General features: G+C 39.9%; 2 protein-coding genes and 1 long non-coding RNA gene across 4 annotated transcripts; 1 reads left to right on the forward strand and 2 right to left on the reverse strand.

Annotated features, from left to right (window-relative positions):
• Window positions 1-35,489: 35,489 nt before the first annotated feature.
• Window positions 35,490-38,241, reverse strand: MSC (musculin). The gene is made up of 2 exons (XM_046641694.1): window positions 37,430-38,241; window positions 35,490-36,547 (listed from the first exon to the last, which is right to left on the reverse strand). The coding sequence occupies exons 1-2, from the start codon at window positions 37,937-37,939 to the stop codon at window positions 36,461-36,463; spliced, it is 597 nt and encodes a 198-aa protein (XP_046497650.1). The 5' UTR covers window positions 37,940-38,241; the 3' UTR covers window positions 35,490-36,460.
• On the forward strand, window positions 38,120-149,774 carry LOC124227782 (uncharacterized). Of its 2 annotated transcripts, none has more exons than XR_006885552.1 (4): window positions 38,120-38,254; window positions 38,794-38,852; window positions 111,966-112,090; window positions 149,706-149,774. It is a non-coding gene; the product is annotated as an uncharacterized LOC124227782 (long non-coding RNA). The 2 variants fall into 2 exon arrangements; XR_006885554.1 differs by lacking the exon at window positions 149,706-149,774 and adding an exon at window positions 112,546-112,646.
• Window positions 149,775-185,493: 35,719 nt separating this feature from the next.
• Window positions 185,494-236,405, reverse strand: TRPA1 (transient receptor potential cation channel subfamily A member 1). Its single transcript, XM_046641851.1, has 27 exons — window positions 236,295-236,405; window positions 229,820-229,979; window positions 227,944-228,119; window positions 223,170-223,277; window positions 219,955-220,063; window positions 219,628-219,773; window positions 219,036-219,172; window positions 216,698-216,746; window positions 215,031-215,130; window positions 214,265-214,365; window positions 213,110-213,279; window positions 212,860-213,024; window positions 211,179-211,293; window positions 210,091-210,257; window positions 208,342-208,435; window positions 205,303-205,362; window positions 204,663-204,761; window positions 202,018-202,088; window positions 201,016-201,178; window positions 200,013-200,102; window positions 198,002-198,171; window positions 196,253-196,382; window positions 195,668-195,850; window positions 192,261-192,329; window positions 188,168-188,281; window positions 186,350-186,447; window positions 185,494-185,698 (listed from the first exon to the last, which is right to left on the reverse strand). The coding sequence occupies exons 1-27, from the start codon at window positions 236,403-236,405 to the stop codon at window positions 185,494-185,496; spliced, it is 3,360 nt and encodes a 1,119-aa protein (XP_046497807.1).
• Between the last annotated feature and the right edge of the window lie 51,953 nt (window positions 236,406-288,358).

Raw genomic sequence — 288,358 nt, forward strand, 5'->3', positions numbered from 1 at the left:
GTATAATTAACACGTGGCAAGAATATCCATGCTCCATTAAACTATTTAACTCAAGATTTTAAAACTTACTTTTCATTAAAAAAAGAACCTATAAGTACTCTGATACATCCATGAAGGTTTATTTTGATTAGGAGGTATATCAGGGTTTATTAGAGGATGAAATAAAATAGTTTAGACTATGTTTACATGATAAACTCATTGTAGTTTTACAATATGTCAGTCAGTAGCAATTCAAAGTAGATGCAAAATGAATGGCATCATCAAAGGAATGGTTGGTGTGAGTGGCCTTGTCTTTGCAGCCAAATGATTTGTTGGTCCCACCCCAGGAGCTGTTTCACCGGCCCAGGCACTTGACTGACAGCACCTCAGACTTTCTTTTCTACCCTCCCACTTCCTTGCCACTTGCTCCAGGGTCATCTCTTACCCTCTCCATCACAGTTAAGACATTCTACTCCCTCCCACAGCTCCCACCAACAAATACAGAGACGAGAGCTTGGGAAATGTCCCTGCACTCACATAGAGGAAAGGGAGATAATACTTTGTAAGAACTCACCGCAATTGAGAATGCTTTTGTTATCATTTTCCAGGATCGATCCAAGTTGCAGAACATAGGAAAATTTCAGCGATCCCAAGATCATAATGCCTTGCACACCTAAGTATGGTTTGGCGAATCAACTGTTCAGTGCTAACCTGCATGGGGTAATTCGCCTCTATGGAATGGGTGTTTCAAAGAGACAAACACAAAGGTTTTCCCAACTCCTTTCAGTGGCCACAGTTCTTAAATGTGAATGGCACGTATCAAAGAAATGAACACTAATATGATTAGTGCCAGTAATTGCCAATTCTATAACTAAATCCATGTTCTAGACCCCTGCTCTCATCTTAGAAATAAAAATTGCCACTTTGGTTCCTACTTCATGCCAGGGAAACAGAACACACATTTTGGCAGTACTGGACAGCGTGGAGAAAATCTCCAAGTAGAAGCCAGTTCCCTCAGAGATGACATCCCAAAGGCTTGTTTCTTAAAGACCTGTAGCCCAATGTTCAGAGGATTTATGTTCTGGAATCCTGACTCTGCCATTGGCTTGCTATATAGCCTACGGTGGGTCACCTGGACACCAAAATATCGTGAAAAAGTAGTATGTTGATCTGCACAGTGTAAATAAATGAGAAAATATGAGTGAAATTTCCTTTAACATGTATCTGTGGGAAAATGAAAGCAAACAGAATATTAAAATGAAATGGATGTGTTTACTGAAAGACGCATTCACAGAATTAGATGATATGGTTTAAAAGCAGAAAAAATCTTAGAAATGACACTCCACCCAAAAAAAAGATAAGACAAGCTGACTTTCAGTTAGATGACAAAATTAATTTTTACTAATGCGAAAGTTCCTGCGGATGTACGCCCGCATACAGTGAATTTTTGATGAGAATTGCTGGTTACTGGCCAGGAGTCAAAGCTCATGAGACAGGAAGTTCAGGGACCACAACCTTAGCCTTGGAGATGTGAGTGCTCTGGGATAACTCATATCACCCCACGTGAGGGACTGCCTCGTGCACATCTGCCGTAGGAGACAAGGTTACAGTGTCCATGATCTGTGTGATATGTCCACTTATGGTTCCTGGGGGAAAGAAGAGTTTCTGATGTTGACACTAAGTGACCCGACAAAGCACTTCTCCTGGCGTTGTTTGAATATAGCAACAAATAGCGTTAGAGTCCCAGAAACAGAATGGATCTGAGAATGGGGAGGCAGAGTGATGTAATGGAAAAAACTCAGGATTTAGAGGTGAAAAGCTCGACTTCAGTTTGCTCCTTACTGCATGACCTTGGACTTGGAATTCATTAAGCTTTGAATTCCTTAGTTTTAAAATGGGAATGATACTATTACCCTGAGGGAGGATTAAAGTACTCTGTATATAAATAAAGCAGTGTACAATTGCCAGACATTATTCTTATTTAATTATTCAACAAATATTTAGTGAGAATCTGTTATGAACCAACCCAGCATTATTAAGATGCTCTCCACAATAATAAGATGTGGAGGTCCCCACCTCCAAAGAACTTAAAAGCAGTCTAGTGAGGATCGTAAGTGAGAAAGTGGGCAATTTTAATAGAATAGAATATAAAAGATACAAAAATTTTTAACCTAAATCACTGAGGGTGGGAACTGTCTTTGTGTAGAAAAAATACCTTATAGGTGGGAAGAGGATATGAGTTAGCAGGGGCCTATTCATTTCACATGTATTTATTGAGAGCCTACTGTGTGCTAGACTCTCTTGGCTCTTGGGATCCATCAGTAAACCAAATCCAAGACCCTGTCTCCTATGGAGCTGACAGTCTAGTGAGGGGAGACAAACAACCCTAGCCAACAATTTAGAGGGCGAAAGTGCTGGGAGTTTGTTCATTCAGGGTGGACAGAGTAGGACTTGTTGAGAAGGAGACAGTTCAGAAATGACCTCTTAGGGGGATGAGGAAATTAGCTATGTGGCCATTTGGGAAACAGCGTTCCAAGTAGAGGCACCAGGCACCACAAAGACCTAAGATGGGAGTGTGCCTCCAGCTCCTAAGAGCAGCAAGAAGGCCCCGACCAGTGGAGCGGAGGGAATGCCTCAGAGACCAGTGGAAGATGAGGTCTGAGAGGTAATGGCGACCTTATAGGTCCTTACACGCCCATCAGAGGCCTATAAGGATTTGACTTTTATGCTGAGTGAGATGCCGAGTTTTGAGTCAATGGAACCATGATTTGTATCTGAAAAGGATCATCCTGGCTAGCAAGTCATCCTTGTAAAATAAAAGAAAGAAAGGAACTGTAATTTCAGAAGGGAAAGGAGGGCAGAGTATAGAGGGCAGGGTGAGAGAAAGCACACAGCCTGCAGGGAAGGAGGGCTGGAACTGCAGAGAAAAGTGAGAAATTGTCAGGAGGGGATGGGCACCAAAGGACGTTTAGTCCAGAGCTATTTAATATTTGGTTCTACAGGTCCTTTCTGTTGCTGTGACGTCAATTTCTAATAGCTCTGCAAATCCTCAGTAAATTCAGATACTCTCCTACACCCATAGATGGTCATTTAGTGGGAATAAAGAATTACACCTTGACCTATGTTCCTTCCCTCCTCTAGTGCCAATGCAAGGGAGAGGCATCATGTCTCAGGAAAGAGTGGTCCAGGGTTGCAGGAGATGAATAGGATTGGAGCTAAGAGTGGAACAGAGAAATAGCTATGGAGGGAGGTAGCCTGAGAAGCAGGGGAGGTGGCCCTTTGGCAGGTACTGTAATAACTACAAATGACAGTCTCAAGATGTCAAGGGAGCTTCACACGAGGGTTACTTACCATGGTGAGGAAAGGCATCTGCTAAGAAGTGACTTCCAAGTGAAGACCTAAGAAAATGTAGACTGGGGCTTGAGGTATGGAACCGTAGGGTCCAGGTAGAAGGGCGAGCCTGCACTCAGGCCTACTTATTATTACAAACATGGAAATATGGGAACCCGTGGTGCTTCACAGTATGGCTGGGGAGTTGATAGTGAGGAGAAGTAGCAGGAGAGATGACCGGGGGCCAGACTGAGATGAATTCTTTAAGACAAGCTCTTGAGTTTATACTTTATCCTTATTGCCAAAGGGAGCCATTGATATGATTAAGAGGGGTGTTGACAATCATTTAGAAAGCTCACTCTAGCGAAAAACAGTGTATAATTGAAGTTTGAGGTCAATAGAAGCACTATGGACCTTAGAAAGCAACTCAGCATTATTCTACCAGGCTAGGGGGAAGGCCACCAGCATCTACATTGTTAAGGTACTCTTAATTCTGACAATGAAAAAATAGAACAAGGCAGGTGGTATTGCAGGAGTTATTTTAATGGCAGAAAAGCTAGGAAAACTAATAGGTCCTTCCTCAGTGCACTGTCTCCTTTGGCTAAAAGAATAATCTAGTAACAGTGTTCCATTTGATTAATCTTTAATACTGCTATTTATATCTACCAAATTATCAAGTATATGCTAGATGATTATAAATGTTAATCACTCCATCTTCTTTTAAGTCATCTTTGGGAGTGAGACGAATCAATCAAATTCTCCATATGATCTTCAGACATCCTAACGTGACAGTGACTCTGAATAAGTTGATAATGTCGCTGTGTCATATTTCCTCCAGTTCCAAATCAAATATTGTATCAAAACAGTCACTCTTTTGAATCAGTTCGAAACCCATTCCTGGACCACTCGGCTCCTTTAAAACCTATCAACCTCACTCATATTTCTTTAACTGTGGCACCTGGAAGGGACTATTGGAGAACTTGTTACGATGGCTAGAAAAGGAAGGAACAGGATGGAGAGACAAGATGAGGTATGGACTGAGAAAAGATCAAGTGACAAAGAGATACATTAATCCTCAAAGGGAATTTTGCTCAGGGTAGAGAGAATTAAATTTAGCCCAAGCTGGGGAGAATGGTTGTTCTGTGATCTTTATTACGTCTGATTGTGGAGTTATTCTCTAGAGGTCATACATTCATTTTCCACTGGAAAAAATATTTATTCTACTAGCCACTCCATGGGACATGACTAATAAATAATAAATGGAAACAATAACTCCATTTGGTACAACTTATTTCAGTGGGTCAAGGCGCATTTTTATTGCTTGCTGTCGAGGACCTTGCGTTTGGAGCATGTTCACGTGTCTATTTATCAAGAGACAGGTACTGATATTGGCGGAAGAAAGGGACCAACAGGAACTAATCAATTCCAACCTCGTGGTTTCTCTCGAGTTCTTCAGCTGCCAATGCACAGGCTGTGTTCAACATTCTAAGAGCCTAGGAAACCACAAGCCAGTAAAACCTGCTTTCCTCTTGCAGTTATACATCCTGTAGAAGAACAACTTTCCCTGGTTTGGGGTGCACCATGACATTCGGTGGTGAGAAGGAAGTGGGGGCCGATGCTGGCCTTCAGAGAAGGCCTGGCACTGTTGACTGTTGAGCCAGATGTCTGGCGTCACATTTCTTGGAAAACAACCCTTCATTTTTCACTCCCCTGAAGCTGGAGGGCGGTAATTCTTGGGCTCATTACCCTTGTCTGTAAAATATAGGCATGTGAGAATGTGCTGGAGTAGGTTTCAAAGCTGTCGGATTTTGTGGTCTTGATATCTACTTGGGTGCCCAGCTTTGTGTTTTATAAAACCACCGCCTTGCACGCTTTGTGGGCATCATGCTGGATAAGCACTTTTGTGCTGCCAAAACTTGGGGGACCTGGAATGACCAGACTATTTCCAGGCTATATATTTTTAGGTGAAATGAAAAAAACAGGTTACAAAAGATGGATATATATCTATATATATGTATAAAAATAAATTTTATATGTAATATTCATAGTGGAAAATCTGGAAAGCATTGCAACAGTGATGTTACAAATGGTTACTTCTGAGTAATGGGATTTGGGTTAGTTTTTCACGTGTTCATTGCCTATTTTAAGAGAACAGACCCTGGGTTTGAGTTCTGAGTCCACCACTCAATAGCTGGGTGATTTGCGATGTCATTCAACTTCTCTAAATTCTAGCTTTTCCATTTGTATAAATAGAAATAAAAATAATATCCACTATTCAATGAAATTAAATGAGGTTAGATATGCAAAAATCTTAGTTCAGGTCCCAGTTCACAGTAAGGACTCAATAAATGTTAGTTATTGCTCATATAGTACTGTGTTAGCGCTGTTGTGGTTGACGATGCAATATATATATTGGGTGAAACCAACAGAGGCATTTCCTCAGACTTGTGATTACCTGCTCACGTGTGTGTGTTGCTCAGAGACCCTACAGGCTCAAGTTGTCCGTGTAGCTCTTGTAGCACTTCCCAAGAAAGATGGGATTGGTGGGTTCCAAGCCCACCCACACCACTCCCCTAACTGGCTTAGTCCACACGATCTGAGAAAATCGTATCTTCCTGTTTTCGCCTTCACTAAAAAGAAAATAATCTTCAGACCATGGCTGCTTATCAGGATCCTTTGAGTTCTCTTAAATCACTAGGATTGTGTTAAACGTCATGGGTAACTTAACAGAGAGTCCCGTGAGAAAATTCCAGTGGGAACATCTCACTCTTATGGCTGAGTCTTTCATCTTTATGAAACAAGTAGAAATAACCCCTAATGCATGATTCTTGCAATCTCAAAAGCCCTGGAAAACCAAGGCAGCAGGTGAGAATTGCACCCTTGGAAACCATGTTTAGTTAGGGTGCTGGAAGTCCCTACATGCTCACATTCATCAAGGCTGAGACTTTTGGGAAGGGCTGGTGAACATTTGGATTGGCCCCTAGGTATTTTGAGTTTCTCCACAAGGTTCAAGATATTTTACCTGAATCTCCTCTCCATGGCCATGCAGATGAAGCTTTGTGCACTTTTATAAGGAGAATTGATCTTCTGTGGGAGCATCTGCCTACTGATGAGATTCCAAAAACCTCGAAAAGTCATGTCTTCTAAAAAGTAGTTACCCACCCATCTGCCAGGATTTTGCCGTCCCCACCGCTAACTGGGTCTGAAACTCCCCTAGAGGAATCATTTTCCTGGATGAGTCGTTGTCTCTAGGAGACTGACGTTTTGATGGGAGTGGTTTGAATTCTAGCTTGAGGAGCGCTCTCACTTGTCCCCTCTCCCCTGGCGTTCTGGCCTGGGTAAGCTTACCAGAGGAGCACCTCCTCTCAGCACGACACTCAGTGGTTCCCAAAACGCTCTTAGCAAGTGGACCCCTGCACATTTTGGCAGATGCAGAGGGGGTGAGGAAATAATTGCAGCCGAGGCTGACTTGGCTTAGTGAGGGCAGGAAAAGAGGAGAACAAGCTCCGACAGGCCTGGACCTTACACCCCAGGAGTGTGAGGGTGGGGAGTGGGAGTGGATTAGGTAGACAGACAAGTAAGCCAGGGATCCCGTGGGAGTAGTGCCTCCAAGGGAGTGGGAAGAACGGAAGCTCATCCAAGATTACTGTCCTACTTTTCTCAGGTCAAATCTGCCCTATTACAGGTCAGCACAGGGAACCTTAGGGATCATCCTGTCTGATGGTCCTGGATGTATTGTGTGTATCAAGAGAGGCCTGGGGAGCTAGTAAAAATGCAGCTTTCCAGCCCACTTGTAGCTATTCCCACAGACCTGCCAGAGCGAGGGCCAGAAATCTGTATTACAACAAGCACTACAGGCCTTCTGATACGGGTTGTCTGTGAAGCGCACTTTGAAAACCTTCTAATCTAATCATCTCATTTTCTGAATGAAGAGACGGAAGCCCAGAGAAGTCACCTAACTTACTGGGTACTACACTGATAATTTGGTAGCAGACTGGGCTGGAACCCAGGTATTTCTTACTCAATAACCTACCACGTGCCGGAGATTTTCTAATCTCATGCCAGGCTGCCCCTCTATAAAAGTATGGTCTCCGTTTCCCAGAATGTGCAGCCTCTTTCTGCCACCTGGAGAGTCCTGGGAATCCCTTGTATGTTGAATGACAGGTCAGAAATTTGTGTCCAACAAAATACGTCAGAACTGAGATTCAGGGGACATCAGTTGGCCACATGGCTTCAAACTGTGTAGCTATAGATTCTGCAGCTTCCACCCTGCGCACTCAATGCCACATAAACAGAGGGCCCGGATCCTAATGCTCTGGAACTCAGTCTCACAGACCCAATCCAGAGCCACGTAAGGGCAGAGTAACAACACTCCAACCTCCCAACCGTGAGAACAAGGGTCCACAGAGGCCTCTTGCCCTGTGTCCTTCTCTCCTGGGACAAGCACCTCTACCTTGGAGGTGGCCAGAGAACCCTGTTCCCAGCGGAACAAGCCATGACAGGATCCCTCCTCATAGACACATGTCATCCGGTGCAGAAACCTCATCTTTAGCTCCTGTCTGGGATAGATGTTTAGGTGAGATAACTCTACAAATCTTCTATTTGGAACCAAATTATGGTGGAAAACACCATATACTTTAGACAAGGCTATCTAGACATGACTTAGATGATCTCAAATATTTTGCCACTCTCTGAAGCTTCCCAGTCAGAAGTGACTTCCCATCAGGTTGGTTAATGCCTTGACCCTAACTAGCTCCAGCAATGCCACACAGTAATGGCACGACCTGAGCTGTTCTGTGGGGAAGGGTCTGGAAATCCACAGTGAGGGCAGAACGTGATGCTCAAAGACCTCAGGCTTGTTCTTCCACCGAGGGGTCTTCCGAGGGTACAGTTGGGCAACCTGTAGAGTCCTGGGATCTTGAGCTCCCAAGAGTGAATGACACCATGTGCCTGTGGACATCACTCAGCTCAATGCTTTTAATCCTCAAATCCTTAGATTTAACTCAGATGAGGTCAGGGTGGCAAGACACAGTTGGAAGCTTCATTCTTCACCTCTAGAGCTCTTTTGAGAAAAAAACCACATCGATGATTATAAAAATTAGTGGCATAATAAAACGGAATTTAAAAAATATTTTACAGCGAGAAATTTGCTGTAATAATAAATCAAGCAGTTAAATAAAGTACTTGAAGTAGTAGACAGAGATTGAAAATCTCTCTCTCATGCACACATACACACACACACACAAATGTACAGAAAATTGTCATAACATCAGAAGTAAAAAAAGTCAAAACACTGAAAAAAGAACAAGTCCAGAGTAAGTGAATTTTGATTTAAAAGTTGGAAAAATACTAAAAGATCTCATAAAAACACAGAATCAATGTTTCTGTTTTCAAATTTTGACATTTTGGCTGCCAATCCTACCATTCTGGACTTTGCCCTGTGGATCTACAGAATTAACAAGTAAGCTCCCAATCTTGCTTTTCTTCCTTATTTGCTCTTCATCATAAAAGGGTTTTGGAATATTGAGAGACTTCTCTGCTCAGAGAGATTTAATCATAGAGCAAGACTGATGATAGGTGCCCAATTCATGGAGGATGGCAAAGCTCCCATTCCTCCATCCGTTCCTTTATACCTTAATGCATTCCTTCATTCTTATGTGTGTGTTCATTCACCCACTAACTGAGATTTAGATGCTGTATTCCAAAATGATCTCATCCTCCTCCCTTACATCATCCTCTTCTCCAACGTTGACTATCTCTGTTAATGGAATTGTTGTCTTTCACTTCTCTCGTTTCTTCACCAGCCACTACTTTCCCACCACCATGACAAGCGTCCTTGAAAATCTAAGTATTGACTAAATTATCTCCCTGCCCCTCGCTCAAGGATCCTCTGATTTCTCTTTGAATCCCCAATTTGAGCCAAGTATCCCGTCAGAGTCAGTGTTTAACACAAATGGAACGAAGAAATGAATGGATGATTCATACTCTAATTCTCTCACCTCCCTATCCTCTTTCTACCACTGGGGTTATAATTCAGGGCTGTAACCCCTCTTGAATAGACCACTGAAGTCACTTGCTGATACAGTCTCCATTCTTATTTTCTCTCCACCACCACCCATTCCCTGCACACCCCACCCCAACAAAACTCTGTTCTGATCTGGTGACTCCTCATGAAGTCTAAAGTCTTTAAGGTGGCATTCTAAGCCCTCCACAGTTTGTCTCCAATTTATCTTTCCAGTCCCATCTCCTGCTGGACCCCATCCTGAAATCCCTGAGCTAACCAGACAACTACAATATGGCTTTGCCAATTTCTGAGCCCTTCTCTCTTTCTAGAATATTCCTGCCTGTGCACCCATGCCCACTCTATCTCATTCTATCCAACTTCTACCCACTCTGAAGGCTCATTTGTATAGTCTTAATTAATATTTTCCTCTGTCCTCTCAGGATAAATTTTACTTATAACATTCATTGCATTCTTTCTTACCTTTTAGATATTTGTAACTATATCTTATCCTCTACTAGGTTATGGTCTCATGATGCGGGGAAGTTATGTCTATTTATCTTTCCCCCACAGAGTCTCGAAAGTGCCTTATATATTTTAGGCACCCAATAAATGATGCTAATTGAATTGAATTGAACACAGAAATACATTATAGTTCTTACTCTTAAAGGAATCAGAAGAAAAATATGGGAAAGAACATGATAGAGTGAAGGCTATCAGCTTTTGGCCCTGGAGATATTTGACTACCAACTAGGAAATGCAGATTTATACCATGGACTATCGATGTCTTTTATGTGCCTGACACTGAGAGTATAGGATTCTCTGTGCTCCAATACCTCCAGCCCAATCAGGGCACTAGCAACAAAAAGCTAAAAACACATACAATTTAGCATTTTCAATTGATGGTGGACTTAGAGACCTCTTCTAAATCCATCATTTCGAACATGAAGATGAGGAATGAAGCCCAAGGAGGTCAATAATATCCTTGTACAGTTATCATGTGCCAGATGCTGTGCTAAACGCTTTATATGCAATTCACCTTGAATTCCTACACCCTATGAAGTGGGCACAGTTATCAGCCCACATTTCATAGGTGGGGAAGCTGAGGCTTGAAGAGGTTGAATAACTTGCCCAAGTTCCATAAAGCAAAAATGCATAATGCAGAATCACCATTAAAATCCATATTGTTTGACTCAAAGATATTCTTTATCATGTCAGTAAAGCAACGTTTTCAAGATCTTTCAATGAGTTAGCGATAGGTAGAGATGACAATTCCAAACTTCTGACATGTGCTCCACATCTCCTTTACTCACCACTTTCATTCAGATTTTGCTGGCAAATAGGACAAGTTTGCAAGTGCTTAGAAAAAGCAAATTAAAATCTAGTACAATTTGCTTCATATCTCCAAATGGTGGATAGTCTTCTTTATCTGTTCTAATGTCTTCTGTGCTTTTCTATATGTTTGAAATTTTCTGTAATTTAAAAAAGTCTACGGTAAAAAAATGAAACAAAATAAAATAGAATTTATTCTTTGACACTACAGAATTATTCTCCAGGGAAGAGCCACATCAAAATCTCCTTAGCAGGCTTTATTTTACCAAAAATAATCTTTTTCAAGGTGATTTTCTACTGAGACTCATCTAGGAACACAATTTTAAATTTAGGCAAATTTTCAGAAAAACGTATCAGGAAAAAAGAGGGAGAAAAGATCAGTGTAGTTTTGAGATGGCAGGGGCGGGGGGCGCATTCTTGTTTCTTTCACAGGCGTAGGCCGCCCTCTGCTGTAAAAAATAGGCTTTTACAGTCCCTTGTCTGATTCCACAACAGAACTCTTGTAGCAGATGTGCCACATAAAACCAGATTGTAAGGTTTTAAGTGCAACTTTGATATTCATTATGTGATAAACGTATTGCCTTGGATCTGAAAGGCAGAATCTGGAGATTCAGATTGGCAGATTAAGTTAATGAGATGACTTTCATGTGTGCCTTGAAAACAACTCTCTTCATTTTATAACGATTCCTTGAATGACCAAATCTTAGTTAATGGGAGGTCAGAACCACTCGCCAGAGCATTTCTTTCACTCTCCTGTTGGAAGAAAGTGCCAACTGATGAGACAAGTTCCCATCGCAGGACTGTGGTCCAGATTAAACAATATATGCAAAGCACCCAAGCACAAAGCTGGGCACATCATGACTGCTCAGCAAATAGACGTTGTCCTTGTTATCTTTATCCTCATTGTAATCGTATCCAGAGGAGTGTACTAGTCTGCTACGGCCCCCATAACTAAATACCATAGACCGGGTGGCTCAAACAAAGGAAATTTATTTTCTCACAATTCTGGAGGCTACAAGTCCAAGATCAAGGTGCCATCAGGGTTTATTTCTGAAGATAACTTTCTTCCTGGCTTATAGAGAGCCACCTTCTCAGTGTGTCTCCACAGGGCTTCTCCTCTACGCCCACATAGGGAGAGAGAGAGAGCTCCGGTATCTCTTCCTCTTATTATAAGGATATTGGTCCTCTTGGATTAGGGCCCACATTTATGACCTCATTTAACCTTAATTTCCTCTGTAAAGTCTCTATCTCCAAATAGAGCCACATTGCAGGTTAGAGCTTCAACATATGAACTTTGGGGGGACAGGATTCAGTCCATAACAAGTAGCATAATAAAAACAAGTCTTGGGCACATCTGGGAATGCACAGACAGGCTGCTTGCCTGGGCTTCCACCATTTAGGTCTGCAACTGGGTAAAACGAGCATTCAAGTGTGATAACACGACCCTGAGGCATTGCATAATTCACTTGTGCCTTCTAGCGTGGAATTCACAAGGCTGGCCTCCCATATTTCAGGAAGATTTTCAAAAGGGTTAAAACAATTTATATTTAATGCAAAAAGGAGTTGGAGAAACCTTAATTTAAGCTGAAAATTCAAGAAGAAAAACCAAGTCCTCAAAGCCATCTGATTAATAGAAAGTTCACTCTTACTTTTTGGTGATTTCATCTCAAAGCCATAATTCCAGTTCTGATAAACAACAGAAGCAATCAGCCTGTCCTTGTTGACGCCAACACTCCAAGAGAATCAAAGCAACTCTTGGTCCTTAGAGGCAGTCATTCTGTACTGGGAATAAATGTTATGTTATACTCACAGGACTATTTTTTGGCCTCCCAAATTGCTGTTTCATTTGCAAGACATTTGCAAAGATTCCAGGCACTATTTGGCATAAGGTAGTAACTACAGTAGAAACACGGCAAGTGCTAAGATCTTTGTGGATTTTGTAAAAAAAAAAAAAAAAAATTATGAGTGCTTTGGCCCGAACATCAACTTTCACCGGGCCCACTGCCACATCTCTGTTCAAAGAACAACTCAGGGAAACTAGACAATGCAGCAACAGCCCTGCTATTTCGCTTGCTGAGGTTTAAATTTTTCCTGTGTTTCGAGGGTAAGACAGCAAATAGAGAAAGAGAACGAATTAATTCAGAGAAGAATAGAATGAATCTATCCATTTAGAACAATGAGTGTCTGGCCTTCTATCGCCCCCTTCCCTTACTATGGAAAATATTTCATCTTTTGACACATAGTCAAGTCTTGTTGCCATAGAGTGTTTTCTTTTTGGAAAGTTACAATCTCTGTGGTTTTAAAAATATTCTTTGTCAAGGCAAAATTATTTCCATCAGTTTTTTGAGGTGTAGCTGATACTTTTGTAACTTCGTTTATTCAATGATCTCAAGAGACTTGCTAGGAAGGAGTCTTTTTAATAAAGTCCATAAGACTCCTAAGGATCCAGCTTCGGGCTCCCTCTCCAAATTCACCTTTTCTTCACCTTCTCTTGCTTCTTCCAACCAACCAACTTACTGATCCCTAAACACACTGATGGCTGTCTTCAATCTCCATGCATTTGCATAGGCCGTTGTTTCTGTCTAGAAGGCCCCTCCAACCCCACCTTGTTTGCCTGTCAAACTTGTAATCATTTACGTTTTAGATCAAATCTCTTGACCCTTTGGAATGTCTTCATGATCACTACAGGATTCATTTTCATAGTACATACATCTATTATATCACTTCTTGTAATGAAAGGCAACTGTTTCTTTACACAATAACAATAGCTAACATTTTCTGAGTACATATAACACGGTAGGAACCCTGTTGTACATTTCACATGCATTATTTCTACTCCTCCTATTAAACATGAAATTCTATAGATGTGGAGACTGAGGCTTCAAGGAAATTAAGTGGTTTGCCTGTGATTACACAGCTTGTGTGTGTGGAGCTCAGATGTAAACCCATTTCCTTTAGGTCCACAAGCCATGCTATTTGTCACCACCTTACATTGCCATTCCATTCACCATCCCCAGTTGATGATGAGCTCCTTTATGTCAGGGACACGTTCGATTCTGTTTGGTACTCCTTATGTCAAGCATAGTACCCTACATCTACCTGTTGTGTCCAAATGCATGTTGAATGGATAAATGAAATTCATGAATCATTGTAAAAATTGTTTGAAACAAAGATCAAATAGCAAGGACTCTACTTTCAAAGGCTGAGAAAGGAGGTCCTCAGAAGGAGTCAACATGAACTACTCTTGGTCCAGCTCTATATCCTCGCCTCCCATCCACTTCCCGTCCCTCCCATCTAGCAAAGCTGCTTAACATTCACTTGCTCAGAATCGCCAGGACAGCTGCCCAAGTTGCACAGGATGTTCTCAGTCCTCTCTCACCTTCCTCACCAGGCCATTTCTCTTTTTCATCCATGCAGCTTTTTCATCCATGCACCTTGGATGGATCCATCCATCCAGACTCCCTGCCAACAGTACTTCCTTGGACTAACCAGACAAGGGGAAAACCACAAATACTAAAAGCTGTAAGGTGCAAACCCATGCGGGGCAGCAGTGTGCAGTGGTCAGAGGCGAGGGCTCCAGAGTCAGACGCTTTTGAGTTCATTTGACTTACTTGCTGCATCATTTTGGGAAAGTAGCTAAAGTTCTCTACACGGAATCTTTTCAAGTGTTCCCATCTTCTAGGGTGGTTCTGAGAACCCACGCTTCTAAGGCTTAGGACTTGGTCCAATATAAACACTCAAGGAATATTAGCTTACATTATTAATAAAACAGAATTTAATAGACACACGGTCAAGCAGAATGGGAAGGGAGGAGTAAGTGTTAACTTCTCCCCAGATATCAAGGCCCAACTTTCAGTGATCTTATGAAAAGACAAAATTGCCAGGTTACATCCATGGATGCAGCCATTGTCTATGAGTCTGTCTTTGGAAGCACACTGAAATTTGGGACCAGGAAGCAAAAACTATAGTCCTCTATCTATTAAAACAGGTAACAGCTACACACGGTGTGATTTTTGGCAAGGAGATTGATTCAAGGGCAACTGTTCAGGAAAAACAAGCCATTTCCTGTTTTATGGAATGGCTCATAAACACTTGGGCTGTGGTCTTTGAACTGAAGCATGTCAGGTCTCCAGCGACTAGTGTTCATCGGAATTATTAATTGCAAGGCAGGGACACTTAACAAGTGTTGAGTCTCACAGAAAATTAATGATGATTCCTTCAGAGGTGCAAAGAATGAACAAGGGGGAGGAGGAGAGGAAACAGACTCCAACAAGGAGCAGGGACCCATGGAGAGACAAGTGGGAAGACAATATTGCCCGACTGACTTCATTTCTAATCCTTCTTTCCCTGATGAGAGGGATTTCCCTTTACCCCTTTGGCTGTAGATTTCCCAACAACTTCTTTGACAAGTAAATGTAACATTTTCTTTTCCTCAGTGTCCCCCTGCACTAAAGGCTATGCACAAAACCAAAGCTTCCTCGGCTTTGGAAGAAGCAGTAGCGTGTGGTCGTCAAGGCATGAGCTTGAGGTAAGGTAGCCCTGGGTTCAAATCCCAACCGTGTCACTCAATAGTTACGCGACTTTGGGCACTTCATTTAACCTTGCTGAATCTTGGGTTGTTCGTTGTAATAAAGAAAAATAATAAATAAGTAAAATAAATAATAAATAAATTTCCACTTCAGAAAGTTATTGATGGGATTCAATGAAAATACCAATGAAACATACTTAGTACGGGGCTAGCACTCAATAATTGTTAACTATCGTTATTTTAATCATTATATACATGTATGCGTACGTGTAACAAAATATTTGTAGTTAACCAAAATGATACTTGTGGTAAATTCTCAGTGCCCTATGATAATACATCTTTTTTATACGCTCAATAGAATGAGAAAGTCTATCCATGGTCCATCCATTTCCAAACTCATTTTGCCACCCTAGGGATCACCAGAGCTGCACTGAGGTGTCAGGTCATGGCGTAGCTTTCGTCTTAGGGTATCTTCCAGTTTGGTTATAAGCAATGGGAAAATCCACCTCATTATTCCCAGAGAGCAAACCGCTTGACCAAGTTAAAGCTGAGCGTGATTTGCCCCATGAGCAACTTAACCCACATCTGAAGAGAGAATACTATTACGTAGAATTGCTAGCAACAATGTCATATTTTGGATCCCCGCCTTCTTAGAAGTCAAAGCGTTACAGGTCACTCACTAGCCACTGGGCAAGCACGTGACTGCACTTGAGAATTATCCAACCACCCTACTAGAAGAATTGGCTTTGGCTTCTCAGCAATAGTTTTAGGTAAAGAGGGAAGGTATTGAGGAAAAACAAGAATAAATGGAATAAGCTCAAATTCAACGTATCTGCCTTATGGGTATTGCTATACGTATTACACTTCCCTCTTCATTCTTCCTCAACTAGAGTGAAAGCTCCTGAGGACAGGGAGCAGATCTGTGCTAAGCACCCAGGCAGCGGGTGCTCCGCAAATTTCTATGTAATTGTTGAGTTGAATTTACTATGACGTTGAAACACAACCTTTAGAGAGCATAGAGGCGCCTGTTCCTGCTCAGTCTTCAGAGGGGGCTGCATGTGTCCAGCTCTACTTCCCCCAGTTATAGTCAGGAAAAAAGGCATGTGAGCATTGCGTGGAATAGAGCCCATCCTAATGAGAATGTCTCAACCATAAATAGCGTGCTTGCTGGGAATGAATGAAAACAAGTCCAGCAAAAAGAAAGAGAAATTATTGGTATAAATCTATAAAATTCACTAGCAACTGATCACTTTAACATATCTTCTAGAAATATAGTATGTGACATTTGCAAATGGAAAATTCCTAGAAAACATATATCAGAAGAGCAAAGCTTTCTTTTCCTTTCCTGTGTACCCCGCAATCTTCCCAAGGAACACAGGAGAGGTAAAGAATGATTAAGTCAGTGCAGTTCTCATCCCAATCAGAATGCACAGAGAGCTCATGCTGAGTGTTTAAGGGTGAAGCTGATGTCAAGCTTGAAAGTGACTTTAAAGATTCTGTATGTTAAGGCATTCTCCCCAAGTAGAAAAAGTCTGGCAGGAGGAGAAGAAGTGGATTCTAGACTACTTTGGCTTTGTGCCTGCCACTCAGCTTAAAAAAGTAATAATAATATTACTAACAAAATTGGCGCCCTTTGTTTCTCTCTGAATCACACCCTATTCTTTCTCTCAAGGAATAACCACCACCCTGAACTTGGTGTTTATTATTTCCATGCATTTCTTTATACTTTTGCCACATAGCTGTGTCTCTCCAAGCAACGTATAGCATTACTTTGCCTGTGTTTAAATTTTATATATATACAGAATTCTGCCATGTGTTTCTGCAACTTTTTTGCTGCATATCAAGAAAAAGATTTGTAAGTTTGCTTATATTAAAATTGAAAACTTTTGAACATCAAAAGACATCAATCCCAAAGGCAGAGGGAACAATCTTCAGATGGGGAGAAGATATTTGTAAAATTCATGTCTAATAAAGGATCATCAGGCAGAAACTAAGCTCAGAATTTAGATCAGGTTAAAACTGGAATCTGTACACTCACTTTTCAGGCCTCTGTACAAAGGCAGCCTTCGACGCTCGAAATAATAGTGCCAGCACTGGACCCTCACAGCCATCCTGTCACAATACAGTTGCTCAGGAATGAGAACAGATCAGAAATCGAGATCAAGTTCAGATAGCTTGTTTGGAGACCACCCAGAAAATGTATTGTCTCTGCCAAGAAATCCAATTTATCCAACCCCAGCTAGATTAGACAAGTTGGATGATACAAAAGAAAAGAAAAAAGAAACTGTGGGGGCGGGGTGAGTAATTGTGGTGACTGATGAGCTTATAAAGTAAGCTTGAAAAGTAAAACTACAAAGTCATCTGAAGTAGCAACCAGAGTCCGTGGTATCAGGGACCTTGAGGCCATACGATGGCCTCATTGTAATAGGTCGAATGATGTCCCCCAAAAAGATATGTTCCGTTCTACTCCCTGGAACCTGTAAATGTGACTTTGTTTGGGAGAAGGGTCCTTGCAGATGTAATTAAATTAAAGATGTCACAATGAGATCATCCTGGATTACCCACCCGGGCTCTGAATCTAATGACAAGTATCTTATAAGAGACAAAGAGGAGAAGACACGGGGGGAAAAGACATGTGAAAATGGAGGCAGAGATTGGAATGATACAGCCACTAACCAAGGAACGCCTGGAGCCACCAGAAACTGGAAGAGTCACAGAAGAATTCTCCCATGGAGCCTTTGGAGGAAGCGCTGCCATGTTGACACTCTGACTTCAGATTCTAGCCCGCAGAACTGTGAGAAAGAAAGAAATTTCTGTTCTTTCAAGCTGCTAGGTTTGTAATAATCTGCAACAGTCCTAAGAAACTAATACACCTGGATTCCATCAGAAAACCGACTGTATTCTCATTGTCTAGGGTTTGGTTTGGTTTTGTTTTTTTTGATTCGGCCATTTCCAATATTTAAAGAGAGCTGGCCTCCTCTGCTCTCTGTTAACTTCTGGACCTGCGGAGCTATCTGAGTCTTCCGTGGGCACATGCTCTTTCAGTCTCCCAAACAGAGAAACAAATTTGAGAAATTAATAAGACCTCGCATCCGATGGCCGGATACTCCAACATTTATCTAGTTGGGGCCCATCATTAAAAAATTTACAAGGTCATTTAACTTTGCTAGTGCAATGTTAAATGGACACACATCCAGAGTTATGAGTTGGGCATAAGAAGATACAACTGTATAAGTAGAGATTAAATAAAATTAATTAAATAGAATTAAGCTAAATCACTAAGGATGGAAAGCGGTGTGCTCGTCAATAGGAACAGTCCTGACATTAATAAGAACGTAATGAATGGAGGGGACAAGGCTGCAGCCTAGGCCTGCACTGCCTGTTGCCATTCCTGGGACCCCCGTGCGCCGTGAGCCACATCTGCAAACTTGAACTCATCCAAGGGAGGGCAACGAGGACTCTGCAGTGTGGGTGTCATGACAAATGAAGAGAAGATGAAAGACTTCGTGATTCTCAGCTTGGAGAAAATCTTTAGAATAAATGTGATGAAGTCTCCATGCCTTCAAATGACCGTCATAGGAATTAGATTGGGCTCTGGGACCAGTGGGCAGAAACTGGTAGAGGGGGTGAGCCTGCAAGAGACGAACAAGAAGTGGCCAGGGAGGAGGGAGAAAGACCAAGAGCGTGCTGTTTCAGGGAAGCCCACGGACAGCTGTGGCCCGGTGATGTCAGTGTAGAAAGACGCCCATTGTACCATGTGGACTGCCGGTCACCTTGACGGTGCAAACTGAGGTACCAGGAGGGAGAAATCTCGGAATATTTCCAAATTTACATTCTGTGTCTTGTCACATATCCACGTGGGCTTAATTTTCCTGAATCTGGAAAATTACCCAATTCACCTGGCCTCTACCTTCACTCGTTGGTTTCTAAATGGTGGTCCATTGCTGCCGACAACCTGCGAGGAAAGTTCCTAATGGCCATCAGAGCGAGGAAAAGTAAAGACAAGGCAGTAGGCTTCCACTTGAAAGGGCTACTCTCTGTTTTGAAATAACATCCTTCCTACTTTTTTTCTGAGTGTTAAAATACTCATCCTTATTTGAAATCATGATGACAGTTGGAAACTGACTTTCTAAAATGTCTTCTTTGGTGAAATAAACAATCGACAATCCCAGTTGTGATTTTTAAAAAATTTCTACGTCTGAGAAACCCCTCCAAAATTAGCTTTTTTAATTCAAAGACAGAAACCTCAAAATTATTGAAGAGCTTTTCCTCCTAAGAAATTAGCAATGAAGGAAATAACATTTAGATGTTAACATAATTTGGAAAGGTTTTAAAGTCCATAGGATGTGGGATTTTTAATGTAGAATCAAATTAGAGTAAGATTTGGACTGACTCCGTTAGAAGCCTCTCTGGTTAGTGTTTGAGTTGAGTTGCTCTGGTTTAACAAACGGGGGGCGTCAACTCCTGTGTGCTGGCCTGGCGCCAGCACAGAGCTGTCGTCTCCCGCTTCATCTGCTCCCAGTAACTCCCACATTCACTGCATTTTACAGAAGAGGAATCTGAGAGTTTGGAGAAGTTAAGGAACAACGAAAGAATTAAATTCCGTGCCACACTAATAACCACAGCACAAGCAGTTTCCAGAAATAATTTTGCATTTCTTTCTCATCAGCACCCCCGCATTCCTGCGATACTACTATTGACCACAAGGGGGCGGTATAGACTCAGACTTTAGTACGCGTTCATTTTCAGTCATCGCGGTTTGACCTATTCTCAGATTAATTAAAACAACTCAAAGTGCAAAAGCATATGTTAACAATTTTTTCTGTGTCTCTGTTTTCATCCATAATATTTATGATTTGGCTAGAGAGAGGAGCCAAGATGGAAAAGTGAACAGAAGACTGTACCACACTAGAATGTGTGTTATCTTAAAACGCAGACGTGGAATAATATACATGTGGGGATGCAGGCTTTCCACGAGAACAAGCAGAAGGAGTCTGGTATTTCCAGAAAGACGCAGCAAGTAAATCTACCGCTTCATATTTATTCTGAAAGGCTGAGGCCTGGCTTTAATGCGTGTAAAATGGAGATAATTATAATAATCTTCCCCACTTACCTCACGCAGACAGTTGGAGGTTCAAATGAAATGGTCATCTTTGGCCTTCCCTTGAACTAACCACTTCTCCAGAAACAATCCTCTAAGAACTGTAAGACTGCTTGCAAATATGACCCAAGGACAAGGCTATGGAGCTAGCTGTACATCTGTGCCTCATTAATAATAAAGTAGTCGTGGGTAGCTTCCCAAAGCTCCTTTCTAGAAGAGCTGTGATGGCCATGGTGTTGTTGCAGAACTGCTACAAGGGATGTGGACATCCATGGATGCCCACAGACAGAAGAAATGATGGCCATGTGTGGGGATGCCCTTGACGTTGACATGGTGCAGAACCCCGTTTACAGAGGACTCCCTCCAGCAGAGTTATGTCTCTGGAAAGACCACCAGCTGCTTTCTGGAAGCTGCAGAGGGACAGGTTACGTCTCCAGGGAAGTAAATCGTATTGAGTTCCATGGCTGCCTTTATGAATGGGACCATGTCACCAAGAGGGAAACATGAAGTTTTGGTGGGGCCATGTCATCGCGGTGGGGCTTTGTCATTGCAGGAGGAGGGGGTCAGCCCCACGTGGTGCCAGGGTGGGTGTAGAGGAAGAGACTCCAGGTGGGGCCGACTTCGAGGGAAGGAAGATGGAGCAGGCAGAGAATCCCCCCATCCCTCCCACAGGACCCCCACCAGCAACACCTCCATTTGGGGTCCCGGGAGATTCTTGTGGCCTCTCTGAGGACGTCTGTCCTGGTCCTAAAACTGTGGCCGGCTTAGCTGGGCACCACCTGACGTTTGCTCTCCCTTCCTCCCTGCCTTGCTCCCCATTTCCCCCCACTTTCGCTTTCCTGCAGACTGCAGTTCCCAATAAGGCATAGCACCCACGCTTTGGCTTCAGGCTCTATCTCCTAGGGAATTCAGGGTAAGACAGAGTGTTTTGTTATTTTAAAATTTGAAATCTTCGAGAAGGCGTATAACCCTGATGCTTGTATTCGTGACCAACGACCTAAACCGTTTCAGTTTGAAGAAAAGGCGGAAAGTAACCTCGGGCCTTAGTTAAGAGTGAGCTAAGGGTTCTCTGCAACCTACAAATTGACCACTAGGTGGCGCGATAACCACATCCTACAGTGACTGGACAGGTTGTGCGGAGCCAAGAACCGGGCCTCCTTCAATTCAAGTATTTTTCTGATTGAATCCTGTGCTAAGTGCTGGAGCTGCAGAGAGTTCCTAGAATAAAGGAAGCAGTGCTTATGTAAGCAGATAATATAGTGTGGAAACATCTATTGACAGATGTATTTACTGCCCTTGAAACTGGGTTTCACATGACTCATTTTATCTTGATAACATATATTACTTTTTTTTTTACAAAATCACTTTCTAGGTGAAATTCACATGATGTAAAATGAACTATTTTAGAGTGAATAATTTAGTGGCATTTAGTACATTGACAGTGTTGTGCAACCACCATCTCTATCTAGTTCCAAAACATGTCCATCATTGCAAACTAAAACCCTTTTTAGAAGTTCCCCCGTTCCTGTCATCGCAGCGCCTGGCAACCAGCCAATCTGCATTTTGTCCTGATGGATTGATTTATCTGTTCTGGATATTTCCTATAAATTGAATCATACGATATGTGATCTTTTGTGCTTGGTTTCTTTCACTTAACATAATGTTTTCAAGGTTCACCCATGTTGTGGCATTCATTCATTTTTCACCCATGTTGTGGCATTCATTCATTTTTATGGCTGAGTAATATTCTATTGTATGAATAAACCACAGTTTGCTTATTCATTTGGGACATTTGGGCTGTTTCCACCCAGAGGCTGCTGTGAATTGTGCGGCCATAAGCATTCACGTGCATGTACTTATTTGAGTACCTGTTTTCAGTCCCAGGAGTGGAATCGGTGTGTCATATGATAATTCCACGTTTAACTTTTTGAGGAACGGCCAAACAGTTTTCTACAGCAGCTGGACCACTTTACAGTTCCACCAGCAATGTAGGAGGGTTGCAATTTCTCCACATCCTCACCAACACTTGTTATTATCCTTTTTAAATGATTATTATGAAGCTATCCTAGTGGGTGTGAAGTTATACCTCATTGTGGTTTTGATTTAAATTTCCCTAATGACTAATGATGTTAAGCATCTTTTCATGTGCTTGTTGGCCACTTGTATATCTTCTTTGGATAAATATTTATTCGAGTCCTCTGCCCATTTTTAAAAATTGGATTTTTGCCCTTTTGTTGTTGAGTTGTAAGAAGTCTTTACATACTCTGGTTACTAGACCCTTATCAGATATATAATTTGCCTATATTTTCTTCTATTTTATAGGTTATCTTTTCACTTTCTTGATAATATCCTTTGATGCACAAAAGTTTTCATTTTTGATGAAGTCAAGTATATCATTTTTTCTTTTGTTACTCATGCCTTTGGTGTTATATCCACTGCCAAATCCAACATCAGGAAGGTTCACCCCTATGTTTTCTTCTAAGAGTTTAATGATTTTAGCTCTTATATTTCAGTCATTCATACATTTTGAGTTAACTTTTGAATATGGTGTGAGGTAGGGGTCCAACTTCATTCTTTTGCGTGTGGATATCCAGTTGTCCCAATACCATTTGTGGAAAAGACCATTCTTCCCCATTGAACGGACTTGACAGTCTTTTTGAAAATCAGTTGGCCATAGATGTGTGGGTTTATTTGTGGATTTTCAGTTCTGGCCCATTGGTCTATATGTCCATCCTTATACTGTTACCACATTGTTTTGATTGCTGTAGCTTTGTAGTCAGTTTTGAAATTGGGAAATGTAAGTCCTCCCACTTTGTTCTTCTTTCTCAAGATTGTTTTGGCTGCTTGGAGTCCCTTGCCATTCCATACGAATTTGAGGATCGGTTTTCCCATTTCTGCACAAAAGGCCGCTGGAATTTTTATAGAGAGCGCATTGAATTTGTAGGTTGCTTTGTGTAGTACTGATGTCTTAACAATGCTAAGTCTTCCAATCCAAGAACACAGGATGTCTTTCCATTTATTTTGTTGTTCTTTAATTTCTTTAAGCAATATTTTATAGTTTTCAGTCTTTCCCTTTCTTGGTTGAATTTCTTCCTAGGTGTTTCATACTTTTGGATGCTGTTGCCAGTGGAACTTTTCTTTTCAGATTCTTTATTGCTAGTGTATAGAAACACAGCTGAGTTTTGCTGAGGAAGATTTGCCCTGTGCTGACATCTGTGCCAGTCCTCCTCTATTTTGTACGTGGGTTGCTGCCACCGCACAGCTGATGAGCAGTGCAGGTCCACACTTGGGATCTGAACCTGAGAACTCAGGCCACCAAAGTGGTGCACACTGAATTTAACCACTATGCCATGGGGCTGGCCCCAAAACACAGCTGATTTTTGTGTCCTGATCTTGTACCTTGCAACTTTGCTGAATTTGTTTATTAGCTCTTGTAGCTCTTTGTGGATCCTTGTGGATTCTTTTGTAGATATATAGGGTCATGTCATCTACAAATGGAGATAGTTTTAATTCTTCCTTTTTAATTTGGATACCTTTTATTTATTTTCTTGTCTAATTGCCCTGGCTAGAACTTCCAACACAATGATGAATAGCAGAGGTTAAAGCAGACATCTTTGTCTGGTTCCTGGTCTTAGGAGGAAAGCCTTCAGTCTTTTACCGTTATTTTTGATGTTAGCTGTGGGTTCTTCATAAACACTTATGATCTTGTGGAAGTTCCTTTCTTTTTCTAGTTTTCTGAATGTTTTTATCGTGAAAGGATATCAGATTTTGTCAATGACTTTTTCTGTGTCAATTGAGATGATCATGTGGGTTTTTTCCTTCATTCTATAATGCGGTGTATTACATTGATCGATTTGCTTCTGTTAAAATCATCCTTGCATTTCTGAGCATATATTTTTAATAGGCTTTTTTTTTTTTAATGAAGACATGAAGTGATAATGAAGACATACATAAGGTGTGGCAGGATTACAGATGAGGTAGAATTAATTCTGCAGGTCAGGGAAGAAAGCATGGGAGGGGGAAAAGGGAGGAAGAGGAAGACAACACAGCCAGTAAAAGCAGGTAGGAATGACCTTGAACGATAGGGGTTAAAGCCAAACCTTCAAGCTGAGTCTTTCTCTAATCCCAGATGTGTAGTTGAGAAGCCATATCCAATTCCCAAAGATCCGGCTTCACTTTCTTCATCTGTAAAATAAATAGATTATTTTGGCTTTGATTATCATTTTATACTTATAATTTCTTATCATGCTCACATTATAAACCTTTCCTATGTAGTTATGCAGTTCAGGGACCACAATTTTTAATTGTTGCATAACAGCTCATAGTTAGGTAGTCACAGGAGACATCTAGATTAGTCTTTATTTTTCATTATTTTTAGCATAGAGTGATGAATACAAAGCAGATTATTTACGAGACACCTTCTAGCTCTAAAATGTTATGCTTTATGATTCTATGAAATCTATACCACAGGTTTCTACCTAATTCTATGAATCCCTAATCCCAGATGGTTAGAAAATCTCTCTGTTAGACAACTTCACTGTCTGCCTTAATTCTCGTATGCTTCAAGTCAGACATACCGTCTCCTGTCCTGTGTTGGTGAAGATGGAAAGCAGTGGATGACCCATTGCCAGTGGAAAGTTGTCTCTTCCTCAACTCACGTGCACAAGTATCTATGAGGCACGTCTACACTCACGGGCTATTCTAGGCACAGTGGGGAGACAAGCAGCAAGCACTGTGGTGAGCAGAGCCCTCAGTCACAGCTTTTCCTGGCTTTACCCACCTCATTTTTCCCTCCAACTGCTCTTCTCTGATCTTCAGATGGGCCACCTCCTGACTCCACTTCTGGGCTCCCCAGAAGTGCATAATTCTGTGAGCCAACAATCCCAGCTGACGCTAGATCTATTCTCTTTTTAGCTCAGCACATATACATTAGGCGTTTTTCAAATCATCTTCATTAGGAGATTAAGAGAAAAACAAAACCAAAAAGAAACAGATCTGTTTATAGATGACAAGTGCCTTTCCACGGGTTTCTTTGGCTGGCTGCCAGCTAAGCAGACAGATCCTGGCTCCTTTCTTCACTTCCACACCAGTTTAAGCACTCAGACCCAGGTATAACTCTGTGGGTCATCTCTTGTCCCAAGTTAACACCCAGGGCTAAAGTGACCTTGTTGGTGGGCACCATGTTCCCACCAGTTTCCTTTCACACCTGGGAGATGTCCTTGGGGAGGCAATGCGATGGAGCAGGTTAAGGGTTCAAATTCTGAGCTAGAGAGAACCACGTTTACACTCTGACTCTACCACTATCCTCGTATGGCAACTTACTGAAGCTTTGTGAGCCTCGGTTTTCCTATTGGTAAATCAATAAAATCACAGACCTACTAACGGTCTAATGAGAGACGTAAGAGGATAGTATCTATAAAGTATACAGCGTGAGGCTTAGCATGTTTACAATATTAATTTGTCTCTTCCACTTTTAAAGCTTTTGTCCCTTAGGAAACTCACTCACTAAGTGTCTTTTCCCAAGAACCATCAGATTATGTGCAGAGCTGACATGTTGCATGTGTCAGGCAGTGGTGACTAATTAAACCAGCGTCCCGCTTGTCTGTGATGACTATATATCTCAGGGAGTTCTAGAGAATGGACTTTCCCAAGTCACCATCGTTTCACAACAGAAAGATAATTGAAACCAAAGAGTAGCAACAACTATTTCCTATCAGAGCAATTTATTAAATATTTATTGAGCACTTTGTACTAGACAGATGGGGGTTATAATTTCATAAAGATCCAAAATGAAAAGCCACGACCCCTACTATGAAGACATTTACAATCCAGAGACAGAAAAAAAGGCATGCTCGTGCAGAACCAAGGCAGAGGCATCGTTTCCAACCTTTGTGTCTTTGAACCGAGGAGTCCTTGTCTCTCTTTAAGCTTTTGGTTGTTAGTTTAGTTGAAAGCTGAAACCCTAGAGCAAGACCAACTTTGAAAAGAATCTTGTTAGGCCATTGGATGGTAGAGTTCCTAAATGAATGGTACAGTTTCTAAATCCTGTACTCTTTTAAATTTGCCCTTTTAAAGTTTAGTGATAAATGATGAATCATGATGACTTTACCGTTCACTGTCTGGCCCAAGTCAGAAGCCTCGTAGTCATCATTAATTTCTTCCTGTCTTTCATCACCGGCATCCAGCCTCAAACTCAGTCAAGCTGATTCTAACAGTAAAATGTCTTTGGAATCCATTGCTTGTATCCCACCACGACTCTCAGCCTGGGCCTTCAGTCTGTCCTACCTCGATTGTCCAGTTCATGCCTCCTTCAACCCATCCTGCATGCCCCAAGCCAGTGACCGCTCTCAGAGTCCATGCTCAGGGGACTCACATCTCGAGACAGGAAACCAGCTGAAAAGCGTGGTTCTAAAGCACCAACAGCACATTTTGAGAAATCCCTGAGAAAGGTGAAAAGAGCTACAGGAAAGCAATGGGAAAATATTCTACCTAAAGGGGGAAAAATCTCACTAGATTCTCAAAATGCTAGACCAAACTTCGACATTTCCTAGGCTTCCAGGAGTTTAAAGAAAGCCATCATATTTTTTTGCTGCAGATTCTTTTATTTGGATCTGCTGTTTTTTCCGCTATAATTTTTACTCTGGGGCAATTCAAATACAATCATACAATGCTTGTTAAAAGGTCTGGCAAATCTCCTTGTCTTATCATTTTTTAACAATAATGAAAATTTGCCTTTCAAAAGAAATAACTTTAAATACCATAGTCGCTGTGCTTACTTGATTTCTGCAGCATGCAGAAGAAGCTTTTTTGTACCTTGGTAAGACTGAGTACTTATCATAGAAACGAAGTCGGTAGTGAAGTTTATAATCGACAGTGAAACCACATAGGAACAGCTCAGTTCTTCTGTGCAGTGAGTCAAAGGACACCAGAGGAGACTGAGCCTAACTAAAAGATTTAAATGTAGGTTAATTCTGTCCTGTTCAGGCTCCCAGCCTCCCTGTTTGTATGTGCAACAAACCACAGGAGGCGTCATCGATGCTGTTCAGAAGACCCATAAAAGGGAGCATTTTAGAAATGTAAGGGACTCCAGGCTTCATCCAGCCCAGACCCCTCATTTTAAGCGAGAAACCAAAGTTGGAAAAGCGAGTGATTGCCCAAGGCCACCCAACAAGTCAGGTTCCCAGAACACCCCGACATCACCCCGGGCAGACTCCCGCGTGCTTGGCCGGTGCGCATCGAAAGCAGCTGCGGAAAATAGCTGTCCTAGTGCCAAATGCTTATCTGCCGGTTTCCTTCAGATTGGGTGGGCTGGGTGCCAAGGGGACACTCAGAGTCTATGAATTCTAATCCTGGACAGCTCTGGTCATAGGGTCTTAAATTTCCCTCCAGAGCCAAGGTTCTGGGAGAGATCACAGGGGAGTTGAAAGCGAGAGTGCATCCTGTGGGTGCATCTGCATCAGTGCGTCTTGTCGGTGCTGTTTTTAACCCTGACATGTGAGTGTGGCCAAATAACCAGTCCCTGCATTTTTCTCTCCGGCTGTCCTGACCATACAAATCTATCATAACCACCTATTCTCACACCCCAATAGGAGCTAGCTGTGCGGCTTGTCCTGAAAACCAATACCTTGAAGATTTCAAAATTCTGAACACGCCAACCCCTTTAGAGGACAGCTGAAACAAAATCACTGTTAAAGGCTCAGAGTTTTCAGATTCCAGGAAAGATGAAGGACTCTGAATTGTCAGGGATGTATGTGGTCCTTAGCACTTTCGGAAAGCAGGCCAAGGGACCACGCAGGTCAGCTCAGCGTGGTGCTGCTGCTCATAGTGATGGACTCACATTTGTTGATGACTTATTGTACCAGGCAGTGTGCTGAGGGTCTGACATTTGCTATTGCCTTTAATTGTCACCACAACCCCATCACCTAGATTCTATTATATCTTCATTTTACAAATGAGGAGACTGAGGCTCCATGGTTTTAATTTACTTGTAAGAGTCCATGCTTTTAACCACCACACTCGACATTGACCCCAGTCACTCTGCTAATATTGGAAGCCCTCCATTACTGACAGGTCTTTCTGGTCTCCTTCTCCCGCCCTGTCCAACCCTCCTCCAACATGACTTGCCTCTCCGGTTGGCTCCTTGGGAAGCCCTCCATGACTACCCAAGTTTCGTGGGTTTTGTGCCCTTCCTTGGAGAGCACCACTTTCTCTCATGGTGCCTGGCCCACCAGACTTCAATCATCAGTCCGTTTGTCCATTTCCTCCTTCCCAGCTCCTTGAGGTGAGGCTAACGTTTCCTTCAGTTTGTTCTATCCAGCACTGTCCTGGCTCAGCAGATGATCAAAAAGTGTTTCTTCAATCAATGGCTGATGTGGAAATTTACTCAACAACATGTTTTGGTTATCAACTGCTGCATGACAACTACCCCAAATTTAGTTGCTTAAAACAATAACTACGTTACCATCTCTCACGATTCTGTGGGTCAGGAATTAGGATGGGGCCCAGCGGGGTGACTCACCTCTGCGATCTGTCCTTGATACTTCTTCGTGCTTGGCTAAGACACCTCCACAGCTGGCTCTAACAGCTCCACTGGGATCCTACGTGTGGGGCCTCTGTCCTCACTGTCAGTTGGGCTCCTCACTTCTCTTGTGTGTAGTTTGAGAGCTTCTCTCTCACACGGCATCTCCATGTGGTCTCTTCAGGAACATGGTTGGACTTCTTACATGTCCGCTCAGGGGTCCTAAATAAGTAATAGCATAAGCTTCTAGTCCTTAAGGCTTAGACCCGGATCCGTCAGTCACTTCTGCCACCTTCCATTAGTTACAGCAAGTGGCTGGGCCAGCCCTACACAAGGGCGTGGTCATGGGAGGCCTGGCTCATGAGGGAACGTCTTTGGTGACCCCATACTCAGCTGGAGCCAACTCCATCCCACCCAAGTCTCTAAAGAGATGGTGTTAGTCAGAGAGGACTGGGCCAGAGAAGGAGGACAGCTCAGCCTATTTCATTATCACAATTTCAGGGAAAACTTGTCACTAAAGCATAGAAAGTTAGAGATTCCCAGAGAGTTTTGTGCATGTAAACAGGTGGTGATAGAGTCCCTGGTCAGAAGTGCCTAGAATGTTCCGTTTAGAACATAAGGTATAGCCTGTGCCTAGCAATGCAAAGGTTTGAGATCTGTGTTATAACTTCAGCCTTTCCTCCCCTTACAGCTCCTCCTGTCTCTGTGTATCAGGTTTAGCCACCTTGTACCCTGGGTCCCTGAGCCCTTGGGTTCCCCCTCTTAGAGCACTGCCCTTTGAGATTTAAATGCTCCTTAATTAGAGTTAGCCTGAGGCTTCTCTGTTGCTACATTTTTTTTTTAAAGAAGATCTTATTCTTTCTTTTTTTTTTTGAGGAAGATTGGCCCTGAGCTAACATCTGTTGCCAATCTTTTTCTTTTTTTTTCTCCCCAAAGCCCCCCAGTACATAGTTGTATATTCTAGTTGTAGGTCCTTCTGGCTCTGCTATGTGGGACGCTGCCTCAGAATGGCCTGATGAGTGGTGCTAGGTCCACACCCAGGATCCAAACAGGTGAAACCGTGGGCCACCAAAACAGAGTGTGAACTTAAACCACTTGGCCACAGGGCAGGCCCCTCTGTTGTTACTTTTGCACAGGATACTCTCTCCCCACTCCCTAGCTCTTGGAACAGTTTCCTTAAGGATCGCCCAAACCCCTTGGACCTCATGTCCATGAGCTTTTTATTTTATGGGATCCTTTTCTTTGTATTTGAAGATGTTTGCTTCCAAGACATTTGAGGATTTCCTGGGTTTTGTTGTTGTTTGTGTTTGTTTCTTTTGTCCTCAAATTTTGCATTTCAGGGAATTTAGTTGTTTCTGTCATGTGCCCTATATGAGTTAATAAATGTTATCATGAATAAATAATTTGTCTGCCACTTGGCAAACCTATGGATAAAAGACTCTTTGTGGAGAATCAGCAAAATGATTCCCTTGTTTTGTTCAATAAATTTCTTCAGTAGGATGATAGAATGCTGTGACTCTAACATGGCCCTCAGAGGAGATTAAGATATTGTCAAAATAAATGGGGTTTTACACTCCCGAGTTTGGGGCATCACTCTCCCTTTCATCTGAAAGCCAAGTCCAGCTCTGAGGCTACAAAGGCTCAAAACGTAAGGGCCTTTGGGCGACAGGCAAGATGGATATGGGGCAGAAAGAGCAGGAAATGGTACAGAAATCCTCCTGAGAGCAGCCTGTGTGAGACCCACTCAGGCACTGGGCCTGCTGATTTGCTTGGCCAGACTACAGTGTGATGCATGGCGAAAGCCGGCCCCACCTAAGTCCTCATCTTAAGCTCTCGGACGAATCTTTCCCATGAGATGTCATCTCCTATCTCCAACCTAGGCACCATCTACAGAGTCCTGTCCTGCTGAGATTGCCACAAAATCAAGAAACCATGGAATCTTATCAATGAAAAGGGCCTTGGGAATTATCTAGGCTAGTAATGCTCCAACTTTTTTTTTTTTTTTTGGTGAGGAAGATTCACCCTGAGCTAACGTCTGTGCCGAATGTCCTCTATTTTTTGTATGTGGGATGCCACCACAGCATGGCTGATGAATGGAGCACGTCCAAGCCTGGGATCTGAACCTGTGAACCTAGGCTACTGAAGCAGAGTGCGTGGAACTTTAACCACTTGGCCACGGGGCCGGCCCCTCTCCAACTCTTTTTGTCTCTAGGCTCTTTACACCTTTAAAAATCATTAAAGACCCTGAAAAGCTTTTGTTTATGTGGCTTATATCTGTTGATATTTATGGGTTAGAAATCAAAACAGAGAAAGTGTTTGTTAATTCATTTAAAAATAATAACAAACTAATTACATGTGAATGTAAATAACATATCTTTAATGAAAAATAGCTATGTTTTCCATAACATTTTAATGGGAAGAGTGGCATTGTTTTATAGTTATGCAAATCTCTTTAACATCTGACTTCATAGAAGATCTGACTTAACAGAAGTGAATTGGATTCCAAAATCTCAATGGGTTGTGAGATATTATTTTGGTTGAAGTGTATAAAGAAAATCCAGCCTCCTACAGCTATGTAGTTGTAAAGGGAAAAAGTATTTTAATAGTCATATCAGGCAATTGTGTATATTCTTTGATACTACTCTAAGACACCACAGGATAATTTCTGAAAGGTTGGCTGCATTATGAAATCCACAATCGCATCAGTGACATGTTTGTACTGTGTCACATCAAAACCCATTGGTCTACCCGTCATTCCAGAATGAGTTGTTTTTTATCCCATTGACAATTTTTGAGGTTGAGTGTTACGATCTTTATTTTTCAAGAGAAAATCAAACGAAAACTTCTCCATAATGGCAAAAAAAAAAAAAAAAGATCAATTAACTTAGGAAAATTAGATGTCGCATAAAAGAGCAAGGTGATAAACTGGCAAAGGGGAAGGGTGGGACAAATTTGCAGATGAGGAGCGAAGTCACCTGAACTACTGTTACAGGAAAGGAAAAAAACTAAGACTACAATTTTTAAAAATAAGCATTTATGGAGCATTTCCCAATTGCCTAATAGAATTATCTCATTTAATCCATTTTCAAAATGGTCTGTGAGGTAAGATGTGTTATTCTTTTCTCGCAGAGGAGACAAAGTGCCTGAGGATGCAGAGCTATAAAATGGTGCGACCACACAGGAATCAGCTACATCTGATGCAGCAACTTGCAATCTTTTAAAAATATATGAGTTTTTAAAAATTCCAAAAATAGTATACAAACTCTTTCAACAAACAAAGAAAAGTAAAAGATAAAAACCTCTTGAGACTTGCTCCCCATTCCTTGCCTTTCCACTGCTGGGAGTAATAGTCATTACAGACACCGTAGTTTTACCAAAACGAAAGCCCTTGCTCTTAATCATCCCACAATCCTCTTTATCCAATGAAGGGTCCCAAAGTTGATACAGAACCCATCGTGGTGAGAGCAGAACCAAAAAGGGAAAAGGTTGAGATAATTCAAGATAACTCATACCTTAGTGCTAATTGTGTTTTCACAATTACATGTGGATTTCTGACTCTGGCTAATTTCTAGACCTTCTTAGAGTTAGGAATTGAAGGACTTCTCTGAACCAATTTTCACTGTTGTGGGAGAGAGTAGAAAAATAATCCAAAGGTCAGAACAGAATAGAAAAGGAGATGAATGGTGAGTGGTGAGTGTGAAAATGCAAGCACGCTGGCCGACTCAGGTGGGTAAGTGGGAGGGCCCGGGCAAAGGACAGCAGCCAGGTGCTCAGTCACAAAGGGCAGCATCCGGACTTTCTCAAGAATTTTTTGCTCCATGGTTTCTGGACTTTTGCAGAAGTGAGATGCTTGGCACTGAGAAGTCAATTACCAATTATGAATTCACTTATTTCTGCCCTTCCCAACATTACTTAAAATGACTTTCTCAGTTATTGCTTAAATTTTGGAAAAGTATTAACTGAATTACTATCTACCTATTATCTATTGAAATGGAATGTTTTCCAGTTAGTTCTTTATTATGGGGGGCGGGTGGTGGATGTCTTTCTATTTTTTTTTAACTTACAAAGTATTTATTACCAGGACGGAAAAATTGTGCCTGTAAAAGATCTCCTTTGCAAATTGTGATGGTCATTGTCACTTTCTGTTGAAGGAGGAAAGTGAACTTGTCACTTGAAGGCCAGTGCAAAAGAATAGGCACCATATCGATTCAACATCCACAACCAAGAGAAACACCTAAATGTTTCAAAATTACCGTGCCGAGAGCATTTCTTTTAAAATATTCATCTTAGGAAGAGTCTGTGAAAGGGGATTTTTGCTCTCTTTGATTGAGTCAGTATCACTAATAATAATGTCTTGGTCCCTCAAAAAGCCCCCTGAAGAGTATTTTTCAATTTACTCATTTTATTTGTTATTCAGTACTTTCTACATTCTATTTCTTAGACTTTTGTCCCTCAACTTTTCTCTCACAGCAGTCTAATCAAATTGAAATAACCCTAAGGACAGACTTACTTCTCTTTTCTCTTAACCCCCTCCTTCCGTCAGCCCTACCCCACCTCCTATTGCTCCAACCCACATCCCTAAAGGAAAATGATGAAGAAAAAAATATGGAAGCTCTGGAACGCCTTTCTACCCCTTAGAGCACAGAACAGTCCTGACAGATCAAGAGAAGAACGGTTCAAGGTGCTTAACGGCCCCCCCACCCCCAATAGCAACTTTTGCCCAGAAGCTTGAGCAATTCACCCTGATTCATTGGGACTTACTAGAAATTGGCCTCTTTCTTTCTTTCTTCTTTTTTTTATAACACAATTCTTGGCATCGAACTTTTTACAGAAACCATGGAGCAAAAAATTCTTGAGAAAGTTTCTTTTTTCTTCTCTATAAATTATAGGATTATAAAATGGCAATAAAAAATGAGTTTGCTGGGCCCAACACTGCACAAGTGAGTTGGTGAATAGCACTACCTTCATCGGGGGTGCAGTAGGGGCAGAAAATCTGTGAGTTCACCCCTGGGAAGTGCCTGAGAGAACACAATTATAGAAGAAAACAATTTAAATATTTTTCTTTTGTTTATGAAAATGTAGCCCAATTCTTCCTTCTTTATTCAAATGCTTGTCTTATCTGTATTCACTACAATTACTGCATAGTCTTTCTTTACTTCTTGTGTCTTACTGCCCTTGAGAGACAATTCTCTTTTACGGTTGTAAACCAGGCATCTCAAAATTGGATCCAAACCTAAAGAGTGAATTCCAGAAATGTCTGTTTAAAGTGTCCCCTTTTGCCAAAGCACGCCCCCCTTTTCCTTTAGCAGTCAGCACTAGGGTGCTGCTCACCACCAGCTAGAAAGCTTGCTTAGATATTATCACGTTCATTCCTGACAACAACAGGTAGGCACTGTTATCACTCCCATTTTGTAGATGAGGAAACTGAGGCTTCCAGGGGTTGCATATGCACTAGTCTGTGGGGCGGCACAGCCTGGATTTCAAGCTGGGTTCTGTAGACATTTAGGTTCATCTTAACAAGGTACTGTGTGCTGCCTCGTTTCTGTGAAAAGGACCTCATTTGCTGGAAGCTTTGGAAAAGACCTCGACTAAGAGCTGGCCTCCTACAGACACCCCAACCCCCAAGAAGGTGCCACCCAGAACTTACAGGGCCTAAGTGTCTTTAACCATCAGGGAGGGTTTCCTGTCACTAGTTACTCCCCAGTTCTCCTTGACCAGAGAGCCCCTGGTGCCACAGAAACCGACTAATATAAACCTCAGCCCTGGCTGCAGCCACTGAGCACTGGACCCGGAGGGCTGAATCCCCCTAGAGATGAAGAAAATGGGGTCAGAAAGCAGTTCTCCGGAGTTTGGGTTTGGTTTAGTTCAAACAAGCAGCCATGCTCCCTCACCGCCCCCCACCTCCTAAACTCCAGCTGTATTTTCTCTCTCTGGTCAAGAAAACTGCCTTTCAATTTTACAAAACAATGGACACGCCCCAAAGTGGGCAACCGTTTAGGTAGTTTCAGCCTTCACACTTTTCTAAATATTTTACAAACAGGATGCTGCTGTAAAAAAGACTGGTGCTTAAAAACCATATGATGGGTTTCCCAAGTTGTTATTTGCTGTGAACATTGCAGTGAACATGGAAGAAAATGACAAGGAAAATGGGGTGGTGTATGTTAAAAACACTATATAAACACTATTTGGGAAAAAACAAAGAAACTCTACTGAAATACAAATTGGCACCTTGTGTTATGATTTTATTCCGTAGTTAGACCTGAGACTCACCTCTCACTCCTGTTTGTGGGTTCTTGAACTACTTGCAGTTGTAAGCATTGGAGGGTGCTTTAGGCTGGAGAAAGTGTCCTGTGGGTGTGTGGTGTGCGTGGGCACAAGAAAGATGTGCACCTAATTTACCTGGAAGAGTTTATGCCTTTCAACGTGGCCCTGCCCCCAAAAGACTCTTAGGGCCTAATAAGCATCCAGTTCTTGCCTTCCAGGAACCCTTGTCTCCAGAAGAATCAGAATCATAGAAAGTAACGAGTTCCATTCAGAAATGCAGTGATGCAAACGTGATCACTACCGTTCCGCCCCAAATGACCCAAAACCCCTGTCCAGAACCACGAGGGCTCCTTTAACTTCCAGACCAAACTTCTTTAGAAGGCAACAAAGACTACATTCGGACGCACCCAGGGGCACTCGGTTTTCACAATGCGTTTTATTATTCATAAAAAAATAAATTTATTTACATTTGCTAATTACCGTGGTAGTGCAGCCGGGCGGCAGCCTTCCCCTGGGCTAGGTCGTTAGGTACCGAGCAGCCCCAGGCGCCCACCGCGCGCTCCTCCCCGAGCGACTAAGAAACTGCGCGCCGGGAGGCGGTGTTGGAGGAGGGAGCGACCCGAGCTTGGAGGGGGCGGCCAGGTGGGGACAGTCAGGAGTCGGGGAGGGGACGCTGCAAGGAGGTGGGAGGAAGGAGTCGAGGGAGGCCCGAGGAAGACCAGAGCCTGGTGGAGGTGGGCGCAGGGGACCCGGAGCGCGCCGGGCCAAACCCGGCTCAGGTAAAGCGTGCCTCCTTCTCTCCTGGCGCCGAGAGGTCCTCGTCCCGCCTCGCTGCCCTGTGGGATACAAACCTGGCCCAAATATGCCACTCTCCTCTCTTTGCAACTTAAAAACATCCCCCTATGTGGGTCTCACGTGAGGACTTCAGTCTTTAAGGCCGATCACCAAGAGCGCCTTCTAACCATTGCCTAACCTTAAAAGGCCTGGGCTCTGCAGAGTCGGGCCATCACCTCTGGCTCAGCTTGGAAACGAACCCCCAGGCAGTTTGGCGCTGGGCTCAGACCGCAGCGCGGGGGTTAGTCTACACTGCTAGAGCCCGAGGTCGGATCTGGGTCCGCGCTCTCGACTGAAGGAGGCTCCTTCTGGAGAGGTAAAGTGTCATCGCCCAGATCCCAGGCAGCCGGAGCCGTGGGCGCCCTGCGATGACAGCCACGCCGCTGAGCCTCCGGCTCTGCCCCCCAGGCCCGCCAGCTGTGCTGTTCACAGTTCGCGCGGGGGTGGGGGTGGGGTCTAGAAGACTCCAATGGAACTTTCTTCCCATTCTCTGGGGGTTCTCACGCTGTCTCCTTTCTCTCCGTGGCCCCCAAAACACGCGCTTAATCAATAACCTCATCGAATGGGTTCGATCTAAGCGGTGGTCCCACATAATCTGTTGGCTGCGGAAACTTCTTTGGTGTCAGAGTCGGGTCGTCCCGAGACCACAAATGGCCACGTCTGTAAAATCAAAAAAGAGCGTCAGATACTGGAGGAGCCCAGATAAAGAGTCCTGTCTCAAACCGAAACCGCTCTCCCTGAGCGAACCCTGGAATATCCCTGGCCTTGAGTAGTTCAGATTTTATCAGTGTTCTGAGAATTGGCGTGTCTTCTCTCTAAACTAGGATTTTAATTTTACTGGAGTTTGATTACGTGAGCCCCGAGACGTCGGTCTGTGCTTCCTCCCGGACTTGCCCTCGGGATGATTCGGTGAGACTTGCAAAAGTTTGGGATTTTGTGGTTTAATTCCCTTCCCCCAACACACACACACACACACACTCAGTCCTCCGCTCCAAGTAGGAACTGGGATATGATCTTTCTCAAGCCAGGAGAGTTGGCAGGTTGGAGAGGGGCTTTCCAGACAAATCCCATTTGGGGAAACCTCTGCTTTTCTGCGCGAATTAAAAAAATCCAAAGGCTCTTTAATAGAGTTTGGTCGTCCCTCCTCCTTTCGGAAAGTAGGGCTTGTTGAACCAAACCTGTCAGACTCTTAGCTGGAAAAAGCTGGGCGAGGGAGATCTGCCATTCAATCTGCAACCGGGCAGTAGACCCAGCTGGAACCCAGATTCACCCCGGAAGTAGGATATTAACCAATAGCTGTCACTGGGCAAAGCACCAAGTACAATGATGAGAATGATGCAAACCCAGAAGGGTGGATGGCTCTTCTCCAGGAAAATGGCTGGCCCCTCTCGTGATTTGGGAGAAACTAAACTGGCCTCCTCACCACCCATACCAGAACCCCCATTTCGGCGGTTCTTCCCAGCGGCCTGATTCTGCCCGGCGCCCAGGAGCGCGCTGGGCGTCTCCTGGCCGCTCGCCCCCGGCCTCGCACAGCGCCCCTACCAGGTTCACCGGGTGCACGTAGCCGTTCTCGTAGCGGTCCTCCTGCAGCAGCTGCCGCAGGTGCGCGATGTAACTGGAAGCCAGCCGGAGCGTGTCCAGCTTGGAGAGCTTGGTGTCGGGGGGCACCCAGGGCAGGCTGGTCTTGAGCCTGGAGAAGGCTTTGCTCAGCACGCGCATCCGGGCGCGCTCGCGGGCGTTGGCCGCGTTCCGCTGCGACTGCTTGCACTCGGCGGCCGAGCCCTTGGGCGGGAGGGGCTTTTTGCCGCCGCCGCTCCCAGCCACCCCGGGCCGCTTCCTCTTGCAGCCTCCAGCGCCGCCGGCCGCGCCCAGCGCACACTGCTCCTCCTCGCCGTCGAGGTCTTCCTCCTCGGCCGACGAGTTGTCACTGGGCGAGATGTAGCTGCGCTGGGCGCCGCGGAGGGGCGGCCTCTTAGAGGCGGGGACCGGGTACCCCCGCTGCAGCCCCCGCGGCTCCATCTCCTCGGGGTCGCTCACCGAGCCGGTGGACATCGCTGCGTCCCCCAGGCCCCAAGCGCGCCCGCCTTCCTCCCCCAGGCCAGTCTCGCGGTCTCCGCCTTCCGCTCCCTCCCGGAGGCGGGGGCCAGGCCGGACTCGGAGAAGGACTAGAGACCCGAGTCGGGAAGCGCGGAGCGTGAGAGCGAGCCCTGCCGCGGACCCCGGAGAGCGCGGCCGAGACGTCGGCGGCCCGGCCCAGGCTCGGCGTGCACACCCGCGAGCTGCGCCTTTCGAGAGGACTATTTATCTGTACTCCTCGGAACAAACCACCCCAGGCCAAGAAGAAGGGGTTGGAAAGGGGGGCAAGAGGTGGGGCAGGGGCGTGGAAGGGGTGGGGACCGCTCTTCTGAGCTCAGAGGATCTGCTGGTGGGGGCGGGGGAAGGGGAAGTCTCTGCTGAGCCGAGATCTGGACCCTGGGGTGGGGGCGGGGGGTGGCGATGGCCCCTCAGACTGTCAGCGCGAGCTAAGTGTGCGCTGGGCTAGTGATGGAGGGGACCTTGTTCGTACCTACCCCACTTCCACTCCCAACTAATCTTAGCGATGGTGAAGATTGCCAGACCCTTAGAACCCCAGGATGGCTACCTCTGCTTCTCTACCAGTTTTCAGGAGAACTCTGTTTTCCAAGTTCATCGCTCATAGGGTATGACTGAGTATCCAAGGCTGGCCCCACACAGGAGTAAAAGCAAAACAAGCAAACGACACTGAACAGCCCACAAGTTACCTCGCGTTTTCTTCCTCCTCCTTTTCTTTTAGCATCACTTTATGATTTACAAAGCACTTTACTCTACATCCGTTCGTTTCATTTTCAAACAACGTCTGTGACTCAAATATTATCTCCCCTTTGCAGAACTTGAAGCTAAGCCGCAGAGATAGATGCTGAGTAAAGGACCCCAAATCTCCAGGCTGGTGAGTAGAGTATGGACCCAACATCCGTGTTTAGATCTCCGGACCCTCGATATTCCTATCCTACCCGCCTCCCCACCACACACCACAGGATGTTGTATCTATTTTCTACTGTCTTGAAAGTTCCATGTGTGATTTTGATTTTACACCATAATAAGACAGAGGATCCTGCCCCCACCCTTTGAGTGAGTTAAAGTCTAGGGAATCGATTACTCTTTTGGCTTGTGTCTTAAAGAGCATGCCCCTGGAAGCAGAATGCTAAGTCAGCACAATCGTCCAACTTCAAAAACGACAAAATAGCACCCAGAATTATCGTGACCCACGTCAACCAAAAATAAAACATCCTACCCCCAGCCCCCGAAGGAAATAAAACAAAACTGTGATCTCATCACTTTCTAACTCCAAGGGCCTTTGCAATACGTAGTCCGGGGATGTGTACTTATTTTGGAAGGAACACCAATGGGCAGCTACTGAGTGCCTGCTGTGTGCCGGTCACTGAGCAGGCGCCACGTGACAGCCCACTGAGTAATGAAAACAAACCAAAAAAACCCCCTAAAACAACAACTAAAGAATTAAAACTTTCTGAGGTTGGAATATGGTTACTCCGTTTTCCAACGAGGAAAGTGAGTCTTCACACCCAATTTAGGTTTTCTTGTGCTTCCCGTCAAAGCCCACAGGCTCCCAGGCTGAGCGAAGCGCAAGGAGATGGACGTGCCGGCAGCGCGGGGCAGGGCAGGCAGAAGCCACAGGGCCAGCCTCGCTCCGCGACTCCTCGAGCAGAACAAATGCGCCAGGCTCCGTGCCTGAAGCGCCGCAACAGGTGGCTGGCCCGGGCTGACTTCATCACTCAGGCATCGTTCCACCTTCGTCTGTCTCCCAGGCCATGCTTCCCTCGTGAGGGATGTTTCACACAACCCCTCCCGCTCGCGCCCATTTGCAGAGATTTTCTCTCGGTAAATTTTGTCATTTTGTTGGGGGCGGGGGAAGGGCTCCTTCTAAGATCAGTGGAATAAAAAGATCACTCGCTCTCAGTTCTCTCTGGGCTAGGAAAAGGAAAGCACAGGGAGTATTCCACAGAGCGAAGGAATCTGTCCTGGAGCACTTGAACTTGAACTTGACTCTAGGTGCGCCACGCGAAGGAGGGAAGCAGAAAAAGAGAAGGGAGAGCAAAAAGATGTCAAGGGGGAGATCCCAGGCTAGCTTTTTGCTGGCCTATTGATTACTTGAAGCTATCAGTATAAATACAGCCTCACACATTAGAGGCAGGCATATAGGTTTTAAAAATCTGGATTGTTTATACAGGTGCAGAACAAAGTCTTTCTTTAGAAAAGATTAATGGCGGGGTGAGCGCTAGATTTTCTCTAAACAGTCGCAAAAACTGTACCCAGCCTCAGCACTAAGCGGGTCACGGCCAGTTTCTTTTTCTTGAAGGAACTGCCTGGCTCCAACAATTTTTGCTTATTGTTTTCGTAGCCTTTTCCTTTCCTTGTTCCTTCTTTCTTTTCCTTCCTCTTTCCGTGTTTCTTTCCTTCCTTCCTTTCTTTTTCCTTCTCTCTCTTCCTCTTCTTCTCTCCCTCTGTGCTCTTTCAAAAAAGACAGCTATCTTCTCAATTTTTCTTTTGTCTTTCTATCATTTTCCCTTTCCTGTCATCTCTTTCTAGATGTATTTTCATTCTCTCACTCTTTTTTTCGAGGTTGCAGACTCCTAATAAAGATCAGGAGATGTATCCTCATGTACATTTCATATTAGTATAGAACCGCAGTTTGTTGTAACATGTTTCTAATGCTATCTGATGTTTGTCACCGCTTTACACTTTCAAAACGCTTTTATTTTTCCTTCTCTCTCAATGATTACAACAGCCCCATGAATTGAACAGTTCAAGTACAGCTTTCTCTTTTGAAAACCCAGTTGTTTTAATTGTTTTGGCAAGTTACCCCTTGCAAATGAATAATAAAGCCTTTATTTTTGTATTTTAAAAAAGCACATTTGCTGCTGCTTTACATCCTTTTAGATCTATAACATGGACATACAGTTGTTTATGGTGTGCATTGATGGTCTTCAAATTCTCTAAGATGTTCTTTTTAAGTATGCAATAGGGAGGGAGGTTAAAATTACATTATAAAACAAACGTTAATATATTTGATAATGTTTTCTAATCCTGACCCTCCTACTCATTGGCTGTATGACCTTTGGCAATTTACTTTTCCTGAGGCCCAGATTCCTAATCTATATAATGTACTATCTATCTTGTTGTGAGAAAGAGAAAGTAGAAGAGCAATTGCCTGGGCCGGAGCCTGAAACAAGGGAAAGATGGATAAATGCTAGTTCTTTTTATTACTGTGAATTGCCTTGCCCACACCGCACAGCTAGTAAGTGACGCGGCCTGGAGCTGACCCAGGTTTTGTGCTCCAGGCCTTGTTCTGGGTTAAAATGGCGCCAGGCCATGTTCTTTCTCTACCCGCTGGCTTGTAGGGTCTGAAGGGCCCGGTGCCATCGCTTCACATTTTCTGCAGATCTCCTCAGGGACCTCACTGAGGGAAAATAGATGGGACTGCATTAGAAACTTCTTCCTTCTCCACGTTCTCTCCTCCTAAAGTCACAGCACTTCTCCAAGCCGCACTCTTCCCTATTTGAAAACTGGGATAAAACTCCTAAATCAGAGTTACCAAAAGGGCTAAATGAGGTTGGAGGGTATGTAAAAGCAGCATGCTTGGATGTAACACAGAAAGGTGCTTAATAGGTTAAAATATTCAAAAATGCAGACTTTGGTTTTCTAAAAAAGGAGAATGAGGTGGGATGGTAATTACAGGCCATAGAAAAGATGGCCTTTCAGTGCCGCCCCCTCCCCCCCAGCTCTGTAGTGGGACTGGCTGAGGACGTCTGAAGCTGGGCAGGGCAGGTGTGGGAGAGCAGAGGCTGCATCTATCTTCTGTGAACACCAAGTCAAAACACATAGTAAGTAGGTGCTTAAGAAATGGTTGATGTGGGAATGCATTTGAATGGGTAAAGCTCTCCCCACAGAACTTCCCTGGTGGTGTGTCCCCACAGCCTCGTGAGGTTCTGACCTGTCAGGTTGGCTGAAGAAATTGCCCATACCTTTGGGATCACTCCTACTTTTGATCTAGGAAAACAAAGAGTCTAGGTCAACACTGGCCAATATGGAAGCCACTTGCCACGTGAGGCTGTTGAGCCCTTGAAATGTGACTAGTCAAGTACACTACTGTTAATTATACCCCAGATATTGAAAACAATATGAATAAAAGAATGCCAAATATCTCATTAATACTTAAAAAAATTATGTCAAACAATAATAATATTTTGCATATATTGGGTTAAAGGAAACATTATTAAAATTAATTTCACTTGTTTCTTATTTTTATAATATGGCTACGAAAAGTTGAAAATTACATCTGTGGCTCGCATTGCGTTTCTATTGGATAATTCAGGGATTAACTGTGTAGCCATGCATTGAGTGGCTACTTTTTGCTGTGGCAGGTGTTGGTGAGACGGACTCCTGCCCCCTCGGAAGGCATAGTCTCGTGGGAAAAAGCGCGATAATGTGGGGCGCGCACATTACGTCACATCCTTTCTCGCCTATCCCAGTCATCTCGCCTGCGCCTCACCACGTGCACCTGGTCTGGTCTAATCCGCCCAAACCCAGGAGGCCGGGAGAAACGCTTCCGGTTTGGATCTCCGCAGCTCCTGGTAATGGAAACCTCAGCCCCGGAGAGGCCTTGGCTCGCTTTTCCAGGCAGGACAGGCCAGCCTGCGGACGACGGCCTGGGCTCGGTGCCCAGTACCTGGGCCTCTTCAGAGCAGCCCTTGGTACAGAGTAGACGCACAGGCCAGGGAGATGAAGGCTCAAGGTCATGGGATGTTCGAGTCACGTACTGTGCAGGTCACGTGGGATGCCAGTCACGTGAGGGGCAGGTCACTTGGAGGCAAGTCGCTTGGGGGCACAGAGTGTGACCAGCCTTTCCCTAGGCCCAGACTCTTCTTCCTTCATCCACACGAAGCCCTGAGCCCAGCTCCAGGTCCGGGCAGTTTGTGTCTCGGGCGCATCCTGAATGTCCCCACGGCCCCTGCCTGGGAAGGAAAGGAGCTCCTGGCATTTGATGCCCACCAGCCACATGGTCGGGCACCTGTGGGAACAGTGGAATCGACCAGATGAGTCCTCTGTCATCCAGACACAACCATCCCCTGCTGCTGGTTTATTCATCCAAGAAGTGTGGCAAGATTTTTGCCTCCTCAGAGCCCGGTAAGGCCTGAGCATGGAGAGAGGCCAGTGCCAGGATGCATCAGGCTTGGGGAGGCTGAAGGCAGAAAAGCCAGGGTTAGGAGTGAAAAGGGAGACGGAAAGTGAGAAGACGCAGAGACCTGATTTCCTCTGCCATTCAGGAGAGGAAATAAAAATCCTCGTTGATATCTTGACAACTACAGATGCACGTGGCTTTGGGAAAAGATTTTCTTTTAAAGCTGTATTTGTGGATTCTAGGGAGCCTGCGCCAGTGTGTAACTGTTCTGCAAACCCCGGATTCCACCTGGAATGTCGTGTGTCTGCTGCAAATCACTTTGACCACTCAACCAGTGGAGTACAGCAGCCCAGCTCTCGCGGAAAAAGCCCTGCGGTGAAGGTCTCCCTTGGAGGCCTGTTTGCAGAATCCCTGGACCTCATTGATTTGGAGAATCCTGAAGGGCAAACAAGTCTGGCCTGTGGCTTGTGGGTCTGCGAGCAGTCTTATTTTAAGAAATCCCTTGAGACAGCTTTTCACTCTTAGGCAGAAGCCAAGAAACTTGTGTCTCGGGAGATTTTTCTTTGACTGTTGATTTTTATTGGCAGTACTTCGGGAATGTGAAAATACTCCATTATGGAAACATCCCTTGAAATGCAGCACACGGCTGTGGTCTCCAGTATGTGGTCCTGGCCCTGTTTGATTTAGTTGTGGAGTTAACCTAGGAGAGAATGACCTCCTGCCCTGTGGCACGTACTGGTGCTCTGCTGCAGACATCAGGAGATCTCTGTATCTACCGGCTGAGTGACCTTGGGCCACTTGGAGCTGTTTCTCTGTGTAGAGCCCGCCTCCCAGGTGGTGGTGAGGCTCAACACGACTGCCAGTGTGCAGGCTCCCCTGGAGGCCATAGAGCATTGTACAAGGTCAGTTATTACGTTATCGTCCCCATTCTCTCTCCTACGGGCTCATTCTTTCTCTACTTCCTCTCCCAATAGTAGTGGGCGCTGCTGCTCATTTAGCAGCCCTCCGCCCCGCACCCCCATCCCTTATAGGACATCAAGTGAAAAGTAAATGCCTCCTGGCGCCAGAAGGAAGTTCTCATGTAATAGATACTTTGTGGTGTCAGAGAGCAAGGATTCTGTACACTTTGTCAACCAGTCCCTTCATCAGCTCTTCTGTAAAAGATGGGGCCTGGCTTATTTACGTACAAACTTTGTTTCTCCAGCTCTAAGCTCTCTGACCTGCAGTTCTGAAGTGAGCTCTCATAGATGATCAGACAGCAGGGGGGTGTTTTGGGAAAAATGCCCACTTTTTCTGGATGTGTTTTTTCCTTGGTTTATTTGTGCTGCTCTGCCCAATTAGCAAGGATAACGAGCCAGTTAGCTTGCAGGGAGGGGGGAGCCACAGATACATTCCTCTTTAGGTTTCAGTCTCAAAGGAGACCTCCTGGAGGATGTTGGAAAGAGAACTAGGTAAAATATCTTCCTGTCTTGTTCCATCGCCCTGCTCCTGTTCTTTCTTAGATGGCCACGTTCAAGCAACTTCCTTTAGGGAAGAGAGGAGCAGAATTAAAATAAATAAGAAGAAAATGAAAAGACCAAACTAAGCTCAAGGAAGGCAGAGATTGTGTCTTGTCCTTCTGGATATCCCCAGTGTCCAGCAGCTTATGAAAGGCACCACCTAAATATTTGATGATTGAAAACATTCACAAACACATGAGCCAAATCCAGTCTTCACCCATGGTTAATGGAGACGCACACTCATTTAACCAACTCAGTTTATTCCTATGTGCTCTACCCTACAATCAACGCTTACTGGAACCCAATTACATTTCTCATTCACTGAATGGATGCTAAAGAATATTTCCTGTTTGCAAATGTAGCTTATATATCTTATCTACTTATCATATACTCCACTTGCCACAACCCCAGAGTTAATTCTAAATAACCGAAGAATTACATTTATAAACATCACAACAAGGTTTCTTCTTATAAAAATGAAATCTAGTCTTAAATACCATTTGTAACACTTTTTTCCTAATGGAAAAAATTCAGAATTTTCATAAAATTTTAGAGGATCACAGACCCAAAAAGCCTCAGATTAGATCTTTGACATAGAGTAAGGAGAGAACGGAGCCTTTAACCGTCCACAGTTTTAATGGGTGAGCAGAGAAGGAGGATTCGGAGAAATCAAGGCAGTAATCAGAGAGATGAGAGGAAAGCCAAGAGAGAGGAGTGTTATTGAAAGCAAGGGAGCAGTTTCAGGAAATAGTGGATGGGGACTTCCAGTTGAGATGGTTTGGTTAGGTCACATTTTGAAGCTTCCGCTGAGCTCCAAACGCATAGCAATAAGAGTTAAGGTATAAAAATAGGCAGCTGAAATGACATAGCCGTGTTCAAAAACAAGAAAAATCCCTCTGTGGACCAGGAGTGGAACCGAAAGCGAACACTGAGTGGGGTTGAAGCTTCTGGCTCGTCCTCGGCGTCGGCTCCAGGCAGGAGTATGCAGGAGTCAAGTTCCTTTGCAGACAAGGGGAACGTGACTGGCCCATGTGAGGAGCGAGGCTGACCTGGATCAGTGCTGCCATTAGGATGCTGGAGCAGGGCTTCACCTTTGTGAATGCAACCACTACGGAAGCAGAGGGAAGCAGGCCCAGCCAGCGGAGTGGCTCTGTGACTGTCATTTTCAGTTGTCTTTTTCTCTTAATTGTGGGTCACGTTTTCCTGCTTCTTTGCATGCCTGGTAGCTTTTGTTTGGATGCCAGACATTATGAATTTTACCTTTTGGATGTTGGGGATCTTTGTGTTCCCTGAAATGTTATTGATCTTTTGCTCTGGGAGGCAGTAAAGTTAGTGCAATAGTTGGAAATAGTGTAATCCTTTTCAGTCCTGCTTTTCAGATTGGTATAAGGAATCAGGACATTGCTCATTCTAGAGCTAATTCTTCCCCCTACTGAGGCAAGACTCTTCTCAGCACTCAGCCCAGTGCCTCGTGAATCATGAGATTTCGCAGTCGGGCTGAAGCAGGTGTTATTCCTGGCCCTGTGTGAGTACCTGGCACTGTCCCCTTTAATCTTTTTTGCTGGATCTTCCTTCAGCCTCTGGGTGTTTCCTCACCCTCTGCAGATCTCCAGAGTTCTCTCTCTGTGCATCTTCTTGCTCTCTGGTGCTCTGTTCTGGGAATTCTAGCTGCATTGTTCTCTCCAGTCTCCCAGCTCTGTCTTCTCAACTCAGGGAGTCTGCTTGGGTTCTCCCTTCTTGCTCCTCAGCCTGGAAACCTCTGTCACAGCAATATCTGGGGCAATTATAGCCTTTCCTTGTTTGTTTCCCATCTCTCAGGGTCCACTGTCCTTCATGGCCTTGTGCCCAGTGTTTGGAGAACCATCATTTCATATATTTTGCTTGTTTTGTGGTTGGTGGTCGAAGACTGAGTCTTACCTCTGGTCCTTAATCCTGGCCACAGGTGGAAGTGTTTGGAATCACACCTTAGTAGGAAACTATTTTCTTTCCTTTTGTTTTTAAGGGTGAGAGTTGCTTAAGCATGCTTGTATCTTGGGCAAGAGATTACAGATATTAAAAATATGAGAAACAGAAGGAAATAATGATGGGCCAAGAGGGGGTAGAAGGAGATGGGAAGTTAGCTTTGAGGAAGAGAAGGTAGACCTCTTTGCCTGAAGTGAGATGAAAGTAAATAATGTAGGATGCCACTGTAGATCAGTAGAGGTGTGTAACGAGAAGCTAAGAGATTAGCCCCTGATGGTCTCTGTTTTCTCGGTGGAATATAAATTCAGTTTATTGACTTAGAATAGGCAAGTAGGCATGAGATGTCGGATTACCAGAAGTGGGAAATGTGGGGAGTAACCGTGTTGGAGAATATAAGAAGGGTTTGATTAGGTGTAAGGAAAAGTATTTCAAAGCAGGTTTAATGCCCCGGTGAGGTTGACTGATTGATACTTATACCCATTAACAAGTGTGAAGTTAGCTAGCGCAATGATTGATACATAGTGGTTTTCAGTTAGAAATAGTCGAATCTTGATAGTAAGATTGCCTGTTTCCATCTTTGGTAGGAAGAACTTGCAGGAGTGAGCCATTAGTGGGTTCCTTAGGTTTCACTGGGGCGGAGAGGTGACTGAGGAGCACGGAGATTAGGGAGACACTTGGAGAGACTTACATGGAGCTTCTACAGTCGGGGACCCGTGGTATGCAGGAAGGAGGCAAATGAAGGCATACGTTTTTTTTCCTTTTTCGGGTAAGTGGAAAGGGAAGGCTTTGCGAAGACACAGAACCGCTGTGTTGTAGAAGTCGCGAGGGTGCCATTAACGTAGAATGCCATGTGGAAATTCTATTTACTTCTTGTATTTTTCACCTGTGCCTTGTCTATGTAAAATGGCCTTAAGACCAAAAGTATATAAATGCGTGCAAGTATATATGCATAAACATAAACTGTGAAAATTTAGGCCACCTGGAGGTATTAGTGGATTTCTTTCCATATATCCTTTAGCCATTTAGAACATAGCAAATACTGGGTATTTAAAATCATGATAACCCTCTGACTTTTCAGTATTAGCCATAGGGCACCCACTGGTACGTGAAGCATAGTTGAACGGGGGAAAAAAGTAGAGTAGGTTAGACTGGCCCCCCACCACTGCCCTTATTTTCTTATTCTGCTCACTAAATGTCAGTATCCCCCCACATTTTGTGATGGAGCTATTGAAGTTAAGAGAGGCGAAGTCCATTGCTGAGAGTCACAGAGATACTTAGCTGAAGGGGAACCCAGATGTCGAGAAATAACAGTCTAGCCTTATTGTTACTATATCATGACCATGATGGTTGATTTTATGTGTCAAGTTGGCGAGGCCACAGTACCCAGACATTTGGCCACACATTATTCTAGATGTTTTTGTAAAGGTATTTTTTTTTTAGGTGAGCTCAACATTTAAATCAGTAGACTTTGAACAAAACAGATTATCCTTTGTAATGTGGGTGGGCCTTATCCAATCAGCTGATGGTCTTAATAGAGAAAGATTGACTTCCCCAGAAGAAAAGGAAGTTCTGTCAGGAAACTTCCTTCAGACTTGAACTCTAACTCTTCTCTTCAACCCACTGGCCTACCCTGCAGATAATGCTCTTGGACAAAGAATGTTAAATCCTGGAGAATTTAGTAAGCAGGATAATGTGAAATGCTAGGCACTCTGTGCTTAAATTGGGAGTTTTTAAGTAATAAAGGGATAGCTAATCTCATAGTTCTTGAAATTTAATCCTCATTTTAGAAATTGTGGAAAAATTAGTCTAGCTAGGGAGGAAAATGCCAAGTAACTATAAAATATCAACACATGACTTTTCATTTATTTTTTATATTATTATACTACTTGGTTGAAAAATATTGTTTTTATTACAGTCTTTTCTTCGCATTGCTTGGATGGATATAACCACTGACTCTTTTTTTTTAATAGAAATACAATTCTTATATCATAAAATGTTCAGTGGTTTTTAGTATGCTCACAAGATTGTGCAACCATTACCACTAGGTTTTTCCCAAACATTTTTATCATGCTAAAATGAAACCTGACAGTGATTAGCAGTCACTCCCCACCTCCTGAAAGCCACTCCTCCTTATCTCCTGGAAACCAGCAATCTTTCTGTCTCTGTGTATTTGTCTATTCTGGACATTATTACATAAATGAAATCAAATAATTCCATTTATAATCCATCTATATTATAAGCCACAGACCTTTGTGCCTGGTTTATTTCACTAAGTATAATCTTCTTCAAGGTTTACCCATGTTTTAGCATATATTGGTACTTCATTTTTATATGGCTAGATAATATTCCGTTGTATGTATTTCCCAAACTTTGTTTATCCTTTCATCAAATGATGGTCATTTAGGTTGTTTCCACCTTTTGGATATTATGAATAATGATGCTATGAATATTCGTGCACAAGGTTTTGTGTGAACGTATGTTCTCAAGCCTCTTGGGTATATATCTAAGATATAAATACTGAGTCATGTGGTAACTCTATATTTAACTTTTTGAGAATCTATCAGGTTTTTTTCAAAAGAGCAGTACCATTTTATATTTTCTGGAACAAAGTAGAAAGGTTCCAATTTCTCTACATCCTCACCAACACTTTTGATTGTCCTTTGTCTTGATTTTAGTCATCCTAGTGGGTATGAAGTGATGTCTCATTGTAGTTTTGATTTGCATTTCCCTAATGACTAGTGATGTTCAGTGTCTTTTTATGTGCTTGTTGGCCATCGCTTTGAAGAAATGTCTTTTCAAGTCCCTTGTCCATTTTTTAATTGGATTGTCTTTTTGTTGTTGAATTGTTATTTATTTATTCTTGATACTACACCCTAATCAAATATATGATTTACAGATATTTTCTCCCACTCTGTGGGTTGTCTTTTCACTTGATAATGTCCTGTAAAGCTCAAAAGTTTTAAATTTTAACCAAATATAGTTATCTATTTTTTTCTTTGTTTGCTTAGACTTTTGGTGTCATGTCCAGCAAACCATTGTCTGATCCATGATCACAAAGATTTACCCCTATTTTTCTTCTAAGAGTTTTATGTTTTATGTCTAGCTCTATGGTTGATTTTCAGTTAATTTTTGTGTATGGTGTGAGGTAGGGATCCGACTTAGGTTTTTTTTGCATGTGGATATCCATTGTCCCAGCACTATTTGTTGAAAAGACTCTTCTTTCCCCCATTGACTTCTCTTTGTACCCTTGTCAAAATCAAATTGACCATATATATTGTGGTAAACTTATGGACTCTCAGTTCTATTCCACTGATCTATATATCTGTTCTTATACCAATACTGTAAATTCTTAATTACTTTAGCTTTCTGGTAAGATTTGAAATTGAAAATCTTTTTCAAGATTGCTTTGACTATTCTGTGTCCCCTGAATTTCCATATGAGTTTTATGATCAATTTGTCAACTTCAAAGCCAGCTGGAGTTTTGATACGAATTGCAGTGAATCTGTAGATTAATTTAGGAGAGGATTGCCATCTTAACAATGTTAAATCTTCTGATCCATTAACATGGGATGTCCATTAATTTAGTTATTTTTTACTTTCTTTCAATAATGGTTTGCAATTTTTAGGGTATAACTTTTACTCTTCACATGTTAAGTTTATTCCTAAATGTTTTATTTTTTGGATGCTGTAGTAAATGGAATTGTTTCCTTAATTTCCTTTTGGGATTGTTTGTTGCTAGTATATAGAAATACAATTTATTTAATCTTGTAACCTTCAGCCATTCTGAACTCCTTTATTCCAACTGTTTTTTGGTAGATTCCTTAGGATTTTCTATATATAAGATTATATTATGTTCAAATAGAGATAGATTTATTTCTTGCTTTCTGATTTGGATGCTTTTTATTTCTTTTTCTTGTCTAATTGCCCTAGCTAATACTTCAGTACAGTGTTGAATAGAAGGAGTGAGAGTGTAAATCCTTCTCTTAATCTGCTGTTAGGGGAAAAGCATTCATTTTTTCACCAATAAGTATGATGTTAGTTTTGGGGTATCCATAGATGCCCTTTATCAGGTTGAGAAAGTATCATTCTACTCCTAGTTTTTTTAATGTTTTTATCATGAAGGGGTGTTGGATTTTGCAACATGCTTTTTCTGCATCTATTGAGATGACCATGGTCTTCACCCTTTATTCTATTTGTATAGTGTGTCACATTAATTGGCTTTGGGATATTAAACCAATCTTGCATTCCTAGAGTAAATTCCAATTGGTCAAGTTGCATAATCCTTTTAACATATCACTGGATTTGGTTTGCTGGTATTTTATTGAGGATATTCGTGTCTGTATTCATAAGAGGTAATAGTTTTCTTTTCTTAGGTCTTTCTCGGTTAATGATATCAGGGTAATACTGGTGTCATAGAATGAGTTAGGAGGTGTTCCCTTTCCTTTTGTTTTTTGAAAGAGTTTGTGAAGCATTGGTGTAATTTATTATTCAAATGTTTAGTAGAATGCACCAATGCATTCATGGACTTTGTGGGAAATTTTTTGATTACTAATTCAATCTCTTATTACAGGTCTATTCAGAAATTTTATTTCTTCTTGAGTCAGTTTTGGTAGTTTGTGTCTTTATCTGAATTTGTCCATTTTATGTAGATTATCTAATTTGTTAGCATACAATTGTTTATAGTATCCCTTTGATCCTTTTTATTTTTGTAAAGTCACTAGTAATGTCCCCTCTTTAATTCCTGATTTTAGTAATTTGAGTCATCTCCTCTTTTTGGTCAGTTCGGCTAAAAGTTTGTTAATTTCATTGATCTTTTCGAAGAGCCAGGTTTTGATTTTGTTGATTATTCTTTAATTTTGTATTCTCTATTTTATTTAGTTCCACTGTAATCGTTGTTTTCTTCCTTCTGCTTTCATTTGGTTTAGTTTTCTCTTCTTTTTCTAGTTTCCTAAGGTGGAAGGTTATTGAGTTGAAATATTTTTTCTTTTTTAATATAGGCATTTACAGGTGTTATGGATGATTTTATGTGTCAGTGTGGGCTAAGAAATGCTAAGATAGCTGTGAAAACATGGTTTCTGGATGTGTCTGTGAGGGTGTCTCCAGAAGAGATTAATATTTGAATCAGTAGCCTATATAAAAAGAACATCTTCACCAATGTGGATGGGCGTCATCCAGTTCCTGAGGGTCTGAATAAAACAAAAAGATGGAGGAAGAACAAATTCATTGTCTCTGCTTGAGTTGAGATATCTATCTTCTCCTGTCTAGAAACATCAGCTGTCCTTGTTCTTGCGCCTTCAGACTTGGACTAAATTACACCACTGGCTTTCCTGGTTCTCTGGATTACAGATGGCAGATTGTGGGACTTCTAAGCTTTCATTGTCCTGTGAGCTAATTCCTATAATAAATTTCCTCTTATATATATCTTTATATATCCTATTGGTCTTATTTCTCTGGAGAACCCTGACTAATACAACAAATATAAATTTCCCTCAAGGATTGCTTTAGTTGTATTCCTTAAGTTTTGGTTTGTTGTGTCTTCATTTTCTTTCATCAAAGTATTTTCTAATTTCCTTGGTGATTTCTTCTTGGACTCATTGTTTTTCCTTTTTAGGAGTGTGTTGTTTAATTCCCACATATTCGTGAATTCCAAATATCCTTCTAGTATTGGAAAAATATTTTGTATTATTTCAATCCTTTTAGGTTTATTGAGACTTGTTTTGTGACCTAGCACATGTTCTATCCTGGAGAATGTTCCATGTGCACTTGAGAATAGTTTATATTCTACTGTTGTGTGGAGAGTTCTGCAGATGCCTGTGTGGTCTGCATGGTTTACACTACAGTCATGCACCACATAAGGATGTTTCAGTTAATGAGGGACTGCAGATAGAATGGTGGTCTCATACTATTAGTACCATATAGCTTAGATGTGTAGTAGACTATACCATCTAGGTGTGTGAAGCACACTCTGTGATGTTCACACAATGGCAAAATCGCCTGACAATACATTTCTCAGAATGTATCGCTATCATTAAGTAAGACATGATGGTTTTGTTCAAGTGTTCTGTTTCTCTGTGGATCTTCTTTCTAGTTGTATCTATTATTGAAAATGGGATATTGAAGTTCCATATATTATGATTGAATTTTTCTAATTATTCCGTTACTTCTGACAGTTTTTGCTTCATGTATTTTGGGCCTCTGTTGTTAGGTTCATATAAGTTTATAATTGTTATATTTTCTTGATGGATTGATCATTTTATTATAATTATGAAATTTCATTTTTTTGAAATTTCATATTTTATGAAATTACTTCATAATTTATTATAATTATGAAATGTTTTTCTTTAGTCTGGTGAAAATGTTGTTTTGAAGTATATTTTTGTCTGATATTAATTTGGCCACTCTAGCTCTTTTAGTGACTATTTGCAAGGCATATCTTTTTCCATTCTTTTACCTTCAACCTATTTGTGTCTTAGAATCTAGAGCAGACCTTTTGTAAACAGCATATAGTTGGATCCTGTTTTTCATCCATTTTGCCTATATCTGCCTTTTAATTGGAAAGTGTAACCCATTTACATATAATGCAATTATCAGTGAGGTAGGATTTATGCCTGCCGTTTGACTATTTGTTTTTTACATATCTTAAGTCTTTTTTATTCCTCTATTCTTCCATTATTGCCTTCTTTTGTGTTAAATAGATATTTTATAGTGGACCATCTTAACTTTCTTGTCATTTCTTTTACTGTATATTTTTTGGAATTATTTTCTTTTTGGTTGCCCTGAGGATTACAGTTAACATCTTATTTTATAAGTCTATTTCAGATTAATATCAACAACATTCAAAAACTTCACTCCTATAGAGCTCTGCTGTCTTTGCTTTCTTTTTCTGTTATTGTCATACAAATTGAATCTTTATACGTTGAAAACCCATCAATACAGATTTATAATTGTTGCTATATCCAGCTCTCTTTTAAATCAAATAGGAGAGTTACCAACAACAAAATGTTGATACTCTTTTGTATTTACCTATATAGTTACCTTTACCAGGGCTTTGTTTTCCTCATCTGGATTCAAAGACTTGAGTTGTCTTTAATATATCTTGTAGGGAAAATTAGCTCATGACAAATTTTCTCAGTTTTTAAAAAAATCTGAGAATGTTTTAATTTGGTGTCCGTTTCTGAAAAATTTAGCTTTGTTGGATATTGGGTATTTTCTTGTAGCAATTTGAATAGGTCCTGTTACTGCCTTGTGGTCTCCACGGTTTCTGATAAGAAATCAGCTATTAATCTTATGGGGAATCCCTTTTGTGCGATCGGCCACTTCTCTCTTGCTGTTTCTAAGACTCCTTCTTTATCTTTTGGCAATTTTATTTTTGTGTGTCTCAGTGTGGCTATCTGAATTTATCCTACCATACTCTGTTGAGTTTCTTGGATGTTTAGATTCATGCCTCTCATCAAACATGTGAAGGTTTCAGCCATTATTTCTTCAAATAATTTTTCTGCCTCTTTCTCTCTCTTGTCTCCTTTTGGGATTCTCATAGTGGGTATAGTATGTTTTATTGTGTCCTTCAGGTCTCTGAATCTCTTTTATATTTTTAATTCATTTTTATTTTTCTCTTCCTCAGATTGGATATTCTCAATTCAGCTGTCTTCTGGATCACTGCTTCTTTCTTCTGGCTGCTCAAATCTCTTGTTGAAACCCCTCCAGTGAATTTTTCATTTAAATTTATATGTTTTTCAATTCCAAGATTTCTATTTGGTTTCTTTTTGTGATTTCTGGTGAGAAATTCTTTATTTGGTGACACATCATTCTCATACTTTCCTTTAGTTCTTAGACATGGTTTTCTTTTAAAAGTTCTTTGAAAATATTTAAAGTAGCTAATTTAAAGTATTTGTGTAGTAAGTCCAATGTCTGGGCTTCGTTAGGGATAGTTTCCTATTGGTTGTTTTTTTCCCCCCTGTGTAAGGGCCCTGTTTTATTGTTTTTCTTATGCCTCATAATTTTTTGTAGAAAACTGGACATTTGAGATAATATAGTGTGGCAACTCTAGAAATCACATTCTTCCTTCTCCCCAGGTTTGCTATTTTAGTTTGTTGTTGTTTCTGTTTGTTTACTAACTTTTCTGCATTAATTCTGTGAGGTCTGTATTCTTTGCCATGTGTGGCCACCTAAATTTCTACTTGGTTAGCTTAGTGGTCTGCTAATGATTGGGCAGAGATTTCCTTACATGCCTGGAATCAATAAATCTCCCAGTCTTTGCTGAGGGGCTCTCCACATGTGTTGGGGGGCACAGCTTCAACACTTAGCTAGATAGTTTATAATTCTGCCATAGCCTTCACTTCCTACTTGCACAGACCTTCATGGTCAGCCAGAGGTGAGAGTGTAGGGCTTTTCAGGTCTTTCCTAAGCATGTGCACAGTTCTGGGAGTGTGCACAGACCTATATGTGTTACGGCTTTCTCAATTCCCAGGAGCATATCAGAGCTTTTCAAAGCCCCTAAGGAATTCTCATTCTCCAGATTCTCCTTTTAAAATTTTTGGTTAGCTTATTGTTTACTCCAACTGTTATTTACCACCTTAGGCAGTTTGAAAGTTAAACAATTGTCTATAACTGTTTTTGGCAAATGTGCCTAGGGAAAAAACTTTTTGCATTGAGTGAGCTCTGAGTCAAGTTAAAGACATTTTTACAAGTGGAGTCTTCCAGAGAATTAATAGACAGGTCAAATAATGACAGTTCTCTTGGAATGAAACTTTGAAGGCACTCTACCTCATTCTGCTCCCTCCAGTGGCTGCCAGGCTGCTGGTTTTCACTGTGATTGTGAGCTGTCAGTTTTCAAGGCTACAGTGGAGATGGAGAAGCGGAATGGGAATGAGGCAAGTTAAAATGCTACAAAGCACACTGTTCTTACCAAGATTCAGCTGTTTTTCTTGGAAAACCACTACCCAGATTGTTGGGAGCCTTTGGTCAATTTCTAGTATTCTGAAAATATTGATTCTGACAATTTTTATGAGTTTTCTCATTGATTTTATGGAGGAGAGAATTTTTGGAGGTCCTTAATCTGCCATTTTACTGACATCATCGCCTTTCCCACCAAATTTTAATGTATATTATATATATCATGAGATTCAATTATAAGGCTAATAAATTAAGTGCCAATTCTCCTGTTCACATGTAGGAAGGAGAATGTTATGAGGTCCCACATGTGTTGAGGAATTTGCGTTCAATCTTTTCTGAAGTTTCCAGCTTCCTTTGATTAAAGAATCAGAGCAGAGAACAGGAATCAAGGAGAAGTTAGCTACTGGGATTCAGCAAAATTGTCTTCACTTTGCTTGTCTACCATATCCTCCTATGTAAACCACACTCCTGTGCATTTACTTTTTTGCCTCTCCATCTTCCTCAGAATCTTCTCTGTGGTTAGACTTTCCATGGCAGCGGCTGAATCATTCCCTTGAGAGAGTCTGATGTGGGAACAGCTGTGTCTGAAAGGCTTTCCCTCCACATCCAAGAGGGAAAGCTAGTTAGAGGAAGGGAGGGGGCCTTAGCTATTTCTGTCTATGATGATAACAAGTTGATATTCTCTAAGACTTTTGTAAAACAGTTCCTAGGTGAATAAAAATACACAGAACTTATTTAGTTTCTTTCTTTTATTCTTGTCTCCCTAATACCTTCACATATAAGCAGAAGTCTCCCACTGCTGCCAAGTACAATAGTCATTTTAGCATATATTAAATCAATAAATTCTGTGATGAACCCAGTTAATTTAGGTTCATTCTTTCAGGAAGGACATGGTGTGTACCTACTATGGACGAGGCATGTGATTAAACTTTTTGACATCATTCTCCCAGAATTCCAGAATTCTCCTATTCCTTCCATATCCTGGTTGTGAACCACAGAGTATGGAATTGACTTTATTTTTACTCCCTTGTTTTATCGATAAACACAGAACAAAGTGATCCAGATGTCACATAAAATATTCAGTAGTTTCTCTTTCTCTCTCTCTGTCTCTTTCTTTTTTTCCTCTCTCTCTCTCTCTCACACACACACATGTAAAGTAAAGTAGAAAAACTATGAAACCTAGAAATGTTAAGTGAAAATAATTTTTTTTAAGTTCATACCACTTTCTAGTATGAGACAAGACATAGTAGAGAATGGTCATCAATTAGTTCTTTCTCCACTGGCTTTGCTCAACACCCGGAGACATGTTCAGATACTAATTTGACATATTGAGATTGTGGGGAAATTCTTCTATTAAAAGATTCCAACTCTAGATCAAATATGTGTAGGGTACATTTTCATACATATTTCATCAATTTACTCTGTACACTTCAGAATTTCCTGGTTTAACTTTAGAGGTAGTGGGATTGCCAAGGTTTTCCTATTTACTGTCACCTTGTTTCCTCTTTGTACATAAGCAGACATAGTCTGCATGTGGCTTGATACTCCCAGTTATGTAGGGGAGGGGAGGGTGGGAACACTGACAGCTGCCAGAACGGCTGTGGTCGTGGACGGCTGGATGCAGGTGCATAGACTGCCTCAATTTGACAGGCATTAAGGCTTGCATTATCTCTAGTGATATCCAATATCCTATTCAGTAAAGTCCTTAAAAGCAACAGAAGTAACCCAGTTACACATTCACCAGGCATATACTTCCATGACGTTCACTCATATCTACGTGGATAAAACATCTGTAATGGGTCATTTTTGTGATCTGCATGGCCACAGTGTCACAGCAGCTTAGAAATTAAGTCTTGCACCTGACGTTATGATATTTCATTATCTGCATGATTTTCTTCTTGCCCTGTATACTACATAAAGATTGGAACTCTTAGTTTACATAACAGTTTCTTGCCAGAGCAGTGCAAGGGGTAGACAGTAACTGCTGGAGGAGTTGTTCTTCTGGTAGAATGTTAGTGTAGAATTTTGAAGCTGCAGAGGGTTAGTGTACCTCTGATTTTGAGATTCTTTCCTCAGTGTCTGATGGCTTGGGCTTAGTCCTACTCCACCACTAACTAACTAGACCATGGATGAGTCATTAACTTTTCGAAGTCTCCATTTTTTTTTTGGCTGTAAATTGAAATTAATAATCCTTGCCTGGCAGTATCGCAAGGTGGTTTTGAGAATGAAATGACAAGAATGCATGTGAAAGTAATTTGGAAATGACTGTTCGAGGCAGACGAGAGCTAAAAATTACCTCCCCTCCTTGCCAGCTTCTCACCTGCAGGGAGAAGAATCACTAATTAGATGGGGGTTGAAAGTATCATCTTTTTAGGCAGAGAAGTAGCAAATAAAATTCAGGGCTCTGGGAAAACCGCATTGGAGAATGTGGCTTAGACCTGAGGCCAAAATTGGGTGCCCTCCCTCCCAGCCCAAATAAAAACCTCTATATTTGCCAATAGAGCCCAATCTGCTCTGCAGCCTTCCAGTCCACTTACTGCAAGTTCAAGGACCACTTCGGGAGGCCAGGAGGAACCGGAACACAGAGAGAATGGCAAGCATCTTCACTGAGTGGAGCAGGTCCTCCCAAAGTGGGTTAGTTCTCAGAGATAAGAAGTGCCGTGGCTTGCACCAGAGGAGGAGCGGGATCTCAGAGCAGGAGCACAGGACAGGCAGAGAGAACGTGGCGTCATGCCACAGGTGAGCAGTGACTGAGTGGAAGTCAGCCTCCCACGAACAGATTAGCACCTCTCCTTCCTGAGGGGAGGACCAAGTAAAGGGAGAAAGAGACTGGGCCTGTTGACTTCATCACTCTCCAGAGGAAGGAAGAGATTGGAAATTTGCCCGTAGGTGGGTTTAGGAGAAGAGTGCCCTATTCTCACCCAGCCATGGCAATGGGGTAGGTCTACAAATGGATTAGGGTTTGCCTTTATAGGGTTTGCTTCAGTGAAAAGTCTGCAGAAATTGTTTATATAAGGTACATTAGAGGTTACGTAAACAGTGCACTCAGTTTACAGGAAGAAGGGTCCAACGGCAGGTTGGTGACTGGCTCAACTAGTTAATGTCAGTTGTCTGGTTCTGAGAAGGTTAGGTCAGAAAACAGAACACTCAGTAGGAAGGACAGGACTCTGGTGGGGGTCCCTGGGCTGCCAGAGAGCTGCATAAGACCACCAGGTGCTCTGGGGAGCAGGGGAATGTGTTCTCAAATGGGAGAGGGGAGAGCAGAATGGATATGGAGGAGATGAAGATCATAATTTTGTTTAAAGCAGTTTTCTTCAAATATTGAATTATAGCTACGATTTAGACAATCAAGGTAAAATCAAGTCATTAGCATGATTTTAATTATGTAAAGCAGGACTAGGTATTTCCTTCTCACTGCCCTTTGAAGGTGTATTTTCTTCTCTATAGTATTTCCCTTTCAGTTCTTATGATGGAAAAAATATTTAGGGTCCCTTTGGGAACCACCACTCTCAGTCCACATAAAAATGGGGCTGACCTACTCCCGAGGCTAAGGGGTGGTCTGCTGACTCAGATCTGGCCAGTCAGAACATTTCATTTCCCTGACCACAGGAACTGGTTCAGGGAAGGGCATGTGTCCCAGTCCAGGAAAATGACACCCCTTCTTGGACCTCTTGGGAGTGAAAATTCCCTTTGCTGGAAAGTTTGCAGCTGAGATGGTATGATATAAACCTAGAGTTACTGTTAACCATCTTGTCACCACAAAGAGGGAGTTGGCTTGAGAATCAAGCCAGCTCAGAGGAAAAGGAAGCTGAAAGATGGAGAGAAACATGTTTTTTTAATGTAATTTTTGAGCATCTTAATCAGGCATGTCCAAGGTCAGTATCCCACTACAATTTTCAATGACATGGGCCAATACATTCCATACTTTCCTTTGTTTTTGTTCAAAGCAGTTGAATTAAGGTTTCATCACTTGAAGTCAAAAGAATCCTGACTAATTTCTTTTCTCTTTTTCTTTGTTACATCTCAATCGTGTTACCTGTGAGTAACATTTTTCTGTTCTGCTCTTCTTCCTTTCTCCTCTTTATTCACCCGAGTGTAGACTAACCTGAATAATAAAATGAAAAAGCATATCTTTTTGGGGTTGGCCTGGTGGTGCAGTGGTTAAGTTTGCACCTTCTGCTTCGGTGGCCCGGGGTTCGCCGGTTCAGATCCCAGTGTGGACCAATGCACTGCTTGTCAACCTGTGCTGTGGCAGGCATCCCACATATAAAGTAGAGGAAGATGGGCATGGATGTTAGCTCAGGATCAGTCTTCCTCAGCGAAAAGGAGGAGGATTGGCAGCAGGTGTTAGCTCAGGGCTAGTCTTCCTCAAAAGAAAAAGAAAGGAAGAAAGGAAAAAAAAAAAATCATATCTTTTTTTATCAAAGGTCAGGAGACTGTTCTATTTTCCAATAATATTAGGCTATGTTTTTTGTTCAAGACTGTCTTTAGGTTCACAATATGGGTACTATCACAGAAAAAAGTTTTTTGCAATTATTTATTGCTGCATAACTAACTACCCCAAAACTTTGTGCTTATAGCAACAACCATTTTATCATATATTATGATGTTGTCTGTCAGGAATTCGTCTAGGGATCAGCTGGATGATTTTTCTTCTCCACATGGCATCAACTGGGGTCATTTGGAGATGTTCAACTGAAGGCTGGCTTAGTCTGGACTGTCCAAGATGGCTTATGCCCGCCATTTTGGTGGGGATGGCTAGAAGACTGGGTTCAACTGGAGCCTCTTCCCATTTAATCTTGGTTTCTTTCCTTGTTCTCTCACAGTGGCTCAGGACTTCATGAGTAATTGTTCCAAGAGGTGTTGTGTGTGAGCTGGAAGACTTCTTACAACTAGACTCAGAGATCCAATGATGTGATTTTCACCTTATTCTGTTGGTCAAGCAAATTACTAGGGCCAACCCAGATTTGAGGAGAAAAGGAATTTGATAAGTAGACTTCATCTTTAAATGAGAAATGTGGCAAGGTATTTTCAGCCATCTTTAATGTACACAGGGTGGGATAGCAGTGGGAAGAGCTTGAGCTTAGGGATTGGACAAACCTGTCTAAGAAGGACGTGCTCACTCCCTAGCTGTGATTATTTGGCTTCAATTGTAAAATAGGGGATAGTAAAACCTCTCATAGACTTTGAGAATCATAGGAAATAATTTGTATGAAGTGCCCTGGGACAATGCCTGGTACACAGTAGTCACTCAGTAAGTTGTAGTTGGATTTCTTTAGGGAGATTTATCTTTTGATTATAGAAGTTCTTTTTCCGCCAAGAGTACAGTCTCTATCGATTGTGACAGATTATTAAGTGTGCTGAGATTTTGTCTTTATCTGTTAACTCTCACTATGTGGAAGCATTTTGGGTGGCCAAAAGCTAATTCATAAACTCTAGCTACCTCTTCTTGGCTCCAGAGCCAGCTTTATTGCATATTGTCACAGATAATATCAGTCTGCCTGGGGCCAGAATCATTTATTTTGTAGAGGAATAGTGTCACCAAAAGGTAATAAATTCAGCATCTTTCTGCAGGCCTGCAGTTCTCTTTCAGCATGAGGTTTCTCAGTTCACCATTGCCCTTGCCACTAACCAGACTCGGATCAGGGCTGAGCACAGTTCAGCAATGGGCTGTCATTGAAGGGCATTAGAAAATCTTCAGTCAAAAGCTCAACAATTCGTTTGTGTGGAAACCTCACCCATGACATCTGCCATCCCCAGTGGGTCTCAGAATTCCCTTGGAGTTGACATTAATGCAAAGAGGTTGTTCTACATTTGTGAAGTCGCTTCCTCTTGAGCCACAACCCCCCTCCCCTTATGTCATTATAATCATAATAAATTGGCTGTACATGCTGGCTGCCTGGGATGGAAATATATTTTATGGTTCTAATATAATGGGAAAAAAGAAGTGACACGCATAATACTCATACTTGGAATTGCTACACTCTGGGAGCCATTATTATTATACCCGTAGCTGAGTCTGTAGTTTGCATTTGGTATATAAATTCCTAAGTTCTGCTGAAAGTTATGTGCAAGGGGTGTTGTTAATGAATTATGAGTCTTCTGTATTATGTTTTAATATTTTGTCCAGTGTTTTGCATAAAATTGCCGAAGTGTCATGAGTAGTATATGGGTCTTGCCATCATTTTTCAGTTGTTTGAGAAAAATAGTGCCTTTTAAAGACTGCCCATTTAAAGTTTTGTAAAATAGTCATCGTTTTATTTCAATTGCTTGTTTCTTAAGATGTTTATATTTTTACTTCTTTGTCATCTCATGTTGCAATATTGAAGCAATCTGGAATGTGGGTTTGCAAATTCTGTTCTGAGCAGCAGGCCAGCTGGGAGCCCTGCACAGATATCATGCTCTACTTCTGTGGGAAAATAGAAACCTCTCTCACCACTAATGACCCCTATAGATTCAATAAACTTAAAATATACATATATATATATATATATTTTAATAGCAGCTATTGAAAATTTCTTTTTTATTTTGGCAATTTTTATACATTTGTCTTTTATTTTTTTTACTTCAATGACTTGTACCTGAAATAAGATGATAGACATAATGGTTCTAATCACATAGAGAAAACTTTTAATCTTTCACCAATAAGTTACTTATTCATTTATTTTAGTTTCTCTATTTATTTTTTTTATTGAGGTAACTTTTTTTACTGAAGATATTTCAACTCAGATATTTGGAAGAAATGAAAGAAAGAAAGATGATAAATTATTATAATTTTTTAAATTGATGGTAATGTCAATCAGGCCAACAACAGATTGTTAAACAAGATATTATATATAGCTCACCTAACTTTAAATTTTAAGATCAATTTAGGTAAGGATATAGCTTTAAGAAGGCATGTATTAGGTTGAATATTACAATCACCCATTGGTATTTTACTACATCATTTTTTCTGATAATTCAGGCGTTAAACTCAATTTCTAGAAGAGAAAGAAAAATCCAGATTTTGTTCCGCCTCATTGTTCAAGTGCTTCGTTGTCACCATCAAGCCATTAAGCCATTTGAACTATGTTCGCTCCAGTAAGCTATGGACACAGTAAGTCCTCTGCTCTCTTACATAGAAATGTTCATTGGATAGTATTTTTACAGTGCTTTGAATGCTTCAAAATATATACAGCGTTCCCCCCATTCGAGTATAGGTGCTAAATAAGTCTCATAAAATTCCTTCACTATTAGTTTAAAGTGACACAATTTTTGAATATGTAACGAGTCCTGTTAACTAAAATATCTACCTCCTTCTACTTTATCAGCATTTCCATTGCCTACCTATTTTCTCTGTTTGGGTACATTTTATCACAAACAAAATAAGTATTTTTACACTAAAGGAAAAACAGTCATACTGAAGCAATTAAAGCAAGCAAAGGAAAGAATTAGCTGAGAAAATCTGTGGTGTTTTATGGATGAGATGGCACATACGATATTGTCCCTCAAATTATCATAACTCACAGACTTCTTACTTTCTTAATGAGTGACAATGGCAAATCTGGAAAACATCTGCCTTGAAAAAGAACCCTAACTGCTCTCTGCTTAAAAAATGCTGCTCGGCAATTACTGTGTGGCAGCCACGCGTATCATATTGTGGTATGAGATGTCTTGGTTGCAAGAAATTAATATTCTCATGTTTGATTTCAAATTGTCTAGAACAGAATCCCAGCATAATTCAAATCGTTGTAAAGCCACAGTCGGAATAAAGGACATGATTTACTATTAGCAAATCTTCAACACTGCTACTCAGTTCTCAGCAATCATTATGCTTCGGGAGAAGGAAATTTAGCAAACCGTTGCGTGATTTTGTGCCATCTGAAGGGAAAATCTGCAATATGGAAAGAAAATCTAAAAATAACCTCTCATTTATATAGCTAACCATCTCAATTGATAAGCATGTGTTGGCTGCACAAGTAAAATATATTCTTTAAATCTCATTACCACCACAAGAGCAAATGGGATCATAATAAGTTTATTAATATTCCCACCTGTGTTTCCCTCGTGGACAGGTGTATTTTTCCTTTCCTCTCATTAGCAATTGATAGGTGTTTGAAAGATGAAAGAATGACACTTTTAGAATAAGAAACAAACAATTCCAGTATCAATTGTGCACTGCACTACCTCCTTAATTTTTCCAAGTTATTGTCAAATAAGTGTGGAAGTTAAAAGTAGCTGTTGACTTGTTTTTGTTTCTCCTTAAAGTGGGAGATAAGATCACTGTAGATAAACTGCTTTCACACTTTGGAGACGTGTTCTCATTCTACTAATACTGTATTGTTAATTTCTAAACTGTTGCAAAAGCATGGACTTTGGCAAAATGCTAATTATTTCTTTCTTGGCTTAGAAAATAAATTTGGTCATGGAAAAGAATTTGTTTCCGGATTATCTCAGATATTTGTCGTCATCTTTTCTTTTTTCATTTCAGTAGTGATGCGTTATTATTACAAAGTGTGAAAATTTTCATTCAAGAGTGACTTTATCCAAGACATTATCTAATAGAACAGCTGGTACCCTTGTTCGGATTGACCCTGAACCATAGAGAGGTTCACAATTCTTGCAGACCACTGACTTGCCTTTGTCATAAACAGGGCAGGGTCTGAATTACTTGTATTCACTGTTTAGCTTGTCGTCTGTTGTTATGTTTGATGAAATAATTCACGTGAACTGAAGATAGAGTTTTTCCGTATACCAACTGTTTTAAATTGCACAGCTGATTTAATCTCAAACATTTTTTAATATCCAAAATGCTCTCAAGTTTTGTAGTTCATAATTTTATATAGATAGATGGATATAGATCTGTTTTTAGATAATTCTGTTTAGCCCAAAGCATAAGCAGATTTGAATTTTTAATCTTGTTAGTTCCAGAAGGCAAACCTAGCAGTGTATAAAGAGGCCTGAGCCAAGTTTGGTGGTAGCTTGTGAATATTTCTGACTCTGAACAGAATCATATACTGTTTATAGTTGTCTTTTGAGTACAGGTGCATTGTGGGAAAGTAACCCCCCACTGAAGTCGCACGAATCCTTTGCTTCAAGTCTTTTGCTGGCAGAGTAAGAAATTAACAATGCTGTATTTGTTTTCTTCTTAATATTTCTCATATTTCTTATTCTCATTCTGTAGGAATGCATTCTAATCCAAGGACACATTCTCATACATTCATTAATCCTTGTGCTCCAAAACGATTCACATGAAAATTTAAAATCAGATGGTTTCATGTGTTCCAACTCAGCTTTTGCTAAAACAGGGTCATCCTTGAACTTGTCATCTGCTGAGGTATTGAGTTCCCTAGTTCACTCAATTGCGTGATCTTAAGAATGTGGCCATTTGCCATTTCTGTCTCAACTTTGAACACATGTTTTTGCATCTAACTCTTCAACTTTAGGATCCCCTCAATTATAAATGACCTACTGGAAAAAAGAGTAAATCGTTTAAGGAGCTACCTAAGTAATACATAAAAATGTTGTTTCTGTTTAAAAAGAAAGTATTATGAATGTCATTTTCCTGGTAATGACAAGTTTTAACTTTTTAAAGCATACTACTGCAATATCCAAGATATAAATTACCTGTTTAAAGAGTAAAGTATTCCTTTAGTTATAAGAAGAGTTTTTATCTATTTAATGAAGTTGTTATCAAGGTGATATTTGGAAAGAAAACCAGTTGTCATTTTTTCTAATTTAAAACAGTATCCTAATGTGGAATCATTTAATTGTAAAAAATTTATTTTCGTATGTGTATATTATGTTACCCAGTTTTCTTCTAAAAACGAATTGGACAGGTATTAGTTTCAGATAATTGTAATTAAATGATTGAGTCAAATTAAACATATTCGTCTTCTCTGCTGGACTGAAAACAGATTGTGTGCTATTCAGTCTTCAGATGGAGATGGAGAAATGACTAGGACAAAGTTTGGCATACAGCAGGTGCTCATTAAATTTTGATGAACTGATCTGAATATGTGGCCAGATGTAAAACACCTATTTTATTTTTAACCATACAACCTTCAACTAAAGCATAAAATAGAAGCTCATACTTTGCATTTATCCTGTATCTTTTTTGTTGTTGTTTTTTACTTTTCAGATCCCTTTCACATAGTTGTATCGTTTGATCGTTTTAGAGGGTGGTTTGAGTAAGTCTTATCAGTCCAGGTTTCTTGTTTGAAGTCACACTCCTGCTTAATTAATTACATGGCAGAAACGGGAAACTATTTTTTTTTCTTTTAAAAATTTGTAGGCCCTTTACCCTATACTTATTCACCGTTTTATGAGAACTATGTGGGATGGGTCAAATTGCCTCTTTGTAGAAAAAGACTTCATATTTCAGCTTGGAGATGAAGGGTGCTGAAAAGACTATCACTCCTGCTCGAACAAAGAGAAAAAAAGCTGACAAACTGGAAATGAATGACTTTCCTTGAACCCTTGAGAGAAATGAGATTGCAGGGCAAAAAGCTACCCTGAAATATGGGGGGAGACAAGTGCTTGCGAAAAAAGATGTTGCCAAACTCCACATAAGTCGAAAAGAAGATTCAGCTAGAAATTTTTAATGAATTGCCAAAGGCTGGGTGGGAGTGAGTAGTCCCTGGGGGCTGCAGACGTGCGTGGAGGGGGTCACACTCTCCTGAAGGGTTTTCCTCTAGGAACTCACAGGGAAGATGGGGGAGATGCCTGGGATACTGGCTCGAGCAGGGGAAGGAACAGAAGCCACTGCCGAAACACTGCCAGGTTCATCTTCTGTATTGTTTCAGAGGAACAGAAGCCTTAATGTGCAGGGACAAGAGAACGAAAGTGTAGACTGAGGTCCCTGGGGGGGCTGGGGCTCTGTAGAGGCTCAGCATTGCCCCTGGGGAAGGAGAGGGAGTACTTGAGCCTGTCAGAGCCCAAGACCCACGTTCACAGAGCCTAAATCTGAGGCTTAATAAGCACATCAGACAACACGCCTTCCCCCACTCCTCTACCTCCCTCACCCTGTGAAGTGTCAGGTGAAACTGAGTGGAATACAGCTGGGAGAGCAGCTAGAGACCGATTTTCTGTTGCACGAAGGAAAAAACCTAAGCCCAGTGGGGAGACCCAAAGCCAAGCTGGAAGCAACCTTCAAACCCAGCCCAACTCCTGACGACATTGACATGGACTCCTCCACTGACAGCCCAGCAGAAGCAAAGGGGTGCTCATCTCCCAGCATAACGATTATCTTAATATCTATTTTCTCCTACAGTATGTCTAACTTTCAGCAAAAAACTTATAAGGGATATGAAGAGGGAAGAAACGATACAGTTTAAAATGACATAGGACTCAACAGAGCCAGGCTCAGGTATGACCGAGATGTCGGAACTGTCAGGTGGGGAATTTGAAATAGCTATGATTAATATGGAAAAGGCTCTACTGGGAAAGGTAGACCACATGCGTGGTGAGGCAGATACTCGGAGCAGAGACGTGGCAACTGTAAAAAAGAAAACCCTAGGAAAGAATAATTCAATAACAGAGATGAAGAATGCCTTCAACAATTTCATCAGTAGATTTGACATAGCTGAAGAAAGAGCCAGTGAGTTTGAAAATGGGGAGAGATCCATGGAAACTACCTGAAGTGAAACACAGAAAAAAAAAAAGAGTAATAAAAACAGAACAGAGCATCCAAGAGCTGGAGGACAATATCAAATGATCTAACACAGGCATAAATGGAATTCCAGGAGAACAAAGAGAAGAAGCAGAAATAATATTTGGAGAAATAATGTGTAAGAATATTCCCCAGACCCAGCACCTATGAATATCATATTCAAATTTCTTAAAACCAAACAGAGAGAAAACCTTGAAGACAGCGAGAGAAAAGTGACGTGTCACAGCAGTGTGAGAAGGGTAAGAATTGCAGCAGGCTGCGCATTAGGAACCGGGTTAAGAAGAAGACAGTAGAGTGATGCCTTTTAAGTGCTGAAAAGGGGAAAACCGACTTACACCCGGTGAAAAGATCTTACAAAAGTGAAGGAGAAGTAAAATCTTTCTCAGACAAACAGAAAAACTGAGGTAACCCATCTTCACAGATCTATTCTACAAGAAATGTTAAAGAAAGCTCTTCAGGGAGAGGAAAGATGATGTGGTCAGAAAGTGGGATTTACACAAAGAAGGAAGAATGAAGGTACAATGGAATATTTTTTCTTATTTTCAAATGCTCTAAAAGCTGGCTGTTTAAAGCAAAAGTTGTAACAGTGTTTTATTCCATCAAAAAATGTGAAATATATGACAACAGTAGCACAAGGAATGGGAGGATTTGAGAATATGCTGTTACATTATATATGAAGTGGTATAATATTTGAAGGTAGACTTATTAACCATTACAAAATTAAATATTAAAAAAGAGGTATCAATTCTCTGTGAGGAAGACACTGTGGCTGCTGCTCCGGACTCACCATTGTTCCTTCTTGCTGAGGAACAAGTTTGTCAGGAAGTTATGCCACAGCTGCGTGGCAGCTATGGCTTTTAAGGATACCGGAAAGACACCAATGGAACCGGAAGTGGTGGTTCACTGAATTAGAATTATCCTAACCAACTGCCAGGTAAAATCCCTAGGGAAGGTGTGTCCTGACTTGATCGGAAGTGCAAAGGGAAAGAAACTCAAAGGGAAAGGACTGCTTTGGAAGCCTACCAAGGCTGAGAATCGCCATGAGAAAAAGTCCTGGTGGTGAAGGTTCTAAGACTTGGCCTCGTTTCCAGATGAAAATCCACAAGTGGCTGATTGACTTGGGTGGTCCTTCCAAGATTGTTGAACAGATTACTTCTATCAGCATTGAGCCAGGAGTAGAGATTGAAGTCACCATTGCAGGTGCTTAAATCAACTATTTTAATAAATTGATTATCAGTTGTTTAAAAAAGAGGTATAAATAATAAGTAATTAGAAGAGATAAAATGGAATCATAAAAATGCTCAATAATTCAGAGAAAACGGAAAGGGAACAAAAAGGCAAGAAAAAACAAATGAAACAAATAGAAAACAGCTAGCAAGACAGTAGCTTTTAATCCAACTGTAATAATAATCACTTTAAATGTCTAAATTAATTAAAAGGCAAAGATTGTTAGATTGGATATAGAAACAAGACTTAGTTATATGTTGTTTATAGGAAACTCAGTTTAAATATAAAGACATACAGTAAGTTAAAAGAGAAAGCATATACCATGCAAACACTGTCACCTCTGTCGCCTACAAAAAACCAAAGCTGGAGTAGGTGCATTACATTCAGTCAAAGTAGACTTCAGAACAAGAAATGTTATCAGAAATAAAGTGTAACATTACAGAATGATAAACGGGTAAGTTCTCCAACTAGGCATAACAGTCCTAAAGGTGTACACCCATAACAACAGGACTTCAAAATACATAAGGCAAAACCTGATGAATCTGAGAGGACAAACAGACAAATCCTCTATTATCGTTGGTGACTCCAACACTCCTTTTAGTTATTAACAGAACATGTAAGCAAAAAAAATTGGTAAGGATATAAATGATACGAACAAGACCATCGACCAACTTGACCTAATTGATCTTTATCACTCCGCTGAAGAACTTTAGAATACACATTCCTCCCAAGTTCACATGGAACGTTCACCAAAATAGACCAAATTTTGGGTCACAAAACAAACTTTAACAAATTTAAAAGAACAGACATGGTACCAAATATGTTCTCAGCTCATTGCAGAATTATATTAGAAATCAATAGAGAAAAGATATCTGGAAGATCTCCAAATATTTGGAAATTAAACAGTACGTTTCTAAATAACCCATGAGTCCAAAAGGAAGTCTCAAGGGAAATTTCAAAATAGTTTGAACTCTCCACAATAGGAAAATAAACAACCCAATTAAAACAGGGCAGATGATCTTAACACAAAATAAATATACTCACTAAAAGGAAATATACAGACGCAAATGAGCATATGAAAAGATGCTCTGCATTATTTGTCATTGTGAATTTCACATTAAAACAACAATGCGATACTACTCCACACCTGTTAGAATGGCTAAAAAAAATCTCTGACTATATAATTGCTGGCAAGGACGTATGACAACAGGAACTCTCATTGCTTGTAGGAATGCAAAAATGGTATAGCTACTTTGGAAGAGAGTTTGGCAAGTTCTTACAAAGTTAAACATAGTCTCATCACACAACCCCCAAATCACACTCTTACATATTTATCCAATTGATTTTAAAACATGTCCACACAAAAGCTTGCACGTGAATGTTTATAGCAGCTTTATTTGTAATTGCCCCAAACGGGAAGCAGCCAGAATGTCCTTCAGTAGGTAAATAGATAAATAATGTTGGCCCATTCATACCATGAAATATTATTCAGCAATAAAAAGAGGTGAACTATCATGTCATGAAAAGACATGGTGGACCCTTAAATGCATATTGGTAAGTGAAAGAAGCCAGTTTGAAAAGGCTGTATATTGTATGATTACAATCATATAACGTTCGGAAAAAGTCAGAACTATAGAAACAATAAAATGATCAGTGTTTGCCAGGAGTTTAGGGGCCGGGGGAGAGGTATGTATAGGTGAACCACGGGGAATTTTTAAGGCAGAAAAATTATTCTACATTCCATTGTAATGGTGGATACAAGACATTATGCATTTCTCAAGTCCGTAGAACTTTACAGCACAAAGAGTGAAGTTTAGTATATGCAAAATTTGAAAAATCTTATAGGAGATTGGGGGAAGCCAGAATGACATGTAGGAGTGACAAAACAATGTAACTATGTTATAAGTGTGTGAAAGGGGTGTGGAGGAAAGGTACTGAACTAAATAATTTTGGAAATGAGTAGAGTCTGTGAGCCTATACTCTAGTTGATAAAGTTGTTTATCATGGGGGTATGGTTTAATAATTCTGATACCGCTATACATGTAGACTGGAGCTGAACAACTAAGAAATGCATAGCAATAGTGGGAGATAGGCTTCTCACTGTTGGAGAGGGAGTTTAGAGATGACCAAGAGGAAGAGGATAGAATGATCCATGTGGTAATATATTAGAGTTGGAGACATCAATATGAACTTATGTTTAGCTTAATATAGATATAGATGGTCAGATATAGAAAAACACACACAGGTTAGTATACACACATATATTTCCTTGCTGTGTTAACTGAGGGCCTGAAGCAATGAAACCCTAGTAGGCACAAGTATACCTACTACCCAGATCTTGGTTTGTAATATCATTCTCCACTAAAGGGAACAGGGCTCCTTAGAGAAATGGCTGATTGTAAGACTGGGGCAGGAAATCTGGATGAGTCTGGAGCATCTTATAGTGGCATAAACTAAAAAATATGAAACCAACAATGGTAAGATGTGTCAGAGAGACACAGGAGCCAACTGAAAGAGCTCCCAATGGCCAAAGCTATAATAATTTGGGCAATAAAATAAATTATATTGGATTATAACCCAAAATAAATAATAAATATTCATGAGTCAACACTGCCATAAATGAATGAATGAATAAATAAATAAATAAATAGGGAAGAATAGACAAATCTCCATGCAGAAAAATTCCAAATAATTTATGTAGATACTCTACCCTCAAGGAGGTGGAGCCTAATTCCTCACTCTTTCAGTGTGGGCTTTACCTAGTATCTTCCTTCCAAAGTGTACAGTGTGGAAAGAGGAGGAAAGAGTAATTTTACTATGGAGACAATATCTCATGAATATCTCATGAGGAATTTTGCCTCAATAAAATATTAGCAAATTGCATCCAGCAGTATATAAAAAGTATGATGTATCATGATCAAGTGAGATTCATCCCAGAAATGCAAGGCTGTTTTAACATTTGATAACCATTAATATAATTTGATGCATTCACAGACTATATAAGAAACACCATATGCATCATCTCAATAGGTACAATAAAAACATTTAATAAATTTCTACATTCTTTCATGATAAAACACTTAGCAAACTAGGAATAGAAAGGAATTTTCTTAACCTAATAGAGGGCATCTACAAAAAAAAAAATAAAATAAAACTTCAAAACCAAAAAACAAAGCTACTGCTTATGTCCTGTTGAATGGTGAGAGATTAAATTTTTCTCCTAAGATCAAGAATAAGGCAAGGATGTTTTCTCTCCTCACTCCTGTTTAACATTGGTTGGAAGTCCTAACCAGTGCAATAAGGCACAAAAAAGAAATGTAGGTGATACAGATTAGAAAAGAAGAAATAAAACTGTCTTATTTCATAGACAATGTGACTTGTCTATATAGAAAACCCAAGAATCTACACAAAAATTCCTGGAACTAGTAACACAAGTTAGCAAGGTTGCAAGATAGAAGCTCAATATAAAACAGTCAACTGTATTTCTGTTTACTAGCAATGAACAATTGGAAAGCCATTTATAACAGCACCACCTTCCCTAAAGGAAGTACTTAAGCATAAATCTAGCAAAATATGTGCAGGATTTGGATGGTGAAAAACTACAAAATAATGATGAAAGAAATCAAAGAAAATCTAAATAAATGGAGACAACTACTAAGTTCATCCTCGGTCTGTAAATTCAGCACGATATCAATAAAAACTCCAGCAGGCTTTTCTTTAGGTATCAACAAACTGCTTCTAAAATGTATGTGAAAAGGCTAAGTAGAATAGCCAAAACAATTGTGAAAAAAATAACAACAGAGTTGGAAGGGTGTACTACCTGGTCTTAAGACTCAATATGAAACTACAAAACTCAGAACAGTGTGGTGTTGGTGAGAGGATACATATATATCAATGAGACAGAATAGAAAATGCAAAATTAGGCCCACATAAATGTAGTCAACTGATTTTTTGAAAAAGATGCATAGGCAATTCATTGGAGAAGGAATAGTTTTTCAACAAATGGTGCTGGAACAACTGGGCATCCATATGCAAACAAAAGGAAACTGGACACGTGAGCCTGACATCTTTACAAAAAATTAACTCAAAATAGACCATACATGTAATTGTAGAATGTAGAAATGTAAAACCTCCAGAAGAAAACACGGAAGAGATTCTGCATCATCTGAGCAAATATTCTCTGAAGATAAATGGATAGTAAAAAAGCTTAACATTGTTATTCACTAGGGAAATTCAAATGACAACCACAATGAAATTCCGTTGCACGCTTGCGCTCTGTTCACTGGGAGGGCCTAGAAGTAGTTACACCCTAGTAGCCATGAGCACACCCAGTGCCCAGATCTTAGTTTCTAAATACCGTTCTGAAAAAAGAAAAGAAAATGGAAAAATGGCTGACTCTAGGCCTGTATCAGGGAAAGTGTGAGAGGAATATGTAGCATCTTGTAGCACCAGAAAGCAGTTAAGTGCTAAAAAAACACAAAACAGATGAGAGCATGTCAAAAAGACACAGAACCTAATCTGTAAGAGCTCCCAATGGCTAAACTTGGAACAATTTGAGCAAGAAAATAAATGATATTGGATTATAACCTAGAAATAAAATCAATAGCCATGAGGTTATACTGATATAAATTATTGAATAAATAAACAAATGGAAGAAAAGAGACTAATCTTTCTTAGAGAATAATTCCAAATAATAAACATAGAAGGGATGAGGGAAATAGAAATGACCATCAGAACACCTCAGTAATGATAGCTACAGGCTGTCCACAGGTGATTTTTAAAAACAGTGGGTAAAACTTTACAGAGAAACAGGCTATTTACATAGCCATGTGATATTTATGAATTGTTGTGGTTTTAACGTGTTTCCACAAATTCCTTCGTACTCACCTTTCCAAGAGATGGAGTTTAATCCCCCTCCTCTTGAGTAAGGCATAGATTTTGTAATTTGCTTCTAATGAACAGAGTATGGAAAGGGGGAAAATGTTAATTTTACAGAAAAGAATCATGCAGTGATCAAAACTCTAAGTGATCAAGTTAGCTGTACTAACTTTATTAAGCTTATTAACCAGTAATAAGTCAGGTTTACATCAGGATATGATGTGATGAGAAGGGTACTTGACTTCTGGGGTTTTCTTCCCCCAAATCCATATTCCCCGTCTAATCATGAGAAAACATCAGACAAACACAGTTTGAGGGTCAGTCTACAAAAATACCCAACCAGTACCCTTCCAAAGTGTCAGGGTGTTGAAAAAAAAAAAAAAAGAGGAAAGACTAAAACAGTCACAGATTGGGAGAGACTAAGGAGAAATGATGAATAAATGCAATGTGGTGTACTGGATTGGATGCTGGAATAGAAAAAAGACTTTAGTGGAAAAACTGGTGGAATGTTTTGATAAATGAGCTACAGATATATAAAATGTTAACCTTAGGGGAAGCTGGGTGAAGAGTGTAATGGAACTTGCTGTACTATTTTTGCAACTCTTCTGCTAATCCAAAACTATTTAAAAATAAAAAGTAAAAAGAAAAGCATGTTGTAAATGATTTTGATATAATAAGTGAGGCTATTTGACACTTCTTTGATCTAGGCAAAGAAACTCATAAATAAGCATAGCCATAGACATTTATATAAAGACAGTAGAATGACAAAATAGTTCTGGTGCAATGTACTGTATGCTATAGGTACAAGTAGCTTTATCCATCCCACAACTGTTTAATTAATATCTTCTTTTCCCCATTCTTTCTAATAATGCAATCTCTAGGGTTGTGCTATCTAATAAAGCTTTCTGCAGTGATGGAAATGTCCCTTATCTGTGCTGTCCAATATGGAGCCACTAGCCAGATGTGGCTATTGAACACTTGAAATGTGGCTGGTCTGACTGAGGAGCTAATATTTTAATGTAATTTAACTTTTTAACTAATTTAAATTTAAGTAGCCACATGTTGCTAGTGACTATCATATTGGACAAAGCAGCTCTAAATAATACATCCCTTGAGAGCAGCAATTTGTTTTACTCGGTTTTTATCTTTTTTGGAGATTCTGGTCTGGTACAATGGTTTTCAACCTGCACGCACATTAGAATCACACAGAGGGGACTTTAAACAGAGTTTCACTTTGTGATCTCCACCCCAGACAGTTAAATCAGAATCACTTGGTGGGGGATCAGGAAGGAGGGAAGAGTTGTCCAGATATAAGTATTTATTTTAAAAGATGCTAGGTGATTCTGATACCACCAGAGTTGAGAAACACTGTTTTCAGTAAAGAAAGGATATATAACACAATGATCAAAAATGGATTTGAATTCCCTACCTTTTTATAATGCCAAAGCTGTCTCACATTATCTAATAGACTGCAAGGTAAATTATGTTTCATGCCTATAATTTTAAATAAGTAAATGCCAAGTAGTACTCTTAGGAAAAAGAGACATTGTATCATCCTTTAGGCTGTTATAATTTGTGAAAAACTTATGGTTTAGACAGTATATACATATATGTATATATGTACATATATAAAATTTATATGTACATATAAAATCATGGAGAATAAGATACCTTGAACATATACCTCTGCAGTTCAGAAAAAGTGAAATAGATAAATTTCACAGATTTTACTGTGTGTTGTAGTAGAAACTGGTTAAAGAGAATTGTTGCTAGAATTGTTTTTCTGGTCTATACAGTGCCTAGAGATTAAGTAGACTTATTACCTGGGCCCTAAATGGTGAATTAGCATATGAAATGAAAGGTTTGAACCCAGCTAGGGTAAAAGCCAGGGAGGTGACCGCCATATTCCTTCACTCACTATGGAGTTCCTCCTTCAAATTCCTGGGTCTTTGTGTTTTAATTTGGTGTGTAGGTTGGGAGATTGTGTTTAAACCATTAGGGGATTTTAACTGGAGAAAGGTGAGAGCTGAGGGGTAATTGTTACTGGATGACAGTATAAGGAGCTATCAAACATTCGGCTTCAACTTGGATAATCATTTATCTTCTCTACATCTGGAATTCCAGCCATAATCATAATCAATTACGTGTTCCTTTCCTGTTGACTTTTTTCCTTTTATTTTTTCTATATAGAGTGGCTGGTTTTTTTTGGCGGGGGGTGCTGAGAGGCATAAAAACCCCATTAGTTACAGGGAATTATTTGTTGTATAGAATTACTTATTACTGATGGTGAGCTGTTTTTACGGGCCATTTACTAAGACTTGGAAATGATTTACCTGGTGTAGTGGGAAGAGCATGCACATTGTGCAGACAGACCTGGTTTTGAATCTCAGTTCCTTCCCTTACTACCTATATAATCTTTGGCAGGTTTACCTCTTTGAGTCTCAGTTTCCTCTTCTATATAATGGTAATAATAATACCTGTGTTAGTGGAGCTGTTGTGAAGATTAAATGAGCCAATATTCTGAAGTGCATAGCAGCCCTTAATCCATTTTAGGTTTTCTTCCTTTATGGCACCTCATGCTTCTCTCAACAAAATCATCCCCCTGGCTCCTTCTGGCTCTCAGGGGTCCCACACTGTGTCCCCACTATGTCTGTTGTGCAACCTTTCTTTCACCCCCTATCATTACCTCGCTGTGCTCCTTCAGCTTCCTTCAGGTCTCAGCATATTGACTACTTTCTCCGCCCCTCCCTTCTCCTGATACTAGAGTTCGTATTTATTGAGTACAGTGTTAAACTCTTTAGATCTATGTCCACTTCATTAATTAACTAGTAGCATTATTAGTTATGTCCATTTAATCGTCACAATTTTTTAGATGAGGCCACTGAGACTTAGGTGAGATTGCCCCAGGTCACATAACTAGCTGACGTGACACAGCCAATTCATCTCTTGGTTGGATTCAGGTGGCCCACAGGACCCGGTAATAAATTCTTAGGACAGAAGACGATACTGTTCACAGCTAGGTCCCAGCCTTATCTCCTGTCATTCTACTCTAAGCTTCAGCCACACTCGAAGACATTCCCTAAACATTCTGTATTCTTCCATGCTTCCTGGCTTTCCACGGGCTATTTCTTCAGCCTGCAATGCCCTTTTCTTCTTTTCCATCCATCTGATAAACTTGAGCTTCTGTTCTGTAGTCTTGGCAAAGATGTCAAGCCCTCTGTGAATCCCCCCCTGCTTGTTGCAGGCCCTCCAGCTTCCACAGACTGTTGCACAAACCTGTGACTGTAGCTCTTTTCACACTCTTTGGGAATTAGTGATTCATCTGTCTCTTTCACTGTACTATTATTGTCCTTGGACTGCTAATGGGAAGAAGAATTTTTGGCACCTGGTTGGTGTTTAATAATGGTGTGTGTGTTTAGCTGAAATTTCTATTAAGATAATTTTAGATTCACATGCGGTTATAAGAAATAATAGAGAAAGATCCCTTGTATACGCTGCCCATTTTCCTCCAATGGTAACATTTTGTAAAAGTATGGTATAATATCAAAACCAGGTGTGTCAATTGACATTGATCCAATCCACCGATTTTGTTCAGGTTTTCTCAGTTTTACTTGGACTCATTTGCGTGTGTGCGTGTGTATTAAGATTACATAAAAATTTTTTGTCTGTTTGGCTTGTGTATCCACCACCACAATCAAAATACCAGACAGTTCCAATACCACAGGGATCCCTCATGTGCCTTTTCATAATCACATCTATGTTCTTCTGCCGCTCCCCCATTTCCCACCACATTGTAACCTCTGGCAACTATTTATGTATCCTCCATTTCTAAAATTTTGTCATTTCAATAATGTTACATAAATAGAATCATACACTATGTAATCTTTTGGGATTGGCTATTCTAACTCAGTGTAACTCCTGAAATATTCATCTAAGTTATTGCGTATGTTAATATTTCATTCCTCTTTGTCGCTCGGAAGTATTCCATGGCGTCTGTATACCACAGTTTATTTAACCATTCACCCGATGAAGGATATCTAGGATGATTCTAGTTTGGGGCTGTTATGAATAAAGCTGCTGTGGACATTCCTGTTCAGACATTTAGGTGACCATAAATTTCAATTTCTCTGGGGTAAATACCCAAGAGTGCACAGGGTGGGTCATATGGTAATTGCATGTTTAGTTCTGTAAGAAACTGCCAAAGTGTTTACCAGAGTGTCTGTACCATCTTACATTCCCACGAGCAATGCATGAGTGGTCCAGTTTCTCCGAATCCCAGTCAGCATTTGGTATTGTCATTAATTTTTATTTTGGCCATTCTGATCTTTCTCTTTCTTCCCTCCTTTTCTCTCTCTTTCCCTCCTTCCCTCCCTCCTTTCTTTGGCTCCTTCATTCTGAGAATTACCGCTCCCTCACTGCACGCAGTCTTCTACTGTGGGTGTTTTCAGGCAGGTGCTCACTTCTCTTCAGGATATTATTTTCCTGCCTCCTGCGCGTAGCCAGGTAGCACGCAGGGAAGGGAAGGCAGACGTCTTTTATTGCTGGTTGGGTGCCGACCACTCTTCCTGCTACGGCTGCTCCTTTTCAGCATCCATGGTTCCTCCCTATTCCCAGGCTTGGTTGTCCCAACATCCTTCTAGGAGACCTTTAATATGTTTTTCATAAATTAACCTTTGCTTCGTTTAGCCCGATATCTGTTGCTTACAACCTAGAATCCTGGCTATTGTTTGCTTTTTAAAATTTAAATGATTTTAATCACTAATTATTCATAGTAGAATATTTAACATATATTTCAATGTCTACTCTTAGTGATACAAACACATATAAGTGTTACAAACATGGATGAGGGCTAAATATAAATGAAAAATGACAAAGGTTCAGAGGGAGAACAATTGTGTTTACGTAGGTGGAGACGGGGAGAGGAAATCAGGAAATCTTTGTGCAGGATGCAGAATTTGAGTTAGGTCTTAAAAAGCAAATAGCATTTGGACAAATTATAATCCAAATTGAACAGCCGTTTGCTGAATTTTGGTTTTATGCTTATCCAAATAGATCACATAATATCCGTTGAATATCTTTTCTGCATTTCACTACCTGTGTATTTACCCATTCTAAATAGATAGATAATAGATCCTGTACTCTAACACAATCTGATTACCTTGGATTGGTGTAAATGTGTCTCTGTCCGCCCTGAAAGAGAGAGATGGCCATTGTGATGGAACTAAATGGTCAGGACCTGGGGAAGAGGATGCCATCCGACATATTGGTGCTGGATTCTTTACACGATGATACTTAGAGTTTTGTTTTGTTTTTTGTTTCTTTTTTTAAGCTTTTCCTAAAAACATACTGAGTTTTACCCAGTTGCAAAACAAGGTGGAGATAGAAATTTTCAAAGTATACATTTGATTATGCTGGCAGGAATTGTATAACTCCCAGGGGACCTACCCACCCGTGCTGTGCTTACAGGTGGTAAGGTGCGATATCAATGAAGGGAGCACAACGTAAACTTGTAAAGTATCATAGACATAGTTTAGTGTGATTATTATACTGAAGCCAGAGAATGGATTCCTACATGGAATGTTATGACCTCACTGAATATTGTATTTCACTTAGCTCCAGAAGCAATGAAATCTGTATCAAGTCATAGATTATACAAGAGAGGTATAAGCAACATCTGAAATATAGTTAATAGATCAAGGAGAACTGTATTTTAACTTATATGAAGGAAGTAATTTGTGGCATTGTTGAGATGAGCAACGTGAATCACAAAACACGATGCATTCTGGAAACATATCACAACTCATATTTTTTATTATGACATCTATCATTCTTATAAAAGTGTATAAATAACATATGTGCACACTTTAGAGAATAATAAAATAAATAGCCATATTCTAGGCACCCTATTTAAGAAATAGATTGTTCCCAATATCTTTATGATTCCCATTTTCCCTCTTGGGTCCCTTCCTTTGCCTCCCTCCTGGAGGTGGTTATGAGCCTGAATTTTGTGTTTATCATTCTCCTTTCTTTCATTATGATTTTATTACGTATGTATGTAACCATACACCATAAATATTTTTTAATTTCACATACTTGCAAAGTATATATAAATGGAATCTACTGTATCTGTTCCTCTGTGATTTGCTTTTTTTCTGTCAATGTTATGTCTAAGATTTAATCATGTAGATGCCTGAGCTCGAGTTACTCATGTTTATTGGTATCTATTGTCTGTTTTGTGACAATGTCCCACAGATATTTTCAGCCATTCTAGTTGTAATGAACATATATTTCAGGGCCTACTCTGAGTGGATGTGAACACACAAAATGTGAAATAATTTAGAAATACTGTTTTTCTATTATAAACGTGAGCTGATATCAAGGTTCCTTTACAATAGTATTTTATACGCTTTTCTGACTATGGCCTCAGTAAAGTATAAATTGATTTTGCGTAGTTTTCACAAAACAGTACTTTGATTACAGGTGCTTTTGATATTTTCCATTTCATTTCATTTTTTAAAATTCTAGTTATGTTCCTCTATATTGATTTCTTGAGCTACTAATGATCAGTCGACCAGCAGTTTTTAAAATATTGCCCTAGGAACAAGAATGGAATTGCTGGGTTGCAGAGCATATATACCCTCAGCTTTATTAGACAGTGCCAAATTGATTTCCAATTGACTAGCAAGTTACTCTCCCAACAGCAGCCCCATATGTGTTCCCTTTGTTCTAAAGCTTTGTTAACATTTGATATTGTCAGATTTTTACATTTTCTGGTTTACTACATTCCATGCTTTTAATAAAGGAAAATTGAACGGGAACCCAACTTTAAAGCTCACCATAGATAATAGAAATTAGAGTGAATCTACTCAGTCTATCAACAAAAATTACACATTCAGAAGAAATCAGAAGTTTCCATTTTGGGGCATTTTAGTATATGAGGTTTTTTTTAGGGAAAAAAATGACGTACGTCTACACTAAGAAGTGAACTGGAATTAGAAGTTCAGATCCCAAATTGACTCTTCTGGGGACTCAAATTTGTCCAGATCGGTAGTCAACTATAAAAAGCATAAACCTAGAGTTGTAAAAAATCCACTCTGGGTTTTAATCTGAGTCAACAAAAATTTTAGCAATACCAGTAAACAGAGGAAATGTGTGGTTTGGGCTTTCGGAGCTCAGGTCTGCAAGGTATTGAAGAAATTTCTGGCGTTGTCTTTCTGCTGTTTCTATTTAAACTTGGACAAAACTGTGACTCCTCGATTTTCCCACTGTCTTCAATGAAGAATGATAGGAAAAGATTAGAATAATCTGCTGCTTTCACTCTTACATCGAAATCCTTGAGATAAATTTCTGGTGAACATGCAACTCTCCAGTGGTGAATTAGGGGCTTGGGAGGCACGGGAACTTGTGCTCTGTGACTTGTGCCTCTAACTGGCATGTGGAAGGTTCAGGCGTGTAGGATTTCCAAATTTCCACGCACGCAATCCTTGGGAGGCTTGCACCATCCCTAAGCCCTCAGCCATTCCCTATGCTGAGGCAAATTAGCAAGACCAAGGAAGTCAGTTAAGTTATCTTCTCGCAGACAGGCAGCAAATTTATTTATGGCGAATTCTTTGGCCACTTGCCAGCAGAAAACATGTTCACACAAAACTGGGGAGGGGAGGCAAAGAAAGACACAAAGCTGAACCTAGGCTGCAGCATCACTAGGGCTTCCGAAGGATACAGCCTCCACGAGAGTTTTGGAGGGGCTGTTTGGGGGAAGGTTTCCTAATCTGACTTCAAAAGAGATGCATTCTATCATTTGGTGGGCCTTTCTGCTGCCTGGAAACTGATATTTTAAAGCATTTCGGCAATAGTATTCCATTTTGCAGAGCAACACATAAGATCGAGGAAAGGAGCAGTAACATTGGTAGGAGTTAGACAATTTTTGGTCCTGGCTCTGTTGGCATTTTGGCAATTAAAAAAGGAAAAGACAGTTTCTATTTAGAACTCGTTACGAGGTTTTTAGATCCATAAATTTCCGTCTGTATTCACAGGTTAAATGCAACGTACAGCACTTTTTGCCATTTTACTCTCAGATCATGCTCCCTTATTTTTTAAAAAATATACTGATCACCAATAGGACTCTCTATGCAGAGCATTTTCTATCAGTTGACTTTGAGTTCTTAAAACTTATGCTCTTAATAAGATTATTTGAGTGCTCACATTTATGATTTAAAGCTATAGCTTTATTTCAATGTGAGTCAAAAGGCTGAAAAAAACCAATAAATTTTAGTTTATAGACATTCTTAAGTCTAATCCAGATTAATATTCGAGTAATAACATTCATCATTCATTCATTAAACACCATGCCAGGCACATACTTGACTTTTACAAAGGGCTTTATCTTTGCACAGTACTGTCATGCATCATTTCACAAAAGTCCAGCAGAACCCTGGGAGTGTCTTAGGGGGTCCACCTGGATCAGAATGGTGATGTTGCTGGGCTGCTGGAGACCTGCTCAACCAGGCTGAAGCCTGAGGGTCTGCTCCAGGCTGCAGCGAGGCAGGCAAAGGGGCTTTCTAAAGCCCATGGGACCTTGGTCGCAATTTCCCCCTTCCTCCCATCATTCTATCCTGAGCCAGTCCCTGTCTTTGGATGACAAGGTTGAGATAAAGACAGCACTGATGTGCTGATGATTTACTACGCCATCCCTCGCAAGACTATCCACCTGAATTCTATGAGTGAGAGGCGAGCTCACAGAAATTTCCCATCCTGGGGCTTCGCAAGTCGTAAAACCCAGGTGGAGGAAATATTTTCGCTCATTACCTACTCCCTAGTCCAGGAAGACCCAGGCGATAATTTTTGTATTGAGCAAACTGCTTCATTACTGTGATTTTTTTTTTCTTTGCAGTAACTGTAAGACTTCTGATATTTTTGTGACTATTTTAGCTGCTACATTAAGTAAAAAATTTCCCAAATGTGTAATAACAAGTTGAAAACATTCCTAAACAATTATGGGAAGGAGTGATTCTTAAATCTATTCAGAAGGCATCCGCAATAGCTGGAGGCTCTGCCTGAGTCTTAAAAAGCTGATGAAATGAACTACAGGCAAACCAATCAGCTAATGACGTGCACTGAGGGCTTCCACTTAATAAACTCCGCAGCCTGTCATGGAGACAAGCTACCTTTCTGCCTTTGCCTGTCTTTCACATGCGTATGTTTGGTAAAATTTTGCATATATTAATAGGCTACATGAAACTGTTGCCGCGTCTACCACCCTGGTGGTACTAAGGGGCACAGATACTCTGGTCAAGCAAGAAGGGAAAAGAGGAAAAAGTGATTAAAACAAGTAGTGGAATTCCTGTCCCTCCGGAGAAGTTTTCATGGCACAAGTGGCTCGGGTTGAGAAAAGACCAGAGAAGTTTCAGCTGCTTAGGGTCTGCATCTGCTAGAAGATGGGAAGTGGTCAACCAAGGACTTGGTGATAGAAACTGAGGAGGCGAGGAGTTACAAGAATTCTTGGTTGCTCTCAAGATTCAGTGCACCAAGTGGGGTCTCAGCAACTGCGAAGCTGAGCACAGGAACCAGTGCCCTCAAGGTTCTGCCTGCCTGTGGGGAAAAGTGAGAAGCCAAGTCTCAAGGAAGACAGCTGAAGTGAAAGGGTAATGAAACTGAGATTGTCTTCTCACTTAGAGTTCATACATGGACACACCACGAGTCGGTTAACCCAACATCCATTCCCAGTCGCCTACTTCTGCTATAGCCGCTGGGAGAGCTAAATGCTTACTTTCACAATCTCCCCTGCAACTTAGGGCAGACATGAGATAGAAACAGAAGGCTGCCATGGAGTAGGGATTGGGGAGGGGTGCGGGCTTTGGGGGGTGATTCTGGGGCTGGGGATTGGGATTCTGGAAAAACTTTTGCTTTCCTAATAAAAGGGACAAAATATGGCTTCTTTGCTCCTTTCCCCTTCTTTTCTTCTTTCTGTCTTAAGTGGGGATGTGTTGTCAGAAGCTGGGGGCAACTGTCTTATAAAGGAGAGAAAGGACTTCAGAGTCGCTGTCGCTGACATTATTGAGCTGCTAGACAGACATGAGCATTTGCCTCCCTGAAGAATTCTTGCTATGTGAGAAAAATAAAGTCCTATTTGTTGAGGCCACAGTAAAACTTTTTTGATGCTTGCTGTTGAAACGTTCCTTACTATACGACATGTACACCATGTGAGTTTTCTCTTGATTCAAACTTCTCGTAACTTTGCTGTAAATGTTGTTGTCCTGTGGTTCAGATATTTCCGAGTAGACCAGGGAAGCCCGCAGAACCTATGCCTCTTGACAATGTTTTTTGTGAAGCCACCTGGAGGAATTAATAAGATATTGTTTGCATGGATGAGCCACAAATGTAATGGCACATTGTTCAAAAATGAACTTACTGTCATTTTTTTCTGAATTATTTTTCCAATAACTTGATAAATTTATGACTAACCCACTATAATGTCATTTCCATTTCTACAGTTTGGGTGTAGTCTGTGACCCTGGTACTGTCAAAACCAGCAGATCCTTTAAGATAAGGGGGGGACATTTGGTATAGAGAGGAAGAGCAAAAAGAACAAAGTCTGTAAGAATGAGAGAGAGTTATGGGAAGGTTGAAACAAGGGTTCAAAGGAAAATTATGTTCTATTTATTGTGTTTCCTCTCAATTAGTATTCCTGGAATGTTTTAAATGAGATCGCATTATTAATTTCAAAACAACAATTGCATCTCTGTTAGTCTTGGTTTATTTTAGGGTCAAAGCCCCAAATTTAATTATCCCGAGGGAAACCTTTCTTCTGCACTTTGTGTCTCCTGTGTCCCCTCCTCCCGTATTCAGAAAGGATGAGAAATGTACTGAAATAGATCTAACCTTATGAGCTTTGTGGTTCTGTTTTCGAGTAGAAGTGTTGGGGATAAAGTTGGATGATCTGAACCTTTAGAAAAGGGATTGTATTCATTGAATTTTACATTTTGCTAAGTGTGATGAAAACAAAATAAAACAGGTGCCCTTCAAATGAAGGTCTGGTCTGGGAAGCTTTTTCCAGTCAGCTTAACTGTAACATTTCTTTCCTGCGTCAAATTTGGCAAGGGCTTAGAAATTGAGTTCTTTTTTTTATGTTGGGTATTGGGAGGGAAAACGATTCCTGCGCTGAATGTGAATAAGATTTGAAGGTTAAAGTCGACTGGAAGTGTCTTCTAAAACTATATTATTTCTGGTCTTTTTCCCTGTAAAGTCAAATAAATCTTCAGAACTCTTCACATTTCAAACACAATATTTTTTCATGTCCATGAAGTGATTTTCTGAAGCTCTCGAATATCCTTGCTGCATGCATGTGGCTTTTATGGTCAGTACAGTGCTTACCAAGAATATTATTAGTTATGCCTCCTGAGAACTCTGAGGGGGAACTCATATTATTACCTGGTTCCATACTTAAAAAGCTGGCAAAGGCTTATCAGAGGCCACCTCTGTGAGCTCTTGGAATGGTGACATGTGGCAAACGGCTGAATCATTCTGTACTTTGTGTATCTTTTTAAGGAGTTCTTAAAACATATTCTAAAATGAAAAAGGAAACGACTTCTTAGCTATATAGCCACTTAAAGATATATCGTCTGGTAATATCTCATATAGGTATTTTAGTTCAGCTATTTCCTAATTTAGAGTTGGTACTGACTTTTATTTTTTGGCTTAGAATTTGGATTAGGCAACTATGCCTGGAAAAAAATGTCTGATATATTCACTTACAATACCCTTCCCAGAAACAATGCTCCAGTTCCAACTAGGTCTGGAAGGGAAGTACCAACACTGATTCCTGATCTAAAAGACTGGACAATATTCTATTACCTTGGGGCTGTGACTTCTCTCAGGGCTGTTCAGCATTTGGCTCAGAGGGGGATGGTTTTAAAATCAGTGGCAGCCAGGAAGAAGGCAAAGAGCTAGATTCTTAGGTGCTCCAGTTAGCTGTTTTTCAGGCTTCTTGACCTGTATATGCCAGGAGTCATGACCATGTTGAAACTGGTTGTGCTGCCACTGGTAGGGCTCAAACTACCCACAGAAAACATCTGTGGACTATACACAGGCCGTGATTTTTGAGAGGAGGAAGATTTGGTAGCTAACTTTAAGGTCCCCGCTCATATTGGTCCTCTATGAGTTAATAAACTATCTACAGTTTGAAGATAGAGTTATTTCTACCTAACAAGTCCCTATCAGCTCATTAGTGTTATACTTGTAAGAAAAATGATGTAAATGTTTTTCTAATTATGTATTCAATCTACAACACATAGAATACTGTAGAAATCAAACTGTTGATGTGATTATGCTGGTATGAAACTGGGGATTTTTGGTATCAGATATTGTTATGATACAAGAACATTTATTAGGGGAATTTGGGGAAGGGGCAGTTTTCCTAGAAAAAATGTGAGAGCACGTGGACTTTCCATGTCTGGATTTCTATTTACACTAGGGTGAGTAGTTCATTTTGAGGAACTGGAATTTAACTCTGTTCTTGTTTTGTTTGCTTTGCTTTTAAAGGCACATGCTCTTTATTTCTGAGCATCAGAATAGACACTTACCTCAATGCAGTGTTTCTTAAATCTTACTTAATCCAAGGCCCAATTGGAAAGGTATGTTTGTATTGTGCGATAACTCTGAAGAATTAGATTTTCCAATGTTTCTTTTGAAGTTGAAATATGTATTGGAACGATGGGAAAAGTGATACAGGGAAGGAAGACAGCCAGTAAAGGGTGAGTTATTAAGGCGGCCACCAGTGTGGACAATTGGAACTTCATTCCACGAGGGAAACTCTGGGAAATGGTACATGCTTCATGGAATAATTCCTCTGAGGAGGCGAGGAAACTTGAATGGTTATAACCAGCTCCCATCATTCTTGGGTGAAGCCTGCTCCCAGAGAGTGTTAATTCTCTGGTGCTTGTATTTCCATGGTTCTGGCAAGAGTCCCCTGCCACTGAGAGGCAGACCCTGGCCATTGGAAGTCATCTGGAGCACCTAAATAGTGGGGTTCAAGGAATATGAGTGGGGCACTGACAGTATCTGGTACAATGGAAGGTGGAGTTACCGTGAGTGGTCCGAGAGTCTGCTGTGAAATGCAGCAGTACTTTTTATGTTACAAAGTCATCCTTATACATGAAAAGTTTGAGAACCATTGGTATAGGCTATTAATCAATAACTCATAGATTGTCGGAGAATTGTCTAATGTGATTTTTTTTTTGTAGATAAGGGAATTGAGGTCCAGACAGTTTTAATGACTGGTCAATATCATGGCACCACTTTCCGCACAAGGGTCTTGTGATTTAATGAATTGTGGTGGACGAATGGTCTGGTTATCATTAATTTCATTATCTAGAGAGTTCACAAAAATTAACATGTAGGCATGTGGGCACAGTGGCTCCACTGCTCTTGGCTTCCACTTTCGGCACCATTTCTCCTCATCCCTACATGCAACCCACCCACCATGTGGGGCATTCCTTTTTGAGTTCCAATACTTGGAAACCATGTTCTTCTAGAGGTTTTACTCCATACCCCTCAAAACTTGCTTTGGAAAAAGTCTTTTAAGTTTATCAATACTAAGCTATAAGTGACTAAAATAATTCTATATTGAACTATTTGTTCAATAATAGAAAGTAAAGTCTTTAGCTTCAGTGATGAAGCTTTGATGTTTTCAGGAGAGGGGATGTTCATTTTGGGTTCTGAGGGCCTGAGACTAACTGTAAGTACTCATACACATGGAATGTTACATACTTTTAGAAAATACTGCTGATCTTTTAACCAATAAATTGAATTATATATGATGAGATTAATCGAGCCTGGGGAACAATGGTGGTCCTTAGAAGAAGGAACTGAGAGTTTAACAGCTATGAACCCAGTTAGTCACTATAATGTAATCATTACTAGACTTTTACAGTTTGGAAATATCTAGTTGCATTTTTCATCATATTGGGTAAAATACAAAGATAAAGTCCATTAGTCCATTTTTAATTACAAACTAATAGAAATAGCAACTGTTCAAAGAGGATCAGAAAATATTCGAATTGCAATAAAAATTCAGGATTTGGCTTTTAACTACTGTAATGTTTCCCAAGTTATGTTTTCTTTTTGACTAGGGTTAAATTACATCCAATTGTATTCAATACGAATAGTTATCATTTTTTGAACTCCTACTGTGCACCAGATAAAATGTTAGGAGATTTACATACTGTAATTCATTTAACTTTATAATGTCCTTGTGTGATAGATATTTTATCCTTATTTTATGGACATAAATGAATTTAAGTAATTAATTTATATAACAAATTCAATGCCTGGCCCATAATATGTATTTAGTAACAGGCATTTCGTAAGTATTTCTGAATTCAGAATGAGCGAAGAAGACTTGCTCAAAGCCATAAGACTTCAGAGTGGCCAGTGGGGCCAACCAGAGGGCTCTGCAACCTGTGGGGCTGGTCCAGCTCTGAGTGCAGAGGAGGTTTTCACTAGAGGTTCTGAAGCCTTGGGAATTGGAGTCAGCTTGGCCTGGAACATGATCTGCACAGTTGAAGCTCTTCAATCCAGTTCACTCCAGTTGGTGCCCTGCAGTAACTCCCTCCTGAGAACTGAGTTTGTCTTCTTCAGGTCCACTCCATTCAATATGATCTGTTGATAACTGTCGAGGACTTTGGCTCCCCTTACTGCTCAGAGTCACATATTATTCATTGTTCGTGTGCTCACTAAACATTTACTAAGAACCTACTATGTGCTGGGAAGTTGGCCGGATTCTAGAGAAACAAAAAAGGAAAACGATTGAGTAAGATCAAGATTGTGTTAGAGATATGCACAAGTAACCTAGAAAATGACTGAACGGATCTCTTGATTCCCTCCCAGGATTCCAAAGAAAGATTCTTGTGCCAAGAACATTTTAGTGGATCAGAGAACTACTGATTAAATGAGAACATACCGTTCAGATATTGGATTTTACGCTTCTATATCATTTAATAAAACACTTGAGGGGTAAGCAAGCAGGGAGAGAGGTATTGCCTTACTCTGGATCCCTTCCACTTTGGTTAGCCCAAGAATTCCCGAGCTATTTCTCATCACTCATAAGAAGGATCCTGGATCAGACATACCCTGACATACCCAGCTCAAGGCTGAAAGGCAGGCAGTTGGATGTGACAGCTTTTTCAGCTGCCGTCCTTCCCAGGGTGTGATTGTGACATGGCTCCGCCATGCAGTCTTGATGGCTTGAAAGGCCCATGCATGCTCTTCAGCATGGTCTCAAAATAAAAATACAGAGTCACAAAACGGGAGTTCTTACAATCTGAATTCTTCCCTAAATCAAAGATCTCTTTTGTCACAAAGGATTTTTTTATGATAGGCAAACATATCCAGGTTTGCTCATAGACTTTTTGGGAAGGCATTTTTCGGGCTAAGTTTTAGTGCTAAAAGCCAATCATGGTGTCACAACATAGTTGAACTATCCTTTAGCATTTTTTTCCGGAATTTCAGATAAAATGTTTTTGCAAGGAACATCGTTTTTTTTCCCTTCAAGGCTCATGTTAAAATAAAGGTCAGGAAATTCAGTCAAGTAAACAAGTTAGCCACAACTTTCATCCAAAGGGCCAGGCATGACAGGTGTCGCGCAGTGCTGCTTGTGTTGGTTTGAACACATTGGTTATGGTTATATATAGCACGGAAAGTCCAAACATGCGCTCCAGCTCCATCATCACTTACTCAGGTTGTCCCAGCAAATTCCTCTTGGACTATTTCTTTGCCAAGTTTAAAAAGCAGTGGATTCTAAAGTATACCAGAGAAAAATCAACGTCTCTATTTTAGAAAAAGGTAAAGAGTTTGCCCTTTTTTCCTTCCCCTGAAAAGGAAGCTTCTCGCATGCAAATAAATTCAAAGAAATACATCTAGTGACTGCAGCATGAAAGCAATAAACTAGTTGATCTCGGTAGATGACATTTTTATAAATTAAAAAAGCTGCAGGAAAATAATGCCATGTTTATGTTATTGTTTTTAAAAACCATGGAAGATAAAAAGATAATAAATGGCAGAACAGTGTACCTAGTATGCTTTCTAAGAAAACCTTTCACTAAAGGGAAATATACTTATAAAAAATACACAGTTCATAAGTGCACAGCTTGAAGATTTTTCGCAAACTGAATACGCCCTTGTAACCAGCACGCGTATCAAGAGCTAGATCATCATCAAAGCATCATCTCAGAAACCCTGGTCTTCCTCCCTGCTACTGAGACCATTTCCTGCCCTGTGGATAGCCACTACCCTAACTTCAGACACCATACGCTTCTTTTGCCTGGTTTTTTTTTGGTAACTTTTACAAATGGAATTATGCATTATGTGCTTTTTTTGTGTCCAGATAATGAATAGTGCTTGTGGGAACGTGGTTGTACACATCTATTGGTGAACACGTGCATACATTTCTTTTGGATATAAACTGAAGACTGGATTTGTGGGTTGCAGGGTATGTATATGTTCAGTGATGGTAGATAATGCTAAACTGTTTGCAGAGTGGTTCTACATGCTTTCCATTTATGCTCGCCTATACCATACTAGAATGATTTTCCCAGTCTCATTTGTCATGAGAGGTTTCCTTAAACTCAAAAGATTATCTGAAAAACACTCTGCTGCATAGATGAAAAGATCAATTTTGCTAATATAGTTATTTTCTGTGAAATTTTTTTGTGATCTAAATCATAACTCGTGAAAACGTGTTCATAATAGTACTAACAACTCCACCTAAAGGGCAAGCTGTAAGTTCTGCAATGAAAGATGAATCACCATGAGACAAGGCCGTAGTCTAGTTTGAAAATAGAGTGTATATTCTAATCTTACATAACTGAAGTTTCCATGTTACAAAATGATACTAGATTGCTTTCCAGGAAAATCAGGTAAAAATGTGTTCCTACGTCTTTTCCACAAAATGTATCAGACAGTTTTTATTTGTGAGCAACTGAAACCAACTCTGGCCAATTTAGCAGAAAGGAAATTTGATAAAAGTATATTTGGTAGCTCACTGAGTCTCTCAGAGGACCAGAGAACCAGGCGTGGAAACATTTCACTTATGTGAGAGGCCTTAAAGCATCTTTTGGAACTGGTCCTCTCTGTAGAGGTACCAGTTGCCACTGCCACAGGGTTACGGATTTCACAGCCTGCCTTGGGTAACCAGGCTCCAAGATGGCCCCAATGAGTCTCATAGCCTGGTTTTCGTGCTCTTGTGTGATCTCCTTCCACACTGAGTTAGGGCTGCTCTGTGTGTGACTCCAGAGGCTAGGTTATAGAGAACATTGAAGCTTCCACTTGGTCTCTGAGGTTGCATACTCTGTGGGAAGCCAGCTGCCATGCTCTGAGGACACACCAGGAGCCCTGTGGAGAGGAACCATGGACTCTTGCTAACAACCAGTACCGACTTACCAGCCATGTCAGTGAGCCACTCCATCTGCACTGGAAGCAGGCCCTCCATCTCGAGTCACACCTTCAGATGATTGCAGCTCCATCTAAGGCCTTGACTGCAAACTCCTGAGGGACTCTGAGCCATGGCCACTCAGCTGCGCTACTCTGAATTCTTGACCCACAGACACTGTGAGAGAAAGGAAGCCATCAAGTTTGGGGTAATGTTGTCACACAGCAATAGAGAGATAATACACTCACCAATCCTAGATATGAAATACAGCTGCTGGAACTGTTGCCACTGCTGCTTTTGGGAATTGGGTGTGTCTGTAGGCAGCCTCACCAAAATGAATTCTGCACAGTCCCCACTTCACTTCATGGCTTCTCTGATTCAAAGTCTGGGCTCTTTGCATTTGGCTGACACTGCATTCACGTACTCATATTTTAGTTGTAAAGAAGGCTTGGAAATGCAGGTAGCTGACCTTTTCAGCTTCTAGAATGGAAGGTGAGCTCTGCTTCATAAGGAAATTCCTCCAAGCTAGGAAGACAGTTTAGAGACTGGGCAGCCAAGAAGAACGCCAAGTGTCCATTATACCAGGGCTCCTCAAAGCACGCTGGGCAGTGAACTTTCTGTTGTTGGTTCATGATGAGAGAAACGTAGAAAGGGAGAATAAGCATTCAGAAACTTTTACAGCCATTTGACATAGCCACAATATTTTTATTTTATTTGACAAAAATACTGATCCACAATAAATTGAAAATAAAACATAAAACCAGTTCTTCACCACAGATACTTTGAGAAGCATGGCACTACTCTGTATCTATAACAACAGGACTTGTTTGAAAATACTCTCTCAACTCTGTCAAAATCTGCAGGAAGAAGTCGCTTTGTCATGTGATTGACATCACTGAGTGATGATTTTCTCTGCATTCTTTTACTCCAAGACCCTGACATCCTTTATGCGTAAACTCATTGCACTAAAAATCAGATTATTTTGGCCAGTGGACATGATAGGAATAGGAGTAATAATCCTGTAATCTTCACAACAAATCTATGGGGTAAATATTATTATGGTGCCCATTTTACCAGTGAGGTAACTGAAGCATGAAGAAGATAAATACCTTGCTCAGTGACACAGTTTTTAAGTGGCAGAACCAGGCTTTGAACTCAGGCAGCCTGGCACTGTCCACAGCTTACACTCTTGGCCACTCTACAACATAGCCTTGCTAAAGTCACAGGAAAAAGATTGATATGGCCCAAAATCTTATGTCAGAGTGTTACCTAGATATGGACTTTGTTTCCTCTTTGCGTGGTGGCCTTTGCAGAGAGCTCTAGGAAAGAACTTTTAGAAAAATGCTGTTTTTCTTGATTGTCAATATACTGTATGTTACAAAAGATCTGGTGCCTGCCTTTGACAACATTATAATGCCCTTGAGACATAAGAAGTAGTTACATTCCAGAATGATGCTTTTAAGACAAATACCTTTGTGGAATTCAAGCCAGGGTCTAAAGTACAAGACAAATACCTTTGTGTTTTTAGATCATTAATGAACATGGCCTTTAAAAAATATCAGCGTATCTCAAGACTAATGTTTACAGATCTTTCAAAATTTTAATTTCTAAAATATTTTTCATGTTGGGTTGATTTCAGCATTACACATCAATCTTATTAAAGATCTGTATCTATAATGGATATATATATGCATTTCCATTTCATTTGATCTCTTAACAACCATGGTTCATTTAGCAGAACATAAAGCTGATCTCCATAGGCCAAAAGATGAACTCACCATCATGAAGCAGCCGGCTGTGACCTCAGAGCAAGTCAGGGCAAGTCTGGACTCCAAGTCGGAGGCCTTTCTACACTCTGTAACAATCCACATCCACCCCTCACTGACACAGCCCTCGCTGCAGATTTCAAGCCCTGTAAATTCCCAGCACACTTCTAAGAAGTTGGGGATGGCTAAAAGTCATTTCACAGTAGGATTGATTTGCTTCCAGAATCAACCAGCCTTTGGCCTCGTTTTTGTGTAGTTTGGATGATTCTATCATCAGATCTGCCTCTCTATATAAAACGTTTCCTGTTTGAGTTTCCTTTTTCAAATGAATGGATTTATTATCCTAGAGGAAGATTTGGCCTGGCTGTTCAGAGAAGGGCAGGATGAATGAGAGGTTATAGATCAAATGCATTTTTGTGGCCCTGTCAGCTGAGAATTGGTTTATGTGTATCATTTTATGGAGAACAGAGGAACAGTGACACATATATTGAATGTATTGAATCAAGTGTAACAGCGCTGGGTAAGTCTAAGAAAACAAATATACACAGAGTCACGCACTGCATAAAAACATTTCAGTCAACTACAGACTGCATATATGACGGTGGTCCCTTAAGATTGGTACCATATAGACTAGGTGTGTAGTAGGCTATGCCATCTGAGTTTGGGTAAGTACAGTCTATGGTGTTCACACGATGACACAATTGCCTAACAACACATTTCTCAGAATGTATCCCTGTGGTTAAGCGACTCATGACTGTATGTGGGGAGAGAGAAGAGAAGAGTTAGTTCACATGGCCACTTCTTATCTCACTTAGGAAGTCAAGGTGTGCGGCCCAAAACCTTCCATGCCAGTAAGTAGAGTAGAAGAGGGAGAGAACAGTGTTGGATGAAGAGGGCAGAGAAGGCTTCATGGAAAATTTGGAATCTTAGGCAGGATTTGAATAACAACATTGCCTAACACTTACTTTATTAAACATGATCTCATATAGTCTTTACAACGGCCATTTGAAGTAGGTACTACTGTACTTTACGTTCTGTTTTACGTTTCTAGAAGATAGATTGCTCTCATCACATAGTTAGTCAGAGCTAACTGGAATTCAAGCCAGAGTCTAAAGCACGTGCTCTGAACACTACCCTTCTCTATGCTACCTCAGGCTGAGCAGGAGAGGTGCTGAGTCCTGAGTGGGGATGGGAGACAGAACAATCTAAACAATGGTCAGGAGGTAGATGAAAGTATGTTCTTGAGTCAGTGCAACTAGCCTACCTAATGTGCATGATTTGGGGGGGAGGTTGTGGTTGATAAGACTGGAGATTTGATAAGGTTGAAAAATGTTATAGACATTAAATTTCCTACATTAATGGATTCTGATCAGGGAAGTAATACTAAGAAAAAACTATTTTCTTAAGCAGGTGAACTCGGCAGTCATCTGTAGAAGGACAGCAGAGGGATGGACAGACAGAGGGCAGGCTAGGAAATCATTGAGATGTTGTACAAGTTGGGAGATGAGTCAATAAAGACATGGACTAGCATAGTAGTTCCTAAATTTTTGCTCTTGGGACCATTGATACGCTTAAAAATGATGGAGGACCCCAAAGTGCTTTTATTTATGTGAGTTTTATCTATCAATGTTTATCATCTTTGAAATTAAAGCTGAGAAATTTAAAAATATTTCATTAAATTATTTAAAAATAAAAATCTTTTATATGTTAACATAAAAGCCCTTTTGTGAAAAAAATTAACTGTTTTTAAAACCAAAGTCAGTGAGAAAAATGACATCGTTTTATACTTCTGCAAATTTCCTTAATGTCTGGTTGGCTTAATAGAATCCAGCTGGATTGTCATACATTCATGCTGTTGTAATGTTGGGTGCCATGTGGACTCTAGAAAACTCCACTGTTCACTTGTGAGAGAAAGTGAAAGAGGCAAATAACACCTTAATATTGTGAAAGTCGTTTTGACCCCACAAAGCCCTGAAAGACTCATGGGGATTCCCACAGGTCCCTGAACCACAGTTTGAGAACCACTGGGCTACAGTGTGGCTGAAGAGATGGAGAAACGCAGAACCAACACAGAGAAATGAAACAGCAGCATCTGGAGACGGATCAGGTTTAGGGGGAGCTGCAAAGGAAGGAATTTTATATGGCCCAGTACAGCAAACCTGAGTAACCTGGGACATTGCGATGCTTCTTGCGAGAATGGGGAAACCCATAGGGGAAGGCAATTTGGTGGGGAAGTTAGTAGTTTCTGGTTTTGGCGACTTGAATGTGAAATGACAGAAAGCTTTCCAAGTACATACGGAATCAGGTCACAGAAGATGATGGAATCTTTTGTTACTAATGAAAGTAAATTTTTCAAAAGTTAATTTAAAAATGCAATAGAGCAGGTACTATAATTTCTCTGATTCATCACAAAGTATTTATTAAAGAGTGGAACATTAGAGGAATTTAACTGTACTTGATTTTATTTCTTAAGATGTGGATATTTCTTGTGTTATTCTTCATACATGTTTATATGCCTGGAATAATTTATAATTAAAATTTTACAGTTCATGCCACATACTAACCTACACATCTCTCTCTCTCTCTCTCTCTCTCCCTCTCCCTCTCCCTCCCTCCCTCCCTCTCCCTCTCTCTCTCTCTCTCTGTTTCTGTTACACACACATACTCAATGTGTATATTCCTTAAATCAGATGCCATTTTATTTCCAGGTGCTAGTGCTAGGGATGGCCCATGTAGAAAAAGAAAGAATAAGAGAGAAAGAAAGAACCTAAACTCAACTCAAAATCTAGTACCTTCCCTTTAGATATACAAATGCAGTCTGTAGGGAAAGGCCTTACCTGCAACATTGGCAAAGAATAGAGAAAGTGTAACCCAAACAGGAAGACACACCAATATTCACAAGCTACCAAAGATCTGTATTTTATTACGTGCATTTAGCAATAATTCAATCAGACCTGAACTTCCTCAAGTTTACAGCACTTAGTGGGGAGAGGTGAATGGGAAACAAAGAATTACTGTTCCTATGATGAGTTTCCAGAAGAATCAGGGGTATCAGAAGAACAAAGTACTTAGCAGGGGCATCAGAGGGGAAGTGACTCCCTGCCCCCGGGAGGCTGTGTAGCTCAGATCCGCTCTGGAATTGCAGGAGATCTGAGTGCGAGCACCGACTCAGGAACAATTAGTGTTGAGACTTTGGGAAAGTTACTTAATTGCATAAGCTTTAGTTTGAAAATATTTTATTGATAAAAGAAATATGGTAATGGTAGCTGCTTCACAGGACCGCAGTGTGGCTAGCGCAGGATCAGCCCCAGTGAATGTCAGCTCCTCTTACTCTAAGCACTGACCGGCCAGCCTCCATCTGCCCTCTGCACTCTCCCTGCCCACCACAATGTCCTCTCCCAGATGGCTTTAAAATGCCGCTGGCTGTCGGCGTGAGCTCTCCAGGTTCCGACTGCTTTGATTACTATCTTGGCCACCCGTGTCCTGTAATTCTCCTCCTCCTTAAGCCTCTGAAAGCCTGAGCTCTAGTTTGCACCAGCATCACTCGTCCTAAAGCATTTCTGGAGCGTACCTTATGCTTCCTTTCTATCCATTTCACAGGCATTTTATTTTCTGATTCTTCCTTAGCTCTACAACTATGACATATCCACCATACTACAGATCTTTCTTTGCCTTAGAATTCATTCCAGAGTGTGTCCTGTAGCCATTTTAACTGACTAATAAATGAAGTGGGAAAGAGTATGGAAGTTGTTTCACCTTTTACACAAGGAAATCATATGATAATAAAAAAAGTCTCCTAAAAGTCTCAAAAAACATGTTTTGTGTGCGTGTTTGTGTGTCTGAGGGGAGGATGACCGTTAGAATATTTTAGATCATTAGCAAGCAGATTCACGGGCAGAAGGATGCTGTCATTTCCCTTCATGTGGTGTCTACCTGGGTGGCTATTGGGTGAAGAGACTCTCACCTGAGGCTCTGAGTGAGAAGTAAGCCAGGTGCTCCTGCAGCCGGGTACCTTCTTTCAATGAATCAATGGGTGAATGAATGCAGTAAGCAATAATATATATGCAAAGACTGCTTAGCCAAAAATAATGTCCATATACTGAAGGGTATGAATTGCACTGTGTAGATAATTTAGCCAAAAATGAAGCTAAAATTTCTTGACAAACAGGAATTTCAATTTTGGTTCCTTTTTTTACCCAGGGATATAATTCATATAAAGTAGGGTTAAAAGTCACCTTAATGCAAGTAGAACTTTCTGCTAATTATTGTTTCACAGATATATGTGTTCTATAAACTATCATAACCGTCATTTTTTTTTTAGTTGTTTCATGACCTTTGCAAACAAATGAAACTCTCACATATGGTAAGTTCCCTTTAGGACTTAATTACCAGAAATTTAAGGACCTTGTAGGGCCTGCAGCTGTTCTGAGTTTCAGTTATTTTTCTGCATATCTTCCAGGCTAATAACTTGGAGCTCTGGGTTGAATGAGTTCCATTTTTAGCAACGAGAAGCATCAAGAGAGTCTTGTTTCCTACAAAACTCAATGCAACAGAACTGGGTCACCTACAAGCTTCAGAGACCCTCCTGGAAGGGCTTAGGAGATAAGCAGGGGCATTTACACTACTGGGGACAATTGGTTTTAATCAGAAGATTCAGCAACAAAAGCAAAAAACTAGGCTGGAACAGAATGGGTGGTAGGTAAGACTTTCTAAATTAGAAAAGGTTCCTGGGTACAATCATGATATATGTTATTTTGGTGAATCTGAGTATTACTGCTGTGGTTTAGCACCAAGACGTTGACTCATGTGTCTGAATCAGGAATCATATGTCTGAGTCATATGTCTGAATCATATGTGTTGAATAAGGAAGCACAAGTTAGGCATATCACAGCACCAAGACGTAGAATCATAGATTTTTGCAGAGCTAAATTGGATGTGAGGCATCTCTTGGATCGGTTTCTTTATAGCCAGGGACACTAGGACCCAGAGAGGTTAAAGGACTTATCCAAAGTCACATGGCCCTTACAGGACATTTGGTCCTGTCCAAAAGGTCCCTAAGACATTTGATCCATAAGACATTTAGTCCACGCGAAAAGGTCCTTGACATCTGGTCATATTTGGTCCTGTCCACAATGTCCGTGGAGACATTGGGTGCACACCAAAAGGTACTTCCTTGATTTTTGCAGGACCATTTGGTCCTGTCCAAAACATTCATAAGACATTGGATCCATGCCAAAAGGTCCTCGATATCGGGTCATATTCAGTCCTGTCCAAAATGTCCATGGAAACATTGGGTCCACACCAAAAGGTCATTGATATTTGGTCCTGTCCAGAACTACTTGGCATAGCCCAAATACACTTATGGACATTTTTGACAGGACAAAATGTCAAGGACCTGTTGGCATGGACCAAATGTCTTATGGACCAAATGTCTTATGGACGTTTTGTACAGGACCCAATGTCCGCTAATCCACACCACTCATCCGTGGCAAAGCTGTGAACAGAACGCATTTCCTATTCCCAGTCAGCGCACTTCCCTCCCCACCACATGTGCTTCCTCTTTCCTCTGCTCCTTTAAGCTTCCTATCCCTTCAGGCCAGAGCTCAAGTGTTCTGGTGGGTGTTCTCAGCACGATCTCCAGATGGCTGTTTTTGACACTTCTGTGTCTGGCGCACCTTCTGGTCTCCTAACTTAAAAAATGACATTTTTGTAAAATTACTAGGTTTTGTGGTAGAGGTAGGCACTAACGTTTGAGAATTTATTGCATTGGGACACTATCTAGATAGCAACTGATAAAGAGCTGTGTGCTACTGAGTTAAGGTGTGTTTAGAGAATCATATAGCTGGAAGGAGTCATTTGGATCAAGCGATCTAAGACCCTGCTTTGCAGATTAGGAAACAAAAGCCTAGAAAATTTGGCGGCCATTAGTTTAAAGTACAGAAATCCTAATGTCATGGAACATTCTATCAAAGCAAAGTTTATGTGTTTGAACTTTGACTCCAGCAAAGATTAAACAAAAATGGTCATGGGTTCTTATTATATTCTAAATAAGATTGTTTGTATTTATTAAATGTCTATGTACATTATTATTCGTTGTTTTTCTCATTTGGAGGAGTTCTAATAGGAATAGCATGAAACCATTAACCATCAAAAATTATTGGATGCTAGGGTCAGTGTGTTATAGGAAACCAAATAGTTTCATGGAATTTGAGCAGCAATAGATTATGTCATTGTCAATATTGCTGTTTTGATTAGATTGACTGTCAGTGTACTTGTCACATGTTTTTGTCTGGACATCACTGCTTATGGTGTTGCCATCTCACTCCCCTACAACTTTGTGGTGAAATCTTCCCCATCCTTCAAAGGTCAGGCAAGTGCCCTCTCCTCCATGGAGCTTTCAGCAGTTCCTTCAAACCCAGCGGATCCCTCCTTCTGCATCCCCAGGGCACTGAGTATTTCTCTTCTGTCGCTTATTACACCAATCTGTGTTTTACAAACAAATTAAATGCTGGTGTTACCCATATTCTGGATTTGAAGCTCCATAAGGAAGAAATCAGGACAACAGTTTTGGTTTCCCCACAGTATCATGTATTTTGGAGATGCACAGTATTTGTTGAGTGAACAAGTGAATAATAAATATCATGAAAGCACTCGGCTGAATACAAAGCATTATACTTCAGAAGACTGATGCTGAACAACACAAATTTGGGAAGCCCTAACTTTTTAAAGTTGAGAGTCAGTTGGGAATCCATTGGGAATCTGCGTGTCCAGAGCAAATATCATAAAGAATGTTTCTAATGCCTCTCTGAGAAGCTTTTATTAAGTGGGAAATAACAGTTTGTGAAATACTAAATGACACTGCAAATTATGAGTGGAATTTTCATAATGTTCAGTTCCCTGCGATTTAAAAACCACATGTTCGCCTTTCAGTAACTGTTTTAGCCGTATCAGGTGCATGAACAGACTCCAGGAACCATCTGCTTGCCGGCTGCCGATTAAGTTTGCTGTGTTCTTCCTGACAGACTGACTATTCCATTAAAACAAGTGGCTTTTCCAGGAAAAAAGATCTTGGGATTTTCTTTGGTCATTAGATAGCTCTACACCAGATAGGAACATAAAAATTTTCTTTGTGTGGGGAAAGAGGAGAGCTTTCCTAAAGTTTGACTCATATTACTAAAATGGGGGGAAATGGATTTAAGTGCTTATTTCAGTTCCTTTTCCAAACATGGAAAGTTAAATAGTAGTTCAGCCTCAATCCTTTCAGAGGAAGATCTCATTGCAAATGTAAACTTCGCCACTCACTCACAGTGTTTCATATATTGCAAGTAAGCCAGACTCAGAATTCAAACTGCCACATGCAAATCCTGATTTAAGGTCTAGAAGTGTTAGCGAGATCAAAAGCAAACGAACTCTCGCCATGCTTTTACATTCTGAGTTAACCTTATTTCTTTTAATTGTCTACATTACGGAGCTCCATGTTTTATCCTTTTCATTGTAAAACAAATGAGAAAACTAGTATCACACTGTTAGTAGTTGACCACAGAGCAAATTAGTGGCAGAAATGGAGCATGGGCTTGGAATTTTAAACTTGCTCAGGTTCATGGAGAAAGACTGCCTCACACTTGGCTTTGTTGCTGCTCTGTGGCGAAGACGGATCAAACACACTTAACTATTTTAAGAGCACCTTCTCTAAGGACAAAAGTTCCATGGAACATGTGTCTTGAAACAACGCACAGAGTCAGAAAACTCCATGTGTAGTTCCATCTTTGCAATTTACTGGACTCTGCGAGCCTCAGTGCTCCCAGTTTGCAAAATGGGAATAATCATCTCTCTTACATCCTGCATATCTCCTAAATTCACTGTGGAAGTCAAGATAGCCTTGAGAATTGTGAAGTCCTGCATAAATGTGAGGTATTATCGTAACTGTAGAGTGCTACATGGACTCACCTTGTGAACCTTTGATTTTCTTTCCCGGAAACACTAAAATATACTGCATATCGGGTACCTCCCCAGAACATGCCCGTTGCTCTATAGTTGCTTACCCAGAAAAGGGAAAAGGTCTGCTCTCCAGAGAGGATCAGAGAGGACAGAAAACCTTGTTAATTAATTGGAAAATAAAACACATATCGAGAGTTTTCTGTCACCTGAGGAGCTGCTTTTCTTCTCTCTTCCTCCCTTAGCCCCAGCCACACACACACACGAGTGCACACACATCAACATAGACTCATTGATTCTTTTTTTTTGTTTGAGTCAGTAATAATCCATTACTTTCATTGTTCATTTTGATGCTCACATGGTCACAGATTTGGCCATGGGGAGCTCCTTTGTCTCTGGGACCCATTGACGTGTCCCATCATTCTTTGAGCACTTCTTTGCTTACTTTTTGCACAAGATGTGCTTGGCTTATGTTGTATTTTCCCTTGCGCAGCCCTAGAATCAACCGTTTTCCCAAGAAGCCCTGATTCCTTTTAGTGGAGAATGGAATTTGAAAACCAGGATCTTCATGCTCGATGTGCTCATTGCTACCAGAGTGTCATTGCTCTTAGGTCCTTTCAGGGATCAGAAGGAAATAAGGAAAAAGCAGTAACAAGTCAGAAGTGTATACTGTTTGTAGGTGACATAATGAGTCTTCCAAGTAGAAAGCACAGCACATGCAGGGGTGTGGGGGGTGTGTGTATGTGTATGCCTTCTTATTTTCTTGTTTTCATTTCTCTAATTATTAATAATGCTAAGCCCTTTGCCATGTTTATTTGCTATTCATTTTTATTCTTCTGTGAAAAGAAGTATGTAATTTTTTCTCTTTTGCCTAGGTCTCTCTTGGTTGTTTGCCACTTTTCTTATGTATTTAATCGTTTTCCTTTTTGAACTTTACATTTTTTTAAAAACTTAAAAAATATGTACACACTTGAAAACAGGGACTGAAATAGATGTGCATATTCAAATATTCATTGCAGCATTATTAATGATAGCCAAAACATGGAAGCAAACCAAGTGTCCATCAATAGATGATAACAAAATGGAATTTATACATACAATGGAATGTTATTCAGCCATAAGAAGGAATGCAATTCTGATACATGCAATATGGATGAACCTTGAAAACATTATGCTAAGTAAAATAAGTCATACACAAAAGGACAAATATTGTATCATTCCACTTATATGAAATATCTAGAATAAGCAAATTCATAGAGACAAAAAGGAGATTAGAGGCTATCAGGGGCTACAGGGAGGGAAAATGGGAGTTTATTGCTTAATAATTACAAAGTTTCTCCTTAGAGTGATGGAGAAGTTCTAGACATAAATAGTGGTAATGGTTGTACCATTATGAATGTCTTTAGTGCCACTGAATTGCCTGCTTAAATATGGTTAAAATAACAAATTTTGTGTTGTATGTATTTTACCACAATAAAGAAATTAAAAAATCCATAAATGGACATATTTGTGTGGGTCTGCTTCTGAGCTGTCTATTCTGTTCCATTCATCTATGTGTCTGTCCTTCCACTGAGACCACACTGTCTTGAATACTGTAGCTATATAATAAGTCTTGAATTTGAGTAGACTGATTCTTCCCACTTAATTTTCTTTTTCAAAATTATTTTAGCTATTCTAGTTCCTTTGTCTTTCCATGTAAATTTTAGAATAATCTTGTCTAGATCCACAATAAAAATTCCTAGGATTTTGATTGGTTAAACCTGTCTTGTTGTATATTTTTGATGATTTGTCCCCGTCACATTGTGATATATTCCTATATCCTTTGTAATATTTTTTTTCACAGTCTAATTTAAAATGGCCGCTCCAACTCGCTTACGGTTAGTGTTTGTGTAGCATATCGGTTTTCATCCTTTTAATTTTAACTTATCTGCATCTTTCTATTTAATGTTTGTTATTAATAGACAACATATAGTTGAAATTTATTAAAAAAATCTAGTTTGATAATCTCTGACTTTTAATTGATATGTTTGCACCATTTACTTTAAAATAATTGTGTGACTGAATTTAAATGTTTTTATTTTTCCCACCTTATTTGTTCACTTGTTTCCTTATTCCTGCCTTCTTTTGCATCAATTAAATAGTTTTTGTACTTCATTTTCCCCACTATTATTGGCTATATCTCTTTTGTTTAATATTTTCAGTTTAATGTTGCTATCTTTCAGTAACATTACGCCACTTCACTTATAATAGGAAAATCTTTATTTTATTTCACCTCTATCCTTTGTGCTATCGTTCTCATACGTGTTACCTCTACATGTGACATAAAACCACAAAACATTGTAATTATTTTTGTTCTAAGCAGTCATTTTCCTGCCTCGGAAGTTTAAAAATGAGAAAAAAAGGCTTTTATGTTTACCCATATATTGACCATTTCTGGTGCTTTTTATTAATTTATAAAGACCTACGTTAAGACTTGATGTCATTTTCCTTCCACCTGAAGAACTCTTGACATTAGTAGTAGTAGTGCTCATGCTTTTGTGAAATGTCCCTCAACTTATTTTTTGTGGTGTTTTTCTCACGAGTAGCTTGAAGTTATTGATTTTAGGGAAGAACACCACAGAGATTGTGGACTTGGCTCAGTACAGACATCAGAGTGTTCATAATAGCAATGTATCTTATTAGTGATGTTAACTTTGGTGACTTGGTTTAGGGGGTATATGTCAGGTTTCTCCACTGTAAAATTACTGTTTCCCTCTTTACAATTAATAAATATTTGGGAGAAGATACCTTGAGGCTATGCAAATATCCTATTTCTTCTTAAACTTTGTCCACTAATTTTAGCATTCATTGATAGCATTTGCCTGTATCAATTGTTACTATAGTGTTCTAATGGCCGTTTTCTGTTTTCTTCATTCTGTCTACATTTACTGATTGGAATTATTCTGTAAGGATGTTTTGGCCCTTCTCCTTCATTTATTTATCTGTTTGTTTGTTTGTATCAAGATAAGCCCCTGATAACCACTAATTTGTTTTCCATACTGATAATTTTCTCTTTTCCTTGTTGCATATAAATGGAATAATGCAAGATATAGCATTTGGGCTCTGGCTTATTTTACTTGGAAAAGTACATTGAAATCTCATCCATGTTGTTATGTGATTCGATAGCTGATCTCTTTGTGTTCTTGGGTCATATTCCACTGTATGATGTACCATATTATGTTTATTCATTCATCATTTGAAGAACATCTAGGCTTTTAGTTTTCAGCAATTATGAAGAAAGCTGCTAAAAACATTTGTGTACAGGCTTTTGTGTGACCATAACTTTTTAATTCATCTGGATAATAAATAGGAGTGGGCTAGCCAGGACATGTGGTAAATATAAGTTTAAATTTGTAAGAGGCTTCCACACTCTTTCCTAAGTGGCTATATCATTTTGCATACCAACCAGCAGTGTGTAAAAGTTTCAGCTGTTATGCATTTTTGCATATAAGTTATGAATATTATTCATTTTCGTTTTTTTAATTTTAGCCATTTTAATAGGTGTGTTCTAGTATCTCATTATGAATCATAGTAATTATTTTTTTAAAGATTGGCACCTGAGCTAACATCTGTTGTCAATCTCCTTTTTTTTTTTCTTCTCCTTCTCCCCAAAGCCCCCCAGTACATAGCTGTATATTCTAGTTGCAAGTGTCTCTGGTTGTGCCATGTGGGATGCCACCTCAGCATGGCTTGATGAGCGGTGCCGTGTCTGCACCCAGGATCCGAACCAGCAAAACCAAGGGCCACCAAAGTGGAGCGTGCGAACTCAGTCCTTTGCCATGAGGCCAGCCCCTGAATCATAGTAGTTTTAACTTTTTTGTTTGATAACTTGAGCATCTGTCACATCTGAGCATGGTTCTCTTGATTGTTTTGTCTCTTGGCAGTCGGGATTTTGTTTTTCTTCCTTTTCTCATAATAATTTATTGAAATCCAGACATCATGTGTAGCATAGTAGAGGCCAAGATAGTTAGTATTTGTGCCTGAAAATGAACACAGCCCTTCTTCTGCTACGTCTATAGTGTGGAAGTTTTAAATTCTTCTAGTTAGGAGCTGAGCTTGATTTGGATGTTACTATAGTTACTCTCAGTGTACTACTGGCTTCAGATATCTCTAGCATTACTTTGTGCTTAGGGTGAGGACTGGGTTGCTGGGTTTTTCTCAATTTTCCTGTTCCACTGAGACTGCAATTCAGAGATCTCTCTCTGTGCTCTTGTCTGTCCCCAAGTGGGAGACTGCTGTCACTTGTTCAAGGCTTGCTGGCTTGGCGGTGGGAGAATAGTAGACAGTATCTGCTGTCCTGGTTCAGCCCCATTCTTAGGCAGGCCATGTGTCTCTGGGTCTCAGGGTTAGGGCTTTCTTAGTGGTCTTGTCCCCTCCCCAGTGCTAGGGGCTCTCTAATGTTCTGGGTCCATGCCAGTTTTCTACTCCTTCAGAGGTAGTAGTTTTTCTTCCATTTCTTTTCCCCAGATGCAGTAGATTTTCACTTGTGCCTGTGAATGGCTGGGACCTGAGTGAAGCAATTGAGGCGTCTAGGGCACAATATTTAAGGAGACACTCACTCTCGGGTTTGTGCAAGTACAAGGTTGGCACTGTGCAAACCTTGGAGTGAAGCCTTTCTTATATTTTTCTCGCTCAGTGCCTCACTTACTTCATCCTACTTCTGGCCTTGGCCCTAGGGATGACAGAGTTTTCTGCTCTTCCACTGATGAGTTAAGGCTTTTTGTCCCACTGGAAGAAGAATCTGGATAGGGCTTCCTGCCTTTGCACATTGGTGGCTGATCCCTTCTCCAGGCCTACCCACAAGGGAGACCTTCTCAGGCCACCTGTCCTGCCTCGGTGTTTCTTGTGAGCACCCAGGCAACCTGTGGACAGGAGTCTGTGAGTGGTGCAAATTCCCATTATATCTGTGATTCTAAGAGGATATAATTTCACTTTACCTCCCACTTGGGTTTTAGTAATATGTCAAAGATTTTAGCTGCAATTTTGCCAGCTTCTATGGTAGCTCTGCTTCTTCCTGTACTCTGCCCTAGTTAAGCCTATTTATGGATGTACTAGCCTTTTCTTTGATGTCAGAGTAATTGGTCTCCCTGTGTCTTCAGTTCTAATGGGCTCAGGAAAAGTTATGATTTTGGAGATTATCCAGATTCTTTTTGTTGTCGGTGTAGGAATGATTCTGTTTCCAGCTTTCTGCATCTAAGGTGGAATTTTTCAATACTGAAAGATGTTATTTTCGTATCTTCTGACTTGCTTTTTTTTTTTGCATGAGGAGTCAGCAATCTTGTTCTTTATTCTTTGCTATGTAGTGTTTCCTTTTTTATATCTGCTTTTATAATTTTCTATAACTCTTCTCTTATAACTTTCACACTAATTTTCAGAAACTTGATTATTACCTGCCTTAGTGTGGTTTTGTTTGGATTTATCTTTCCGTGGATTCTTTGACTTTCTTGAACTTGTACGTTTATATTTTTTATCAAATTTGGAATTTTTTAGTTGTTATTTCTCTGTTATTTTTCTGTACGCTCTTCTCACCTCTTTCCTCTAGAACTCTAATTATAAATATGATAGACCACTTGATATTCTACACACCTCTGAGGTTTTGTTAAACTTTTTAGTCTTTTTTGTTTCTCTTTGCTTACATTTGAAAAATTTCTATTACTTATCTTCAAGCTCACTTATTTTTTCTTCTGTAGAGTCTGATAAGTTCTTCCTCCTGTCCAGTGATTTAGTTTTTTATTTCATATACATTATGTCTAGACATTCCATTTGATTCTTTTTATATATTTAACTTTTATCATTATTATATTCATGTTTTAAGTGCTTGAGTATAGAAGCTATTTTTAAGTCCCTCCTGCAAAATATATCATTTTTTCCGTTTCTGTCTGTTTCTGTTGACTGATTTTAATTTTGGTTATGGGTCACATTTTTCTGCCTCTTTCCATGTCTAGAAATCTTCAAGCAAAATACAGACATTGTAGGTATTACATTGTTGTAAGCTGGATTTTGTTGTCTTTCCTTAAACAATGACAGACTTTCTTTTGGCTTGCAGTTAAGTTACGTGCGGATCCACTTGATTCTTTTGAGGTTTGTTTTTAATCTTTGTTAAAGAGAGTTTAGAGTAGCCTTTATTCTGGGACATGGTCCTTCTGGAGTCTTTATTAAATGTTCTGAGTTTTTAACAAGAATTCTTTGCTCTGACCAGTCAGATTTTCACCTCTCTCAGCCCTACGTGAGCTTTGGGACTTGTTCAGCTTATGGCTTCTTGTTCTTTGTCCAGTTTCGTGGAGTTTCACTCTGCACGTGTACATTGGTATTCAGCCAATGATATAAGATGAGTGATATGGAGAATTCTGGAACTTTTTCTATGGAGCCGTCTTTTCTCTGATACTCTGAAACTCAAATACCAGTTGGTTCAGGCTTGTGAACTCTAAGCTCTGTCTCATAATCTCAGTGAGATCCATCTGTTCTACTTGGGGGTCCCTCGCCCTGCACAGTGGACCAAAAAGTGCCTCAGATGGAAGGTCTGAGTAACCATAGAGCTTGCTTTATCCGCTTTCTTTGAGAAATAACAGTCCTGTGCTATCTGTTATCCATGTTTAAAATCATTTGCTTCAGATATTTTGTGCATTTTTAAAAAGTTGTTGTTTACAGCGGGAGGAGAAGTATGGTCCCAGTTATGCCATCACGGCATCCTCATTTCATTTTCTAACTTGCTTTCATTTTAATCATGCTTTTCATTGTTATGTTCCTGGCTAAAAATTCTCTCTACTGTATTTAATATAATGCTTCTGGCTATCCTTTCAAATTGTTGTGACAGTTTTTAAACAGCAGGGCATGCATTATAGTTTTCTGGAATTATTGTTTAGGGTTTTCTTTTCCCAAAAGAAATACCAAGGCTCAGGTTCATTTAATATCCGCAAAATAAAATGCTTAATTTAAAATCATACATACACTCAATGTTTGTAAGAGAGCTTATGCCTGATTCTAATTCACTAATCGTGTTTGTGATAATGTTATAATTTCCTTTGCTGTCAATATAGTTATTTTGATTCGTAGAAACAAATCATGAAAGTCAGAAAGATGATTTTGTTATTTTAAATTTCACTTAATATCTTGTGCTTTTTCAGTTTTTTGAAGTTAACACTTCATTCTTTCTAAACATCAATCCATGTTAGCAAATGAAAATATAATTTTAAAATTATGTGTCTAAACAGATAATATGATAAGGTAATCCTGAAATCCCAAATCCAGATGCTTATGAATAGTCCATTAAGTGCACTGTAGCAATAAGTTGATTTGATGTGGAAAAAGCCAATTTTTGTGTAAAATCATAAGGAAACAGAACTAAACTACTGATCCATAAAGAGGTAGTTTTATTCTTTAGTAAATCTGCTGAGTGACCCCCCTCAGACTGTGGTATTCACATTCCATCTCATCAACTCAGCAGGTGAGCACTTGTGTCACAGCTACATCACTGACATGGTGGGCTCCTGGGTACCGCTTGTGGACATGTGCAGTGTGCACTGTGACACAGCTACAGCACTGATGCTGTGGGCAGTCTGGTACTGTTTCTAGACGGACTTAGCAGTGACACCAGTCATTTACCATCTGCAACCTAAGGAAGACTGACGGCTTAGTTTCCTTTCCCCTCCTTCCTCCCTTTGCAGCCTTTACCAGGCTGATGGTTTTGGAGGTTGGGGTTTCTTCTGCCAAATTAACAAGGGGGGAAATATGGAAGAGGCGAGGTGTATGGAACTACTAAAGGTAGTAAACGTGCTGAATCTATGCCAGGTACTGTTCTAAGAGCTTTACTAATAGGAACTCATTTAATCTTCACAATATTATAAACTTGGTGTATTATTATCTTCCTATGTTTTTCTGTCTACATCAAAGATCAGATACTGGCTTGGCTTCAGTAGGATTATGTTCAAAATTACCACAGTTTTAAGTCACAAACTTGCAGAGAATTGAAAACTCTGCTGATTTATCTCACCCAATTTCATTCCTCCATCCCTTCCACCCCCAAGTTTAGCAGATGTGAGAAAGTGAGGTTCTAACTTTACTTTCATATATATATGACAAGAACTTTATGATTTTTTTTTAAACTACTAGTAATACCAGCTCTGCAGGAAAATGCGCTCTGGTCAGCCTCTGGTTTTGTGTGTCTTCAGCATGCCACTGTGAAGACCCACCCAAGCATATGCATAAAGATGGTTTGAGGAGCTTGAAATATTACATTTTAACTTTAGTAATGTCTTCTTTTCTAGAAATCAGTCATTTTCACTTTCAATTAAAAGATGCCCAGGTGAGAAACAAGGGCAAGTCAGATAGTGGGCTAAAGGGATGAAGGGACTCCCTACCCATAGTTAACTCATTGGAGGGAGAGGTCTGAGGCCAGAGGTGGTCAGTGAGGGTAAACTCGAGCTTATTTTGGTAGTGCTGGTGTGCGGGAGGTGGCTTGCAGGAGCTCATAAGAGCTGATAGTTTCAGGAGTTTTGCAAATCATTATTAAACATTAAATTATATAAACTTCCATTAAATAAACTATATTAAAAGCAAGTTAACAAACACTCAAGATTCCTCATTTCTCAGTTATTGTACTCTTCTCTGTGCTGTTGAAGTTATTGCCATGTATTGTAGCCCTTTGAGGGGCTATTGCATGTCTCTTCCCCACTCTGGGTTCAGTGATGTCACTTTGATAGCTTGGAATTGTCCAGGGAGTTACATCACGGAGAGCTGATGGTTAAACATTTACCAGCATACCACTGCTTGGAGGGAACCCGGCGTCTGAGGGAAACTCTTTCCTGCTTCCGGCTGGGAAGGGGAGGTGAGGATGGAGAGCAGAGAGTTCTAAGTGAAGGCATTCTAGCTCGCAGATGTGTTTGCCTTCCGCATTTAAAAAAGAGTTTGAATTAATTGGCATCATTTGTAAATGGGAGAACTTCATGTGAAAAATCAGATTTCAGTCTCCTTAGCAAATTAGAACAATATGGTCATACCTTCTCACATGGCAATAATTGGCTAGAGTCATGATTACCCTTTATAAGGGTATCTGTTCTCCAGGATCGTTTTATCTTGCTGGCTCAGGTTGTCATTTAATGTCATTACCCCTGCTGTAAAGGTAAGTGACATTAGGTTTAGTAGCCCAGGAAATAGAATGAATGGGGAAGTATGAGGTGCAGACTAGGTGAGGTTAGATGCTTTTCTGATTCAGTTACAAACATGGGCCTGTCCTCTAGTGTTCCTTTTTATGGGAAGCTTAGACTTGGCAGGACTGGCATGCCTTCTTAAGAACCCACACAGAGCTGGATGTAGAAAGGTCTCCACAACATCAGGACACACGCCATGTAGTTCATGATTTAAGGATTCTATACTTTACATAAGACCCCGTGCTCTTACTCAGAGCCTGATTATTCATTTTAACATTTATTTTTCTTTTAGATATAATCACAAAATTATTTATATTATCTAGATTTCCAGACCGCAGCAGATTTTGAGATAAAAATTGACAATAGGAGCAGTGTTACTAGAAGCAGAAACACTATCAAAAGTCACAAGGGATGGTTGATGGCAAAAAAAGATACAAGAAAACCAGATACATCAAATGTAAGGCCTTAAGACTGATTATATGGGACCATTTATCTCAAGGGTAACAACTTGCCACATCTCTATAACTCCTAGACACCATTTCTCAGCACAGTATAATCACTGATGATTAAAATGATGACTTGAATAAGCCAGAAAAGTTTATACCATTTTTAGCACATTTAGGTTACAAATGTAGAGAAGTGCAGGCCCTTACAGAGATTTCTGTCTTTTCTCTACTGCAGGAGTTTCCTTCCCCTTGGGGCCTTGTCTGCTGTGTATAACAAGGCTCTTCTATTCTTCTTTCTTCCCCTGGCTAATTTCTGTTTGTCCTTCAAGTTTTAAGTTAATGTTACTTCCTCAGTGAGGTCCTCCTTGATTTTCTTGTCAATATTGGATTCCGCTGTTATATACATTCTCATTGTACCCCAGACATTTCCTTTACTGCTTATTCCATCATAATTCTAGTAATTTCTATGTTTCTTTGTTCAGTGTTTATCAGCATCACTGGACTGCGAGCTCCGCTGAAGCGCTAACCATGTTTGTTTTTTCGTAGCTGTGTTGCCCAGTGCACGTGATGGGTATTCAATAAATAAATTCTTTGAATAAATAATGATCAAACTAAAAAAAAAAACCAAATCTCAAAATGTTGCCATAGATCTACAAAGTTGGACCTTAATAAAAATGTGGCATATGACTGAATTCCTTATGTATGCTTTTATTTCTTCTTAGTAGATCATAACACGTGTGTTAAAAATATGATAAATATAGGGGCCGGCCCAGTGGCACAGCAGTTAAGTTCCCATGTTCCATTTCGGCGGCCTGGAGTTCCCCGGTTCGGATCCCGGGTGCCGACATGGCACTGCTTGGCAAGCCATGCTGTGGCAGGCGTCCCACATATAAAGTAGAAGAAGATGGGCACGGATGTTAGCTCAGGGCCAGCCTTCCTCAGCAAAAAGAGGAGGATTGGCAGCAGATGTTAGCTCAGGGCTAATCTTCTTCTTCAAAAAAAATATGATAAATACATGCTGGATGAATGGTGCTGTATAATTAATTAGGCTTTGGTTCTTTTTCCTGAGAGCCAGTGATTCTCACAGCACTTCATATTTGAGAGTAACTGAACATTTTCCAATTTTAATTACAAATTTAAATAGGCAATTTTTTTAAACAGATGGAAAAGTCTAAATCTCATCAAATGTAACACTGTTGCAAATATAAGAAAATGCAACAGTACGTGCTTATTAATTAGCCACTTTAAACCCCAAAGTGTTCCTCATTTTATTTTTTGGATCATAAACACTGTGCGGACTCAAACTACCAAAAATATGTCTGTTTCACCAAGCGATTTCCCAAATGGAAGCTGGCCTTTTCTATAACTAATGATAGGCATTTGTGGTAGCCAGAGACAAAGATGTTTTAGTTGGGAGGAAAAACAAAGGTTATGTTTTAATGTAACAGAAAATTAGGAACCCTAAACAATTTGCTCATCAATCAAAACACTGGAAACTTTGAAAAAAGGAGCCTTCTAGTTAACAGCGTTTTCACCTGGGGCTCATTAGTGGTTCTAAAAGCGGTTCTTTCTCCAGTTTCTAACTAATGCATGGCTGGGAGTCAGGCCAGGTGTTCCTTATACTGATTTCCACTCTGAGCAACTTTATCTGGAAACCCATCCTCGTCACACCACACAAATGCAATCTGTTCGCTGGTTCCATTGAATGAGCTCAGCCCCTACTACTACACACAGACCAAGACGAGCGGCTGGTTTCAAATAATAAAAGCTAAGAACCCTAAATTCTTTTGCCTGTTTATCTTTGGTTAATGGGAATGGAAGCTGTTAAAATTTGGAAAATTCTTTTCTTTGGGTTGCCTTGCCACATTACAAGAATTAAATGAACCAGTTTTCATAGTCACTTTAACAAATTTGTTGAGCAAGTAAAATATCAGGATAATATTTTTAAATGAAAAATTTTAAGTTTTCAAACAATACCCATTCGTCTTCTATTGTTTCAGCGAGAGAACCACAACTGTGCGTGAAGAACTTGCCTCAAATCATTGGGTTTGGCTTCTCCTATCAAACTTTCCCCAAGGTTTTCCAAAGCTGGAGCAGACTTCCATTCTTCCTGAACCACACCTTGGTGAGAAATGCCTTGACATATTCTTTCCTTTAATTTAATGTGAGACATGACCTTGAAATCTTTCTGTGTTATAGACTTCCTTTTCAAATCATGGGCAGTGCTGGCAACTGAGAATGAGAATATAAAACTGCGCCAGACCATACCATAACTTGTTCCAAGGGCGACTCAGTGGGGTGTTATCACACACCAAATGTATGTGGCGACTCCACGCTAAAGAGCTTTACTGAGCCATTAAGAAAATAACACAACTTTAATGGTTTGGGGAAATGGGAAACAAGTAATAAACTATCATAAGGGATAGAGGGAGACAACCTATGATTCCAGTGTAAGGAGGAAGTCAGAGAAAGGGAAATGATAGAGGGTTAAGGCAAGTAATGGCAGAATGAATACAATTCTGAAAGGAACCTGCAGTACGATGAGGGACCAATACATTTCACCTGTGTCTTCTAAATTAGATCAGGAGACTTTGATTAACATGACAGAGAATTGTGTCCTGTGTACTTAGAAGAGGACGTGGGCTCTCATCTTCTCCAAGAAAGTGAAAAGACCGTTTTCAAGATCACTGATGACTCAGCCATAGATGTTAGACTGACCGCATCCTGATGCAGGTAGGAGGAGATGCACTTGGCATGTAGAGTAATCTAGGACCTTCCACATCCTCTAGCTAAGGAGAATTTACATGATTTCTTAAGTCTCTTCTAAAGGGCAATAAAGGTTTTCACTTAGAACTAGCATGCAGCACATTCTGGGAATAGCCCCTTATCAATGAACAGACGGTATCTAATTTAAGGTAGCAAGAAGAACCATCGCCTAAATTTGTCATTTGACTTGCACTAGGTCCAGAGAGGAAAGTGGACAGAGCTTTTTCCCCAGTGTGGCCTTCTCTGGGGTGCTGATTTTTGTGGCTGCCCTGTGGATGAGGCAGAACTGAGAAGGGCTCTCCCTAGCAGGGCTGTGCTCCCTGTTCACCATCAGGACAAGGAACGATTGCACATCCCCGCTCTCCTGTGTTCAGGGTGAATGTGTTCTACAGAAACCCAAGAGGCTAGCTCTTCTGAGACACAACTTGAGGCATACCTCCTGCCTTGCCTTAGGTTACAAAGGCCTAAATACACATGCCAGATCTACCTGCTTCTCTGTCAGCTTTCTTTGAGAAAGGGGGCAGGTGGGGAAAAATCCACCTCAGAGTGGTTGTTTGTATTTGGAATTTTAGGTCACTCTAGGGGCAATGTGAAATTATTTGCTTTCCTTGATCGACTAGAAAGGCCCAGGATGTGGTCTACACGCACAGTCACAAATAACCATCATCAACAGATAATTTTGTTAAGTTGGGAAGGGCTTTTCTCTCACATCGCTTTTAAAGGGTTCAAATAACCCTGAAGAGTGGAGAGCTACTACTCAGGTGCTTTTTTGGATGAGTTGGACAAGGGAGTTAGAAATCGAGTATATATATACACACACACACATATATATGTATATATCTTATACTTATATAAATATTTATAATATATATTTTACGTATATTTAAGTTTAAAATATTAAATCACTTTTTCCCATAGTTCTCTACTGAAATCACTTCCTGGTTGTTAAGCGTTACTAAAACACAACTCTTTCAAGCCACCAGGAAGGTGTCACAGTTATGGTATGGCACCTATAGTTAAAGATGTAGAGGCTTTACAGTTTGGAAATAGAAATGAATCCAATAAAGCTCATAAATTCTGGTGATATTTGGTTCCAATGTACAGTGTACGATACATTAAGAAGGTTAACACTGGGTTTAATTGTTCATTTAAGAAACTAGTTGAGCTGTTTCTGCTAGTCCTATCAGCCTTTGGAAAAAACATACAGACTCAGTCAAACTAAAATATGGGTGATTTATGGTTCTCAGCAGGTATTTATTTGAGAAGGAAATCACAGCAGGTCCTGGTTCATACTTGTATGTGGTCGTCACAAAATTGGCCTACTGACTGCCTTTCAAAAAATTATACATGTGTAACACCAGTCTTTGCTTGGCTTGAAGATACCAATGAAACCAAGACCTACCATTTACCTGGTTGGTAACAGTAAGTTGTGCCATAGGTTCAAGTTCGGGAAGCCAAAATCTCAAATGAACGCTGAGGACACAATGAGGTCCCTGTTATTGGATTTGCAGCAGACAGAGGCAAGTGCACAGTTTTAAATGGTATCTTGCAGCTAAATCTCTCCCTTAGAAAACTAACATGAGTGTAGGAAAAGTGAACTTCGCTCTATAGGAGGCTAAATGTCCCTGATAAACCTACGTCCAAAGAAGAAAAGAGAGAAAGAAAGGAAAGAAGGAAGGAAGGTAAGAAGGACAAATGAATAAACAGGACACAGGTCTCATCAGAGGTTTATGTTGTTCAGGGTTTCTTTTAGCATTTATTTAAAAAATAATATTTAGGAATTATATAATATTCCCTAACTAGCATGCTGTATGTACTATCACTTAGTATGTCAACAATAAAGATTGTAAATCAATATAGTAATATATTACAATGTAGTAAATCAATCAAAATTACAGTATGGTAAATTAGGCAAGCAGACTGATTTCTGCTTTGGTGGCGTATGTTCAGGGTTTTTTGTCTTCTGAATTATTTTGGGCTTGTGATATTCTCTGGAGGTATCAGCTACTCCGTCAGAAAACATGTGGGGAAGGAACTGAAGTCCATGCCCTAAACTGTACCAGTTCTGATGAGTTTAAAGAGAAGGGACAGGATGAGCTTCTAGGAGCAGTGACCCAAATACCCCAAATCCACTATTGACGATTCCTGTTGCTGCCACTGTGCCCTGCAACTGTCTTGGGCAGGATTTCACCTTTCCACACCTAGGAAGATGCAGCACTGAGGACAGGCACTCTCTTGAGATGGTGTCCATCAGCCATTTGGAGAGAAGGGGTCAGAGAAGTGGGTGTCCAAAGGCAGCTCCTAGGTCAGCACGCAGTACCACTTTCATTAATTGTTCACAGGTGCGGGGCTTTTGAACTGCCCTGATCTCAAAGGACACCAGCACCAGTGCTTTGGGCCGTTTTTGCCCTTTTCTAGGGAATAGATGGGCAAGGATTGTACCAAGTCAATATGGGGTGAGGAAAGAGAATCCAGTGGTTCCCTCCAGCTTAGCCATTGCAGCTTCCTGCTCCCACCTGCCCCAGACTGCAGTTGCCCAGCTCCCACCCACATCAGTTTAAGACAACCTGCAGCTCAGCAGGAGGTTACCATGGTCTTGTCCTGTGGTTGTTTCTAGTTCTGGAATCCATGCTTCTCTTTAGCTTCTATAGTTTCTCCAGGTTTGGTTTCTGAGGAGGGAGCCAGCAGTGTATTTACCATTTTGGACAGTAACAGGAAGCTATGAAAGGACTTCTAACTTGTACTTCTGTGGAAGCTCTCTTTCTATATGCTGCCTGATCTCATTTACTCATTGAAAAAGCATCTTTACATTTAGTAGCTAAGGAAAATACTAGAAATGCCCTCAATCTCTTATTGAACCTTGAAGATTTCACTGTAGCCAGATAATGATTGTTGATTTCCTAATATTTAAAAATACTAGGAAACTTTTTGATATGCTTTAATTTGACACTTGGATAGATAGCATGTTATTAGACTGCTGAACATTATAATTTTATTAATTTTCTATATGTAATTGTGATTACATATTTTGTATTGCCTGATTATTCAAATTTCCAGTGACTGTTACTTAAATAGCAAGAAAAAGCAAGCATGGTCAGGTCAATAACATATATAGGCAGTCCTTGCTTTGTACAGGATCATGAAAATGACTTTTAGAGCTGGAATCGTACAAAGCAGTCTTAATAATCAGGGAGTAAAAATTATGATTGTTCTGTGACCTTTAAAACTTTTTGGCAAGCATTAAAAACTCTCTTACTGTTAGTCATAAATATATAGAGAAATGAAAAAATATAGTAAAACTCATGTTTCTTTGATACATTGTAATATAAAGCATTAGAAACAGTGAGAAAGACAAAACCTTATTGCGTGGTGTGAACGATTTTTGCCTTCTCGGCATCTAAGTTAAGATGCTGAGTCAGCGTTTCCCCATTCCTTGGTGAGTCATCACACTCCTTTCTGAGCTTGGTTTACCTTCCAACATTTTATTTTTGCACTTTCAGTGTTGTGAGATCTCTCTGAGAGTCCATTCAATGTGAAGATTTTTAACCCGCATCAGTTCTTCTGGGATATCTTCATCCTTTTCGTCATTAATGTCATTAACTGCATCTTCACTGTGTTCCTCTGTTGTCATATCTAGAGCCTCTCCAACTTCTGCAGTATCAACATTCCTGTGGGCAGCTGTTTCTTCTCTAACTCCATTTGCATTCAGTTCAAATGTCACTTCTAGCATTGTCCCTTTTTGGGTTTTTGTTTTACTTTCATATTTGTTGGCCAGTTCCCTCTTCTGATTATCTATTTATGTAAATATCACATGGGTTTATCACTGAGAGACAAGGAGACAAAACAAATATATGTTTTGTTGTCTGTGCATGAACTTTATAACTTTGGCACAGTGACCAGTCACCAAAAGACTTTGAAAGAAGTGACATGGTTAGCTTTGAGGAGGAAGGTTGTGAGTAACCCTGGGAGAATTTCCACTGGAGGTGAGGGTAAATTATGTGATTGTATTTGTATTTATGAATACTTCGCGGCTGTGTTCGAGATGGACTGGAGAGGTGATAGAGATGGAGGTTAAAGAAGGGGCTGGGAGCGGAAACGTACCTTAGGCCGGGGATCCATGTGAGAAAATAATGGGAGTTTGAAGAAAGAGGGGCAGGGAGCAGGAGATAAGATGCGTTTCAGAAAGACTTACAAGTAGGAGGAGTAGAACTTGGTGCCTGGATCTGATGTGAAGACAGAGGAGTGTAGAACGGTCCTCGGGCTTCCGGCTTGAGTAACTAGACCGAAGGCTGAAGGTGGCGCATTTCTTCGGGTCGGCAAAAAGAGGAGACGCGGGTTTTACGGAAGATGATGAGTTTAGCTTTTGGACTTTTTGAGTTTGAACTGCTAGTGAGATATCTCAGTGGAATTATCTAGGAGACAAATGGATATACATGAATTTGTGTTCAGAATAGAGATATGAGATACATGTACATATATATATTCTCATATATTATACATATACAATATGTATATGTATGTGGCTCATATATTTTATATATTATCTATGTATAATATATATGAACATATATATGTGTGTGTGTAGGTATATATATATATATATATAAACTGTCGTGTGTATAGCATATTTGAAACCACAGCATTGATCAAACAGTCTAGGAGAATGTATAGAAGAGGAAAAGGCGACAACGGGACTTCAATCCTAGAGAAGCCAACATTGAAAGTGTGCGAGAAGAGAATCCTCTAAAAGTGACTGAGGAAACCTGGGCAGGAGGCAGAGACAAAGGAGAGTGGAGGAGGCCAAGGGAAGGAAGGAGAGACCCACTTTTGGGTAATGCTACAGACGTGGTAAGTGAGGTAATAACGACTATTCACTATGTTATTGTTACCGGGGACTGTACTTTGTAAATGCAATGTTCCCTTAATTCTTCCAACCTGAAAAAAATGCACTGAGGAGAAAGCAGATTCCAGGAAGTCAACTGATGTAGCCAGTATCACAAGAGTTAGTAAGTGGTAGGACTTGGGTGTGAACTAAAATCCTGATATGATGTTGTCTCTTGAAAAATACCTATCATGTTGTCCAAGAGAACTCTTTCTGTAGAGTGATGTGGACAGACAGACAGTAGTGCTGGCAGCAGCCTAGAGGTTGGGGAGGGGAGAGTTTGGAGGCAGTGGGTATAGACTGTTCTTTCAAGAAACTTGAGCCCTTACTGTGTGTTTGACAGTTGCCCGACACAGGTAAAGATACTTACCAGTTGAAATAGCACACGAACAGTAGTAATGGGTATGTAGTCACTCAGCAAGGCTGTAATAAGTACTACGATGACAGAGCCTACAATGTAGCTTTAAAGAGCTCTCCACAGACTGAGTTTCCCTCCTGATTATGTGATAATTTACTTGATGTCTGTGTCTCCCACTGGCCTGTAAAGTCCAGTAGGGCAGGGACTATGTCAATTTTCACTCACAATTTTATCCCTGAAGCCTGGCACATAGTTGAGTAAATATTTTTTTTATGAATGACTAAACAGTTGAACCTTTTTTTCCCCGCCATTCTCATTATTGATTTATGGACAACACATTTGTGTAGATTTGGCTGTACAATTAGATGCGGTTATTAGGATAGTCAATTTTTAAAAATCATTTGATCAGTTTCCTGTGGCTGCTGCAGCAAATTACCACAAACCTGGGGACTTAAAACAACACAAATTTATTCTGTCACCTTCTGGAGGCCAGAAGTCCAAAATCAAGAGTCGGGAGAGACAAGTTTCCTCTGAAGACCACAGGGGAGATTCAGTTCCTTGGCTCATCCAGCTCTGGTAGCTCCAAGTATTTCTTGGCTTGTGACCACATCATTCCTGTCTCTGCCTCACTCCCATCACATGGCCTCCTCCTCTGTGTGTCCGGCTTAGGGCTGCATCGCTCCAGTCTCTGCCTCTGTGTTCACACAGCCTCTTCTTTTGTCCATGTGTCTTTTCTGTGTGTCTCTTACAAGGATACGTCTCATGAGATTTGAGGCCCACCCAGATAATCCAGGATGAACTTCCTCTTAACTTCATTACATCTGCAAAGACTCTTTTTACAAATAAGTTAACATTCACAGGTTCCATGGATGTGACATAGATATATCTTTCTGGGGGCCACCATTCAATCCACTACAGTCGTGAAAGGAGAAATATTTCTTATTTCAAGTACTCCAGACCCAGGGACTTATCTCATTGTAACATCATAAAATTATATATGCATCAAGACAGTTGTCCTTGTTTTATTTTAGTTGGCAGCAGAAATGATGTTGTTAATTTTCAATAAAAACACTTACAACATAAACTTTCTTTTTGTGATTAGATGGAATTAGAAATGTAAATAGACTTGTGATTTTTTTTCCCTTAAAATGTTTGTGGAAGTTGTGTAGGTAGTTTAGAAAATTCAGCCAAGTTGAATTCACTGGATTTCCATTCTGAGTCCTTGTCCTTAGGAAGACATTTTTCAGTAGGAAAGCCAACTTTTAGCTTCTGTTTTTAGCAGATCTTTTCCGGTAAATATTTATTCTAATAATCTAATAATCTAATAAAAGAGGATAACTATATGAAGCTTCTGTGGAGATTCAGAAGCCAGAGGGAAATAAAATGTGGCAGAAAAAGATTTGAAAATTGTCATAAAAATTTAAGATTTTGGAGGAAGGGCAATTTTGTTATAAAAGCTTTTTAAAGAGCAACTGACTTGGCTGCCCTTGGGCGTACACAGCTCCTACTGGAAAGTTGACTTTGAGAGAACCAGGACTGACTGAAGATAATGCCCCTGATGTTGCCTCTGGGTGATTTATTTCCTTTTCCCTAGAAATTAGAATCTATACATTTTGAGAGTACTTGTTTTGTTTTATTTTATTTTTCTTAGGGAGATAGCAAAGAGTTAAGTAGCCTCATAAAAGATTGACGTTTATTCTCAATATTGGCACAACCGTCATTTTATGTTTCAAACTTGGAGATCCAAAGAAACACAACAAGAGAAAAACATCTTGTCTGGAAAATATGGATTTTGAGTTATTTAGCACGTAGGAAGATAGATCAAATCCCTTTCTGGAGTTCCTCCTAGGATTCTCTAAGAGTGAAATTAAATTTTATTTTTGTTAGTAGGAAAACAAAAAATGGAATTGGTGAGAACTGAAAATGTCATTTAATGATTGGGCAGGATTTGACTGATCAACGGAAAACAGTTTTGTCATTATTCCAAATGGATTCTCTGCGAATCCCCCTAGTATGCCCAATTCCAGATGCTTCCTAAAAGCCATCAATATAATGAATTAGATGGAAATATGAATCCTTCATCTGCTGTATTTTGACCCCAGCTGGTAATAGGACTGTGACCTGAGGCAAGAATTTCCAGAAGTACTAAATGCAATTGGAATAGCAGCAACAGATATTAGTCTCAGCTATCATGATATCAGATTTTCATTCTCCTCCAGCCTGGTGCTACCATAGCAGTCCCGGGAGATGCTTCTCAAGCCTGGAGCTTTCGTGTTCAGATCCCCAGAATCGAAATCCCTACTTGCATAACAAAAGGAGAACCTGGAAATATGTTGGGAAATGAGAGTTTGGATAACAAACCTACAGATTGTCCGGAATTTGTCCAGTGTGACTCACAATGTGGTGTGCGGACAATAAAGACGGACCAGCCCTGGCTCACAAAGGGAGAGTTAAAAGACGACCAGCAGCTGTTCTCATTTCTCCTGAGGCCAGAAGAGGAAGTGGGTTTACACTGGAGCGGGAGGGATTTAGACTGGTATATGAAAGGATTTCGGACTCAAGGTAATGCTTTCTCACGAACAGCACAATCACATCTCCAACTTCTGTTATTTAAAAGCAGAGAATCTGGTGTCTTCTGATGGCGGGCTGGAGACCATTGGTCCCCAGAGTCCCAGAGGACCACAGGATGGCTCTTTTTAATATTTCAAAAAGCCTAATAATATAGATTCAACATTTAAACACAACGAGTTGAATAGACTCATAAGAATGTCTTTTTGAAAACCCTTTGACTGAAATTATATCAGCTCAGTATTATTTCACGTTGGTCAGATGCTCGTATTTTAATAAATGTTTTCTATGACTACAAATGGGGAATTCTTTGTCATTTAATTGTTATCATTTGTTTGCTGGTCAAAAATATATCAAAACTTGGTCCTGTGGGAGAGAAATGAAGAGTTAAAAAGAGGCCTATGGTGGTGAAAAGGCAGAAATCCGTTTCTTTAGAAAGAGAAAAGAGGATTATTAAGTAACTAGACTTAGGGCTCAGATATCTCTGAGTTAAAAGCCTGGCTCTTAACATACTATACTCAGGGATTTTTCATAGCCTCACTAAGCCTTTTCTTTCTAATTCTAAAATCATGCTAAGACTCAATTTGTAGACTGTTAATGAATATTACATGAGAAAATACATGTGAAACTAGGTTTGAAGACCTCTGGTTCTGAGGAAGATGGAAGCAAAGAAAGAAAATTTCCGGGAAGGAAATCAACAAATACACAGAGCCACACAATTAAAGGAGAAATTTTGTCAGTTGGGCTTAAAAATGACAGAGTCATATCATTGTTACCTCTTAAACATACATGCTTGTCTGTCTGTTTTTCTTTACTGCATAAATGGAAAGGACCCATTTACAAAAACATAAGCAATAAGAATGAAGAACGTTTACAAGTGACGGAGATTTTACTTTTTGCTGTCTCTGTCTTCTCGGTTATTACTCATTTTATTAATGCAATTTTAACAGTTGGTTATACATCCAGCTCATTTATTATTTATAGGATCTATGTGTTGTTATTCCCTCATTAATTTCTCAAGCTTTAAACATTCTTTAACCCAGTGGAAAATAAATGTGATGTGGTTCTCAGGCACTGGTTTCCAGGTTTCCCGTTCGCGATTGGCATTGCACTAACAGCTCGCTCATAGAGGAGAGAGCCAGGAACCCAAGTCAGCGTTAGACCGCAGGCTGCGATGGCTGTCCTGCTTCTCTTATTCAAGTACAGGTGATGCTTTGCTGAAGGTTATCCAGGTGTTTTTCTGGCAAAAATAAAAGAGAGCCGAGGCCTTGGCTCCTACTGGAAGGGGCACATGGGGGCTGCCTGTGTATGGCAGAAATTTTGGAGGCAGAGAACAATCGAGTGCAGACACCTGTGCGGCTCTTCTGTGGGTAGTGTCAGCCCGTTTCTGAGGAGCATCTCATTTGGAACTTCTCTCTTTGTTTTCCTACTGGAAATTTACCACCATGGCCATCAACCATATATTTAACCTCTTTTTGAGGTTTCTGAATATAGATAATTCCAAAGTAGACCTGGATGGTTTAGGTAAGATAGATATATGGCTATGAAGAGTAGCAGTCCATGGCAAGATTGATTTATATACTTTTTTTTTTAAAGGAACAAGAAAACATCTCTAATTTTCTTGAAGTAACAGAGAAAATCTCTAATCTGGAATGTTGAATGCTCTTTTTTTTTTTATTAAAGCAAATAGTGTGGCTGCATATGGTGACTAAGTTTGGATAGGGTCATCTTTGAAGGCAAAATTATCTCAAAAGTTATAACCTTTCTTTTAAAAGAAAGAGTCGTATGGAAATTATGAAATACATCATGCCCCTTATGAGAGGAGAATTCCTGAGAGGTTGAAATGTTCGTCCTCAAAAGTTTATACTTGAAAGATAAACTCAAGCTGTGCGTTTTCCCTGAGGGCCTGGCTTATCCATCAGAAGGCCAACCTTGGACTCAAAGGCCAAGACTGTCAGCCTGTCCAAAGTTCATCTTCCTTTTGGGACTTGCCTCGAAATGCAATTAGTAGGACATCTGTAGACATCTTTTTGGTGTATGGTTACAGAGAGTGTGGGATCGACTCAGCTTGGAGGATGGCAGCAAGAAGACCCTATGCTATTCTTTTCTGAAGAGAGCAAAGATCATTGCCTGGATCACGCCATGTTCAATATTTGAATGCACTTAACCACAGAACTCCTAAATGCCCTTTCCTGGCCACCGTTTATGGAGATGCTTCCCAAGACATTCCACGGCCAGTGGCGCGAACTCCATCCCAGGCTCCTCACTCATGATTTGGAGAGGCTGTGTCATGTTTTTTTGCTCTCTGGTTTTTCTCACTTCTGATGTGGATTAAAGTCTGCTCTCACAGCTCTCTCCAATAGTTTAAGGATATTTGATCCTTCAGTATTTATCCATTATTGGCTCTGTTTACCCAAGGGAAAATTAAGTGCAGGGCCTTAGAACAGTGAGCCCTTTAATACGTGGATGCACATGCTGATCTCTGACAGATGTTGGTCTTCGGAAACAACAGAAGGGCAGCGACGTCATTTGCTTGGGAAGCTGCTTATGCGAACTGACTGATCCTGCAGGTGCCCGGGCAGTGTGGCCTGAGCAGCCCGCAATGCTGAGAAAAATGTCTGGTGCAGGGACAACTCCCGAAATATTTTGGTTTTTCACACACACAGCCCGGCCAGCTGGCAGGGGAATTCAGAGCACTGCCTTGTAGGAAAAATAGTGGTTCTAGGAGGTTTTGATTCTAAGTATATGTCACTAGGCTTTAAAGTTTAACTTTGTGTTTTCCATAAAAGAAAAATCTTATTTGTATTTGTCATTAGGTCCTCTGATGTCTGAACCTACCCAGGTATGGTCCGTTTCTCAGGCTAAAATGGATGTTAGGCAAGATGGCTTTTGTGCATGTAGTTGAGGGGGTGTGAGTGTCAGTGTGTGTGTGTGGTCTTGTATATATTTGGTGTAATAAAAAGCCCTTCGGGCGGATTTAGGTGAAAACTCTTTTGTTTCTGATTTAACACTTTTTTCTATTTTCGCTGCTGCGGGAGCCTCTTAGGAACGGGCTGACATCTTTGGGAACACGCCACTTTTCTGTTGCCTTGAGTCAGCATGTATGAAGTGCAGGACTGCCCCCTGCCCCAGAAGTGCTTGGGGGCTGGACCGTGTTGTTCCCCTGGGGGTCCCCTGTGCTAGAATGGCGCCAGTTATGCCTTGGGGGCTTGTGTGTTCAATGAAGGCATGCTCCTGACCTAAGCAACTGTCCCAATCGTCCTAGGTAACTGCTTCTGTGTATCTTATTCGCAAAAGGGAAGAAACCCTACAAGGGCAGTCATGGCCCTGAGACTTTGTGTGAGAACTTGAGGAAAACCTCATTTTCACTATGTGTGTAAAATCCTTGTTTTTTCAACCACCACCCTTTCCTGAGACAGCATTGGTCTGAATTACCATCAGCATCTTTATCGGATCTGGGCACCCTCCTAGGACTCTATGGACGGCTGCCATCGCCGTCCTGAGACCTCATCATTAAGAGCAGCAGCCCTGGAGCCAGTCGGTCCAGATTCAAATCCAGGCTGTGCCCCTCCTGGGCCGACCTTGGTGACTCACCTCTCTCTAAATCAGTTATTGTGTGAGGATTGAGTCAGTCCGTGTGAAGTGCTTTGAGCAGGGCCTGACAAGTACTGCAGACTCTCTACGTGTTACTCTCATAGTTCATTGCTAAGTTCTGTAGTAACCTCTTTCCTTCTGTTCACACCCAGAGAATGAGGTGAAATCCAGCGGGAATCTGTGAACTTTTCCTTCCCTCCAGGGACTCAGAGTGTGGCACTATCAGGGGTGTCGGGGCTTTCTGTGACCTCAGGTCTCCTCCCAGCCCTGCCTGCCCCTCCTGGCTCTGACTCGCCACCTCAGCTCTGCTCCTCGCTGCTGCTGCCCCACGCCTGCCCCATCTCCTGGTTCTCAGTGTGGACACCAACCCACGTCTCCACTCGGACTCCTGGTGAAGGTGGCCCACTCTGCCCTGGGTGGTATAATTTGAAGTGGCGGAAAGGCTCTCTCTGCAATTTTAACTTGAAGAACTTGAATCAAGTTCCCCTTCCCTCAAGGGAAGCCAAAGTTTCACTCTGAGATTATCGACTGAGTATCTTCTCATTGAAAGGCACTGTTCTCTGTGCCTGGGACACAGCAGTGAACAAAACAAAGCATCTATGTTGATGGGGCTCACATTCTAGTGAGGGAGACCGACAATAAGCAAATAGATATTTAAGTGAATGTTGGATTTCTGTGCACCCACATTTCCTTGGGAGTTGCAATGTAGCCACCACAATAATCTCCATCTGAGGAATGTTTGGCCCTGTGGGGCCTCCTATGTAGGTCAAGCCCAGGATGCCACCATCATTTCAGAGCTCCTTTAAGCAAGCAAGAGTCATCACACTGGTTGATGTTCACCCTTCCAGGAAAATGTCTGCAGCACATGCAGAGTTACGAGGTTGAGGTGGAGCTGGCATGACGTCAATCCCTTACTCCCAGGATGAGAGCAGCTTCTACAGGCAGAGCCTCTCCCAACGTCAGTGGAGATCACAGGGCTGTAGGAAAGGCAGGTAAGTTGATGGGTTCAGGCTTGACGTCAGACTGAACTGCTTCCATGTTTAGTTTCACCATTACTTCCCAGCAGAACCGTCATCAACAAGCTACTTAACCTCTCGTAGACATCCAGCCCAGTACAAGATGAACTGTAGTTAATGTTTAAAATCAGTGAGCTAACTGTTTTGGAGTAGGAAAGAACTACTCCATGACAAAATTATTGGGAAGACGTCCTCTAGAGACCACCAGTGGAATTTGATAGTAAAGAAAGAATATCATCTGATAAAGCTCTTATAGGGATTAGCATGATGAGAATGCCGTGACTCCTTTTTGGCTTTTCTCGCACATGATGGTAGAATTTTCAAATAATAATTTCTCCTAATAATCGATCAGCGGTATCTACTACAGCATCATGGTAATTAAAGCTCTGGAAGTCTGCCTACGTGAAATCCATTTCATAGTAGGTGGGTCTTTGTTATTGCTTCAGTGGCATTCATCAAAGTGTCACAAGCAAGTGGAGGTCTTTTGCCAGCATGTTCCAAACTGTCAGTCCTCGGCGTTTTCCCACAAGCCACTCAAGAGCACTGATTTTACGACCAGCCTGTCTACACCCATGCACAAGTTCTAATGCAAGAGTTATAATTCTTCCCCTTTCTATTCCATCCAAACAAGTATGTCAGAGTACACATGAAAAGGTCTTATTGTCAAAATAAACTTGAAGCTCCTCAAATTACTTACAAAAAGCAATTTCTAAACTCCAGAACCATATTTTTACCAATAAATCGCTTGCAACACAATTCATTAATGATTGTGATTTATGAATGGTTATAAACTGCTATTCTGATCAAGTTCACTAGCCATAGATTTGTGTAAATCAAAATAGTTCTTGAGAGCCAGCCCTGATGGCCAGTCATTAAAGTTCAGCCTGCTCTGCTTTGGTGGCCCAGGCCTGGTTTCTGGGTGCAGAACCACACCACTCAGCTGTAAGTAGCCATGCTATGGTGGCAGCTCACATAGAAGAACTAGAATAGACAACTTTGTACTGGGGCTTTGGGAAGGAAAAAAAAAAGAGAGGAAGATTGGCACAGATGTTAGCTCAGTGTGAATCTTTGCCAGCAAAAAAAAAAAAAGTTCTTGAATAATAAAGCAAATTAACATTTTGGGCTTATAAAGAAATAAATACCCAAATACAATCTAGCACCTTTCCCCTTAAATCTTAATTTATATGATCCTAATTTAATCTAGACTGCGATTAGTATTTGCTTTTCTATCTAGTAGTCATAGCCCCCAGCAGTGGGCCCAGTGGTGCACTCAGCAGGAATAAATTGGGACGAGATGGGTCCATGGCTAATTTGAACTAATATGAAGGTATATTGGCCCGCAGGAAGTCAGTAAGGTAAGTTAGAGCATTCAAGAGGCCACAGTTAATGTTTATCCTGCCTGGGGTGCCACAAGGTGGCGGGGGTTGTCCCGAAAGCAGCAATATTTTGTTAGGTCAAAGACAGCCTCTTTGCTGTCTGGTAAAAGCAGATATCTTAGGCATCATCTGAGAAGATGAGGAGGACGGTCAGTCCTTATGGAGAAGGCACTCTTAGGAAGCAGGCAGGGGGGAAGTCGAGGGGTTCAGAGCAGGTCTTCAGTGCTGGTGAGGAGTGAGCATGAAAGGAAAGCCAGACTGACGCAAAAGCTTGGGAGCAGGAAAGGATGCTGAACCCAAAGTGCAGGAAGATGCCTAGTGTTCCACCCAGGGCAAGCTGGGCCCCAGGTTCAAGTCAGCAGGTGGATCCCAGCGCTGAGGGCCAGGCCTGCTGTGGTGTGACCTGGCTTGGATCTCCTGGGTGCAGGGCCTGTGCTTATAGGTGTAACAGGAGTGCAGACTTCCTCACACACTGTGCTCAGCTGTGCAATGAAATGCTACGTCTTTATTTTTTCTCCACTGATCTAATTTCCATGAGCCCCACCTGTGGGATGATCAGGGCTTTATGATGAAACTTTAAGCTCACTCTCTTCCACTGTCATAGTTTCTTTTGAATGACTCGGTCCCTATCAGATGAATCCAGATAAATCATTCACTAAGGGAACTGTTTTAGTGTATCTTCTGACGTGAGAGAGGGCCTTGAGGAAAAACTCATATTCCTTCTCACAGATGATGTTGAACAAAACACTCAAGTAGAGCGTCTCTATAAATGGAGATTTTCATGACTTCATTGCAGGCTTTCTTTTCCCTTCCGCCTCTCTTTTCCCTCCCCTGGCGCTCAGGGCCTCTTTCCCTCTCCCACCAGGCTCCACAGTTTGCTTTCTCCATCAAGGAGCGTGGGCCTGTGCACGAATCCTCTGAGTGAAGTAGACGCTCCTCCCAGAAGACCACGCAAAAAAGAAAAAAAAACAGTGGATACATGTTTTTTAGGGTATAATTTTTCTCCAAGTTCAAAAATGAGCAAGATTTGTTTTTCTATACACTTATGTCACTATTGACTAGTCTCATGGACATTGACTAGTCTCATGGACATAAACAAGCTTTGGTATCAGCCATGCTTTTTTAAATATGGATAGACCATACTATGTGTCTTAGGAACTGTTATGCTAAGAGAACCAACAAAGAGATTAGACATGGGAAGAAAGCTTGCTTATTTAGGAAAATAATGCCCAAGATTAATGGCAGACATGTATAAAAAGAAGAGATGGGGCCCAGGATTGAAATAATCAAGGAAAATTGATTGATTACTTAGCTGATGAGTCTTCAGAAGTTTTCTTAGTTCGGGCAAGGTGGTCTGACTTCAGTACACTTGGGGTGTTGTTTATGTGTTCCAGAGGGCTAAGGAGGAGAGTTAAGCTTGAGGACTTCTGTTGGAGCGACACATCACCCTGCCTGAACCCCACCAGGGTTTATTTCAGTACCATCAAGGTTCTGTCTGAATATGTTTCCACTCAGCACAGCATTGCCTTTCAAGTAAGGTCAGCTCGACCTAACAGATTCAAAGAATTTACTAGTAAGCCCACGCTCATGCACAAGTCCCAAGGCGATGGTCGTAACTCCTGCCTAGTCTATTCCATCCAAGAAAGCATCTGAGTCTTCCCCTTCTCATTCCACTACTTTGCCTCTACGGCTAATGTAAGCTCATACTGAGGCAGCTGCCTCTCTAGAATCCTCTTCCATTATCAGAATCTTAGAAGTTGAGACTGTCCATTTATGCCAGGGATCTCTCTGTGCCTGATCCAGAAACCTGAACCCTATACTTTTAAGACAATATTGGAACAGAAAATAAGGATATCTAATATTTCAATCTAATTTCAGACTTAATTGCCCCAGGAACAGTTAATTGTAGAAATATATAGAATATACTAGAAATACATAGAACATGCTAGAATACCCATGAGAATTCATATGACCGTTTCCCTTAGACCTACAGATGTGGTCACACACCACTCTACAAAGAGGGGAGTCTTTCCTATTGTGAAATGATTTTATTATTTCCTATTAAGCCCATGCTAATATGTAATAGCCTCACCATCTCTCTTCTTGCCTGGACTATGACAGTAACCTGCTGATTGATCCCCTTGCCTTCAGACAGTGTCACTTCTAGCACCTAACCCCATCAGCATCAAGTTATTCCTTTGAAAACGTAAATATGATCATGCCAAATATTATCTTAGAACCTCTCAATGCAATACCATTGCCTACATGATAAAGTTTAGATTGTTGAACACAGCATGCAAGACCCTTCACTCTCTGGCTTCCACATGCTTCTCCAAAATTATTTCCTGTCACTCTCCCATATCTATTCCCGTCTCTGAGCATTCCTACCCTCCTGTTGTGCGAGAGTCCATGGTTTCCATGCCTCATGCCTATGCTCTGCCTTTGAGTCCTTCCTTCAACTGATGTACATGGAAAGTCCCACTTATCCTCCCTCAGTCTACCTTGGTTTCACCTTCGCCTCTAGGCAGAGCTAAATTTTTCCCTCTCTCCCCATATTACCCTATGTTCTATTGAGAGCATTTATCATTCCTTTGAATCTCTTATTAATGTGCCTGCTTCCTCGTCAACCTTGACAACTTAAAGACAGAGATTTTTTCCTCTGTTATTTTTAATGTTTCCAGGGGTAGGATAAAAGGAGAGTTAAGTATGTGTTGAATTAACATTAATCATTGAAAGTCTCACAGACCCAAATGTCTTTAATCCCTTCTTGATCCAAATCTACTGAAATTATAAAATGCTTTTGAAATATGAATAATCTTGGTGGATAGCTCTGGATATCTGTCATTCAACAAAGATATTCTAAATGTTCAAAGCCACAAGACGTTTTTAGTTGGGGAATGCAAAGATCAGACAGCTATTTGTTGGTCAGTTCAGAAGAACCCCGGCCGAATGTTGGCAACAATGGAAAAAAAGAAAAGTCCTAAATAACTGTCATATTGTATAACCTACATATAATGCTATATATAATTGTAAATACAAATATAAAATATTAATTAGCATGTTTGAAAACTAGTTTGTTCGTTAGGTTGTTTTTTTGGGCCCCTCAGATAGTGAACTTGGCCTATGAACTGACTGGAAGAATGAGTTGGAAACGGCCAGGTGGATAAAGAAGAAGTACCCTTTTGGAAATAACTCACCAGAAAAGGAGACTGAAGAGCTTGCGGCCTGTCTAGGGAAGGCTGGTGGTTCCTCTCGTCTGAACCGCAGAGAAGGCTGAAGAGGAGTTGGGAGCAGATCATGGCGGGTCTTACAAACCCCAGTAAATTCCAAAGACCATGGAAAGTCTCAGAAGCGTTGTTTCCACAGGAGGGATGTTATCAGACTTGCAAAAAAGTCAGACATGAAAGTAATTCTAAAGATAGCGTAGATGCTGGAAGAAACAATAATGCTAATTATTGACACTCAGGGGACCCTTATTCTGTGCCAAGATCTATTCTAGGCACTTTGTGTGTGTTATTCCATTTCATTTTCACAGCAACCTAAGAGGTAAGTACTACTAGCATTTCTTCTTTTGCTGAGCCGCATAAACAATAAATAGCAAAGCTGAGATTTGAACGGAGGTCAGCAGGCAGGAGAGTTTGTTTGCTTAACCGTTTGGCTACAGTGCTTCCCCTGTAGGGCAGGGCGGATTGGAGACCAGAGGTAAATAGGTTTAGTTAAAAAGCAAAAGTAACAGTATAGGAAAGAAATAATTTAGGACAGTGGTGAGGCTAGTACAGAGATAAATTCAAGAGACATTTAGGAGATATAATTAATTAGGTTTGGCAATGTGCTGGAAATCAGGTAGAGGGTAGTGTTTCATATTGTCTTGGGCCAGTAAAGGCGCTATTTGCAAAGACGAGAAATAGGAGAAGATACTGGTTTTGAATGGAGAGGGAACTTTCAGCGTGGGGTGGGATTCAACATGTAAAGCTAGTGGTATTAAACAGTGTTGCAAAGTGATGCATTCAGAGTCATGAATGCCCGGAAGAGGAAATGATCCTTTCTCCCTGAAGACTCAGGGGCCGGCCAGGTGGCTCAGTGGTTAAGTGCGCATGTTCCGCTTGGGCCGCCCGGGGTTCGCCAGTTCGGATCCTGGGTACGGACATGGCACCTCTTGGCAAGCCATGTTGTGGCAGGCGTCCCACATATAAAGAGTAGAGGAAGATGGGCACTGATGTTAGCTCAGGGCCAGTCTTCCTCAGCAAAAAGAGGAGGATTGGTAGCAAATGTTAGCTCAGAGCTAATCTTCCTCAAAAAAAAAAAAGAAGACTCAGATAAATGACCTGGACTTTGGATCACATATGTAGATTTTCTCCAGTGGCAAAAGGGAAAAAAGCCCAGGCATAGGGAACAAAATGTGTAAGTTATGGCGTCAGGAAGGCAGAGTGACTTCCGGGATGTGGTGAGGGTTTGGGCAGGGCGCACTGTGTGTAGTACGGAGTGGGAGGAGATGATGCTGGGAAGGTAAGCAGGAAACGCATTGGGAAGGGCATCTACCTGTTTAGGAGCCTCTCATCTCTGCAGACTAGCAAAATATGTCCTCATAAGTCCCAGGGTTGGTCAGTACCCACATGTGGTTATACCTCTGCATGATTACACCCAAGGTGACACATGAAAGCTCCTGGTGAGCTTTAAGGGGTCACGATCTAAAGCCTGAGCTCATGGGTCAGCCAACCCCAGAGGAACTTCTATTCTCAACTGAAGATTCTGCCTTGAACTCCAGTGCCAGAATGTGCATGCCTGGCAGCTGTCACCAGGACAGCATTTTGCACAGGGTGTTCTCCCTGGCCAAGAAGATATGCCCATTGGGGGACTGGTGGACAGTGGTGGGCATTGTTTCCAAACCCCACTCCAGGTCACAGGGCCGTGCACACACAGGGCTGCTACTGGGGACAAATCTAATTTACTCAGCAGCTTATTGTCCCTTGCAAGCCACCTTGCACATTAAATGGCATGTCCTCCTCCCTTTCCTGCCTTGTGCCTCCGTCCCTCAAGTCTTAGATGGGAACCTTTTCTTTATGCTCTCAAATTCCATAACAAGTGCCCTGTGTGCAGGATCCCAGCAGGTATTACACTTGGTTTAATTATCCATGTGGTTTTTGGTCTCCTCCCCTTGACTGTGGTCCTGTCCCCTTCCCAACCCCTTCGTTCTGTATCGATTGTGCCTAAAACAGTGCCCAGTGCATAGCAGTCACTCAAGTTTCTTATTGAGAGGAGTCATATGTAAGATAAAAGGAATCTTATTTACTTCTTTAACACATAAATTTCTCTCCATGTGATTATTAACCAAACTTTTTTTCCTTTTTCCTCCCGTAGTCAGAACCCCCTCACTGCAGGCTTTGGAAATGCAATCCTTATGGAGCAGTATGCTCCATTACCTTCACAGAGGATCAAGCCCATACTCCAATTCCCATATTTCAAATGATAATTTTTCTTGACTATGTGTGAAATGTGCTTATCTGTGAAGGAATCGATCGGTTCTGACCATCCTTGCAGTTCACAGCTGCAGGAGGAAACACTTTCAGAAATGAGATGCAGTGAGGTCCATAATCTGTGAAATCATTTTAGCCCAAGTGAACTTTTTGTGTCCTTTGTTCATGGAGATTGTGTGAAACAGGGCACACATGTTTCAATCGCAACTGAAGCTTCACTGAGAATAGGAGTTTTTGAGTCGCGTCTTTAAAAATCTTTCTTGCATTTGTGAGAAAAGAGAGAGCAAAGGTAGAACCCAGTGCGGTCATTTGAAAGATAAGAAGGTACAACTCTGTTCTCTTGAAATAGTGGACTGCGTCTCACCCTCTCTAATCTGGCCTCAAAGAGCAGTTGTACGCACTTTGCTCCCAGCCCTAGTGTTCTTGTTGAAAAGGGAATGCTGACTATGGGGTTCATTCCAAGGCATTCGCGCCTGACCTGCTACCTGTTAGGGGCAGAAAACCTTGTAGGTTCTTTACCTTAATGTGTGGACCCAGAGGCAGGTGATGCTGACTAGTAATCTTGCCAGTTAATTATTGGAAGAGGCAAGTTTTGTTTATTTTGAATGTCTAAATCATCTTAGAAACAGTGGGTCTCCCAAAGAGGATGGTATCTGAGCTGAGTTTGTCTTTCTTTTCTCCTTTTTTTTTCCTGCTTTTTCTCCCCAAATCCCCCAAGTACATAGCTGTATATTTTAGCTGTGGGTCCTTCTAGTTGTGGTATATGCGACTCCGCCTCAACACAGCCTAGTGAGCGATGCCATGTCCGAGCCCGGGATCTGAACCAGCGAAACCCTGGGCCGCCAAAGCAGAGCACGCGGACTTAACCACTCAGCCATGGGCCGGGCCCTGCGCTGAGTTTTGAAGCATGAGAAGGAGTTAGCAGGGAAAGATCGTGGGGGGAAGGTATTCTAAAGTTAGGGCACAGCACGTGCGAGTGCAGAGAAATGAGAGACCAAGGTGTCACACTCAGAATAGTAATTCTGAAATGTTGAAATACTGAAAGTAGTTCTGTAGGACTAGAGTATAAGGTAAAGGAGTGGGAAATGAGCCTGGAGAGGTGAGCAGAAGTCAGATAAGGAAGGACCTTATATAAGTCCTCAAGGATGGTGTAGTTTACTTTGAAGTGAAGGAGGAGCCAATTGAAGATTTTAAGCAGGAAACTCATATTATTAGATTCTTTTTCATAGAAAGATAACTTTGGAAGTGGAATGGGGCGTGCATCTAATTGAAGCAAGATTTGAGAAGACCCAGCAATGCCTCTTCAAAATATGTATACCTGAGAAAATTCCTCTCGTGTGTGGAAGAGACACAGGCAAAGAGACTCACTCCAGCCTTTTTTCCAAGAGCAGAGAATTAGAAACAACCTAAATACTCGTTATTAAAGGATTGATCATATCAAATGCTGCAGTCACGTGAATAATGTATTAACAGAATTTAGTGGTTTGAATTTGGTCTTTATATAGCAACATAGACTGACCTTAAAATAATAATGTTGAACCAAAAGAAGTGAAAGTTTTAGTATGGTATCATTCATGTAAATTTATTAAACACACACAGAACCAAATAACGTATGACAACCTATGTGTGTAAGTAAAAATTTAAAAATAAACTGGTTATACACCAATCTCATGATAATGGTTTCATAAGGAGAAGTGCAAGGAAGGAAATAGGGTTGAATAAGGGTAATGAATAAAAGAAGCTTTAGCATTATCTGAAATGCAATATTTCCTTTATATGTTTTAAAAGGAGGATATAGGATTATATTACTCAAATAATTTTCCTAAGGGTGTAATTAAGGAAAAGAGAGACTGATAGTAAATATCACACAATGTTAATAGGTATTGATTCTGGGTTGTGAGTGTTTGTTAAATTATATGTTATATTGTGCTATACTAGGAAAAATAATTCTCTCCTTGTGAGTAAAAAAGTGTGTGGGAGCAGTGGCCAGAGAAGTGTGAGTACCAGCAATCTAATGCATATAAAACCCAGGGATGTGAAAATTCAAGAAGAATTGTCAACAAGATGTCAAGACGAGGACCAAAAAGAGTTGAATCAAGTTGTGATTAGCAGGTCGTTGGTGGCCTTGACACGGATGATTTCCACATGGTGATGTGAGTGGAAGTCATATGGCAGTTGCTTGAGAGAATGAGTGGAAGATGAAGAAGTGACAACAAGTTCCATCTATTTCCAGACGTTTGACTGTAGATGGAAGCAGTAGATGAGCTAGTGCTTAGAGAGGGATATAGGTTTAAGGAAGGTGGTTGTTATTTTTAAGAGTAGGGAAACTTGATATTGCTTATCTGAAGCAGGAAAAATATAGTAAAGAGGAGAGGTTGAAGATACATCAGAGAGAGGAGGTAGCTGGTGGGGCTAGGGTCAGGAGAAAGAAAGAAGGAATGGAACCTCTGGTGGGAAGGTGGGCAACTTCCTGAGGAGTGGAAGTTGACGGGAGTAAGCAGAAACTCAGAGTTGCAGGAGGGGAGGGCTGGAATTTAGGCAAGTTCCGACCAACAGCTACAATTTTTTTTATCAAATTGCAAACTTTAATTCTGCCTTACTGAATATTATCACTTACATAGAAAAAGTATGTAAATATGTGCTTTCTTGTACGTAGATAACTGTGCTACTATTTATCTTCTTGTCATTATAAGAAATATCAAAAGTAGTAAAAATTTTATTATTCTGGCAATGAGATCAACTTTGGTTTCTTCAAGTATAATGAGTATTAGAAAGAAAAACAAATTACCAAGTAATTTAGGTAAGCATATGCTTTTAAATGAAGCATTTTCCCTTAGATCATGGAGCTTAGGTCTGCTCCACACTAATACCTCATGGAGGAAATTCAATCAAACATATTATGTTCTACCACGTCCTAAGCACATGAGATACTTTATAGACGTATGTTGTTGCCAAACTCTTAAACAATCTATTTCCCCTCCTCTCCCATCAGTACTCTACTGAATTAATTTGATATTTCAACCAGTTAACTGGATTCGTAGATATTTCAGCATTTTTAGTGATACCTTCCTCTTATAATGCAAACATACCTGCAACTAATGTCTACTGATTTCATCCATTCAAGAATACTCATGGAGCCCCTAATATCAGAACCTCTTACAATAACTTGATTTTCATAGCATCATAGAATTCCAGGATTGGAAGAAATGTTAGATGGCTTCTGGTCTACTTCAGCTTCCAATCCGTAGGATGAGTCCTCACTGTCCAGGGAAAACCTGGAGGGACATCAGAACCACAGTGAGGGGATGAGGAACCAGCAACATCTTCTTTTTTCTGTAGCTGACGTGCATGACTTACTGCCTGTGATGAATATGCTAAAAGCAGCAGTAAGAATTTATTTCTATTCATTCAGCCAATAGTGGCTGTGCATATGTTTACTAAATAAATGCACATTTATGTGGGCAATGGTCACCTCCTTTGTCCACCGGGAGCTTCCAGTCAAGTAAGAGAGAAAAGCCCCCAGAAATCCAACAAGACACACAAATACTCAATACCCAAGGTAGAACACACCTGGTTTTATAGTCAGCAGCAACTGTTTGTGGACATGTACGTTGCTATAGAGATTTATACTTGAGAGATAATCCCATTGGGGGATCAGGACATCTTTTATGAGGAAGTGGCATTTGAGTTGGACTCTGAAGGATGGGTACGTTTGGACATACAGAGCTGGTGGGAAACGGGCATCCCAGGGAGACTGACGAGAGGAACAAAGGCACACTACCATCCAGGCACGGGGCAGGCCTGGGAGCAGAGAGGGCTTCAGCTACAGATCCGATGCTCCTGAGAACTGTGATTGGAGAAAATGCAGGAGAAGTGAGTTGAAGTCGGACTGGGGAAGGCTCAGGGATCTGGGCTTGATTCAGGAAGCTGAAGCGATACCTATACCCTTTACACTGCAGAACAACGCACAGATACTTTCTATTTCTTATGCTTTACTCTTTTCAAACAAAAGTGAGAGGTAAATTTCCATACTAAAATTTCCTTATCTGTCCCATATTGGGTAGATCACAGACAGAGAAGTGGCCACTGATTTGACCACACTCTTGTAGAAGAAGGAGAGAGTGTAAATCATGGTTGCACAGGGAGCCAGGTGAATGGTAAAGCTTTGCTCATGGTCATCTGATACAGATAAGATGATGTTCATACCTAGCCCACCCTCTCCATACTCTGACCTGTCACCTATACTCACACTTACTAAAACTTTTTGGATAACCAAGAATTCGTTCATCTAGCAGCTTATTTGTGCTAAATCTGAGTAACTATATCGTATTATTGATTATTGCTTTTGATTTTCACTCACCAAACCCTTCCATTCTCAAAGAGAGAATTTCTTCTGATTGGTATTTCATATTTTTACCTGTTTCTTGCATCTCTTGAGTAAAGAACCATCTTGAATTACCAAACGTCATGACAATACTTGATAGGAATCAGATTGAAAAATCTAACAATATGGATAAACTCAACAGAGATACCACAGAGAGTCACATTTTTTTTTTAAGCACAAGGAAAAGGACAGAAGAGAGATTTTTAGGAGACCCACAGAGCTAGCTCTGTTTCTTTGGAGTTCCTGTGGATTTTTGCTAATTTGGGCAACTATTCCAGTTATTTTTCTACGGAAGAGGCGTCTTATTAATTAATTAGCAAATGGTTGAAAACCTTTCAGAACTTCAAGGTGTTTGGAGTATCGTTTTTGTCACTAAGATCACCTGATTTACGTATTCTTGGAAAGCTGTTAAATGAGCTTGCAGGTGAAGAAAGCTACATGAGTGCTGATCATAACGTGTTCTGGTTGAGTATCGGCCCTCCTAGAAACGCTGCGCTTCCATTGTACCTGCTGGCCCAGCAGCAGTTTCAGTTCCAGTGAAAGCCTTGTGTGCTGATGTTCTTGAAAAGGGGAAAAAGGAGGAAGAACGTGTGAAGGCAGCAAAACCCTCACTTAGGGGATGTTTAACCCTAGCCCAAAACTTCTTAAAATAGTTGGACCCAAAAATTTGAGTGCAGAAGGGAGAAGTAAATCAGTTAAATTTTCTGTTAATTTATGTTGTGAGGCTGTAACCCACAGCTCTTTATTTACATATAAAGAACTAAACTTTTGCTACATTGATTAATGTCAGCCAAGACCCTTACGAAGTTGTGCTTTCAGACAAATTGCACTGTTTTTAGCAGATCTATTGGTTTAGAAAAGCAGACGTTGATGGCAAGTTACTTTTTTATTTGGAAAGAGTTTTCATACTGTATAGAGAAGGTTTGAGTAGGTTGCATATTTGAATTGTTTTCTGATTGTTTTGGCATTTAATATAAAACTTTTATCATTTTTTCATAAGAATTGATCAAAGCTATAACTTTTGTTAATGAAAGGCTAATTGGTTAAGAGGGTGGAATGGTATCTTGAATTTCCAATAATCTTTTTGAGGGAGGGAGAGAACACAGGTTGCGAAGCCCAGAGCTGTTGCACGCAGAAGCACCATCTAGTGCCCAGAGTGAGTACCTGCGTGCACGCAATTCGTGAGAATATAAAAGCAGCACCTGCCCAAGCTCCGGATACCGGGACAGGCTCCCATGGGCTCACTTTTCTACCAGCCTCAGTGTTATTATCAAATGCAAATGAAGAATAATTTGTCACTAATTCGTTTCAAGCCTTACCCTCATCTCCTTTCAGTAAATTCTTAGGGTTTTATGTTTTTATGTACTTTTCCCCTTTTTGTTACTGGCTGTTTCAAAATGACCTGACAATCATTTTAAGTTGTAAATAACTGATAATTAACGGAAAGTGTTCTCCTGCTAGGATATATTTGAATTTTGAAAGACAGCAGTCTGCTAATCAATTCAGGGATCTCGTGGGTTAGTGGGTCTGTAGTTATTTTTGATGAAGGAAAACTTCTCAACTATTTAAAATCATTGACCAACTATTAATAGCATAAAATTTTTCCTGGTTGGATGGCATGTTCATTAGAAAACCACTTGGAGACATCACTTAGGCATTAAAATGTGTGGCTAATGATACTTTTCTATTGCTTAGGAGGGCAGTACATATAAAGCAAAACACTACGAAGTTAGGTCCATATATGTTGACGTTGTGTTAGTGTGTGTTATTTCTTATGTAATACCATGATTTTTGTTTGTTGCTTTATATGCAAAATACAGCTTACTAAAATCCAAGGTATGCCTGATGCCTCTTATGAAGAAGAAACAGATTTCCTGAGAATACATCCAGATGAAGGTATTATAATTTCTTTTCAGGCCTGGATTTTCCTTCTCCACCTGCTCTACAACCAGCCCATTCAGCACGTTCCTACTTGCTTCTCCGTCTCAGAGAAGTGTCATTTTTATCATCAAGGACATCCCTACTACTTGTTAAGATAATAGTGCCCACAAACTACATGTCCAACAACAGTGAAATGATTAAATAAAATGTAGCCTATCTCTATCCTGGACCAACATATAGACAGCAAAAACAAATTGTCTAAGAATATTTAATGACAGAAAAATGCTTCTAATATACTTTGATGGGATTTTTTAAACCCTCATATCTATACTTTTAGTCTCATCTCAAGTTTGCAAAAAAGTTTTAAAATTTTTTCTATTCCTGGAAAAAATACTAGAACAATAAACTCATTATTAAGCACAGTTATTTGTGGATGGTGGGATTAGGAGATAAGCTTTGATTTCCTGTTTATCCTCACTTGCCTTTTCCAAAATTTCAGCTACTATTTTTGCCAGATTGTATTAGTGTTCTTAATTATTCTCCTGTCTCTGTATTCTTACACTTCATCACATGATTTGATAGCCCTCCCGATAAAAAGAAGTGTTTCACCACCCCTTCTGTTTGAGTTCACCCTTGTGACTTGCTTTGGTCAATGGAATGTGAGCAAGCATGTCATGAGCAAAGGCCTAAACGGTGCTTTCGTGGTTGGGCTTGCCCTCCTGTGCCTCTGCCGTCTCCATGAGAAGACTGGCCTCGGCTAGCCTGCTGGTTCCAGGAGGAGGATGAAACACACGTGGAGCAGAGCCAAGCAGAGCTGAACCCACTGACCCCTGCCGCCCTGCATGTCTCTGTCTGTGGCTGAGGTTTTTGTGGTTGATTGTTATGCAGCATTATTGTAGCAATACCTATCCAACTCACTATTCATACAAGGAAAAGGCTGTATTTGTGATTCAAAGAAGTCAAGTCCAGTGTAATTGTGGAGTAGAAAAGAGAGACCCAAGGATGGAACACGTCTCCACATTGCAAAACAAGTGCCATGATGCCCATGCTCAGAGCTTCCTCTCACTCTTTTACATTGTCTTCTTAGACAATGAGATCTTAAACACTTCGAAATCTGTAGTCCAGATGTGGAGAGATTGCAAGGACTCTGGGTCAGCTCAACTCATTTACGTGCTTTTCCCAGGATTCTTTCCCTTGCTTTTCCTTTTGGTCATTAGTGAGGAAATTTATCAGTAGCATACTCTTTGTCAAAGAAGTCACTGTATTATTTTTCAATTTTCCATGCTCCAATTTCTCCTCCATCCTTCTTTCTCTCTCTCTGTTCCTCCCTTCTTCCCTCCCTCTATGGTTTTCTTTATGACAATAGCGAAACAATAGAAAGGGGCAGCAATTCTAGAGGACCACTCCTCTTTTCAAGGACCGCTCCTTGGAACAACCCAATTTAGTACAGGACTATTTCATTACTTTTTTCCCCCAAAGGTGTTACTCTTATATGCCATCCATCCTCTGCTTTATGGAGACTCAGGTGTATTTACAAACCATGTTTGACTACACTGACCAGCCAGCTGAGTGCAATAAGTCCAGTCACTATTCCACTTGTCTCGGGCCAAAGTGAGTGGAGCTTCAGTGGAGGTGGAGAACTCAGAACTAAGCCAGTCTATCCAGAGGGGGTTTTCTCTCAGAGACACGGGGAGTTAGGACTGGTCCTGGATTATCAGCAAGGCCGAGGAAAGAGCAGTGTTCCCCTATGCTCTCGGCTAGTCAATATTGGGATACTTAATGCCCAGAGGGAAATATGAGCCACTCAGGGCTACACAGAGAAGTCGTGACAAAGGACAGAAAAAGATGGCCACCTCATCTTGGGTCTTTGAGCAGGCTGACACTAGCTGGTCTCCTTTTTCCTTCTCCCCACTCAACCTTCCTAGATGTGGGGAAGAAGGAATCCCATCCCACCTCCACTTCAGGCGCCTCCAGCCTGTGCTGGTTTGGGGATGAGAAAAGCTTGGAATGAATATGAGGTTCAAGCTTAAAAAAAAAACAAACAACTGGAGTACATTTTAAGAACTGAAATAAAACTTTTAATAAATTGAAGTCACTTAAAAAGAGGGACTCAGACTAGTATCACTAAGGAAAACTGAAAGCCAGATCGAATGGAGAGTTTGACAGAGTACAGTTAAGAGCAGGTATTGAAAAGCTTAAGCCATTTGATGTTTAAACTCCCAGCCAGCTGAGACCGCTTACTAAACCAGCTTCCTCAACTTACCAAACAAGAGATTTGGGTTGGGGAGGAAGAAGAGAAAAACACATGACTCTTTCTTTAACTGCTCACGGTAGGATCACTGTCCCCTGCCATTCCCTGCCACACCATCTCTTTCCTGCCCCTTTCTGCACACCCCAGAAAGGACTTGGCTGGCTTTGTGGACCAGTTGCTTTCAGACAAGAGGCAATCTCCAGTCAAGCATCCTTCAATCTGGCAGGAAGAGGGGCCAGGTGGTTGCGTCAAGTTAGGAAGAGATAGTTGATGCTCCACGTACTCTGTGCTCCTCATGTGGCCTCCTTCTCTATTCTGAGTCCTCCTCTTGTATTAATGTGTTGGGGGAGGGAGGACGAAGGGGGTGCTTGCCCCAATTCTCCTAAAATGATACCTTGGAAATCTTGAAACCTGGAATGGGAGGGACTAAATCTCTTGGGTCCTCATCAGTGGGCTGTGGTAGTTAATTCCAGGAAACTAAGAAGCACTTCCTCCTCACCTCACACTGGCCCCTTTGAAATATGTAACTCATGTGCGTGCAGCTCCCCCGCACCACCTCTCCTTTGCCCAACCAGCCACTTGACTTGACCCGCTGGTTTGGACGTAACTTTTACTCTTACTGCCGCAGCCACTAATGATAATGGTAGTTTATGAACTACGACTGGCGTGTACTCTGCACCAGGGGCTTGACCTGCTTTGTGTCGTCTGTCTCACTACAACACACAACTTTATTAGTCCATTTGACAGACGAGGAATCTCTGGCTGTGACCGCCTCTCTCCCACCCAAGGTCAGAATTCTAATATTTCCTTTCTGACCTTGTGCCCCTCTGAGGTAAGCTAGGCACCCTCATAACCGCACCCCACCCAGGAGCCCAGAGCCACCCCTGTCTTTAGAGTACCTGCCACCCTTGCCAGAGAAGGCCAAACAGAATGTGATTCCAGGACCAGGTACAAAGATTCTCCTATTTTAGTGGGTTTTTGCTCCCTGCCTCTATTAACCTAGGACCCCTGTGATAGGGCCTCTCCTTTGCAGCTTTCACTATGCACTGCCTCCCTTCTCCCCAGTGGCCCACCTTCCAGGTTGGTCCCCACTTCAGGTGACACTCACAGACGCCTTGGAACTGCTGGTTTGGACCACATGAACTAGCCATGCCTGCAAGTCAAAAAGTCAAATATTGGCACATTTGCATGCACGTAGCACTTCACGCCTACCAAACCCAAGGAGAGTGTATGGGGATTGTGTGAAGTCAACCACCATACATTTTATCCCAACTGTGTTAGAAGATTTAAAAGATAATACACCTAACAAAAATCTTTTTATCACTTCAAGTTTCCTTTTATAAGACAAGTAAGTACCTGTGGTCCATCCTTGTTTGGCACAACTGGGGCTTTTTGCTAACATCAAGCACAGCACTGTCTGTTTAGCAGAGTTAACTATAAATTGTCGTATTTCGTATTGAATTTGATTGCCTGTCCAGTGTAAATGTCGATTATAGAAATAACATTAAACTTTCTTAGTAAATGCTAAGCCTGGAGAAACTAAGTCAGGAAAATATTCATGGACTTGTTCATTTGAAAAAACTTAATAACCATTGTTCAAAAACAGCTACTTTTAGTTACTTCAGGTGTTCTCAATTCTGAGAAATTAATGTTCTAAGTGAAAGAGAATAGAGTCTGGCCTTTCAGGGAAAAAGGTTCTCCGGAGGAGGGTAGTTCTCTTTAAATGCTACTTAGCTTCAGGTTCAAGTGAGCTCCTAGGCTGCTTGCTCCTCTCTGGTTCTGACTTGAAGCCTTGAGCAAGGCCCCTTTCCTAGTTGTTCAAGTCACACATCCTAAAATCCTGCAGCTGTTCCCCCAAGATTGCCAGCAAGATAACAGCTATAAAACTTAAACTGTAAGATGCAAAGCTTTGCACATTTTCTCAGTTCCAACCCAGCAAAAATCTTTGCGTCCTTCCCCGCTTCCTAAGACCTGCTGCTCTGTTGGATTTTATGACTGTTCACAGGGAAAGGAGAAGATTCTGCAGACCAGTTGGGCTTACCACGTGTCTCAGTTTCTTTGGGACCCACGACTTGCCCAGGACGGACTTGATTGAGAAATGCTGTGTTGGTTTCAAAGGACAGCAAAGGCAGGAAGGGCCGTCTTTGAAGTGAGTGGGCACAGACCACCCTTTTGCTTTCGCCAGTGAACAAAAGCACAGCCTTTCTAGTTCTAACGGTTTGGACTAATATGGTGTGAAAAACTAAATATAGAATACTTTTGTTAAAATCAGATTAGACTAATTCTATATGAAGAGCTTTAATGAAAAATGTTTAATGGTTGAAATACTATAACGCTGGAGTTAAAATGCAGGTGCAAGAATGAAATTCTACCCTCCCCAGAGGGCAAACTAGTACATACTGTGAAATATCAATTAAAGTTTATAGTTGCCTGCGTTGGCTAAATGTCTTTTTCATGGGAAATTTTCATTCTCTTATGAAATAATCATTTTGGGTTAAAATATGTGCTGAATTATGGGGGCATTCCAAGTTATTAAGAAATGGATTTATTTTACAAGCAAGCTGTAAGCATTCTTTGCTGTTTTTATGAGGTCATCGACATGACTTTTAAATGGGGCTCTAGGCCAACTCTGATTCTCACGTCAGTTCATTAATTCACACAGCTGTCTCTGAACACTACAAGAATAATATATACTGCAGACAGAGGGCCAGAGAGCGGGTGGGGTGAGATTTCAAGGCTGTATATCAGTCGGGGGATCCTGCTGACATCATAAACTATGAGAAGACAGCTTAAGCTGTTTGGGGAACAGCAGTAGCCCCCTGATGGAAATATGGCTGGTTTAATTGATTCTTTTTAGTTTCAGAATATACAGAGTGGGGACACCCAGTTGTTTTGATTCCGAGCAAAGTCCGAACATGAAAGGCAGACCCTGCAGGAATGCATTAGCAGGGAAACCCCAGCAGAGACCTAAGGTGTGGGGAGGGGTTTGATCGTGTTAACGATATATGAGCAGCCGCGCTGACATATGAAGGGCAGCGGCCCGGTTGACTGCACAATGATTTTGTTTTATAGGTGATTGTGAACTCATCTTCTCTATGAACAGTTTCTCCAAACAAGATGTGACAAGGGTGCTATGACTGTAGCGTGAGGGAGGGGTTGGGAGAAGCAAATCTTCTGAAGAAGCTTCCTCACCCTCTCTCAGCTCCCTGATTTGTAGCCAACACTGAATGAGGAGAAGTGAACTGTCCTGTGGTGGGACTTCTGGCAGCCTTTCTCACTTGGTCAGAAAGAGGCATTGCTAATATCTGCATTAAAAACTCACCCTGGTAGGTGCCTACATTTGCAAGGGTTTTATACCAAGCTGAATTTGGAGATCACTTATGCAAAACTCATGTTTATGAGAATGTCCTGGTTTCCAGTGCCTCCTTCGGCATTAATATGATATTTTTTAAAAGCATATCTGCAGCTTTATATCCTTTAAATTCCAAATTTGTTTTGGTTGCCATGGGAAGGTGAGCTAAGCCTCTCTGAGGGTAATTTCAGTTTTACGAATGAATCCAGCCAAGTTTTTATGTCTTTGGACGCGGGAACATTTTAGGAAATGTGACATTTTAAGTGGGCTCTTCAGTGACTCTCCGTTAAAACGCTGACACCTGTGTGCATGTGGATATTGGCGATTTAGTTGCCCTCGTCTCATCTGTGTGCACAAATGTCTTTTTGTACATGTGAATTGAACCTTTGCATGAGAAAAAGATGTGTCCTTAAGAGTAGAAGACCGCTAATGCGCACGAAAGAGTGAAAAAAATCAAATTTACTGAAGAGATCAGGGTTGAAGCTCCTCTAGGTTTCCCCTATGTGCTTTTCATGCCCTTTCTATACTTAATTATGCTGTGGACAAATGCTGTGGATTTTTCTCTTAGAGTCTCGAAAATATGTAAAAGCCCAGCATGTTGAGCAGGGTTGTCTCAATCCATTCAGGCTGCTATAACAATATACTATAGATTGGCTGATTTATAAACAGCAGACATTTATTTCTCACAGTTCTGGAAGCTGGGAAGTCCAAGATCATGAGCCCTGTGGATTCCCCATCTGGTGACAGCCTACTTCCCTATACAAGGCCTTCTTGCTGTAACCTCACAGGGTGGAAGGCGCCAGAGGTAGCTCTCTGGGGTCTCTTTTACAAAGGCACTAATCCTACTCAGGAGGGCTCCACACTCATGACCTAATCACCTCCCAAAGGCCCCACCTCCTAATACCATGGGGGTTAGAATTTCAACATATGAATTTGGGGGAAGCACATTCAATCTATAGCATTTCACCCCTGGCTCCCCAAAATTCATGTCCTCTTCACATCAACAACTCCAAAGTCTAAGTCCAAAGTCTCATCTAAATATTGTCTAAGTCAGATCTGCCTGAGACTCAGGTACAATCCATGCTGAGGCAGTTTCTTCTCTAACTGTGAACCTGTAAAATCAAACAAGCTGTGTGCTTCCAAAATGCAATGGTGGGACAGGCATAACGCAGATATTCCCATCTCAAGGGAGAGGAACAGGAAAGAAGAAAGGAGTGGCAGGTCCCAAGCAAGTCAGAAACTTAAGGCTCGAGAATAATCTTCTTTGACTCAAGGCTCTGCCCTCCATGCCCACCAGAGTTTCCACCATCCAGACACTCTGGGGCAGGAGTTGAACCCCCTTGAATTTGCTGGTTGCTGGGCACAGCCCACATTGCAGCTCTCCTGGACTAGAATTGCAAGCTGGTGGCTCTGCCAGTCTGGAGTTGTGGGGGCAGCCACACTCCCATGGGTCTGCTAGACTCTGCCTCAGTGGGGCCTCTCTGTGATGGCCCCACTCCTGAGATGACCCTCTGCGTGAACAGAGGAGTTCAAGGCAGCTCCATCCTTGGAAATCTAGGTGGAGGCAGCCACAGCCTCACAGCTTTGCAGGGCATACTACACAGTACGCTGGGTCCTGCCACAGCCATATCTAGGACAACCAAAGAGCACAGGGACGGAGCGTGGGAGCAGAGTCCATGGTGTGGGGCTGCAAGGCACACTGGGCAGCAGTGGCCCCTTCCTTGAAATTGTTCTGCCTCACAGGCCCTTGCACTGTGGGCCTGTGATGGGAGGAGCAGCCCTGATGCTCTCTGAAATGGCTACGAGATCATTCTTCCAGTTATCTTGAATAATAGGTCCTGCCTTTTGTTTAGATGGCTGACTAATCCCCCCACTGCCTTGGTAAACAGCACCAGAGTTCTGTTTACAATGCCAGCCCAGACTTACCTCCTTAGCAAATTTGACCACATCTTTCTTATTGTCTCCTGAACAGGCTTTCTCATTTTTTACAAAATGGACAGGCTGAGAATTTTCCAAATTTTTAAGTTCTGCTTCCCTTTCTATTACTGGACCAGGTTCATTTTGCCCATCACACAAAAAGCCAATCACTGAGATGATGAGTTTGCAGCAGAGAAAAGATTTATTCACAAGGCAGCCAACTGAGGAGATGAGAGAACAAATCTCAAATCTGCCTCCCCGAAAATGGGGACTAGGGATATTTATGAGGTAGAGAGGCTGAGTGGTCTGAGATGTGGGGATAGATGATTGGAAACAAGGAAGAGTGAGGTCATTGATGGTCTGCATGAGCATGGTCAAGCCTCGTGGCTCTTCATAGGACACTTGTTCACCAAATGATGGTGTCAGCATGATCTGAGAGTGGAGTTTTTAGTTCCTTGATGTCAAGAGTTCATCTCTCAGACACCTGCTCAGACCCAGTTGGTGGGTTGGTGGTCTTGACCAGCCTAACCAGATAGGAGTCAACTCTTAGTTCTTGAAAAACAACTCAAGCATCCATTACCGTAGTGACCCGAGAGTCAGGGATGTTATCTGTGAGGAACCTAGTGGGAATTGGGTAGTATACTTCCTAAGCAGCACAGCTAACAATGGGCAGGCAAACAACTAAAAGCTACAATTAATAACTGCCTTAAAAATTGTAGTTACTAGATACCTAATGGTATCTTTCCACTGGTTTCATTTTGATTAAAAATTCTATCTTTAGGTCATTTCTCTCTTCTCACATTTTACTGTAAGCAGTCAAGGGAAGCCAAGTTGCGCCTTCAAGACTTTGCTTAGCAATTGAGGAGTCAAATATCCAATTTTATCATTCGTAAGTTCTACCTGCCACAAAACAATAGGATGCAAACATAATCTAGCTAAATTCTTTGCCACTTTCTAGCAAAAGCGCCCTTTCCTCCATCGTCCAATAAACGTGTGCCTCATTTCCACCTGAGACTTCAGAACGGCCTTCACCATCCTTCTGCCTACCAAACTACTGTTTAGGATTACGTAGGTTTTCTCTAAGGAAATTGAGGCTTTCTCTGTATCTTTCCTTTTTTCTTCCTGAGCTCTCACTAGAATTGCCCTTAATGGTCCATTCATGGCAATGTAGGCTTTTTCTAGCAGGCACCTCAAAACTCTCACAGCCTTTACCCATTGCCCAGGTCCAAAGCTGCTTCCACATTTTTAGGTATTTGTTACAGCAGCACCCTACTTCTCAGTAGCAGTTTTCTATCTTAGTCCATTCAGGCTTCTATGACAAAATACCATAGACTGATTGGCTTTGAACAACAAACATTTGTTTCTCACAATTCTGGAGGCTAAGAAGTCCAAGATCAAGGCATTGGCAGATTCAGTGTCTAGTGAGAGTGGGTTCCTTCTTCACAGAGGGCTTTCTTCTTCCTGTGTCTTAACATGGAGGAAGGGGTCAAGGGATCTCTCTGGAGTCTTTTATAAAGACACTAATCCCACTCATGAGGGCTCAGTCCTCATCACTGAATCACTTCCCAAAGGCCCCTCCTCCTAATGCCATCACAATGGGGATTAGGATTTCAACTTGTGAATTTGAGGGGGCCACAAACATCCCATCTATGGTAGGAGCACAGCACACAGGCAGCAATGCCCAAACATTCCTTGAGAGGCTTTCCAGCTGGCAGCCACAGCTCTGTACCCACCACCCCTGGTCCTGTCTCAGCCTCCACAGTCTCTCCCACAGCCCTGTGCGTGATGACAAGACACTGGATCAATTGGGGGCACTTCTTCAACAAGGAAAGGTTGAGGATTATCATGGAGAGCATTTGACACCTTTAGAAGGCCAGTTCACCCTTTGATTCTCTTGTGTGGAGAAATCCAAGTTCAGTTAAACATGTTGTAGTTTGTTTTTAAAAGATTTTTTGTGTTACATCTGTGTACATAAAGGAAGTGTGTGTATAGCCTATTAATGGGTTTTCATTCGTTAAAAGAGAATGATTTTCAATTTTGCATGCCAGGTGATAGATGAATGAAATAAATGACAGCTCTCATGGGTGAAAGGACCACTATTAGGCAAAACTGGACAATTTTAATTAAGAAGGAGTAAACTTATAAATTAGGTAAGGGAGCAGGAACTACGAGAGAAAATTTAGTGCAAGTAAGAACTTTACAGAGAATTGGTTGAAATCAGAAACTGCTCTTATAGTTTTCTGAGGGATGATACTTCTGGAGTTAATAGTTGGCAGGTGTTAGGGACTGACGTTTGTCTGCCCACAAGATTCATAGGCTGAAGCCCTAAGCCCCAATGTGATGGTATTTGGAGGTGCGGCCTTTGAAAGGTAATTAGGTTTAGATGAGGTCACGAGAGTGAAGCCTCCCAATGGGATTAATGTCCTTACAGGAAGAGGAAGAGACCCCACAGCTCTCTCACTCTCTCTGCCATGTGAGGACACAGCAAGAAGGCAGCCATCTGTAAGGCAGGAAGAGGACCCTCACCAGGAACGGAACCAGCCAGCACCATGACCTTGGACTTCCCAGCCTCTATAACTGTGAGAAATAAATGTCTGTCATTTAAACCAGCCAGTGTATGATATTTTGTTATAGCAACCGACGCTGACAAAGACAGCAAGTTTATTATGAATTTTATTCATTTGTTCTAGTGAATGAGTCCTTTTCTCTACAGTTATTGAATTTTCTTTTTTGTTATAAAATTTGGGGGTTTTGTTTAAAGATTACAGGTATCTGGACTTATCCATTGTTTCATTGTAGCTGAATCATCTCAGTTATATATTTCAGGTCATTGTTTGTACCACATAGTTCATACCTTGCCAGCAACTGGTAGCAGCAGACCTGACATGCGCAGGTGACAATGAAGACGTCAAAAGAATTCCTACAAAATGGGGATGTTTTAGGGCTTGTGGATCTTGAATATGTTCACCTCATAAATAAATCTAGTATTTTCCTTGGTGAATAAAATTGAAGTTATTAAAAAATATGTTCACTTCTTGTAAGAATGTGTGATACTGATTCAATAATAATTGAAGCCCTGTTTTTGTCCCTTGAGTATTCATTCTTGTTCTCCAGTAGAAAACTGATCTTGGAGAGAGACTTAGTTATTGAATAAATTCATATTGTGCATAGTTTCTTCTTCATCTATTTCAAATATAGCAAAGCGTTCCAAATCTGATTTCAAATATATTTCATGTAAGCAACAGTCTAAAGCTCTTTTGAGATTAATATTTCCTAATGTCCAGCCATTCCTTCTGTGATTATATCACATTTTTTTAGTGACATATCCCTCTGATTCTTTCCTAGAAAGAAAGCAGGCCATTTCAGATAATCTCATTACTTTTCTGAAGGGATCTTTTATTACTGGTTTTATTTATCCTCAGGAGCACCTGGAAACTATTCTTCAAGCATTGAAGGCGGGCTCTGCTGACCTGCTGTCTGGAATTGTGGTTCTGTGGTGAACTGGGTGGCTAGGCCGATAATCCACCCGTCAAGATGAGCTGGACTGCAGCCTTCCCTCCCCCACACAGATCCCCATTCCCTTAGTTATTTGGAGTCTTCATGGCTTCCCCTCAGTGTTTCCTGAGCCCTGAGGAGCAGTGTTAAATAGTGGTTAAATATATGGCCTCTGGTTTCAGACAGGCCTCAGTTTAAATCTTGGTTCTGCTATTTAAACATTATATGGCATTGGGAATGACTATCTCTTCATCTCTAGAATGGGCATCCTAATGGCATGCCGTCTTATGAAATGGTTGTGGGGGTTAAAATGAGACCATGTGTGTGAAGTACCTGGGAGTACCTGCACACAGTAGGGACTCAGTTAATTCAGTTCTCTTCTGTTCTCCACACCTGGACCCATTTCTTCTGTTTGCTTTTCCCCAGCTTCGACTGGAAGCTGACCTAAGGTGGCTGTCCCATTGGAACAAATGTAACAAAGATTCACATATAGACATCAATAACTGATAAAGGTGAGTTTCAAGGAAGTTTGCAACTTTCCTAAGATGATAGAGTAAACGGCAAAGTCAAGGATCAAACTCGGGGTTGTCTGACATCAAAGTCCACAACCTTGACCGCTACACCAGGCAGCCCCACAGGAGCTGCTGCCAAGCCTACACACAACGGGGAATTCTCCTCAAAAGCAGTTTGAAATACAGATGGCAAAAAGAGCAGAGTAGACACTGAACAGCCAAAAATAAGCAAATGTTCTTGATCAAAGGATTTGCTGTATTTGCTCCCAGCAACAGTGGGCAAGCTCACCCATTTCTCGGCACACTAGCTGATGCTGGATACTACTGGCCTTTTTAGTTTTGACTTTCTGACAAATGAAAACTATCACTTTGCTGCCATTTGAATATCTTCTTCAGTAGTATATTAGATTTGATTTTGGCTGATTTCTAATGTCCGTTCATTTAAAGACATTTTCTAAAGGAAAGGCTCATTTTCTAAAGGAAATAAGACAATAGCTTACTGGTAAAATGTTATTAAGGTGCCTTGACAATGGAATTTTGATGTACTATAGTTATTCAGAAGATAGTAAACAGCTGTTTTCTGACTAATGAATTTAAAATGACAGTAAATATGTTTAATGTGCTTATTGCACGGTCTTTTGAGAAAGATAAAAATAGAGATGCTGAAAATCCCTAGAGCCTGACAGTAGATTCTAACAGACTTACCTCAAATCTTAAGTTTCTGGTCGGTGTTTGGTGCAGTGTTTGTGTCAGTCATTTTTCTCTTTTAGGTAATTGTGTTGTCTTCTAGTTATGCCATTTTCCTAACGCATTGCACTCAGCATCAGGACGTGAGCATTTAGACAAAAGTAGTAGATTTTTGGAATTTGTTTTTCAACAATTGGTACTACAGAGCTTAAGGATGACAAATGATATCCAAGGTTTGAGATCTCATAAAAACATGTACATAGGTTGTTTACACTTGTGCAAGTATGTACATATCCATACAGCTCTCTATCAGTAGAATGTTGTGTTGAGACAAATGTAACCTTTACAAAAATATGTCACATATTAGAGCACAAAGTAAATCTCAACAAATATCAAAGAATTTCTGTACATGGAGAGAGACTGTATTCTCAGAGTAGAGTGCAATTAACTTAGGGATAGTTAGTCAAAGATACCCTCCAAATACTTTCGGACTGTTAAAATCACTTCTAAGTAGTTCATGAGTCAATGAAAAAAACCATAATTCAAATTTTGCTTCTGAATATAGAAGAAATTCCAAATAAAATATTTACATATCAAACCCACCAAGTGCTGGAAAAATATATGAGAACCAGTTATTGTTTACCATAGGTATGCAAGGAGTTAACATTAGAAAGTCTATTAAAGTAAATTAGCACATTTACAATTAGCTGGAATATTGCATATAAATTAAGAGAAAAAACGATGGTCTATTAAGTTAAAACTTCGGGGAAAATTGGCTATGATATGGAAATAAAATAAAATTAGGTCCCAAATTCACACTGCCTACAAAAATGAATGCCAGGTGATTTAAGCGGTTCAACTTGGAAAGTAAACTTTAGGACTTCTGAAAGAAAATATAATTAAATTTATTTATGTCACATCAGGATAAGGAAAGATTTCTTGAACACAACATAAAATGAATAAAATGTAAAAGAATAGATTAATGAAATTTACTACATTCTTATTTTTAAAAACTGATGAGATGAAAATATCCCTTGTAAACAAACAAACAGACAAGTTACAGACTGGGAGAAGATACACAATGTAATTAGCAAGAAGGAATTCGTATAAGGAATGTATTTTAAAAGTCTCACAACCCAGTTGGAAAATAGGCAAAGGATCTGTATTTAAGGACCAATAAGCATATCAAAATATGCTTATCCTCACTAGTAAGAAGAAACACGTAAATTAAAATAGCAATGTGATAAAATTTCACACCCACAGGTTTGGCAGATATTCTGATAATAGTAAGTGTTGGTGCAGAGGGAACTCCTCTCCTGCTAGTGGGAATATAAGTGGTGCAATCACTTTGGAGGGAGTATCCACTAAAGTCAGAGAGGCACACGCCTGGGACCAGGGACTGCTATTTTTGTAACAAACCTTGTAATACTGTCTGATTCTCAAATACATGAGAAATACAGCTTCTAAATAAAAATTTAAATATTCATTAAAACTAGACAGAATAATAAGGAACTATGCCTGGAAATGTAGGCTAAAGCCAAACTTTAAAAGCTTCTAAATATCAAACTAAATCTATTTGTAATTGATTCAGTGGTAATGATAAGCCACTGAGTAGTTTTGCATAATGACGTCATACAACCAAAGCTCCTCTTTAAGACTGTCTTACCAAGGTGTGGAAGACGGTTTGGAGGGCTCAATGACCAGAAAAGGAGCATTGCATTAATCTGGGAATAGATTATGAGAAGCTGAGCTAGGGGATGGTACTAGGTAATGAGAAGAGAAGCCAGATACAGAGTCTGGAAGTAACCCACCTGATGAATCAACCTCCCAGGCTGCTGCCGTGCGCTGCTGTTAATCTCATACCAGTCCCATTCCTCTGCCCCACTAAGGATGCTCTTCCTTGCACTTGTCCTACTGTCCCCTCAGCCCCTAGAGCCTTCAGGACCTTTTGGACAAGGTAGCCTTTAAGTCCATCACCTAACTCACAACCTTATCCTCCTGGCCGTGCCTGAGGTCAACCTCCATACCCAGTGAGTACCATCTCACTCTTTTGCAAGGTAACTTTACTGAATTCCCTCACAGGCACACCAAAGAAGCAAAGTTGCCCCCTCAGTTTTCTCTTTCTCGTTACCACTCTGTGACTTACCTTCAGAATTCCAACACTTCCATAAATTAAGCACCATCACTTTTGAAAGAAAGAGTTAATATCCTGTGCACTAGCAAATATGCTTTAGATATAAAATGGGTTTGGAAATGTTCCTTCTTCAATTTTTTGGAAGAGTTTGAGAAGAATTGGCATTAATTCTTTAAATGTTTAGCAGACTTTATTTTTAAAGATAATATCTCCACTTAGCTATGCCATTGAGGGAGTAGCAACAGCTACCTCATAGCTTTAGGGTTAAATGAGAAAATAGATATAAAGTCCTACCGCATGGTCTGAATATAAAAGAAACTGCATTAAAAGTAGTTTTTCTTCCCCTCTATCTCAGTAGGCTTGTGAGAAAAGCTCAATAAATGTTCTTAGAATTTTTAACGCTTATCTACACACACACAAGTAGTTTATATATTACTGTAACAATAAATCCTTATTTTTCATTAGTATCTGACAGTGAATAGTACCTGATTTAAGCTTCCAACTTTTTATAGAATGAACTATGTAATTAGTCCTTATTATATAAAAAGTGACACTTTAAAAGTATTTGATTAGTAATTTGTTATGACATTTACAAAATTAAATTAGGATAATTTTTTATCTTTTATTGGTACACTGACATATCTCCAAGGTTAACCTTAAAGCCTTTAATAGCATACTTTTTGTGAGAGTATATTATCAGAAAATGTTCAATAAATCCAGGAAATGTGTATTTCAGCTTTAGAAGCTAAACCGTTACGAAAAAATCACGGCAGCTCTTTTTCTGGAAGGCTGCAAATCAAGATGATTCAGATCCCTTCCAAATATACTTTTCTTGAATTACTTATTCTGTTTATTTTTTGCCTAAATCCTATGAGCAAAACTCCAAAACTTCTGATGTGTAAATGACAAGTTTTATTTTATTCGCATTCTACTCTGGGCACTCAATTCTGCATCCTTTTCACTTAAAAGTAGGGCATCTAGGTAAAGCCTATAGTAATGAAATTTAACTTTTATTTAGACATACTGACTTCCTAGAAGTCAAAGCTGAGTTTCCAACTTTCCTCTTTTTGTTAGGCTGGAACTTTGCCGTGTTATACTTTCCCTTTCAATATATCATGCATGAGGAAGGACAAAGCATAATTGGAAATTGGGGACAAAATTTCAAATCCATTTCCAAATGTCCAAATGTTCTGACTTTAACTTAACAGGTTAGAATTAAATATTGAGCTCATCCTTGATATTTGCGAACCACCTCAGCAACATTAGTTTTATTATTGACTGCATAAAATACAGTACAATTAAATGCTTTAAATTTATAATTTCTTTCACAATAGGAGAGATTTCTTTATCTCATTATTGTAAGAAAGTTGCTAATTTTTATAATATTCTGATTGATTTTTTAAATGCCAATGTTTTGAATGTTTTTATTTGGTTATTTTCACAGAACTTCATTCTGACTATTACATTGCTATTAAATGGGATTATTTGTAGCATAGCACACACAGTAAATGGATTTAAGTTAACTTAGTTCTTGTCAACTCTCATTAAGTTAGTTTTGCTTCATTTATGGTTCTACGTAGTACTGTTACTTTTCTCCCCACTTTTAAAAGGAGATGCTTACCATAGAAATGTTATTAAGATAAAACAAAAGAGAAAAACCAAATGAAAGTCACTTTATATGAAATTTGCCTTTTGCCTTGTAAAATTAGGGTCTGTAAGGTTAGGCTGCTGACGATATGTCAAGCGTTGGCTGTGGAGATGCTTGGCTGTTTTCACAGGTAGGTGTATGCACACATGGAATATGAGTGTAACTTGACCTACATGGAATTTCACATTGAAAGAAGTAATTTATTTCATATTTGACCCGTTGGATCTGATAAAGGAAACATATTCTAGAAAAAATTGTAGTACCTCTTATAAAGCATTTCTTAGATGAATGTTCTGTGCTATTTTGGCTCCAAACAGATTATTTGTTCCTTAGGTCCTTGTCAAACAAAATAATTCTCCATCAGACTAAAACGAAGTTGCATATTTTAAAGTTTAATTGAAGATAAACTTACTTTGAGTCAAAGATTGAAGTTTAGTTTGGAATTTGAATGCAAATTATATAACTGGATGTGGAAAATAATGTGTAACTATCATCAAAATTAACTCAGCTTGTGGAGTTTGACACAAATTCTTCTTTTCCATACTGTTGGCGGGACTTCTTCAACGGGGTCAGTTGTCATTTATTTGAAAAGAGATGTTAGAGAGTCCCAGGGAAAACTTCCCCTGCTCTCCCATTCCAGCTGCCGCAACATTTGGTATCTGCCACTGGAGATCTTCCCCGTTCCTATAAGCAATGACAGTCCAACAGGGCAACCCCCCGCATAGCGCTCTTGCTAGAAATTTGTGTATCCTGTTCTCTCTCACTTACCAGCCTTGACACTCAATTGATCACAAATACCTCCCAAATTCTGTCCTTCTCCACTCCGTTAGCCATTTCCTGGAGCCTCTGAGGATCACATCTCCACTCCGAGGCTGTTGGTAGGCTGCTCCTAAGCTCTCCCTCCCTCATCCCCTCAGCCACCAGTCACACATCTTTTGCATCAAGCACACTAAATTCTCACCTTTCCTGGAATATATCTGGCTTTTTCACAATCCCATGCTGTTCTCTTCCTGGCTGTACTTTTCTTCTGTTTGGCTTAGGAAAAAAACTTACATACCAGTCAATATCCTTCTCAAATGCCACCACCTCTGTGAAGCCTTCACTGACTGCTCTTCTGCGCTCCAACAGCCTCTCTTATAGCACATACAATGTTGTAGTGTAATTTTTTTTTATTACACTTACCCCCACCTACCCACCCACTAGGCTGAGCTTCCTGAGAGCCTGGATGACTTCTTAACTTGTCTGGGTCACTGACATGCCCGCAATATTCATCACTGTGCCCAGCACTCAATGTGTCTGACATAGGCTAGGTGCTCAAAATATGTTTGGTGAATAAATGGCTGAACAAAACTCTAACATTTGGGAGTAAGACATCAATCCACTGCCTCCAAATATGTTCTCAGGTGCATTTCTCTGGGATCGGAGGTACCAAGTAGCCAGGGGACATGGGGGGTTTGGGGACCCTGATGGAGCAGAGAAGAGGACAGCAGGGGCTGAGGAGGCCGCACTTCACCTGCCTGGGGATGGGCTAGGCCCTGGCGTGGTCCATGGAATCAATTCTAGGAGGATTAAACTAACAGACAAAAGAGAGGAAGAGAGGAGGGAGGGGATGTTGCTGGACACTGGGTCACTTGGATGACTGCTCTGTGGACAAATACATTTTAAAAAAATAATTGAGGTGAAATTCATATAACATAAAAGTAACCATTTTAAAGTGAAAAACTCAGTGGCGTTTAGTACATTCACAATGTTGTGCAACTAGGAGAGATGGAAATGTGCTTTGGAACTAGAGAAATCCGTACTTTTCATCCTTTCCTCTGGCCACTGTTTCACACAGTGTCCCTTCAGTAAATGAATATGCTCCATGGCTGTCCTCACGCTGGGTCTTGAAGCAAATGTACAGCCGAGGTGTGAGAAATGTGTCCCAATGCCTGCGAGATGTGAATTGCACCTGGTAAAAGTCTGGTATAATTGTGTGATGCTGAGAGAGGAGCTGGAAATGCAGATCAGGTGGACCGCAATAGCCTCAGACTGAAACCCACATTTCTGTTCTGAAGTTTGGGATGAGAAATACATTTATTGTGGCTCTTCTTTGTTTGACTTCAGATGAGAGAGAACACACACAGAAATTCCCTTATTTGAGGGAACAGCAATGAGCACATGCCACAGGAATAGGTAAGACTGTGCCAGATTAACCTCCATCTGACCTGGGGAAGTGTGTGTGTGTGTTACTGTCTATATCAATGTGATCTCTTCATAAGAGTGTAGATGTTGGTAAATCTTGAGATTTATAAATATGTAGTTATGATTCTACCTTCTTCACGTTCTCTAATTGTTAAAATACCCAATATAGTGCCATGCAGAGACAAACGTTGGCTAGGGAAAATATAAGCATACAAAATTACAATCTAGAAATGTGTCTAAATATCTGAAATGCAATTGACACAAACAGCAGATCTCTCTACCAAATATTGAGACCACGTGACTATGGATCTGTATTAGTTGATGAATTATAAGAATGCCATGAAGGCTATGAGAGGATGTACCTCAAATATGAAAAATTACAACTGGCAACCTGTGCCAATATCTTTTATTATTTTGCTTTTTTAAGCTTTCTTTTTAGATTACACTTCTTCTAAAAGACATTTATTTTTTTGTTTCTTTAGAATTAGCCATAAGTATGCACTCCAAGACATGGAAATACGTCTCAAACTACCATGACCGTCCTGTCACGAAGGCAAGGCTGTCACCACATTGTTCACAAATGCTTGGCCCAGTGTAATCTCAAGTGACAAAAGGGAATAGGCTGTCACCACCCGCATAGACAACGCTCCGTTGTGATAGAACGAATAGACTTTTAGGAGACATCCTGATACTCAATATATGGTTTCCTTCCAATAGCATTGTCTGTTGCTTGCTCGTTTTAAACACAACTTAATCGATGCTGTGAAACTAAATCCCATTTTCTAGCTCCTGTAAGAATTCAGTGCTTCTGAGTTTGAGCTTTGTTTTCTTAGTGACATCAGTTTGTTTTAACATTCCCATTAGGGATTCTTTTGTGAGGGGAGATGTAAATTAGGTTTTACTTTGTTTATTCTGAGTTTGTCGTGAGCAGAAGTTTGATGAAATAATCTTTGAAAATCCAGAAGACCCTACACACTATGGTAGCATAATCCAGTTTCCCCCTCACTATTGCATCTGACGTCCTTCTGAAAAAAAAAATGAATATTTTAGGCAGGAGACAAACACGAGGGAAAGAAGAGGTTTGGGGGTGAAACTGGGGACAAATGAGAACTCCAGTGCTTCGGTGAAATGTATCTGCTCGCTCGGTGTACCAGTTCTCAATCTTCCAGCTTCCCCTGCTTTTCCACCCCATTTGACTCCCCCACCTGCAAGGTCAGCTGCTCCAAGGAGCAATTTATAAACTTGCAGCTCATATTGTGGTTGCAGTTCCAGGACTGACATGAAATTAAATCAGTCTTGAGTGCTGTAGGATGCAAAAGCTACCTTCCGAGTTTACTGAGCCCTCCACGACTCCTAATAAATCTTGGAAAGGTAGCATTCCACCAGTAAATGCCCAGCGTCTCTCCTCACAAAAGGACCTTGAAATGGAAACAACGAAGTTTTCTTTGAGGCCATATTTCATACCACGGAGAGGGAGACGTACATGGAAGCCGCATTCTTAAGCACCCTTTTCCAGCTCTGCAACAGGCGCTTTGTGAGACAATGTTAAATGAGCCCTTAACTTGCTCCTCCACGTTCCCAACTGCTGGGGCCGCGTGGTATGAAAACATCCGTGAAAAGTTGACTGTACTCACAAAGTTTCATTATTGTTTTTCAAGAGCAGAAGGTGAGTCTTTAAAAGGTCAATGAGCCTATAAATATGGCTTTGCTACAAATGTGTCACCCCTCAATTTCCAGGGACACCGAAGCTTATTGCTGGAGGCTCATCAGTGTGGCTGAGAAGGAATCTGAAGCAGATGCTGTCAGACGGTAACGCTGAACTTACACCAGACGATAACGCACGTTTTCTAATATTCCAAAATTTAATCTTAAACCGTTAGTCAAATCTGCCTAAAATCTTGGGACACAAAGTCAGTTATTGGGTCCTGTGCAAAGTTTATTGTAGGTATTAACACTTAATTTCCCCCAAACCTCTCTGAGTGAAATATTATTAAGGTCCCCTGTGATGGTTAATTTTATGTGTGAACTTGGCTAGGCTGTGGTACTCAGTTTTTGGCCAAACACCAGTGTAGATGTCGTGGTGAAGGTATGTTTTAGATGAAATTAACATTCAAATCAGTAGACTTGGAGTAAAACAAAATACCTTCTATAAGGTGAAAGAGCTCATCCAACCAGTTGAAGGACTTAAGAAAATAAGACTGAATCCCCTGGAGGAATAGAGAATTCTGCTTCCAGACTGCTCTTGGACTCGAGTCGCAACATCAGCTCTTTGCAGGTCTGCCCTACAGATTTCCAGTTTGCCAGCCCCGACGATCACATGCACCAATTGCTTAAAATAAATCTCTCTCTCTCTAGTTATATATTTATATATATATACATATGCTTTTGTGTGTGTGTGTGTGTGGAAGATTAGCCCTGAGCTAACATCTGCTGCCAATCCTCCTCTTTTTGCTGAGGAAGACTGGCCCTGAGCTAACATCTGTGCTCATCTTCCTCTACTTTATATGTGGGACGTCTACCACAGCATGGCTTGCCAAGCGGTGCCATCTCTGCAACCGGGATCCAAACAGGCGAACCCTGGGCTGCCGAAGGAGAACGTGCGAACTTAACTGCTGCGCCACCGGGCCGGCCCTCTCTCTAGTTATATAGATACATGCATAGATATTTCTCTGGAAAATTCTGACTAATCAATCTCCATTTTACAAATGGTAAAACAAAGTCTCAGAGAGATAAAATAATTTGTCATAGGCCACACAGCTAGTTAGCAGCCGGGTGGAATGCAGGCTGCTCTTTCTTGCAGGGCTGAGCTAGAACCCAGGTTCCTCCCAGCCTGTGGCCAAGAACCGTATGAGGGGCACGTGAAGAGTTGGTTGTGTTTAATCCTGTCATCGGTTTATTGGAAAGCTTTTCACTGCAGCCTGCAAGAGGGAAAACGACTTGCTTGGGGTGAATGTGGCCACCAATGCGCTCTTTCCCTTCATCTAAACAGAGACTCGGTCACACTTCATTGATCATGCCTCTCGCTGAAAGGTCGCCTTAATGCTGGCCAGCAAATATTATGTTTCTCAGGCAGCCCTATGCTGTCAACCACATTTCCTGATCTACTCTGATTAGATATATAAACAGCTTCGGTAAAACAGAGCCCGAGCTTTGCTGTTAAAAATATAAGATAAGGCTTCCATAAATATTCATCAACAGCAGAGACACTGTGTCAGTTAGGCCTGAACCCTCAGAGCACACAGCTTCTTTTTACGGTGTTGTAAGAAGGTCAGTGGGCAAATAACCATGATTTATAATCATGTTTTAATAGTGACTGGTGTTCCGGCTGAGGGACACACTGGGGAGAAGAAAGGGTTAAAATAGTCGCGAGGGGTCACGAAGTGGTCTTGCATTAATGACCTAGCACATGAGCAACATTACTAAAAGTTCCTTAGTTATTTTGTATCTGCTAAGTGTGACCCCATCCCAGCTAAGAATAGGGATGAAATGGTCTGACGCCTGCAAGGTGCAGAAACGTGAACGAAGAACAAGGACTTCCCTGAAACTCGAATGTGCTGCCCAATTGGGGAAATGAAGTAATCAAAACCACACGTTTTATACCTTCAGATGCATCTCGTCCCACAAACACGTGCAAGGCAGGACCAGTTTATGGCGTTTTATTACAGATTCATGTGTGTTTAATTGGTATGCATTTCAAAATACTCTTCTAACATTTGTGCCAACGTTGGGCTCGATGATCTAAAGGATTTTTCCAGCTCTAATTCCTTTGCATGAGAACATGTGCCCTTTCCATATAATTTTTGGTATTTGTTTTCCAAAAAGCTACAAAGGGTTGTCAATATTGGTTTTAAAGAGGAAAAAATAAGATGAGAGTAAGAAGAGACTATCAAAAGTTGCTTGGTGGGAAAATATCAGAAGTTAACATACTGGATGAAGTTTTAATGTGCTTGGATATTTATAGATAGCTTCCGAAAGACATTTTGCTCACATAAAGAGCTCACTACTCCCCACTTCAATGATCACTTGAAATTTTCCTAAACTAATCGATGCAATTTCTACTCAACACTAAATAGACCTGCTCACATTTGTTGAGCAGTTACTATGTACCCAGCACTGTTCTAAACACTTTACACAAATCAGCTGAGAAAAATCCTGTCGGCAACCCAAGAGCCTGCTGCTTTTTTCCCTGCTGCCTATGAAATTATGCATACTCAATTTAAACCTTTCTTGAATTAAAGTAATATTCTCCCAGGTTGATGCCTGGTTTGGGTTAACATCAAATATAAAAGCCTTTTATTTTCCCGAGATAATCGTTTTATTTTCTTGGAATTGTTGTGACCCATAGTTCCCATGCTTGGCTGTGCATCAGGATCGCATGAGGAACTTTCCAAAAATGCGAGTTCCTAGGCCAGAACTCCCAACCACCGAATCTCTACAGGTGGGACTCAGGAATCTGCATTCTAACAAGGAAGTGGTATTTTTATTCCTTTCTCAGAAGAAGTAACCAAGTCACATAAGGTTGAATAACAGCCTGAAGTCACACTGAGAGTAAGGAAGAACTAAATGCAAACAGAGGAAGGTCGTAGGTTTTTTTTAAATTGTACTTGAGTTGGTCTTAATGTTGTTTGTGCTTCTATAAGAAGCAACATGTTTTCTTTGTACAAGGTACTCAAATACTAAAAGCCAAAGTGATATTAGGCTGCGCTGAGGGCACATTTGGGGAACTTAGGCCACCTCTCCGAGTTTTCCAGAAAAATGAGTACATGTGGACTGTCTTTCATTCTTTCCTTTAGTTAGGATATCTTTAGTCTTGGTTTACACATGCAAATGGGTTTCCATTATTAGATTGACCGAGAGAACCCCTCAGACTCGTGTGGGTCTATGAAGAGCGCTGTAGAAAGATCTGGGATCATCCGTGTTGGGGAGGAACAGACATAACCCGAACCTAGAATCAGAGGCCCAGGGTGCCAGTGCTGTCCTGTCCCTTCCTATCTGCTCAGCCTTGAGCAATCTCAGGACTTCTTTGAGATCACTTCTAGTTATTGCCTTTGTGGGACCCTGAGACACAGTGCTCCATGCATCCTCTAACAAGTAGTGCTACAGCTTCCCTGAACAAAAGCTCAGAACAGAAGTTCAGGGCATGTGTTTCATGAGCCCATTTCCTTTTGTTTGTTTGTTTGGTTTTTTTTGGTGAGGAAGATTAGCCCTGAGCTAATATCTGTTGCCAATCTTCCTCTTTGTTTTCTTTTTCTCCCCAAAGCCCCAGTACAGAGTTGTATATCCTAGCTGTAAGTCCTTCTAGTTCTTCTATGTGGAATGCCACCACAGCATGGCTTGACAAGCAGTGCATAGGTCCACACCCATAGGATCTGAACCAGTGAACCCCCGGCCAAGGAAATGGAGCATGCAAACTTAACCACTACGCCATGGCCCCATGAGCCCATGTCTGAATAAAGGCACGTTCTTCAAGAGGGACAAAAAAGTGGATCTCTGATAAAATCCAGGCATGGAGAGCCTGCAGTTGAAATTGACTTGCTGGACAGGACACCACGTCTCCAGGCCATAGGTGCTGGGGAAGCATGGGGCGTATTTAGCTTCTCATCTGCAGGACGAGCACTCTGTTCTGCATTTTATTTTAAAAGTTCCTGCAACATAGTCCCCACATGTTCTAAGGAAAGGAATTTTATATTATAAACATTATATGCAGGGCCTTTACTATAACGGTAAGTTATTTCCTTAATTTTGTCTTAATTCCCCAGTACACAATGCAGAGATAAACAGATCCTGCCTTTTACCATTTAAAACCCTGAAGTATTTATCTATGAATCTGGGAGCCCCACTATCCAGAGTGTGCAGGGTGATACGGATCAGGTTAGTCTGTCTTAGAGTGCATTCTTTGGTTGCAATTTCCTGTTTATTCAAGGTAAAGAAGGGTCTTGCTACCACAGACTGGAACCAGACATAGCCCATTTGCACCCACAAGAGCTGAAATTACAAGGACCATCTCTGGTTTTTAAACAAGCTGTGTTGACTGTAACCTCTACACAGTTCAGCCCCGCCCATTTCCTCATCATGTTTATGCTCCATTGCTCTATTTACATATTTCTCCCAAAACCCTGTGATTGCAGCTGCACACATTGTGATTTCTTTCCACTATAAGGTAACACCTTTTCCTCCTCTATCACATCCCGCAGCTGCTACTTATGGCAGCGCCCAGTCCATTCTCTTCTGCTGTCCACTGTCTGTTGACCTAGCAACATCTGAAATAAATGTGAAGTGGACAGTGATTCAATTTATAAAACAAAGAAATAGGACAATTCTCTGCACCCCCAACTTTATGAAATGCAATTTATTCTACCATACCTGTTAAGTTTAGTTAGATTGAAAGAAATGTTAGTCTCCCCAGCTGGAGTGTGAGCAACTCAACTAACGAGGCTGAGCCTGGTGTGGCCTCAACGCCTTCAGCTTTATTAGCACAGTTAGGGCCCTGCGTTGCTGACTGACTGCCCCGCCTTTGTGCCCCAGTTCTTGCTGTAATGTCTTTCGGAAAGCAACTGCAATTGGTGATTAAGCCCTTTGCCTTCAAAGCAAGTACCCAAGAAACACTCATTTTTGGTTTCTGACTAATCTTCCTATTTTCAGATGCAATGCTGACTAATCTTCCTATTTTCAGATGTGATGCTGACTGGACTTACAGAAATGCAAAGTAAGGAGGTAGTTTAAGAATTAGCAAAAGTCCCTTAATGAGAAATTGATCTAGCGTCGAGAGACATCCACGTGGGTAGTTGGAACATATTTCGAGAATATCTTATAATCTTATAACTAGATCTATGAATGAGCCCATGCACAGTGACAGGAGATAAATAGGCCAGATCTTCTGGAAATTCTAGAGAACAGTTAAGTGATGACCCTTTTCTTTTTCTGTTTCTGTTCTGATTCAGTCTTAACTCTTGCAGAGGCTTACAGACTTTCATAGAGTCCTGAATACTGCTCCTCTAATCCAATGTTTGTCAACCTCAGGCAATTGACATTTGGGGAATAATTCTTTGTTGTGGGAGCTGTCCTGTACATTATAGGATGCTTAGCCTCATACTCCTTAGATGTGAGTAGCATTCCCCCTGCCTCAGTTGTGACAACCACACTGTTCCTGTCCCCCATTCTCTGGCCCCATTGGGTACCACTGCTCTAATCCTATACTTCTAAAGTCTCAGAGGGCAGAGTAGGGAGCCAGCTGCGGCTCCACCGAGTGGCTAAGGGTATGTACTTCCAAGGGGCCACATATAGACCCTACAGAGGGGAGTCAGCCACTACCTATCTTGTAAAGGACCACTCCCTGGAGGACTTCCCACCAGGGAGGAGGAACTTAAGCCAAAAAAGACTGTCTATATGATGTTGAATATAAAAGGTAAAGGGTAAGGAGACAAAATGACCGGCAAAGGAGACATAACTTACACCGTTTGAGGTCCCCAGCAGAAGACTCAAGAACTCACAGTAGCATCCCATGAGAGAGTCCGCTTTGGATGTCTGCCATACCCAAGAGTAGCAATGTTACATTAGAGCTGGACTAATCGGTGAAGACTTCTCCTTTCCCCTTCCTGTAGGAGCCAGAGGCAGCATGCTGAACGTGGAAGGAGAGATTGATGAGGAAAGAGAGGAGGAGCAAAGTATGCCACATTCTCTCCACACTGCAGGCTTCTCAGGCAAGCCAGGCTAGGATAAGGGAAATGTGTTAAATTAGGTGAGTACCTGTCATTTTCAGAGTGAACTTTTTATTACCTAAAAGTGACTGGAAGATTTTCACTAATGGGTGAAAAGAAATGAACCCTCAGAGTGTGTTTGTAGGATCAGACTTAAAACTGCTTTCAGCTTGTAATTTACCAAGTACTCAATACTACAACAGGCATATCCCTAACTTTGAGATCTTCAAACTAAATGAAAACAGCACACATTCTGCATTAAATTGCCATTATTCAATAGGAAAATGAAAAAATTCAATAGAAAAATATTGGCTTCTGTTCACAGAAGGTGTGACACAAAGGTTGTCCCTGCTCGGCCCTGTGTTGGCTTTCTCTCCTGTAAATGGTCAACCTTCCCGGGTATTATGTTCTTGCTTCTTACATTTCTTTTAATGTCTTTATCCTATATCCCACAGTGATGAGACACATGGCTGCCCACTCTCCTCTGTAGATGCGGTCAGGGAAGAGCCACAAAGCTCCTGTTCCTCCCACCATTTTAAAGGACACCTTAATAAGTGGGCCTGTTACCCAGAAGACAACCGAGGTGTGGAGAAGTCTAGATGAAATATTTCATTAAACATATTGGGAGAAATGAACTTATATAGAGAGACAAGGGGACAAATGAAATAATAGAACCCACAATAATCTTTCAATCTATAAAACCAAAATGGAAAAATTTTGTGCTAACCAAGAAAGCCAGCTAAGGCAGGCATTAGAAGAAGCAGGTATAAAGTTAAATATGAACCATCTTTCTAAGACTTTGCCTGTGCTGGTGATTGGATGGCTATTCATCAGGAAAACACTAGACAAGATCTTGAATTGGGTAAAAGAAAAACGAGTGGATGAAATTGTCATTATTGTAGTCAATTCAATTATTGGTGGTATTTGGGGTCCCAGCAGACACTGGGTCTGGTCTGGGGCAGCCCTGAAGCCTCTGTCCATTACCATCCTCATTGGCAGTCCCTTATTTCTGGCTCTGAGAAAGGCTGGCCTGCTTTGTCCTCAGACTGTGCCTACCCCTCACCCCCAGCCTTGGCTCGTACAGGAAGGCAGGCCAGGGCCCCTGAGTGTAGATGATGAAAAAACTTTGCCTGGGCAATGAATCAGTAAAAGACTTTGCCTTTCCTCTGTGCTATCAGATACTGGACAAGAAGAAAATGGACTCCCCCGCCCAGGTTTATTGAGATATAATTAACACCTAACATCGTGTCAACTTAAGATGTACAAGGTATTGATTTGACACATTTATAAATTGCAAAATGGTTACCACCTTAACGTTAGCTACCATCTCCATCCTATCATGTAGTTACCAGTTCTTTTTTGTGGCGAGAACATTTACGATCTACTCTCTTAGCAACATTCAAGTATATGAAACAGTATGATTAGCTATAATCACCATGCTGTACTTCTTTTTAATTATTTTCCCCTTTTAGAAGTCTAGTCTCTCAATCATGAACTTCAGCCCCTGGCTTCCTTCTGCCCTTAAGCAAACTCTTTCAGATCATTGATGATATCAACATGATCCATTTACTGTGTCCACGTTCTGGGAGAGACAATGACTTCACGGGCTCTGGCTGGACCATCAACCAGGGAAGATCTTCCTGTGTCCACGTGCTGTTCCTTGTAATAGGCACTTGATAAATATCTTTAGAATAAATGAATCAGTCAGCCAAGAAAGCTTAATTTTATTGTATTTTTATTTCTGGAGAAATAAGTTTTTTTGTTGCATTTATCACAGTAATAGGACGAAGATACGTATTTAAAGTAACGTCTATCAGTTAACTAGAAGAATTAATTGTGTGCTCATTAGATGATAATTATCACAGTAGTGAATTCTGTTTGCCAACAGGATCTGTAGAAATAAAATCAGTTGAAGCATTATAAGTAGAAAAAGACCAAAGTAAAATTGCAACAGAATTTGCAAAGGCTGAACAAAGGAGAGCTCCATTAGCATCCAGTTACGATAGAAAACTGGAAGTTACTTAGAACAGTGCCTGGCAAATAGGAAACACTCAGTAAGTGAGGATGATGATGATGATGATGATATCACCATCATCATCATCATGATCCCCTGGTAACAAGATAAGTTTAAGTGGCATTCAGATGAGACATTAAATAATGTCAAATCGCACATTGATGAAGTTATTTCCTTTTTAATTTGATTTCACTTATTCTAATAACCGCCAAAAGAATGTTGCCAGGTGGTCCCAGTATATCTTGTACACTAGCCCTCAAGATCAGAACCAGATTTTAATAGCATTGTTTTGTTTTCATTGTATTTATCTATTTTTATTTTTATTGAGGTAACACTGGTTTATAATCTTATATAATCTTCAGGTGTACATCATTGTATTTCTATTTCTGTGTAGACCACATCATGTTCATTGCATTTATTTTTATGATCGCTTTCTATTTATTACAAACAATATTGATTTTTATTAATGATAGTGTTTAAAGTTTCCTTTAAAATAATATTTATGTGTATAAAGCAAGTCAGTTTAAAGAAAATGTGAAGTTGCTGATGGGACAGGAGGCATGTAGATCAGGCAAAGTCCTGGTGGTGGAAGCTTATGTCAAAAGTTTGGGAGGGTGCTTTGGCGCATTTGCCGGAACTCAGCAGACCTCCACAACCCAAAGTTTTCTGCTCAGCAAAGATGCTGTGCCACATGTGGGTGCCCCACCGCTGCTCCCTGGCCTCTCCCTGGCCACCTGATTGGCGCAGGTGGCCTAGGAAGTAATCTTCCTGCACTGGATTACTAATGGAGAGAAAGACACAGCACTCGCTGGTGCCTACACTACCCTAGTGTCAAATGTCTTGGCTCTCTCCCCACCCCCCCAACCCACCTGGTAGTTGCATATACTGTCTGTATCCTGTTCCACCGCAAGGTGGAGCCCCTCCGCAAAGACATACACATCTCCAGTGGTGTGCGTGTAAATGCTTGACAACAGGGCTCTGGGGGAAGGGCTGGTTTGCTCCATTTGCTGACTTCAGTGGTCTAAGTACTACCACCTTAGCTGATTTCAAGCATGCCTGTGTTTAACAAGATGACAAAACTGAAGATTTAAAAATTGCCTCTAGGGAGCCAATGCCAGCAGGCTCCTGCACACTACTGCAAGTTATCTCCACTGTAACGGGTATTTGATCATGTAACTGCTTTCCCCCTCCATGTGTATCTCCTCTGCTAAACTTTCAGCTCCCTGAGAGAAGAGATCCCATCTGTCCTATTCACCATGGTAACCCTCACACCTAAAGCAGTCCTGACACCTAGCAGATGCCCCACAAATACTTATTGGAGGACGATCAGAGGCTAAAAGGAGTTCCCACAAAGGCCCTAGTCCCTTCAATTTTGCAGATTTCTTAAGCTTAGGAAAGTTTGAGGTCTTTTTTTTTTTTTTTTTTTCTGGTATTCTTTTTCTTTGAGCAGCAGACCAGCGTGGCTCCACCATTTCAAAGAGCAAGTGTATATTTATGTAAGCCTGAGATGAGCCGGAGCTGGTGGGAAGCAGAGGAGGGCTGACCGAGTCAGGTCCCCTGGTTCAAATGCTCCTTTCTCCCGCATCCGCCCGGGTCGCCAGCAAGAGCACCCCCCTAAGCCAGCCGCCCTGCTCCTCAGTGTCCCTGGACCTCTCCCAGAGTCAGGGAGTCTGGACTGGCGGCCCTGCCCTGCCGAGATTTGGGGAGCATTCATTCCTGCGCCAGTCCGAGGTGGGAGCGGCCGGGACTGGGCGGGCGTCCCGCGGGGATCGGGAGGTGGCGTGCAGCCCAGGCGCCCCGGGAGGCGCGTGGAGGGGCGGGCGCGGGATGCCCCTTCCCTGCAGCGCCTCCGGGTCTGTTGCGCAGAGTCGCCTCCGGATGGTGGTGGTGGTGACAGGCGGGGTTATGGACAGCTTCACAGATAAAGAGTCCCGAAACGCCCTCCCCTTTGAGGTTTAGGAGTGGTGACACATTTTGCTCCCAAAGGCAGCCACCCTTGGGGGCCTCCGCTCACTCTTTGCGGGGGGGAGGGTTGTTTCAGTGGCTTATGGTATCTCACCTCGCTGACCTCCTGCCCTGACCGCGATGTGCAGAGCCTTCGCGGGACTTCTGTCCCTCTCTCTAGGCTTCAAAGCCACAGAAGCCGGCGAGGGAGGAAATGACCTTAGGCAGGACGTTTCACCTGCTTCTTCCAGTCAGCGCCTACTTCTTCCAGGGAGCTTAAAAAGTAATAAAGAAACTATGCAGGCCAAGATGCCTTGGTTCTGTTTCCAGTGCAGTCACTAATGAACTGTGTGACCTCAAACAAGTAGCTAACCCTCTCTGGACGTTGGTTACTTCATCTGAAAACGGATGGAGTTGGACCATGGGGTCGTAAGAGCTCTTTCAGTTCTGAGGGTCCAAGATGCCAAAATACTGCTTCCTGAGGATTTTTTTTTTTTTTGAGGAAGATTAGCCCTGATGTAACATCCACTCCCAACACTCCTCTTTTGCTGAGGAAGATTGGCCTTGAGCTAACATGGCTGCCCATCTTCTTCTACTTTATATGTGGGATGCTGCCACAGCATGGCTTGACAAGTGGTGCATAAGTCCATGTCCTGGATCCAACCTGGTGTGCCCTGGGCCCCAGAAGGGGAATGTGAGAACTTAATCGCTGCACCACCTGGCCGGCCCCTGCTTCCTGAGGAGTTTTAAAAGTATAACACAATCTCTTCCCTTAGGAATATTATACACTTTTAGCAAACAAGACTAGCGGTTAGAAGACACATGCCACAGGCTTGTTTCACATATGGAAAAATGAAAAGAAAAACTATAAAATATACATTTAAAAGATTCAATATTTATTGAGTCCTCCAAGTGCAAAGCATTTGACTAGGAATTGATGACAATAACAACAACTAAATCAATAAACGCATGAACTATGGCACCTGTCTTCAAAGAGCTTATAAATATATATATGATATTTACCCTAGGGCGTATAAATATGAATAAGCTCAACACGAGGCAGCACTAAAATGAATAATAGAGAAACTGAGTGTAATGCAGGGGATAGAGACAAAACTAGAGTTGTGCTCAGAGAATGAAAAACATAGTGCGTTTCATATTTCATTTGGATTATAAAAGCAGGGAAACAAGGCAAGAGTGGACCAGGTGATTTTTTGGGTTCAGTGTCAAGACTCAAGACAGTCCAGATATGTCCATAATCTATTATTAATGACACCCAAGACCTATTCCTAATAACTACTATCATTCACTGCCACCTAGTGTTAACCAAATGAATCTTTTCCATATTATTTTATTTGCCTAACTTCCTTTCTCAGCTATGTGTTCAGATTAAAGTGGAGAATGCGAACCGTCCTCCTGAACATCTAGTTTGGTGCGGTGATGTCTGAGTCCTGAAAAACCCATGCGTTTCCTGCCCACCCAGATGCACCCTGTGGCTCAGGGGCTCCAGCTTATTCTCTGTTTACCTTCCCTGCACGGCTGTCATCGGCACTGGCCCTCTTTCCACGCCCTTTGCTTTCAAACGCCACAATCTCATAAGACTAGAGGCGTTGGTTGTTGGTCAGAAAGTTTGTAGCAGAAAGAGAAAGTTTATAACTCACAAACACATTGGGGAGATGACTCAGAAAAGTAGTTCTCCATTTTTGCAAGTGAGCTTAAACTTTTACTCTAATAAAACTCCGCATCGAGAGAAGTCTCTTAACTTTATATTAAAGAAATACTTGGGTTCCAAAGGCTCTGAAATATTTTCTAAAAACCAGCTAAAGTTTATTTAGGTAAACATCAACTTGCTTTCGTGTTTGTCCCATAACTTAATGATAGTAAGTACATCTCTGGGCATATACAGAAATGGCCCCTGTTTCAAATGTCTCCAGTTACTGTGTCCAAATATCCCCAATTTGTGTCAAATGTCTCCACTTGCTCATATAAAATTCCTATTACAGTTGTTTTAGGGAACTTGTTAAAGAAAAAAATACTATACTTAGATCATTTACAAATAGGATAAAAAGAAAATAATTTGCTCATGATACTAAAATTGAAATCATCTATATTTATGAAACCCTATCTTAAGAATTGTAACTCTATCAAGCTTCATTTTGAGTAATTTGTATAATCCCTTCACAGTCGTGAAACTAAAATATAGAAAATTCAAAATCACATTTTATAAGAGAGACAAATTATTGCTGTGTTCCTGGATCTTCAGAAGTAAGCTTATTTGGAGGTTGAATTAACTCTCAGGATGCTCAGGATGTAGAGAGAGGAAAATGAACCTAGCATTTGGTAGAGAGACATTTTCTATGGCTAACAGAAGATATGTTCGAGCAGTAAAATCTCTTGTTCTCTTCATTTAATTCGTTCACTCTTTTCCTCTCTGTTTCAGTTTCTTGATAAGGCAGTTTTATGCTTACTTAAACATGGAGCTTTTCATCCAAACCTTCTTTTACAGCTATCTTAACATGTTTTTCATTCTTCTGACATATTTGTAAGGCTGTTTTGGCTCTAGTCACTTGAGATTGGATTTTGATGAAACTTCTAGAATCTAGAGGAAATCCTTCTTGTAATGTCATCCATTAGTTCAACAATCAGGGGTGTGCTAGACCTTACGTACCAGCCTGAGAGACTAATGTCAAATTTTCAGGAATTTTGCAAGTAGCCACATATCTCTTTTTTTCCCTGATGTTTTTTGATTCCTGAGCTTATCATAGCAGGAAGAAAGTTAATAACTAGTCCTTATTTGTTTAAGCATATTGATGGCTGTGGACCAGTAGCTACTGAATTCAGGGAACGAGCAGAGCATCAGGAGACAAGAGGAGAGAGAGCTCTGGGAGTGAAAGAGTATGCAGTAGACTCTGGAAGCTGTCAACTCACAGGCAGGTAAAGTAGCCTTCTTTAATTAAATGCACATGCACACACACACACACACACACATGCATACTCCAAACTTCCAAAGTTGGCTCTAGAAGTTCTGCCAGTAGCAAAGAAGCGAGTGATGCCCCATGCACTATCACATCTGCCATTACAGTAATTACTGCTACCTCCACCATCTTGGCCTCAGGTGGGCTCGGTTCATCATTTAAATATTCTGACCTAAGTGTGAGCAAAATCCCTTGACTCAAGAACTGGCTGACAGCTGAAACAGGAATAAAATGTTCAAAAGTAAGCTATAGTAAATTCTTGAGTAAAAAGAGAAACATGAGGAGTGTCATAAAACTAAATAATTTGGCTTGCAAAAAAAGTGCTTGCTCTCTGGGGGCATTCAACAGTTATCCTATTCCCCATGGACCTCCAGAAGGAAAAGGAGGGCCCTGCCTGGAATATGTCATTAACTAGTTTCCACCAAGTTTCCTTAAGACTGGTTTTCTGTTTAACACTTAACCTCTTGCAAACCCTTGGGGATATTTGTGCCATTTAAAAGACTAGGTTGAGTGAAGTTCTCTCTACCATTTAGCTAAGACCCACCCTCAATAGCTACATCTGGAGGATGAACCAGCCATTGGATCTTTTTTAAAAAATTGATTTAGCTACCTTAAAGTTTCTGGGTGGCACCTTACTTAAAGTGCCAAGTTTCACAGTAGGTTATTCACTACAGGTGCTTATCAGAGCCTTTATTAAGCCAATGTGCATTGTGATCCTGGAGTGGGGGTGGTTAAAAGTATGTAGCATTTCCCACACTTGACCATGAATTTTTTTTTCAATGACAAATCCGGCAGTAATAGTATGAAACAATCTCTGGAACAGTGCTTCTCAGATTGTAGTTTGCGTGTGAATCACCAGGCAACCTTTTATTTTTATTGAAGTATAGTTAACATACAATATTGCGTTAGTTTCAGGTGTACAGCATGGTGATTCAACATTTATTTACATTACAAAATGACCACCTTTATAAGACTAATAACCATCTGTCATCATAAAAATTATCACAATATTGTTGACTATATTCCCTATGCTGTACATTACATCTCCATGACTTATTTATTTTATAAGTGGAAGTTTGTACCTCTTATCCTCTTCACCTATTTCACCCTTCCTCCCTTCCCCCTCCCTCTGGCAATTACCAATTTGTTCTCTGTATCTGTGAGTCTGTTTTTGTTTTGTCTGTTCATTTGTTTTGTTTTTTAGATTCCACATATAAGTAAAATCATATGGTATTCTGCTTTCTCTGTTTGGCTTTCTTCACTGAGCATAATACATTCTAGATCCATCCATGTTGTCACAAATGGCAGGATTTCATTCATTTTTGTGGCTGAGTAATATTCCGTTGTATATATAAACCACATTGTCTTTATCTGTTCATCTACCGATGGACACTGCTTCCTTCCATATTGTGACTATTGTAAATAATGTTGCAATGAACATAAAGGTGCATATATCTTTTCAAATTAGTGTTTTCATTTTCTTCACAAAAATACTCAGAAGTGGTATTGCTGGATCATATGGTAGTTCTATTTTTAATTTTTTGTGGAACCCCCATACTGTTTTCCATAGTAGTTGCACCAATTTACATTCCCACCAACCGTGCACAAGGGTTCCTTTTTTCCATATCCTCTCCAACACTTGTTATTTGTTGCCTTTTTGGTAATGGCCATTCTGACAAGTGTAAGGTGATATCTCATTGTGGTTTTGATTTGCATTTCCCTGATCACTAGTGATGCTGAACACCTTTTCATGTACGTGTTGGCTATCTGTATGTCTTCTTTGGAAAAATGTCTATTCCTGTCTTCTGCCCATTTTTAAATCAGATTATTTGGTTTTCTCCTATTGAGTTGTATGAGTCCTTTATATATTTGGATATAAGGAGGTTACCTTTATTGTATATTTGGATATGTCAGATATATCATTTACAAATACAGTCTCTCATTCAGTAGGTTATCTTTTTGTTTTGTTCATAGTTTCCTTCGCTGTGCAAAAGCCTTTTAGTTTGATGCACTCCCATTTGTTTGTTTTGCCTAAAGAGACATATCCAAAAAAATATTGCTAAGACTAATGTCAGAGAGTTTACTACCTATGTTTTCTTCCAGGAGTTTTATGATTTCAGGTCTTACATTTAAGTCTTTAATCCATTTTGAGTTTATTTTTGTATATGGAAGAAAAGTGGTCTGTTTCATTCTTTTGCCTGTATCTGTCCAGTCTTCCCAATGCAATTTACTGTCTTTTTCCCATTGTATATTCTTGCCTCTTTTGTCATAGATTAATTGACCATATAGGCATAGGTTTATTTCTGAGCTCTCTGTTCTGTTCAGTTTATCTTTGTGTCTGTTTTTGTGCCAGTACCATAATGTTTTGGTTACTATGGCTTTGTAGTATAGTTTGAAATCAGGGAGCATGATACCTCCAGCTTTATTCCTCTTTCTCAATGTTACTTGGGCTATTTGGGGGTCTTAATTTTAGGATTATTTGTCCTACTTCTGTGAAAAATGCCGTATTGGCATTTTAATCGAGATTGCATTGAATCTGTAGATTGCTTTGGGTAGTATAGATATTTTAACAATATTAATTCTTCCAATCCATGAGCACAGTCTATCCTTCCATTTCACTGTGTTGTCTTCAATTTCTTTCATCAGTGTCTTATAGTTTTCAGTGTACAGGTCTTTCACCTCCTTGGTTAAATTTATTTCTAGGTATTTTATTCTTTTGGATGTAATTGTAAATGGGATTGTTTTCTTAATTTCTTATTCTCATGGTTTGTTGTTAGTGTATAGAAACACAACTGATTTCTGTATATTTATTTTGTATTCTGCAACTTCACTGAATTCATTTATTAGTTCTAATAGTTTTTTGGTGGAGTCTTTAGGGTTTTGTATCATGTTGTCTGAAAATAGAGACTGTTTTACCTCTTCCTTCCCAATTTAGATTTTTTTTTTCTTGTGTGATTGCTGTAGCCAGGACTTCCAACACGATGTTGAATAAAGTGGTGAGAGTGGGCTTCCTTGTCTTATTCTTGACTTTAGAGGAAAAACTTTCAGCTTTTCAACATTCAGTATGATGTTAGCTGTAGGTTTGTCATATATGGCCTTTATTATGTTGAGGTATGTTTGCTTTGTATCGACTTTGTTGAGGGTTTTTATCATAAATGGATGTTGAATTTTGTCAAATGTTTTTTCTGCATCTATTGAGATATTACATGATTTTATCCTTTGTTTTGTTAATTTGGTGTATCACATGGTTATTGAACCATCATTGCATCCCTGGAATAAAGTCTACTTGGTCATGGTGTATGATCTTTTGGATGTGTTGTTGAATTTGGTTTGCTAAAATTTTGTTGAGAACTTTTGCGTCTGTGTTCATCAGGATATTGGTTTGTAATTTTCTTTTTTTTGTGAAATCGTTGTCTGATTTTGGTATCAGGGTAATGCTGGCCTCATAGAATGAGTTTGTGAGCAATCCTTTCTCTTCAGTTTTTTGGAATAGTTTGAGAAGGATAGGTATTAACTCTTCTTTAAATGTTCAGTAGAATTCACCTATCGTATCAAGTGTATTTTCTGCCCACAAAGGTATGATAGTAGAAATCACTTACAAGAAGAAAACTGGGAAAAACACAAACACATGGAAGCTAAACAACATGCTGCTAAACAACTAACGGATCAATGAAGAAATCAAAGGGGAAATCAAAAAATACTTTGAGACAAATGAAAGTGGAAACACAATGGTCCAAAATCTATGGGACATAGTTCTAAGAGGGAATTTTGTAGTTATCTCAAGAAACAAGAAGAATCTCAAATAAACAATCTAACTTAGGCTTAAAGAAAAAATAAGAACGAAGCCCAAAATTAGTAGAAAGAAGGAAATAATAATGACCAGAGTGGAGATGAAAGAAATAGAGACTAAAAACAATACAAAAGATCAATGAAACGAAGAGCTGATTCTTTGAAAAGGTAAACAAAATTGATAAACCATTAGCTAGACTCATCAAGAAAAACAGAAAGAGGGGTCAAATAAGTAAAATCAGAAATAAAAGAAGTTACAACCAATACCACAGAAGTACAAAAGATCATAAGAGATTATTATGAACGATTATATGGCAACAAACGGGCAATCTTGTTAAAATGCAGACTCTTCTTTAGTGGATTTAAGGAGGGGCCGAAGATTGTGCATTTCTAATAAGTGCCCAGGGGATGCCCCTACTGCTGGTCCACAGCCCACACTTTGAATAACAAGGCACCAGAACATTCAAGAGTCAAGAAGAAATATTTGGCATCTCAGTGAAAGAACAAATGACACCAGCAAAACACATCCTACTCACCCTGAGGACCAATTCTTTAAACAAGTATTCCGTTTAGGGGATGAGGGAATCTGAGACAAACCCACATGAAGAACAAGTTTTGGAGGGAGCAGACAGCAAGACTAAATTTAAATAGCTTAAGTAGGTCAGGTCTCATTCAGCTGAAGTTTAGGTGGTAAGTTAGCTGGGAAAGGGGCACAGGGATGGATAAACAGCCCTTCAATTGGCATATGAACTAAGGTAGCTTCATTTTTTTCATTTTTGTCATTCAAACCCAGGTAAGAAGGGAAGAAAGCCAGGCCCAGTATTGGTTCAGATTTAGTTATTATTTTCTCTTTCTACCCACAAACTCAAGTTCCATGGGTTACAAATTTTTTTAACTCTTTCATTTATTATTCAAAATGGAATATTAATGTCAGACCTTGGAGGGGGGAAACATGGACTGGGATCAAAAGACCTAACCTGAGTCAGTGAGGAGCTAACACTACAAAAGATAGTCAGATATTTAAAGGCTTCACCAACCCTCCTATCTCCACAGACCCATCTTTCTGACCAGGCCCTGTTCTAGTCTGGAAACCTAACTGTGGCATACTCTTCTCTCCTGGTTCTTTGGCAACTGTGTTTTAATAACCTTTGTGGTCATACAATTCGTAAACCTAGAGCTGGGATTAGGCTAATGGAAGCGTGATGAGATTCTCCCGTATTTCTACCAATGACTCATTTCTACCAGTTATGGCTTGACATATTTTGAGTAACTTACTTGAAACAAAAAGGCTAATAACTCATGACTTCCTAATAGAGCAAAACCTTATCAGTGTAAAGCAACATTTTTGACTAATTTTATAGTTTTTCTCTGGAGTTCTTTGTGTTTAGTTCATTTTATCACTCCTGTTGTTTACATTTTTAGATTTACCTTTGATTATATTTCTATATTGCTAGTTTAGATTATTCTCTAGTAATTACATTTCTTAACCCTAATAGAGAGTATTTTGCCTTTTACTAATGTTTACATTTGTTATCAGAATTGATGGGTTTTATTTTATTTGTGTAGTCTTGTTTATGTTTTTGGATTTTTGTGGATCTTGATGCTTTCCTTTCTTTCTTAAGCTCTTTTTATATTGCTTGTTTTGTGTATTTTCTTCTATTTTTTAATGCATTGATAGGTATTTAGTCTGTGTAAATTGTTTGTAGTTACTTAATTTTTAAAAGAAAGTATCTATCCTACAATAATTTAATTTCAAATGTCAGGTATGAAACAGTTTTTTGATTTGAATAGAATTCACTCCTAGCTAGGAATAATGAGTGATTTAGTGTATTTACCATCTCCTGTTCAGCACCTATAACTGTGAAATGCAAAAAGTTTGACTATTTTATAGTTGTCAGGGCTGTCAATGATCAATAGAGAAGTTACATAGCACTGGCTTGGTCTCTGAAATGTATGTAGTGGAAATTTACAAATGGGTTAGTGATTGTCCCATAAACATCTGTGTCCTGTCACACACATCCACGCTATGTCATTCCTGATCTCTTGGAACATTTGTTGATTAGTGAGAATTCATTGGTGTCTCTTGATCCAAAGTTTGGGCTCAGGCATGGTCAATTAAAAATAAGTTTTAAAATCTAAAACAACGATCCAGTGTCCAGTAGGACCTTAGGAAACATTCGTATCTTCATGTTTCAGCCCTGTGTTTCATTGCTCTCATCTTACCTAGTGGAACTGCCACACTTGTCAAATGGTGCCCCTCATTATAGTGAAAAATGAAACAAAAGATGCTTTTTTCCATTACCTTACATCCTGAAATAGCCAAAATATATACACACAGCACCAGAAGAACAGAGAGTTTGCCTTTTTCTAACTTGTTTTGAAAGTGCGGTGCAGACAGGCTAAATCCAGCTGGGAATCCTGTGAGTCGCAGTGTCATTAGCCGCGCAGAGTGGAGGCCTCTGTGTAGAGCTGACTCTTCAGAATATTTACACGGAAACGTTAAGCTGGAAGTGTGCTTTTGTTTGTGTTGCCTTGAATCTTCTCCTTTGAAGATTATGATGGGTACTTAATGACTAAGTGGTTATTCTTTAGCAATGATGCATTCCTTGTTTAATCCAAGCGCATTGGGTACTTCTTGTCTTAATGAAAATTTTTGTTACACACGTAAAACTCTGTATGTTAATGCAACAGCCCAAATATATTGTCCTGGTTTGCTATTTACCCCTCTGATTTATGTCATTTGAAATAGGCTATTTTAATCAGATTTTACATTTCGCAAACTATCTTTAGTAGTAAGCCTCAGTATATTCACTGGTAAATAGCTCTTAGAATGTCATTTTTCAGAATATGAAGATACATCTACATATCCTTGTGATCTTAAAATCTGCAGCTAATTACTGTTTTCTGACACTGTGATATATACATGTAATATTTTTCTATGATCGTGGTTTCTTAAAATATTTATTTGAAAGCAAATATTAACAATAAATGGAAACGTATAAAATTGTACTGATTTTTGCAATTACCATTGTAAATGGTTTAATCAAAACACCCATACTGACTTTTCCCCCACTTTTCCCCATCCTTCCTTTCCGAGCAGGTAAGGACCTGAATCCTAGGAAACATTTTACCCCAGCAGCAAAGCTGAGCCCAATCTGAAAGGCCCACCCCACGTTTTTGCTCTAGAGCATGCTTTTCAAATTAAACCACCTTAAGAACTAAAAATAGAACAGAATGACTATTTTAAGCGACTCAGCACTTTTTTGGCCCTATTTTATTCTATTTTCCGAGTGGGTTGTGCTAATTGCGTAACAACCTTGAGGAAAACTGAAAGCAGCAATTCGGTTTTTCACAGATTCTCCTCTTGCTGGATCTGCACGTGCGGAACTCCCCCGCAGAACTGAGGTTCTACTCACGTGAGTAGAAGGACAATTTGGTTTAATACGTTTCCCATCTTATTTAAATTTGGATGAAGAAGTAATTTTTAGCAAATTTATAACTGTGAAAAATTTTTTAAGTGACACCGGAGGGTGGTCATTGCACACATTTTCTCAGGTGGTTCAGCATTGCAGTTTTCTGAGATTTTTCTGGTTTCTGTAGCACACTTAGCATTTGAAAGGTAAAAGGATCTGGGCCATCGAGCTGCCTGAGGACCAGCTGCCAGGCTGGGGTGGGAGAGATTTTGAATCCCTTGTTGAAGACTGCAGTTTGGCAGACTGGTGTCCCTTCATGGCACCTAACCTGCCTCTCCAGGGCCGGAGCACCACCCAGCCCCACTGCAAGCTTGGGACCTGCAGGTTTATATGGTTGTGAAAGATTTTGCATCTAAGTTGTACTGAGACTAAAGACATCTGCCCCCTTCAACCCCGGCTCCTGGTTCGTTTCCATGACGATTTCCTCAGGCAGCGCTGGCGTCTTCAGAATCAGCGCTCTGTGTCTGCCCAGCATCTGGTTCTTGACTGACCTGTAGTGGTTTTGCCATTACTGAGTCGATTCATAGACAGGAAAACAAGTGCCTTTGTTGAGCCGCTGGATTTTTCTCCCATGGTTTCCCTTTTTTGTGGAAATCCTTAGGAGGGGGACCCAAACTGTGGATCCTGCTTTGCCCCTGGACCATGCCTGCCACCGATCTTGAGGAGAAATTTGGGTTCTGAGAGCAACTGTTTCTGTGGGGCTGTAGAAGAGGTGGTTATTTTTCTAACAGATTCCTGAGCATCAGTATTGCTTCCAAATTTGATCCTGGCAAGCTTGTTTAGAAGGTGCAAGTGAAACCCTCTGTTTAGGTTTTGCTGGTGCTGACATACTGCTGAGACCCTTTCTGTGCATGAGCCATAATAACCTTCCTCCTTCTCCACGACCGCTTCTCCATCAATTTTTGAAAACAACTGAACAACTAACATTACCACTGATAACTTTCCCTTCTGAGTTTTCTTCCTCAATACTCACTTTTTTTTCAGATGTGGATCTAGAGAGGGCATTATATCTCCTTTGAGTTGCTAAATACTTCTGATTCACATAAAAGCATCATTTTATACACTTGGTTGTTCTGTGTATCTGTTGACCAGCTGCCTAAATACCATAATGTTGCAATTGCAGTCGAAGCCTCTTTAAATTAGTACCACCCTCCACCTTTGCCCTTGCAAGTAACCAATAAATTTCAATAGAAGAACGAGCAGTGTCAGATGTGATTGGCACTGTAGGTTTTCCTGACATAAAGATCCTCCTGCGCAAAACAGAGGTCTCAGTCCGAGGTCTTCTGTTCGGGCTCAGTATCAATCGCTCCTCTAGAGAGCGCTGGTTTCATTGCTGACATTAGTCGGGTTACGGCTCTGTCGTCTTAATTCCGCCTTTGCCTCCTGAGAACCTGTGGAAATGCTCTGATGCCTTTTTTGAAGAGTCTGCCGATGGAAATTGCAGGAGGTGGCCCGCAGCTTCCGGTCTTCTCTGAAGGCATGTTACTATCAAAGATGTTGGTGTCAGAGACTTCAAACTAGAGGCTTCAGTTCTAACAGAGTGAAGTTTAACCCGTCATGAAGCCACATGGTGGATGGAACTGTGACCATCCCTAGAATCAGAAACAGGTCCTCTGTCGTTTGTCTCTGACTGCTTTTTAGACACCATTTCCATAATGTCATCAGGAGGTTTTCCAGTTCCTGATTCTTGCAGTTTCCCGCTAATTACACTCGGGATCTTGAAGCCAAGCAGTTGCTGCTCTGCAGGGCTCTGTGGCCGGGCTGGCACCTGGTGTCTGTGGGTTACGAGTTACTGGCCCCTCTCACAGACGCTGGGCCTGCATACACTGCATGTACTAAGTGATTTTTAAAGTTAAGTGTTTCTTGAATGTACTTTGATAGCTTTTTTGAAAATTGCTTTCTACCGTGGCCGATGATTCCTTGTTTTGGAAGGATGCAGCAAATTTCCAGGCTGCCTCTTAAATCTCATGGCTCTTAAAAGTCAGTCTTTAAAATAAATCTGTGGCCTAAACACATGTAGCAGATAAAAGAAGAGCCTGGAAAATTCTTATATGTACTAAGATTTATATCTAGTTTTCAAATGATACATTTTATTTTCACCATCTTCTTATAAATCTCCATCCTTGAAATGGATATCAGACTAGTGAAAGGGCTATCTGGGTATACAGTGTCTATCTAGTCATATTAAGAGAAGCAATTTTCCATTTGAGTTTTTACAGCTTACAAAATGTCACTCATGATCTGCTAAGATAGTGAGGTCAAATAAAGCACGTGAATTAAATATTTGAGAAATTTTGGAACCAATCCAGGAAAAAAATCTGAAATAGGATATAATGGCGGAATTTTTAAGATAGTCCTTGCATAGTTCTTACATTTCCCAGTTTGGATAAAAGGGGAAAAAAAAGTGCTTTAAATAAATGACTTTTCTTCTGGATCTTTGCAAATGATTTCCTCTTCCATAATGGCTAGTATTTCTTGAGTGCTTATACTTTGTGGCAATTCACTATTCCAAGTATTTTACCAGCATTTATTCGTTTAATCCTCAACACAACTCTATGAGGTATGTACTCTTATTCAACAGAGAGGTTAATTATCTTGTTCAAGGTCACACAGCTGGAAAGTAGGTTGACCTGGAGCTGACTCAGCCAGCCTGGCCTCAGAGCCCACACACTTTCTTTCATTATGTCTGTAGTGTCTCATGTCTCCTAACCTTGAAATGCACTTACTTATGAATATTACATTGCAAATATCTGCTCAGTAACCTTTCAAGTATAAAGTCCCTGAGGAAAGAATTATCTTTCACTTGATTTTTATTTAAAAGACAGTATAGTTTCATGAGAACAACACAGAAGCCAGAAGTAGACTGCTGAGTTCACACCTCAGCAGTGTGACTTCTAACAAGCTATTCACCCTGGAGGTGTCATCATTTCCTTCATAAAACAAGGATGATGGTAATAATGGTACCTACCACATATGGTTGTTTTGAGAATCAAATGAGTTAATAAGCAGCACTTGGAGCAGTGCCTGATACAGAGTAAATACTTTGTAAGCCTTTTTCTTGTTACTATTATTTAATCTGCTCAGATCAAAATGTCTAAAATGGCTTAAAAATACTCAGTGACAATAATTTACTCAATGAGCAGAGAACTGGGGCTCTGTTGATGTTTAGTGATTTGAATCTGAGCCAAAAACAAAGGTAAGAAAAAGTGCTGCAAATTTTTAATCAGTTTCCTCTAAATAGGAGGTTTTTATTGTAGTACGCACATTCCAGCATTTGTTTGGCTGGTGAGATCCAGAAGCACCCAGAAGCTTCAGCTTGTATCAGACTGCTGATTAATTAACTTCTGGGGAGATTCCATGAATAATCGGGACAATATGACAATTCCAGTGTTTTATGAGCCCCTTCACCTGGGGTAGACCAGTTCTCCTAAACACGCTGCAGTAGGAGCTGTGTGATGTAGGTACTGTGCACAGTAGGTACTGTGCATGCATGATAGTGTCTGATCCTGCCAACACCGCAGGGAAATATGCTCTTATCACCACTATAGAGATGTGGAAACATAACCAGTCACCCAACCAGTAGGAGGTAAGGTCAGTATTGAGGCTCTAGTTGTCTTACTGCAGAGCACGAACTCTTTCTATTGCCCATGCTAACCATAGTTAAAATCCACAAACGAACGAACACATTGAAGCAGTGGGAAAAGGCAGAAAAGGGATGTTTTAGTGTCTCTTCCACCAGTTAGAGGCAAATCATTCAGCTCCCCTAGGATGCAGGGTCGATAGAATAGGGACACTGAACTACTTTTGAGGCAGGCTGAACCAGTGTACTTGCAGTATCTTTCAGACCTATGATAATTATTATTTTCACTGATTTTTATTATTTATGTATGTATATTCACGGAACATCTAATATGTGCGTGGCCCTGTGCCAGTGGCTACACGGGATGAAAAAAAGTGAAACAGGATGTAATTCTTTGGATTGCTTGAGACTAATGATGATAGTGAACGATGGACCTTGGAAGTCTACCCTCTAGTGGGAGAGAAAGTCATGGTCAGCAAAGCAGGCAGAAACGCCGGAGGAGATGCGGTGTTCCCACTTCAGAGGAGGCAGAGGGCATCATCAGCTGGGGCATTAGAAGACTTCGAGGTGCAGGTGCAGTTTGAACTGAGCTTTAAAAGACGTGGAGAGAGGACATTCTGGGTGGAAGACAGCGTAGTGAGAGGCAGGGAGATGGAAAAACATGAAGTGTTTCGATGAAATAGTGATCTTTTGATTTGGGTGAAGTGCAGAATCCTGAAAGATAAGGCTACATTAGACTGCAGAGCCAGGTTGAGTAGATTAGGTTGCTTGCGGATGAAAAGGAAAGTCTTTGAAGCTTTCAGCATGGATGTGAAGGCTTAGAGCTGTACTTTAGGAAGATTAATTGAGAGGGTCTGTCAGTTTCAAGTCTAGGAGCCCGAGAGAATGCTGGTACCATTGATGGAAAACAGGAGATCAGAAGGAGCTGGTTTTACCTCCCCCTTATTCATATTTATATGTATTTAGTTTGAAGAACTATGGAAACGCAGAACTGGACTTTGGGAGGAGCAGAAGAGACCGTATCAATTTGTCAAACATAAGTGAAGTTGTGCTAGGTGATTGCAAACGAGTGTGCGAGGGCACGTGGTCAAGGACAGACCTTAGGTATGTAAACATCTAGCTAGCAGGTGGGAGAAAGAAGCCAGTAAGAGAAGTAGAAGAGCAGTAGTCAGAAAAACAGTGGAAGAAGCAGAGAATGCAGCGTTGGGGGTTAATGGAGAATTTCAGAAAGTAAACGGTGACTCATTAAATTGTAAGATACAGGTAAGATAACCTAATTAATTCAATATTCCTCACAACAGTAGGGTGCAGTGTTTCACACATTGTTGGTGTTCGATAAATGTTGAATGAAGATCTCTATTGTGCAATGCCACACAAAATCTGGGGAGCGTTAAGACTGTGAAAAGACCTTTGTTTTCATGATCAGGGCATCCCTGGTTATTGCTCCCATATTGTGAATTTCTAACCTTTCTCTTTGAAGGAAAACAAAGAACAAAGATCTTCATATCAAAGATTAAGGCAAGGGGCTGGTCCAGTGGCACAGTGGTTAAGTGTGCACCTTCTGCTTCGGTGGCCTGGGATTCACTGGTTTGGATCACAGGTGCAGACATGGCAGTGCTTGGCAAGCCATGCTGTGGTAGGCGTCCCACATATAAAGTAGAGGAAGAACGGGCACAGATGTTAGCTCAGGGCCAGTCTTACTCAGCAAAAAGAGGAGGATTGGCTGCAGATGCTAGCTCAGGGCTAATCTTTCTCAAAAAAAAAGATTAAGGCAGGTACAACATTGCCTCTAGGCCATGTGTTCTGTCAGACCACAAATATAAAAATGTCTATTTTTTTCATATGACATATTGTCACTCAGAATTCTGCTGTCTGTATGAGTGTGAGTATGTCTGAGAATATGTGTGATAGCGGGAGGCAAAGGCCACAAAAATGTCCATCCCTGGAGACAAGATCAGTCCAACATGAGGAGCACACAATGATAGCAAGCAGCTGTCAGAAGCCTTGTACTAACTAGACAGATGGTACCACAGTTATATCTTGTAGATATAGTGTCCAGGGAACAGAAGTACAAAGAGAACAAGAACCACAGCATAATAACACCTATGTAAATAAACACACACCTAAATCAATACTGTTCAGCATAACCCAAGGATACACGCATGGCCCAAGACTTTCATTAGAGTGGGTGTCTCCTGGGGGTAGTGAGGGAATAGACACAAGAATCACGGTGAAGGGGAAAATAAAACAACAGAAAGACCTTGAAAAGATCAACGATGAGGTGTGTGATTGTAGGGGAGGAAGGCATTTCCTCTACCCACTCTGGGTCCTTCTGGCAGAACAACAAATTAAATTCACATGAGACAGAATAACAGGAGAAAATTAAACACAGCTTTATAACATGTATACATGGGAGAGGCTCAGGAAAACTGAGGAACTCACCAAAATGGTGGAAGCTCTCACTTTAAATACCCTCCTGAGCTAAAGGCAAAGGAGGATGCTGGGGGTGGGGGAGTCAGTTATGGGAGGTCACCAGAAAAGCACAGTAAACAAGAGTAGGGATATTATGCAGATTTAAGTCCTCGCCTTCCTCATTGATAAGAGCTTCTAGAGATAAGGCCATCCTCCCTTCTTCCTGGTACAGAGAGGGAGACACCCTTACAAATGGAGATTGCCTAAACAAATGTAAATATCTCCTACAAAGGGTAATTCTACTTTTCAGAGTTTCTCTCCTCTCTGCAGTTTTTAAAAGTAACCAGCCCAAAATAATCCTCATGCCAAAGAGACTATCTTTGGGCGGCCAATTCCAATCCCAGACATGACTGATTCATGCTTTGTAGTGGACATCAAAAGAAAAAAAGACATACATGATGGAGGCATTTTTGCAAATTTCAAAAAACTGAATTCAATAAAAGGCTCACACAATAATCAGTGGGGTAACTATATAGGTTTTACATTTATTATGATCCATGGCAAACAAAAAATACAGAAATAACATAAGCTATCTATAGTAAAATTCATGCATATCACAAGGTCTATTAATTTTGGCCTCAATTCAAAGTGACATCAGGTGTGTTGGGAGCAGCAAGAAGGGTGGGGAAATTTATTATGGTCAGAATAGAGTACACAGGGCTCCACCCACAGGATCTTCCAACACAAAAAAACATTCTAAATGGTAGAATCCAATCTAATTCTTTATTGTGTAATACATTACATATTATATAATCATCAAGCAGGAATCCAGTATTGACATTTGTATTCTAGCTTAACAGTTACATTTATTACTCTTTATCATTAAAAATGTAATTCTAGCCAATTAGTTTTCTACTCATTCAAACAATGAGAGGTAAAATCCAGCTTGAACATAGCAGCAAGGATATTCCCAATACTCAGTGACTGGCAGAAAATATAAATAGACAGACTTTATTTTTATATAGGATACAGGAACCATGGTTTCACATGTAGGGAAATCAGAATCAGATTTCTGCTTTTTCCTTGCTCTTTCCAAATTGGAAATTAGACTGCAAAAGTCATGCAGACCCCCCATCGGAAGCCCTGTTGCATTGGGTAACTAATGCTAAGAGGGGTGTGTTTTTGCCTTTACTGCTCTCAACACAGAACTCCATTTGCTGTTCCTCTGTTCTAACAGCTCTTTTATAAACCTGTCTTGAAAAGAACTATGGTTGTCTTCATCCTCTGTCTCAGAGATGATTTCCATCTTCTGAATGATGAGTTTAATAAGCTCATGCTGTTTTTCCAGAAGCGATGTGAGATCCTTCAGCCTAAAAGGACATACACATTTTATGAATTTATTTTCAATTATCCTTTTAGGTGTTCTGAGTGCAGGGAGGCCTACATACTAGAAGCGTTCCATATCAGATTGAGCGTGCTCAGCTTATGGCCTCACAGTAGTCAAATCCTTCTAAGGGAGACATATTTTTAAAGTTTAAATGATTTTCCTAAGGTTAAACTGCTAGTTCATGGCTAGTTTACTTTTGTTCCCATTTTAAAGACTAAAACACTGTTGCACAGACAGGTTAAGTGACTTGCCCAGGGTCAAACAGTTAGTAAATAGTTAGTAAATAGTAAATAATTCAGTGGGCCTTTGAACTCAGTAAATTAACACTGAAGCCCTCATGCTTAACCACTACACACTCTATGGCTTCTCCAGGGATCCTCAAAAATTTTCAGTATGAATTCGGATGGCTCATGAAGAATGCAGTTCAAGATACAGATGGGCAAACTAATTGATGAATAGCAGCAAATAAGTTGTTGAGTCTAAAAAATGTCTCCTGATTCTCAATATACTAGCAACATCAGTCAATTAAATCATGACAATAGATGAGATAAAAACACAAATATACAGTATAACTTTACCCTACGCATCATTTAAGAGTTTTAAGTTCCTCAAATACAGACAAAAGGAAAAATACCGGTATTTCTGCTTCAATATTTCCGTTTCTAAAGATGTATCGGCATTTGGTATTTCTTGTCTCGCTTCTCGGGGGCAAAAGATATGAGAATACAAACGCTATGGGATAAAAGATTAAAAGTTACTCAAGTTGAACTCAATTCAGGAGCTAGTTCTTGAATATCTGCCATAATTCAGCTGCTGAGCCAGGGGTGCTGGCACCAACACTGTAAGACACAGCGGTGGCCTTGCAGGAGCTCAGTCCGCTGACAGAAAGAGACATTATAAATGGCGGTACTCCATACAGGATTAGCTGTTGATTCCCTAAAACTGCTCTGCACAGTTAACCAACACAACTGAATTTTACGTGGAGAATTTTCTGAAATGCTATTTTAATATGTTTTTAAATTTAGTGTCGTTTAAACCATTTAGTGGACTGGAGAGGATCAAGGGCAGATGTGAAATGACCAGGAATAAGGTAATTCTAGAAGTCCAGGCAGGAGAAGATGACCACTTGCACAGGCCACCCAGGAAGTCAAATGGACCAAACACGGCATTGATTACATGTGAGGGGAGAGGATATGTCAAGAATGACATCTTCCACGGGCAAATGAATGGTGGTGACATTAGCAGCAATGAGAAACTTGGAGAAGGATGGGGCTTTCTCGCTCTTTCCCTGTAGGGCATGTCAGGAGGGAGGCGGAAGGATCATGAGTTTGTTTTGCATGACCAGGGGGTACCTTTGAGACAGACCAGTGATGCTGTCAACGAGACAGTGGGATACAGGGGCCTGGAACTCAAAGGAGAGCTCTAGGCTAGAGAGAGCAGCTGCTGCTTCTGAGTTCAGGTACTACCCGCAACCATGGGGACGAGTGAAATCGGATCGGGAGACGGTGTAGAGTTCAAATACAGCCGAGGCTGATCTCAGTTGGCCTTTATCATTTGAGGACTACACACTGGAAAATGAACCTAAAAAGAACTCAGAAACACTATTCCCAGGACAGGAGGGAGCCCAGGCACGGATAAGATTAGCGTCCAGTACTTCTGACTTAGTGTTGGCCCTTTTCCATTGAAGGCGATGGCCTTGCTTAGTCTTTGACACTTCGTATATTTTCTATAATGTACACCCCCACATATGTGTGTGTATATTTATGCACCTATGTATACATACATGTGTATTCCTTATATGACATAGATACACATGTGTATCTGCACATATATGTAAGTGGCGTGTGACTAGGAAAAACAAATGAAGTGGACCTGTGCTGTAAAAGAGATGCTAAAGGGAAGGGCTGGTCCACCTGCCCATCTGCCCTCAGAGGGATGCGGTACATCTTTAACACAGACACTGTGGATGAGCCGCTCGGAAGAGGAGAAGAAATGTCTCCCTCCACTGCCCATCACTTTCACACTGTGGGTAAATCATGCACTTTTTTTTTAAAAAAAGCACAATTATTTCAGGGGCCAGCCCTGTGGCCAAGTGGTTAAAGTTTTGCGTGCTCTGCCTTGGCAGCCCAGATTCACAGGTTTGGATCCTGGGCGTGGACCTGCTCTGCTCATCAGCCACGCTGTGGAGGCATCCCACATACAAAGAAGAGGAAGACTGGCACAGATGTTAGCTCAGGGTTAATCTTCCTCAAGCAAAAAAAAAAAAAAAAAGAGGAAAGTTGGCAATGGATGTTACAGCAAATCTTCCTCACCAAAAAAAAAAACACAATTATTTCTTTCCCACAGGCAGAGTGACTCCAAGCATATAAAACAGCACCCTTAGGGATAACACAATGAATGAGTACAAAGCAATATCATGTTATTTAAGTCGGTATTTGCTACATGTACTTACTAATAACATTCCAGTATGTCTGGGTCTGTTGGGGTACACCATAATGGACTTCTGATCCACTTTGTGTAGGAACCAGAGCGGCAGCTTCTTCTCTAAGCTGGTATGAAGTTCCACCTAAAGTGCGTTTTGGATTTGTTGATAAAAGCCATTATTCAGTATCTGGAATTCTTACACTGCTCGGAAGCAATGGTTAGTACAGCAAACTGCAGACAGACTCCTGGGTCCTTGTTTATGCACCAGCGGCTGGGCTGGCCAGGTTCCCTTCATGCCCAGCTCACGACACCTACATGCCCCTAGATCTCACCTCATCCCCTGACAAGAATTCAGTCAGCAGATGCGTACTATTCAGTGACTCTGACTGACACTGGGGCTACAAAGAAGAAAAAGACTTAGCCCATACTCAGGGTGTACTAACACCACAGCATGTGCACAGCTGCAACAGTGGATGGTCTGAATGTGTAGCTATGACAGGAGAGTGGAAGGTGTGCTGAAATGGAGGCTCACAAGGTGAGCAGTGAAAGAACCAGAAGCAGCATGGCTAAATGTATTTCATCAGTTTTTCACACTGTGCTATCAAGTGGAAAATGGTTTATCCAGGACATATCTTGAGTATAATTTTTATTTTCACAGATAGAATCTTTTGTCTCACTTAATGTTTTTACCTTGAGTTTATATTAATTCCCAGGTTTTCAACTTTTCTTTTTGTTTGTCTTTGACTCTGTCTATAGCCTTTGTGTTCGTTGTTTAGTGATGTTTAATTGCCATTGATGCAAGATTTAGTTTTCCAAACCAAGACCATATGTTTTTTAATATTTAGACATTGAAGTGATTTGCATTCATAAATGGTGAGATGGTGAGAAGTTCCCGACCATGCTGTTTAAAATCGTAGTCCCCCTCTCCCGCATAACACCCTCCCTATCCTGCTTCTCTGCTATTTTTATAGCAATTGCCACCACTTAACATACTAACACATTAGTTCCAGTTTCAAGAAAAGCTATGTTTTCTTGTATTTTATTAATAATACCAATTATGTATCTTCTTTGAGTTTCTATAGTAAGTAATTTTCAGGGTTCCTTTTTCCCTCGGGTCTTTAGGGCAATATTCCTTTCTCCCGCCATAGACATTGTTCAGAGGTCACGTGTTATCATTCACTTACTCAGACTTCATTGAAAAGATTTATTCACACCAAGGGTTTGCCAACAGATAAAGCATGTGGTGTATCTTAATCTTGTTCATTCTCTGCCCAGGAGCTGCCAGACTTCCTCTCTCAAACATGGTCCTGGGGGAGGATGGCAAGCAAAGCCTCAAGTCCAATCAGAGTGGGTCTGATGAGACCCACTGAATGTGGCTCGTCTGGGCTAAGGGAGCAGCTTCCCCTCCGCTAACGGGCGGGTTCCACGGTGAAGGGGAAGATGCCCTCTGTGGGTTTCCTTTTGTCATTTGCAGCGGGTACATAAAAGTTTGTGGAGTGTCTCCAGCTTCCAGCTTGTGCTGGAAAGGGGGGGGCACCAATGTTAAAAACAAACAACTTTAAGCCCCTCAAAATAGTCACAACTCCTGTCCTTGAGGAACTGATAGTCTGCTTAATGAATACACCTCCCAGCATAAGCCATCCCAGTGACCCTTCTCTCTCCACTCTCATTTGAGATGATGTTGTTTGCAAACCAAATGTCCCTTTATGAAATGCTACCCATCCCCTTACATCCCTGGTTCTGTTGTGGGCTCAGACTTAGGTTGTAAGTCTGATGTACAGAGTTGTACATGGATGTAGAGTTGCTTAAAAAACAGCCCAGGGGCAATAGGAGAAAGGCTTCCTGGTTTTTCTAGTCAATGCTGGTTTTGTTTTTTTTTTTTTGAGGAAGACTAGCCCTGAGCTAACTACCGCCAGTCCTCCTCTCTTTGCTGAGGAAGCCTGGCCCTGAGCTAACATCCGTGCCCATCTTCCTCTACTTTATACGTGGGACGCTTACCACAGCACGGCATGCCAAGTGGTGCCACGTCCGCGCCCAGGATCCGAACCGGCGAACCCCGGGCCGCCGAGAAGCGGAACGTGCAAACTTAATCGCTGTGCCACCGGGCCGGCCCCAAGTCAATGCTGTTCTTGATCCAAAACAGGACAGATAACATGGGAGGACTTGCTTTGCCCACTTGCTTTATAGGCCTTTGTGCTGCTTGGTTTCAGGGAGCAGAGCAAACCTAATATAGCACTGTGCTTTCAAATCAACTGCACTGACACTGTCGTTTAGCGGGCTTCCCCCCAGACATCTGATCTACTGCTGTTGCTTACATTGTCCTTTTTCTTTACTTTTCCTGGTATTTTCAAGAGTTATTAGTTACGAAGTTCTGCTGATGTGCCTGCCAAGAAGCTTACATGTCCCTTCTCTCCTCACCCAGCTACCTGCAGTCCTACACTCCATCTCTCTTAAGGTAATAACCACTCACTGGCTCCTCCCTCCTCCACTTTGAGTCTGTTCCCATTCTTTAGAAGGACTCACAAGAACTTTCCACTCACTAACAAAATGACTTGAAGTGCTTCATCATTTCCTGCCCTTTCTTCCAAAGCTAAGGCTTTTGTTTGCCTGCTGTTTTTGAATAAAGCCTTCGATCACTGGATCAGCCTTATTGCACCCTAACGAGCCATCCTTCCAGCCCAGGGGGCCCTGTCACACCTCCTTAGGCTTTTCCTCTTGTTCTGCCTTTGGCCGTTTGCTCCTGCTGGGTCCCTCCTTTCTGGAATGGCCTCTCTGCTTTCAAAATCCCACCACCTTTCAATGCCCGGTTCACATCCCAACGCTTTCATATAGCAGTTCCTTAATTATTTTGCATTTATTTTCTGTACGTGACATTTTAACTATTTAATGCACATATCTTCATTCTTTAATGTTCCCAGCTCTCTGTATAATAGACAGTTTAGTCACAGACGTAGAGGTTAGAGATGCTTCTAAATTTTGATATTTTATTCTCTGAATGTTTAGTTGGTGTGCTCTCTAATTAGATTTATTTTACTTGTCATAGTCAAAGATCACATCTCTGTAATTTCTCTGAGGTCTCATGCTAAGTTGTGCTGTGCTTTGCATATACCATGCACAGGAGCATTGTTAAAAATAAATATATGCTAAGGTATTGCTGAATGAGTAACAGAGAAGAAGGTAGAGTAACAAAGAAAAGTGAAGAGAAGAGTAAAGAGCAAGTTACACCTTAGCATGGATTTTTCTTTCTTTTGATCAGACCTAAGTTTCCAAATGCACACATTCAACTGGTCAGCAGATATTTTTGAAGCATCAAATTTGAAATTTAAAGACAATGCAATTAAGAGCATACAAATAGCTTGGTGTTGTGTAACAAGAAACTATCTCACATGGTTCAACAGCCAAGGACCTATCCAGAAACCTTTGACTCTAGCAAATTTTACATCAAATTATCTAGAAAAATTTGAGGGATGTCACAAGGGTGCAAAACCTCATGGATGAAGTTAAAAGTTCAGTATGACACTCACTGTGGGGACATTGTAAGTCTGTGCCCAGAATATCAAGAACTCCTTCGAGCAGTTAGGCTATGACAAGACAGACTACACACACCCGTGATGTTCTTGGTCCAGCAGCTACCTACCTGGTTGACCACATGCTGCTGTAAAAAGAGGCTCAAGGGGCCAGCCTGGTGGCGAAGTGGTTAAGTTCACATGCTCCACTTTGGCAGCCCAGGGTTTGCGGGTTCAGATCCCAGGCACAGACCTACACACTGCTCGTCAAGCCATGCTGTGGCAACATCCCACATACAAAATAGAGGAAGATTGGCACAGATATTAGCTCAGAGACAATCTTCCTCAAGCAAAAAAGAGGAAGATTTGGCAATGGATGTTAGCTCAGGGACAATCTTCCTCACCAAAAAAAATAAGAGGCTAAGGAAATTTCTGTCATCAATTTTGATTCTCTGACTACAGCATGGAACATGCACAACAGGCACCGTATGCTGCTTCTCAGTATTGGAAAATGCCAGTATTAAATAAATGAGTTCTCAGAAATCAGCTATTCTTACACATGAATAATTAGGGTGGTGCTAATTTCAATAAGTTTTAAATAAATACAATACTTACCTGCATAGCAATCCTCTTCAACAATGCATGCTTCTGGACCTCAGCAATGTCACCAACAGCCAAACCAATCTGAAGCACAACACAGAGTCACTGTCAGTTTAATGGCTCCCCTAAGCGTGCACTAAGGTCTCTCTGTCTACACTGAGGGAGTGGGCAGGTAATTGCTTAGCAGTGGCCTCAAAACGCTTTGCTAACACATCTTACAGAAGACTGCAAAGCCTATACACCTTTGCAACAGGGATGGCCACATTGGTGGGTCCAGTAATCTGAAGCATAGTCATGAAAAATTACAACACATGGATTACTCTGAAATCCATTTTAATTGAAAATAAAAAGATGTTATTTTTGGAGAGGACAGCGATGATGTGATATCAAATGCAATTGGTGTAGGCAGGCAACATGGCTGCAAACCCCAGGAGTTTAGCATCTGAGGTGAACAAGAGTTACAACAACACGGAAGAGTTAAAACATTACACTGAGGCAATGAAGGACTTTCTATCTCACATATGTTTGGCAGACAAAGGTACACATCAGGGGTGGGTGAGACTCTGGTAAAAAAAAAACTCCATGTAGAAATTCATGGTGGATAGCGTGGGGTGGGGGGAAGCTGTCAGCTCAGTTCCACTCAATGAGCTCACACGCGCTCACTCTTTCACTGTGTGTTCCACACTCAGCACTGTCTACGCTGAGCCAGCCTCCTGTGTGCTGCACCAGAGAGAAGCTAGTGCCTGCTCTCAAGGAGCTCAAAGTCAAGGAAACTCCACAAGACAAGGGTGCTGTCGGTCCAGGTCACCACTGTATACCCAGTGCTTAGAACACATCAGGACACATAGTAGGTACACAAAATAGCCGCTGAAGGAGAGAATGGTGAAAGAGTATGTTCTAAGGTGTGCAAATTAGCACTGAAAACCATATATAGTCAGCAAGTCGGTTTTATTTGGCAGGATAACGTTTTTGGCTTTTTAACTCGCAAGCCTTGAGATGGGCATGCTCTCTACATCAGCCCCCATCAAAACCAACTGTCCTATAACTCCTGCTGGGTATAGTGAAGAGACTTGCCTGGGCTCTGAAGACATCTGGGCTTGTGAGTCAAAGAATGGATCAATCATTACTAGTTAATAGTAGCTAATGTTTATTGAAGCCAGCCCGGTGGTCTACTGGTTAAGATTTGGTGCTCTTACTGCCGCGGCCTGGGTTCATTTCCTGGTCAGGGAACCACAGCAGCCATCTGTCGGTTGTCACACTGTGGCGGCTGTGTGTGGCTGTGATGCTGAAAGCTATGCCACTGCTATGTCAAATACCAGCAGTGTCACCCATGGTGGACAGTTTTCAGTGGGGCTTCCAGACTACGAAGAAGGGTTTGGACACTCACATCCGAAAAAACTGGCCATGAAAACCCTATGAACAGTAGCAGAGCATTGTCTGATACAGTGTCAGAAGGTGAGAGGATGGCGCAAAAAGACTGGGCAGGGTTTGCTCTGCGTAGACAGGGCGCTAGGAGTCAGAATTGACTTAATGGCACTAAAAACAACAACAAATATTTATTGAATGATTATGATGTGCCAAGCACTGTTTTAAGTGCTTTTAAGCTCATTTCATCCCCTCAACAACCTAGGAAGTAGGTTTTGTTATTATCTTTCTTTGATTTGTGTCCTCCAAACTATAATAACAAAAGGAAGGGGCATCCGATTCAGACTGGGGTGACTCGGGTGGGGGGAGCTGGTTAGCAAAGTCTGCCCAGGACAGAGGGTGCTTGAGCTGGGTGTTTAAAGCTTAGAAAGAATTAACCCAAGGAGGGAGGGCTTTCCAGGAAAAGGAACAGCCTGTGCAGAGCCCAGGAGGCAGGAAGGAAAGCCTGGCACACCCAGGTCACACGTGGTCACGTCTGGGCGAGTCCTGAGAACAGTGGGGAGCTAGCTGGGTGAGCTCTGGGTAACATCCAGATCACAAGGCCCCTTGCATGCTATGCTGACGGGTTTAGACTGGACTAAAGCTTTTGAAGAGTTATAGAAAAAAACATGAAATAGCCACTGATGGGCCCTGCTTTTCATTACCAGAATGTCACTATGGTGACAATTTGCAGGAAGGATTAGGCGGAAGAGTGAGACGAGATAGAGAGACTCTTCAGTCTACTGCAGCAGCAATATGGGTGAGGAACCCGGAGCGTGCGTGCCAACCGGAAGGCGGTTTATGAGGCAAACGTTTATTGGAAGAACTGAGGAGGAGGGGGTGGGTGGATCGAGAATATCTTCCAGTGATCTGAGTCAGATGACTAGGAAGTGCTGCTGAGAGGCAGCAGCAGAGTTTGAAGGAAAGATAACACTGTCAGTCTTGGCTCTGTTGCGTTTGGTTTTTCTTTGGATTATGCAGGTACAGATGCTCAACGGGTCCGGGAAACGCGGATCCTGAGTATTGCACCAATCTGTACTACTGCTATGCCAAATTCCCTTCTAGATAATTATCTTCCAAAACATAAGAGATTCTAAGAGAAGAACGTAGGCTTTATGTCATTCTTTTTTTGCTGAGGAAGATTAGCCCTGAGCTAACATCTGTGGCAATCTTCCTCCACTTTATATGTGGGTCTCTGCCACAGCATGGCTGACCAAGTGGTGTAGGTCTGCATCTGGGATCCAAACCCATGAACCCAGGCCACCAAGCAGTGTGCTGAACTTCACCACTATACCACAGGGCTGGCCCCTTTATGTCATTCTTTATTATTCTTGGTCCTATCTTTTATTTTATTTTTCTTGGTCACCAAGAAGGGCATGTTCTTGTCGGCTGAGGGTGTCCAGCCTTTGACTGGTTTAGAGGGGCACCTGAGTGCCAGAGATGCCCTCTGCATGAGAGGCTCCTCCCCACTTGAATCTCTGGTCAATGAGGAATTTCAGGGCAGAGATGAGGTTTTAATCCTTCACTCATGAAGGTTTCTGCCTCACCTTTGACCCCAACCTCAAAGCAGCACACACCATTCATCTTTATTTCCTTCTTCTGCTTTGTGGTTCTTCATAGCATTTATCACCCCCATGACACCATGCTACATATTTAGTTGTTTACTACTTAGCTCCTTGACCAGTTTATAACCATGTAAGGGCTGGGTATTGGTCTGTTTTGTTCACCGCCGTTTCCCAGCACCTGGACCAGTATCTGGCCTTTAGTAGATTCTTGATAAGTATTTGCCAAGTGAATGCATTTTTGCATCCTCTGTGCCTCATGCCATGCCTGGCATACCCCCAGCACTAAATGAATGCTGAATGAATGAATTGTATACCAGTCCATTTTTTCCTTCATGGAGGGAGATTAAAGAGGCAAATAAAAATAAATTGAAATAAATTAAAAAAAAGGATAATTATCATTACTAAATGCCCCAAATGATCAAGAAACAGAAGATACGAGGATAGATTACTTACAAGTAAATTCATGAGGACAATTGGGACAAACATTGTGAAGGCAATAAGTTGTACAAAGGACAGAAATGGATATGCCAATTCATTTCTCAAAAACGGTTCTAGGAAGGCATCACGATAGTTGATGTCTCCCAACATCATGCTGAAGGTCTGCATGATAGAAAGCGGTGGAGAGCTGAAGGCATCCTGAGAAAAGACGGCAAGACAAAAATGAAATGCAAAATGCACACAATGAAAAACTGCTTCCTGGAGAGAAAAACGGTAAAAATCATATTTAAAATATTTCTAAAAGTCATAGGACTATCACTGAAATATGGTGACAAGAACTACCAATAAACTGGTGGTAAAGTCATCAAAAAGATCTTCTCTGCACATGTAACGAATTGTCGTGCATTATACATAATGACTTTTTTTCATTGTCAAAAAGTTCTAGTAAGACTATACTTTTTCCTGGTATTATATCAGGTAAATATAGTATTAAAATATTGTTAGGTTACTATTCATTTTCTAGGCCATTAATATTTCAGTATAAATGTATATTCCTGAGATTCACAGCAACCAAATCAACTACTGATGTAACTGCCTCACCTGGACACTCAGGAGGACGTAAAAGCTGAGTCCAAATGCCAGAAGAAGGAAGATAAACACGACCGTGGACCTCAACAAAGTTTTCATAATTACCTCCAACATAATGATGAAAATGCCACAATTTTCAAATCTAGGAAAATTTTAAGAATTAAACTACTTATTCACTTTTCTGGTCAAACTGTATTTCACTCAGTGTCAATATTTATCATGCACGAGGTACCAGGTTTCGCAGATGAAATAATTGAGCCCTCCTCTCAAAAGGAGCCACAAGAATTCATGAAAAGCCAAGTCTAATTTTCAAGCTGTTCATCAAAGTGTTTTGTTTCTTCCTCTTTCCCGCTTCTGATTAATGTTTCTCTTTAATTGTTTTACCACTCGACCACTGGACATTACTTCCACCAAAGTAGGAGAGAAAAATCATAGCTTCCCAATATCAAAGATAATGCTGCCAAATGCCTCATAAAGGGGTTAGAGGTGAGTTGTGTGATGTGTCCTGTGGGGATTGTTTGAATGAGCTCATGTGCCCGAAGGCTCCTATCGCAGGGCACATACATATGATTTACCTTCCCTATCCTCAGCTTCCTGAGGTTTGCTTTTCCTCCCCCAGGAACCTACATTGTGAAATGTTTGAGTCGTAGATAATGGGTGTGTCATCTGGCCACTAAGTCATACTTTTCCTCTGGCAAAGACAACTTGTTAAAAGGGTAGTCATAAGATTTTAAAGCTGAAAGGGACTTCAGAGGTCTTAGAAACTAAACTCTCAGAGATGTCCCGTAACTTGCTCAGGTCACTGATAATGACAAAGCTGAGAGTGGCAGTGCCTGGAGCTGTCTTGAAGCCCCTTGACTTCCAGGCCACTGCTCTTCCCACCATATCATGTCCCTTCCAAGGGGCTGGGCTCAACCCCACAGCATTGTGTGACAACACAGCAAGGCAGATGCTACAGTGGGAGAAACATGGTCCCTGAAGTTGACAAGACTTTGGTAAAATGCCTACGTCTTGACTTACTAGCTGGGATCTTGGGCAAGTTCCTTAACTCAGTGCTTCAGCTTCTTCTTTTATACACTGCGAGTACTAACATTCACCTCTTGTTATTGTAAAGATTATATGAAGTAACATTTATTTCAGCATGAGCAATTGTGGGAGGGAGGAGTGCTTAGCCCTTTTTCCCCTCGAAAGTTAGATCCTTTGGGGTAAATTCTTCTCTTCTATCATTATTATTCCCCACACCTATCACTTCATTTTGATTGTTTTAATCTAAAGTAAATGCTTACCCAATAACACAGGTAAAAGCAGAATAGCCAACACTTTTATTCCTATTTCCTCTCCACATTTAACTTGGATTTGCCTAGACCAATGGTTCTTGACCTGGGGTCGTTGTGCTACACGGAGTATATTTGGCAATATCTGGAGATGTTTTTTGTTGTCACACTGATGTTGGGGAGTTACTACTGGCATCTAATAGGTAGAGGCCAGGGATGCTGCTAAACATTCTACAGTGCACAGGATAGCACCCCACAACAAAGAATTATCCGGTCCCAAATTTCAGTAGTGCCAAGGCTGAGAAACCCTGGTGTACACTCTGAACTCCAAACCTCCCTCTCGTTTTCCTTCACAGTAGCAGACCTTCAGAGTCTAAAGCAATTGGAGAAGGAGTAAGCCAGTTAGAAATCTATGGCACTCATAATAGTTCTTCTTTTGATATCAAAAATGCCTAAAAGATATAGAAGTCATTCAAGCTGGTTTTACCTCTGAAGATACATTAAGAAGTTCATCCAGTAGAAAAATATAGCGATTGCTCCACATTGCCACTGCACATGAGCTGGGATACCAACGAACAAGGGGGATACGAAAATGATGCTTGTTGTGTAAATCATCCAGTCAAGTACATTGTTAAATTCCAAAAAGTAATTCTTTTTCTAGGGTTGAAAAGAATGAAGAATTACCACCTGTAGACACCGAGACCTGGCATCTTATGGATGGTTATACATATGTAACCAGTAACAACATTTTTCTGGCATTGCAGCTGGAAAGAAGTTTAGGACCAAGGGGCCGGCTCCTGCCATCCTGGACCAAACTTAGAGCCCTGTGTACGGATCAGTGTTGGAAATGGCCCAGCCTCTTCTGTTGACCTGGCACTTTGGGAGTCTGATGCCTATGGAAATCCTACAAGTTTCTGGGCCTTCCCCATAGAGTCCCCTCCATCTTAAGGAAACTCCTGGAGGCCTACAAGTTACTTTAGTAATTCCTTTCTGTCTCTATAGGGAGATGCATGTGGATCTCTCAGGATACAAATGAACTAAAGCTGCTTCTAAGGAGGTTTGAGACCTGTGATAAAATTTAATCACCATAATAATTTAGTGTCATTTCCTATTCTTTTCTTTCTTTCTTTTTTTTTTTGTTGAGGAAGATTAGCCCTGAGCTAACTGCTGGCAATCCTCCTCTTTTGTTTTTTGTTTTTTTGCTGAGGAAGACTGGCCCTGAGCTAACATCCATGCCCATCTTCCTCTACTTTATATGTGTGACACCTACCACAGCATGGCGTGCCAAGCAGTGCCATGTCAGCACCCGGCATCCAAACCGGCAAACCCCGGGCCACCAAAGTGGAATGTATGCACTTAACTGCTGCGCCACTGGGCCGGCCCCATCATTTCCTATTCTTAAAGATGTCATGTTTGGGACATTAAATTTCCTGCAGACCATTTAAATTTCAGTAAGAAAATGTGGAGACCAAATCTGAGAGAGAAATCTTATAACTTTATAGTTCAATTTAGACTAAAATCTGCAATTCTCATTTTAAGAAAATGAAAATAATGATGAGAGATTAAATAATATGCCCTAAATATTTAAGGTACAATGGAACAATACAGTCTAACAGTCAGAATTGTGACAAGTTACTGAAAGTATATATATAAAAGTACTTATAACATATAATATCAAACAAATGCAAAACACTGTTATCATCATCAACATTCTTTAATGCAAATATTCATGTGGTTATACTATCTAACAAAGTAAATTTTTACAGAATATGAGGTGCTGTATAAAAGGTATATGGCTTATACAAAATAACATCCACAAAAAAACACACCAACAAATGAATAATAAAAGACTTTAAGCCTCCATACCGAGAAATAAAAGATTGATGCCATTTACCAACCAAAGCAAGGATCTGCAGATAATTGACATAATTCTTACGTCTGACCCGAACCTGGGTTGCCCACTTAAAAAAAGAGTATAAAGTAAAAATTATGCTATAAAATGTTCCCAAATTTTATTATAACTTGAAATGTTATCCAATAAAGAAAAGGAATTTTCTGTTAGAAAAGGAATTCAAAGAAAGGCCTGTTTGAAATGGAGTCTTGGGCCAATCAGTTCTTTTATAAACATTGACATTCAAAATTATCAACCAAAATCTAACTGTTATGTTAGCAAAATATTAAACTGATATAGGAGAAAACACAGAAAAGTTATTCATAAGCTCATTTGTAGCTGGGCAGACCCATATGGACTAGTAAAATGGGAACATCTCTGCCTCAGATATGTTAAATTAAATAAGCACCATCCAGTGCACGGACCTTATGTAAAATCATGCGATTTCTACATTTGGAAAAGTTTATGCTTGGTATTTCCAATCAATACATTCATCAAGATACGTGATTTTATTGACATATATTATTTCAATAATAGTTTAGCAACTAATTTATGTTCTGCATATTAAAATATTTGCAACTTTAGAGATATAAAATGTTTTGTGTACCTGTTGGAAAATTTGCGCCACTTCTTTGCAATATCCAAATATACTTGATAAAAATACTAAAATCATGCAAACTTTTATAGAATATGAATTCTGAAACAAAAAATGTATAAGACAGGCAGTTATGTGGGATGTAAAAATAAAACAACAATTTAATTTTTTCATAATTTCCACTTTACATATTTATTTTTCCTTTTGCTTCATTTCTATGCACTGTCCATATTTGCTTTAAAGACAAAACTACTGTGATGTCGATATAAAGATGACACATACTTATTTCATAATGTCCTTATTAAGAGAGGGTCAAAAATTGCCATTTGAGGTGACAAATGGCAACTAGACTTTTGATGGTAAACACAATGTAACATACAGAGAAGCCAAAATATAATGACATACACCTCAAGTTTATATAATGTTATATACCAAAGCCACCTCAATAAAAAAAACTGCCAATTGAATTCTAAAGGAATATGAACTTATAGACCCACATAAAAATTTTTTTATTGTGGTCAAATACACATAAAATTTACCATTTTAAAAGTTTTATATTTTACATGTACATTTTATAATGTACAATTCTGTGGCATTTAATACTTTCTGAATGTTACATGACCATCACCACTATCTAGTTCCATAGCTTTTTCATCAACCCAACCAGAAATCCTGTGTCTACTGTCACTATCCTCTCCCTGTAACCCTTGCAACCACAAATCTGCTTTCTTGTAGACCAATTTTAAACTTTTATACCTCCACATTCAAGCTAGCATCTCATACATGTCAATTCATTTTAAATTAGTTTACAAATTCATTTATTGACCTATTTATTTATATTCCCTCTCATTCCGCAAAGAATTTTAGGAGAAACTGCCACCATATATGAATTCTATAGGCTATTTGTAATAATCAAAGTCTTGATATTTCAGATTTATTATGGGATTCGTATTCCTAAGGAAAAAAACACATTTTTGATAATCCTCTATTTTAAGAAGTTGAAATTTGAAAATACCTTGGTGTCTAACATTTCTGAATGATCACTAGTTTCATTGATGATTCCAGTTGAATTGAAAGCCATACCTGGCTTTATATTGACAACAAGTAAGGTCATAGGTATGAGACCAAGACAGTAAGATCCTAGGTTCATAAGATGGGCTCTAAACCCATAAGCCATCCTATAAAAAATAAGCAAACCATAACTGAGTATTTCAACCAAAAATATTTACTTACGATACCTGTTGAAAAAGTAGGTATAATGTCTCTCAGTAATCTATTCGGTAAATTGACTCAATTTAGAAACAAGATCTTTGAATTCACCTTTTTCATTTTCAGAAAAGCAATCTTGGGGCTGGCCCCGTGGCTGCGTGGTTAAGTTCACACGCTTCATTTTGGTGGCCTGGGGTTTGCCAGTTCAGATCCTGGGCACGGACCTACACACCACTCAAGCCATGCTGTGGCAGCGTCCCACATAGAAGAACTAGAATGACCTATAACTAGGATATACAATTATGTACTGGGACTTTGGGGAGGAAAAAAACAAAAGAGGAAGATTGGCAACAGGTGTTAGCTCAGGGCCAATCTTCCCCACCAAAAAGCCATACTTAAAAGAAAAAAAAAGACAAGAAAAGGAATCTCAACTTCCAAGAAAATCATGACTTATTTAAAATCTCACCAATTAATGGAAGAGCAGAGATTTAGCTCACACCTTCTGACTCCAAGTTGAGTGCTCTTCCCAGGAACACACCTTCTCACTTCATTGTCTGCTACACTGCAGGGCCCACGAATGCTTCTTCATGATTTATACAATGATTCCCCCCAGATATTTCATTTAATATCAAAAATAAATGATGCACTTTTAATATCAAATTTTCCTTTGACACATTTCTTTTTCAAAGTGTAAAATATTAAAATAATAAAATCTAAAACATTAAAATACCATGAAAACAATTCTTTAGAAGACTTTCAATAAATTTAATGAGGCCATCACTAAAAAGAAATACTCCTTAATACTCACCATTTCATAAGTAAATATTCTCTACACACAGGATGGTTGAGAAGCTCTATGCGGTTATGTTGTACCATTGTCTGAGAAATAAGGAAAGATCAATAAAAATACAATCATATTAAACTAGTAAGTATAAACTAAGTTTTTGTTTGCTTGTTTTATAACTTTATTTTGATATTATAAAAGTAACACTTATTTAAGACTATTTGAAAAATCAAAAATTATATCAAGAATATAGTTTTTAAAAAACAGTTGAGAGAATCATTTTATACAGAGGCAAGTATTTGATTCAGTATGTTTGATTTCAGTTTCTCACTAGTTGAGACAGATAAGCTTTTTAATCTTACACAAAGTTACAACTGGGAAGGACGGTAAAGATAAAGCAGCAAGGGCTACCCCCTTGTTCTTTCCTTGAAGAAACTCAGGCTTATCTTTCTAGAAGGGTTTAAAATAATAGAGTACTCAGAAACAGTAGTTAAATTAGCCTGTAGATTATAGGTTTTCATGAGTTATTTGGAACTACTAGTGTTTATTTCAAAATTAATTTTTAATTATTCAAAAAATACAGAGAGAGAGGGATGTCAGCAAGATGGTGGAATAGGAAGCCCCAAACCCTCTTCCCCCATAAAGGCAGGAGACATCAACTTAACAACAATACACAGATCGACGCCATTGTGAGAAATCCAGAAACCGGTCAAGAGGTTCCTGCACCCCAGGTGAGCCTGTAGCCAAGAAGAACCATGTCAAAGACAGGAGGGAAGTTCATGGCATGTACTGGCCACAGCCCCTCCCCCAGGACAGAGCGGCGAGATCAAGAGAAAACACCCAGCCTGGCTTCTTTCGAGGAGGGAAGGAGAAGAGTGGATATGTCCAATGTTCTAACCTTTTGGGGGGCTGCCCAAGGGATTGGTTTCTTCTGTTTTGTCTGAACCTAAACACGCACAGATCCATCTAGACTTCCAGACTTTTGTGCACAATAATTTCCTGTACCAGATCAGCTCTCCCTCCAGAAGAACCCCACTCAGCTCACTTAGAACAAAGGTGAGGTTTGCCATGTTATTAAGACACTAGTCAACCGTGTGCCGACGTGTCGCCCACTGAGTAGTGTACTTATTCAAGTGAGCCCGTTTCTTATAATTACACTGAGTCTGTATTACATAGATTCTATTTCTTTTTAGATGCTACCAAAACTTTTACTTCTTCCTGTTCTCATTCTGGTGGTGGAGAAAATAAACCCTTTCTGATAGAAATTTAAATTACAATCTAAAGAAAAAACCTATATACATACACAAAAATTCTCTTAAGTCTACTGCAGTGTTGTTACTTTTAGGTCACTGGGCTATTGAGTCTGAACTATAACAACAACTGCAAAACGTAACACACTCCAGGGGAGCTAAAAAGCTTTACATGGAGCAAATGTGAGAGTCAGCTGCCATCGCCAGCCTGTGGGCATAAAATCCACATGACTCTTCATCCTTTCCACTCCAAGTACTCAATAAGCCTTCCAGATTTCACTTTAGGTGATGGTTGGTACCATGATCTATACCAAAGGCTTCCATGTAGAGAAATGAATTCATTTAAGGTGGATGAAAATTTCTCATAGGGCTAGACCAGTGCTGTCCAATAGAACTTTCTGCAAGGATGGAAATGTTTGATATCTGTGCTGTTCAATATGAGAGCCATGAGCCACATAGGCTACTGAGCGCTTGAAATGTAGCCACTGCAAATGAAGAAATAAATTTTTAACTTTATTTAATTTTAATTAATTTTAATTTAAGTAGTCACATGTGGCTAATGGTTACCATATATATAGAAAGCTCAGATCTACACCATACACCCCAATTTGCAAATCCAACCATTCAGTATGTTTTCTTTTACACGCACACAATTTTAATTTGTTGCCAATATTTACATAAGCCTAGGTTGCCATTCTCACATGACAACAATTTGTTGAAATAAGTAGCTGCTGTCCTTTTAGACCAGGAGCCCATGTTCCTCATCTGTTAGCTGTTTCCTCTGCAGTTATTTGAGACCCCTGGGTTAGGCTGCAGGAGACCATCTGCATGGCTTTTATGGCCTCACAAGCTAGAAATGTAAATGTACTCTTTGGAATAAGGGCTGGTTTGGAGCAAGACTCTTGGAAAATCTGCGTCCATACTGTGCATTTAGGGTCTGCTTTCAGATTGGGTTCACTCTTCCAAAAGGATCGAACAGCTTCTAAAAGGTGAGCGTTTACCGTGGAACCCAGGGGTTGGCTGAACTTGGAAGCTATAACTGTGAAATGTCACCCCCTGCATTTTCCTGTGGTTTACACTGGAGGAAACTCTCACACGTGTGTTTATATTTAGGTGGTTGGAGGTGGGGAGCAAGTGCTGACTGTCAGCGTGTGTTGTCCACGCTTTATTGGATTCTGGGTTAGGGCAGGTTTAACACGACCATTAGGACTACAGTAATCAAGGGTGTGGAACTTTATCAGGACCAAATGATAGCAATTATAGAAAATGACTAAAAAACAAAGGGTTGGGACACATGGCAGACACAGACATAAAACTATAAACGTGGACTTCTCTCCAGGCCCCTTCCTGGAACTATTGTACTAAAACATCACAGCACTTGTGTAGAAACTACGTGGATAATGAAAACACTGGACTTACATTGAGGGCTGTAAGAGGCTCATATTTAATATTCTGGTCAGGTGTCACTTTTTTGGTGAATTCTAACGGACATTGAAGATATCTGAAATTATACTCGATCTGTGGGAGACATAATTTTTAAAAATTGCAGACTCATATAGGCCCCAAAAGTAGTTTCTGACAATCAAATACCCAAGTCTACAGTTCTGCTGAAAATTAACTGATTCAAACAAAATTAGGTAATTTCACAGGAAGAAAAGTAAATTAAGTTACTGCATATTAGTTTCAAAAAAATAAATTTTCTAGAAGGCTGTTCTTCAATTGCGTTATAACTCATAGTCCTGGACAAAGAGGGATCCTCAAAAGATCACTTGGACCTTTTAGAAATTCAACCTTTCAGAACTTAGACCTCTTAGAACTACCCAAGAAAATGAAAAGGCTAGAAACAACCCTAAATAATGCTATTAGAAACCATTAAAATATTGGGGAGAACTGAAGATCTAAGGAAAAAGTTCCCTCACAAATAGATAATATAATAATATGACAAATGAAGACAATAATTACCATCTTTTGAGATGGTGGAACTCTAGTAACATTATTTTTAATATTTCTAAAAGAATTATAATAAAATCGATTCAAATTATGATGATAATAAACTTACATGGTAGTCTCGGCAGGACTTGTCTTCTGTGGAGGGTATTATGCAGAAATCTAAAAGTACCTTGAAAGAGAAAAAATGGCGAAGATACTTTCTGCAATGATGGAAAAGGCAGGCGAAAAGAGACAGGATTCGATCCCACTTCTAAAATAACACCCAAGACACTCCCTTCCTCTTGCTTTGCTTCTTCCATCTCAGATAAACTATAATCCACAGCATTTGTGAACAAAATTTAAAATGGAAAATGTTACAACTACTACTTCATGCCTCAGAAATACCAAGTGATTCAGAAAAATACCATGCACTTGAGAATGAAACTGCATTTCCTAAAATTTGAGTGAGAAATATTCCACAGTTTTGCCTAAGACTTGGTATTTTTCTGGGCTTCTAGAGAATATGTAGATTATTGAGGATTCCTTTGCTCGTATCTTATAATGATAATTTACTGTCCCCGGGTGAGACCTTTCAGCTGAGCACTGGGTCTTTCTTTGCTCTAGGTCCCATCTCCTGTATTACTGGAGCCTGGAGTACTGTGTTTGCTGCTGGAGCTCGCTTGCCAAGCAACACGGACAAACTATTCATCCAGAGTGGCATGGACGGGATAGCGAGGGACAGATGTTATAAGGAGAAATATGGAAGGCCCTCTAGATGCATAACAAAGGAGAGAGCACTGAAGAGGTCATTAGAGCTGCCCCTAGGGTATGTGGAGACAAATATTTTTGAGGGCTCCCTGTCTACATAAGCAATTTGAGTCACCCCAAATCTGTGTGTTGGCACCTTTCTGGTGGCCCAAATTCATTATCTTGAGAAAGAAATACTGCCTAGCCAGGCTGCCCTCCTGGAACCGGATCTGGACACACGGCCCCAGATGATCCCATCAGTGTGCCCCCCAAGAGCTCCTGGGGCATCTGGTCAACCCCACCAGCAGGACACAAGGGTAGAGGGTTGGACAGTACCCCAAACGGAAGAAATAAGGACGCGGGCCCCACTGTGAAGGCACTGCTGTCCTGGCTGGTCTCAAGCACCAGAGGGATGTAAAAAATTTCACGAGGTCTCTGTTGGTGATCAGGCAGTGGTACTAGGGGTCATAACAGATATCATGAAAAGTAAAGACAAAACTGGTCAATAGTGCTGTACAACGCAGAACCAGAGAGGCAGGGCTGGCTGTGAGAGTTTGAGAGCTTTGTAATAATCACCACAGGCACAATAAAGGACAGGCTGCCCGGGGAGGGGGCAGGTACGGGGTCAGGGGTTATGTGAGTCATTCAAATGTGTGACATGAGGCTAAACTAAAAGATCTTTAAATTCTCCTATTTAAAAAAAACCTTCACAATACTAAAATAATATAAGGCCGTTACAGAAAACGAACTAGAAAATATATAGTAGCATAAAGAAGAAAAGAAACACCGATCATAATCCCACAACTGTGATAAGTGTTATTAACGTTTTGATATAAGTTCTTGACTTCTTTTCTATGTTTTCCGTATGTGCATATTTCTAGCATATATTTTTTACTACTACCAATAATGCTGCAAGAAACATCATCGTATATAAATCTGTGTATACCCCTGATTATTCATTAGGACAGATTCCAACAACTGCAATTACTGAGTAAGAAAGTCTGAGATCATTTTCAATCCTGGATATTTATGTGCCCTTTGACGAAACTTATTCACCTAAAATGCTAATCTATGAACTGGACTGGCTCCAATTTCCATTAGATATTATAAAGAAAAAATGCACACGGAGAACTTAGCACATGCTAAATGCTTATTGAACCAATAAAAACAGTAAGTGTTAGTAGCAGTGGTACTAATAACCACATAAGTGGTATGAAAATAGTAGGACATATAATACGGGCCAAGCACTATCCTGCACACTTTTATGTATTTTACCTCTAATTTTTGTAATCACTTTGCAAAATCAGTTATCAGCATCATGTCTTAGAGATTTTGAAGAAAATAGAAAATAAAGCTCAGAGAGGTAACACGACTTGCCTAAAGCAGCACAGAAAAAGGCAGAGCCAGGACTAAATCCCAGGGCCACCAGGCTCCAAATCTGGACCTCTGTCTCTGGTGTCACTATGTCTCACGGCCTTCTCCGGTATTTGAATATAATTTTCCCTATGACTGGCATTCCAAGTCATTCCTCTTTTCTTGATTATTCCATGTCAGTCCCAATCCTCAAATCTCAACTTTCCCAAGAGGTCTTTTATCTGCATCCTTTAACACTCACGTGCTCAGCAGCGTGTGGGGGTTTCTCTTGTAGCAGGAGTCCAGCCATGTGCTGGGTATACATTCAGTCTAGCATAGAGAATCCCACATTCAGAGGCCCATAAGGACCAGGCGAGTAGTGTGAATGTCTGAACTGTGCCAGCCTTAAGAGCTCTTTCCCACTGTTCTTGAAATGTTGGATCTCCTGGGGCTGGCTTTTATCTTCACAGTTTGGATCAAGGCACATAGAGATACTCTCTGCTACAAGGAAAGCAATTACACAAGAATGCCAATATGTGCCAACTAACGCTAGGCATTCGAGCTAAGTGAACAAGAGGAAGAGGTGGGTGTGCTCTCCCAGCGAAAGGAAGCAGCTGCTTGTCACCCAGAGATTCCTGCCTTGTAAGAAGGTAGGCCAGTCACCAGACCTTCTCATTGCTAGAGGAAGCCAGCTACCTGGATCCTTAAGGGAAGCATCCTGGTTTTAAATGTTAACAACTAATGCAAACTTGAAGCAATAACACGCATGTCAAAAACACATCTAGAGGCTTTATTCAGCCAGCAACCACCATTAATAGTCTCTGCTCTAGACTCAGGTTATTTAAATAAAAAAATCTGTTGACCATATTTTCCCATACTCTACCTAACAATTAATAGGATTCTTTAATCGAAGTAGGTCCGTATTAAATATTTGTTGGATCACTTCCCTTATGGCCTATGGAAAACTAGAAGTTTTATTTAAAGAAGGAAATGACTGTTATTTGAGTTGTGATTACAACAATCAATCCTCATATTACATATTAGATGCAGTTTTGTTTGGGCAACTTACTTTCATGCATTCTGGGAGGTATTCTATCATTTCGATGGTTGGACATTTATTGCTTGGAGAATAATGACTGAAAGCTTTAAAGCAGTCTCCCCATCTGTAAAAAATATATATAATAACAATAAAACAAACACAAGTCTTAATCTTTCTGTTCTGCACAATAGCAAAACTACCAGTTGAAATTCCAGATTATATCTGTAGGAGAAACCTGAATTGGTTCCAGTGGAATCCATATGTGAACCACGATTAATCCATTACCAGGGTCTTTATCCATTAATGGATATTAGAAATGTGGGCAAATTTTAGTATGCCTGTTATAATCACTGTTCTCTTTCTCTAAATGCCTTCTAAAGAAGGAAGTCTTTAACCTTCTTCTTCTCCTGAAATCATGAAATAGTAGGAGCTGGTCGTGTTGGGGAGGTATATCCATATTCATATACAATCGCAACACAGTACTGGCACATGATACTTAACATTTAATCCATGTATATCTCCTATATTGAATTAAACTACAAAATAACACATTAAGTACATTAATAAGCATGGGTTCTTCCAGAACATCGCAGAGTCTGTCCCTTTCTTCCTTGCCATCCAGTTGGATGGGATAAGAAGATGTTTATGATGCCAAGGAGGAAATAAATCTACAACAGGAAGTGAAGAAGAGACCATCTACCTCCAAGATCCTAGCTATGTAATAGGAGACTAGTTCTAAAAACTATCCAGACAAATTTTCTGTTAACCCTACTGATAAAATCCGTCTAGAATGTCTGCATAACCAGTAGGAAACTTTTTGTTGCACACTTGCACTGACTAGTGTTTCAAAGGAACGATCAGCAGGAAAATCTTGAGACTGTCCATACTCAAAAACATAGGCTTGATCTGCCTTGATTATGAGATTGTTCACTTCTGTGTCCACTACTGGGTGATACTGGGCCCTTGTGCACATCTATCTGTGACTATGTAGAAAAGCTTATGTTCGAGAAGCAAGAGAAACTACCCTCCAACTTCATCATTCAAACTCCTGAGAGTATGATTTAAAAATCCACAACCACAAAAGATCACATGTTAAGGGAAATTCCATTGGATGGCACTAGTAACAACATGGATTTACCTTGGAGAATATTTTCACCAACATCGAGTTTGGGGGTTCTGTTGATAACAGAGTGTCAAGTTCAGGTAGGCAGGGTTTGCTTGACAAAGACCATGGTGCCAGACACAACACAAGCCTGAACTCCGTGAGTCTTACGAGAGTGCTACGAAGGTGGTCCATGCTCCCGTGATTTAGAAATGGAAACTGAAGATCAGAGAGCTTAAGCAACATGTCTGTTGTCACCCAAAGAGTTCATTAAAAATTTTATGTAGGGGACGGCCCAGTGGCATAGTGGCTAAGTTCATGCTCTCCAATTCAGTGGCCTGGGGCTTGCAGGTTCAGATCCCAAGTGCAGACCTACACACCATTCATCAAGCCACGCTGTGGTGGCATCCCACATACAAAATAGAGGAAAACTGGCACAAATGTTAGCTCAGGGGAAATCTTCCTCAAGCAAAAAAAGGAAGATTGGCAATAGATGTTAGTTTAGGGCCAATCTTCCTCACCGAAAAAAACCCAAAAAAAGTGTAAAGAACTGACCTTTAAACAATGTTGATTAAGAGCTGAAACTTATTCTTCTTCTCCTTCCGTTTCCCCTCAGCTTGTGAATCATCCTTCACGTCAGAGGGCACTAAATGACAGTAGACAGGAAGACAGCATACCTTTCGTTCCTGATGGTTGTAAGAACCACCTCCTTCCTCTTATTGTGAATTGCAACATGCAAAAAGGAGGCTTGTTGCTTGTTCAGGATGATGTCCGCCCCGTAGCTCAGGAGAAGTGCGACGGCTTTGGCGTGGCCTTCCTTTGCAGCGAAGTGAAGCGCGGTGTTCTTTTAGAGAAAACAGAAGACAGAAAATCCAGTGATGATGGCTAATCATCTAAGGCTGTTTTACCACTTTGTTTCATTGTTGAATTGCTTAAAAACAATTATTAACAAAGCTAACTATTTAGTACCAAAATACATAAAATTTTAAACTGGTGTTCAGAATCAAGCTTCAAAATAATGAGTTTATGGTTCAAACACTGTGTGTGTGCAGGGTGTGGGTGTGGGGGGGTCTCTGTGTGTATACCTGAATTCCAAGTGGCTTGTTTTGCTTTGTTTTTGCAGTGAGGTGATGCCACAAGGACAAAGGACAGGATTTCAGGGTAAGGATGTTGGAATGAACACAGAAGAAAATACTTCCAGGAGATTTATCATCTGGCAGAGCAGTGGTTTCCAGATTTGGGGTTTTCATGGGTTTTTAAAATTAAGAAAAAATCAGTGATTGCTATGTGGTTGCCAGTCTTTAGTTTTGCCACATAAAGACATTTTAAAAGGCAGTTCCTCTCTATCATTTGGTGAAAGAATGTACATTTCAACGCTGGCTCTCCAAAAAGGAGAAAGAACTTCATAGCAGAATAAAGGGCAGTCCTTCAAATCAAATACACCGAGTTATATGAAGACTTACCCCTGTCCTCTTCATTTTTCTCCGTTCACTAGAGAGTGGGGAAAATTTTCTCATCAATCCACAGGGGCCTGTGGACCAGCCTCTGTGAGATTGAAGAGGTGTCTTCAACACGCACCACCCCCAACTCTTGGCATTCTCCTTATCCAGTTCCCCTCTTACTCACTCCTCACTCTAAGGGTCTGCATAGTAAGAATCCAATAAAAGACCATGACTGGGGCAAGGAAGGGAGGAGGGTGGCTAAGAAGAAGAGGAGGTTTCTCTATGCCAAGATTTCGGGGCGGTATGAGGAACACAGTACGCACCCCTTCTTCATCCAGCTGATCCGTGCACTTAAAGTTAGTGTCAAGAATGACCTTCATGGTCTGAGTGTACCCGCCCAAGGAGGCATGATGCAAAGCAGTCCAGCCATTGTGGTCACTGTTAAAGAGTTAAGAGAAGATGTGCGCATTCACTTTAGAGAGAAACGTGGGAAGGGAGGCCCCTTGGATCATTAATCTGAAAAGTGGTCTGATGGCAAAACAAAAGCATGTCTAAGTTGCTAAAGTTCTAGCAACAAAATATTTATCACATATTTATAACAAATGAGCTAACTTCAAGCCTAGTGGTCTCAAATGATCTACCTATAATGTGATTCACGTATTTTTTTAATTTAGCATATTAAAGTATTAAGGTATACAAAACATCATCAAAGACTTGGGGGTGGGTGAAACTAGAGTTAGCATGTCTGTGTCATAATACTTTCCTCAAGGCTGTAATGTACTTAAACACACTATTTTAAATCATGTTTCATTGTTTCACTGAACATTGTATCAAAAAATTTCCATGACGATGGTATTAGTTTTCCTGGCCACTAGTTATTGCTAATAGTAATATCATCTTAGAATACACGGCTTAGGGACTTAGCTTAGTGCCTCTTAGTCTTCTAAGAGTTCAGGTCTGAAGAGATCTCTCATCTGGGCTCTCAAAGATGCTTACTTAATCCCTTGGGAAAATGTTTGTCCTTTCTCACAGAAATTAAGATGCAAATACAATGAAGGCTTGTCATTTTTCCAAATTAGACATAGAAAAGAAAAAGTGTGACATCCTGACACAATTTAATTTCAGTGCTACTGAGCAACTGTTTCAGGGTGCAAGAGCCACCTTGCTATTTCAGTTACGAGGTAATTAAGCAACGACTCTCTGGCCTGGGTCCACTGGGGTCCCCTTTGCAGGTCTGCTGCCTTGTGATCCCTTGGAAGCAGGAAGGAACTGAGCAGAGCTCTCATTTCGCAGCTGCATCACTCCATTGCTGGGATTGGTACTCTGATGAAGAAATGTATTTGAACATCAGCCTAATGAGCTCTTTGCCGCCACCTTGGTGAAATTAGGGGCTAGTTCATCACACTTTTAGGAAACTCTTCTGAGTTTTCCTTTTCTCTTTACAAAGACGTCATTTAATTATGCCACGTTTTTATTATGCTTAATTATTTTAATTTGGTTTTGCTCCTAGTGTTAGAGTTCCTTTAAATATAATGAAATTCAGGAATTTTTTATGTCTCATGTTGCAGCTTAAAGGGAGCTTTTTTTTATGTCCATCACTCATTAGATTGAATGAAAAGTAGAGTCTTTGAATTTGTATGGGGTGTGTGTATGTACATGTTTTTCATCTGCATAAAAAGATGGTAGCGCCATGAAGTCAAATGTGAGGAACTGTATTACAAAGGTTCTGGGAACTCCTCTACACAAAGCCACTTATTCTGTGAGCTTGGACGAGGTCTTCAACTCTATACACCTCGATGTCTTCATTTATCAACTGGGAATAATACTGACTTCTCTTTCAATATTTGAGAAGTCATATATGTTCCGAGGATTAAATAAGATGGATAACGGTACTTAGCAAGATAGAAAGTTAGATGTCATAATCAAAAATAAAACAGAAAAACAACCTGAAAATGGCTAACTAATTAGAAAGAAGATGTAAATATTCCAATCATATATCCTCACCTGAGAAATAATGCACCTTTCTTCAGAAGAAGTTGAACTACTTTATCGTGGCCATTTTTTGCAGCCAGGTGGAGAGGAGTCATTCCATGCAGGTCACCTTCATTCAAAAGCCTCGTGTCACTCATGTCTTGCAGGAGCCTCTGACAGGTGTTGATACGCCCATAACTTGAAAAATTTAGGTTTCATATTTTTAAAGCAAATATTCAACAGAAAGAAGACATGCTCATGTGTCACATAAACTGACCCTCACCTGGCTGCAAAATGTAGGGGTGACTTCTTATCTTTGCTCTTGGAGTGAATGGACACGTTAAAGCCAAGGAGGTTATTTACAGAGACAGGGACCCCCTGTCTGCATGCGTAATGTAGAGGGGTGCACCCATCGTCGTCTTCGTCCATGACCAGCTCTTTAATATGTTGCATCTATGGGAGAAAAATCAATAATCTAAATATAACTCTATCATGCTAACATAGTGTTTTCTAACTATTCTTTACAACAGTGTTTTCCAATAAAGGGCAAAACTATAAATAACCTAAAGGGTACTAGAGTAAAATAAATGTAGAGGATGGTGCACGCTCTGTCTCCCTATAATGAACATTACCACGTTAAAGGCTCTGAGAAATCCAAAGAGTAGGAAATGTACTTAACATTTTTAACCCAGCATTTCCCAAACGTATTTGACTGCACACCACTCCCCTCACCCCTTCACTTTTTTCCTCCAAAGAACACTTAAGAGTTTAATGCTAATGTGTTCTGTTCAGTGAAAGGGATGAGATGTTAAAATTAGTTTTACTTTATCTTTTATATGAATATTAAATAAGAAACAAATGGCAGATGAGCAGCTTAATCCAATCAATAAACAAACATATTTTAATTTTTGTTTAAAATAGCCAAATACAAATATATTTTTGATTCTTTATTAAAGATATTAACAATATTAAAACTATTTATTATAAAGATATGATGTACTTCAGATACACCCAATAGTCACTCAGGAACTACTGGTTGGTGAATATTATATGGAGATAATGTTTTCAAACCTGTCAACCAGTCAAGTCTATTGAGTAGCTTTTCTTAATTGATAATGCTAATTCACTCATTTACTTGGCTTTTCTACTGATACGCAATCCGTAAGGGTCAAAGAGTGAAGGAAAGCTGACTTCTTATGGATGGGGATATATACGAACCTCCTCTATAACCTGGAAAACTCAATCCCACTGTAATCTATTATCATCATCACACTTATCACCACTATGCTGTAAATAAATATTCAAATATGGCATCTTTATTTTTAAATAATTTTTAAATGCCAGAATCAGTCTGCATAATAGTAAAAGTCGTAACAAGCAAAATCACTTTACTCTTTGTTGAACCCAACTCAGTTTATAGAAATCTGGACATGTTTACCTGCATAAACTCAGGTCGCAAATTTTTTAATCCATAAGGTTGCTGTACAGTCAAATGCAAAAAATTACGTCCAAGATGATCTTTTATGTCTACACGGGCACCTAAAAAAAGGTACAATATAAATATAACTTCTACTCATTTATTTAAAGCATGGCCTATGGTGGATTTTCAATTTAAGAAAATAAACGATTTTTGACTTAAAACTTTGCCAAGCTTTAACTTACAGGAAACTTTACTTAGGTAAGAAAACTAAATATATTTAAAAATAGGTTTACTTTACAGAATGTGTGTGTGTGTCTGTGTAAGGGGGGTAGAGAATAGGTAATTTATTACATTAATTAATATAGGAGGTCTTACATTTTAAAGCATAAAATATAAAGACAGAGATTAAAGATCAAGCAAGAAGAGGGGATGATACATCTATTATTTGTTATCATCACATCGGCTTAGTATCTAAAATGGGGACAGTTAGAGGACCTCCATCATATAGCATTAATCATTGAAAGAATGTAGAGAAAATGTTCAGCAAAATGCCTGGGACATAATAATTGCTTTATAAATGTTATCTATTGGTGTTCTGAAATTATCTTTTTAAGTATCACTCCCTTACTGGACTGAAAATTATTCTAGACATGAGAGGTATTCTATTTATCTTTGCATTCATCGTACCTGGCCCAAAGCCTAGCACATAATAAGTGATTAATAAATGTTTATCTAACCAAATTGAGTAGTAGCTCTAAAGGCTTGTCTTGGTCCCTCATGGTACCTTTAGAGAGCAGCAAATTTACAATATTCCAGGATGCAGAAGTAGTTGCTAATATAAGTGGAGAACGTCCTTCAGAATCGGTGCTGTTAATATCTGCTCCCTAAAGTAAAACAAAGCCATTCAACAAAGAGCTTATAAACAGATAAACCAGCTTACGTTGCAATCTGTAAATAAGGTTAATTCATTGGGATAGAGTGTCCATAATGTGGTTAGCACTCAGCATATGACTAACTATAGAACTGCTTGAAATTTCCCCATAATTCATATGTTGTAACATCAGAAATCAAGGCATTCTTTTATCATTTCAACAAGAAAAATTATCGTCACATGTTAATCTTTTGATGACATCTGGCAACAGATCTATATTACTATCTAAACCATAAAAATAAAATCCTTTAACCTATAGTAATAGTTTAGTTCTTACTGGAAGAAAAAATTTGTATATGTCCATAATAAAAAAATCTTCCAAATTTATTGCATATATGATTTTTAAAACAGTCACAAGAAATTATTCACTTTTTAAAAAATCTACTCCATCTGAAACAAATGAACTCAACTAATTGAATTGAAATAAGTCAAATCTTAACGTAAAATTCTAGCCAAATATTTGAGAAAATTCATATTTAAAAATCACATCATATATATATTTTAAACGAATAAGTCAATATTTACCATTACTTGTTATGGTTATAATATTTGATATGACAAAAAACAAAGGCTTTAAAAAAGTTCATGGAAAGAATTCTATCTTTTGGACGGGGTAATAAAAATAGCTTAAACTTCAGTTGTGGATATTTCCCTATTCCTGGGGGACCCATCGGATACAGACAATGACGGCAGCCATATTCCCTTTGAAAGAAGGATGGTGGTCAGTGAGGTTCTGCTACAGTTCTCTTGCCAGGTGAAGAGATGGCTGCATTTGCAAGAAACCATGTGTGACAAAACTATGGTAAATAATGAGTCTTCCCAGGATTCTTCTATGTAAATACCACAATGTCAATAGTTGCTGGTGACAACAAACACTTGTTAAATATACAAATGAAACTACATTGGTTGCTCATATGGTGGGGCTTAAATACATCATATATTCATCTGTATAAATGGCTTATTAAAATTTAACTGAAAGCCAACCAATTACACTTCTTAGAGTGAAAAAAGATCTCGTGCTTTCACTTGTAACAAACCTTGGATGATATTTTTAATTTTCATTCAGTTTTTCATTGTTTGAAAGACGGCACTGAGGCAGCTGGGGCAGAAGCTTACAACGGATGGTGAGGGTGACAAGTGTTGCCTGTCCTGCCTCCACCTCAAAGCCACCTGTGCTGAAGAAGGGTCGGCAGAGTCGCCAGCCTTAACGCTGTCCTAGGACCAGTTGACAGAAGAGCTCTCCCTGCCTTGGACCCACCAACTCCCCACGCTAAAAACCTTGGTACAGCTATCAAGAGTACACTTTGTTACTTCTAAGTTGGTGGGAATGAAGTTTGGCCATTATGGGTTCATACATGACATACTCTATTTACAAATGTGTCAATTATCTTTTTGTAAACTTTCTGCTCATAAGCAAGAAATTAAAATCTGGCTTATTTTTGAAAATTCATATTATGTAATTATATGATGTTTTTAACTGTACACAGTAATAAGAAAAAACTCATCAATGGAATAGTTACCACTGAAATTAAGTAGTCGGCTAGTTCATAGTGATCAAATAACGAGGCTCTGCAAAAAGAGAATTATAGGCATATTAAGGTACTACTAATATAAACATATAAAATAAAGCTACTATACTCAGTAAGTCAATTTAAATGACATTTAATAGCATGATAAAAAATGCTAGAGAATTAATAACCTTTCAAAATCTATAATTAGTCTTTTGTATGTAAATTTCAGAGTTAGCTTGCCAATTTTCACCCTAAATTCACAAGAGGTTGCATTATATTTAAATTATATTAAATATATTTAGTAACTGTAGGAAATAAATAATAACATTAAGGTCCCATTTGATTTGTTCTTATCTCTCACCAGTTTAGAGCTTTAACACTCAAAGTGTGGGCTGCAGGTCAACAGCACTGACGCCACCCGGGAATCAGTTAGAAATGTAGATTCTCAATAGATCTGGACTTTGAGGCTTGGGGAGGTTAAATGGTTGCCAAATGTTACACAGCCAGGTAGGCTGGAAGCCCTTTCCCCTTACTCTTCGGAGTAAACTCTTTGGAGTTTCAGCCAAAACAATGCACTGAGGTCTTTCCACTACAGTAACAAGAGGAATTCTAGCCCAAAAGGCAAACTTTCCTTTGCAGCTCAAGAAAAACTCCAAATGTCACTGGAAGGACATTCCAGGACTGTAGATCAATATTGATTAGTCAGAATTGGACTGAACTGGTCCAAGAAATTTTCAGCCAAGCCAAGTTGAGTATGTCCAGCTAGAGTCATCACCAGGCTAAGGATACTGATGGGCCAGGTGGATGAGTTTATTTTCCTAAAAGAGCTCCTTTTTATGCAGATTTGTATATTAAAGCTGTGTTCTGAATGGACACATTTTACCTATACCCACATCATTGGGTTTCTAAATTGGCTAACCACTGGAATCACTTAAAGAGTTTTTTAAAATTCCAAAGACCCATTTCAAAGACTCTGACGTATTCTGGCGTAGGAATTGGCGTTAGGATTTATAAACGCCGCACGTGATTCTACGTGCAAGTGTGAGAATCTCCAGGCTAAACGTTAGTCTATCTATTGAGCGTTTGTTTTAATTCAATGGCTTTTTTTTTTTTTTTTTGCATTTCTAGGGTTTCTAACTGGATCTTTTTCATATTACCAATCTTTGATTCTTAAATACCAGTTTGCTTAGCATAATCTGTTATCTTAATCCACTTATTTTTACACACCTGCCTATTCCTTCCTTTAAATTTCTAAACATTTTAGATGTCCTTATTTTAAAATTACTTTACATGACCCTACTATTTCTATTTCCTTAGAAGTAGATTAGCCTTTTGTCGATTTTGCTGTCTTTTCTAAGTTTTCCTTTCTGCCATGAAATTTTAGTTTGCAAACTCATCCTAAGTGGGAGTTCCTTTCTAGTCACGCATATCCCACTGTGGCCGGTGCTTTTGCCAATGTGGACATTCATCCCCTGCCTCCCTGGCTTAGAACCAGATCTTATATTGGTAGCTAGAGTTTCTTTTTCCCTGAGAGATATTGTAGATTTCCTGGTTCCGTTACCTACTGGGAAAATCTCAGCTCTTTTCTGCCATTCCAGGCTTCCACCATCCTCCGAGGTTTGCAGGGGGTGGTGGGGAGGGTGGCAGTGGGGAGAAGAAAGACTGACAGACAGACAGACAGACAGATCCCAGCCACCTTTCACTCACACAGGAAGCATTTAATCCTTGTCTTCCAAAGGAACAGAATTCAATTCTACACTGCCTGTTTCCTGTCCTAGCACCTAGTAAGCCTATAATTTCAGATGCTTTTTTCTCTGACATGTATTTCCATTAAATTCCACAGAAGTATTATCTTGTTTGGAGCTTGGCTATCACTTCCTACAACTATATGTTTTGAAAACATTTATCTATAATTGGGGCAGTGGGTGGAAAGGGGAACAGGGTGGGAAAGGGGAACATTCATATGTATCTGCTTCATTATCTTCACTAAAAATGTGGATAAGACACACATGAGGAATTGGAACAGATTAGAAAGGGCTTGGACAGCCATGTATGTTGACCTCCCGAGCATATAGAAAATTAATCTTGTTCCTATATCCACTGGATTAAGAATTGATCCAGAATACGCCACTGGAGATTTTATTCTATGAAAATCTATTTAACATTCTACTTTGATTCCAGAGGAACAAAGGGATTCCAGCTGAATCACAGGATCTTTGTTATTTCTGTTCCTTTCTTTTGAACTACAGAGCTTCCGCTACGCTAAGTGCTAACTTTTTCTTGCAGGGTACAATTTAACACTTGAACACTAAAAATCTGTACACAGAATGACAGGTGGGAAACTCGCCTGTGAAGTGGCGTCTCCTGATTTCCGTTCACTGCATTAACAATATCACTGCTACCGGAAAAGGAAGATATCATCAATTTAACAATCTCAGTGGCTCCCTGGGTGGCCGCAAAATGAAGGGCTGTGCACTTCGCATTCTGTAAAGAATTTTGATATCAGAATCACTGTTTAAGTCCCCATTTAACCTAAATTCAGCTCTGAATTTTTTCTTCCCAGGTCAGCAAAATCAAGGAATGTGGAATTTAAGATGATGAATAGTAATCAGTTTCATATACTGAAAAGTATCAATATAAAAATCATAGCTGGCAAGTTTGCTTCCTTGCATCCAACGGCTCTTCACACCTTGGACAGTACATCTATCAGTATCAGTATCATGATCTTTACTGCATCTCTATTTGGGTTTGCAATTGTTTTCGGTAGCTCTCCAAATTCCTTAGATTGCAATGTGCGATATTCTCTTTCTGTTTCTACATAAACTGCAGGAAATCATACCTATTTCCATCCAAATTAACTATAAAAGAGCTGTAAAGCATTTTGAAAAACCACTGGATAATTCTAAAACGAAAGCAACGTCTCGAGCATGAACAATCACCTCCATCAGTTCCAACTGTGCACCATTGTCCAGGCACATCTTAATCATTTCCAGGTCGCCACTCTGAACCGCCATGTGGAGAGGGCTAGCTTTCGCATTATTCACAAAGTTAATATGAGACTCTCTGCTATATCCCTGTTCTTCACCTTTAGAAGAAAATAAATTCAAGATAACAAATGTTATAAATTAAAGGAACTTTTTAAAAGAAAGGATGTTTAGACTTACATAGAAGCCCATGTATAAATTCTATGAAATACTTTTCAAATTAACAGCATCCACCAGAATAGACTTCTTTATAGCATAAAATGTAGGAAAGCCTCTACTCACCAAACTTTAATATTATTTCCATGCATTTTTTGGCACCCGAAAACGCAGCCTGGTGAACAGGGAAACATTTCCATTTATTTGATTTACATGGCTTAGCTCCTTTGTTGAACTAGTGGAAAAGAAAGAACAAAAAAAGTCAAATACACAAGCTAAACCCCAAGCACAAGGATGGACAAGAATTGTTCTCCTCTCCCAGGCCATTTGTCTAGTCTGCGCCTATGTAAAACTGTAGAGAAAATCTTCATATGATATGAAATCTAGGCAAGAAGGTAATTTTGGTACTCGGCTAAGATTCTGAAATAGAGACACTATATTTTCCCAAGATGAAGTAACAATGTAGACACAAAAATATCACTCTTGATACCTCAGCAAACTAAAGTCAACACATTTTTCAATGGGAATAATGAGATATTTTTAAACATTAACATGACTACTCCTACACTTATTCTCAATTCCTTATCCAAATAAAGTGATAATATTTCCCAGATTCTTTTCCTTTCATTTGTGTAAAATTAATAAATGACTGGACCAACATTCTTGTTAAACTATGAAAATCTGGTATTTTCACTAATGGAAGTTCTCTATTCAAAAGATGTTAGAAGAACTGAATCATATATTAACTTGGTCTCTGAGTCAATCATTTTCAACTACCATCTTATAGATCATTGGACTTCGGTTTAAGTACCTTCTATTTTCATAAAAGGAAAGACTTTGAAAAAGCAGAAAAGTGTGAAATAAATATTACTTGTAATCTTACCTTCTAGAGGCGCCATTGGTTTACATTTTAGATTTTCTTTTTTCACTTATTTCTTTGCAAAAGTAATTATTATATGTATACTGTGTCATCATACTGTTCAAAAGAGTTTTTACTTAAGATTTAAAAAATATTTTGTCAAGTACATATTCCATTTTGGGGTACACAAAATTTTATACAATGAATCCCTGTCATTGAACTTCAATTTTTTTTCGGTTTTCTCCCTCTGGTATATAACATTGATGTTAATATCAGTGATAGCTTTAATTATCTCCCTGGGATGTATTCCAAGAATTTGAATTGGTGAATCAAAAAGTATTCACACCCAGGGGCCGACCCAGTGGCCCAGTGGTTAAGTTCCCACACTCCGCTTTGGTGGCCCAGGGTTTCACCGGTTCGGATCCTGGGCGCGGACATGACACTGCTCAGCAGGGCATGCTGAGGTGGCATCCCATGTACCACAACTAGAAGGACCCACAACTAAGAATATACAACTATGTACTGGGGGGATTTGGGGAGAAAAAGCAGGAAAAAATGTATTCACATCCACAGTGAATGAAATTCCCCTACTCATCAAAATTTCTCTAACACTGTATATCAACAAGGTCTTTTCATTCTTTCAATTTAAGAGATGAAAAAAAAGATCTCATTGTTTTAACATGTTTCTCTTTGATTATTAGAAAATTAATTGAACTTCATGTGTCCCTTACCAATTTTCTATAGAGTATTGTCTTTTCCTTACAGATTTCTAAGAATGCTTTATAGATAAATCCATATCCATTTAAAGATAAATATATGGATATAATCCTATGCTTTGTCTACTCGGGCCATTTGATGTGCTATAATTTGATACTGAACTATTCGTACGTTCCCTGAATAAGGCCAACATGGTATTGCATGTTACTTTTAATTATTTCAATGAATTAATTTGCTAGTATTTTTAAGATTTTAAGATTTAAGATTTTTAAGATTTATTTATATGTAACACTGATCTACACTGTTCTTTTGAGAGGAGCTGTCAAATTTTAGAATTATTATGATGCTCAATTCATAAAATTAATCTGGATGTTTTCACTCTTCTGTTGTGCTATAAAACTATTACCTGAAATGGAAACTTTGTCCTTGAAAGTTTGAAAGAACTTGTAAAATCTATAAAAACATGTAATATAAGTGATAATGTATTCTCTTTTTTTTTACTTTTTATAGTTTTCTACAAATCTTTCATTTTAGTTAATTTTGAAATTTTAATTACTTTCAGCTACTTATCCATTAAGAAGGATTTTCAAATTTTTTAGGACAGGATCACGCAGATTAATTTTTTCTCATTAGAAACTCCAGCACATCCAGGTAAATCTCGTTGTTACTTCTGATTTTGTTGATTTGTACTTTTTTTTCTGTTTTAGTTAGACTTGCCAATACCATGTCTAATTTATCTTTTTCAAAAAAATAACTCAATTTATCAAATAATTCCAAAATTATTATTTTTTGTTTTCAACCTTATTATTTCTTTATTGCAATTTTCTTTTGGGTTATTTGGGGCTCTTTTTCTAAATTCTTGATTTGGGTGTTAATTTATTTTTATTTTTTTAGTCCAATCATGACAGCTTTCTCCAAGACATCTAATAAATATGTCAGACTATCTTTCTAAATTTAATTATCAGTGAGATATTTTTTAATTATTTTATTTCATTTTCTTACCATCTGGGATGGTGGAGAGGGAAAATGAAGTGATAAAAATATAGAACCTGGCCCAAATAACACACAAGTGATTAAGGAATATTTGAAAGAAAGCTACTTGCTGGAACTCTAGTACCACACTCAGAAGGGACAGGATGTGGAGCAGCTGTCGGTCCTTTAGACGGGCATCTCCAGCGTTTCAGTGGATCGCGCCAGGAAATCTCACCCAGAGAGAAGGCTGGTTTCACAGGCGATGGGCTGTGGCTATGAACCTCAGTCACTACATCACACAGGGCTCCCTTTTGGAGAACCGGTGGCAGCCATTTCTTCTCATCTTAGGAACGTGAACAGGTATGTTTTTCTCGGCTTTTACTTCATGGGCTCAACAATAAGCCTATTTATCTTTCCTTTGACTATTCAGGAGCTCAGGGTCAAAAGTATGATCCACTTTTATTAACATACAGGCTATTATACTTTGTATTTTGTTTTCTAGCCTGACCAGCAGCTTCATCTTAATTCTTCCTGTCTATACTTTCTTTTCACTTTGATCTCACGTTTTCTTTAACGCCTCCTGTTGGTCTTCTGTAAGCAATCTCAGATCCACGTAAGAGTTAAGAGGAGCATACATATACAAAAACACATAGAACTATTTCTTCTCTGACATATTTTCTGTATTTTATATTTTCCTAAGAAGAGAAACCGAGAGCTGTTGTAAATAACAATAATTCATGTTGTACTAATGAAAAGACAAAGAAAGCAGGAAAATTTTGATTAAAACACAAACCAATATCTGCAGGGCTTCACTATTATCCTTGCAACATGCAATCATTGCAGCTGTGTTTCCATTTTCTCCTTCCAAATTAATATCAGTACTGCTGTGCTCAGTCAAGACCTACACAAAAGACAGGAATAAGTGTCAAAAAGTTAACTTGCAGTTTTCCAAATAGGGTATTTGTCTTCCACTAGATTATAAGCTCTGGATGCTGGGGGCCATGTCCTCACTCATCTTTCTTCATCCTTCTCCCATAGAATCTGACACAAAACCTCGTATCTATCAGGTACTACATAAATTTCTCAAATAGATGAAATAATGGTAATTTCTACATCACATCAATTAAAGCAATATGGATTTGTGGAACTGGAAAAAGAATAAGAATCGTAGATACTAGTTAATACTTTTCCCTGTATTAAGTGAGCTCTGTTAACTAATATCTTCAAGAAAATAAATTTGTGGAGCCATTTGGAATGTGTGGGTAGGGGAGGAGGAAGGGAGAGAGGCAGGAAGGGATGGAGAAGATGGGAAGGGAGGAAGAGGGGAAGGGAGGAAAGGTGGGAGAAGCGGAAGGAAGAGGGGCGGGAACCGTTTCTTTCTCCCCTCTAGTCATTTTTCTTTGAACTAGATCGCAAGCATTCTGGGAAATGTCAACGAAAACTCCCCTCTCCTCAGTAGAGAAAAGAGAGTTTCATATAACACTGGTACAGCTTTAGCACAATTAATTCAAACTCAGTCTGGAACATGATTCCTATGATGTAAGAAATCAGCATGCCTGATAAAATGGTTTAGCAATTTTTCTGACACAATTTAATTTGAAGACCTGTTCATCCTTCTCCTGGTTAAGTTCCGGCTGATCACTGACCAAGAATCTATAGATCTTTAACCAGTCTTTATTTTATATTAAATCTAACAATAATTATCTCATATAAATGTCTCTGTGAAGAGAGAAATCTTTGAATTGGCCAACTAGAGACTTTTATTAAATTATTTAAAAATAATTTATGAAAAAAGCTGTTTCCTAAAAAGCTTGACTTAAAAAAAAAAAATCACACCACCTCCTACCAGAGCCCCTTGTTAATAGAATGTGTGCTCAAGTGTCAGCAAATGAATTAAGTCCACTAATTAGCACTGCTCACAAAAGAAAATTAAGCTGAGATTTTGGTACACAAGAACATATAGGGGAAATATTGATGGATGAAGGAAAATGAGAACACAAGGCTCATTCTATGGATTTGAGGCACTTCCAAGTTCTGCTCTTAACACTCTAGATTCACATGCAAAGTAACCTACCAAAGTCGTTAAGACGAGATCTTTCTCTCTTTGCCCTCTTAGAATCAGAGATCACAGATTTCTAGCATTTATTAGGGTGTTATTGTTGTACCATCATAGGCGCAATCTTTCAAAAAGCTGTGTTAAATTATACGTGGCAGGGGTTCCAGAGGGAACGACTAAACTGCACCCACTTCAAATTCAGTCATGACCAGGCAAGTCTGGAAGGTTTGCAGGTGAGGCCTCCAGACATCCCCTTAATGAGAATCCAGGAAGCCTCACGGGAGGGTCAAACCACTGGATACTGTGAGGTTAAGCCCCAAAGACCAAGGCCTGCAGGCTACTGAGAAACAAGGCCACCACCTCCTGAACCCCCAGACCAGTGCGCCCCAGGGAGCGCTATGCATAGCAGCGGCGTCTGTGCAAGAACTTGAGGTAACACATGGGTAACAAGTTTTTACTTTACGATCATACAGGCCGTGGTGGAGGTCTGGGGGAAGGCTGGCAGAGCAGACAATGGAGAAGCACTCTAAATTGTCAAGAGCTGGTGGGGCACAGGCCTGACCCACGGTATAACTGGCCACGAGGACTGCTATTTGCAAACACACGGGAAGACTCCAAAATTTCTCCTCCTTCTATTCTCTTCATCTCCAGTGAAGCAGAGGGGTTTAAAAATATCTTTTAGGGTCCAGCCCCGTTGCTAAGAGGTTAATTTTGCACATTCCACTTCAGCAGCCCAGGGTTTCTCAGGTTCAGATCCTGGGTGCGGACCTAGCACTGCTCATCAAGCCACGCTGAGGCGGTGTCCCACATGGCAGAACTAGAAGGAGCTACAACCAGAATATACAACTATGTACTGGGGGCCTTTAGGGAGAAAAAGAAAAAGAGAAAAAAAGATTGGCAACAGATGTTATTTCAGGGCCAATCTTTAAAAAATATATAATTTTTAGATTAAGTTACAGCTAGTAAAACCAAGTAAAGGAGAGACAATTATTTCAATGCTCTTATAACCCTATTTTTCTTCTTGTCCTGGTGTCACCCAGGAAAATCTGTTATATCCCCCATCTAGTTTATAAATCAGTCATGGGCTTATTTCTAAACCTTCTTTCCTATTTCTATGTGACACCTACCTTCTTATATTTGTTAATCTGAAGATTTCTGATTTCTAATTAACATTAGCCTTTTAACTGTTACCTGCTTTTAACTGTTACCCAAACCATGCTTTCAGAGCCAAGATTAAGTCAGTGGGCATTTGTTTATGAAAAGAGCCTCCAGAGGAAGCACAAGAGACCCATGGGGTAGTATGTGACATGGGGAGGGGGGCGGTCCTTGTGGTCACTAGTGACCCAATCCAGATGATACACAAATAGCACCTGGCTCGTGAATAATGCAGGCACTTAAAAAACACACAGCCTATTGCCAAAGGCCTTTCCAATAACTTCCTCAAGGAGCTGCCTTGATTCATCTCCTTGGGTGCTAACACCTAAGCTCTCCCCTTCTCCTTTAGCCAAAATGCCCATTAGGCATTCATTCCCTCATTCAAGAGCCATCATCTACCAGCAGTGAGGATGACTGGAGATATTCAGATTAGTCACACAGTCCCTCCCCCCAGGATGACCAGCTAGAGGGGGAGAGAAGCACAGGAACATCTGATCATAATACCACGTGCTAAGAATCTGACAGAGCTACATACGAGGTACACTGGGAAAGCTTAAAGGAGCCATGGACACAGAGGGCTCAGAGGAAGGTGTCTGGACTAAAGGAAGCGTGGGGCTTGCGGATACCCGAGAGCTCTTTGGTGATTTATAGACAAAGTAGGTTTTGGTGTGGTGGGATTGACCGAGTGCTTATGTTATGTTGAAATTCTAACTTTCATAAATTGAAATCCTACCCCAATATGATGGTATTAGGAGGTGGGACCTTTGGGAGATGATTAAGTCACAAGGGTGGAGCCCACACAAATGGGACTAGCACCTTCATAAAAGAGACCCCAGAAAGCTCTCTTGCCCCTTCTGCCATGTAAGGACACAGCAAGAGGATGGCCATCTATGACCCAGGAATTAGGTCCTCACCAGACACAGAATCTGCCTCTGCCTTGATCCAGGATTTCCAGCCTCCAGAACTGTGAGAAATAAATGTTTATTGTATAGAAATGGTGTTTTGTTATAGCAGCCTGAACTGACTAAGACACGTGGCTCAGCACGACAGCCAAGTCATCATTCGCAATATTGTTTCTACAAGAAAACTTACATAAGTTCCAAAGTGCCTACCTGAGAAATGAATTTCTGGAACCTGATCCATTTGTAAATCACCTTCCTCCTTAAGTAAGCATGTGTGTTTTCTAGCGTGTCTGTGAGACTCTGAGGTGTAGTTTAAAAGCCCCGGCCTAAACCTTACCCTTTAGGCATTTTCCTGGGTTTCCTCTATTTGACTAAACTCACTCTCAAGCCTGGAATAAAAAAAGAAATATCCCACGGGTATCATTATGTCTTCTAACAAAAAACAGTAAATCATAATTATGTTTTCCCTCTTCACTGAGGGATTCATCACCTCCTTTATTTTAATCATTAAATCAGTCAGGTACAAGTGGTAAAGCATTAACTTGCAAACACAAAGATGAAAACAAAATTCCTAATTCTTGTTTTCACCAGTTATGTGAATATGGGAATAATAGAAGTCTTACTTCATAGTTTTATTTTTTTATGACAATTTAAAAAACTAAGACATATAAAGTTCTTAATAAAATGCTGGCTCATAAGTACTATTCAGTAAAGATAAGACTATCATCATCGTCGTCATCATCATCACTATATCATCAGTTGGTCAGAAGTAAAGCCAACTATAAACAGCATACAAGATGGAAGAACTTATGCTAAGGACTCATGAAAGGCACAAGAAAATGGAGTTATGGGTGTGACTGACAACACCTTAAAGAAACACCCAGAGATAAGGAGACAGCACAACTGCAGACCTGGATAAGACGTGGAATCGGCATAAAGGGGCGAGAGGAAGAAACACTGATGCCAGGGAGCCATCCCAGAGAGAGGATGACACGCTGTCAGTCGCCTGGCTGATTCCCTGCCTCTCGCTGCTCCCTTCAGCTGGACCGATTTCCCATTCTGGACTCGCTGGACCGTGCCAAGGACTTTGTGGACTTTGGTTCATAACCCTTTGCATATTGAATGCTCCATGTGGTGTTAATTAATATGTTTTTATGATACACATATGAGTTAATGTGTGATGCTTGATCAAATCTCTGTAAAGGAACGCTAGGCTGTTACCGCCATTCCTGGACCTCGGTCACTTGTGGCGAGGTCCTTTATAAATTCTGGCATTGTGGAAAGACACAAAGGTGAGTGGACATTCTATTATTAACCACTCAATACACTAATGTTGTGATCATTACATCTCATTTGCCCTGGCAGCCTAGGTTGGCCATCCTTGCCCAGGCAGAGACAGCAGACGTGGGTCCCAAAATGACAGTCTGTGCCTCGGAGCCGGCGGGCAGGCTTACCTTCATCACCTCGTTGTGCAAGCCCTGCACAGCTATATGGAGGGGCGCCATCATGTTGTAGTTTCGGAGGTTTGGGTTGGCTCCTTTGCTGAGAAGAAACTTAACACTTTCAACCTGGTTTTTTTCTGCGGCCCAATGCAGAGGGGTATTTCCATAATCATCCATCACATTCAGCGCTGGAAAAAGACACCAAATCTGGGTTAGATTTTGCTTGGACAGTATTCAACACCTGCTGCGTGCCTATTCACTTCAAAGCTCAGTGCCAAGTGCTATTGCAGTAGGCTTCACCTTCTTTACAAAATAAAAATATAGCTTCAGTCCTCAAGAAACATCTAATGGACACCTCTAGGGGATGCACAGAAGTATGGTACTGACCTTGTCAAACGAGTTAGATGTCTATCTACAGCATCCATAAGGAATAGATCCTCCTATAGCAACATGTTTTTATACATGGTATGAATTTGGGGATTGTTAGAAAATATTGAGTTTATATAAAAGTAATAACTATATGCCAGGCACTCTATTAAGTTCCATACAACCATTATTCCATTCAGCCTTCCAACAGCCTACAAGGAACCATGACTGTTTTTCAGAAAAATAAGGCCCAGGGAGATTCAAAATCTTGCCAATGTTACACAACTAGTAAGGAGTTCTGTAAGTTGCCTTAATTCTTTGAACATCAGTTTTCTCGTACTCAAATTTGGTTAAAAAAAAAAGAAAAGGAAAGAAAGAAAATAAAATATATATATATACCTTGCAACGTTCTTAGGAGGAGAATATCAAATCATATCTTTAAAGATCTTAATAGAGCGTCTGGCCCATAGCAATGGTTCGAAAAGGATTAATGAGAAAAAAGACACACCACTAATAAACCACAAGACTGGAATTAGAGCTTCAGCCCCGGATGCCACACATGGTTTCCATGTATTTCTACAATACAATACAATTTCCACAGCTACTTCCTGTGTAACAACGGCCCTGTGGGGGTTGCTCCTTTCCCTCCATATTTCTAATCTACTACAATACTAGGTATTGGTCTACCAGATATTTCCAAGTGGATGTCCCCTGGGCCCTTCAAACTCAGTATGACCAAATCAAAATTCATTATCCCCTTACATCCTCACAATCACTTTTCTTCTGTTTCTTATCCGCCTTCTTTTCTGGACGGTTATACTATTAGCGTAATTTCCTAAATTAGGAATCTCAAAGTTAGTTCAACTCCTTGCTACTTACTCCTCACATTCAATCTTTTATCAAGCACTGTCCACTCTACGTGTAAAATAGCTCTTGACTCTCTCCCATTCTCCTTATTCCAACCTCAAAACCCCGGTGGGCTCTCATCTTCTCTTTACTACTAAAATAGCCTTTTAATTGGGCTTCCACTTCCAATCCATCCTCCACAATATTGACAGAATTGTATTAAATAATAAAGGTCTTCTCACACCACCTGACTGCTTAAATCTCTGCGGCATCCCCCTTCCTTATCTGACTACAGTTGCGTTTCTCAAACAAGGCTGGGGTGGGGGAGGATGTTACATCTTCTGGGAGTCTCGATTTTATTCAATGATAAGAAATTTAAGTGTAGAATGACCTCATGGAAATAAGTCCATGGAAATTTCGTGGTCTATCATAAAAATTCAAAGAAAATCTGTGCTTGTGGGATGTCCCAGATTGGTGCACTAGCCTTGGCAGAATTTCAGTGGGAAAACTTGAGAAGCACTACTGGTCTGTTGGGAAAACCACCCTCCTGAGTGAGCTATTCAGGCCCATTGTAATCTGGAACTAATCTACCCTTCAGAATCATTTCATATTGCTCTTCCCAATGAATCGCATGGGATGACGGATTTATGGAGCGCTCATGGTAACATTTTGCTACCTTCACAAGAGGAGTCATTGATGATCATCTGCATCAGCTCCACTTGACCTTCTCCTGCAGCATGATGCAAAGGGGAGGCATTCGTATCATCATATTTGCTTAATTTCTTTTGTTTCTTCATGAAGTTTTGTAAGCCACATGTACTGCCTTCAAAAACCACCTAGAAGTATATAAAAAACTGTTACCTCAAACAAGTGAATGTAAAGCATTAATATAAGTTAATCGTTAACAAAATTATCATCCAAAACCATTTGTCATGCTTACAATAAGGTAAATATTTTTTTTTTGAAAAACACAAAATGTTACAGACATACAGAAGTTACAAGCAAACACCTAACATTGATAAGTACGTTAAATAAATGATTTTATTTCTGACCATAAACTCATATATGCTGTAGAAATAAAGGCCTTGAAAAATGTTTTGAAGTAAATGTAAGGGATGTGATCTGAGAAATAATGAGTATAGTGAAAAGAAAGAGGAATTTTCTTTGCCAAGTGAAAATGTACTTAAACTACAGCATGAGGGATTTTGCTTAGATAAAGATTTTCGTGAATGCAAGGATCAAGCCCAAGAATCTGCGTTACTATCCTTTCTTTGGCTTTTCTGCCGACAGTGAATTCCCACTCAATACTTCCTTATATACTGGAGCTGGAATCATACTGAAACAGTGTCGTGTAATTCACTTGGCAGTAATTCAGAACAGCTGCCCACACCCCCAAGAATGAGTAATTCCTCCTCTTTTGACTACTGGAATCCTGCACCAGGCCAAGCCAGGTCATGTTCTCCCCCTTATTGTTATCTACACACAGGAAATGCTAGCATTACTGCACACTTACTTGGGGCCAGAAACCAGGACACGGAGAGGTTACACCATTTGCCCAAAGGCACACAGTAAGTGGCAAAGTCAGAATTTGAACAGGAGGCTACATGGAACGTATATTTCGGCTGACTGATTAATGCTAAAAACCAACATACAGTAGAAGCTGAAGTTGAGGTCAAAACCACAGTTCCAGAATAAACTGTGTGAGAGAATAAGATATTATAAAGCATAAGAACAGACTTTGCAGAGCAGACTCAACAAGTCTTGGCACAGTCGGCTGGTGTCACTGGCCTGCACAAGTGTAATTCCAACAGATGCTCGCTTCCACTGATGTCAGGGGAGGAGCAAGAGCTTGGCTGAGTATCTTATTTTTCTCGAACTTTCTTTTCTTCTTCATGCTCCTTATAGTCTTTCTTATGTCTGGACTGAAGATGATTTATCATGAATGACATTATGTTTCCTCCTTGTGAAATTCTGAGGTGACCATGTTGACATTCTGCTTCTGATTCATTCTCACAAGATAGGAAAAATTCCCAAACATGACTTTTTCTTAAAAAGCTCACGGCCTAAGTGGAATAAACTTAGTAAAAATTAAATAAATCTTTAAAAATTATTTTATTGAATGTTATTAATGTTACTACAGCAAACAATTTTACAAAAGCCTTCATGTCATAAATTTGCTTCTATTATCTGGCCTTGAATTATTACTTAAGTTTTCATAAATATTTTGGATCAAAAAATGTATTCGGTTCTTCCTAAAATTAACTAATGCATCCTCTCTTAATAGCTGCACTAACTGACATCTCGTTCTCTATTTAACTACTTAAAAATTCTTAATATCATTTTACAGAAAATTAAGAATTTTCAAAATCATTAATTATAGTTATATTTAATTATACTTCAACAAACTGGCAAGATTTTTATTCCAAGTTGCTCCTAGAATTTCTGCCTATATTTGAAAGTGAATATTTAGGTATTATTAATAAATATGAATGACATACCTTATTCTAGTGCTAACATTTTCACATTGTTTAGATATGATAGTATCATATCTAAGATTCAGAGATGCCAGAAATGGCATCAAATTAGGTATTCTGATATTTGGTTGCCAAAGGCAAAGCTGAAGCCAAAGCTGAATTGCAGCTTTTGGCCTCAAATCGAGGCTGAAGCCAAACTCCGGTATGTCCCTGGATTGCACACAAGAGTTCTACTCCAGAAGCCATGCTCTTCCAGAACCTGCTGTGCTGCTGGCCTCATACGGTGCTAGAGTCTTACCTGGCCTTCCACCCAAACGAAGGGCACCCTTCTCTCTTTCCTTGTTCCCGTTACGCTGTCTTCCTGTAGCCGCCCAAGTCTTCCCTCCTCCTCGAGGCCTTCGTGACCGCCACAGGGTGCCGTCCTCTAGTCCAGCCCCTCTCTGTCTCTCAGGAATGCACACTGGAGTTTTCCAGAGGCCACAAGATGTGTGCTGACATCACGGTGCTGACAGTTACCGGAATGTGTGTATTCTCACGTTTTTAAATTTTTCACCACTTTAACTTCTAATTCGGTAAATATTGGTAGCTATAACCCAATAAACAAGCATTCTTTGGAATCCTCAATATTAAGTTTAAAGGGGTTCTGAGGCAGAAAAAAAAGTTTGAGAGTCACTCTCTAGCTCTCTCCTCACACTGTCTGTGCTAAATTCCTTCTACACATCTGTGTACTTATTCTCTGTGAGACTTTCATGTATGGAGATAGTTTTTCCAGAAAGAGAGAGTGAAAGAAGGAAGGAAGGAAAACCCAGATGTACGTAAGAGCAGCCATACGGACTTTTATACACACTAGAACTTTCCTGGACTATTTGGTGAATTTTAATTCCCTAGAGGCTTAAACATCAATGGGAAAAATTAATGGAGCCTCATTCCAGTTTTATGGTAATATAGAGACTGAAATTACTGCTCAATGTTTCTTCCAGCTTTGCAAATACATGGTTAGATTATACACCTGGCTGAAATTTTTTCAAAGCTATTTCTTGGCAAATATTTCATCCCATGGACCAAAAGCAACACGTTCTACATGGCAGCAGCTTTTCATGGAACCCAGTGTAAAACGCCTATTTTCTGAAAATGCAGAAACCTCCCCCAAGCCAATGACCCAGGTACTTGCTTTAATTCTCCCTTTGACGGTGACTGGGCACATTTGACACACAATAATATAGGTGTCAAAAACCCTACTTTGCTATTTTAGAGATAACCAGAACATTTCTTACATTAAAATTGAAAGCTACCATGAAATAAAATGAAGCATTAAAGTACTTAAGGTAGTTTACCATAGTTAATAAAGAATCGAGCACATTTGAATTCACTCAGTAAATGTCAGGTTGGCACATATAAAACAAAATCTTAAAATTGTGAACTTTGGCTTTTGCTCTGTTATCACAGAATAGCACCTAAGAAATCAGTCTTCTAAGGTGGTCCCTTAAATAGAGATGTGTCACTTTTCAACAGCAAAATTCTATATAGGCTACATACAGCTTGGTGAATGCAGGATATGACAACGAGCATTCAACCATTTCCAAACGTACACATATTCAGGAATGAATTAAAAAATGAGCTTCTGGGGCTGGCCTGGTGGCGCAGCAGTTAAGTTCGCACATTCTGCTTCAGCGGCCCGGGGTTCACCAGCTCGGATCCCAGGCGCGGACCTGCACCCCTTGTCCAGCCATGCTGTGGCAGGCGTCCCACATATAAACTAGAGGAAGATGGGCACGGATGTTAGCTCAGGGCCAATCTTCCTCAGCAAAAAGAGGAGGATTGGCAGCAGATGTTAGCTCAGGGCTAATCCTCCTCAAATAACAATAATAATGATAAAGCTATGAAAAAAATGAGCTTCTTACAGATATAGGCTCTTTCTCAATGTTTCACCCTGTCAAAGGAAGTGTTTACCTAAATCCATTTGGAAGTATTTTACCACTTGAATTTGATATGTCCTTCCAGTGGCAATAAAGGGATTACTTCAGCCACCCCACAGTGCCAGAAGGAGCAATGTGTAGGTCTGTCCAGTGATGTGCTGTCACCCCAAACCCAACTACACACTCTCGAGAGCAAGTACCAGGTTCGGATGCTCAGAAGGTGCTCCTGAATTCACAATGACAAAACAGCATCTAAATCCTTTGTGCACGCTCATCAGATGTGCCCAACTGTCTGAAACTAAACAGTACATGACATGTCAAGTCAGGCTTTGAAAAGATTTCTTAAAGTTCCGAAAGTCAGGCAAAGGCGTCATTTAGACAGACTATTACAGATTCATTCTGTGTAGTTTTCTACTGTCACATGGTCACTTCAGATTATTTGGATTCTGAACTATATGACTAGATACAGACCATCATAGACTAGATCACTTTTAAAGAAGCTAATTCTAACTGAGCTCTTTAAACGGAGATAGCAAATACATCTGTTTTAGGTTGCTTTAATGAAATACACAAAAGCACTAATGGGGCAAAAAGGAAGGAAACTAATGTGACAGATGACAACAAATAGGAGGTCAAATGCTAAAATATTAGCTCCCTTCACAGAAAGTCCCTGGAAAAGGCTAAAGGCATCATTTAGATGGTTCTTTTCCACATTTCTCATCTTGTAAAGTTTCTCAATCCCTGATTTTCTCAGCATTCCTGAGGTAGCGTGTGTGCTGGAGAAAATGTTATACACCAGATCTTTTTAACCAGGAAATCCTCCGAGTTCAGAACTCTCCACAGTGTGTTATAGGTATTGATTTGTAATTATTCTCACCACTGAGGTTTCTGCAGAATGATCCGGAATGACTGCAGACAACAAAATAAAATAGATAAATCCTTCGATCCACAAGCTGTACTGTGGCTTCTACAAGCCTTAAATAACATAAACGGCTTTATTTGACTTAGGCAATAAAACTAAAGACAGACAAAAACAGCAAGAAAAGTAAGTTTGAGACTTTGTGCTGCAGAAATCCTTCAGCTAATATCTCTAGAAAACGAAACCACATCGGTAAGCAAAGGATGTATTATTTCTGGTGTCATTTTCAAAATTTTAAAATTTCTTCCCATCTCCTAATATTTATTCCAGAGACACTATCCTAGTGCTTGAAATGCCCTCATGGCCTCAGTTCTTGGGGTTAAGCCAAAAGACCTTGGTGAATATGCTAATAGTAAGGAGGAGGAAAAAAGTCAGTGTTTAATCTGGATGTGCAAATAGACTGACTTTGGGAGGCCTGGTTTGTTGGTTTATGTGATTTACTACACATGTGCGACTCACACACATGATGGGCAACAGCGTCAATTCGTGCAACTTGCTTAGAGGGCGACTTGTCAATTTCTACCAAAATTACAGCTATACATACCTCTTGATCCTGCTAGGACATTAACACACATACACAGTCACTAAGGTACCAGTGGACAGACAGATGGAGCCACTTGAACACTCACAGACACACTCATTCACGTGTGTAATAGCAAAACAAAACAAAAACACAATTGAAGCGCCCATCCATGCGGGACTGCTTAAATAAATCATGATACCTTCATATAAGGGAATACTATAAAGTTGCTAAAAACGGCAAGGTACAGCTCCAGGTGCTGATTTGAAAAGTATTCTAAAATATATTTCGTGAATAAATCAAAGGGCAAATCTCTCCGACTTCATACTTTTATAAATAAAAGAGATATACGAGGGGCTGGCCAGGTGGTGCAGCGGTTAAGTTTGCACGTTCTGCTTCGGCAGCCCAGGGTTCCCGCGTTTGGATCCCAGGTGTGGACCTACGAACTGCTTGTCATTCCACGTTGTGGCAGGCATCCCACATATAAAGTAGAGGAAGATGGGCACGGATGTTAGCTCAGAGCCAGTCTTCCTCGGCAAAAAAAAAGAGGAGGATTGGTGGCAGATATTAGCCCAGGGCTAATCTTCCTCAAAAAAAAAAAAAAAAACACATAGATATATGAACGTGTGTTTGTATAAGCACTTTTCTCCTGGAGAATACATAAGGAACTGTTAAAAGGGTTCCAGTGTGGAAAGGGATCTGTGATAGGGGTTTGGGGTGACACTTCTAATGATATCCTAACGTTTAAAAAGACCCCTTTCCTCCTGCAGACAACGTGAGGAAACCCCCCCGGCAAGTTTTCTGAGCCCCCAGCAGCCTGTGCCCTCAGACTGCGCCCTCAGGCGGTAGCGCTGAGTAGTGCTGCCTTTGGGTGAAAAAGCCCCAGGAACCTCACAAGACACAGAAGCTCCATCCCAGCCCTTCGGAGCCCTGGGGAGACCACGACCCATATTCAAAGGGTCTCTTCCTCCACAGTCTTTCCCGACGCCCCGATGCCCTGGAGGAACTCGCCACTCCTGCCATTCCCTGTAACGCCTCAGTGCTGGCGTTGGTTCCTCTGTTTCACTCCACAAGACAAGAATACTTCCCAACCCAAGGCACCGAATAGCTGGCCGATACAGCCATTTAGCTGTATGCCCCACCTTCGGAGAAGGGCCCCTCTGGTCCCGCACACACGCCCCGAGATGAGCAGCCCTCATCCCGCTGCGCCCCCGGCCCTCCATCCCTGGGCCGCCCGCTAGAAACCTCGAAACGCAGAGCGCCAAGTTAAGACAAGCCGAGCCCCCCCCGGACTTCGGGGCCCTCCCGACCGCCCAGGGTACCTTAAAGGAGTCCTCGGAGTCGTCCATGTCGTCCTCCACGCCCTGGTAGACAACGCCCGGGGGCTCCTTCTTCTCCCCGGGGCGCAGCATCTTCCTCAGGCTGCGCTTCATCGACCCCACCCCGGACGCCACCTGCTGCAGCTGCTCCCCACGTGCTCGGGCACCTGGGGCGAGAGAGCGCGCTGACCGGGCGCCAGGTGTCGGGTTCCCGGCGCGGGGCGCAGGGTGCCGGGCGCAGGGTGATGGGCGCGATCGGGGTCTCCCGCGCCCTCCGCGTCCGCGCCCGAGTCCGGAGCTCCGAGCTCTCCGCACCGGGAAGTTCCGGAGACGCGAAGAAGTTGCTTTGCGTGCGGCCGGCAGAACTTCTGGAAGCAGCCCGGCCTAGGCTACTTGTAGCGAAGGAAGCGGGAGGGGCGCAGGGAGGAGGCAAGGGGACGCAGACCTCGTGTCCACCCGGCGAGGGGGCGGCCCTGCCGCGGCTGCCGGGGCTCCGGATCCGGGGGGAAGCACGACTTGCCTGTCTGCGCTGCAGCAGCGCACCCCGGAGTTGAGGTGTCAGGTCAGGAGGGATCCAGGGAATCTGGAATCTTTTATAATAAAACCCCTAAGAGCTCCCCGCCCCGTCCGCCTTGCCCCACACCCAGAGAGGAAGGGAGGGGGCAGAGAAAGAGAATGAGCGAGAATAACTAGGTATATTAGAAAGATTTTTCTCTTTTAGGATTTTTTTCCCCAGCTAAAAACTGCTGGGCCTGGGTTTCCCATGTCCACTTCCTTTTAGAAGCCTCTTTGATTTGGAAATAAGGTATTTCGAAAAACTTCTCTTTCCGAAAGAAAAGGGAGAAGGGTTAAATCCTAGCACTGGTCTGAACTACGAGGCCAATTCCCTTTGAATCTCAGGTTCCATTTCCTGTGAATAACAATGCTAATGCCCTGGGGTTTGGTGTCTTAGAATGGCTAAGAAAATGACTGTTAGGTTCAAGGTTAGTCATAGTGACTGGCGGCGGCTTGTTTACCCTCAGCTTTGTTGGAAAGGCTTCTGTCTTCAGGGGCCTGCGCTGTGGTTATTCATCACCGGCACAGGTGTGATGCGTGGAGTGGAAGGCCTCTGCTCTCCACTGGAGAGCCCACTTCTCGTTTATGTAGAGGCGGTGCAACCTCTGAAACTGTTGCTACTCCGTTTAGGCCACAAGGTCAGAAGGCAAAAAACTCCTTCCAAAGCTAATGACACTTTGCACAGGACAGAACTTAGCTTTTACAGTCTTCTGTTTGGATAATCTGTGCTCCTTTAAGGCCCTGGATTGTCATATTCACCTGGCGACCTCCAGCGCCAAACGCAAGACCCACGTGGGTCCAGGACCTGGTATAGAGCCGGCACTAAATAAAGGTTTGTGGACTGCAGGACCTAGGATCTACACTGGGCTGAACTCAAGGGTAGGTAGAATGGTCATGATGATATTGAGGAACTCTGGGACGGTCCCCCCAAATCTTCCAATAGATATGGCTAGCTAGGTTGCCATCAATTCTACCCCTGGAAGGATAATATTGAAGTTATGGCCAGTCATCAACCTTTGAACGTGGCCTGCTGAAAAGCTGGTGAAGGATGCAGCATTCAACTTCAGCACCTGCTGTTTTCTCATCAGCATCTACGTTCAGGAGTACAGAACCGTGATCAGTACATCTTGCTATTATCTAGTTGAGATAGGTAATGTCTTTGGAAAATCCAATAAGAAAAGAATCAGAGGGATGGGGAAAGAGAATAACTTTGAGTCACTGCTATCTGCCGGGCATTTTCCATATATGTCCTCATTTTAAAAACGAAATGCCTCATAGGAACATTAAGACTTTTTCCTACCATCAATTACTTTGATCACTTGCTTTTCTCCTAACCTTTAGCTGAAAAGGGTCATTAAGGCAAAAATAGAATAAACAGGACGCTGGAAGCTGGGCAGAGGGCGTCGTGGTGGAGAGCATCAGTTGGCTGTGTTGGCCTTAGAGAAATGTGGCGGTCGGGATTCCAGCGTTAGATTGGGTACTGGGGAGAGGGTTGTAGGAGGCCAACGCTTCTCCCTTGTCATGTTCACTGGCTTCAGCTGCCAGCACAGAACCTCTCCAGAATACCTTCTGTGTTTTTGCTTCTGCGCCCCATTTTCATCCCCTAAATCATGTATGCTTTTAAATTTGTCCTGTCCTGTTTTAACACTGAAAAATAAAGAGGGTTGGTGTTATAGATCTGACTTTTTTTCCTCACTTTCTGTTTATGAAAACAAAGAGATTGAAATATTATTCAATTTTTCTGTTTATCTTTTGCTGGACTTGTTCATTTCAGGCTGTAATCTCCTAAGACCTCTCGAGAATTCCCATCAGTGTTTCTTATTAATAGTTAAATTTTTTCCTACCCATTAAAAACATCCTTTTCATAGGCAAGGCTTCCTTTTTAAAGTTACTGCAAATCTTGGTTTTAAAATGCGTAATGTGGACGGGAACAAGATGATATCTAGCCATTTTCAATCAAGACCTTATTCCTTTGAGGTTTAATTACGGATGCATACTAATACAATGCAATATTTCTACAAAATATGGATAATCCTTACAGAAAATAAACTTTTATAGAAATTTCCAGAAGGTAGTTTTTATTATCAAACTACTTTTTATTACACAGAACTTTAAGAAAATGAAAATAAAGAGAATTTTATTTAAATTCTCAGGGAAAATATAGTTAAATACATGTATCAGCCCAGCAACTTTTTACAAAAAAATCTAAGTTGTTAGAAATTATCTTTAGTTATTTGATTCCTTACATTTAAAAAATTGTTTCTGTTTATTTGTTCACAAATTAATTACAAAAATACTTATATTATAAAAACACCATTAATCCAAATACATTATTATTAGTACCAAAACCGTTTGGTTATCTTAGCTTCAGTGCCTGAATTGAATGAAATAATGAAAAGGGGTCCAATAAGCCCACTAAGGAACAGAAAATTTGTGTTGCATCTTTTTTTAAAACATTATAAAATTCGCCCATGGTATGTGTACATTTTGATGATTTTTAGTACACTTCTACAATTTTGCAACCATCTCCGCAATCCAGTTTTGGAACCCTTCTATCAATCCACAAAGTTCCTTTGTGCCCAAATGCAGTCAATCCCCTCTCCCACCCCCAGCCTTAAGCAACCTTTGATCTGCTTTCTGTCTTTATGGTTTTGCCTTTTCTAGAAATTTCAGATACATGAAGTCATACTCTATGGAGTCTTTTGTTTCCGGCTTCCTCTGCACAGCATAATGCACTAGAGCTTCATCCATGTCATAGTGTGTATCAGTTGTTTCTTCCTTTTTATTGCTCAGTAGTATTCCATTGTATGAGTATACCTTATTTTCTTTGTCCATTTGTCAGTTGATGGACATTTGGACTACTCCCAGTTTTTATCTATCATAAATAATACTGCTATGAACTTTTTCATACAGATCTTTTTGTGGACACATATTTTCATTTCTCTAGGTTAAATACCTAGTAGTGAATTGTTGGGTCATATGGTAAATATGTGTTTAGCTTTGTTAGAAACTGCCGAACTGTTGTCCAATGTGGTTGTACCATTTTCCATGCCCACCAGCACTGTACGAGGATTCCAGTTTCTCCATGTCCTTACCATAGCTTAGTATCAGCTATCTTTTTGAGTATTGTCATTGTAGTGGATATATAGTGTCACATTGTGGTTTTAATTAGCATTTCCCTAATGGCTAATGATATTGTCCATGTTTTCATTCCTTATTAGCCATTCACATGTCTTCTTAATGAAATGCTTATTAAGTTCGTTTGCCTCTTTTTTAATTGACTTTTCTTACTAATGAGTTGTGAGAGTTCTTTGTTTTCTAGATACAAAGCTTTTATCAAATAAATGATGTGCAGATATTTTCTCAGAGTTTGTGACTTCTTTTTATATTCTAATGGTGTCTTTTGAAAAACAAAACTTTTAAATTTTTATAAAAATCTAATTTGTTAATTTTTTGTGGCTTGTGCTTTGGGTGTCATATATAGACATTTTTGCCTACGCTAAGATTAAAAAGATTGTCTTCAATGTTTTCTTCTAGAAAGTATATAGTTTTAGCTCTTACGTAGATCCACTTTGAGTTCATTCTTGTGTATGGTGTGAGATAGAGGTCTAAGTTAATTTTTATTGTGTACAGATATCCAATTGTTACCATTTGTCGAAAAATTATACATTCTTCATAGAATGGCCTTGAAACCATTGTCAAAAGTCAATTGACCATAAATATACAGGTTTGTTTCTGGACTCCCTATTCTATTCCATTGATCAATATATCTCTTTAAGCCTAAATCACACAGTCCTGATTTTGTAGCATCATAGCAAATTTTGAAATCAGATAGTGTAAGTCCTCTAAATTCGTTCGTCTTTTTCCACATTGTTTTGGCTATTCTAAGTCATTTGCCCTATAAATTTTAGGATCAGCTTGTCAATTTCCACGGAAAACCTTGCTAGGATTTTGAAAGGAAATGCACTGAGTCTCTAGATCAATCTGGTGAGATGTGCCATCTTAATATTGTCTTCTAATCCATAAACAGGGTATTTTTCCCCATTTATGCAGATCTTTCTTTATTTCTTTCAGGAATGTTTTATAGTTTTCCATGTACAGGTCATATAAGTTTTTTATTAAATGTACTCCTATTTTTATTAATTTTAAGCAATTCTGAACGGAATTTTTTTCTTAATTTTCACTTTCAGGTTATGTTATTAGTAGATAGAAGTACAATTGCAGTTTCATATTCCTCTTGTATCCTTGTTAATCTTGCTCATTAACTTTAACAGCTTTTTTTCTAGATTCCTTATAAATTTATACATATAAGATCCTGTCTTATGCTATAAAAACAGTTTTGCTTCTACCTTTTCTGACTGTATGCCTTTAACTTCTTTTTATTTATTTATTTTTTTGACCTTAAGGTAGTGGTTAGAAGCCCTAGGACATTATTCAATAGAAGTCCAGAGAGTGAACATCCTTTCCTTTTTCCCCGATTGACGGGAAAGCATCCTCTTTCACCTTTAAATATAGTGTTAATAGTAGATTTGCATAGTTGCCTGTTATCAGGTTGAGGAACTTATCCTCTATGCTTAGTTTGTTCAGTTTTTATAATGAACGAGTGTTACATTTTGTCTGATGCTTTCTCTACCACTCTTGAGATGATCACGTGCTTTTTCTTATTCTATTATCTTATATTAGTTGATTTTCTAGTATTAAGTCAACTTTTTATATGTTGCTCGGTTCAGTATGCTAATTTTTTTTGTGTTTATGTTCATGAAGTTATATTGGTCTATAGTTTTCTTTCTTGTGTGATGTCTGTATGGCTTCGTATCAGCGTAACAGTGGCCTCACTGAAGGAATTGAGAAGTGTTCCCTTCTATTTTCTGAAGTAGTTTGTATAGTATTCATACTGTTTCCTTCTAAAATGTTTGATAGAGTTTACCAGTGCAGCCCTTTGGGTCTAGGCTTTTTGTTTTCTCTCTGGGTATATGTTTCATTACCAATTCTCTTTTCTTATCTTCTATAAATATTTTTTATTTCATATTTTTGCTTCAGTAAATTTTTGTAATTTATATCTTTCAAGACATTTCATCTGAGTTTTCTATTTGATGGCATAAAGTTGTTCATAAAATTTCCTTACAATCCTTTTAATTCCTGTAGGGTCGGTAATAATGTCCCCTGTTTCTTTCCTTATTTCAGAAATTTGTGTCGTCTCTCTTTCCTAATAGTATTATCAATTTTCTTGATGTTTTCAAAGAACTAACTTTTAATTTCATTGATTTTTCTTTGTTGTTTTCCTGCTTTCATTTTCATTGTTTGTGACGTTTTTTTTCTCTCCAGTTTTCCTTTTTTGCTAATGACTTTGGGTTGATTTGCTCTTCTTTCTCTCCTTCCTTGATATATAACCTTGGGTTATTGATTTTAGATCTTTCTTCCTTCAAATGTAAACATTTAAAGCTACAGAATAATTTCTAAGTGTTGTGTTAGCTGCATCCCATAAATTTTGATTTGTTCTGTTTTCATTTGTGGTTTCTTCTTTGACTCAGGTTATTTTTCAGAAGTGTATTGTTTAATCTCCAAGTATGAGGGATTTCCCCAAATTTCTAATTCAGTCTGGCTGTGGTCAGAGAGCATGCTTTCTATGATTTCAGACCCTCTAAATTCAAATGTACACTTACTGAAATGTGTTTCAGGGCTGGCATATGGTCTATCCTGGAGGTTGTTCCATGTACATTTGAAAAGAATGTGTTTATTCTGCTGTCGTTTGGTAAAGTTTCTGAGTATGTTATTAGCTCCAGTTGGTTAATGGTGTTGTTCAAGTCTTCTAGATTCTTAGTGATTTCATGTCTATTCTATCAGTTACTGAGAGAGGAATATTAAAATCTCCAATTATAATTATTAAATTGTCTATTTATTCTCTCAATTCTGTTCAGAATTTACTTCATTTTTGTGTCTGTTCCTTGGTCTATGCATATTTGCAATTGTTCCTATTCTATTATATTTTCCCTTTTATCATTATGAAATGTCTTTCTTTGTCTTTAGTAATATTTCTTGTTTTAAAGTCTATTTTGTCTGAGACAGCTACTCAAGATCATTTATGTTTTCTGTTTACACGATACACCATTTTCTATCCTTTTACTTTTAATCTGTTTGTGTCTTTCATCTAAAGTATGTTTCCTATACATGGCATAGATTTTGTTCTTTTATCCAGCTTGATAGTCTCTGCCTTTTAATTACAATGTCTAGCCATTGACATTTAATGTAATTGTTGCTATGTACTGCCATTTTGATATTTGTTTTCTGTATCTCATATCTTTTTCTGCCACTCTCTTCCACCTTTACTGACTGCTTCTGTGTTCAACAATTCTTTTAGCAAATCATTTTAATTCATTGGTAGATTTTTTTATGTTATTTTCTTAGAGTAGTGTTTACAATGTTCATCTTTAACTTATCACAATCTACTATAAATTAATACTTATTTAATTCCAGTAAACTATAGCAACTTTGCTTTAATGTGCCTCCATTTCCTTTCCCTCCTTTATACTATTATTGGCATATGTAATACATTTATAGATATATATCATATCTATGTATATTATATAATTCAAAATAGTGTTATAATATTTACCATGTCCAGTGCTCTTCATTTCTTCCTGTAGATTTCAGTTACTGTCTGAGTATCATTTACTTTCAATCTGAAGGACTTCTTTTCAAATTTCCTGTAAGGTAGGTCCACTTGAAAAAAATATTAAGGGATATTATTGCTAGAAGTAGAAATTTTATTTGACAGGTTTGCTTTTAAGCACTTCGAATGTTATTATACTGCCTTCTGACCTCCATTGTTTCTGATGAGAAAGCATCAAAATATCTTATTGTTGTTCTTCACTTAAACTTAATATTTTTGCTAACCTCAAAAGTTGATTGTATCTTCCCCATTTACAACTTACATTGTAGCGTGCTTACATTTCTTTCCTTCATCTATATTAAAATATGTAGTATTTTAGTTTCAGATTTTTAAAAATTAAACTTTATAAAATATTTAGACAATTGTAAATTGTGTTGTTGTTATATTTTATATTACTGTTTCTCAAAATCTTTATCATTCTTTTTCTTGGATTCATATTAATTTTTCTGAATTTCATACATAAGAAATTTTTCCAGAAAAGGTAAATTTGGTGATAAAATTTGTGTATCCCTGCATATCCAAAACTGTCCTTATTTTGGCTTCCTATGGGATGATAGTTTAAATAGATATAAAACTCTTTCAAAGTCATTTTCCCTCAGAAATTTGAAAACTGTGTTGCTCCCTTTCATCATCCATTTTTGCAGATAAAGTGCTTATATCAATCTGTTTCTCGTTCATTTCTTGGTAATTTGTTTCATTTTCTCTCTGGAATCTTTTAGGATTTTCATCTTGTTCTTGGAGTTATGAAATTTCAACACGGTGCCACTCAGTGAGGGATTTCTGTAGTTCACCGTGTTCTGTACTCTATGGTCATTTCTAATCTAGTGATTTTCTTTGGCTCTGGGAAACTTTCTTCCATTTTATTTAGCATCGTCATTTACTTCTACATAGGTTTGGCATCTTTTCGTGGCAAGTAAAATGCAACCAAAACTGGCTTAACCAAAAGTGGAATTGATTGGCTCACAGGACTAGAAAGGCCTGTGGTAGTGGAGCACTGGTTTAAGACACAGATTGATCTGGGCACGAATGACATCAAAGCTACATCTGTCTTTCCTTCTATCTCTTTTCTCATCAAGAGAGAGAAATTTCTCTACTTCTTTGAAGGCTCACTTGCAGCAGTACCTGGCTGAGCTCTGCCAAGTTTATGTCCATCGTTTGACCTCTTAATATTCTACCAGCTGTACAAGATTTTCTGGTGTATGATTCGCTCAGATGGGGTTGTGAATTCAATCTCTTGGTCAGTCACCATGGCCACGAAAACAATGATCTGATTATCGACACGTGAGTTACATACTCTCCGTGGAAGTTAGATTTGGGGACAACTCTGCCCGAATTACATGGACTGAGAATGGAGGAAGGATGGTTTCCATCACCCTAAGAGAAACTGGAGGACTGCTGGCAAAAGATGGAGGAACTGATGCTGTCTATTTCCAGCTGGATGTACAGATGTTTATATACCTTCTTTCTGTTTGATTTTTCTGGGTACATATGAAAATTTCTTCATCCATTTTCTTTGCATCTTAAGCTTACTACCATATTTTTTAATTCTTAGTTCTTTTATACTGTATTATGAGAAAATTCTTTGACTTGATCTTCCAGTTCACTATTTTCTTTTTCAGTTATATCCATCTATCAAGTACTTTTTTTTAATTTCATGAAGAAATTTTTATTTCAAAATCTCTGGTTGAGTCTCTGTAAAGGTCATATATTCTCACATTTTTATTTTATTCTAACGTCCTGATCTACTTGTCCTGTTAACCTTATTTTCTCTTTATAATAGTGTTAGTTTCCTTCAAATGTTGAATAATCCCTGTCCTCCCATTTTTGTGTTTGATGTCTCTGTTCATTTGCCTCTTCTGTTCCCCAGCGTCAGTGTCTGGTGATTGTGCAGGAGGGGCTGGATGTGCTTCTGGGGGGCTGTGCAGTGAGCCTCAGCTTCCATTCTGGGTACAGCAGCTCCTGTCCTCCTTGGAGCATGGTTCTGCCTCAAGCATCCCATTGTCCACGCTCTGCTTTAGTTAATGGGCAAACAGCATTGTTGCTCATTGCTTTTACAAATCAGAGAGGGGAGAGGTGCTGACAAGCCTCATTCTGACTGTTGCTTCCAAATGAATAACCACTGTCATGAATGCTTGAAGACCACCTCTGTATTCTTGTGGTCCCTGGCTCCCCCATCATTCTTCCCATCACAATATCCTTTAGCCTGTGTTTAACTTGTGCTTTCCTTCATTTTTGCATCTCTGTTAATCTTGTCCTGTCTGCCTTCCATCTTTCCAGAATTTTTTAACATTTCTAGACTGTTGGTGGCATTGTCTTTTGTTATGCCATCTTGGTTTGGATTTACTCCTTATTAAAAAAATTTTTTCCATTTCATAGGTTTTTAGACAGAAAGGTAGGTAGATGTGTGTGCTCAGACAATTATCTTAATCCAATTGCTTTCTCTTATTTTCTGTGTAATTTTTTAAAATTCTACCATGTTTCTGCTAGATTGTATAGAAGGGAGAAATTTTTTATATACCATGTCTTGAAATGTTTAAGTTCCATTAGAAAAAGGTTAGGTCACGGAGGAAGGGGAGAAACTAATGTTCATGAGATTCTACTACTCACCAGGCCATGTTGTTAGTTTGGTGACAACTGAGTCCTAGATGGAAAATTCTGCTTAATGTGGATAAATAGTGAAATAAATTACACACACATTATTGTGGACACCTATGAAATGCTCTTTTCTACCAGGGAATCAGAGAAACTCAGTGTACCTTGCTACAGAGAATCCTGAAGCAGATTCTGTGCTGTCTACTACCCAGAAGACGGACTGATATACTCAGATTATGCAAACCAGCACCATTCCCAGGGCCCTTGGCAACCACGGCCTAGAGAAATGGTTGGAACAATTAATAAAAATGCAAATCCGATAAGATTATTTAAAATGTCAGATATAAAAGAAAGTTAATTAAGTTGGCCCCCTAGATACGGAAAACCCTGTTAAGAGTCAATTGTGTCGTGGCAAATAGTGTTTCAAATTTTAGAATAAAGCAAGGTATATAAATTTATTTTATTTCCATTAAATTCTTATAAACTTGCATATACTTTATTCCTTAACTTAATCAGATGATGGAATTAATGTTTATGTTGTGAATTTTTATTTCTAACTATTTAAACTAAAGCAACAGCCAAAATTTTATGATGGAATTAATCTTTTCATTGTGAATTTTTATTTCTAACCTGAAGCAGTAGCCAAAATTTGAATTCTGTTTCCAGGCTGTCTGCCAGTGAATGAGGGAGAATGGCAGATTTTTCATAGTAGCAGTATTACTTTATAGCATTTGCAAGTACAATTGAAACTACCTGCTAATTATAAAAAGCCTCTGTGTTGCAACTTCACCTGCTATGCTCTTAATTTATACCCAGATCATTTTAAACTGGGGCAGTAAGAATACAAAAGAAAAGTCTTTTCTCTTTAAGCACCTCCGCTCTATACCTTAATAACTTTATTATATAGAGAACTTTTTGAGCACAAGAATATTTTAAATTATTATATGAAAAGATTTTATTGAGTTTCTCTTATGTAGCTAACACAAATAATATCTGTAGTTCAAAGTCTGTCTTCAGTATATAGAGATATTCTTGTTTCACTATTTCAAGGATCTATTAACTTTTCTGTCTATGAAGAGAAAAATATTTTAGGTTTTCAAGTCTTAAGCCTCTCGGTGAATTCTGGAAAACCATAGTTCAAACAATTCAAATAGAATTAGATGTAAAATAAGATTTTTATTTCATCCAACTTATGATGGGAACTAGGTCAGATTGAAACTAAATAACATCAAATATGAAATCAGAACCTACATTCCTTACAGGTGAAACCCAAACTGGCATTTCCAATATATAATTAATATTACAATTATACTAATTTCTTCTATCAGAAACCTTGACTCATTTAACATCTGAAATATATGTATTATCCTTTAAAAATATGAAAGTTACAAGATATTGAATAAAAATTATGCTTACCTTATTCATACAAATTGACATCATGTTTCTAATGTTACACAGGCATAAATATCCAAGTAGAGAACTGTTCCTTTTCTCACACAGTCAATAGGTTGCACCCACTTTTATAGTCCCATATAATTATACAAGGGGTGGTTCATTCTAAGAGTCAATATTATGCCTTTTTATTAGACTACCTTATGTAAATGATGGGTGAATACTGTTTTCATAACTTGAGCTTTGAAATTTGATTACTGAGTACTAAAAAGGAATCACCTAACTTAGCTATTACCTATAAGTTTATCTCCCCTACATGGCCCCTTTTTAATGCAATACCGCAAGTCAAAATAGTTAACAGTGGTAGCCTAAGGAGAATTATCTAGCTTTTCTGGAAAACTACTGTCCTCTTACTGAATAAAAGACAGATTATCAAGAAAAGTAAAGGATTGCAGCATTGTCATTTACTTGTTAAGATCTGTTATATTCCAGTAGATTGGAGACAAAGCTGAGTTATCCAACAGAAATTTATCCAAAATAAATATGACAAATGCCTCAAACCATAAGCATGTATCTATGTCTACCACAGATACGATTTGAAGAAAAATAAATTTCTAAAGAGAGCAATTAATAAATTACCTTGTGAAAGCCACAATGTTTTTTAAATTAGGCTAACTTTGGATGTCAGATGTGACAATTTGATTGAAGATGCCCCATCTGAGGCCTTCTCTGTCTTCTGTCCCTAAAGCATTTTTATTCCCTCATTCAATTACTAATTCAGCAACATTTGTTGAACAGTAACTACAAATGAGGTCATGTATTAGGATCTCCCAAGGAGCTCCCAGCTTAATGAGAAGAGGTAGATATTCCCAACAGAATATACAGAGTGTGTTAGCAGAGGCTAACTGCTGTAGTAAGAGTTGTTACCTCGATCATGCAAAGTTCAAAACAAGTATTCTTAATCAGCCAGAAACTTTTCTTCAAGTGGTGGTTCAGAGACCAAGGATCCTACCATGTGGTGACTGTCTTCTACATCTTACGGTTCCCCATGTTGCCATGTTCATTTTAAGAAGAAAAAGTGTGGAGCAGCTCTAGGGGCATTGTTTTGGGCCAGACCCCTTGTGGCTACAAGGCCACAAAAACCGCAAGGAAGGCTGGGAAATGTAGTGCGTAGGGGGAAGAGGAAGCGTGTTTGTTGATAGTCCCTCTGCAGGTGCTGTGGAACCACAGCTATGGGTGGGAGGTTGGTCAGGGGAGGCTCTCGAAAGGAAGCAAAGCCCATCTTATTTGATGAGAAGCAGCAAACGAGGGAAAAAACTGGGGTGGTGAACGAAGATGCATGTGAGCAACATCAGGAGGAAGAGCATGTGCAAAGCACAGAAGTGAGAAAGGTTGGTGAAATGAAAAAGTTGCAAGAACATGGGTTCTCATGTGGGAACAGAAGGAAAGGAGAGAGCGGAGGACCACGGATGCTTTTGTAATTGGGATTGTCCATATTGTAGGATTTAAAACTCCATGTTTTTTTGAGATCCTTCTAATAGCAATGTAGGGGATGAAGCAAGCAAGCCAAAAGTGGGATCAGTAAAATCAATAAGGGTAATACAGTGGTCATAAATTCAGAAAGGATGAAGTCCTGAACCACGGCAGTGAAAATAAAGAAGGAGGAAAGATTTATTAGACTTCTGGGACACGGACACTACAGAAGTTGGAGGATAATTTGAAGGTGAGATGGGTGAAAGCAGAGTCTAGAATGACTTTGAGGTTCCTGATTTCCTGGAGGGGAGAGGAGAAGAAGGAAAAAGTGGGGTGTGTTCAGAGAGGAAGGAGGGAAAATACATTGTCACCCAGAAAGCTGTGAGGTAAGAGAGTTTCAAATGGTAGAAAAATTTAACTTTGCAAAATCTGCAAAACAGTAGAGAAAATGAGGACCAAAAAGTATCCTTTCAATATGGAAACTAGAATCTCGCTGGTGACCTTGCTAAGAGCAGTATGAGAATTTAAATTGACTATTGATAAATAACCCACATTTAAATAGCATTGGAAATAATAAAACCACTTTTGTTATGATAAATAATAGTACTGTTTACTCTAGTGTTTAAGTGATTCAGTTATAGATAGAAAGATCTTTGATTATTATCACAATGAGGGTTGGGCAAAGTTTAAAATGAATTTGATTGTGCACTGAACATAAAAAAAAAATTATCTCTAGTACAGAGCTACTGGAGCTCCAACCCTGGTATTTCTCCATGTGAAGACTTTCATCTCTGCCTAAATTCATTGGGAAATTTGATGATGATGATGCATGTAATTATTATTACTAAAACGTCTTCCTCAGGGATGCAATTTGCAATAATATTTTTAAAAATTCAGTATCAAAGTCATAGAAAATTATGCTATCAGCAAGAGTGATGACTTGTGAGAGATGACAGCAAACTTTCGAGAGATGCTGAGTCAAAAAGGATTTTTTCCAGGGGCTGGCCCCGTGGCCGAGTGGTTAAGTTCACGCGCTCCGCTGCAGGCGGCCCAGTGTTTCGTTAGTTCGAATCCTGGGCGCGGACATGGCACTGCTCATCAAACCACGCTGAGGCAGAGTCCCGCATGCCACAACTAGAAGGACCCACAACGAAGAATATACAACTATGTACTGGGAGGCTTTGGGGAGAAAAAGGGAAAAAAAATAAAATCTTTAAAAATAAAAAAAAAAGGATTTTTTCTGATGCTCTTACTGAACAATAATATGCTTTAGTTATTTACTTGTCAAAAATAAACATTTTAATAACAGACTTTTATATGCAATGCAAAATCTCTGAAGGAAAAGGAACCGCTTATAGAAAATTAGCAAAACTGGAAAATTGGTAGGATAGAAAATTGTGGTTTTACTAAGAAAATAAGCTCTAAAAAATTAAAATGCATTACTTCAGTATCTGGAGGAACAAAATCTCAAAGAAATAAAGTGATGCGGAAATTCAGCTATTAAATATATTTGGTTATACAATCATTGATACCCTTAAAAACTGAAATGGTGTACCGTTTTCACTACATATGCTATGAGAAGCTCACAAGCTTAGGTGGAGAATGACCTGCATTTATTTTAAACTTCTAATATGGTGGGTTATTACAAAGAAAATAATGAAGCAACCTGTCTTTTATGTTGTTCTTGGTTTTATTTTTCTGTGGACTCACCAGAGGTGAAGTAAATACAATACCTCATAATAGGAAGGAAAACAGCTGTAGACTAATATGTAGAGCATAACAAAAGTTGGTCTTCCACCCCTGTAGGAAGTCAGCAAACCCACTCCCAGATTGCCGTCTACCTATAGAAGATGCCACAAATGCTCTGCTAAGCCAGACTCTTCCAGGCCAAGAGACCAAAAGATCATGCAGTGACGTGGAATTCAAGATGAGAAGACCAAGTTTGAGTCCCAACCTTCCATCTGGCAATTTTGTAACCTGAAGTTGGTCGTTTAATTTCTCATCACTTATGCACAAAACAATAAAACCAGCCTTGCTAGGATTATGTTAGAAACAAATTAGACAATATATGAGAAGACACTTATTAAACTATAAAGTGCAGGACTGCATGATCATCTGGGTTTTACAAGCAGCATTACAAAATGCTTATTTATTACGCTGATGATCATTTCAGTAATACGAGAAGTCATTAGGAGCACAGTACAAGACAACATTTAAGAACCTTTCAGGTAGAGAAACATTAAGTCTTGAACTCTTCTAAAGTCAAAGTTGCTTCATTGTGGTTCTTTGGAATAAGATAAACCTTTGGGGAAATAACTATAGAGTAATTTTTCAATTAAGTCTCTGTAATAAAAGACAAACAATGCTTTATGCCTCTTCTTTATTCCACAGTCACCAAGATACTTACAGTAATTACTGGACACTGTTCGCTATATTGATGGCTAACATTTATTATGATCACAATAAGCCAGGTTGTATACTTATTATCTCATTCAAGTGTTTTACATTTATTATCTCATTGAATTCTTATGACAACTTATGAAATAGGTCCTTTATTTTCCCCATTTTACAAATGAGGAAACTAAGGCATAGAGAGAGGGAGTGACTTCCCCAGCATCAACGTAATATAGCTTTTAAGGACTGTTAGGGATAGAGATTCCATTAACATCTTTGGCTGCTAATTCTAACGTTGAATAATCTCCATGCATCAATGAGTTACCTCACCTACTCTTTCCTTTGCTTTACTCATGTAATGATTATTTTCATCTCTAAACATTGAGACTTGGGAGTCTGATTCATCCTGACTGTGCTCAATAAATACTTCCAGACAAACTGCATGCCCAAGAGGAAATCCTCCCAGATATAAATTTCCTGTGTTGGGGTTAAAGAAAATGAAACAAGTCACAATTACTCACTTGCTCAGTAAGGTACAAAATTATTCCTGATAAGGGTTAATATAGGACAAATGGTTTATCACCTTCATTGGGAGATTCCAATCACAGACCCAAAGGAGGTAGCCAGTTAATCTCTAATAAAGGCCAAATTGAGAGGCAGGGTGAATATAATCACCCTCTTTCCTTAAAAATCACTCCACTACTATGGAAAACATCAAAGGAAATATCACAGTTTCCTTTCATATCTGACAATATTTAAAATAAATCTCAGTGTACAAATGGAAATAAAATATTGAAATGAATACATGGCCAAACATTAATCTCCTATTTAAAATGATACGTTCATTCAATTAACATTTGCTGAAGACCCTCCAAGCTAGATGCTGGCGATACAAAAAGAAAGACATGGTTTCTGGCCTGAAGACCTTCTCGTAGAGGGAATAGCACTTAGCTGTGTTTACAGGAGTAAAGAGATAGTGGAGAAGGCATTTCAGGGAGAAGAACCAGCAAGAACAAAGGCTTGAGGGCCTGAAAGTCTGATATAAGTTTTTCAATGCTCTTGGAGCATAAAACTGAGAGGTGAGTGGCTGCGTAGGTAGTTAGAAGTGGGATTGTTAAGGGTTCTAGCTCTCATCTTGTAGGTTGTGTGAGACAGCAAAGAAGGTGAAGCAATATTCAGTGTGCTGATTAGAAAAGTCAGTCTGGTGCTGGTCTGAAATATGGGTTGGAAGGCACAAAAATCTAAAGACAGGAGGACTAGTTAGGAGGTCCTAACAGGCTCACGATGGTAAGGGTCTGACTGGGGGCAGTGGAAATGCAAATGGCAAGGCCTGGTGGATGGAAAAGATTTCTAGAAGGTGGAAACAGCAGGAATCATAAGAAATTCACAGTGGGTAGGTGAGAAAGAAGACTGTGCAAGCCAAACCAAAAGCTCTTTCGTCTGTATCTAGAATAGAGAGGAGAGCCAAGAATGATGTCCTGGGGAATACCACCTGGATCCCATCATGTGGGTGCGATGCGTTGTCTTTTTAAGTGGTGCCATTGTGAGTTAGGAGACAGAATGTGCTACAAAGGAGCATCTTGGGCTAAGAAGGAGCCCCAGACACCCTCCAAGAATCTCCTCTCTTAGGAGCTGTCACCCTCTAGTTATCTCTTCTTATCCTCTTCCTGTGGCTTTCAAGTGCTATCTTCTGTCCACTTTTTCTCCTGCACCCTGCTTTTCAAGATTTATTTCTTTTGTCCGGGTGAGCTCCCTTTAAGGATGATTCCAGTCCTGTTCATGGAGATAACCTGATCCAATTCCATCCGTCTCTTCAAACAGTAAAAATCTGCTCCTCTTACAGACAATGCTCCCACAAGATGCAGGCCAACCTGGCCAGCCACAGATACAAAGGCACAAAGATGCGCTACACACCTCAGATTTTGGTGCACACTGTTTGAATAGCTAATTTTCTTTCTGCACAAATGGTAATCATCCATTACGATCGGGTGTTTATATCACCAAATGTTGCCTGATTTTCTGTAAAGTTGCCTCATTACTATTTAGAGCGTTGTTGCCTAGTCACAAGGGTGTCTAGCCATATGAAAAATTTAAAACATCAGGAAACCTATCTTAGCAAATGAAATAAATATTTGGGGAGAAGATAAACTCAGATGTGTTTGTTCTGGAATAGTAACCGCTGTATAATCTCCATCTCCATTTGTTGATTTTTCCTTCCTTTGGTGAACTTTTGTGCTATCTTTTGAGGTTTTCTGATACATTTTCACAGTGTTATTTTATTTGGATTTCACAAAAATAGCTTAGCGATCAGGCGTATAAAGATGAAATACCATTGGAGGGGCATATGCTTTTAATTATTTTTGCATGGTGGTGATGAACTTGCATTCATCTATTAGCACTCCTTTCTACCAATTCTTTGTAGTGTTATTGTAGGATTGAAAATATCTGCCCAAATATTATCCTCATCTCAACTTACTCATTTAGCTAGAGCAAGTTTACGTTCCAATATGTGACCTGACGATGAGCCTTCCATTAAATATATATGTGTGTGTATATGTTGTTATGTCTGTGCACTAAAAGTGTTAAGAAATAAATCATTTTTCATATTTTTCTTGCTTTTCACATTGATTTTCTGTTGACCTACATTTGGCATATAACATGTCAGAGAATACAATGCTGGAAAACTCATGTGAGGACCTTTGTTCAAAATGGTGCGGGACAGATAGCCACAGGGCAACCCAAGACGGATGTTATTCCTTGCCTACCTGACATCCCTTCACCTTTTTCTTTGAAAATACTGATTGGATGAGCTCCAGGGACTGAGCTGTAATACGTCTAACCTGATCGTGGTAATCCCATTCCACTTTGCCGGTGATCAGTCTGGGTATGAACCCCTAGAACTTGAGACATGAGGACGCTGGGTGGAGGGCAGTGGGTTTCTGAGAATAATTTTCCTCCTTGACTCAAGGAGAGAACCATATCATGAAAGGCCCTTTTCTTCCTGCCTACCACCTTCCTTCAGCTTTGGACATCGCCATGTGAGAATTTAATGCCTGGATCTGTGCCAACGATTTTGTGACATGAGGCAAACAGCAGGAGAATGGAGGCTGGCATGCTAAGAGTGATACAGGTGGATGAATAGATTCTATGTGACACTATCACAGAGCTACTGAACCCCCCCGGAACTTCTTTTCTCTGTACTTTTTATTAATAAAACAATAAACCTTTCTTTTCCTCGCAATTAAAAATATTCCTTCCAATACATAGCCTTTCCCAATTTCTCATTGAAATGCTGATGATGACACTGGAAAAGTTCTAGCAACTCATTCTGAAGACAAAACAACGACAAGCCCTTATCATTACCCTTTCTCTTTTATTAAAAACGGCACAAATTCGGGAGCTGTCTCTTGAGCGCTGGAAGAAGAGAAAACCAATCAAAATCAAGCAGAGATTAGCCCTAAAATTTTGGGTTTATTTTTTCTGGGGGACAGGAGGACTCATTAACTATGTTTTTAAGGATAAAGTCAACAGCAGGAGTCTCTTGCAAGTCCTCCTGATCTGTTGCAGCGGCCAGTTAGAATGAAGGAAGAGTCAATGTTGCTAGCTTTGCCCATTTACTCCTCTGCTTTTGTCACAATAAAGGTTTCTTAATTTAAAAATTATTTGGGAAAGCACCATCATATTTCAAACGCTTAGGCCTACATCCTCAATGATGACTCAAGGCTCCTAACATCGAGACTTGTTGAGTAAATATAGGTCATGGTAATATAAATTCCTTTTGTCATTGTAAAAGAGAGTATCATTGGTTTAAACATCCTGTGTTCAAGAAGCACCACAATTCTGTTGCGTAAATATCCAAAGCAAGTGATAAACATGGCCGGTGTATTACTGTATGTCACGTGAATCCAAAAAGCTATAATTTGCTGCAGAAAGCTAAATTTCCATTTTCTGCCACTTAAATTATCTTATGAGCCTTCTTATAATTATACATTCAAATATTGATTTTTAAAAAGCAATTTCATCAAATATCTTTGCTCATAAGCATCATTCCAAAGATAGAATATAATAAAAATAAATTCAACAAAACTAGAAAACTCTATCATAGAGATCCACAGGAAATAGGAGCATTGTAAACACAAAGTTTAAATGTGTGTGTGTGTGCGTGTGTGTGTGTAACATTCAGGGAACATTGTCATTTATTAATTAAACAAGCCATTAGTAACTGACTAAACTTGCTTAAATGTATGTAGATATTCACAGAGTTGACCTAACAGGTGAAAAAAATAAGTTAGGAAAACAATATGGGAATCAGTTCTCAAATTGAATAAATTTCAAGAAGAATAAACTCCAAGTAGAGTGAATGAACTCCAGCTCTAAAAAACTGAGTATATGCTCTGTTGGGAAACTTGAATGCTGACTGTATTTTTTATAAGATAAAGGGATTATTGCTATTTTTTTTAGTATAATAATGTTATTGTGGATATGGTTTTAAGAGTCATTATGATTTAGAAGTACAGACTAAAATATTTACAGAAGAAGTAAATGATATGATATCTGGAATTTACTTCAAAACAATCTGGAAGTGGGAGTGTATTTGAAACAAAACTAATCAAAAGCTGAGCGTTGTTGCTGAGTATCGTTCCAAGGATGCATGGCAGTTCATTATACTATTTTGTCTACTTTTTAAACAACTTTGTAAGAGAAATCTCGACTAATTTTCACAAATTGAACATAGCTGTGTAACTGGCACCCAGATGAAGAAAAAAAATATTACTGGAACCTCAGAAGACCCCACATGTACCCTTTTTAGTAACACCCCCACTTTCACAAGGGTGATCACTTTCTTTGCTTCTCACATCATATTTTTGCCTATTTATGTAATTCATGTAAATGAGACACTCTTTTGTAGCTTGACTTTTTGTTCAATATTAGGATGAGATATTGTGAAATTGTTTTATGCATTTATTCTCATTGCTGCATATATTCCAGTGTATGAATATGCCACCATTTACTTATCCATTCTACTATTGACCAACATTTGGAATTTTCAGGGTTTTTGCTGTTGCAAATAGTGCCACTATGAAAATTCTATTGTATTCCTTTGGCAAACATACATTCATGTTTTGTTATTGTTGTTGTTGAGTACATACCTAGAATTATTTGGTTATAGGGTATTATATGTTCGGTTATAATAGAAAACACTAAACTGTTTTCCAAAGGGGTTATACCAATTTATAGTCTTACCTGCATTGTATAAGTGTTCCAGTTTATGTAAACCTTTGCAAACACTTGGTATTTTCCATCTTTTTCATTTTTTATTTCTGGCAGGAGTATTGTGGTATCACGATGTGATTTAAATTTGTAATTTCCTGATAACAGTGAAGTTTAGCAACTTATTATAGATTTACTGGCTATTTGGATATTCTATTTTGTGATGTATATGTTAAAATATTTTATCAATATTTTTGGGATATCTGTGTTTTTCTTATTGATTGATATGCTCTGGGTAAGAGTCTCGTATCAGATATACGTAAGGGACTATCTTTTTCGACTCTGAGGAGTGTCTTTACACTCTCTTAGTGGTGTATTTTGATACATAGAAGTTCTGAATTTAACATGGTCAACTTCACCAACTTTTTCTTTTATCTTTAATGCTTTATGTGTACTATTTATTTATTCGTTTATTTATTTTTTGGGGAGGAAGATTGTCCCTGAGCTAACATCTGTGCCAATCTTCCTCTGCTTTGTATGTGGGATGCCATCACAGCATGGCTTGATGAATGGTGTGTATGACCAAGCCTGGGATCCGCATCTGTGAACCCTGGGCCGATAAAGTGGAATGCACAAACTTAACCACTATGCCACTGGGCCGGCCCCTGTGTGCACTATTTGAAACAAATAAATCTTTGCCTATCCCAAGTCACAAAGATGACTCCTTACATTTCTTTCTGAAAAACCTACCATCCATAGATCTACAATCCACATGGAATTGATTTTTATATATGGCGTGTGGTGGAGGAGTCAAAGTACACTTGTCCCTCGTATGAACATCTAATTAATGTGGCACCATCATTAAAAAGCTATTTTTGTCCAGTGTACTGCTAGGTCAACTTTGTCATAAAGCAGGTGTCTAAATATCTGTGGGTTCACTTCTGGATTCTTTGTTCATTTTGCCTATTATTGGCCCCTTGTAACACTGTCTTAAAGCTCTTGATGGAATTTTAATATCCTTGTCCGTTAACCCTGATATCTGTTTCATTCTTGGATCAGCTCTCTGTCTAGTAATTGTTGATAATACATGAGACAAAAAGAACCATAAATGACCATCTAGGCTCTAGGATAAAAGAACCGTACATCTTGTTGATGTAATTTCCCACTAGGGAGGTTTCCATATTTCCTTTCTTAGGAAGAGAGGGAGAGAGAGGAACTTCTAAGTTAGTGAAGGATTGTGTGAAGACATCCTGGGTTGCAGTTTCAATACGACTCATTCTAGGTCTGATTCACAACTATTTTAAAGCCATGTCCTTCCTGGGATTTTAACTGAGATATTTTTGGTGCTTGCCTCCTTAGTCTTGAAACATTGTAGGAGATTTATTTCTGCCCTCAGAGGTTCTAAGATGATCTCTTTAGATCCTCATCCATATAGCCTTAAATTTTGGCAAGTATCTTAAAAGTACTAGCTATTTTTTTAGGCATTGAAACTACCCAAGATCCTACTCTGCCTTTTAGAAGTGTTTTTCATTCCTCCTCAGCTTCCCGTACAGACATAGAGAAAATGACCTGTGGGGAAACTTGTCATACAATGGACGCCCTTAAGTCTCCATTCGTTACTCTATCCCCATATAACCACTACAAGCTTTGCTGGTCTCTCTTTCCTCCTGTAAAATCCCTCCGTGTGTTCTAAACTCTATCGTCAGCCCATGCTCAGAATTTTCAAATATCATCATTTTGCTTTGGAATGGACTCATCTGTCTGTATTTTCAGCTCCTTTCATCCTGTGCTTCCACAACTCAGTACTACCTTTAAAAATCTGGCTTGCAGGATTTACCTGGCTTTTTCTGTTTGTTCCAGTAGGAGGGTTAGTCTGCTGTTATTGCATACTAACCACATGCCTATTCCACCTACTTTTCAGAGTGTGTACAATTTCACATAATAAGGTGTAAAATGAAAAAGAAATGTCTGCAGTAGAGTTGGGCTAAGTCCATCTGGGTTAGGAGTGTGTTCATAAAGAAGATTTAAATAATGTGATCAAGGAGTAATATCCAGTGCCTCACTCATACAGTTATTGGGAAGTCTTCTCTATCGCTACCAAGAAGCGTTAGTGAAGAAACAGTCTGTAGAACAAAAATTGAATTTCAAAATCCTTGTTTAAGAATCTTTCCTTCCTCGGGCGAGAGGCCAGAAAAAAAGAAAACAGAAAAAAATTGGTGGTATCCAGAAGAATGCACCAGAAAAGGAAGGCAAAAAGTGACCTCTCTTACTCTCCAGGAAGGAGTAATGTTAACTCTGCAATGGCAAGTAAGCAAGCCCAGACACTGAGGAAGGAGGCAACAGCAGGAAAGGTAATGGTTATGATGACAGCAAAAAATGGCACGATGCTGATGACAACAAAACCAACTAATGGAGACTAAACCCCAGCTCAAAGTTGGTATTTTCCCAGATGTAATCTGTTCCAGCAAATGAAAAGCAGAGCAACTTCTGTTGGCCAAGTTTTGGCCTTATCTGCAGCCAACATTTGGTCTTGTCTGCAAAAAGCAAAGCCAAGTAATTGAGGACAAAGAACATATGGTTGAGAAAGTGAGTTGTTGGAGGGTTTTGGTTGCAAGTTGCAGAAACTCCAACCTAAATTCTCTTAAGCAAAAAGACAATGTATTGGCTTGAGCCTAAGGTGAAACTGGTTTCAGGCAGGGACTAAGAACAGTGGAAAGTGGATCCTCAAATAAAAGTTGTGGCCATGCCTGAAAAAGGGGAAGCTGGATGGTGGGGAAGGCAAATGTCCGCCTCAAAACACGTCAAAGAAACTTAATTGAAGAATGGCTAAAGTAGTTATTTTGAATTTCATTTGAGTCATGGACGCTCCTGAGAAGGTGATAAAAAGTATACACTATTTCCCTAGGAGAAAAATATACATAAATACATGAATAAAACTATCCCATTCTAGGTGGTTCTTAGACTCCCTGAAATCCATTTTGGTCCCATGAATCCATGGGTCAGTAACTCCTTAAATTGTATAAAAACATGAATGAGGTAACTAGCCTGTCATGAAGAATGTGTTCAGGATCTTTGATTCCTGTGATAACATGTGTTGTACTCTATTATCTCCTAGAGACTTCAGCTATTTTTTCTCTAACAATTCAGTTATCTTTTTCACTCTAAAAAAAATTCTGTTTTTACTATGTCAAAACTATGTAGTAATATTCTAAAATTTTCTCTATTAAAAATGCTTGATTTTATTTAATTAGTAATAATTTTTCCCAAGAAAAATAAAGATGAGAAAGCTTGTAACACTTCTAGGAAATAATGAAACACAGTTTATAGTTATATCATCACTCATTTGAGAATATCGGTAGGATTTTGAATGAAAAATTTCTCCCCTTCCAAAGTTTCTGTAATGCTATTATTTTAACTCTGCTAAACACTTTTTGGTACACGTTGTTTTTCCCTTTCAAAAAGAACATAATATATTGCATTAGGAGAAAATAGTTGTAAAATACACTGACTCATACTTTAAAGTTAGGATTCAGCGTTAGAAAGCACACACAACATGTAGATCAGGACCAATGCCTGCCACACTTGGGGCATTTTCAAGACAGCCAAGCCTTGCTCTATGTACACCCTCTGCCATTACAGCTTATGGGACTAGAGAAAAGAATTTAAGAGCAATGAAATCACATGCTATAAGAGGAAAACATGGCTGTGTCCATCATATGGCTTCTTTCAAAAATGCGAATTAAAAAATAAATACCAAGACATGAGATATTGAGCAGTGGATGCTGAAACCAAAAATACGGTTAGAGTAAAATCCTAAAGTGAAATCTGAGAGGTCATTTCAATAGATGAAGATTTGATTTAGCTGTGTGGGGCTATTGGAAAACAAAAAAATAAGACAATAAAAACTATGAATAAACAGAGATTGCTTAAAGGTTTTCAAACTTTTTTTCCCAACAATAATCATCCTTCCAACAAAAGTTTGCCCAGAGCCCCAGTTTGTACGATGGGTAAACATAAAACTACTCTGGTTGAATGCAGGGTAGGGGACCTCAAACCCTCTTTCAACATCCTCCCGCTCACTACCACAGCCCCTGAAGGGCAGCAGTGGAAACTTACAACTTGACAAAGAACATTTTGAATATCTTTGAGGTGGAGAAAAGTAGAATGCCAGTCATTGCTGACAGAGTATTAGAGAACACAGTTGACACAAGAGAAAAGCAAGACAGTGTGAGAACCTACCAGGCAGCCCAGGAAATTGCTGGAGCGTCTCTGATCTCCCAAGAGACTCAGGTTCCCACTGGCTTTCTAGTGCCTGCTTCACTTCCAATTCAAGAGTCTCCTAAAACAGACTTCATTGTGCTGTTATTTATCTGAATTCTGTTAGTGATCTGAGTGATTTTCTGTGTCTTTCAAAGTGGGAAAAGATTTCATCTTTCTTATCTTGCTCACTGATTCAAATATTTGTCTTTGGTAAGCTATTTCAATCTCATTGTGTCTGTTACTCTATGACTCTTTAAAAATTGTGGGCAATGTAATTAAAGGTGACGGATAATATAATCTATAAAGAACATATCATCATCATTATTCATTCATTTATCCAACATAATTTGGGCCAGTTCTGTGCTACGCCCTTTGCTAGATGCTGGGTACACCTAGCTAGATATACCCAGCATCTAGATATGTAATTAAGACATTGTCCCTGCCATGATTATTTTCATTTTTTAAAAAAGAAAGGAGGAGGAGAGACAGGAGGCAGAGAAATCATGTGACATTGGTCCACGTTCTTACAATTTCCGAGAACATGAATTTCCTATGTTCATCTTTATGATCACAATAGCTAAAGAATATCATCAACATGAGGCAGGATTGTGTGGAAATGACAAATGTGGGCTCCGAAGCCTGAATGCATGGATATAAACCACAGCTACCACTTCTTAGCTGTGGACCTTGGGCATCTTTCTTAATCATTCTGTTTGCCTCATCTGGAAAATGGATAGAGTAACAGTACCTCTCTTGCTGGGTTATAGTGATGATGAAATGACTTGATAACCTATGAAGTACTTAGAATAATAAGTGGTTAATAAATATTAACTCTCATAACTTCTCTTCCACTTTTATTGATTGCGCCAGAATAATTAGGGAATTATTGTTGAGTCATCCAAAGTATATCTACGGTAATCCTATCTTTCTATGCCTGTTCTTAAACAGTACTTTTAACATAAATGCAGTGAACTATAGATTCAATTTGGTATAGCATTTAATTTTTACTTAAAACTGCACCAGAAACCTTTTCTAGCTTCTTGCATAATGTTTATAATTATTCCTTTTTATTGGAACTGGAATTCCAACACAACTATTTAGTTAGAATTTACTTTATCCTGCTAAAAATATCATGCAAATGAGCCTTCCAAATAATGGCAGATAATCACTAAATGAATAAATATATAATTATTTATCATGCAGAACACATTGCTAGACCCACTGAGGAAAAGCCTAGTAGTATTCAAGACAAATGCTACTCTTGAAGATTTCACAGTTGAAGAAACATGATTTGAAAATAAAAGAAAATGAATAACCAAGGGCAACGGTACTAAAGATATGTTACTGGAGTAACATGTGCTGTGGGTCTTAAACAAGGTAAAAACGAGTTGATCCTTGAAAGATGGGAGCTGTACCAGCCCACATGGTACCACTGCCATACATGGCTACTGAGCACTTGAAACATGTCCAGTTTGAATTGAGATGTGCTGGAAGTGTAAAAAAAAATCACACCAAGTTTCAACCACTTAGGATGAAAAAAAGAACTTAGAATATATCATTAATAAGTTTTGTATTAATTATGTGTTGAAATGATAATATTGTTGATATATTCTATTAAGTAAAATGTATTAAAATTAATTGCACCGTTTTTTAACTTTTCATTATATTTCTATTAGGCAATGCTAGATTAGAAGAACAGGTTGATAAATGAATATCGCTGAAATGAAGTTTTCTAGTTAGCTAGGACCAGTCGTTTCACTTCCTGAGGACTGCAAATGAAGAGATAGAACAAAATGATGCTATAAACAGATTGAAGCCAGTTTGGCATTGCACAAATCTTGGTACTTTCTGGTGAATAACAGTAGTCATAATGAAGCCTGTAAAGGTTTAGGCATTCCTCTGCAGCCTTTCTACCAGGCTATAATGCAAGCAAGTCCCAGATCAAATTCTGCCTGCAGACATTCATTAACAAATTCTGTGAGCTCTGCAAAGCCAGCTCTGTCCACCACTCCCAATTAGCATCCTTGAGCAGACATGAGAACATTCTAGAGGGAAGATTCAATCAACGTGAGGAAAACAGAAAAGCTCCTAAGTTTGGTAAGATGTCTCATCAACACAGAGGGGAGTGATGCCATTCTCTCCTTTGTTCTGAAAACAAGAGAAATAATCTGCACCACTTCCAGTGCAGATTATGTTATTAACTTTATATTAATAATCATACTATGTTCCCATGTAAACTTACAGTAAATGTGTCTTCATGCATTTGATGCTCAACAAATATAAAGGTAATAACTGAACAAAATTTAAATTAAAAGTTCTTTACCTGGGGATTCCCCTGTACCTCCTTCCACTAAACTCCGTCTGTGCAGCATCCACGTATGGACCTCTGACACCTGGAGAGGTAACATAAGCAACCTAATACCCTTTAAAACATCGCTTTATGCTTAAATTAGGTTGAGTGAATTCTGTCTGCAACTGAGAGCTCTCACAAATACAAGGTCCAAAGGCAGTATTCTGCAGCACTTTGCTAAGGATCTCCATTCATTTTGGCCTCAATCCATTTATGTACCTTCACTGAGTATATGTAGTAAATCACTTCCTAGGGCACTCAAGGAACACAGCCATATAATATAGTACAGAAGACTGAGTCAAATGCTTCTCTGGATCAAAAATACACTTCCAGCAGTATTCTCCTGGCCTGCCGTTTAAGTGACCCATCAAGAAATCAAATTAACAATTGAAAGTTCTTCCTGAGGGGCCAGCCCTGTGGCCCAGTGGTTAAGTTCACATGCTCTGCTCTGGCAGCCTGGGGTTTCGCCAGTTTGGATCCTGGGTGAGGACATGGCACTGCTCACCAAGCCATGCTGAGGTGGTGTCCCACACAGCAGAGCCAGAAGGACCTACAACTAGAATATACAACTCTGTACTGGGGGGCTTTGCGGAGAAGAAGAAGAAAGTTAAAAATAGAATATTGGCAACAGATGTTAGCTCAGATGCCAATCTTTTAAACAAAAGTGGATACTAAGCTATGGATAAAAAAAAAGACAATGAAACTATTAAAAAAACATTCTTCCTGAATTCTGACAGACCCAGAAGATCAACATGCCTCTTTCCATAAGCTATCCCTTTGATACTCATTCCAGAACATCTAGAAATCATCTTTATCCTTCCAAGAAAATCAGTTCAGCATACGTTTGTGCTCAGCCTTCCAGAGTATCTTGCGGATTACTGTGAGGGGTGTGGCATTCTGTCCTATGAAGATTTTCCACGTTGAGATAGAATTGTTTTGGAAGAGGAAACGTAAACTAATTCTAGAACTTCTAGAAGCCTGCTTACCATCTCTTGACCTAATATCAGCTCTTAGTTTCCTCTTGGCCTTTTCAGTTCACAAGATCATTTTCTTAACCAGAGAAGCTAAGATCAAAACAGCATTTGAGTTTTTCTCTGTTGAAAAGAAAATCAATAAATATTTATAGCCTTTGTTCCCTATATGTGTAACACATTAACAGTTATGATGGGACTCCCCACTATTGCAAATTTTGCTAGTTTAATATAGAGAGCCAACTTTGTTATTCTTCAGTATTGTATTGGCTAATCTAGATCTTTTATCTTTCCATATAAACTTTAGAATCAGTTTGTCAATATTTACAAAGTAGCTTGCTGGGATTTTGATTGCATTTAATCTGTAGATCAAGTTGAGAATATGGACGTCTTAACGGTATCAAATCTTCCAATTCGTGAACATGGATGATCTCTCCATTTATTTAGATCTCCTTTGATTTCTTTGATTAGAGTTTTATTTTCCATATATAAGATAGTATATATTTTATTAGATGTGTACCTAAATATTTCAGTTGTTGGCCTAGTGTAAATGATATTTATTTTTAATTTCAAATTCCACTTATACATTTCTAGTATTTAGGGAAGCAATTGAATTGATTTGGGTATATTAACATTATATCCTGCAATCTGTTATAACTGCTTATTAGTTCCAGGTGTTTTTTTGGCTGATTACTTGGGATTTTCTACATAGACAGTTATGTCATCTGTGAATTATTGTACTTCTCATTTACGTTGTCTATACCTTTTATTTCCTTTTCTGGTCTTAATATACTAGCTTGGATTTCCAGTACAATGTTGAATAGAAGTGTTGACAGGGCACGTCTTTGTCTTGTTCCCAATCTTAGGGGAAAGCATCCAGTTTCTTACCATTAAATGTGATGTTATCTGTCAATTTTTTGGTAGATGTTCTTTATCAAAGTAAGGAAGTTTCTTCTCTCTATTTCTAGGTTGCTAAGAGTTTCTACCTTAAATGGGTATTGATATGACCATATGAGTTTTCTTCTTTAGTCTGCTGATGTGGTAGATTACATTGACTACTTTTTGAATATTGAACCCGTCTTGAATATTTGGAATAAATCCCACTTGATTGTGGTATATAATTCTTTTTACACATTGTTAGATTTGTTTGCTAATATTTGTTGAAGATTTTTGCATCTATATTTATGAGAGATATTGATCTATAGTTTTCATTTCCTGTAAGGTATTTATATAATTTTGGCTAGGAAAATTTCAGTTAGAAAAATTCTGGTCTCATAGAATGAGTCAGGAAATGTTCTCTCCTCTTATTTTCTGAATTGTTATCATTTCTGTCCTAGATGTTTGGTAGAATTTACCAGGGAAACCATCAAGGTCTGGTGATTTTTCCTTTGAAGATTATTAACTATTGACTAAATTTCTTTAGGATATAGGCTTATTCAGTTTATATATTTCTCCTTGTGTAAGTTTTGGTAGTCTGTGTCTTTCAAGGATTGGTCCATTTCATCTAAGTTATGAAATTTGTGGGCATGGTCTTGTTCATGATTTTCCATTATTATCCTTTTAATGTCCATGGGATCAGTTTCCTTCATTTCTGATGTTAATAATTTATGTTAATCTATTTTTATTCTTGGTTGGCCTGGCTAGTGCTTTATCAATTTTATCGATGTTTTCAAAGAACCAGATTTTGATTTCTTTCATTCTCTCTGTTGTTTTTCTGTTTTCAATTTCATTGATTTCTTCTCCAATTTTTGTTATTTCTTTTCTTCTGCTAGATTTAGGCTTACATTGATCTTCTTTCCATAGTTTCTGAAGATGGGAGCTTAGATTGTTAATTTTGGGTCCTTCTTTTCTAGCACACGCATTTAATGCTATTAATTGCTCCGTAAGCACTACTTTCACAGTAGCCCACAAATTTGGTAAGTTGTATTTTCATTTTTGTTCAGCTGGCAATAGTTTTTTATTTCTCTTGCGATATCGTCTTTTATCCCTGTGTTGTTTAGAATAGTGTTGCTTAATCTCCAAATGCTTTGGAATTTTCCAGATATCTTTATATTTATTTCTAGTTTAGTTTTATTTCTGTCAGAGAACATAGTTTGTATGATAACCATTCTTTTAAATTTGTTAAGCTGTACTTTATGGCCCAGAATGTGGTCTGAATAGTGAGTGAACCATGTGATCTTGAGAAGAATGAATATTCTGATGGTATTTGATGGAGAATTCTAAAAATGTCACTTACATCAGGTTGATCGATAGTGCTGTTCAGTTCAACCATATCCTTATTGATTTCTTGCCTGCTTGATCTATCAATTATTAGGGAGTGGTATTGATGTCTCCAACTATAATGGATTTGTCTATTTTTCCTTTCAGTTCTATCAGTTTTGTCTCACATATTTTGACAATCTGTTGTTAGATGCATAAACATTAAGGATTGTTACGTCTTCTTGGAAAATTGACCCCTTTATCATTATCATAGTCTTATTTATCCGTGGTAATTTTCCTCGTGCTTCAGTCTGCTTTGTCTAAAATTAGTCTAGCTACTTCTATTTTCTTTTGATTAGTGTCACCATAGTTTTTCATTTTTCATCCCCTTACTTTAAATCTATCTCAGTCTTCATATTAAAAATGGATTTCTTGTAGACAACACATAGTTGGGTCTTGATATTTTTTTATCCACTCTGACAATCACTGTCTTAATTGATATGTTTAGATCATTTATATTTAAAGTGATTATTGGTATAGTTGAATTGATATCTTCTATGTTTGTAACTGTTTCCTATTTATTGCACTATTTGTTGTTCTATTTCATTTTTTTCTTCCTATATTAGTTTCCTAGGCTGACATAATAAATTGCCACAAACTAGCTGGCTTAAAACAATGGAAATTTATTCCTTCACAGTTCAGGAGACCATGAATCCAAAATCAAGGTTCCAACATTGTTGGTTCCTTCCCATGCTCTCTCCTAGCTTCTGGTGTTTTCCAGCAACCGTTGGTATACCTTGGCTTATACGTGTATCACTTCAGTCTCTGCCTCCATTTTCACATTGCTGTCTTCTCTGTGTGTTTCTCTGTGTCCTCTTCTCTTCTTAGGACTCTAGTCTTTGGATTTACATCCCACCATAAATCTAGGATGAATTCATTGCAAGATCCTTTATTAATTACATCTGCAAAGATCCTATTTCCAAATAAGGTCACATTCTGAGGTTCTAGGTGGACGTGAATTCTGGGGAACACTATTCAAACCACTAAACTACACTTTCTGTCCCCCCCGCCCCCAATTTATATCCAGCGGGGAGAGAGGATTAACTTGAGCGAACTGTTGTATAATTCCCAGAATGTGCGTGAGTTGGTGATGCGCTGGGTCATTCCCAGAAGCTCCAGGGTCTCAACTTTGACCTCCTGCAGCTGGAAACTGGTTGGAAACTGGAACTGGGTGGCAGGGACCTGAGGGTTTCTTAGAGGTTTGAACCAGGAGAGTTTGGTTCTTTTTGTTTTGTTTTATCGGATGTAAGTCCTAAATGGGGATTCTTAGCATTTTCTCTAGGAAAGGACAAAATGGAAAGACATGCAAAATCCCATAAAGTGGCAAAATAATGAAACAAGAGATAGTCAGGAAGTTAGGAATCCCAGTGAAAATCTTAGGCCAGTTATGCCTGTCTTGGACTTGTATAGAAATATCTCACAAAGATATATATACTTAAATATGCCTTTTAAAGCTTCTTTTAAGTATAACTCTTTGTGAAAAGGTTAAACTGCTTTAACTGGGTGTTGGGGAAACAAGAAAAAGGATTTAGTGTTCTGGGGCTAGTAGTTTGAAGGAGGAACTGAATTCTGGAGAACCAGGCCTCGAAGGCACCCTGGGAATCAAGACAATGTCTAGGAGTGGGTATACAAAAGCCCGGGGCAGGAGGCCAGGTCTGTGCCTGTGACTGCCACATTCCGTCCAGAGACTCCCAGTGTTCTGGCCTGTTCAAGCTACAAGCATCATTGCACTTCGTCTGAATAAGGGATGTCCTTATCTTACATCATGAAAGAATACTCACTGGGAGTACTTTTTATGAAAGTAAGTATTCTTTATTCTTTCTTCTAAAGCGTTGGAATGTAACGTAATGTACTGAGAAGCGACTTCTGCTTCTAGTGTCTTAGAAGACCGGATTTGCTTCAAATACCAAAATATACCAACAGCAGCTCACAATGGCACGATTACTGCTGTTAGTTGGGCTTACTCAAATAACTTTCGGGGATCCCATCCTCGTCTCAACCAACCTTGAGAAGTCTCTTCTGCCTCCTTTGTTACTGCTGTCTGGAAGGTGAACCCTTTTCTATTTCTCTGCTGCTTCAGCATCCAATTACCATTTCACTGCCCCCACCGTATTTCTACATTACTATTCAACATAGTTGAGGTTTTCTTTAGCACTTTTCTGAACAAGAAACCTCAATTCACTGTCAAAAGCTTAATACTGTTAAAACTGTGCTCTCAGAGAGCACTTTTCATCTTCCAGAGGCTTAATGCCGCCCATCAGGGTACTCACTAGATGCAGATGATGAGGCTTTTAAAACCCATTAGCTTTCCAAGAGCATCCCCCTTCTTCCTTGAATTCAGATCATTTTCATACTGTTTTCTTTTGGGAGTAGCACCAGTAACAAAGGAATCAGCTTTTAACTGAGTTCCTGAAATTAAGCCCATTAGAAAGATTCTTCTCTAAGTCCACCTTGATCTCAGGTCCAACGCTCCACAGAAATCTCCATTTAAGCTTTTCTCAGATACAATTTCTATCAAATTTTAGTTAGAAAGACACCTCATCTAGACATTCAGTCACATAAATTAGGTTATATTAGACTCGTTGAAAATAGAAGAGCTTTTTTTTTTTTTTTCAGAAGTTAAAGCTATGTTTTCAGGACATGGACTTTAGGAATATCATAATGACAAAATAAATTTATTTTTTAAAGATTATAACCAGAGATCTTTATCGAATCTTAGTCAAATATTTTATTGTGGCTTCTAATTATCTTTCGCATTCATGTATTATTTTACTACTTGTGTTAAGTGGTCATATCATCATGCTAAATGACTGAGGGGTGATATACTATAAATTAAACAGACAGGGAAGGTGTTCCATTGCCATTGGAAATGAACTACACCTCACATATGCTGGCTCTTTCACATGTAAAGAATTTTAGATCCTTTTTAAAGGACATAATTTTTGAATATTAGTCAATGGAATCAAAGGTTAAAATGAAAAGCTTCATAACGGAGTTCTCTCTCCATCCTACAATGCTGAGACTTCTCTCCCGTTTTCATCTAGAGTTTTACTGCCTTTTGGTGCATTCTGTTTCTGTACGAGCACCAGCATGAGAATCAGGCAATTTTGATACTCATACAGACCCCCTGTTGATATGGTAGGTCGTGTAATCTCTCTAGATCTCTGCACCAGGGAAACTGGGGTGATCACACTCACCTCATAGCTTTATGATGAGAATAACATGGCAGAATATTTAACACATGGATTAATAGCTGCTCTTATTATATTCAGTGCCTAAAATATTGTACCTGTTTAAAAATGTTTATAGGCGTGAATTGTAGACCTGTAGGCAACATTCAATTCTATACCCACATTATTTTGTTACTATAGCTAAAATTATTTCTGAAATATTTTGCTTCTATATGTATCACTAATTTACAGATTACTTGCAGATTACAGCCCTAACATACAGATTAATACAAATTACATCCCAAAAGTTTATCAGTATACTCTCATAGAAAATTTGATACAAATTGTGGTTCAGTTTCTAGATAGGCCATGTAAAACTAAATTATTCATAAAACAACTGAAATCATATTAATTTATCTATGTGGACCAAATCCCTTAATCCTGAGAGTCTTGGGTTACTCTGATCATGAGTCCCTTTAGGCTTAGCTAAACCCTACTGACCACTTAGCCTTCACGGACTCTGCCATCCTCCTTGAGATTGTGAGTGCAGTAAAGGGCTGCAGAGAAATTCTGAGACGAGAACAAACAAGAATGAGAAAATTTCGACAAAATACCAATAGATTGAAAGATGGAGAGCTTTGAGGAAGGGTTTGAGCAAAAGCAGCATTAATTAAAAAGGATTATATTGTATACCCATGTTCGTGTTTATAGCAGCATTATTCACGACAGCCAAAAGGTGGAAACAACCTAAATGTCCATCAGTGAATGAATGGATAAACAAAATATAGTACATACATATAATGGAATATTAGTCAACCTTAAAAAGCAACGAAATTCTGACACATGCTACAATATGCATGAATGTTGAAGATATTATGCTAAGTGAAATATGCTGGTCACAATAAGACAAATGTTGTAAAATTCCATGTATATGAGGTACTTAGAGTAGTCAAATTCATAGTCACGGAAAGTGGAAAGTAGGGCTGAGGGAAGGGGCAATGGGGAGTTGATGTTCAATGGGGACAGAGTTTCAGCTTTGCAAGATGAAAAGAGTTCAGGAGGTTGGTTACCCAACGATGTGAATGTACTTGACACTACTGAACTGCAAACTTAAAAATGGTTAAGATGGTAAATTTTATGGTATGTGTAGTTTACCACAATGTTGAAAAGTGGAAAAGTGGATTTTAGTATTAAAGAAAACTTAGGTGTGGGAATAATGTTTTTTTGTTTGCTTTTTAATGTTAGCTCCTTTAAAGTGCTAGAGATATACGCAATACTATATAGCCAAGAAAGAACAAGATGGTTAGACACGGCTGCTCGGAAGTGTCCGGGGGGACTGTATAAGCGGATCGTTTATTTTGGTTGTCACCACCCTTTGAGACCCGTGGGAATTATTCAGTGTTCCCTTGGCTGGGGTGCGAGATTTCCTTTTTCAGGCTCTCTAGTGGGTAAGCACATTAGTTTGCCGGAGCTGCTGAAACAAAGTACCACAACCTGGGTGACCTGAACAGCAGAAATGTGTATTCTCATGGTTTCAGAGGCTAGAAGTCTGAAATCAAGGTGTCGCCAGGGTTGACTCCTTTTAAGGGCTTCTGGTTGTTTGCTGGCAGTCTTTGGCATTCCTGATCTCTGCCTTCATCTTCATATGGCATTCTCCCTGTGTCTGGGTCCAAATTTCCCCTTTCAATAAGGATACCAGTCATATTAGATTAAGGGCCCATCCCACTCCAGTATGACCTCATCTTAACTAATTACATCTGCAACAACCATATTTTCAAATAAGGTCCCTTGTGAAGTACTGGGAATTAGGACTTTCAACATATGCATTTTGGAACAGACATACTTCAACCCATAAATTAAGCAATACATACAAAGAGAGAAAATAACTTCTGAAAAACTACTCAAGTCCTAGGATTTATGTAATTTTAGAAAATTAGTAAAGTAAAGCATATAATACAGTAAAAACTTATTCCCAACAAAGCATATAAAATGGTAAAACTTTGTTCCCCAAATGTCACCAGCTAAATATTACGTTCAGGGTATTTCTTGTGCTGTCAGGTGTCTCCACACATATACTTTTAAGGATGGGCTGAAGCTTGTATATAAATAAGATTGTTTGAAAGTCTGTCTGAAAAGTAAACCCACCCTCCAGATGCACCACAATGACACACACTTCATTCATTGATGGACACTTGGGTTGTTCCCACCTTTTGGCTGTTGTGAATAATGCTGCTGTAAACATGAACATGGATGTACAATATAATCCAGTACACCTTCTGCATGCAAATCTGTCTCAGACTCTATTCCCAGGGAATTTAATTAAAAACAAGTATCTTCCTATCTCCTGCTTCGGGGGAATAATTCTGGCTGCCAGAGTTCTGGGATTCCAATGGAGAAGAAAGCTAGGCTATCAAAACTTGCTAGGCAAAAATTTCCTTAATAAACCACTTTTTAAATCTTCACCTTCAATTGTGCTTTTTCTTCTGCCTGATCCACATCTCTCTGTTTTATCACCTCCAGAGAATAAATTTCCCATATTTTTTCTAGGATGGTGAATGAATGGATAAGGCACTCATGTTGATTGCCAACAATAACCATAAACCCAGTCATATCGTTCTTTAACGAAGTTCATAATTAACAAGTCCACCAGCATACCCTCACTTCAATCATTTTTTATTGCTCACTTTTCAATATTAGTGGACAGCCCAAGAACCACAAAGCATTTAAGAAAATTTCTAGGTTGAAAAACAGAAGCCAAAATGAACAAACAGAAAAAAAACTGAGGCATAGAGATAAGACAGAGGGAATAAAAAATTTAAAAGAAGAAAATTAGAAAAACATTAATATCATAAAAGAGACAAGGAAATATATCCATGAAACATGAAAATTCAGAAAAAGATATTCTTAGAATAATATAAAATAGGTCATTTCAGAAATTTTAAGAATTAAATATAAAGTTTAAAAACTAAGATTGAGGAAATATTATAGAAAGTAAGGCAGACAAAGAAAGAGATGAAAAATATCAGGAAAATAAGGTAACCTGAGTACATCCAGATATTTGGACTTCTGGAAAAAGGGAAAAAAGGAAAGAAAGAGAGGGGGAAATTAAAGAAATAATTCAAGAAAATTTCTAAGAACAGAAAGATATGAGTTAGCAGAAAGAAGGACCCACCAAGTGCCCAGCACAATTGTAAAAGTGGAGCAAAACTGTAAAAAACAAGCTTCCAAAGAGAAAAAAAAACAAAATTATTTTTATATAAGGAAAAAAATGATTTAAAAAATTAGAAAAGACTTCTCAACAGCAAGACTAGAAGATAGAAGATAGTGGATTAACGTTCTCAAGATTCCGAAAGAAGTTTATCTCTAAACTAAGATTTAATACCCAGAACAGTTACCAATTTAGTGTTTAGATAGAATAAACAGCAACCTCTCAAAAGGTTACCTCCCGTGTTTTCTATTTACAGAAGCTAAAAGAGGATGTGCCACACCATATCAAGGGAGTACGAAGAAACAGAAGACATGAAATCCAGGAAACAAGAGATTCATGACAGGAGGGGAGGTGAAGGTCATTACCGGGATGATGGTGAACCGAGAACCCAAGACACCACAGTGCAGTAGGACTAAGGAAAACCAATCCAGACTGAAGCAGGGCAGAAAGCTCTGAGAGAGATTTACTCAAGACGCTAAAATTGATAGAATGTCTAAAGTGTTTAAACACACTGAGAGGAGATTTATACAACTAAAGGAGAGTTTGAGATTAAATAAATAATAAATACATTGAAAAAGTTAGCAAGCAAAAATAGGATAATTGCTAATTCCAGGGAAAATAAAACACCTAGCAAAGGCAAAATGATCACTGTATATTAAAAAGTTCAGCTTTCAACAGCATTTATGTGGTCATACTAATGTAAAATTAGGGTAAACTAAAGTTTTAGAAAGTGTGTTTGTGTATGTGATTGTGAGAACATGAAAAAGAGCTTATGCATCATCTCTTATTTTCAACAGTCACTGCAGGATTGAAATTGAAAACCAAGAAGTGCACCATCAAGAAGCATATTATGCTGAGATATGGAGATAAACAACAAAATAATTAGATTAAACATTGAAAGTTGTTGCGTTTGCGGGTAGAAAATGGTGGTGGTATGTGTAAGAGACTATTCTTTTAAAATCTCGTAAAACTAGTTGATTATTTAAAACATGTACAACTATGATTAAAAATAATAATAGAATTTTTTAAAATATTAGAATATTTATAGCACTATTGACCTCTGCCAAAATGATAGCCATCTTATAGTATTTAAAGTGATTCTTCCTTTCCATTTTGGAAAACAAATGTTTCTACCAATTTCTGGAGCCAGTGGATGGTTGTCATTCGATTAACTTTAAATCCTCTGTGTCTTCTCACATCAAATTTTCTTTATATAAGAAGACAGGAAATAGTAAACATGGGTGATTTGAAATCGAAGTAATATAATAACCTGTATATAACAATGATAACCACACAGTGACAACTGAAATTTCCTGAGAAATTTAAACAACCAAGAACAGACATCATAGATCATGTCCTGACAAATTAAGAAAATTCAATCAACATTCCTAAAATTGTTTAATTTCCATGACAAATGTTTCCATTACCTAGGAAGGGTAAGGAGAAAAAAAGGAAATAACAACTAAGCCCTGAGCTGTGAACAGTGATAAATGGTATGCCTCCATAAGTGGATATTTACAAATGTGGAGGGTTTGGAGCTAGAAGGAAGCTGAGAGACTACCTAGCATAAAGCCCTTAGGGAAGATTTCTAAAACCCAAGTGATGGGTTGACAGACCTGTATTGATTTGATGAAAGACAAATTTTAAAATAAATGATCTCTAGATAGTGGATCATTTATTACAGAGATACAGAATTTACAGAGTATGTATAAAACCACAAGCAAACTTTTCTTCTGCCTCCTGGCCTCCTGGGACCCAATTGCAAGAGGAGAGAACGTTCCTAAATAAATGGGGAAGAAATGGATTCTAGATCAGTCTCAGTACATCCCAAAAGAGGAGAAAGGGGTAATGGTAGATATGGGGAAGTAGAATTTCCCAACAGCTACAGGTTCTCAAAGAGTCCAGTTATTTTTACCTGTCCAGGAGAAGGACAAGATTTTAGGAGAAGGTCATAGCAAGGGCAGCAGCAGCATGAGCTGGCTGTGTGTCCTGTTGCCTCTGGCCATCCTGGTGAGCTGGTCCTTGGGCTCTTCTTACAGACCCACCAAGCCATTATCCTGCCTCCTTCCTGCAGTTTCAGGCAGCCAAGGGCCGGACCAGGTTTTAGAGGAGCACCACCAACAGCATAAGGGGAAGCCAGACAGTTAAGGTCTGGAGAACTCCATGCGAAAATAATACTAATCCTTTAAACATACGTAAACTTCACCACAGCACTTATATTTTAAACATACATCAGAACTAAAAGATCACAATGCTCTACTGTGAAGTTTCATCAGTTGACTTTGTATTTCAAACTTATAGTCTTTAGTCTCAGAACCAGTCTAGTGGCTAAAGAATGTTTCCTTCCAAAGTGGTTCTGGCTTGAAAAGGTGTATGACTCCAGATGGTTGTGTCCTAGAAACTCCACTTCAAGACCTTGCCTAAAGTCAGGGAGCTACTTTAAAGAAGTCAGGATTCAAATCTTGACTTTCTGATTCCAGTTTACTGCCCTTTCCACTTGACCAATTTATATGTTCTTTACAAAAAGACGTGGAGATACACCGGAACTATGAGCACAGATTCAATTCCAAGTGACATTAACTCACACCATACACAAAAATTAATTCATAATGCATCATAGACCTAAGTACAACAGCTAAAACAATAAAACTTGCAGAAAAGAATAAAGGAGACAATCTCAGCGACCTAGGGTTTGGCAAAGATTTAACAACCAAAGTATGAAATATAAAAGAAGAAATCAATAAATTTGACTTCACCAAATTTTAAAATTTTGCTCTTTAAAAGGTACTGTTACAAAAATGAAAAGGCAAACCACAGACTAGAGAAATATTAGTGAAACAGATCTCCAACAGAGGAGTTATAACTAGAGTATACTGTTCAAAGAACTCTTACAACACAGCAAGACAAACAGTTCAGCGTAAAAATTGACAACAAATTTGAACAGATAATTCACCAAAGAAGATATAGGGGTGGAAAATAAGCACATGAAAAACGATGCAACATTGTTAGTCATTAGTGAAATGCAAAATAATCTACAATGTTACATCGCTCCACCCGCTAGAATGGATAACATTTTAGAAGAGTGGAACTTTCATATACTCTTGGAAACTATTTGATGCTCAAACAACAAGGATAAATCTCAAAATAACTATGCTGGGTGAAAAAAGCCAGACAATAAAGAGTACATACTATATGATTCTATTTATGTAAAATTCTATTATATGCAAACTAATGTATAGTAACAGAAAACAGATCAACTGTTGCCTAGGCCAGTGATGGAGCAGAGAGGAGTGGGAGGGAGTAATCCCAAAGGGGCGTGAGGATTCTTTTAGGAAGGATTTATATGTTCATTGTCTGATCAAAGTGACAGTTTCACTGGCATATGCATATGTCAAAACTAATCACATTGCAAAGTTTCTGACTGTAATCAAATGTGAGGCTTATTTTATGTCAATTAAAACTCAGTAACACTAAAAAAAGATACTGTACTCCATAATTATGGTAATAAATAAATCAAATGTTTATCTTCTATACTATTTTTCACAAATGTACATCCCAACCATCTCGCTGGTTCATAAAATTCCACAACTAGACAATGATTCTTTTGACTTTGAATAAAATATAAATAACTAAGAATGGCAAGATTTTAAATCTTTCAGCTCAGATCAAATTCCATAAAGTGGATCTACCTGTGTCCTTCATGGTCCGCCTTCTCTCCAGACAGCTTCCGCCTCTCACCTGTACCCCGGGCACAGAGGACCGCGGTCACTGCTTCTGGACTCTTGTTCACGCACCTGCATGCCTTCGCTTCTGTTCTGCTGTCCGCCTAGGTACCCTTGTGCCCCTTTCCATGTCTGCCACCACGAATCATCATTCAAGATGAGACTGGCTATCCTCCAGCAGCATTCCTTTACCAACTTCTTCCACCCCACCAAACCCACTCAGGATAGATAAAGACTCCTTTTTCTTGTCTACCTCTATTATCACACTTCATTGAATAATTGTAACCTCCCTGAGGGCAAGGAGTAATCTTTCAACACTATACAGAATGAGTGCCAGGCTGTAGTTGGAGGACACAAACCACAACCCACAGAGCCCACAAAGGTGTTTTCTGCACAGAGGTTTACAACCAATTTGTAAAAATCTGACGTTAAAATCAGAACCCCACCTGGAAGAGCATCCCTGCGTGGTAATGACCCAGAGCTGGAGGCAGCTTTGAGAATCTCCAGCTCTCTACAGCCCTCTCTACTCCCCATTGCTCCCAAAACTTACTGTGAGCTGCCATATTCCTTTGACTCGTCCTCCACCTTTTCTTGTTGTAGGATTTCCTGTCTACTCTGGGCATTCGATCTTGAATCCATGTTAAATGCACAATAAACGTTTTGGGAATGAATGAATGCATTTATAGATGAGAATAAATGATTACAAGAGAAGGCTTTTCAAAAGAGGAGAGAGTCTATGCCTTTTAGGGGAAGAGGGTGGGGTGGGGTGAATTTTTAAAGCTCTAGTTATTGTATCTTAAGCCAGTCATTCGCGTTCATGATTTTAAATATTTCCGAGTGGTTCTTTACCTTTTTCCAAGCCCAAAGTAGTTACTGTGTTCATATGAGCCGTCCCATGTTCATCTCAAATATATTCTTTTTTTTTTTTTAAAGATTGGCACCTGGGCTAACAACTGTTGCCAATCTTCCTTTTTTTATTTTATTTAATTAATTAATTTATTTTTTAAGGATTGGCACCTGGGCTAACAACTGTTGCCAATCTTTTTTTTTTTTGTCTGCTTTATCTCCCAAACCCCCCCTGGTACATAGTCGTGTATCTTAGTTGCAGGTCCTTCTAGTTGTGGGATATGGGACGCCGCCTCAACATGGCCTGACCAGCGGTGCCGTGTCCGCGCCCAGGATCTGAACCCTGGGCCGCCGCAGAAGAGTGCGCGAACTTAACCACTCGGCCATGGAGGCAGCCCCTCAAATATATTCTATAAATGTACAGTAAACTAGATTGATCCTGTTGAAGAGATGCAGAACTGTAACTTACGGGTGCCAGTTTATGTTGTCAGTTTATATAAAGCTAATTCTAGATACATTCAAATAAGGAGCTCTCCTTAATTTGAAAACATTCCATGGTAACCCATTTATAGCAAAATCCTGGCTTCTAAAGAAAGGATTCAGATTTCATAATGTTCTTCCCATCAAAATCTTAATAATATTTGCTCACTGATTTTATGATTGCTATGCCCATCCCATCTCTAAAGCATTATTTCCTGAAGTAGTTTCATTGGTGTGTGAGTCAGGAAGGCACTTGTAATTGTAGTTAAATGATGCTCTTTAAAAAGCCACAGTCTTCAGAGGGCCATCCTGGAGCAGAGAGACCAGCCCCTTTTATCTGGAAAGGTCGGAGTGGCCTAGGTGGGAAGCTTTTATTATCTGTTGGCTTCTTGAACACAGGAGAGTGGATATGGCATTCAAAGTGTTTCATAAAACATCTTGCAGAAAGACATTGAAAGAATATAAGCAAATAAGTGGGAAAAAATGATTGACTATCTAAAAATAAAATTATCCCTAAATACACAAATAAATATTCTCCCACAATATATATGGAGATAAGTAGGGTACATTTTAGAGATTATGAGAAAATTGCCCTTTATAAAGTGTGGCTGTATGTGTAGGTATATGTAAATGACTTATTGCAATCATACAATAATAAATTATCTTTCACTTTGTTGACCACTATGTTTCTAGGTGACAGGGCACCACTCTGTGAATGTCTAGGAAATAGGGACCCTTAAAGAATGGACCCCCTTATGAGGAGGAGGGAAGTGATGTAGCTAGGCTCTGCCAAAACTTGGAGGCATAAAACCTGTTATAATTTCAAAGGAGTCCCGTGATTTGGCTCTACAATCCAGGGTCTTTTTTCTAGCCAGGGTATTATTAATGAAAAGCTGCAAAATTGATATATGTATTCCTGTTAGTGTCCAGCTTCGTAGTTAATTATTAATGTATGTATTATCCCTAAATGCCTCACATTGAGCCCTGTACATAGTAGCTGCCCAAGAGATAGTAGTTTAATTTCCTGGATCTGACGTGTGGCAGCCCCAGCAGGAGCATGGCTGAAGTGCCACTCCATGAGAGGCACCATTTAATTGGTCTGGGCCCTTGGTCAACAGAATCTTGAATGCAGATATCTCTAACAGTGCTTGGAACATACTACATTAAGAGCCAGAAGGACCTGAGAATGACTGGTCCCACTGCGTGGGATACGATTGATGGACACTTTTCTATGTAGTTAACTAAACTAGGGAGGGACACTGGGTAGATGGATAGACATATATGTGTAGAAATAAAACAATTAGAATTCATTAAAACCTCTCTGCCTGTTTCTTTTTCCTTTTCTCCATCTCTCTATGCACCCACTATATGAATACAATAATTACAAACGCTACACAGTGGCGTTCTAGTAGTTAGCTTTCAATTCTTTCTAAGGAACTGATTAAACAGGTGTATCAGTTTGCTGGGGCTGCCATGACAAAGCCAAAGGGGTGGCTTAAACAACAGAGATTTATTGCCTCCTAGTTCTGGAGGCTAGAAGTCCAAGATCAAGGTGTGAGCAGGGTTGGTTCCTTCCGAAGGTTGCAGGGGAATCCGGTCCTTGTCTCTCTCCTGGCTTCTGGTGGTTTACTGGCAAGCTTTGGCTCTCCTTGGCTTGTAGATGCCTCATTCCAATCTCTGCCTTCCTCATCACATGGTGTTCTCCCCCTGTCCAAATTACCCCATTTGCTAGGACCCCAGTCATTGAATTAGAGACCCACTCTACTCCAGTATGACTTCATCTTTAACTTAACTAATTACATCTGCAATGACTCTATTTTCAAATAAGGCCACATTCTCAAGTACTGGAAGTCAAGACCTCAAAATATGAGTTCTGGGCGGGTGTGGGACACACAGTTCAGCTTATAACACCAGGGATGCTTAAGAAAAGCATCTGTATTCACCTTTCCTATGCTTCCCAGATGCCTCAACCCTTCTGTTTGTCTCGTACTATTCTTGTCTTCTGCATAAGTGCCCTGGGACAGTTGCTGCTTTGTATCAGAGACTTTATTGCAAATGGTAATGCTTAGGCCAGGCAAAGACCAGGTTGAAGAGCAGCCTTCATCAGCTCTGGGTGAGGAGGGTGCCCCTCAGCATGATGTGTGGGGACCCACCACCAGTCATGTGTTGGGTGGGAATGGCTTCTCTGGGTGGTCATGCCATGGTAGAGCCCTGCTCAGTCTGCCTCTAAACTGCTGCCTAATGACATGGTGGGCGGTGGCCCTGCAAGGACAGTAACCGCCAGATTGAGCTGGAAAAGCTCCTTCACTGCCCAGAAACCTCCTCGCACAGGCGTCCTGCCTACGATCATTGTCCCGCCTCCGAGGACTTTGTCATTTAACAACTTCACACCCACAACCACGTGGCCTGCATGGATGTTATTCACTAAAACCATCAGATTGATCACTCCGCTTGGGGTTAGACATTCAAAAATAAGTTTCTCATTCACTACAGAGGTACAATACTTGCCAGCTTGTCATTATGACAAATAGAGAAGTTGGGAAATTTTACAAAACTGGGCTAAAGTATGTTGCTGGCTTTCCCTTTATCTACATAACCTATGACCCTGTCATAATTAAACATAAAATTTCTCATATATCACATTCTTCCCCAAACATTAGACTAGCTAGATATAATGAAAGTTTATTCTTCATTAGTCATTTACGTAATAATCAATGGCATTTATTAAGCTCACACTAAGTTAATAATTAATGAGCAGAATTTCAGTTATCTAGAATCTTTGGAAGATAAGTCAATTGAAACAGGAGAATTTCTGGATGACTGAGCATTATCGCTTTCAGCCATAAAACTTAAAAAAATCAGTAAATAAATAACCTTTGGATATGATTTTTCTGCTGTCTAGAATCAATGTTTTGCTACTTACCTTAAAAACTATTACCTTTAAATTCTGTTGAAAATATGTTCATTAGTATGAAAATAAATTATTCTGAATTTTATTATAGCCATTACCCCAGAATCAATCAAAAAATAGACGACTATTTGTCCGTACACTAAATCACCTAAAATTACTCTTTTGAAGTCTTTTTTTTTTAAAAAATCAACACTGAGCTAACATCTGTTGCCAATCTTCCTCTTTTTTTTTTTTCTCCCCAAAGCCCCCAGTACATAGTTGTAGGTCCTAGTTTTTCTATGTGGGATGCCACCTCAGCATGGCTTGATGAGCAGTGCTAGGTCCATGCCCAGGATCCCAACTGCCAAACCCTAGGCCACCAAAGCAGAGTGCATAAGCTTAACCACTCAGCCATGGGGCCGGCCCCTCTTTTGAAACCTATATTGGCTTCTCACTTTTTTTCTGCCTTTTGTTTAGTCGTTGGGTCTTTGTATATTGCCATATTACCCCTCTTGATTTTATACCTACTTATATTAACCCTTTTGCCACTTCTAATCTACTTTGGAAACTAGGTACTCAAATTTGTTAGGTTTTTATCCCAAGTAAGCAGAATGTCCATGCCTCGGATTAGGCGTCACACACGAAACATTCATGAGCATTAGTGTTTGGATCCTATGACACTTATTGGGCTTTCTCAGATTCTCTCAGTACTTTTTCTCAGCTTATTTTCTGTTAGTTGTGTCTCCCCAGAATTTGAGGTTTCCACACACCTGAGTTCTGGATAGACGAGGCCTCATTCTACTGATCAGTAATAACAATTGCACTTTCATATACATGGTCTCTTCATCTCTGAACCCAGCTTTCTTTTTTTTTTAAGGAAGATCAGCCCTGAGCTAACATCTGCTGCCAATCCTTCTCTTTTTTTTTTTTGCTGAGGAAGACTGGCCCTGAGCTAACATCTGTGTCCATCTTCCGCTACTTTATATGTGGGACGCCTGCCACAGCATGGCTTGACAAGTAGTGCATAGGTCCACACCCAGGATCCGAACCAGCAAACCCTGGGCCGCTGTAGCAGAATGTGCAAACTTAACCGCTGCACCCCTGGGTGGGCCTGAAACCCAGCTTTCTTAAGAATATTAAATATCCACTTTCAAAGAGTTCACAATCTTGTTGGACCACACGAGAAACCCAAATGAAGAAGTCTGAGAACATTTACAAAGGAGTAGACATTTAAAGATCTTAACAGAACATTTTTGGGATATTAAATGGAGTAGTGCATGGGTGACATTAATCAGAAAAGAACTACCTGTACCCACGGGCCAGAGGGGAGGGCAAGATGAGCAGGCTCGGAAGGGAGTAGGAGTCAGATGATATTCCGTAAATGGAAAGAACTCTTGGAAGTGGGCAAGGAGGAATGGAAGCAGAGGGCCTAAGACTAAGTCCCAAGAAATGCACCTCGGTAACAGCTGGGACAAGTGTTAGGGAAGGAGCTGCGGGGCTGGGAAGTGTGATATTAACTGCTTCACGGGCATTAATCTGCATGTTTTGTACTCCATTCTCCTGGGTAGAGGATTCAAATGTATTTCCCAAACATAGCAGCTACCACTGTCCTTTTGTCCCCTCATCAGCATGTTTAGGAGGGGGCTACGGTTAATTTTGGTCCAAGTGGATGCAAATTAGGCAGTGCCCTAGGCAACCTTGTATATTCTTCCATGTTTTCATCACTCTTCCTTACTCCTCCATCCCCACCAGCATGGCCTCTGGGTTCCTCTGGAAGTCCAGCTGTCATCAGAGTCCCTCTCCTGCAGGGATCCAGCCTAACACTTCTCACATCCTAAGGATAATGATATTTCTGCATCCTTAGTACCCTTGCATCACATTCTGATAGAACTTGTACTTGATGCCCACATGTAGGAGGTAGAACCATTTAGCTGAACCATATCAAATTGCCAATAGTCAATCAACTTTGACTTACAAAATCTTTCATAAAGTCCGATCTAATATGTTTATCCCTACTTCCTGTGAAAGAAATCTCTCTTGGCCATCTGGGATGTGGTTACCTAGACCCACTCATCCAAGAAAGAGTTCATGGGTGACGCTGTTATGCAATTCAATGTTTTTTCAAGCTTCTTTCAAGTTTTATTTGCTCTAGAAAAAAAACTTGCTTGTTCTCTCTCAATGGACATGTTTTCCTTTTTGCCTCCAACAACTTCCCAGTGTTGTAGCAGCAGAGGTGTTAAGGTTTATAAGATTAATGGAGCCACTGGGTGCGTTATCACTTCTTCAGCTACGTGCTCAAGAAATCCTTTGCAAAGTTTTTCTTCGAAGACACAAAATTTCAACTTGTGTTATGAAAAATTCTTTACTACTTTGGAAGTCAACAAATAGTAGCTGCTGCTTCATGGAGATTTACAAATAGGATTAACAAAATCCGTGTCGCATGCAGTGCTGCATCCATTTCCTTTAAAGCAAAGATTGCCTCTATTAAATGTGGAAATGCTGAAACACATTTCTCTTAGATATCATCCAAAGAATGAGTTCTTAAAACGCAGTTAAAATCATAGAATTTTGAACTGAAAATGAGATTAGAGATATATAATCCAACCTTCAGATTTTTTTCGAATATGAAACAGACAGGTAAATTAAGGAATTTGCCCAAGGTATATCACTAGTTGGTAGAAGAATTGAGATTGTAACCCAAATTTCTTAAGTCCCAGTCAAATGTACTGCCACGCCTACTGAGTAAAAGACTGAGTCATGGAAAAGCAAGAAGGACCACGACGTAGAGTGCTCACTGAGCATCAGGACCACTGAACTAGACACGGCCAGCCACCACATACAGACAGTAAACTTCCCCTGCTCTTTCTCCTTTTTTTGAGAATTTCATGGCAGCTGTGTTCACTGGGAACTCTGAGTTCATTTGCTGTCAACTGAAACTGATGTTTAATTAGTTTCCTGAAATGGCAAGTAACCACAGGTGGCTCATCGTGTTAGGTGGAAGATGTGACTATATTAAGTATGAAACTGGACACTGAAATTTGGTGGCTCAGATGGGATTCCAAGATGCTTGCAGATGAATGAAACAAACAGCTCCCTCTTGTCAGGAATGAGACCGTTCAGCCACCCAAGCTGAGGATTGCAATGTGTACTCTGGCTTAACATAAGGAGGCAGAATCTGGGAAAAGTGTTCCTTGCCTGGTTGTTCAGAGGTTCAGAGATTCCTGGAGCTCCCTAGATTTTGACAGCATGCCAGCTTAGTCCCAGGATGTCTGCTGAGCGCAGAGTATATCCAATCTAAATAAGAATCTGAAGCTCTAAAGTACCCTGGAAGTAGGAGGAACTGGGAATTTCATTCGTATCAACCTCCCGGATCCTTCTCTTTCAAGCCAATTTGAATTTATAGGGTGGTCAGCTAGAAGCGGTTTTCCTAGGGTTGGATACAATCTAATTTAACCCCATGGGAACCTGGACTGGCTCAAGTTCCAGGGTTTGATCTTGACCTGACATGTACAAATGAAATGTACAGTGGTCCTAAAAAAAAGACACATTTCTAATTATAAAGGAAGAAGTTGCCACACTTATGCAGGTCTGGTTGCTTTTTCATTACTGAAATATAAACCATTCTTTTACTTTCTCTTCACCAGGGACATTAAGATATGAACTGAGAAGTTGACAGAAATATCATGTGAACAAAATGATGATATCTTGTTCTATGAAGAGATTGATTTATAACTTGAAACCATCACATAACCACATGCTATTGAAATTTGGTAAGGGTAAGAATTTAATTTAAAAGAATTTGATCATTTAAAAACTTTTAAGTTCAGATTAGCTGAGTTGCTGTCTGCCATTATTCCCTCACAGGTTGCTTGATCAGGGTGACAGATTCTGCTAGTTGCCTCCTAAATACATCCTTCCCTTCTTGCTTTACAATAAGGCCCCAAGATTAACTGGGCACAGATGAAAGACACATTTCCTGCAGCCATGGCAGCAAGGGCAGCCATGTCACTAAGTTTTGGCAAAGGAATTAAATACAGAAGTGTTGCATGCCATTTTGAGGAAATCCCTTTAATAAGGCAGGGCATATGCTTCTCTGCTTCTCTTCTTTCTTCTTTCCTTCTGCACTGAATATGGATTTTATGTGATGGCTGGAGCTCCAGCATCCACCTTGTGCCATGTGGAACAGGGTTGGTGGAGCAAATAAAAGAAAGGAGGCTGGAGCTTGGATGACGATGTAGCTGCCAAACTAGCCTGCATGGCAAATGTCTGAATTTCTTTTCATGAGAGAGATATTAGCTTCCTTCTTGCTTAAGCCATGGTTGGTTTGTTTTTGATCATATGAACTAAGTAAAATCCTAAACCATGTAATCATTTGATGATCAATGATGATTTGCCCTAAGTATCTTCTCAGAGAACTTACTGAAACTATTATATTTGATAGAAGCAACTGTACTCTCAGTCAGCCCACAAATCAAGAATTTCTACCTTTTCTCTAATATCAGGAGGTATACCTCACTCGCTCTTCCCCATGGGAAGAGAGACAGTTGATCTTATTGGGAAGTTTAGAGAAAGGTGCTGAGTGTCCATGGGTCCCATCACATTTTTCTAAGATATTTTAGTAGTTCAGCTTTTATTAAAGGTATCATGCAGCAAAGGAAACATAACAGCTCTTGGATTACTCTTGGGAGATAACTGACAAAGAGAAAATTCACATTTCTAATTCTTTAAATCATTTTAAGTAAACTCTGTTCCATCATTATTTCATATAATTTATTTTTTCTGCTCTAGAAAAAGACTTTTATCAAATTTTCTAAGAAGGCCATTATAGATATTGCTTAGCTCCAAAATTGCACAGACATGGCTTACCTGAAAAGTGTTACAAAGCTTGGGGTTTTTTAATTATTTTTTTTAAAGATTGGCACCTGAGCTAACAACTGTTGCCAATCTTTTTTTTTTTTTTCCTGCTTTTTCTCCCCAAATTCCTCCAGTACATAGCTGTATATTTTAGTTGTGGGTCCTTCTAGTTGTGGCATGTGGGACACTGCCTCAGCATGGCCTGATGAGTGGTGCCATGTCCACGCCCAGGATCCGAACCGGCGAAACCCTGGGCCACCAAAGCAGAGCGCGTGAACTTAACCACTCGGCCACGGGGCTGGCCCCTATTACAAAGTTTTAAATCATCTAGAACTATTGTTAAAGAAATACAACCTGGCGTAATAATTGTTTGTGTAAATGTCCTGCAAGCCACGATATGGGGTCTTCACCACATAATTGTAGACAACTTGGATTTCAAAATAATTTACCACATTCTCCTCCTTTCAAGACACAAAATTGAAACCATTGTATCTTTCACTAAAAGCGGAGAAAATACAAATTTACCAAAGTCCATACTTGAAACTTTGTCTTATGTTTAAGGGCTATTATTCTATTAAAAGAGAATTTCCTAGAAATGGTTGTTTAATTCAATCAAACGTCATTATGATAAAATTGAGAAATTTGTGTAGTTTTCCTCCAAGTTAGAGACACTGTACTAATGACTTCCTAGGTATTAAAATTTCCCTATTTTTCTCAAATAAATTATTTATGATCAAGGCATATTATTTAAAATATATGACTGGGTTCTATTAGCCAATATTCTATGTGGGATTTTCGTATGTATAGTCTTAATTGGAATTTATCTGGTTTTTTCTGTTTTTGTTTTTTGTTTCTGATGGGGGGCTAAGGACAGGTTTTTGGTACATGTGTTATGTTTGCTACTAGGCTGAATTGTGAATCATATCACCTTCTACATTCTGAAACAATTCAACAGTACATAAATTAAGTTTTCTTTGAAATATCTAAATAATTCACTTGTAAAAATCCAAGGTATTTGATGACGCCTATTTGATAAGCGTTTCAGTTTGATACTTGGTGATTAATCCATTCACATTATATACTTCATACTGAATCAATTTGGTAGTTTTCCAGAAAAATACTCATTGTGATTTCCAAATTTATCAACATTGGGCATGGTATTTTAAAAGAGTAAAAAACCTTTAAGTATGTGTCATGTTTGTTTTTCAATATTTTTCACTTTTAGTTTGATTTTCCAAAATTTGCCTACTTTTCCCCTCAAAGAACCATATTTCATTTTTTTCTAAATAAGCAGCCCCAAGATTAAGTAATTCTAAAATTTTTTGATTACAACAGTTCTTTGGAAATAGGTATAAATGCCTGTATTTAGATAGGTTACAGATGTTTAAAGAAAATTTTCAACAATGTTTATAAGACAGAGTATCTTACTGTAATATCGTTTCGGTTTGGAGTCTTCACTGTATCATTAAACTCTCAAACTTGCCTTTTTTACTCGAAAACAATTCTCAGTCTAGAGGGGAGACAGACACACGGTGGATAACTGTAACACAGACACACAAACAGATAATTAGGATATTAGCTAAGAAGTGTATTCTAGAGATACACACAGGGTATCGTGGGAACATGGATCTGAGTTCCGTCATCCAGCCAGGACTGGGGCAATCAGGGATGGCCTCTCAGACAAAGGGATAGCTGAGCTTGGTGTTAAAGAATGTGTAGGAAAATTCAGGCAAAGCTGGGAAAGGAGAAACTTTAGACCATTCCACGTAGAGAAGAGAGTGGGAACAAAAGCACAGAAATGAGCAAAGGCATGGTGCATGCTGGGAACCACTGCCTTGGGATTTGAGGCTGGGCAATTTCCCTTTTGGCTGTATGGAGGGTATATCTGAGAGACACAAGAATGGGAGACAGATTAGTCTGCGCTGAAGAGTGGATGGGAGATGAGAAAGTAGAGATAAGAAAGTATTGATAGTGGCTTCAAAAAGTTTTGGGATTATAAGAAGAGGAGTAAAATTGGATGGTGACTTTCGGGAGCAAAGGTCAGGAGAGGTTCGGAAAGGTTTGTTTTTCAGGATGGAAACATATTTCTCTCCCTACAGGCTGAGGAGAAGAAACTGATAGAAAACAGGAGTTTGAAGAGGAAGAGAAGGGCTGAGTTTGAACAAGGTCCTGGAGGAGGCGGGAAGTTTGGAGTCAAGTCATGAATGGAGTCAAGAGCATGGGTGGAACGGTGGGTCTTGGGCAGGAGATGAAGCCGTTCATTTGCTGAGCATGGAGGAGAAGTGCAAGAATCTCCCTTAATAAACCGCCGGCTCTCTGGGGGCTGGCACTGAATCTCAGCAGATGGTAAACACTACATCACTTGAAGAATGAGTGTATAAAAGCGTGGAGGAAAGTAGATGCTGTAGGTAGGAGTTAATGAAAATTGGCAGTGATCACCCCAATAGCCTCAATTTGCTCAATGAAATGCGTGGTCATATCAGCCAAGGGCATTCACATGCACCAATTTTGTTCAACATTCCTCATTTCTTTGGTGGAAGCATCATAAACACTCTCCCCTGGGATTCCTCAGTGCCACTCTGCTACCCTTGTGCTGCAGCCTTTCCACTCAGTCTTTTCTGTTAACTGGGTTTTTACTAGACACTGGCAATGAGTGGGTCCTTCTCCTCTAGAGTGTGACATTGGGTGCTCGATCCCTCATGACCAGCTGGAATGCCCTGGGCAGGGGCTTCTCATGAAATTTTAAACAACCCCTCCGCCATTCAAGTGA

The sequence above is a fragment of the Equus quagga genome, chromosome 16 (assembly GCF_021613505.1).
Source record: "Equus quagga isolate Etosha38 chromosome 16, UCLA_HA_Equagga_1.0, whole genome shotgun sequence".
NCBI lineage: Eukaryota > Metazoa > Chordata > Mammalia > Perissodactyla > Equidae > Equus > Equus quagga.

Excerpts from the sequence above, each read along its gene's own strand:
- TRPA1 (XM_046641851.1), bottom strand. The coding sequence starts at position 236,405 with ATGAAGCGCAGCCTGAGGAAGATGCTGCGCCCCGGGGAGAAGAAGGAG. Across the intron at positions 216,747-219,035 it reads CAGGAGACGCCACTTCACAG|AGCCTCGTTATTTGATCACT; the intron begins GCGAGTTTCCCA and ends CTCTTTTTGCAG. Across the intron at positions 208,436-210,090 it reads ACAACCATCAGGAACGAAAG|ATGGGGAGACTGCTTTAAAG; the intron begins GTATGCTGTCTT and ends TATTTTTTACAG.
- MSC (XM_046641694.1), bottom strand. The coding sequence starts at position 37,939 with ATGTCCACCGGCTCGGTGAGCGACCCCGAGGAGATGGAGCCGCGGGGG. Across the intron at positions 36,548-37,429 it reads ACGTGCACCCGGTGAACCTG|ACGTGGCCATTTGTGGTCTC; the intron begins GTAGGGGCGCTG and ends TTGATTTTACAG.